Below are 288,358 nucleotides of genomic sequence, written 5' to 3' on the forward strand. Positions count from 1 at the left end.
ACACAATGGTGCCTAACGTGAGGCACGAACCCACGACCCTGACATTAAGAGTCTCATGTTCTACTGACTGGGCTCAACCCCTGGGCAACTGGTTGAGAGTTGTATAATAAACTGATTGAGCCATAAATCACAGTCACTAAGCAGCATTCTTCCATGGTCTCTGCTTCAGTTCTTGCCTCCAGGTTCCTGCCTAGAATTTCTGCCCTGACTTTGCTCAGTGATGAACGGTAAACTAAAAGTATAAGGTGAGACAATTTTGGTCATCGTGTTTTTAATTACATCAACAGAAGGCAAACTATAACACACTGTAACTCAGTCATCTTTCCCCAAATACATTCTGATCCCCATGACTTGGTAATAGGAGGATTTTTGCGGGGGAGGGGAGGGAAGAAATAAGTTTTGCAAATATAATCAAGCTATGATCTTAAGATGAGCTCATTCTGGATTATTCCGGTGAGTTCTAGATCCAGTGATAAGCATTCTTATAAGCGGCATGCAGAGAGAAGAGGCCAATGCCATGTGAAGACAGGAGGAGGAGTAGGGGGGTGAGGGGGAAAGAGAGTGGGGGGATGGGGGATGTGTCCACAAGCCAAGGAATGTCTGCAACCTCCAAAGCTGCAAGAAGCAGGAAGCCCTTTTCATTTTAGACTCTTAACCTCTGGAAATGAAAGAACTGTTGCTTTAGGCCACTAAATTTGTGACAGTTTGTTGCATTATCCATAGGAAGCTGGTGTAAGGCAGAAGTTAGTACTGTCTGGAAATTGATCACAGGAAGCTAGCAGGGCATAGGTATGGGAAGGTGTTTTCATCTTGGGGAGTCATTCACTCTCACAGTAAGCAAGCAGTTCAGGCCCCACGCTGTTCTTGGTATTGAGTGGACAAAAGAAGGACCAGCTCTGTTCCCTGGAGGGGGTGACCCATCAGAAAGAGAAGGTCACTGGGAGGCAGGTGCTGGGGAGTGCAGAAGCACATGTCCTAGCCTCTGGACAGGGACACAGTCATTTTCTAAAACAACCACATATCTCATAGCATGCGTATACCCAACCCAGGGTCGACCTTTGCGTCCATATCTCAAGAGCACTTGTGGGATGAGAAGATATCTCTATTCCAACCTCAGACTCAGAATGAGCTCATAATTTCTGGGATCCCCATGGCGAAGGAGACAAGAGTCCTTTTTGAGTAGGCTGGTGTGGTGTGGTGTGGTGTGGTGTGTGTGTGTGTGTGTGTGTGTATGCATGTATGTATGTGTTCGCGTGTGTGCGAGTGCGCAGGGTTCCTTAGTAAGTGGTCCTCATCTGGCATGGAACCCTTTGGCTGAGATGGGTAAAGTTGACATGGGTAGGTGGGATGGCAGAGAGGAGCTGAGAGAGGGGCTACTCCTTCAGAGCAAAGGCTCTTCCAGGGAGATCAGGGCAGAGCCAGACACAGAGACATCTCTTGGATGCTGCTTTGCCTCTGAGCTTGTCCAAATATTCATCAATCAATCCATTTATCTGTCCACCACCCATGCATCCATCCATTCGTTCGTGAAACACTAGTTTGTTGCATGTCATCACTGTGACGGCATGGGACTGGGGTCAAGTCGTCTGGGGAAGACAGAAACTCCATCAGGAGCTAATTGTCCCATGGGAGAGGTGGCACATACTGTGACTCTGTGGGACATTGTCAGGCCAGGTGTGCTTGGCACACCATGTGTATTATGCAGACAGACGTACTACTGCTTCAAATGGAGAGGGAGGAAGGCAAGTGGGGGCCAGCACAGTTTGTGGGTGACCAGAGGAGGGTGGGGAAAGATGGGCAGGATTGGGATGACAGAGGGAGGCTGGTCATCTTCCTTTTCTCGAACTTCTTTCATCATGAAGGAGGAGAGCATGCACAAATGTCTGCTGTCAAGTAAGATTGTCACTGAGGGAGGGTTGTAAGTCCTGGGTTCTCTGGGATATTGGATTCTCTTTAAAAACTTGAGAGTAAAGAAAAAGAAGATCAAGGCACTCAGTCAATAGAGTGCTTGCCACACAAATGCAAGGATCTGGGTTTGATCCTCAGCACCATATGAAGAAGCCAGTGCAGTGGCTGCTGGGACAGGAATGGACAGAGATGGTGATTCCTAAAGTTCACTGGCTGGACAGTCTAATGTGCAGGCAGCAGACTCAGTGAGAGAGCTTGTCTCAAAGATAGGGAGGGGAAGACGCAGATGTTAACCTCTGACCTCCACTGGAACACACCCATGTGCAAATGCACCTGCACACACATGTGCATGCATGCAGAAATGTGTACAGGCACACACACACACACACACACACACACACACGGAAAAAATTAAGTAGAAAATATGGGGCTAGATTGTGGAGGTCTTGAGTGCCTTCCTAGATGTCTGACTGTCCTAAAGGAAGCAAGCAAACTGTGCTGTTGCTGATGCATTATTTTTCTTTGAAAAGAGTAAAACACCATGGTTGACTAGACTCTTTACAGCCAGGTATGGTGGCACATGCCTTCAATCTTAGTACCAGGGAGCAGAAACAGGTGGATCCCTGTGAGTTCCAGGCCAGGCTGGTTTACAGGGCCAGTTCCAGGTCAGCCAGGGCTACACAGTCAGACTGTTCATTCTTTTGGGGGGGACCCCATATTTTCTGTCTTAAAAATAATAATGCTCAATCTAGGAAGTCAAAGGAAAATAAGGAAAATAAGTCACTTGCAATTTCTTTCTGAAAAATGATTATTGTGTTTCTCCTGCATGTCGTTTTTAAAAAATGGTTGCAGAAATCACATCTAGCCTGTTGTGTAGTTTCAGTCTTTAATCTTACCACAACAAGGCAAGCATTTCCTGGTGCTATTTCTGTCTCCAGGAACTGGGTTGTTAGTACCATGTCTTGGAGATGCATCCTAACTTATTTAATCTTGCCTGTATGGCTGGATATTGGATTTATTAGCTCTTTCTCATCCTTGTGGATCATGCTGGCATTCCTGTAATAAGGCTTCTTCCATATCTGTGATCAATACCTTGGGCTGGACCCCTCGATGGGAATTCACCAAATCAAAGGGCGCGGGCATCTTTAAGGTTCTTTGAACATTCTGCCAAATTGCTTCCTTGGGGTTTGTTGAGCTTTAGGAAGTACATGATGACAGGCGAGTCTCATCGCTGAGGACAGGCAGAGCCAGGCCAGAGAGAAAGAGCATTCCGGACATTCTACTGAGGAGAGACATTCCGGAGTCGTTGAAGCTGCGACCCTGGCGATGTGCTGTCCTGATAGGAAAGTCTAGCTGGCGTGCCTGCTGTTTATAGAAAGTGGCTCCAAAGTCTTCCCTACAGACAGCGGTGCTCTGGGCATGCTGACTTCTTTTTTCATCTCTTCCCAGAACCCACTAAACTCACTTCCACCATGGGGCACTTGCATTAACTCTGATTCTTTGTATTAGCTGTGGTCCTTTGCTGAGATTTCTCTTTCTTCAGAACTTGCCACCCTGGGTGCCATCTTATCATCCATCTCCAGGCTCTCCCACCACACTGGTTGGAATGACAGCACTTATGACTTCTGGTACATATCAACATTCAGACGGTATTTGTAGAATGACTGAACACAGTCACTCATCCTTTTAGTCTCCAAATATTTCCCAAGTATCACTTTCAAGTATTTCTATTAAGGTAAAAAAAATTTAAATAGCCAGTAGCACATTTTTCAGAACTGGTACCTACCCAGGCTCTCTTCCTTTACCTTAGTTTCTGTATATCTGAGATCTATGCTGCCTTTCTGTATTTGAATATACCACGTTTCTTGCTATTCCATAACCTTTCCACATGCATTGACCTCTGATCTCCACTTGTGCACACATATGCATGCATGCACAAACATGCATACAGGCACACACCACACACAGGAAAGTCTAGAATAGGCTTCTTTACCAACCCCTACTCCTCTCTCAGGCCTTAGACAATGATGTTTCCTTAGAAATCTTCCTCGGCCCCTCTTGGAAGAGAAGCTTCCTCTATTCCACTCCCTTTGAGATAGCTCAGTTCAAAAACTTAGCGAAGCAGTTTTGAATCTACTCTCCTGTGATGAAATCTTGACCCCCTGGAAGATGGCAGAGTGGCACTGAGAGGCTTCTGAGACAAGGTTAGATGTTTTCTCTTCCACCTGGGTCTTTTGAATATGTTTACTCTTGGGAACCAATCATCTCCATTTAATTGAGAAGCCTTCTCTAGCTGAGGAACCCCAGCTAGAGGCCTGGATGATAGTCAGCTGTGTGTGTGTATACATATATACATACATATCCTGATTTTTCTGAAAGTCACCCCTTGGCAGAGTCCCTGGACATTTCTTAATGTTCATGAAGTGACACTTTTCAATGTTGTAAAACAAATAGTAGAATAAATTAAAGAAAAAAAACCCTGATCAACATAAACTCTTTTCCCTCACAAAGCTACAGGCTAGGGAAAGGAGCATTGTTAACTGGATAACCATGGAAGAAACATCCATCACACAACTATAAGGGACACAATGAAGAAGATAGCATGTTGTTAGTACACTGAAACGGTGCTGCTGTTGGTCTCCAGAGCCATATAACAAACAGTCCCTGGTGGTTTTAACAGATAATTACCCATATCTCCTTTCAGCACTGTATCTAGAAAGTCAAACAATGCTGCTTGCTCCCTGATACTCAGGGCACTGAAGTCAGTTAGTGCAGGCCCCTGTTTGAGTCTCGGAACTTGGGCTGGTGCAGCAGGGAGGTCTGAGAACTGATCTGGCATTGGTCTCTGTCATGTACCTGCCTATTTTTTTCACCAGCTGCATCTCCAGTATTGCTGAGGGCCCTCTGGGTGCTTCCTTCTGGAAGTCTCATTTCTGCATCAGCCAGCCTGAGTTGTTTTCAGTTAGTAGAGCCAACGGTGCTGACAGGTACCCAGCATGGTAACAAGGGCATGGAAGACATTTCACAATGATGTGCATAATAGTAACTTTGTTGTTGTTGCTGTCTCCAAATACCTGACAGAAGTAACTTACAGAAGGAAGGGTTATTTTGGCTCACAGTCTGATGTTAGAATCCATCATGGTGGTGAAAGGGCGGTGCCAAGAGCAGATCTGGCTACTACACCAGGCATGCAAGGCAGCTGATCTTTCTGCTGTCAGGAAGAAGAGAGATGGATGCTCATACCCACCTCACTATCTCCTGTTTCTTCAGCCTGAAACCCCAGCCTACGGGATGACGCCACCCATATTCAAGGTGGGTCTTTTCTTAAATACCTCTGGAAACATCCTCATAGATATGCCCAAAAGTATTCCCCTAGGTAATTTTTAAATCCTTCCCAGTTCACGCTAAAGATTAATCATCATCATGTACATAGACATCTGGATTTGGGGATAAATGAATCTCTAATGCAGAGGCCCATGGTCTGCTATTATGTATAAGCAAATGCCATCATCACAGGCAAATACTACAAGACTATTAGAAATGGGATTATGGGAACTAAACTCAGAAAAGGGGCAGGAGGGGATGCCCTTGACTTATGTCCATGGCTGTGTCTAGATGAACAGCAAATGTGTATTTGTTGATTGAATGAATGAAATGTTGAAACAAATGTATGGAAGACTTTACCCATTGTGGAGTACCACCTAAATGGAAAGTATTACTCTTTCATGAACACTTAATTTCTGCGGTAAGACCATTTATGAAGCAAATAAGAAAAATCCAAGTCCAACTGGCTTATATAGAATGAGAAATGGTTAGTTCATAAGAGACAACTTCAGGGGTTTGAGTGTTGTTGTCAAGATCTCTTCAGCCTTGGTCTTATCTGTAGTGGTTCCATTCTTAGGTTCTTTCTAATTGCTGGTTCTCAAACACTCAAGACTTCCTTGTCTCAGGTGCAAGCTCAGAAGAGTCAGGCAAGAGGCTATTTCTGGCTATTCAGCACACATCCCTGGGTTTGTATTGCTTGTACACGCGTTTGTTCTAGCTTGGGTGGGATGTCAGTTGGAGGCAAGTGTGGATGCAGAACAGTGTCCATGATCTTAGCCTAGGCTGGACCTAGTTCATGGTTTATTCCTGAAGCTGGGGCTGAGGGCAGGGTAGCTGCAGTTGCTAGTGGTTAAAAATCATGGTTGCAGGCTGGAATCTTGGTTCTTCTAAGAGAACATATGTAGCCTAGCCAAGATATCTCTCAAAAGGGTATTTTGGTAGCACCCATGTCACAGAACCTCTGTAAGGATTGCATGAGTTCATGTGTGTGAAGTGCCTAGAGCAATGCCTGTCAAGGGTTCAGTACACATGAATTATCTTAGCTGTTGTTGCCTTACTACGAACAGGGAAGGGATGGTTCCAGAGAAGCTCAGGCAACCTGTTAACCAGAAAAGGGTACAAGTGAATGCTCAAAAGGCCAATATAAAGGTCTATAGTCTGCACTTTATCCCCAAATTCTTACCCACCAGTCTCTGGAGGGGAGCAGGTAGGCAGAAAGGTCTTGGAGGCAGCCACCTGGGGCTCAGTCTCGCTTCTTGGTGTCAAGCTCTGTCCTCCCAGGAGAAGTTCCAAAGTACAGTCATATGCTACTCATCAAGCCTCCTGCAGGGCTGAATGTCGCCTTGGAAATTGGTCCTCAATTTTCCAGCCTTCACCTGTGGGGTAGTCTTAGAAAACCCATGCTCTGGCCAGCATGTGCATATTAAACTATTTCAAAATGTTAGGAGAGGAAGTCTGCATGCTTAATGTGCAATTTAGCTGGAAGAACTACAACAACTTGCATTTTGGTATGTTCCTCATTTTGCAAATGAATGCGATTTTCATAATGGACCCTAATGGCTCCCTCAGAGTAATTCTGCACTGTCATATTAATATGGATTATGGTGCTTTAATAAGAGTTGACTTCAGGTTCCTTGGGCTGCTCATCAGGGTCTCTTGGCTGCTCACACACACAATCATCAGTCATTACTCTCCTTGTGAAGTGATATTTATTCCTCATTCATTATTTCCATAGGGTGAGTGAGGTCATGAATAACCAAGGAGCCCTAAGCTATATCATTGGCTTGACATAACAAAGGACTGGCTTAAATGTCCTCAGACAACCCCAATGCCAGAAGCATGGTACCCTCATCATTGGAGCAGGCCTGGAGTTTCCATGTCTCTGTCATTCTTCCATTCTCTCTAAAGAGAGACTCCAGGGTTGCCCCTGACTTCCTTGGGATGGGCATCATAAAGCAAGAAGGATATTCACAGACAAGCATCCATTTGGCAGAGAAATGGTTTTGTTCTAGGTGCCTGGAGAGAAGCATAATCTCTTTGAGATTTTTCTTAAAGGAGTGTTGAATATTGCCAGACTTTGTGTGCTGGAAGTTCAATGCTATTGCTCACGGCCATTGGCAGTGGCTATGATAGCTTGTGGCCCCAAGGCTCTGTTGCTTCTGTCCAGCATATAACAAGACTCAAGGCTTTCTTTGATCTTTTTGAATGGTGACCCAGAATCCCAGTCTCCTGGATGCAGGATCATCACCACCCTCATCTATCCTCTAGGACTCTAAAGTGACTCCTGCTTCCCAGGTCCATTCTGAATGACACAGCTACTCACTACCTGCCAGTCTGGTCTAGCTGTCCTTTGCCTTGGCCTTATTCTAAAGGGCAATTTCTTATTGTACCACCCAGTCAAGGCAGATGCAATATAAAATACTACCTGTTGAGCTCTTGGTTTGGAATGTATGATCACATAATGTGTATACTTCTTATACTTCTTATGTATAACATACATGATCTGTGACTGATCAGGATACCAGATAGAGCCTGCCATCAGAGACACTGGGTTCTCATCCAGCATCACAAACACACTAGCTGTGCCCTGTAGGGCGGACTGCTCCACTTGTCTGGTCCCCACTGTAAGATAGTATTGGTAATACAGCACACTGTTTGGTATGCAGCAGACTTTCTCCATGGTTATTTCTGTCACTCCCCAGGCAGATAGGACACACGTTTGGTTTGTCCGTGGAGAGCACACCTTTGCCTTTCTTCGTCCTCAAGTTCCAGTGTCTTACATCTTTCTCAGTCCCACACACAACTACTGGAAGACAGAAGAACACAGGGCTGTTTATTTTGAAAGTAATTTTCAACGTTGACGCTCTGAGCAAACACCCTCTGCAACACACTGTATTACCACATAGGCATCACATTAAAACAAAGCCTTTTGGCTTGAAGTGAAAATTACTGTCCCACTGGGAGACATAAACTGGGGGGGGGCTGGCTGTGTGAAAGAGGGGCACACAGCATCTGGCAGGCCATGTCCATTGAAGGAGTAGCTGGCCTCCTTACTGTCAGCATTCATCTTACTTGGACAACTGTGATCCCCTTTCCCCTCCACAGCAATATGTTCAAAGGTTGGGGGCAGGAAAGCAACAACCAGCACATACGGAAATCAGTGAGAGCTCTGTTTGTTGACAAGCTAGGTAGAATTCTGTTGACCGCTGTCAGGTGGTAATGACTCAAATTGGTATATGGCTATGTCTTCACACACACACACACACACACACACACACACACACACACACACACACACAACCTGGTTAGTGGAGCCAATGAACTTCCCTTTTTTCTGTTTAATAATGGTGTTACTACTGATAAAAGCTGACATTTATTGGGTACATTTTATATTCCAGACACTGAGCACGGGGGAGAATTTGATACGTAAGCTTAATTCTCAGAATCCCTTTAAGAGGAAGGGAAGGCATTACCTTTATTCTCAGTTCTACAAACAGTGAAACTGAAGCACAGAGTCCATTTACTTGCCCAAAGCCACACAGTTGGTGATTTGGGCCTGGGCATTCTGATCCCAGAACCCAAGTTCTCCAGCTCCTCCTTGTTTGGCCTCATTGTGTGAGCAGCAAAGGAGTTTGTGTACACTGTAGGTGTGCCCAGGACATGGAGACGACACAGACACAGCAGAACCTCACCTGTGGGCTGAGTACTCTGGGCCTTGTGTAACACTGAATTATCTATTGCCGGTCTTGTCACTTCCCAAGAGATTTGGGACCTTGGAGGATCATTCTACTTCAAATGCTCCTACTAGCCTGAACAATATATACAACAGCCACAGGGGTTTAGCAAGTGCTTGTTGAACAGGTGGATGCTAATTCAGGAGGTGCAGATAGTGGATGTGAACTCAATACTCCAGAGGGGTTGAAGATGGGCAAGGGACAGAGGCTGGAGAAAGGTGTGGGAAGAGATGAGTGGCGAAGGTCCCCTTGGGAATTGTGGTAGACTCAGGGTAGAAGAAAAGGGGCCAGGGTCAGGAGAGTACCCAGGAATAGGATGAAGTAGAAGAAAGATGTTACAGCAGGTGCTGGTAGGCCAACCACAGTGAGTGCTTGAACTAGGAGCAGCTGGTCACTGCTTAGTGTGGAAGGGCATGAAGAAAGCTGTTGTCAAGATGCGGGGGTAGTCCTTGTGTGATGCTGGGCTTAGCGCCTGCTGTCTTGGGGTCAAATCTCAACTCAGCCATTCTTCAAATGCAGACTCTTGAGCAATCACGCCTCTCACAGGACCAAGAGGATCAAAGGAGATAATATGTGGGTGGCTCCTAACACTGCCCCAATCTAATCAGGTTGATGGCCATTGGTTCATCTGCAGCTCTGGGGAGGAGAATGAGTGGGAGAGGAGAGAGCCTGAGCGGGAGGCAGATTTGGTGGCCATCACATGACAGTCCCAACCATAACTAAAGAAGACATGTACCTTAGGTTCCTGTTCCTTATCCCATTATGAGCCAGGACAGTGAGTGTCTCCCTGAAGATGCATAGGATGGAGAGACTGCTGTGGTTCATATGTAGCTGTTGGTTTCCAGGATGACAGGCTTTCTCTACCTCTCTCACTGCAGTGATTCAGCGTATGGCAGCTAATTCTAGGCTGCAAACTGGGGGGCATTAGGTTAGTACCCAAACCTCTTAGAAGCATCTTTCCATTCCTGTTCTTAGAAACACACCAGACCCACTCCTTCTATCCCCTGGAGATTCTGGACTCCTTCCCTTCTACAGGCTCTCCATGCCTTTCTGCAGTCTCTATGCCCTCCTTTGACTGAGCAACTCTGAGTCAACCTGTACATTCTTTAGCTTGTTTTATATTTTGCTGCCACTACAAGTTCACAGTGTTGAGTTTTTCAAGTTTCAGTTTTTTTCTCTCTTCTTTAAATTACAATCTTATTTTATATAACAATCTCAGTTGCCTCTCCCTTCTCCCATGTCTCCCACCAATTTCCCCATCACATCCCCCATCCTCTCTCCAGGGAGGGTGAGGCCTCCCATGGGGGGAATCATCAAAGTCTGTCACATCATTTGGGAGCCTCGGTGCTCCCCCATGTATCTAGACTGAGAGAGTATCCCTCCATAGGGAATGGGCTCCAAAGTCTGTGCTCTAGGGATAAATATTGGTTCCACTGCCAGAGGTCCCATAGACTGGTTCAGGGGGCCTGATTCTATCCTGTACTGGTTACCCAGCTGTCAGACTGGGGTCCATGAGCTCCCACTTGCTCAGGTCAGCTGATTCTGTGGGTTTCCCCAGGATGGTCTTGACTCCTTTGCTCATCACTCCTCCCTCTCTACAACTGGATTCCAGGAGTTCGGCTCAGTACTTAGCTGTGAATCTCTGCTTCTGCTTCCACCAGCTACTGGGTGAGGGCTCTAGGATGGCATTTAAGGTAGTCATCAATCTCATTATAGAGGAAGGACATTAAAGGTTTTTTCAAGTTTTAGAACTGCCGGTGGGTCAGCTACAGGAGGGCAAGGCACCCATCCATCTAGTTGGCTGTTTCAGTTCTTGTCCCTAGAACAGTGCCAGGCACATGGCAGGGCTTCCAGAAGCTTTTGTGGAATGAGTAATTGTGCTTCTTCCAAGTACACACACCTTCCTGGACATTCTGCTGCATTTCAGACACACATCTGGAAATTGGGAGTAACTCACTTTTCCAAACTTGCTTCTTGCAGCCTGGCCTCAACAGCTAGCTGATCTTTGAGATCTTTTATATTCTGTAGACATTAGATCTTTTATATTCTGCAGAATGTAATGTCGTATGCCTATAATCCAAGCACTCAGGAGGCAGAAGCAAGAGAATCTCTGTGAGTTTGAGGTCAGCCTGGTCTACATAGAAAGTTTCAAGTCAGCTAGGGTTACATAGTGAGATCCTGTCTCTAAACAAAAGATTTATAGCATCTTTCTGAGTTTCATAAGAAACATTGCATGGGGTGGGTGCTCTGTTGGTGTGGAGGAATGGGTTTTCTGGCATAGAGTGTGCACACACATCTAAGTGTGTATGCGTATGTCTGTGTGTGTATGTGTGAGTGTGTCTGTGTGTGTATGTATGTGTGAGTCTGTGTGTATGTGTGTGTATATGTATGTGTGTGTGCATATGTGTTTGTATGTATGTGTGTGTGCTTATATGTTTGTATGTATGTGTGTATGTGTATGTGTGTGTATTGTGTGTGAGTGTGTCTGTGTGTATGTATGTGTGAGTCTGTGTGTATGTGTGCATATGTGTTTGTATGTATGTGTATATATATGTATGTGTGTATACATATGTGTGTATATGTGTCTGTGTGTATGTGAATATGTGTATTTGTGTGTATGTGGGGGGTGTACACAGGTGTGTGTGTGTGTGTGTGTGTGTGTGTGGGCAGGTGGACTTGGTTATGGTTTCCATAGCTCATGGGGTTGAAGGACGTCTGCTGGTATTACTCAGAGTGGCTGCTTCTCAGGAGTCTTGGTCTCCTCCTCTGACTCATGGGCATTTTAGGGCCGACTGTGAAGCCCTTGAACGGCAGTGAGAGCTGGGGCTTTGAGGAGATGACTCTATTCCTCATTCCCTTCTGCACATTTTCCACTCACATACAGGCTCCTCCAGGAAATGTTGGATTTTTAATTATCTTTAGTACAAGTCATTTTGGAGCTAGTGTTTATTTTTCTATTGCGTTTCCTTTTTGATTTAACTTTCCCTTTTTTCACATGCTGTCTACTAGACAATTGCTTGCAAGGTTTTATTTATTGTTTTGACACTCGCCTTCTCTGTTTCTGGATGGCACGTTGAAGCAAGGCGTATCTTTGCCCTTGGGGAGCTTCTGAGCAGGGTTTGGGTGGTTGGGGTGTATGGGTGTTATGACAGGGTGAGGGGCAGGTGTCAAGGACAGCTTCCAGAGGTGGTGACCTCTGTCAGTGAGAGCTAAGGACACTGCAGACATTATCTCATCCCCTCCTCACTCTGAGGACAGTGCTTTTATCCCTGTGGTGTGACATCACCTCTCAATGTCTTGGTTTTCTCATCTGAGAAATGCACTTGGTGAGACCTCAGAGGAGCATGGTGAGGACACTTCGGTTAAAATACATACAGGGTGCTTTGTATTTGTGCCATGCTAGGCTGGGTGTTCTGGGTGGCTCTGGAATGCTGGCTTGGAGGAGATGAGACAGTGGAGGGTGGGTGCCTTGAGGAAGGAACTTAGAGTAGGATTCGGATCCTGAACTCTGTGACCTAGCTTATCTGCATGGAAGTACAGAAAGTCTGTGGGGCCAAGGTATACTACTGAAGGATTCTCAGCAGGGGTGGGTGGCCATCTCACATGACTCACCTTGGATAGGTCACAGCACCTACAGTGGACCACCTCCTTCCTGGGTTTCCTGGCTTAGACACGTGCCTTTTCACCCTCAACCTAGGCAAGCGCTGGCATTTTAAAAATGAGGACGCCTTGGTGCAAACAACCAGCTCTGGTTTCATGCTTCTTTGGATGGTCAGGGAGTTCTCTGCAGTGGAAAGGATGAAGCCAATTGAAGAACCAAGGGTTCTCACCATGGAGCCGTTGGGTGGCCCAAAACAAACATTCATTCTTATGGATGTCAGGGGGTGGTGAAGGGAAAGCAAGGGGTGGGGGGAGGGAGGAGGAAAATAAAAGCCATCCGTCCCAGTCTCTTGGTGCTGCCGAAATAGTTTTTAATCCTCTGCATGGAGTCACCACGGGCTCTTCTTGGAGTCACCTCCCAGGGCAGTTGTAAGGAACCCGGATAAAGATTTATGTGGTTTGTTTGCTTCCCCGGGGTCTTTGAAGGCCTACGGAGCCGGCGACATTTATGACTGGTTGGTTAACCCTACAGCTCTCTGGGGGCTCCTTCTGCGACCCCTGGGCAGAAGGCAGCAGGCCTTGGCTGCTCCATCTGGAGAGCTGGTTGTCTAGGGAGGAGAGCTGTTCAGGCCCACCAACTCTGCAGGCTTTGCTCGCCACAATGGCGTCATCCCAGCACAACGCCCCCACCATCTTCGAAATAAAACCAGTTCCTATTCCCCAGGGGACTGGACGCTTGAAATTCGCCTGAAAGGTTGGGGGTGACGCTTGTAGGGTTGAGTGAAGCAAGACCTCAAGTCTATTTGGCTTGGAAATGGCTAATCAGGGTCAGGCGAGAGAGGAACTGCCCAGTGTTCTTTGGTGTGAAAGATGTTCTAGAAAGATAGACACATATTTAAAAATAAACGAATCTCTGCTGTATTACTTTTTTTAAACGTTAATATTTTCCTGGCACTGCTGGTTAGAATTACTTGTCTGGGTGTCCTGAACTTGGATTTTGAGACCCAGCTGAGAAGCCCGCACAGCTGGAGGGATGGAGACACCTTGGGGAAGTGAAATATTTGGTGTGCCTTTCCGACCTTATTAAAAAAACGAATCTGTTTGTTTTGTTCACAAGCTCCTCCACATCCCAGGATAGCCACTGAAAGAACATTGGAAAAACATGTCTTTTGGGGGTTAGGTTGGCCCACTGGTTCAGAGAAGCAGGGGCTGTGCAGGATTTTTTTTTTTTAACCAGGATCTCTGAGAACTTAAAGCTCCCAGCTTGCATTTCTGTTCAGAAACCCTATCAGGGGTGGGGGCGGGGTGGGGGTGGGGTGGGAGTGGCAAGCAGTGGGACGTTTGGAGTTCTTCTTCTGAGAAATGGCAGACAGATGCAAACACTGGGAAAGACAGCTCAACCATGAATGGTGCTTCCTTCTAGTCAACACAGGAGCCACACAAACCTGACGGAAGTCTCAGGGGACCCACAGCAGTCCCGGTGGGCATCTGACCCCCTGATGCTATTTCCTCATCTCAGTGAGTCTTGTGGGGACCTCACATTCACCTTATAGTTGAGGGATAATTCCTGCCACCCTTCTGAAAGACAACCCTGGAATCTTCTGGATTATGAACCACAAGTCGGCTTCCTCGGGCTCTCCTCTTAGATAAGGTCTCTTGTTTCCAGGCAGGCCAGGAACTTGCTGTGTAGATGAAGATAGCCTTGGACTCCTAGTCCTCCTGCCGCCACATTTCAAGGGCTGGGATTATGGGTGCACACCACAATACCTGGTTTATGGAACTGGTGGAGATCAAATCCAGGTCTTTGTGTATGTTAGACAAGTACTCCACCAGCTGAGCTACGCACTTAGCCTCATCAGCCTTGTTTAATGTTGGGTAAACGGAGACACTGTTATGTGAGATCATAGACTGCACAGCATTCCTGAAGTTTTTTCATCCTCTCGGCTATTTTTTTTCTTCCAGAAGCCACAATTGAACCATCTAAAATTCTGGAACCAGGAAAACCCAGACTCAATTCAGCGCCTTCTATTTCCTTTGGTTTCTCTGAGCCTCAGTTTATTCATCTCTAGAATGGACAGCAAAGCAACGGCATGGCCAGGGCTGTGAGGAGAATGAAAGCAGACACAGTTTTCGGGGTCCTGCAGGGAAAAGCTGTCTAGAGAATGTGACTACTGGCGTTTGTAGACCAGGGGCTCTGAAGGAGTAAACCAGTTCATGGGGAGCCTAAGCAGCCTCTCAGAGGGGCAGCTGCGACCTTGGGGGCTGTGCTGTCTGTGCTGGGCAGTGGTGGTCTCCGGAGCTGACAGTTCTGGTTTCTCTTCCAGGAGGTAGAAATATTTAACATAACATAGTGACCTCACCGGGGCTGCAGCAGAGGCTATCATCCATAAACAGCCGTCTGTTCAAGCCAAGCAGGCCCCACATGCCACAGGTAGACCACGGAAAGAGAGATTGAATTGTTCAGTCCGGCAGGAGTGGAGGTCTGACAGAAAGGCAACACAACTTTTACTTATAACTTTAAAAAGCAGGTTAAACAGGTTTTACACGGGAAAGGCGTGGAACAGACCGAAAGCAGGACAATGAGGACATTTTCTATTGCACGGGGGATCATCCTCCTATTGCCCTCCCCCACCCCCAATTCTTTCTTGTCTCCAGCCACCCCTCCCCCACCCCCATTTCAACATCCATCCCTCCCGTTCCCCACCCCCCAAAGAAATGTGTCAGGCTCCAATTAGGCAGACCCAGCTCCACAAAGGCACACTCTCCCCAAATGAGCAGAAATATTCCAACTTAAAGATGTATATAAAATGTTTATGAAATAAGGGGGGGCAGAGACTCAAAAGTTATTGCAGGAGCTGGCAAAAGGTAGGTATGAGGACACACATCTGATGGTTTTCTTTGTGATTGCCATGTAAAACGTGTAGACATATTCCTGCCCCTTCCCTGGAAGGCCTTCCATTCCCTGCCCCTCTCCCCCCACACACAGAGGAAGCCACATATATATGCACACACACTGACTGAGGGATCCAGTGGAACACAGAGCTATTCTTTACAGGCTAGGGAGCTTGTTGTTTTAGTGTGTTGGTTTCATTTCTGGGCACCTGTACCTCTTGCCTGGGACCCCTACCACATCACCCACGTCTTAGCCCTCAACACGGAGATGCGTGTTTCTGGATAAATCACACATTATGCAATTTGCTTTCCTCAGGAATTTGAGAGGAAAAACTCTGGGTCTCTGAGAATTGGGCTTAATTACATCCTTTAGGTCCTGGACATCTTTCACCTGCCATGGATTTGTTCTATGGGACCCCAGAATCTCCATCCACTCCCTCCTCTCTTGACCTCAGAAGCTGCATGTCTGGTGAACTTTGAGGTCTTTACCCTTAGCAGAAACAAGGTAGTGAGGTGGGTATGTGGGTGGGAAGTTCAGCCTGGGCTACTGGACATTCTGGTGGCTAAAGGGTGGGTGGAGGGTGGGCTCAGACTCTTGGTGGATGACGAGCTATTTCATGTATTTGACGTTTAGCTGCTATGGAATTGTATTTGCAAATGTTAAGTAATCTAGTCAATGTGGTCCAAATTATTAATAGCAGCAGGGGGAGTTTTGACTGCCACAAGTTAGGCTTTGAAGAGATTTCTGGGTTCTTGGTGCAATGTCTTAAATCCAATTTCCATTTGCTGGCTTTCTAAATTATGGAAGGGACGGAGTTGCAAAAACAAAGTAGTGGCTTCTCTCTGGTGGGGGAAAGCCAAACTGGATCCAAAGAAGACCCACAGGAAAGTCATCCCAGCCTTTGCCTAAACATGAGAGTAACAATACTTAGCTAATCAGAGGAGAGAAGGCGCAGAAATCAGAGGTGGCTTCTTGGAACACAGAGAATGAGTTGACAACAAAGAATATGAGTTCTAAGTTCATTTAGGCCAATAGATGGTACTTATTAGGATCCCTGGAAGGCAGTGAACCTATTTTTGGTTGAACACAGGGAAGTCAGTGCTTAAACCTTGCAACTCTTCCATTTCACTATTACACATGTGCATTCCCCCATTTAATTGGCCATCTACCAGATCCATCTTATGGTTACTATTTGGCTTCTCCACTGTTGCATAAGGAATGACTTCAGACCTAGCAGTATGAAGAGAGTATGTGTTTATTAAGACCCCGGGCAGCTTATCTGGGTAGTTTTTGTCTATAATAGCTCATGGAAGTACCATTAATATGTTGCTAAGGGCTACAGGTAACTGAGACTTGAAAGAGCTTTGGGAGATCTGATTTTGGGATTGCTTTATTGCTGGCTCTTGACAGAGGCCTCAGTTTCTCACCAAATGATCTTCTCTATAGAACTGCTTGTGTTCCTCCGTGTGTGTGTGTGTGTGTGTGTGTGTGTGTGTGTGTGTGTGTGTGTATGAGTATGGAAGTCAGAGGATGACATCTTGCCTTATCACTTCCTACATCATCATCATAATCATCATCATTGTTATTAATATTTTGGAGACAGGGTCTCTCACTAAACTTGGGATCAACAATTGGCCAGACTAAGAGGCTAGCAAGCTTGGGAATCTGCTTGTTTCTGCCCCTCTATTCCCCAAGTCCTGGAGTTATAAATGCACTGGGCAGGGTTCAGCTACTATGTGAGTGCAGGGGATTTGAACCCAGGTCTTCATGCTTTACAGCAAGCACCCTCTCAGCCATCTTCATAGCTCCTTGAGTTTCTTGACATGACAACCATCATCCCCCTTACAGCAAGGGATTCAAGCAAGTGAACAATATGGAATCCATAATCTCTTTATGGCTGAGTCGTATTTGCCAAGTTGTAGTCAATGCTCAGTCAACTTTCAATGGGAGGAGAATTAGACTATCTTTATCTTGTTTTCTTTTCAGTGCTGACAACTAAACCCAGTACCTCACTCATCCAAGGCAAATGTTCTATGATAGAGTTATATCCTCAATCCCTCACTCCATCTTTTGAAGGGAAAAGTAGCAAAGAATTAATGGACTGACTTCTCAGTGACCACCACCATAGCCTAAATATAGAAATCCATTTAAACCATCAAAGGAGTCTCTGAAATTTTACCCCAGGTATCATAACACATCTGGGTAAATATTAATTCCCTGGATTATTCTGTGTAACACACAAATACACACACACACACACACACATCTTTGGTTTCTGTTTATAGTCTGACAACAAAGCTAAAACTTCTTGGCTGGAACAATGGAGAAGACAGAATTCGTATAATTGCTAGAGCTTATTAACGCATGCTCAGCACTGTGCCTGGTGTTTAGTAGGTGTTCTATTAGTCTTTATTGTTGAAATTGTGGACATACTAAAGGTCTTTTGAATGAACTTCCTTCTACATTGCGACTTTAAAAAGCAACTTTTTATATCACTGCTGAACCCAAAATGCCCCAAATTGATCCCGCACTCCCTCCAAATACTTCTCCCAGAGTGTCCATTCTGTTGGATTATTTAGTCCTTTTCTTTTTTTATTATGAGTCTGTTTACTCACTTCGTCTGGTTTAATTTTGATAGGTCATATGCATCTAGAAGTCATACATTTCTTTTAGATTTTTGAGTTTGATAGAATATAAATGCTTAGACTATGTCATTATGGATCTCTGAATTTCCTTGGTGTCTGTGGTACTGTCTCCCTTTTTGTCTCTAGTTTTATTAATTTTTTGATCTTCTCTCTCTTTTGACTAGTTTGGGTAAAGATTTGCCAATCTTGTTAATCTTTTCAAAGAATCAAATTTTTCTTTTTTGATTCTTTGTAGTGGTTTTTGTTTGCTTGTTTCTGTTTCATTTACTTCAGCCCTGATTTTGATTCTCTCTTCCTATCTACTCTATGTGGGTGCTGCTTGATCTTGTTTTTCCAAGGCATTCAGGTACATCATCAAGCTACTAATTTGACCCCCCTCATTCCCCTTCTTTTTGTTTCTCTCTCTCCTCTCTTTCCTTTGACTCCCCTCCCACTTTCTTCATATCCTCCCATCTCCCTTTCTATTAAGACCTTTAGAAACAGAGATTCCATTGCCTCCCACAGCCACCTGTTTCCAGAGCCCAGCATCTGGATGTTTGGGAGAGAAGAGTGGGGAAGATGATGGGCTGGCAGAACAGCTGGGTTGGAAAGAATTTATTCTTGGCCTTTTTTTTAGCAGGAACCAGATTCTTTGTGTGTGTGTGTGTGTGTGTGTGTGTGTGTGTGTGTGTGTATGTGTGTGTGTGTCAGGAAGACTGGGATTTGGGAAGGTGGGTCACAACCTCAGTCTTTGCATCCAGTAGAGGTAACCACTCTGAAAACCCACATAGACAGTGACAAGGGGACAAGCCTGCACAAATGTTGATGTCTGAGGCCAATGAAGAGGGGTCCTTTGGGATGGACCCCTTAAAGATATGAAGGGAAGGCTCTGAGATGTCCTTGCTCAAATCAGACATGGCCAAATTCTGGGCTTAGTTTATTTTTATTTGGAGTTACTTTATGGCTATTTTTAAATTACAGAAATATTATTTCCTTTAACTCAAAATAATTCAGCATTGTGTACAAAATGCTAATAATTCCAGCTGTTCCTCCTTAGTCTAAACTATGAAGGTATCAGCCCATATTTCTTTCTGAATTTACTTCTGGGTGTAGACATACAACACATATGTGCTGCAGTGGGATTTAAAACAACTGACCATAGTTGACTGGATCCATAAAATACATTTTATCTTCTCATCTTCCTTCTTCTGTCTTCCCAATACATCAAGGTATCATTCCAGGTCAAGAGAAACAGATGGCTTTTCAAAAAGATGTTATTTGTTATTGTTGTGAGTATGCATATGATATAGATGATCTCTCTATATATACATACATACATACATACATACATACATACATACATACCTGTTATGGCCAGAGGACACCTTTTGGTTCTTTCCAACTTCTGTGGGTTCTGGGGATCGAGTTCAGGGTGTCAGGCTTGTACAACAAGCACTTTCACCCTCTGAATCTATTGGTTGGCAAAAATAAAATGAAATGATGTTCATTCATCACTTATTATAGAACCACGGAAGAAACATGGTTGCCTGATCCTCAGGTGGTTTGCAGTTAGTTTTGTCACAACCAGCAATTGTAATGAATGCAGTGTGATCACTCCTATCTACTTGGGATGTTATCTTTATATAATAGGTTTCCCAAGGCAAGAATCTGGTGCACTTGGGTGCTTGTTTTTGTATTATTTTACACAAGTTTCTGCTGCAGTAAATAATGTCTTCTCTCCTTTATATCAACCCTCCAAGTCATTGTTTTGTTTTGTTCCTATCATGGCTACTTTCCCAAAGTGCTGATTTGGTTGAAGAAAAACCGAGGAAAATGTTGCTTTTTGGGCTGGCTTTGGAGTGGTCCAGTGTTGAGATTGGCTGTGTGTTTTGTTGAGTACATAAATGCATTTCTTATATTTTTTGTTTTTTAAAAGAAAAGATGTATTTATTTTGCTACTATGTATATGAGATTTTGCCTGCATTGTACAAGTGCATCATGTGAATACCTGGTGTCCAATGAGGCCAGAAGAAGGTGTGAGATCCCCTGGAACTAGAGTTATAGACGTTTATGAGCCAACACATTATAATCAAACCTGGGTCTTCTGGAAGAACATTTAGTGCCCTTAACCCTGAGCCATCTCCCCAGGGCCACCTCATGTCTATGCATTTTAGTACAATTGAAATAAATGTAAGGACTAACCATATTCAAATATCATTCTAAAACAAATAAATGGATTTTAGCAGGGGGTGTGTTATAATAGAGAATGCATAAGATTTAAAGTTTGAAGACCCATATATCATCATTTCTTCCCCTGTTGGTGATGATCTTATTAAGTTAATTACTTTGTAAGGGTACAAATGCAGTTGTGGTACTGACCTTATAGGTGATGAGGATTTTAAGAAAAGAGATCACATTTACTGTGCCTCACGAGTGGTCTAAATGTATTGAATAAAAGCAAAACACTTCAGACGAAGGTCATGTTCTTAAAACAAACAAAACAAAAACTAAGTCAGAAAGAGGTCACTAAGGTATTTACTGTGTTGGAAAGGTCTTCAAAACACCTAGGAAAGCAGACCCTAGTAGCACCTCAGAGGGGCAGACCAGGTCTAATGGAAGGAGGCAAATGTTCAAGACTACTGTCACAGACTTCAGCATTTTCCCCACTGGAGCATCCAGATGCCACCTTACCAGTTAGGAGCACCTTGCTTGGGGGCACTGTTCGGTTTGGTCATGGTTTTCTATGGTCTTTTTGATGGACTGTGGCTGTTTGTTGCAGCCCTGTGCTGAAGAGCTTTGGAATGACAATCCCCCACCTCCTTCTTTAGATTTATTTATTGTATGTGTATGAGTGTTTTGCCTACATGTATGCACATGTGTGCCTGGTGCCTATGGCAGTCAGAAGAGGGCATCAGATCCCCTGGAACAAGAATTATCATTGTGAACCACCACGTAAGCGCTGAGAACCAAAAGTGGATCAGCTACAAGAACAATAATTGCTCTTAATCACTGAGTCATCCCCACAGGCCACATATAATTCATTAGTTTGCTGCCTGGCCAATCAATGTCTTTAAGACTGAGCAGTGAGTGGTTTGGGTCATAGGTCCTGATCTTCATATCTGAGTAGTTAAAACTATCAAACTATGTTAAGTCATGAAAATTGCTTTCTATCTCTCAGCTCCTTGAAGTTATTCTCAATTCCTAACTTTCATTCTGTGGAAAATGAATGTTCTATGAGCTGGGAGAAAGGGTTTTACGTTAACATTAAATAACTACTTTCTCCAATGAACAGAAAGCAGGTGGGGGAAAGGATGGCATATAGAACTTTTATTACTTTCCACCCATCATACTATGCACTCATTTATAATCTTGCAATTTTAAAATATATATGTTCAGTAAAATGTTATAAGAAAGCAGGGTACGCCACTGAAAACTGTGGCTTCTAATGATCTTTATGCTTTGGGCTATACATACATGGGCACATACACTCACAGGCATGCATGTGCATGGCAAGCACACACACACACTATACAGGATCTAGTAGAGGGAATTTTGCTTGATTAGCTAAAATATGCTAGTTACATGGCAGACAGTGGTCTATCTCTTTTTGCATTTTCTCATCTGACCATAAAGACCATGAGTAGGTTCCTGTTTCAAACATAAGGGGCCCGGATTCCCTGAAAGTTAAAGTGACTTTATTAAAAGGCCATGCTAAGTGGCAGCCTTTTCAAGATTAGAACCTATGAAGGACCAATTCTAGAGGTTCTGCTCTTAGTTGGCATATTCTTGTCCTTCTGCCTTAGTAAGTGGTTTGAGTTGCAGGAGTCCAGCTCCAGCTGCCTGAAATCCTCAAGAATTCCAAGGAAGCAGCTATAACCTCAAGGGGCCAGTGGGGCTTCCTTCTGGGAGAAGTTGTGTGCCTTGGGTAGAGAAAATGAAGGTTTGTACTCCTTGGAGCTTTTCGATGCTCTTGGGGACACCCTGGAAGCCTTGTCTGTACTTCTTCACTAGGGCTGTCTGTTTAACAGCTGAACCCACCCCCTCCAATTAAAGTATAATGAATCTGCTAAGACCTGTGGTCCCGCACAGCCTTGCCAATTGGGCGTTTGGGGTGTGTGTGTGGATAAAATGAAGAAGTGTGAGCCCAGGAGTCTGCCCTGGGGTGAGGAGAGAAAAGAGCCGATCTGTATGCGCCCTCGCAGCCGGCAGCTCTCCCTGAGCTGCGGCCTGTACTGGGACTGTGGGCCAAAGGAATTGCTTAGTCCTGTCTCTGTGCCTTTAGCTGTCCAGGGTAAAAACATCACATCTCGAGAGGCCTGCGCTGCAGCACAAACCCATGTATTGTCTGGCCCCTGGCAGGCTGGTCTGTGGAGGGGACACTCTAAGAGCTCTATTTTAATCTTTTGGAGCTGGGCCAGGGTAGGAATTCAGCTGCCAGCAACAGGCTCCCCCACCCCCATACTCTTACCCTACCCCCAGCCCCTCTCCTGGTTTCATTCCTTCTGACCTCCCATCATGAGAGGTGCTGGTGTTCTTTCTTTCTCCCTTTCTCTTTTTAAAAACTAGCAGGGCTCTTTCATGGATTTGACCTCCCAAAGTGTTGCAGACCAGGGCTCCTCAGTGGGCTACTTGGGGCTCCAAGCTGGCAAGAGGCCAACCCTTGAATCCTGAGATTTACCTCCAGATGTGTGTGTGTGTGCATATGTGTATGTATGTGTGTGTGTGCATATGTGTATGTATGTGTGTTGTGTGTATAGTGTGTGTTGTGCGTTTGCGTGTTGTGTGTATAGTGTGTGTTGTGTGTGTAGTGTGTGTTGTGTGTATACTGTGTGTAGTGTGTGTTGTGTGTATGTGTGCTGTGTGTATAGTGTGTGTATGTGTGTATGTGTGTTGTGTGTGGGCATATGTGTGTTGTGTGTTGTGTGTATAGTGTGCGTAGTGTGTGTTGTGTGTATAGTGTGCGTAGTGTGTGTTGTGTGTATAGTGTGTGTTGTGTGTGTTGTGTGTGTATAGTGTGTGTAGTGTGTATGTGTGTTGTGTGTATACTGTGTGTAGTGTGTGTTGTATGTATGTGTGTTGTATGTATAGTGTGTGTTGTGTGTTGTGTGTTGTGTGTATAGTGTGTATGTGTGTTGTGTGCATAGTGTGTGTTGTGTGTGTATAGTGTGTGTAGTGTGTGTTGTGTGTGTAGTGTGTGTTGTGTGTATAGTGTGTGTTGTGTGTATAGTGTGTGTTGTGTGTGTATAGTGTGTGTAGTGTGTATGTGTGTTGTGTGTGTATAGTGTGTGTATAGTGTGTGTTGTGTGTGGATAGTGTGTGTAGTATGTGTTGTGTGTATAGTGTGTGTTGTGTGTAGTGTGTATAGTGTGTGTAGTGTGTGTTGTGTGTATGTGTGTTGTGTGTATGTGTGTTGTGTGTATACTGTGTGTAGTGTGTTGTATGTATGTGTTGTGTGTGTTGTGTGTGTATAGTGTGTGTAGTGTGTTGTGTATATAGTGTGTGTAGTGTGTATGTGTGTTGTGTGTATAGTGTGTGTTGTGTGTGTATAGTGTGTGTAGTGTGTGTTGTGTGTTGTGTATATAGTGTGTGTAGTGTGCGTTGTGTGTGTGTTGTGTATGTGTGTGTATAGTGTGTGTGTCGCATGTGTGAACAGGGATTCTCTGTGTCTGTATCTTTCTGGCATTTTTCCTCCTTGTGAAGAAGCGTGTGGATGGAGTGGTAAAATGCGAGAGCGTGAGAACAGAGGGAAGGAGTGTCTGAAGTCCATAAGGCTCTTTTCCAGTGCCAATGCCTCCCCTGCCCGTCCTCACATGGTTTCCCTTCTAGTAGCTCTTCGTGTCTTTCACAAGCCAAGCCTCCTGAGTCTGCTTCTCTGGGAAGGAATGAATCCTGTAGAGAGACCCCACAAAAGAGCAGGCGCTAGTCTTCTGCATTGAACTTTTTCTCTCTCACTTGTTGTGTGATGTCGGGTACGAGATTTCCCTGCTCAGGCCTCAGTTTATAAATCATGGGCAATGCTACCCACTGTCCCAGAAAGTGGAAAATGGAAGATTGAGTGGAACCCAGAAGATACCCCATATGTCATTGGCTCCTTTGCCACCTACCTATCCTATCCTTTTCCATGAACAAGCTCTTAGGAGGCAGCTAGGCTTGGCTCCTGGCCTGGGTGAAGAAGCCCTCAGCTGGTTTGAAAGGACTGTGTTCTTCCTGAAAGGGTGGAAGGGTGCAGAGGGTGCGGTCCTTTTTCTCCCACCCAGCATCTCCCATCTCCTCTCACCCCCATCCTTCTGGCCTCTGCCAGTGATGTGCATTTTCCCCTCTCTACTGACCTCCCATACTGACTCACTACCTCGACAGGGTAGCAACTTCCAAAACAAAACTTTTTCAACCAAGGAAAATATAACCATGGGGAAGGAAACATTTCAATATCAGGCCTCCCGGGAGCCGAGGAAATGGGCTAAATGTTTGTCAGAAAATGATGCCGTTCTGACTTCACACACTCAGTTGGGGTCAGAGAGAGAACAATGCCTGGCATTGGGCTTCAGCCAAGTTGGAAGAGGCCAAGCAAGATCTAAGCGGGTGCTCAAGTTGGTTCAAACTTGGGAGAGTCAGATGTATGTCCAACACTGCATCTCAAAGTGGTCCTACTGTGAGATGACAAATGCCCTACAGAGAGCATGTGCCGTGTCCCATGACTGCCTCTAGCCTTCCCTTCCACCTCAAAGGAGATGCCTACTCCAGCCTTGCTGTCTGGCAAAGGGGCCTGCTTGCTTCATGACTGGCTTCTGGGAAGTGGCTAATGGGAACACATTCCACACTTAATAATAGTGCCCCCTGGAGTTGGGCAATGCTTTGACCCTTGCTGGGACACTCCAGGGAAGGGATCTTATAGCAATGATCAGGCAAGATCTAAGAGAACAGCTGGCGGGGAGTACTGGTGCCAAGTTAGATGTCAGGGAAGGTCCAAGAGATATTCTAGACCACACCTACTATGACTGCACAGTGGCAGGGCCCGGGAAATTGAAACAGGTGGAATTGTCTTCTGAGAGAGCCCAGGGCCACAGGCAGAGCACTGACTTAAGTCCTTCCACAACAAAGAACACTTTATGGAAGTGGAGAAGGCTCTCAGGATGCCCAGCATGGGTTTCCCACGGCTTCTTTTTTTTTTTTCCTCTCTCTGTCTATGGTAGACTCAGTGCCACTCCCTCACCTTCTAAAACGTGCTTTCCTACCCAGAACAGTGGCCCGAAAAGTGTAATCAAAATAGAAAGAGTCTGAGAACCTTTGCTCAACCTTGATGGTTACTCAACGTGAACATTTTTAAGTCATGGACTTTCAGAGCTGAGAAAGAGCTCCCATATTTCCTAAGCATTTTCAGCTGTGAGTCCAGAGAGGAGGAGTGTGTCTCTTATGGCGGCGACAGAAAGCCTTGATTTGTGGTTCTCTGGGTGTTGTTGGAAAGAGGAAGTCTATGTGCTGTGTTGTCCAGCTCCTTTCATCTCTGATCATGGTGTGCATATGAGTGTGTGTGTGTGTATGTGTACTCATATGTGTGCTCGTGCACATGTGATGTATGTGTATGTGTGTATGCATGTTTGGTACACTGTAAAGCTAGAGGGTGTGGGTTTTACTCTCTGTGCCCTACTCTTTTTATTTATGAAATGAGGATAAAAATTCTTGTCATGGGGCTGATGAGGAGACTCAGTTAGTAAATAACTTGCCTTTCCAGTATGAGGACCTGAATGGGGACGCCAAGAAGCCACATAAAAAAGCCAGGCATGGTGGCAAGTACTTGCAATCCCAGTGATGGTGAGGTCAGAGGTAGAAACAGGGGCAGCTAGCCTAACTTACTTGGCAAAGTTCCAGGCTAATGGGAGACCTTGACTTAAAAAAAAAGACAGAAGAAGTGACACCTAAGGTTGTCTTCTGGTTTCTAGAAGTGTACAACACACACACACACACACACACACACACACACTTCATCTTGGTCATCTTCCAGAGCTGTATGACCAGCTCTAATGTGATGACATTTTGAAGGGTATTTTATGAATGTGTCAGAGATTGTAGTTCTCAAGACTTGAAAAAGGCTTTCAGGCCTTCTCCGACCTCAGAGAGTTAGTTGGTGTAGGCGATGTGCCATCTCAAACCATGGTGACACTTGAATAATTTCTGAGGAGCAAGAGCCTACACACTCCAATCACAGGGTCCTGTTCTACTTCCCAGGGGGCCTACACCAATCACAATGTTCTGGATATGTGTGGGATGCACTGTGGGACTTTTTAAAGCAATACTAAAGAAGTAATTTCAAGGCACCCTGAGGAGATGAACTGAACTTCATCAGAGCCATTTTTGTGAGCTCAAGCCTTTTTGCATTTGGAAAGGCCCTGAATTTATTCTCTGCAGATAAGTTAACTTGATTTTAAAGTGTTCTCTCTCTCTCTCTCTAACTTCTTGTGGTTGTCAGTGTCTAATACCATTTAGTAGGTATTAGTGGCAGGAGCTGTGATGTGTGATTGGGGAGGTAATGATGAGGCACTCACATTTGACTAAGAGTCTCTGACCTAACATGGTACCCACTTGGTACCTCCATCCCTCTAACACCAGTATCTTGTCTGGCAAAATGACTGAATGCATTGGGTAACAAGACAGGCCACTATAAGGTAAGGATGCCATATACTTCTTGAAGATGAATGCAGAATGCATTTTCTAAATAAAAAAAACAAAATTGTTGAAAAGTTCTAACTTCCTTGACATCATCATAATGTGGGAGTCTTAGTTAGGGTTTCTGTTGCTGTGAGGAGACAACATAATCATAGCAACTCTTATAAAGGAAAATATTTAATGGGGGGTGGCTTACATTTTCAGAGGTTTAGTCCATTATCATCATGGCATGTTGGCATGTAGATAGACATAGTGCTGGAGAGGTAGCTGAGGGTTCTACATCTTTCAGGCAGCAGGAAGTAAACTGAGACATTGGGTGGTGTCTTGAGCATATATGAGACCTCAAAGCCTGCCTCCATAGTGACACACTTACTCCAACAAAGTCATACTTACTCCAGCAAAGCCACACCTCCCAATAGTGTCACTCCCTTTGGAGGCCATTTTCTTTCAAATTACCACAATGGGCAAGATAACTTAGAATTTTTTCTCTTTGTCTTGATAGTCCCCGTAAATAGATAACTAGCATTCAGTTTTAACTTGCCTAATTCTTAAGAATTTTTTTTAATTATAGAGAAGAGTGAATTATTTCCTGTTGGCGGGTGCAAATGCTAACTACTAAATTAGCACAATATTATCAAAAGGGCTAAACATTTAATGGAAGCACGTTTCTTACTTAGCCAGTAAAATTTGGAAGGCATCCTCTTACCCTTTTTTCCTAGCCTATCCCTCCCCATAGTATCCCCTCAAGACTGGGTAGAATAGGAGGAAGAGGGAATCATAGGTTAGAAGACAGATCAGGCACCAGTGTGACCTCTAGTGATCTAAAGGGATGACACCAACTGACAAGCTAAACAATAGTGGAGAGACCACCTCGAATGCCCATTCCTGATAATGAACTTGATGTCCATAACCGTCCTGGAGCCTTCATCCAGTGACTGATGGAAGAAGAGGCAAACACCCACAGTTAAACACTGAACTGAACCCATGGAACCCAGTGACAGAGAGAGAGGAGCGATGAGCAAATTGGCAAAGAACGGGCTGGCAAAATCAGCAGAGACAGCTGATCTGAACAGGACAGAGCTCTTGGACCCCAGACCGACAGCTGGGATGCCAGCATGGGACTGATCCAGACCCCCTGAATGTGAGAGTCAGTGAAGAGGCCTGGGCAACCTATGGGGCCCTGGGCAGTGGATCAGTGTTTATCCCTGGCATACAAACAGACATCGTGTGTCCATAACACAAAGAGGGATGCTCTCTCAGCCTGGACTCTTAGGGAAGTGCCTGGACCCTACCCTGAGTGAAATGACAGACTCTAGATATCCCCTATGTGTAAGGAAATGGTGATAGGGTGGGAGGCTGGGGGGGAGATAGTGGGGAGAGTGCCAGAGGAGGGGAGGGAGAGGGAACTGGGATTGACATGTAAAACAAGCTATTTAAAATAAAAAAAAGATTGGGCACAGAAGAAAGGGTATATTAAAGAGCAGTGTCATCTATATGGTTTGAAAAAGAAGGCAAACTTTTATTTAAAGGCAGAATTAAGAAAACAAATTAGTGGTTTACTTAGATGACAATTTATACAGGGAAAACAGCACATTTAGCCAGAATAACAAAACCAGCCTTTTGAGGCTTTTAGGAAAGCTCCACCACAAACATGCCACTAAAAGGTAGGTGTGTGTGTGTGTGTGTGTGTGTGTGTATGTATGTGTGTGTGTGTGTGCATGTGCATATACACACATATACATATGTGTTGAAAAGATTTCAGTAAAGCAGCCTAAAACAAAATATGATTCAAAGCAGTAAGTTTCCATTTCTTGGAGATTCAGGAGAACTTTTGTGCAGGTTCTTAGGATTGAAATAATCGATATAGGCATTTAAATATGGCAGAAATGTCAAATCTCAGCCAGAAGGCATTGGGGGTGGGGAGGCTTGCAGGGATGGAGATAGAAGGGACAGATAGAGCATCAGAGATAGAGCAGTTATGCAGAATACCCTGGGGATGTTTAAACATGCATAGAGAAGAGGAAGCAAAGAGGTTCCCACAGCCAAGCTGCATCCTAATGGGAGTATTTACCATAGTAATTTGATGCTGTATTTTCAATACTTGGCAGTAATAAATTAGGTAATAGAAATGTCCCGATGCTATCAATTAATCTAGAGCCAGTTGGGTGCTGTTGCTGACATTTGGCAAAATAATATCCAAAATAATAGCTTCTAAATTTTTAGTGAGAAGATTTTAACACATCAGATTGAAGACTTTTTCTTTTTTTCTGGAGGGGAGGGGTCTTCAATGAAAGCCATGGCAAAGCATTAGGTAAGCCAACTACTGAGAATTCTATTAGTTTATTATTGATGGACATTTCTTCACACTAAAGACAAAGAGTTCACAAGCTGCCCTTAAAACATGAAAAAAAAAGATCATGTAAAGAATGGAAAATGCTTTTGAGTTCTTTATGCTTGACATAGATCTCAACAATATTGTGGTAAGACATCAAGTACATTTAACACATATGAAATAAATCCATTCCCTCAGACAGCTACGATTTCTTATGTTGACATTTTTCCTTGAAAATACAGTGAAGCAGGTAGGAATTTATCAAAAATACTTGCCATTAAAAATTATCTTAATTCTTGTTAATTGCTGACTTCTTCCTGAAGAGGCATGTGTTTCACCAGAGCTGTGTTTGACTGAGTGTGCTGGCCATTCACAATATCCATTTGAAAGATTCAAATGGTTTCCAAATGTACATACTACAAAATATTATTGTTTTGAGATTAGAGGTCACATTGAGCATGCCACACAGGATTCATTTGTATATTTACAGAAGTATAAAGCACACAAAGTTGTGCTGAGAATGTACTGAAGCCTAAATTTTAACATATACTCAGTTTTATACAGAGGAACAGGATACAATAAGTTTTGAACCAATAATCTGCTGATCAGTATGTATACATCAGGCAGGAAGCAATCAAACACTGCCTAATAGAATGTCAACTACTGTTTCTATGAAACACCACATACATTATAACACACAAACACACACACACAAACACACACACACAAACACACACACACAAACACACACACACACACACTTTAATCCTTACATCAGGCAGGAAGCAATCAAACACTGCCTAATAGAATGTCAATTACTGTTTCTATGAAACACCACATACATTATAACACACACACACACACACACACACACACACACACACACTTTAATCCTTTTTCCATTATAAACATCAAGAATACTTCTGGATGATGTGCATGAACTATCCCCACACATCTGATTTGTCACAAGGCAAGAAACAACACGGAAACTCAGATGACACTATGCTGCCAGACTTGGCTTTGTCAATTAGTTGTTCAGTAATGGTTACTATAGGGATCTAATCAGACTTTCATATGGATTGAAAGAAGAGGGGCAAAGAGCATTAACTGGCAGCTTCATAACTCTTGCCACTAAGTTAAACATTGGCTTTTGTTTACAATTAGGAAAAAAAGACCTCAGGGTGATATTTAAAACAACAACAACAGTAACAAAACTTCTACTTCCTTTATCAAGATAGAACTTTGTCTTTTTTTTTAATCTGCTTATTCATTTATTTGCGGGGTAAACCAATTATCCTGATGAATAACCATTGGACAAATTCATCCACCAATAAAAGCAGAAGATACAGCTGAAACACAAATGTAACTACTGTGTGCAGATTCTGTGGAAAAACCAGAGACCTGAAATATGGCAAAAATCAGTGCTTCATAAACAGTCAATGGATTTTTCTCTAAAAATACTTTTTGCTAATGGCAAAGTCCAACACCTCAGAAAAACTCTGAATGAAGATCTTAGAATAAGTTTCCAAGCTATACAACATCGTTTTATACACTACTCTTGTTGTTTGTAAGGCTGCATGGAAGTTTAGCTTAACAGTCATGAGCCATGTGTTTGGGCATCTTATAAGAAGTGATCAGCAAAGATATTTTTTTTCATATCTACCAAACTACTTATGAAGAGACACCATTGCTTTCCAACTAGTTTTTCTCCTTACATGGTTCTTAAAAGGTATACAAGGAAGCTTCAATGAATCATCTGGAAAACTAGACTTTATGAAATGATACATTTGCTAAGATGTTCTCATTAATCCACAACTACCCCCTGTAATTGGTATTTTATAGTTTAATAAGCAGATACATAAAGATGCACACTGCTAGGTGCAGCTCCTACTTAGTAAACTAAGAAATTATAGATTCTAGTGTCCTCTCACTCCTGTAGACATTTTCTGAAATTAGTGACTTCCCTGTGCTAGTGTCAGGATCACGGTTCTGAAATGCGCCAGACCCTTGACAGCCTGAAGTAACAGTTTTCTGGGACCACAAATACATCTTGGGTAGAGAGCAGAGCAGGAAGATGCCAAGGAGTTGGGTTTTCTGCTCCACTTTATGGTCCAAAAGTTGTCTTCTGGGAGAGGGGAGAGCTCACCTTCTTCAGGGTACACGTTTGTATGTCAGAATAACAATGAATGAGGTCAGTCTCTTTTCCCACTTGTCTGGCATGATCTCCTGGCAAGGATGGGGTAGGTGTTAGCCAGGTGGCTCCCAGACAAGGTCTCTTTAGGGGAATACAACAAGGCTTCAGTCATTGCTGTTCATAAAGTGCTTTGGGATCCTTCAGGAAAGGGGGGCTGGCAGGATATTATTTGTAACTGGCTTCAGGTTTTGAACCAAATGGAACGATTTTCTTCAGTATAATTATTGCTTTGAGCATTAGTGAATGTTCTTAGAACCCAACGGAGCTCATCTTTAAGTACCCACTTCTCAAAATACCCCTTCCCTGGAGTTAATGGTTTTAATTACTGTGCCCCGGGTACCCTCACCAGTTAGAGGATGTGACAGCCTTGCTTTGTAAGTGGTTGCATTTACATTTTCACAAAATGAGCTTCATTTTCTAAGATGTACTCTCTCATGAATAGACAGCGGGAGTGCAGCTAGAGATCTCTAGCCAGGCATGTGATGCCTGTCTATCTACAACAGGCTGCTGCCTCTTCAATATATTCATGAGATGATGTATGGTTAGTGTGTGGCTACATTATTAGATTGTGAGCTCTCTGTGGTCTAGGAATATGTTTTTGCTATTGATTTTTTGGTTCTCTCTGTCCTTCTTAGAACATAAAAATTCATGGGAGGGCCACATTTTTGACTTTTAGGAATCTTCACAAAGGATAGGAAAAACTGGGAAAGAGACTTGGGATAGGGAAGTTTCCTCAAAAGTCTCTTAGACTGTATTTGAAAAGAACAGAAGTACATTCATTATATACAAAATAAAAGAAAGGCAATAAAATAAAACAAGATATCATAGATAGTCTATGTTCCTGATGTGTATGTCATCAAATTTAATGGATATAAAACTGAATTAGAGAACAGTCATTTTTCCCACAACATATTAATTTCAACTGGGTCCATAAGTTTTTCAAAGTGGGGTAGGATGAACCTGATTATTTGAACAAGTAGGTGGTTATTGGGGCTATAGCATAAACGTTTTATGTGGGAATGTTGCTGGCGAAATACGTTTTCAGTTGAATTAAGCATGTCTATTGAGATCTATTGCACGTTATCCATCCTATGGACACGCCTCTCTTTCTCATGGAAAATAGAACCAAGTAATGTCAATATAAATGAGTAGGTCTTACTTTAATGCATTTGGGTTTAGTAAGCCAGAACTTGCTAAATGAAAGACTAGCAGAGCGGGTAAGTCTCTGTTCTTACTCCTAGTTGAAGATCCTCCCTCTATTTCAGACCCCGTATGCCAGGATCAGCATCGCTTGACTTCTCTGTCCTTGACACTTCTAACAGCTCATCTTACAAGTGCCTTCAGGCTGAACAATTTCTCTTCTGATGAGAAGTAAGTGAAAACCAAGTGCAGACAACTCTGTTATTCCTATTATTAACGAGGGGCTACAATTTGAATGGACATTTCCCCTAAACTTGCTTTTTAATTAGTTGACTTATCTTATATGTCTGTTGATAAGATTTGTGTTCCCTAGCAATAAAGAGCTTTGTGATGTTGGACACTTGTTAGGTAAGGGTTGAACACATATTCAAATCTGGAATAAGAAGTAGATGGATTTTATGGAATAAAGAAAGCATACTAGACAAGCACTAGTTGACAAAGTTTGCAGCAATTTGAAAAGGAGGCGTTTCTAAGTTTTAATTCTGACATGAAGTCAGTTCTTGCAACCTTCAGTAAATTATTTAACCTCTTGAGTCTTAGCTGGCCTACTTGTAAGGCCGAGGTCTTAAGATACAAAGCCTCATTCCATCCATATACATAAGTCACTGGGATATGGCAGAGAAACTCTAGACATTTTATTATGTATTTATCTATTTTATTTATTTTATTTTCTGAGACAGTTTCTCTGTGTAACAGCCCTGACTGTCCTGGAACTTGCTCTGTAGACCAGACTGGCCTCGAACTCACAGAGATCCACCTGCTTCTGCCTTCCAAGTGCTGGGTTTAAAGGTGGGTGTCACTATGCCCAGCAGACATTTTAATCAAGATTCTTTGTGGGTTCACTGAGCATAAAATCTATTTAAAAAAAAAAGACTGAGATCATGGTTATAGTTTTCTAATGACCACAGGTCACTGGCCCAAGCTATGCCTTTTGAATGGGGTAGTTATATTTAAATCTTTTTTTTTAAACAGAGAGAATCAGAACAACATGGTAAACATGTGGTTTGTATGAACTTTCTGGAGGAGTAAGGGCTGAGGACAGGAACAGGATAACAAAGAACACTAGTTAACTGAGAGGCCTGTTATGTAGAAAAAGGACCATTTAAAATACTGGTGAACTGAACGGGTCTTGGCCCTAGGAGAACTGCGCCTTTCTTGAATATGCAGTGTGGTTTCTTTTTGAGCTTCTCACCTATGAGAATTTCAGGTAGGAGACAGTGTGACTAAAGCAGCGTTTCCGGTGTTATTGTGCACATGCTTGGCATAAACTACCAGCAGAGGCTACTAAGGAAAGATTTCCCATGTAGCCTGGTGCCAGATGACCTTGGGAGAGGGGCGTGAGGGGAACCCATGTTGTAAAGAGCAGGGTGAAAGTGGAGGGTAGTCACCCTAGCCCTAAACAGTCTTGACCAGTTATGTGGTGGTGACGGATGAGCCTGTGGTACTTAGAGGAACCTACCACTACCTGACCATATTTGGGACACATTCTTCCTCAGAAAAATATGGGGCAGACCCACTGGCATTCTAAATGGTATATTCAGTCAGCATGGACCCATTTGATTTATTGTAAAGGAGAAGGATTTTAGTTCTTCTCTCTTTCCCCTTCCATTGCTATAATTCAGGCTTTCACTTAACTCAGTCATCTCTGGAATAATTTACTGTTCATTGTCACGACTGGATGGGATCTGAGCGTGCCAGAAGGGCTGCTCCCTGCCCTATTTTATCTTGCAAAACAGGGCTAGAAAAGAAGTGTCCTCTACTTTGGTTTCTGGTGTTCTCCACATAACACCAAGTGAAGAAAAGGTCTATCCAAGGCCCACTTAACCATGTGAATGTTGATGGATAAATGGGGCTTGGGGAGTCCTGAGAACCCTGTACTTTAGAAGTCCTGTTAGTTGAGAGAAAACCCAGCACAAGTCTACTTGACCCCTTGCTCTCTAGACATAACATGGGTTTCTTTACACCAAACTTTTTTGAAAGTTTGAATTTGCAGGAAAAGCTAAGCCATTCTTATTCTCACTGACTGTACTTCTTCCTTAACCACAAACACGCAAAAGAACTCCAAGCCCAGGGTTGAGATTAAGGAGACAGTTACAGAATTAAGTGTCCTCCCTGAGCTGGCCTATCGCAGCCACGGGTGCCACCAAAAGAGTTATATATTTGCATCCTGGCTCTCAGATACCATATGTTTTCTAGGGTGAGGAGGAAATGGTAGTGACAACTTTAGCCTCCCCCACTCCCCTATCCTGTGCCCCACTTGGGAATAAAAGAGAGCCTTGTACATGTAACCTTTGAATTTCTAGCTTTCAAGAATTTTGAATTAGATGGGGGACACAATGGGGCAGGATATGGTGATGGAAATGCAAGGAATATAACCGGGGATAAGGTGGGGGGGGATGGGGTGGAGGGTCGGGAGCACAATAGATAGACAACAAGAGCCAACCTAAAGCATACTACTCAGTATTTCTGAAACCGGGGATGTGGGGTCTGGACTCATCTCTGAACTAGTGGAGCTTGGCAGGCTGCTTCGGCCTGCTGGGGTAGGGCTCAAACCGGTCCACAGTTTTGTGTCCTGGCCCACCAGTGTGTTGGGGTAGGACTCCACATAGACTCTGTGCATAGAACGCCTTGGGTCCTGGAGGCAGCTCCTGCGTTCCTCTGGGAGGCTGGCCGCGTGGGCCAGAGGCATGCCCCGGGGCCCATCCACCACAGGTCCAGGCCCCTCTGCTTCCCCAGGATTTTGAGCCAGGCCACAGGCCCTAGACTGGTGCTGTGTATAAACGCCTTCCGAGAGCGACAGTGACTGAGTCTCGCTGTGCATGCGCAGCCAGCGGTGGTGGCGGCTAAAGCCACCATAGTGCTGATGCTTGCCTGGCTTCCGCTTTCCCAGGAAGCCTAGAGGTGGCCGCGTGCCTGGCACCATCTTGGAGTGGTTCTTGGCTGTCAAGCCTGTGAGGGTCAGGCTATGGAGAAACTCTGCACATGAGTGGTCGGTGTCTGGGCCCTGCACTGGGCCTTGAGGGTCCTGGCCAGGCCCCATGGAGGCCTTCATGTCATGCACCTGTAGGACATCTGGGGCACTGCCACTCAAGCCGCTGAGGGCCTGCTGGGCGATGTCATGTGATGACAGGTAAACCAGGTCCAGGTCTCGTGGGCTCAGGGCATCACTGGAGTCATAGTCACTGTCAGTGGGGAGGAAGACTTCTGAGCAGCCTTCTTCATCGGAGCAGGGCTGTGATTCTGCAAAGCCAGGGACAGATGTTAGAAAGAAGACAGACTCTTAGCAAGGGTCTGCAAAGCCAGGGACAGATGTTAGAAAGAAGACAGACTCTTAGCAAGGGTCTGATTTGTGGCCTGAAGAGGGTTCAACCCTTGCTTAGAAGGGCATCCAACTTTGTTCTTTTGTCATATTTTGAAATTCTAAAGACTTGGACCGAGAGCCATACATTTCCGCTGATCACAGGATCCTGTAGATTATATAGTAGGCTCTGGAATTAGTTTAAGGAAAGGTTCCCCACCCTTTCACAGGGGTCATCTAAGACCATCAGAAAGCACAAAGCATTTATGTTATAATTCATAACAGTATCAAAATTACAGTTATGAAGTAGCTACGAAAATAATTTTATGGTGGGGGGGTCACTACAAAGGAGGAACTGTATTAAAGGGTCACAGCATTAGGAAGGTTGAGAACCACTGAGGTAAAGGAAAGAGCTGGTAGGTTGAGTCTGGAGGGTGGGGGAGTGGTAGGGGGCATTCCCTCATTCAACACAGATGCATTTTATGATTTTTTTTTCTGGAATCTGCCTGTAGAGAGGAAGGACAATAAACAAAGCTGAATGCTATTTATTTTCTATTCTTATTTCAGAGAAAAATATTACATTTGACAAAATAGCAGAAATTTAAAGGGGGGAAGGGAAGAGATACTGGTGACAGGAGATGAGAAATCTGGTTTCAAATCCTAGCTGCCTGTACCTCTTTCTGTGATTTTGGAAAATTTACTTCCTTAAGTTTCAGTTTCCTTATCTATAAGCGATGATATTGGAATTAACTTGGGGAGACTAACACCCACTGATTATAAATACAACCATTCAGTTCATGGACATTTATTAAACGATGGTGATGATGATGATGATGATGATGATGATGATGATGACAGGCCAAAAGAAGAAACAAAAAAAAAAAAAGAGTGAGGCAGAAATCAGTCTCAAAGTAAATGTAATTGTCTTGAGTGAGCTAAAATTTGGTATTTGTCATTTCATGCAATGGGTGTCTATATCTTTTCCCTCAATGATGTCATACATTTTTGATGGATAGTACTGTCTAGAATCCTTTGGATTTCCCATTACCACTAAGCTCATCACAGCTACTTGGTGAATAATATACATGTTAATTTTGAAAACATTGTACAAAGCATGTATGTCAAATTTATCAACCATTTCTTTAGAGTTCTAGGCATATGCCTTGCTTAAAAAGGCTTTCCCACATGAAATTTCAAATACATTGTTTTCTAATATTCTGGGATTTGTTTATTATATCTATCCATATGGAATTTGTTTCTATATGTGGAATAAATAGGACTCCTATTTATTTTACTAAAAGGATATCCAATTGTTATAGAACTATATATTGGATAATCTATTTCTTAAAAACCACTGGAAATTTAAAGGAATTCTAATAAAAAGTTGTCATAGTATTTTAAAATAGAGTTCAATAAATTGTTTTGAAAATTTGTCTAGGAAGGATTTATGAGAATAATTAACTTCAGAAAAAAGATACAATAGGGTAGGATGGTTTACCAATAAAACTGACTAGAGAGCTTTGGTCATTTAAACTTTATAGTATCAGCATAGAAATGGATAAATCTGTAGAAAATAAAAAATGTCTGAAAGCAGCTATGATTTTATGATAACACGATAAAGATAACATTTCAAATTAGAGAGTGAAAGAGATCATTCTATATATAGTGCTGTAACAATTGACTGTTCCTTTAGTAGAGTCCTACCACATTCCATATATAGAAATAAATTCCATATGGTTAAATATATAATTATAAAATCTGAAAATATTAGAAAATGATGTATTTGTAATTTTGCATGGGGAGGTATTTTGAAATAAGACACACCCTAGAACTCTAAAGAGGTGGTTGATAAATTTGATATAAATTCTTTGTAAAACAAATGACACCATAAACAAAGTAACTAGTAGATTGTAAAAAAAGAGTAATAGCATTATAATAAAAGGTTAAAATCCAGTGTATATAAAGAACTGTAAACCAGAAGAGAATGAAAATGAGCAGAAGATAAGGACTAACACTTGAGAAGAATAACTGATACAAATGACCAATTAACACATTATTATGTTATTTTCAATTCAGATAGTAATTAGAAAAGTATAGTTGAACAAATACTTTTTTCCCTTAAGACTTACAAAACAGAGCAACAATATTGTGTGTTATTGATGTGTGGGAAATCAAGAATTCTCATGTTATTATGAGGAGTCTAAATTGGTTCAGCTCTTTGGGATTAAATTTGGCAGAGTATGTTAAAAATGTGTATATCATTTGTCCTCACAAGTCCTTTTTTGGATATCTGTTTGAGGAATTGTCACCAAATGCACATGAAGGCATTTTACAAGTTGTTTACTGCAGTGTGATTTATAGTAGTGAAAAATTAGACATCATTTTGTGGTTGAGGATGCTGTGAAAGGAAGACTTACAGTCACAGAATCTCTAAGAAAAGGAAAATAGTTAATAGAGTTCTGCAAGGCACTCCATATTCAGGAGTGGCTTACTGATTACAAAATACAACAGGTATCAACAAAATAAAGCTGCAAGGTTGCCATGTTATAGTTTGTCTTTTCATGGTGGAAAGTTAACATGGTTATTACAGGAATATTGTAAAGTACGAGGATAAAGTTAATTTTGTTAGGAAGTCAGTATCAGGGTTTTTTTTGTATTAGAGACTCTTCAGCTAGAATGTTTTCCCTCCCCCTTCCCCTTATTTGTTTATTTCATACCCATGGTATTGTGTGTGTGTGTGTGTGTGTGTGTGTGTGTGTGTGTGTGTGTATGTGTTGCCTTTGATTCCCACCATGACTATAGGTAATTTGTACATCTCCTAGTAAGCTAGGTGTATTAAAATAAATTATTTTATTGTCAGCATTATGATGGACCAATTGGAACATAACTCTACTGAAGGTTGTGGAACATTTGTATTTGGTACACAGTGGATCTCCAATTTCTAAGAAGTCAGAACATCTGCTTCCAGGGAGTTTACTATTTTAGTGGAAATATGAGGCAAGGATGCATTCTTAGGATTGTGGCAGAAACGGGTTTCGTTAGAGGAGTGTAGTAAATAAGATGTGAGTTTAAAGGAAAGAGAGATAACATCTTATTGCAACAAAGTTAACAGACCACATCTTTTATTTACTTTCCTCCTCTCATTGCCTATTCTTTTCTGTATTTATTTATTTCTTTATCCACTTTCTAAAAGTGACTCAAGGAAGGATTTTAAAATAAATTTACCATAATGACAACAGGATTATAAATGATAAAAGCAAAAATAGTATAAGTAAGTTCATTTGATTAGAGTATTGGGAGCAGGAATGGAATTTAGGAGGTTGGAGGCTACAATGGAGTGGTCAACAATTGTGTATTTTTAAGGTTTAAATTTTTTTAAATTAAGGCCTTTTTGATTACAAATATTCATGGTGGCTTTATTGGTAATAAAAACTGTAAACTGTCAGTATGTCCTTCAATGAATGAATGGCTAAATGATGGCACACCCATAGTATGGAATACTTTTCATCAATAAAGAATTCCATATACATAATAATTGTGCTAGAACAAAGAGATGAAGAACAGGCTGTGGTTTGCCAAAGGGAAGGATGGGAGGGGGTAGGGCTATATGAAAGGGCAACAGAGGGAATTTTGTGGTAAGGTTACAGTTGAGTGTCATGATCATGGTGGTAGTTACCCAGTGCCAAATATGTGACAAAACTGTGTCAAACTGCACATGTGACATGTGTGAGTAGACATCCATAGTGAGCATTTGCGTAATTGGTGAAATCTAGACTTGCTGTGTGGGTTATATCAGTTTTCTTCTTTTGATAATGCACAAGTGTTGTGTAAATTGTTATTATGGGGGGGGTTGAGGGAGGAGATATAAGGACTTTCTTTAGTCCCGTGTGTCTAATTATTCCATAACAACTTTGTAAGGGAATCTAATTTAAAAGGCAGGTGGCACGAGAGAAGATGGAATGCTTGGATATGACTCTTAGTCCAAGCTTTGCAGCCAATGGATAGTTACTGAAGCATTTTGAAGAATGGACAAGGCAGGAGTGTGATGTAGGATGGTTATGTATCAGGTAAAGCATGAAACAACAGTGAAGGCAAGGGAAGGGAGCACAGAGGATTGCTGGGAAGCTAGGTCGAGGCTGATGATCGTGCTGAATTTTTCTTGCTCAGGCTGTGCTGAGAAGCGGCGGTTGCATGGAGGAAGGAGAAGTGCAGGAAAGCCATTCATTCTAAGATGTTTGTTGAGCATGAATTTATGCCAGACAGTTAAGGACTGCTTTTAAGCATCTGATAGTGTGTGATTCATACAACAAATAAGTCAGAAAATATGAACTCCAGAGAATACGAAGAACAAAATGATGTTGGATTTGAGCTAGAGGGTGACTTGGAAGGGAGATTTTTTTTGATTAGATGGTCAGTGCCAGCATCTCTACATCTATTTGTGAATCTGCATGAGATCTTGGTGATCAAGTGACCAAGAGAGTTCCAGGGAAAAGAGGCTCAGACAATTAGGAGGAGAACATTCATGATGCCTCAAAGCTGACAGAAGAGCTTGAACCACAGTGTCTGGGAAAGCAGAAGTGGTAAACCAGAAGAGTTGTATTGCAGCCCTAGCTTAGGATGGGCAGCAGAGAGGATAGCAAATTTGATTTGGGACAAGTTGAGTTTGAAGAGATGGCCATAGTACCCAGGAGACTAAATGGGACCATGTTGAAGTAGGAAGGTTGAAGGATAGTACTTGTGGGTGTATGGAAGAAAGCACCATTGGAGAGGGGATTGTTGAAGATCTGATTGGATAGACTCATGACTGTAAAGAGAAGGATCAGGGTTGAGAGAATCACTGTTGGTGTTGGTGCTTTTAGGGATGGAAGAAAATGCTGCTTTCAGAGACAAATGATTAGGAAAAGAAATGGATAAATATGAAGAGATTGTGTGTGTGTGTGTGTGTGTGTGTGTGTGTGTGTGTGTGTGTGTGTGGTGTGTGCTTGTGTGCTGGGTATTGAATGCAGGGCCTTGCACATATTAGGTAAGTGCTCTACTGCTGAGTTGTGTCCCCAGTCATGTTGCTTTAAAAAATCAGTTTAGACAGTACTTTCTCTGATCTTTAATGGGGAAAAATCAGGTACCAGAAGTAACAGGAGCCCATAATTGTTGCTTCTTTCTGATGATGACTAGGATAGGTGCCTTAGGAATTAGGAAGAAAAGTTAACTGACGATCTGAAACTGGGTTTGAAATAAGATCCATGCTGAGAGTTAGTAATTGATGTTAGCTGAATTTCCCTCCCCTCCTCTATGGTTAGTGAAGCTGCCTTGATGTTTTTGTTTATATCCCAATAGTAATAACACTATCTGGTATTTACTTAGTACTTACTGTGAGTCGTCTATAATGCCAAGACATTTAAAAGCTTTATTTAATTCCTGTTTTTTTCCTCATTTTTGCCAACGAAAATATTGAAGCTTAAGCTTATTAAATTTTACAGCCTATATGGCTGATCACTGGCAGAAAAGGTACTCAAACACAGATTCATGCTTCCCTAGAGACTGCTATCCATTTAAGAATTTCCATGGGTTTTCTTTGAAGGCGTCTTGATATCAGGGATCATCTAAGTGACCGACCCAGAATTATATTAGTTAAGTTCCTGGCAAAGCGAATTTTGACATTGCTGCCATGCAGCCTTACATTGGTTTTCCTGTTGCTGCTATGGTAATTGCAGCACTGGATGACTTTAGAGAGTAAAGATGTGTCTCTCATAGTTCTGGAAGACCAAGTTCAAACTCAGGGTGGTAGCAGGAACACTTTCCCTCTGGTGAACCTTAAAGGGGAAAAGAATGGGTTCTTGTTGCTTCTGGCTTCTGGTAACATTCTTTATTCTTTTATTGTCTCAAAGCCTTTCTTCAGTGTTCATGTCTTCTGTTTCTTACGAGGACTCTTGTTATTGGGTTAAGGGACCAGATAATTCAGAATGATCTCATCTCAAGATTGCTAGTTATATCTGTAAGATCTTTTTCTTTTTTTTTTCTGAATATGGCCATACTACCAGTATGCGAAGGTTAACACATGGCTATATTTTTATGGTGTTGGTGTAATGATTTAATCCACCAGAAACAGTTAATATAAAATGACTGTAACAAGAGGTGATCCCCAAGAAACTTGACAATGTCTTTCTATTTCTAGGTAGTAAGTCAAGTACTTGGCAAAAGTAATTTGTACTTAAAAAGATTTGTTTCTGTTTGTATGTGTGTATGTATATGTGGGAGTGCATGTAGGTGCCGGATGAGGCATTGGATCTCTGGAGCTGGAGGTGTAGGTTGCTGTGAGCTAACTCATGTGGGCGCTGGGAACTGAACTCTAGTCCTCTGCCAGAGCACCAAGTGCTGCTGAGCCACCTCTCCAGCATCCGTGTTTGTATCTGATCTTTCGATATGCAAACAGAAGACTAAGGCGTAGAGAATACACTTCAGAGGCGCTTACATAATGGTCAGTGTGAGCCTAGTCTCCAGGGAGGGCCCATCCCAGCATCCTCAGGTGGCACCAATTGCTCAGTTCTCTTAGCTTTCGGGTTATTTTAGTTATATATGTGTTACTACCCTTACCAAGTTCGATTATAAACAATCCACTCATATTTCTCTCAATTCTTCGGAATCTAAACCATAAAGACAACATGCAGTCTGTCTTACTTACCTCTGTTTAGTAAAATGTTTATGTCAGTCAGTAAAGGAATGGCCTAAGGAACAAGGTACCAGAAGGATATATGGAGTCTTTTGTATTTCTCATGTCATTGAATGTGAACATGGGCATTGAGTGGAGCATGGGACCAGTGGTTCTCAACCTGTGGGTTGCGACCCCCCTGCCAGATGCCCTTCATATCAGATATTCACATCACAATTTATAACAGTAGCGAAATTACAGGTATGAAGTAGCAATGAAATAATTTTATGGCTGGGGGTCACCACAACATGAGGAACTGTATTAAAGGGTCACAGCATTAGGGAGGTTGAGAATCGCTGCAGTAGATTTTGTCTTAGCTACCCTTACATTAGCCTCTTGTGTGGGAAGTACATTGAGTTGGAGTGACACTAGGATGCATATTGAAATCTGGGGGACACAAAGAGTAGTGAGATTGAGTGAGATTGGTTGTCTCTGAAAAACAGTCTCTTCTAAAGCATCCTGGAAAGGCCAAATTTATCTGGTCTGTCGTAGGACTTCATGATGACAACCATTCATTCCATTTCTCTGTCTTAGGTGATATTTAAACCAAGAGTCCACCCACATGTGGCAGAAAGAACAACTGATAAAAATGAGACAAACTTTGGCTGAAAGCTTGCTTCGTTCCTTACTGTGTATACAATTTTGAGAAAATTGCTTGGCTGGTTTGAACCTTGTCTGTAGCATGGAGGTTGTTAAACTGCTTATCTTCTGCAGGTGTTACATAGATTAAAAAGATGTCTAACTATACTTAAAGTGCCATGTAGACAGAAAGTATTAGTATTATTGAGGTATGAAGATTACTAAATAAGACTATAAATGAGTATTCAAATATACTCCAAGACTTGGCTGTGAGAATTCTTTTGGTGAGTAGGAGAACAGTGCTTTCCTGCATGGTGTTCAGTACTGTATTTCCTAACTCTAGTAAATAGTGACTTAGTAAATGATATAACTTACTGTATGGCTCCTAGAGCACAAGAGAGGTAAATCAAGAGAAAGATGAGTTGTAACTGTAGTAACCTAGGAAGAAGGTATAAAAGAGCCAGAGAATAGAGTGTTAAGTATCCTGTTGGTCCATGAACCTGCCCTTGGGAAATGTTATTCTAGTAGAACTGGATCTTAATATTTGACTTGCATGACAGTCGGGTTATTTATTAGAAGACTTAGTGGAACTTCTTGCTTGGAGTGGTGTAGCCCTCCCAGAACAGGCTGGGAGAGTCTCCAGGATGCGTTCAGGGTACCCAGGAGAGTTTCCAAGGACTTAGACCATTGCTACTTCCTCCCTTCTTGGAAAAGAGTGCAGAGTGTGGCTTCCCTCCCTAGACCCAGGCCATATGCTCCATTAATCATGGTAGGCACTTTGTGCAGCTTATATTAGCAAAGCAGGTTGTGCTCCCCACTTTCCCTTGGAGGGCATTGGGCAGGTCAGCATTGGTAGAAGCTGAGCTTCCCCTCTGCTTGACGACCTGGGAGCTGCTGAATGAAAGTCTGCCCATATTACTAGTGCTGGCTTAGGAAGCTTGGTTTTCTTGTCATCGTGATGGGTTTAGCAACCCTGGTCTCTGGGGAAGGCCAACAACAGCACAGTAGAGTTGCTGTGGGTCTTGATAGTGTTATAGGGAGATGACATTTCTGGAAAAATAGATGAATAAAGTTACTGCTTTTTTTCTTAAAGGTGGGAGGTAGTGGTGTTAATGGCATGACAGAAATAAAGGAACATTAGATAGTATTTCCCTAAAATCAATATCTACTTGTAATATATCACTACCCATATATATGCATATACGCCTCATTGGATCTATTTCTATGTATTTAATAAGACTTAAATAATTTATAAATAAAAAATGCATTGACTCATCAAGCCCTAGGCAGTTCTGTTCATTTTTTTGATTTCCCAAGAGAAACAATACCTTAAGATTCCTGCTGACTTTCTGAACCATTTGGTTGATGCCGTATTGTTCCTGACCTCTTCTGGGTAAAAGCTATCAGGAAGTTTTACATTTGCAAGATTGATATGATCATCAAACACATCTGAAGTAAACAACACTCGATCTTCCCTCTGTTGTCTGACCCATGTGTCACCATGAGAAACATCAGTGCCATGTAGGGGGTGTTGCTTCCTGTGACACTGTGTCCACAGAAAAGGAGGGAGAAGAAAATACCCATTTGATGGACCAACTCTTCCTACCCCCTGCCTTGGGCTGCCTTTCCTTGGAGCCAGCTTGTCCCTTTGGGTCCTTGGGAGATGCTGACTTTTAATTGACTCAGATGAATTCTTTCTGTTTTGAAAACCACACAGAATTGAGCAATTAGAGTTATACTCTCTCTTCTCATGCTAAACAGATTTGCACAAACACACCCAACATACTCAACAACTCTAGGACAGAATCTTGGGCTGGCACCAGGGGTAAAATTTGTGATAGGCTTTATATTTCCAGCAGGCGCCTTAGAAGTTGAGTAAGCTCTACCCACATAGAAAGGAATTATGCTGCAAACTCAGCTCTGTGAGTAACCCAATGGAGGGGGGGGTGTTTGTCTAAATTGGATTTTTCCCCATTCACAAGTGGTTTCCAAACAATTCAAAGTGGTTACACTTATGGAGAGCACAGAGTATACAGGGACAGATTTCCTTGCACCGAAGTGCTTCTGCCTTTGTAAGGAGACAGGATGTCGTTTCTTCCTCATGCTCAACAGTGTGTTCCTGTCAATAGTTTCTATTTGTCATTTGCTGCCTTCCACATCTTTGTGTCTCAAAGCCTAAGGAATTTTGGCTTCAGAGAAATAAATGGACCCAAGAGAGGATTGTATTTTAAGAAACAGAATGATGATCACTCACATTTTAAGTTAATAATAAAATCTGAATGCAATTGGGCAGATCCTCCCAGCAGGGAGTACGTGTAATCCATCCTTACGCCAACGTGAGAGTCTGGCATTTCTAGGGCATAGAGGAGGCCACCCTCATACCATCTAGGAGGAGCCCACTTGGGACCCTGTGGCTTAAGAAAAGATTAAACACTGGGGAAACTTTGTGAACACAGAAAGGAGATGAGCTGTGGAGGTGGAAATAGAATGGAAAAGCTGTTTGTAGGATTATATAAACAGTGGAAGGTTGGAGAGCATGTCTTTCCTGCCTTAAAAATGGCTTTCAACCTTACACTTCTCTAGTTACTTGCTGCCTTTCTTTCGTCTTCTCTTTCACGGCCAAGACTTTAGAGAGTGTCCTACTGGTCCTCCTTCATCACCTCCAACTCATCCCTGATCTACTGACGTTCAGTTTCTCTCTCTTTTCCTTCACAAACTGCTCTCATCAAGGTTATTTATGACAGAAAATGCACAGCTGTTTTATTTAACCTTTCTCCATCATTTGATATGCTTTCATTTTTTGACATGGTTCTCTGCTCTTGTTCTGTTTCTGGTTGTTCCTTCTAAATCTAAGATGTCTTATTGATCTACATCATGGGGTACCTTCCACATTGTTTCTTTTCCTGCCTTACATGTACTCTCTAGGGGCTCAGGCATTTTTGTAGTTTCAGACATGATCTAAGCATCAACAGTATCTTTTTTTTTGTTGTTTTTTGTTTTACGAGACAGGGTTTCTCTGTATTGTTTTGGAGGCTCTCGGTCCAGCATCAACAGTATCTTAAATCTATGTTATTATTAGCTCAGTTTTTTTTCTGAGTGGCAGACACTGTACATCTTTACAGTATGTTTCTTCCTGGATGTTTATTTTTTGGAAATATTCAAAGCAATTCGTATTTAATATGTCTAAATATTCAACCTTCTTTTTCTTCCCCCTCTCTCTTTCTTTTGTAAATAGCATCATGAAGCCCTGAAACATTCAATCCAGAAAATTTAGTTTCTTCTCTTTATTAGCGTCCCAATCTTCCTGCTTCTCATATTTTCCCTGTACATTTTCTTCATACAATAGTGAGATATAATTTTAAGGCTAATTCAGATCCTATCAATCTGGTTTCTGGTGGCCTTCTGTCACAGTAGGAGAAAATCCAAACTTGATAGCAGGACCTCCAGAATCCTGCCTGATATGGCTCCGTCTCTTACTACTTCCCCGTTCACTCACCCTGGCCCAGGCTCTTGGCCTTCCTCCCAACCTACCCTCAGACCTTCTGCTATTTTGCTGTTTAGAAAAGTCTAACTCCAGATTTTTGTCTTGTCCTGTGGCGGGTTAGGTCGTCACCTTCTTGAGTGGGTCTCTTGCGTTCATCCTAGAAGCCAATACTTCCCTCTCTGCCCTCATCACAGTTGCTGTTTTGTGTTGAACACTGTAGTTTGATGGTCTGCTATTCATTTTTTTATTGCCATCCCTTCTAGACTGAGTTCCATAAGAGTAGATACATTGCCTTTTCATTATCTTCTGGCTACTCAAAACAGTGTCGGCCATACAGTAGGCAACCAGTGTGTATTTTTTTTTAAATGGGCAGAAAGAATGAGCAGTTGGAACCCTGACCATCACCCAGACTGGCTGCAACCTGATGTGCAACACAGAACAATCTGTTTCTTTTGCACACAAGCTCTTTCCCCTGCCACTCATCTTCTGCTTTCTCAGTATTTGCTTCTGTCACCTCCAACTTTGGTTTTGTGGGTTAATGCCACCGATCTCCCTTGTAACCCATAGGCAGTGATAGCGCTCTTTTTCATCAGTGTTTCTAAATCTTCCATTAGACCAGTTCCTTGCAGAAATGCTATTTGATTTGTACCCCCAAGGTCAGTGCAAATTAGTAAAAAACAAACAAGCAAGCAAGCAAACAAACACCAAAAAAACCAACCCTAGAGTCCATTGAAGCAATTGTTTTGTTGAATTAATTGGTAAATCATACACACCTTTGGTAATAAAAGTTAGCTGCTTTCCAAGTTCATCCACTTGCCAAGTTTTGACATCTAGAGACTGAGATTTTAAAAAAATACAGACTTGCTTATAGAAAAGGCCCATATTCCTATTAATGATTTTATGTTAAGATGATACATTAAATATATTTATATTTCCTGTTACATTTCATGTATGTTTGATAGTTTGTTTTACTCACCAATGATTCTGTAAGGTGTAGGCATTACTATCCTAATTTTACATATATGAAGACTAATACTGAGATGTAAGAATCTGTTCAAGGACATGCAGCTGGCAAAACAAAATTGGAATTTGAATACAGGGCTTCGATTTCTAAGTCCAGACTGTTTCTGCTACACCATGCTGCCCCCTATGGGACAAGCCTATAAATCAGAACTGTTCACTAAAAATATTATTATGGAGATCATAATATTGAAGTGGTTTTAAGATGTAGAATTAAGAAAGGCACTTTCTTAAGAAAGACCATTATTTTTATTGACTAGAAAAATGACACTAGACTTAACCTGCTCCAGGGGAGAGTATTATATAGTATTGCCTATATTTATAGCCATTTGCTGCCTGTAAGCACAAAGCTATTTTGTAGAAATTTGTGTTATTCCAATCTCGTTTATGCCACTAGTATTTGCCACATAATCTCATTCTTAATTCCCAAGGTGCATTGGGAGGCATTTCTTTCACCTTGTTTCCTAGGCCGTCATGCCCATGCCCATGCTGAGCCTATTTGGCTTCCTTCAGTTTCAGGAGTCTAGTTAGTTTGTCCACGGTTTCTCCCCTCCTCACTTTCCATCTGAAAATATGATGTGGGTGGGAAGTACACCCTCAATTCTTACCTCAGATGGACTAGAGGCGGGGCTGATGTACTTACCTGGCACTGCAGCAGTTCCCATTAGAAATTTCTGGACTGCTCTGTGTCCTTCCCTGTCTTGGGCATGCGGACTAGCACACTGGTCTGATCTTAGCTACCCCCAAGTAAGGCGATATCACGTTATTGCCCTTGTCTCCCATCCTCCCACGGTTCTGGTTTTGTTTCTTTTATGCTTTCTGATCCTCACCCCTGAACAGCGTTTCTACCACTTTCTATAACCAATGCATCCACACAGGGAACACCATCGGTGAAGACAGGACTGAGAGTCTGGTGGCCAACCCAAAAGAACTTTAGATCTTACCGCTCACTGCCTTTCTTCTGTGCATCTCTGGGGATGGGGATGTTGATGGAAGACAGTCAATATGTGATGATGTAGAACTGATCTTCTTTAGATTCTGCTCATGGGAGGGGTCTATCAGCTTAGTGATTGACAAGCCAGAGACAGGTTGCTTGTATCGTGCATACTGTAGAGCATCCATGATCCACCTCATTTCCCGCCAGACTTCATCTGTTTGCTATGGAATAAAATGGCGATAGGCATTAAAAGAAAAACATTTTCCTGAGAGTCCAAGATGGACCATTTTCCATGCTATGTGTTTCTATGACATTTGTTTGAGTCTTACTTGCTTTGTTTACAAACTACAGAGGAATATCCCATAAGTTGTTGTGATGATTGAGTAGGGTGATGAATTTGAAAATGTCTATGACCCTGTAGAGGCCATAGACACACAAGACGTCTTTTGCTCACACACATAAAGTACTGTTTTCTCTCACTATGTAATGAAACATAAAGTATCAGGGAGGTGATATGATGCAGATGATATATGAGTTTCAGAATGCTTGTATCTGTATTACAGGAAAGATTTAACTTTATATATTAAACCTACTACTTTTGTATTTATAAAGCAAATGCTTCCAAAGTCTAATGCAGTTTTTAAAAGTTCTCGTTAAAAATGTAAACACTCTTATGGTAGCACATTTTAGATCAGTATCACTTTGATTTCGGGGTTGCTATAGCGATTTCAGTGACATTTTCATTATAAAGTACAATAGTAGTTGCTAATGGTTTACAAGTTACTCATTTTGTCTGTCGCCATAGAGGACAGGTGTTCTTTAGGTCATGATGAGCACTGGGCCTTGAATTTTCTGGTTGTCCTGTCTCCCAAGAAGAGACACAGTTACACAGGTTCTTGGGAACTTGAACCTTGTGATCGGCTTTATATCTGATTTCACCGGGTGCCTTGGCAAAGTGTTAACTCTTTGTGTTCATTTCTCCATTGTAAATTGAGGACATTTAACCATATGATGGCTAAGGTAACATCCGGTTCTAATACTTTATGGCTCTTTTTGGAGAACACTTAGAAAGCTGGTATCACTCCCTTCAGATAGAAGGTGTTCAGTGTAAGAATAATGGCACATTAAGTGTCCCTTATTGGAGAGGTTTAAAGATTAGGTATACCCAGTTTTACTTTATTTTCAAAATTTCTTCTTAGGTCTTTATACTTAACCATTTACTTAAAAAAAAAACCAGTATCAACAAACCCTGTGCTCCTAACACAGACTAGAGTTTGAAGCTATGACGTTCATTGTCATGTTCAGTGAGATAGCAGGCTAGAAAGCGCTAGTGAGCAAAACTGTGTGGTTGGGGGCCATTTCTCCTTGCCTTCTAGTTCTGTGCTGCCTTGGGATTGGCCTTGGAAGAGTATGCAGGGCTGGTGTGTTGAGAGCATGAGACTGAAGCCTGGGGTTTGTCTGCTCCCTTACCTGGGCCGTCAGTTCCACTGAAGCCAGGCCCAGGAGGAGCACTAAGCCATGGGAAGGGGGAATGAGAAGGGGACAGGAAGTTCATGAGGTGAAGCTAGATTGGGATGCCCAGGTGACACTTGCATGGGTTTTCCCAATGAAACAGTTACTTTCTCAGCTGGCTTTTATTAGCCGTGTCATATTCAGGGTCCAGAAGTCTCAAAGTTATTTTAAAGGCACCACCTGATTGTGGATAACATTTTTAGGGTGGCTGTCAAGGACAGGAACAGTGCTTTTGTGTTCTTCTTCAAGTAGACGCTCAGGGAATGCTAGCAGAATGAATGAAGGGACAGAATGGCTCTACTGTTCTACTGTCTCTCAGGACTGTTAGAATGAAGCAAGTTTTACTCTCAGGGTTATTGGAAGGATTCAGGGAATATGGGCGAGTGGGCTCTGCAAATTGGGCAATATTATAACATTTTCAGTTGTATGATGCCCATCACGATTATTTCAGTGGTCTGACTGTAAATTCCTAAAAGATTTCCCAACTCCTAATCCTGGGACCTGTGACTATTACCTTATATGATGAAAAAGTGAGTATTGCCTTCTGTGGCCAAGCTGGGGTTGTAAGGATCCTAGAGGAAGTGTTCATCTTGGATTTTTTTTTGAGCTCCACATCCAGCGACAAATGTCCTCATAAGGATTTGCTTGCAAGAGTGAGGGAAAGGGAGACTTGGCAGAAGGGAAGAGGCAGTCAGAAAAGTAGAGATAGACATGAGTTAAGGAATGTGCAAATCCCCGGAAGCTGGGGGAGGCAGAGAATGGACTCTTCCTTGGAGCCTTCTGGTGAGGGCAACTCTACCAATGAAAATTTTGAACTTCTGCTTTCCAATTCCTGGAATAAAGTTCTGTTACCTTAAGCCAGCCAGTTTGTGGTAAATTGTAAATTTCTGTGAACTTTCATACCAATCTACCTGTTCTTTTTAGATAAAGGCATTTCAGCCTATTGCCAAGCATGGACAGAGCTGAACGAAGCCATGTCGACTTCTTAGTTTTTCTTGGTAGAGAGTTAGAGAGAGCCTAACTGAAGCAAACTAAACATGCCCTGGGTTCAGGGAGGCCTGTGGATTGATTTTAATGAAACCTCGCTAAGTAGCCCCCAAAGAAGTCCAATTTCCACTCATTTCACTTTCTACTGTTGATCTAAAGGCAACTGACAACATAATCCCCCTGATTTTAAAGGTCCAGCTTCAGCTTCTGAAGGCTTGCTGACATGCTTTTCAAAAGAGTGGCTGTGAACGGCCTGGGTCCGTTCATTAAAAGGTCTGCATCCATTTCTCACCCTGCTCTTTACAAACTTCGGTTTTCATCCTATAAATTATACCCTTTCTCTGGGCCCAGGCAAGATAATATTTTTATTAAAATGTAAAGGTGATTGGCTTTCTCACAGCGCAGCTACAAGGTGCTTGAGGGGATGATAGATTGGCTATATTTAATGAGCTGTGTTTCTATTACGGCTTAGGCACATTTGAAGCATTACAGTATATAAATTATGGCCTAATTGCCCTTTTGGCTTTAACAGCTCCAAGTACGCTAAGCCTCGAGTCTTCATGCTTTGACGTTTCTCTCTCTCTCTCTCTCTCTCTCTCTCTCTCCCTCTCTGTCTCTCCTTGTCTTCCTTCACTCACTTTGACATTTCCACTGCATGTGCTGTCTGTAAAGCCTGTGTACCTTATCTGTGATTTTCTTCTTTGCCTCCCCTAGTCTAGGCCTCCCCCCATTTTGGCTACACTTCTTGGCTTCTTTTCCTAGCTGTATTTACATAGACTCCCCTGCTCTTTACAATGTTTGGTTTGTGTAGTAACACGGTCTTAGATCTAGGTGGACCTGACAGTTGCCTCTGCAGGTTCTGGTTCTGGTGTGGGATGGGCTGAGCTGTGAACACCAATGTGTGAGTGGCTTCAGCTACTTGTCCAGTTTAGGGTGGGGTGGGTGGGTAAAGAAGCAGACACAAGTAAGGGGAGCTAGGACCCCGAGTTGTGTGTGAGGTTGCTCATATCAAGGGTAGCAGGGTGGCACACCCAAGGCTGTGGACCCAGGTAGATGATCTGGAATCACCCTACTCCAGAAGTTATCTTTTGAACACTTTGGCAACTGGCTTTTATTCAAGTCTATGTGTCTAAGGGAGTCCGGAGCAGGTGGGAACTTGGAAGCATTCTTGACCTGGCCTGTCATTCTCTGGCTCACTCAAAGGTGTGATCTGAGGGAGGAAGAGGCAGTGGGGCTCCAGGCTGAGTGAGAGACAGGAGCAAAGGTAGCAGCCAGGGAGTGAGGGCGGAGTCAGGACTTCTGGGAGGGGTCAAGACTGCCACAGACTAAAGAAAGGCAGGGTCTTCATTGGACAAATGAGATTCCCGGGAGCCCAAACAGATTAAGATTAAGGCAGAAATACAACCCAAGGCATCATTAGCAAAGTGTTTCTTTAAAATGTTTCTGATTGTAGGTCATGCAATTAACGTTAGAGGTGACCAGGACCTGACAATTTCTCTAGTCCAATTCTTCCATTACAGATGTGAGAAGCCAGCACTCCCATCAACCCTCAGATCAAACAAAAGGTTTTCTGCTCCAGAACTAAGAGCTGTGCCCCCTTGACATCTGGCTTGTTACTATTGAGACAGTGTCTCTCTGTGTGACCTAGGCTGGTCTCTCAGTCTTCCTGTCTCAGCCTCCCTAGTTCTAGATTACATGTGTGTGTCAACAAGCCTAGCTTCATTATGGCATTGGACTCAAAAGGTAAGAAGGGGACTGGAGTGGCTGCTTGGGACAAGAGCACTTGCTGTACAAACACAAAGACCTGAGTTTGTTCCCCAGTTCTCACACTAAACTTGGGTGTGGTCACATGCTGCACTCTCTGATAATTCAGTGCTGAGTGGGGTTGGGAGGGAGGGGTTTGCAGAAACAGGAAGGTTGCTGGGATTTACTGCCTGCTAGCCTTGCTGAAAAATGGAGAGCTCTATGTTTTGCTAGAGACCCTGTCTTAGAGAGACAGACAGAACACTGAACATCTCCCTAGCCCTCTGACTTCTGTGTATACACAGGTAGGCACACCTACATACTCATGTACACACATCACTGACAGAGTGGGGAGGGAGGGAGGGAAGTAGGGGGAGAGGGAGAGGGAGGGTGTCTTCCTTATTTTGTACCTTTTTTTTCCTATTCTGCTTCCATCATCAGCATCTGTTCTTTACTGATAATGCAATAAATGGAGTCAATGTTTTACTATTCTAAAATCTTAGGCTCTCGAGTGTGAGCAGCTTCCTGAAAAATTTCTTCTTTGGTCTGAGAGTGATCTTCATTTATCGATGAGGAAAATAGGGTAATTCTACTGCTTGGTAACATGTTTCTTTCTGAACACTACCAAATCTTCATTCCTGCCCTGAGTGCTGGCATTAAAGGTGTGCACTTCCATGCCCAGCTTATTGTGACTGTTTTTCATGAGTGTGTGTGTGTGTGTGTGTGTGTGTGTGTGTGTGTCTGCATGCAGGTGTGTGTGTGTGTGTGTGTGTGTGTGTGTGTGTGTGTGCGTACGCATGCATGTGTGTAGTGGCCAAGGGAAACCTTCAGTGTTGTCCCTCAGGAGCTCCATTCACTCTGTTTTCCAACACAGGGTCTCTCATTGCTCCAGAGCTCACCAGGAAGGCTAGGCTGGCCAGTGAGCACGAGGTCCTCCTGTCCAGGCATCCCCAGCACAGTTACAAGAGTCTGTCCCATGCACTCTCTTTTTGTATGGGTTCTCAAGGCCTCACTCTCCCAGGCAAGCACTTTACCCCAGCCTCAGGGACTTACTTATCAATTCTCAAGTTCACAATGTTTCCTTATATTGAGTTCTTTTTACTTCTTATTTGGCTAGTTGCTGGAGCTTCTGGTCTAGTCTGGCTCATTACCTTTAGTCCTCTCCTTAAATTCAGGAGAGGCAGGCTGATTATTTAGAAAGTAGGGCCAAGCAGAGTGCATTCTTTCAGTGAACAACCAGTGTGGCTATAGCAGTACCGGTGGGAGGCATGGTTTCCCTGCTCCAATATGTCCCAGTGGAGCTGTAAGAAACTCCTATGTTCTCCAAAGCTAAGGCTTAGGTACAGAATGAAGTGTGAGTTTCTTACCATGGCCTTTGGTATGGTTCTCTGACCTGTTCTTACTGGTGTCCTTCATTCCTGTCCAGTTTCTCAGTCTTGCCCAGTCACCCAACATTCAGTTTATGCACCAACTAACCTTTAAACACCTCTTTATTCTTTACAGTTTTTCTGCCCATCTGCCTTATCTGCTTATTTTCTCTCTGGGGGCTGGACATTCTGTTTCTACATTGTGTAGTCTATGCTGTCCTACAGGCCCAGCTCAGATATCACCAGGACCTTCCATGGCATCTTCCCTAGAATCCACAAGTGAAAGTCAAGGCTTATTTCTTCATGTTGACATAGAAATATCCTTTCTTTTATTTCTCTTTCAGTACTTAACATATTTTAACCACAATACTTATAGACATTTCCTGTCTACCTTAATAAATTTCAAATAGTTTAAGGTCATGGCTATTCCAACTTTGCATCTCTCATATAGTGCTTGACACCTGGACGTTTAATATTTCTAAAAACGGATGGAAGGCATATAATATTGATATTTGTCATGGAACCATTGCTATTGTACTTATTTTGTGAGTTGGGTAACTGATAGAAAGATAATTAGATTTGGATATGGTGTTTAGGGGCAGTTTCAGGCCAGATCCTAATTTTCTAGACTTCTGGTTGGTGCCCTCTTCATGAACCCTGAAGTATCATCAAAAAGGGTTCTAGGCAAGATCATGGACAAGGGACATAGTTTTCACATTTCCTTCTCTCTCTCTCCCTCCCTCTCTCCCTCCCTCTCTGTCTCCCTCTCTGTCTCTGTCTCTCTCCCTCCCTCTCTGTCTCTGTCTCTGTATCTGTCTCTGTCTCTCTCTCTCTCTCACACACACACACACACACACACACATACACACGGACACGGACACATGCAGATATATAAAATTTTAAGACACCAGCCTTTCACTCAAGCTGGTCTGGGACTCACTTTAACCTTACCCAATGCTGGCATCGCAGTTACATACCATCATGCCAGGCAAGGAGTAAATTTTCTCACCTCAGTAACCACATTAAAGAAAGAAGTCTAAATCATGAATGATCTAACTGAATCTGGGTTAACAGAAACTAATAGACCATTTTGTTTTCTTTTTCTCTGAGATGCTAAGGATATTCTACACCATTCCCCCCTCCTTACTGGACTAGTGGGTAAGCACAGCATTTGGACCATTCTCTGGTGCTGACCACAGTGGCTTATGCAGTTCTTAGGACTAGTGCGTTTTACCTGTAATTCACTGCTAAGCCTTTGTTTGAAAACTCAGCGGCCCGGAGCCCCACCGTTCTGCCACAGGCTGTTGGCACGGTGTACTCCCTCCATGGGATCTGGGAGCTGCCCTTGTCTTTGCTTGGTTCTCACCCCATTCTCCCTGCCTGTCCCTTCATTATCTAAGGAGCAGCAGCCTTACCTGAATGAAGTCTAACACTTGCTGGTGTCTTTGTTTGGCAGCTGCAACCTCGCTGTCTGAGATCGCTTCCCTCAGGGACTGTTGGGTATTCAGAGCGTCCAGCTCCACCACAGCAGAAAGGCGGCAATACAGACTAATAAATTTCTCTCTGTAGCTGCAAAAATGAACTGGAAAAAAGACAAGCAAAATAAAACATGTTAAGATCTCGTATCAAAATAGAGAAATCCATACAGCAGAGAAAACCAGTCAAATGGAAACATGATTTATTAACCCTATCAGTGGAAAATATTAAGCCATAAATAAATTATAAATGTGCTCTTAAGGGGCCAGTTGTCTGGCTTTAGTCAGACAGTGTTCCCTTTTAGGTTTACCAACTCCTTGTAATGTACGGGGAAGTGGGTTGGTTCAAGCTGCCGTTTAGATGGACTTTTCTCTAAATTTGGGACCTTTTTCATTTATAGTCATGTTCCACATGATGACGGATCAGTGATATCTGCATATGCAGTGGTGACTGAATAAGACTGCATCACTCAGTGATATCATAGCCATCTAAATTTGTGTAAATATATGTGATGTTTACATAATAACAAAATTGCCTAATGATGCAAGTTTCAGAAGTTCTCATATTGTTAAGTATACATTATTGTGTATATGGCTACACACACACACACACATGCACGCACCCACACACGTACGCACACACGCATGCATGCACGTGCGCATGCCCCAACTGGGAAAATCACTTTAAAGGGAAAACAAAAACTAACAAATAAACCAAGCTGAGTAGCAGCTTGAAACCTAGATTTGATTTTTAACTAAGCATCTTGCTTACTCCTAGAAGATACAAGACATGCTTTTTCTTCGGTTGTCTTTTGTCTGACTAGACATTTTCCCCAAGGTCCTTTGGGCTTTGAATCTTTTTCTGCCTGTTCCCTCTTTGCAACTCTGGGCTCAGATTCTGGATCAGACCCTTTTTGTCTGTGGATTTGGCCTTCTTGTCTCAAAACATAATGGAACAGAGGCCATAGGAAAGGGTTTGAACTGCAGGCTTGTGTTTGCTTCTTTTCAAGAGAGGCACATGGCAGGCTTCTCTACTCTCTGGCCAGCCCTGGTCACACACTATAATCACCCAGCATTCCAATGTGCAGCATCCAACGAGAAAGCTTCCCAGTGCAGGCCAGTGCTGTTTTACTATCTTCCTGGTCCAGTATCAGATTTGGAGACTTTATTTTTGCTGCATCTTCTTGGGTGAGAAATTTTAATAATACTGTCCAGTGTACTACCTCTGACCCCCACCATTGCTATAGATCCCAGTACCTGCACCCAGACATTCGGGGAAGCTAAACAATCACGCTTCACAATGGGGTGTCTGTTCATCTCCACCAATCAGTGAGGAAATCTTGCTCCTTTGCATGTGAGAGATTTCTGCGCTTCCTATATCTTAGGCTGCTTGATATCTTACTTGATGTTCTCTTATGAGACATTTTAGGCCGGTGGAAGAGTGATGTCCTGTCTTTGTTCACACGGAATAGGAAGAGATTAGAACGAGGGCTTCAGATCTTCAACTTTGCTCTAGCTGTGTCTAACCCTTCCTCCAGCTTTTAGGATTCAGTAGGCACTTCTCTATCCTCAGACCTGGACTTGATTTTTCTATTACTAGTGCCTTCCTTCCCGGCCTCCCCACACTCTTTAGAACATTGTTGCCTGGTTCAAAGAAGAGCTGATTTCATGTTCTATCAGTAAAAGACAAGCTCTTAGGCTTTCCCCACACAGTCGGATCCTCATATGATTCCCTCACTTAAAATTCTACAAAGATCTCTCCTTAGAATAAAAATCCAAACACCTCAGGAAACTCTTATGGTCTAGGGTTTGCATGTGGATCTTTAGTTTCAGCTTTCCTTTCAAACCAAACTTAATACACTCCCTTCTATATTTTCACACTTCTCCAATTGCCCTTCCTCATCCTCAGATACCTGTCTCCACCAGTCCTTTGCAGTCTCCTTTCGGTACTGAAAGATTCAGTAGAAACAGATTCTCAGTGAAATTTCCACTGGCGTCTCCTCCCTCCCAGACAGATCAATTCTCCCTCTTGGGCCCGCAGACGATATGATTCAGGGTGTGTGAGACCTTCCCCTGCTCCATTGCTGTTTGTGTATCTTTGGCTACTTGGGCATTAGGATTCTTTTTATTTCTTTAAAACCCCAAACACCATAGCTTCTTAACTAACAGAAATGTCAGAGCTGATGATGAAGGCGGCAGATCCCAGCCCTGAAGACACCCCGTTTTCCTCTTTAGGTGCACTTCTGAGGATAATTGCTGATTTTTCTATTTACGACTGTGATGATACTTTCTGGATGCTCCAAGGCAGGAGTCACCACTCCGTGGAGCTTACTTTTCACCCTTGTGGTTCCCTGCCTTTCTGCCCTTCAAGCAGGGACTATTTTCTGGTAGCACTTGACAGATCTTCCCTTAGGCTGGGGAGTAAAGAGTCCCACAGTCTCCTTTACAAACAATGACAAAAGTAGACTTTTTCCCCCCTCTCTAAAATGTGAAATAAAGTTGACTGTGTAAAGAAATTGAATGATCCCTTTGAAAGAAACAGTATAAGTCCCTCTGAATTCTTCCAGGCTGGTGTATTCACTTTTCTCACAAAGGCCAGGAATTCAGTTTTCTCTTGTTTTGTGGTAGGAGCTGTGGATCAGTGGGTGGTCTCCCATACCCACACCATCCAATACCATCCATGCCATGCACCACAAGTGAGTTATGAGTATGTTTCAGCTGTAGCACTTTCCCTGCTCTAGTGGTTTCTGTCCAGAGCCTTTAATGTCACTTTGACAAATGTTACTTTAACATAGTCTTTTGTGGTTTAGCAATGATACATTTGGTAGCCATCCCCAAGGAAGGGAGGACAGACTGGAAGCTTCTAATTTTTTTAAATGTGAATCACGTTCATTTTACAGACAAACTGGTATAAGGCAATGATAATGCCATTATTGGGACTACATGATTTGTGAGTAACATACAAACTGAAACTCATTCTCTGTGGTGGTGTTTCTCTTCCATTTCCCCCTATATTACATAGAGACAGACTACAGTACAGTTGGCTTGAACACTCACGGGACAGCAGAGTAGAAAGTGCATGGGTTAAATACCACGCAGGTCTGATTTTTTATTGCATCTGTGCCACTTACTATCAGTGTTATGGTAGGTATATGACCTCCATGGACCTCAGTAGTTTTCCTAAAACAGGGTGAATAAGAACTCCCATAGAGGGACCAATGCTGTATTTAAAGTACACAACATGCACATAAGACATACTAGAATCAGTCTGTTCCCACTCCCTTCTCCTATGCCTTCACTTCCCAGGTAGAATGAAACATTTAATAGTTCAAGTGTTAGCACATTGGGATTAGAATATCCTAAGAATCCCCAACTCTTCAGACTCTGAGACTGTCTGAGCATTGTGGCCTCCTTAGGGAGCCAAAGAATCAACAAGATAACCTCCTAGGATAAGTTTAGTGCCACGAGTCTCTGCCAGAAAGCACCTGGGCCCAAAGTGCTCCACAGAGTCCTGGTAGTGCATGAACTGACACTTGGAATACAGGACAGGGGTATCCTAAATCAGAAAAAAGATGGGAATTAGGAATAAAGGTTGGTGCTGGGCCGTTCCCCTCAAGCCCAGGGTCTGGATTCCATTAAGCTCATTGCCTGGATATCCCACAGGTATCTCAAAACTCATCATTTGTCAAACTGAACTCATCATCCTCCCCTGCCCCAAACTTTTTCCTCCCTTCATATTTCCTGACTTGGTAGATGGCAATGCTATCCATCTTAGACCCATTTCAGACTCTCTGGCTCCTCCATCTTGCCCCTCAGGTGCCTCAAATCAATCACAAAGTTTCATTGATTTTTAACTCCTGAATCCCCTTTGCCTTGCCTTCTGCCTCTGTACCACCCCCCCCTTGCCATCCCTGGTTCTGAGGTCTTATCATTGTCTACCTGGACCAGTGAAACAGTCTCTTAGTCGCTTTGTCCCTTGTAGCCTCAGCCCCAGTAGTACCTTGCTGTTTGTAATCTGTCCTCCCAGAACTGCTGAAACCTAATAAGCCCATGCCATTCCTTTCCTTAAGAACTTTTCTCCATTCCTCTTGCCCACCAGATGTAGTCTCACCTCCTCGGAGCGACTCCCATGGATCTGACCTTCTAGCTTCCCCAGAGGCACTGAGCATCCATCATACCTAATCGGCTTAGCCTTTGCTTGTGCTGTTCCCTTTGCTTAAAACGGTTTCCCTTTTCAGCTTTGCCTTTTACCTTCTGAATTTTGTTTTATTCTCCACGATCCATTTAAAATATTGCCTCTGAAGGAAGATTTGGATGTCTTTCTGAAATTCAGCGACTTGTGCTTACAGTAGGGCTTTCATTGCATTAGGACCACTGCCTCTATCCCTTCTAGATTTCTGAGATTCCAGAGTTTAAGCTGTGTGCTGTGAATGCCTGCAGGTCCGCCCAGCACAGTGTCTGGCGTCTAGTGGAAACTCAGCAAATGTGTGTTGAATGGAGAAGGGCTTGGCCATTTAAAAAAGAAATTCTCCAGGATCCTGTCCTTTTAGTCCAATTAGCACAAATTACAGAGCCAAGGAAACAAATAAAGATCAACTTTTCTCATTGTAGGCTTGCTGTTCATTGAGACTGCCCACAGTGTCAGGGCAAGGTGACCTCTTCCACGCAGGCAAGGCAGAGCCTCAACAGGCCATGTCATTGGATAGTGTGTTTAAGCTTGTGATGCTGCTTTTCCTTTTCCTCTGGGAACACATTTCTCAAGGGCTTCAACACATGGGCTTTATGGCCTTACTGGGGTCCTATTCTGCTTTTGCCTAAGGGATGATGGAGTTCCCCAAGGCTGTGGAAAGAGGAGTGTCTCTCTGGTGAAACTTTACAACCCTGCTTGTCTAAGAGCTAGACGACATCTTCTTTGGTCAGTCTCTTTTAGGGTCACAAACAGCCTTCTGAAAAGATGGTCTGTGGGTGTAGCCTAGTGGTCTTTCCTCCTGGAGACAGGAGGCCAATCTTCTTTATCATTTGCCCTTGCCACAGCTGTTTGGTGCTGCACTAGGAACAGATGCAGTTTTCCATTGCTGGTCAGCAAGTTATTTATGATTCACTTAAGGTCACTAGTGGGAACATGGCTGGGTTGCCAAATCCCAAATCCTTCCATGAGGTAGGGGATGATGACTTATACAAGTCAAATTAAATATAATGCACTTCTTTATTATAATTTACATATTCCCATAATTCACACCTTTTCAAGTTTCATTAGAATTCCCTTGTTGTTATTAAAGTTTTTCCTAGTTCTGACAGAATTTCCAAAAACATTCTTTTCTTTCTCAGAAATGCTTAGGATATCTCTACCATTTATTATGGAATGACCTAGAGTAGCAGGCCCTAGTTAAATTTTTTCTTAGATATTCTTCAGAGGGGCATTTGTCCAACATACCAAGGCTTAAGAGTTCCTATAGAAGTTGTCATTAATTTTTTTAGTGGGCTATGTCTAGTGGAGAAAAGGAGGTTTGTCTCTTGGGAAGCACTGACTATTTAAGGGTAAGGGGGAGTTTGCCATGATTCTTACTAAGAGTGTGTCACATTTTAAAACTTGTTTCTGGTACAACAAACATTGAACTAGAGAGTGTACCAGTTTCTACTTACTGGCAACACTTATCCATAGTCTTTTTTTAAAAAAAGTAAACACTAATAGAATTGGATGTATCAATGGAACCAAGCCCAAGCAAGTGGTCCTTTCTGGAAACTTACATGGCAGTCATTAATCAGTTAGATAGCTCATGATACAGCAATAAAGGAGGGCCAAAGGAGTACCAAAGTTTGTCTTACTCGAGTAAAAAACTCGAGTTAAAATCAGGATTGGTGAGACATAGGCTTTGATCTACGGCCTATTTTTCATAGATGAAGGCTAGTGTGTATGGTCCTACAGTTGCTTTTAGCAATAAGAGTAGGTAAGACAGATCAAAGAGGCAGACACAGTTGGGTTCTACTATATTACTCTGCTGACTACATTTCTAAGTCTGTACTTATGTATTTATCTCCGAGTCCTAGGCAGAACCACTTACACTATGGACATATGGCGTCACTATTACCTGAGAGCTTATTAGGAATGTCCGTTTTTCTTCAGCTCCTTCTCAGCCTACTGACTCAGCATCCCTGGGGCTGGGCTCCAGGAATCTATAGTTTAACAAGCTCTCCAGGTGATTCTTATGAACATTAAACTGAGGAACATTATTCTAGGGCATTGTATCCCTAAGTATGTGTTTTGTGGATTTTTTAAAATAGATGCCATGCCAAAAATGTTTCCAGTTCTGGTCAGATGAATTTGGAAAATTCTGGGTTAAACAAAGTTAAGCTTTCTTTCTTGGAGTGGGGGGAGCTTCTACTGCATGTTGCAGAGCTTTTAATGCTGTACTGCTTACAGTCATCCACTGAGATGATTTCCAGATACACAGAACAATACCTCAGTTCCCTGTCAAGAGTCTATACTTGGTGAAGCCCCCTCCCCCGCCCGCTTCTCCCACTGTGACCTCCTGCCCCACCTTGGCTGTCCTCGCCTATTTCACACTATGGACACTGCTCCCTTGTCCACACACACTGTCCCTTGAAGGCCTCTCCCCTTGCTCTTCCTATTGTCTGGAGATGTCAGGCCTCTGCTCAAATGCAACTTCTTCACAGAGCCTTCCCAGGTCACCCTACAGAGATTTGCAACCCTGTCACATCACTCTGGTCCCTTTCCAGGGCTTGTTTTTCTTCACAGCCCTTATATCTCTTATGTTTGTGTTCTCCGTCCATTGGTTTATTATTTGCCCCCCTCAGGCCCCCCACAGGGGTGTGCACTCCATGAAGAGTTGCATGTTTTTCAGGGCCTTTTAGTAATGCCTGGCCCATGGTGTTATTTGTTGGTGGGGGACCAAATGAATGAATGTATGCTAGTAGGCTTCAACAGTTGTAGTGTGGAGAGGGACAGAGAGCAAGTGTGGCAGGCAGTGGCTAGCCAAGAAGAGTGTGGGACATTCCCAGGATTGATAGGACTGTTGCAAATGCTTGTGACCCACCAGGTCCTAGGAAACATGTGCTATTATAATTGATCCCAAATCACTGATTATTCCACCAGTGTCACTGAGACATGGAGACACGAATTTCACACACACACACACACACACACACACACACACACACACGAGAGAGAGAGAGAGAGAGAGAGAGAGAGAAATTAAGGAAAAGGTGTGATTCATCTTATACAGAATGAAATGCTGGCTAGCTCCACAATAACGTATTTTCCTTCTATCTTTTCTCTTTATTTATCCTATGGGAAGCCTCTCTCTCTCTCTCTCTCTCTCTCTCTCTCTCTCTCTCTCTCTCTCTCTCTCTCTCTCTCTCTGTGTGTGTGTGTGTTCTGGCTTTAGCAGCTACTTGTAGACACTGCTTAAGTTTCCTTATTTAGTATCTGGTTTTCTCTCTTGCATTTCTACTGCCAATGTGATATGTTCACTTTGATGCTGGTTTAGCACCTTCAAATTCAATATTATTTAAAGCTAAAAGCACCCAAACCACGCTTTTGGTCCCTGGCAGTTCTGGCAGAGACAGCATTATCCTCATACCCTGTTGCTCACTCTTGATTCCACTCATTTCTCACCTAACTTCTTGTCTTTTTGCCACAAGCTGCCATCCTACCGCTGGTCTATTAAACCCAGCTCGGAAGGTTTTGGCCCTTGCTTTCCATCCACATGACACTTCTCTGCTCCCGACTCCGGCAAGTCAGCATGGCCGCTTCTTCCTGTTCGGCTGAAGGTCCCCTCCATGCCTCGCAGTTCTCTGATCTAACCAAACTGGGCTTCTGGCTCTTCCCTGACTCTTCCTACTACATTCTCATGTCTTCGCTAATTTTTCCACCTGTGACCAGAAAGCCTTTCTTTTTATCTGTGTTTATTAACCTGCTCATGCTTAAACAACTACATCAAATATGCCCTCCTTCATGAAGGCTTTCTGTTACTCTCTGGGAAAATTCACTTCTACAATCACACTGAGTCCCTCGAATGTAGTGTCTATGTTGTCCTTACCCCTCAGTCTCCACAGTGGCCCAAGAGCTATTTATTGACTAGAAATCTACATGGGCCCCAAACTGTATCTCATCACATCAGTGCTACTAGATGCCCACTGGAGATGTTTTCTGCTAGGGAATGAACCAAATGGTCACCCCAAGGGCTTTGGGGAGTGGTATGGTCACTGTTATTAATCATGTGACATAGCAAAGGTGTGGTAAGGTTAAATGACTGCCAGTGTCATACAGTAGGGGACCCAGGACTGTCTAATCTCTGTCTGCAAGTCTGCTTCTAACTTCCTTAGAAAGTTTCCCCCTCTGGGAAATAGCAATGACCATTCTTCAACCTCTGGATGTCTTAATTGCTTATAGCAAGAGCAACTAAGTGGATTAAACAATATATCCCAAACAGATAAATTCTGATTTAGATGCCCAGATTTCAAAATGAAGTTTCAGGCAATCACCTTGTGTGCGTCTGAATCTGGTGGCTTGGGAGCAGTCAAAAAACGGGCCACCTCCATTTTACCCGCCCACTCACTCGGCCTCCCCCAAATTGCACCATTTATTTGAATTGAGGGAGCCCTTGCTAATTGCCTCTTATTGGTCTGTTACAAGATGAAGCACCAGAAAGGAGACAAAGCCCCCCTGTTCACATTCTAAGTGGGCAGCAGGGGTCTCTGTAGAAACTGGATCCAGGCTATTCATTTTGAAAGGGAGGACAAGATCTTCCACCATCCAGATCCTTCACATTACAACCACAGTATTGCATCCTGGGAGATCCTGTCCATTTCTCACATTGTCTAGGTTATCAATCTGTTTATTTAATCAATCAAGATTGCTCATCGATCTCTTTATACTGCAAAGTGATATAAACTCTATGTGTTGGTTTCATTGTTACTCCTTCCCAGTTGGCTGTGAGAGGATGGGGCTGGGCACAGCACGAGCACATAGTCATGAACACATCATTCTTGTATTTATGCTCCTTAAGCGAGGAGCGAGGCGGTAAGCGAGCCTGCTAACTGAACTTTCAGTTTGGAATTCCTTCCTCGCCACTGGGCCTTCGCGCTCGGTTTCAGTAATACTGCTCAGGCTAGTCCCGGAGCCTAGCTTGTGCTCACACTTGTACACAGTTCTAGGAGGGGTTGTTGCCAAAGCCATCATGTGATTTACTGACCCTCCGCTGGGACAAGGGGGAACAGATACCACTTTGTGATTTTATTATAAGGAGGCTGGGTTAATATTTCTAGGTGAAACAAGCTACTATACCGAGTTCAAACATCTGAAGAGGGAGGTTAAGAAACCCTGAATGCGGGGTGTAAGGATTATTCTGTCCTGGGGCTGTACAGACGTCGTCTGAGGCAGGGAGCAGGAGAAGAAAGGACACATTGTGACCCATTTCCAACACCTCCTGTGTGTAGAGGCGGAAGTTCCTTGCCTGCAGAGGGACACGCGCGGAGGAAAAATAGGAGAGTTACAACATGGCACTTACATAAACAACACCAAACCGGCATAAAACATCTAACAAAATTACACAACTTCAAGCTTGGAATTTTTATACAACATAAATATTAGGGTTCAGCCCATTTAATAATGCTATATAAAATCAAGATTTAAGGCAGTAATGTTCCACATAAACTCTGAAAACAACATTTATGCTTCTTATAAAAGCAGAAAATGATTGCATTCTGTGGGCTTTTCAAAATGATGAATATAATTACATGAAGCAACAAAAATGGATTGAATTAAAAATCCACTAGTTTCAATTTAAGTTGGTTAAGGGGGAAAAATGTAGTTTCTGGCCAAGGACTGAGAAAAATTTACAAGTATAAAAAAATGTTGTATGCACTGTTATGCAGTTAAGCAGCCTTCTCCCAACATGTATGTATAGCCCGAGTCACCAATGAAATACGAGCTGCTTCAAACCTGCTAGGTCCAAGAAGCCCTTTAATAGTACCTACGGTCACAAGGAGAGCTGCTGTGTGCTTATTTTTTTCTCCTTGTGAGAGCACAGGGCCACCCCTTGAATAATCCAGTGGCTCCCCTAGCGTCTTTAGCGATTTAGTCTCCATCAATGTTGGCTGGTTTGGACTGGCTGTGAAGTATGGACTTAAAATCAACAGAACCCTAATAGAAGGACACTTCTGGAATTTCTGACTTATCCCCCTGCCTCCATGTGGCCAGTTTGTAGCTCTTTCTCTTATTAAAAGAGAACAGGCCCGTGCTGTAATGATCTTCCTAACTAACACTTGGTTCTCTTGGGATCCGTGTTCATGTTGTGGTGAGAGGGGCAGGACTGGTGAACAAAGGCAAAACCAACCAAACAACAGTCAGCCCCACCTCCGAATTCAGCATGGTACTAGCTTGTATTAAACGACTAGACAGAGCCTAACACAGTTCTACTCTTCATATGCCAACAGTTTCCCTTGAAGTCCTGCTTGTAGAGGACAGATGTACATATTTGGATTTAGATAATGATTTGTTAATAAAAGACAACATGAAATCAATTGGCCATTGCACTAAATCCCATGGTTATAATTAAATAATTTGTTTTATACTGTTGCTCATTTATGCATGCATGTCTATAATCTACATCTATCTATCCTTGTGTTTCATGCTGTCCTGAAGCTGAATCTTGGTGTCTTTCAGGGCAGGCTAGAGGGTGTTTCCTTGCTTGCTCAGAGTACACTGAAGTGGGATCTGGAAACTTTGGGAGAGGTTGATATGAAGGAGCAAGAGAAAAGGAGCCGGAGCACAGCCGGGGTCTAGTTGTAGGCATTAAATTCAAAACATGCGTGTACAGGCAGAGTGGTATTTAAATAAACGACAATAAACATATGTACATATATAAGCCTCTTGAGTAAGTTTTATGGTACGACTCAGGTTCCATGAACCATAAAAAGTAGATAAAAATGGTAAAGCCTTGTACCTGGTGGAGAGGTACACTGATCTGCTTCAGGAGAGCCTTCACTGCCATCTGGAGCTCGTAGAAGAACAATTGCACGGGGCAGTCAGCATTATGATCCACACTTTCCATAGATTCAGAGCCAGAGAGCTTCTGGATCCACTCCCACTCCTCTCTGTATGTTGAGTCAAGTTAAAATTAGAAATATAAGGGAAGTTCAGAGGACAGCTCAGAACTGTCTTGGTGTCCAGAGCCTGAACAATCAGTTCTTGGTGGTTAAAACACAATGTTATTTGTGGAACTTGAACCTTTTGCTACCTAAGTGGAGTTCAAATGGGCTATTTCTGATTTCAGCTTAGTTCCCCCATCACAGCACCTGTACCTCGGACAGTAGGTCTGGCGTGGACAAACCAGCCTTTGCACCTGAAGCTTTCAGATGTTTGGAGTCACTTCCTGACTGTCCTTGTTTTCCTGCCTCTCAACTCTGAAGGCCTACATTTTTACCACAGGGGCATCTACTGGTTAATTCCACAGTTGGCTAACCACAGGACTGATCCAACCCAGGCAACAAACCGCATGGCACATTTCAGCCCTGGCCTGTTGTAATCCTGGGGACTATTTTGGTTTCCTTCCCTTTCCAAAAGCTTGAGGAGAATCACAAACAGGAACACCAGACAATTCCAATAAGAGGAAGCAGGGGACACACATCACTGCTTCCTTCCTCCTCCTCCTGAACCAGTCTTCTGTGTCTTCATTCTGCATGCTCTATAGTTCTTCCTAATGAACTTGTTCAGCTGTCAAGCAGAAGGGAAGGGGAAAGAATGGCTGTGGGAGGGAAGAACATCTGGCTGGTCCCCCAAAGGGAACTCTTCAAAAAGGGCTTGAAAAGATCAAGGTAAATGCATCTCCGGCAACATTGTTTCCACAGGTATTTTGCACAAATCTCCAAAAACGTTTCTGTTGGCCCAGTTTCCCCTTCTAGCTCCGCAGGGAGCAGAAACAGACTCTCAGGAGCAGGCGAGGCAGTAAAAGAAAGCCCTCCTCTTCATGGTGGAAGGCTCTCACCAAAGGAGCATCACAGCCAGGGCTCGTCTCTGGGTCAGAAAACCAAGCTGACTGTGTTGGAGGAGGTTCATTATTTTTTTTTAAAGTAGCAAAGCAAGAGAAACAAACAAGTCAATCACCAACCCCACACTCTCTCTTTAACCACCCTCTTAGAAGAGTTTCTGTTTTTAAGAGATCTGTTTCATTTCAAGCCTCGGACTGGACAAGACTATGGAAAAATCTATCATTTGTTCCAATAAAAGAGAGAAAAAAGTCAAACTTCAGCCCTATTGCAATTTGGGCATACTTTGAGCTTCACTGCTAATGGAACTCCTTGAGAGCCTATATGGGAATGATTTCCCTTTTCCCATTGTTGACACATAACTAGATGAGAGGTTTATGATTAGCACAGTATACACAGACCCCAAAGGACAACATTGGTAAGACAGGTTCTGGAACCAAATTAGACAGTCACCAGTAAGAACCACACTGCCACTAACTAGTCAGTGTGGGCTCTGAAGATGGGGAGGTAGATAGAACTTGCATGATGAAGGCTGGTGCAGTCTTCTGTACAAGTGAATCTGGATCCTTGGAAAGGGAAAATCTGTTGATGTAATTACTAAAAGATGGCGACTAAGACTTTAGGACACAAATCCAGAAACAGACGAACATGACTGTTTCCCAGTCAGCTCACAAATGAACGATGCTGTCTCCTGGAAAGACTCTGAAGATACCAGATGTTGATTGTTGAAACGACCACCAGAGGGCAGACTTAAAGTCCAGGTGCAATTGATAAGTGACAGAGGGGATGCAATGGTCAGAGCTCTCAAAGAGACCACCACATTTCTTGCACCTTAGTCACCTTCTCCATGGCCATCAGGGGAGCTTAGGCAAGCCTGTGGACAGCATATTTACTTAAGTCTTGCCATTGTAGAGACCAAATTCAAAGGGCCATATTTGTTTTTGGTTAAGTAAATCTGTACTTGTAAAGAACTTGAGAACCTAGTTTGCATTCTTCAAAGCCTAAACAAGTCTGGAGACTTTCCCCTTTATTATGTATTCCTTCTTTTCATTCATTTTTGTTGAACACTATTCAGTTCAACAAATTACAGTAGATGAACAAGAGGCCTGCCATTAGGGTTAGGGATAAAGTTGAGCCAGATTACCAAGACTAGGCAACTTTCCCAAAGCTAAGAGAGTCAGTCACAAAATGCCAAACCATAGAAGAGATTTTTGGATGTTTGGGATTTGCTTCTTTTTTCCCTACCCAGCAAGTTGTCAGACATGTAGAACACATATAAAGTCCGAAAGCCAGAGATTTAGGAGAGGGCAGAGTGGGAGTGGGTGGGACCCCTTTAGATCAGGGAGAAGCAGTAGCTCCAGAAGATGTCATTCTCATTGGTGATATCAAAAACAAAGAGCACAGAGATCATAACTATTTCCAGTGTGAAAAAGGAGGATGGGAACAGTGTGTGAAGACAAGCCTGTGTTCATAAGAGAGTGGGGTATCATTGGTTGCACCCTGAGTGAAGCAGAAGGGTCAGTGAAGGTGCAGGGTCCCCCTTTAATGGCTTTACTCCTCCCAGTGGACCTTATCCTAGATGCTAGGATTCCATCAGGCTGCAGAACATCCCATCAGAGAAACTACACTGGTAGATAGCACTTGACTTTCCTCTGGGCAGATCAGACCAAGTGAAATCCCAACTTTGGACCACTTACTTGGAGATGTTGTTGTTTTCACGGATCTTCACATGGCAGAGAATGTTGGGCAACTTTTGGGTTACGAGCACTTTGATCTGATCCACAGAGCTACATAGCTTTAGGTAACCTAGATACAGTCCAGGAGAGAGGCGCTGATGACTCCTTTTGTGATAGGAGAGAATATCCTGTAGGACAAAGATAGACAAAATGAAAGCAAACCATCCCAAGGCTCTGTCCAAACCTGTTCTTCAAGGTGGTCCTGCTATGAGTAAAAGGAGTCGTGTGTGTGTGTGTGTGTGTGTGTGTGTGTGTGTGTGTGTGTGTGTGTGAGAGAGAGAGATGAGGTAAGAAACCTTGGGTACCACCATGAGTAGTGCAGAGGTATTAAGGTTACAGCTTGTCTTATCTGCAGGAAAATTCCATCTCCAAGTCAGGCAACCAGTCTTTAATATATGTTTTGAATGTTTCTTTTTCTCAGATTTCTGTGCCAAAGGTAAGTTTGTGGCTTATTATGGGGACTAGGCTGCTGCTGGGGGAGGTATAAAATGTAGAAAGAGAATTCGCAATGTCTGTCCTTGGAGGGTTTATAGTTCAACTGTGGGGAAATGAACATTTGTCTGTGTAAATGCTGACAGAACACATTATTCTTACTTTCAAGATAACTAAGATAGAAAAGTCTACTTTAAAGAAAGCCATTTAAAATAGAATCTAAGTAGTAAGTAGTAAAATAAAAGTCTGATTATTTTTCTCAAAAATTAAAAAGAAAAGGAATAGCACCAAGTGGTTCATTTATTTTTTTTCAACCGTTGATAGTTAGGTTGCATTTGTAGTTACACACTAATTCCAAGACTGAAAAAAGGATGCGTGAGGCATCGGTTCCTTTGGATTAATATTTTTGACCCCCATTGGATGGTAGCTGGTGACACTTTTTATATCATTAGGAAGAAAACACATTTGACAAAGTACTCAAAGTTTTTGTATTCTTTTCCTGAGACCTTTAAAATGGTTTCTGTTGTTGTTTTGTTTTGTTTTGGTTTTGGTTTTTTGAGACAGGGTTTCTTTGTATTGTTTTGGAAGCTGTCCTGGAACTCGCTCTGTAGACCAGGCTGGCCTCGAACTCACAGAGATCCGCCTGCCTCTGCCTCCCGAGTGCTGGGATTAAAGGCGTGCGCTACCAATGCCCGGCTTAAAATGTTTATATGTAAGTATGTCCTTATGGAGATCTTGTTCATTCTATGCCCTTCAGTTATCCCCTGCCCTACCATGTCTGGATTCTCAATGATCAATGATTTTGCAAAGAAGTTGAGTGAATCTAAAAAAGTTATTTTATTTTGTTTTTTACAAGATTAAAACATTGTCTGAATGATTTTGTAACAAATTTGCATTATGTTGTCATATCTATGGTCCTACAGACTTCGAAGGCTGAAGTTGTTGGTATGGTAGGGTGTGCCAAGTTAAGCACAATTATATGGTTGAATGGGATTTTGTTTACTGTAATCAGTTCTCAGTGAATTTTGTGGGTTCTGACTTTCCCCTCTCTGTGTATCTGCAGAAACTCAGATAACTGACAGCTGATATGCTCCCCTCCTCCAGGTTCCTGTGTTAGTAGACTTCTATACTAACTATTTAAGCCTTTGAACAGTTAGGATTTGAGAAAAAAAAAAAAGAGAAAGTCATGTCAGGTAACTGATTATAGAGGGAGGTTTCTGTAGGCTGCATTTAACCTAGCTTTCAGAAAGGCTGGAATAATCAAGAGTAAATTTAAAACATATCACCATGATACATGAGAGGACAAATATATTAATTAGCCTGATTCAATTAGTTTACATTGTATACACATATAAAAACACCACCTTGTACTCTATTAATGGTTATAATTATAAACTTTCAATTAAAACAATGTTAAGAAAGATGAGCCGGGCGGTGGTGGCGCATGCCTTTGATCCCAGCACTCGGGAGGCAGAGGCAGGCGGATCTCTGTGAGTTCGAGGCCAGGCTGGACCGATAACCTCCAAAACAATACAGAGAAACCCTGTCTCGTAAAAAAAAAAAAAAGATGAATTAAATTTTTAGAAGATCAAAATAAAGGGAACCAACTTTTACCATTACATGAGGGAAGACACGAATTCAAACCAAAACACACACCTGAACGTGTGCAGAAATCTTGATGGAAGAGGGAGGAATGAGGCTCCCTGGACAGATACTCTCTGGAGGAATGAGTCCTCCTCTCTGGAATCCACTGTCTGCAGTGGACTGGGCATTAAATCCCCTCTCTTCTCCATCACACACGTGCTGAGTACCTTGGAGGTTCTCAGCACCAAAGAGAACTCTCAGGCCTCAGGTAAACATGCTGTGTGTGATGCTTCCTCCGTGAAGGCCAAGGAAGACAGGTGAGTGATCAGACCATCACATTGGGCCGACTTCAGTTTTGTAGTAGGGCAGTGGAGGCACCAGATGAACTCGGCTTAGGCATTTTTCCTTTCCTGCTTTTCTTTTTGCAGCACCAGGAGTTAAATCCATATCCTTGTATATACTTAGGGTGCTCTGCCACTGAACTATACCCAGCCCCTTTGTTTTCTTCTTGAACTAAACAATGAAGTTAATGATAAGGCTGGTTTTTTTTTAGTTGCTTTGTGTGAGGAATGTTTGTGTGTAAATTAGTATATAATGTGGAGGTTAAATCTCTAAGACAGAATAGCAGAAGAAGGACAAGCTAAGACGGGAGAGGCAAACACATCAGGATGTTCAGAAAAACAAAGTCCAAAATAACTTTCAAAAAGCGTTGTTTCTTCCAGGTCTCTGCCAAGCAGATCATAGGTAAATGGTTGACTAGAAGTCGTCCTGGTCAAGGTTATCAGAGGGTGATAAAATGGTTAATGTGAGAAGGAAAAATAGAAGTATTCAGACCAGCAGAGTATGGTGATATAGCTCTAGGGGTACAAGCAGATATGGCTGTAGTCCCTAGGTCATTATCTTTGGCCTTACAGAGAACTGCAAAAGTCCCTAAAGACTAGGAAAGGACAAATACGTCTATCTTTGCAACAGAAGCAGGGAGAGCACTAGATGTCTCTGGTAATTAAAGACCTTCAAATCATTGATCTTTGCAGCAGGGTGGGGGTGGGGGGTGGGGATGAGAAAGTACCATCACACAATCAATTTGCAGCTAGCTAGGTACCCTGAGGCACTAGAGAGGAATCAGTGTGGTTTTGTGAAGAGAAAGTCCGATAGACAGTGTTTACTTCTAATAGCAACAAAATAGGGATCCACAGAGCAGGGCGAAATCCCCATTGTAATTCATTTCACCAGATAATGAGGGGGGGGAGGAGAAGCAGAGTCTTGACCACACTGCTTTAACAAGCCCAATAACTGGGTTGAATATTTGTGGGTAATGTAGATTGTATGGGAATAGTAAATTGAGTGATAGCCCAGCAGGAACTGGTCCTGAGGGCCAGCGTTTTCAGCTCCCATTTATTGACATCCTGGAGAAAGCAAATCAAGAATGTGTGTATCAGATTTGTGGATCCAAAGTTGGGTGTAGTTTAGCTTTTCTGGAAAATAGCAATAAAGCTATGAATGACCCAGTACGTTGGGAAAAGTAAGTCTATCATAATTACGGTTGAAACGTAGTAAGAAAATATGCTTATAAAGTCTCAAACCCAAGGGTACAAATATAGGATGGGTTAGGGTGTTAGAGAAAAACATGTGGGGGTCAGAGCTGACCACAAGGAGAATGTGAGTTAGGAACATACTGTGGTTACATAAACACCAATGCCACTTTGGGATAGAGTAATTCACTCTTTCATTCAATTTTTTAAAAGAATGTTACTAAGCACTTACTATGTATTTTTGTGTCTTTACATAGTCATTTATCCTTTATTAGTCAGACTGTTTTTGGAGCCTGAAAAATGAATGGGAAGAGAAAGCTGTCTCATTCACATAATCTAAAGTACTAGAAAGACCTCTAAGACCAAACTGAATGCCTATCACCTGATTTAACCTCTAACCTGCATTTTAAGGCTCTACTTTCCATAATAACTGTCCTTTTGTACTCCCTGTCTCTAGACATGCTGAATTGCTTTTCCCTCTCCAGAGCCATCCTTATTGCTGTCTCCTGGTGCTTGTTCATATGGTGCTGAGGAAAGCACCTCAGGCTGGGGCATGCCAAGGAAGCCCCCAACCACTAACCATATCTGCAGCCTTCTCTTTTGTTTCCAGATAGGGTCTCAGTAATTTGCCTAGGTTGGCTTTGAACGCACTGTAACCTAGATATGTCTTGAACTTGGGATCCTCCTGCCTCAGCCACAGCAGCCTTGCACCAGTAGGTCTTTTTACATGACACCCGTTGCCATGTCAGGAATCATGCTAGGTTGCTGATGTCATTGAGATGAGTGAGTCTTAGCTTGTCCTTTGTAGAACTTACATTCCAGGGTGAGGGAGAAAGCTGTGAGCCAGTCATTCTAATCAGCCTACTGAAGTCCACATGAAGACTGCGTCCTGGCTGTGTGCACTCAAGGGAGGCTGAAGCTGCCCTTCCAGCCACTGCCTCATTTCTTTGCCTTGTAGTCTCTCATTTAACCCCCGACTCCCTCCCTCCTCTGGTTCTTTCTTCTCCATCTGATAAGCTTAGCTTCCCCCACGGCTCAGCCCAATGGCCCCTCTTCTGCAGGGCCTTCCCTGATGTTGCTGGGCAGAATTAATAGCTGCTTTGTGTGTGTTCCCATACTGCACCGTTTGTGCGGCTATCGGGCTCTGGTTTAGTTCTGCCTTGTCGTACCTTGATTTGTTTACAATTCTGTCTCCCTCCCTTGACTGAACTCCTTGAGAGCAAGGGCCTTGACTTACTCATTTCATTTTCCTATAGCACCGAAATGAGAACCCGGCACCTAGTTGATGTTGCAAAAACATGTCAGTGAAGGACAGATGTGGGTGAGGTCTGGGCCCGGGTCCTGCTGGTGTGGAGTCTGAGAATCCTCGACCCAGCCTGTCCTCACTGGTCACTTCTCTTAAGGGCCTGCTAAAGGGCCAGTAGACAGCTGCTTTTTCCAGTAAGTACAGGGCTTTCCTTTTGCTGGGTAAGGAATGGAAGCCAATTGTGCAGGAGGGTAGGGGTCACAAAGGAATGGGTGGTAGTTGCTGTGGGTCCAGGACTCATTAGACCAGAAAGTATTTAAATTTTCTGAATTGTTTTATGGCTTTTTAAAAATAGAAAAATGTGACTCTAATCGGCATTTCCAAATTCTTTTTTAAAAGTGGAAAATGTTTTGATAATGGTACCATGCTCATGCACCACGGTGGGCTGGGGCTGGGTGGGGGCTGCCCCCTTTCTATGGAAGGATGACCACCGATTAGTGTAGTCTCCAGTATTTCCACCATTTCTTCTTTTAAACTGAGGTGTGGCTCATAAATTTCATCTTCACAAAGCAACTGACTCAGTGGTGTTCAGCATATTGATGAGGTTAGTAACTGTGTGTACTAACACCCAAACCTTTTAAACTACTGTAAAAAAAAAACCCTCCCATTCATCACCCACCCTCCTCCAGTCTTTCTGTCCCTCGTCCCCAAGCATTCTGTCTCATTGATCTTGGTTATTATAGCTAGAGCATATGAATGGAGTCACACAATCTGTTATGTTTACTTATGACTTCTTTTGCTTAGTGTGATGTTCTCAAGGCTCATATAGGCTGTAACATGGATCACACTTCATTCGTTTATATGGCTGAATAAGTTTCCAGCACGTGGCTACATTTTGTTTCGCTCACCCATTTAGTAGCTATTAGAGATTGGAGGTTGTTTGTACCCTTTGGTGTTTTTGGACAGTGCTTATATCTCCATGGGTGAATTTAGTCATTTCTTACTTCTATCCCAGTTAGTTCATTTCCATTGGTAGTTGTGATTCCTTTTTGATAACTGTGTTAGATGCTATGGGGAGGGTAGTAGGAATGTACAGGTAAGACAACAGAAAAGACAGAAGAGGTGTACGCATGCATGCACTGGGCATCCAATGGTGACAAGCAATGCCCAAAGAAAGGAAGCAGAAAGCAAATCTCTCTCTCTCCTCTCTCTCTCTCTCTCTCTCTCCCTCCCTCTCCCTCCCTCATTTTTCAGGTAATGTGACATTGGCAGGTTATCTCCTTGAAATGTGTATCTTCATATATGTCCTGGACACAGAATTATGTAGCCTCACTGGCTTTTCATGAGAACCCAATAAAAACCTGGATGTGGTATCGTTGAATATATAGTAAGTACTTATGTGTGAGATTAATGTTCTTAGACAACTTCACACTCAAGGTGTCCAGTCCCTGGAGTGACTCCTGAAGGTCAAGGTTAGAACAAGCATTATCCAGGGACAGCCTTCCTCTCGGAAATACCCTCACTGCTAATCAATTTGCTCAGTGGGACTCCAACTGGTCCATAGCACTTCTTTTACTTCCCAAGCAAACAGGAGGATTTTTCTCTCCCAGATACACGAGAGAGGCCAGTTTGGAAGGCCTGGGCCTTGAGAAGGTCAGGAATTTGAGGAATTGGATGTTAGAGTTATCTTGGGGTCCCAGGGATTAGTAAATCAGTTATGGGCAAAGATTTTGTTGAGGCCTTTACCTGTTTTGAATATCCAGTTGTGAACTATACAGTTTTTTTGTTGTTGTTGTTTTTTTTTTTTTTTTTTTTGGTTTTACAAGACAGGGTTTCTCTGTATTGTTTTGGAGACTGTCGGTCCAGCCAGGCCTCGAACTCACAGAGATCCGCCTGCCTCTGCCTCCCGAGTGCTGTGATTAAAGGCGTGCACCACCACCGCCCGGCCCAACTGTACAGTTTTTGTACAGCATTTCTTAATTGTTATGAAAGGGTAAATGAAGTGATGGAACGCCTCAATGGATGATGAGCCAGAATCAGAAGTCTCCCCAGGAGGGTGGAGGAGCTGGATTGGAAGTGATCGAGAGGTGCCTAGTACTGCTTGGGTTTTCTTAAGTAGAGAAATAATAAGAATCATGAATACTACTGATATGTTATTTTGCCTCATCTTCCTCAGAACCCTGTGAGGTAGGGTTTTCTGCAGACGAGTAGACAAAGGGTTGAAGACTAATTCCCTCTGGCTGCAAAGCTGAAGGCTTGGAATAGGAATTATACCCAGTCACCCTGTTTTCAAAGGGCTACCCTAGCCACACTAGCTAATTGTTTTACCTTAAATAGCTAACTTACTTACACTCCCAAGGGGTGTCTAATATAGGAATGAGTCTAGTCACCACTTGCCCTCACCCAAACCAGGACAAAGTCCGACATGGCGACATGGCAAAGGTAATCGTAATAGTCAAGGCCAATAGCTCTGGATTTGATTTTGTGGAATTTGGGTTCATAGGTAATTGACAGAATGCATGTGCATGTGTGAAGAGCGTGGGGGCAGGGAGCACAGACACACTCATGGCTCCCCTCTTCACCTTTTATAAGCAAGTGCTAAAAGAAACATTTAAGAAATTTAGTTTTTACAGGGTGACTAATACACTAATCCCCTATAGGGATAAACTGGGGTCTGGGCTACTTTTGCTCCTAGAAACACAGGCCCCAGCATGATATAATACCTGGTTTCTCCTAGACTTATTACATTAAAAATGTGTTACAGGTGCAGAAAAATTCCAATCTGGTGAAAGGTTGTTAGAGAAGGAGACCAAAAATAGAGGCAGGATCAGGTTTCCACACAGATCCAAGTGGAAAATCCACCCCCGCTGACTGGCGCATTCCTGCTTGATGTCGTTCCCACCCAACCCCTCTCCCTTCTCCTCCCCCACTCTTTCTCTCCCACCTCCCTTGCAGGGCTTGTGCCGGACAGGAAATGGAGAACAAGACTCTTAGGGTTGGTAGCCAAACACTGACGACCAGAGACGTAATTCCATCTGGAGCTGGCTTCACCAACTCAATACGGAGGTTGAACTAGACTTTGGTGGCCCAAAGATGCCTAGATATGTCCCAGTAATGAACTGCACCCTCTCCTGTCAAAGACTTGGGGGACATAAGGCATCCATCCCAGTGGGGATCTGTTAGAACTGGGCTCTTCCTCTCTCGTACTCAGAACGGACAGATTTGTAGTTATCCTCCCATGGTTGCTTAGTTACGGATGCTTTCCTCCAGTTTTTCTACCTAATTCTACATGGTGAGTTCTATACAAACAGTGGATTTTTAAAAAACAAAAGAATGAAAAGGAATCTGTGTGAGCCACTGGGTAGCCGGGCCTGTGGCTAGTGCCTCCATCTAGTCCAGGTCTGCATGTGAGCTGCTCCAGTTTGAATTTTGGTGGTACTGGGAGCTCTTATCTTCCACCCTTCACTAGAATCCTAAGTTAGTATTTCCTAAGTCTCCCATTTGTACTGCAGAATGTGATGGGCAGCTGAAAGAACCCCTTCCATCAGATGGTACGGGTTAAACTCTCAGTTTTGGCACTTTGTTGCTATATGTCTAGGGCCACGTTCTGTGACTTGCACCAATCACCTGAGGCTAATGCAGTTTCTGGTCCCTTCTTTCAAAAACATATAGGGCTGGTGAGGTGGCTGAGTGGGTAAAGGTGCTTGCCTCCGAGCCCGAGTAGAAGGAGAGAGTTGATCCTTGCAAGTTGTCCTTTGGCCTCCACATGTGCACTGTGGCGTGTTCTCTCTCCCTAATAAAGGATGCTACAGAGAAAGAACTTAAACTTTCAAATGTTAATTACTGGATACTGGGTGCCTTGAAAGGGCTTGCCCAAGTGAGGGACTAAATAGGACCAAAGGTTCATTAACCTCACCCAGTCAACCTCTGTGTGCCACCCTGTGTCCCTTAACCTCTTTGAGCCCCAATTACCCCATTCCTAAAATGGATTTAGCTGTGCTTTGCTGTCCTGTGAGTATTATGAAGAACAAGCAAGAATAAATATGTATGTGTGTTCTCCCCCCTACCCGGTACTGTACTTCATTCTGGTATTGAGATAATGTCAATCTCTGCAGAGTCCCTGCTTAATCGTCTCAGTTCTTCTCACTGGTTCATCGATGTTAGCGTTTGAATTGGAATTGTACACCGTAAGTGTTGGGGAAGTCTTATGCTAATAAAGTACTGTTGAGCCTATAGGAAACCTAGATAGGAGGGACTAGGAGTCCAGGAGAACTCTGGGAAGGAGAAAGACAAGAGAGTCGACATGTGACGCCATAGGGGTAAGAAGCCGGGAACTATTCTCCGGTAAGAAACATACTTAGATTAACAATTATGGGGTAATTACTTAAGGCAGAGCTAGCCAGTAAGAGAAAAGCAAGGCCAACAGCTTCATAATTAATACAGCGTCCTGTGTGTTTATTTGGGGACTGCAATGAGGCAGAGCCCAGGCGGCTGGCGGGGAATAAACCAAAGCGGCTAGCAAAGGAAAAAGCTTCTCTTAACATAATGGTGTCAGAAGTGGGATTGTAAGGTATACCAGTTACATGTTTTATATTATAATATTTGAAGAATTGTTCCAATTTACTGGAGACATATGCTGGACCATTGTCAGTTTTTATTGTTTTAGGTATACCCATAACAGCCATTACCTCTGCAAAAGCCGGCTGTGGTGGCGCACGACGGTAGGAATTGCCCCAGAGGCAGAGGCAGGCAGGTTTCCGAAGAGAAACCCTGTCTCAGAGAAAAATAAACAAAAGTGAAAGAAATAGAATAATAATAATAATAGATAAATAAATAAGCCACACAAAGATGGAAAATACACAGAGAGTCTGGATACTGTACACTATTGTGTTTTTCAGTTTTATAATTGCTCAGGAAGGAACAGCTGCTAAAGTACACTTGATTATAAATGCTGCTAAATTAATTCAACTTATATCTTTTGAAAATGCCTTGACTTCAAAATTTAAGTATAAGGATATGTTACTCGGAAAAGGAGATTTTATTTAGGTTTCTACAGAAAATGAAAAGCTGAGAATTCCTTCCAGGCTTCTGTGGTTTCACCAACCAAGACCCCCGGAAGCAGTGGACCAGGGGTTCCAACAATTGAGCCAGCTAAGATGATACAGCCTTACAGACCCCGAAAATACGGACTTATACAGGTTTCTGAGTTTTGTCATGATCCCCATGGTGTGAACAGCGCCCCCTTCCAGCAGGAAGCAGTTTGGAATGAGCGACGTCCCAATTCCCATCTTGTTTATAAATCTTTGTTTTCATTTAAATGGGATTGTTTATAATTGGCTAGTGATCACAGCCAATCTTTTTTAATGGTAAAAAGGGGAATTATGGTATGGGTATTGTTTTTCATTTATTGAGACAAAATCAAGGTCAATTTTGTGATGCTTATATTTCTCCTCTTGATTAAGTATTGTGCTTATACTGATCTTTTAAAATGTAATGCATAATTGAATACAGATTATAGATAGTTGCTTATAATAGTCAGAACTTATAGTTAGGTAAGTTAGGTTTTCTAGATATACAGAAATATATTTGAGATAGATAGATAGTCTTCAAACCTTTCAAAGACCTTCAGAATATGGCATTTAAAATGGTTTAGGGTTTTTCTTGACAATGTCTGCTCCTGGCAGCACCAATTACGTCTGAGAGGAAGATGGGCATCGAAGAAACTCGTTATAAAGTTTGCTTTCAAACATGGCAGGATTAGCCATTTGGGCAAGAAACTGCTCTTGCCTAGACTGTTTGACTGTTGCTGTACAAACTGAACATGCAGGTCCCACAGGAAAGTGACTGCTGAACTCAGTCTTACAGGGTTCCTGCTTCATGAAGAGTCTACCAGACTTTCTGCAGGACACAGAAAAATGACTGACAGACTGCCAATGCAGATGGACAGTTTGAAATTTCCTGCTTTGCTGAGAAGTCTTCCAGACACAGTGTGGCCTATGGGCTGAAGATGGATGCCCCAACGTTACAGAGGAACTTTGGGTGACTGTCCAGATAGCAAGATGTCTCTGTCAATCCTAGTGTTTATATATTATCCTTCTGTGGTCTTTGATGGAGTTGAAGACAGATAGTTATAATTACAGTTTTCCTTAGTTATGATAAAAGATAAGCTACATAGAACTTGGGACTCACAAGGATGGGATGGATGATATTTTCTTTAAATCTTGGTAAAATATTGTAACTATGTTCTTACTTGATAACTGTTCTGTCATATACAATTTGACTATGTTAAAGTTAAGACCTTTCTTTTTGTTTAAACAGAAAAGAGGAGATGTTGGGGAAGTCTTATGCTAATAAAGTACTGTTGAGCCTATAGGAAACCTAGATAGGAGGGACTAGGAGTCCAGGAGAACTCTGGGAAGGAGAAAGACAAGAGAGTCGACATGTGACGCCATAGGGGTAAGAAGCCGGGAACTATTCTCCGGTAAGAAACATACTTAGATTAACAATTATGGGGTAATTACTTAAGGCAGAGCTAGCCAGTAAGGGACAAGCAAGGCCAAAAGCTTCATAATTAATACAGCGTCTTGTGTGTTTATTTGGGGACTGCAATGAGGCAGAGCCTAGGCGGCTGGCGGGGAATAAACCAAAGCGGCTAGCAAAGGAAAAAGCTTCTCTTAACACGTAAGTTTTGTGTTTTCATTGCTTGTTCTTCTGACTGGTAGAGTCTTGGAGAACTCTGGGACCTTCAGGAGGCAGGACCTGGCTGGTGGAAGTAGCCTACTATGGGGAGGGGCTTTGTAGGTTAGTAGCCTCAAGGAGCCCCTAGTTCTGGCCCCTCACTGTTTCCTGGTTTGTGACAATGTGAACAGCATTTGCATCAGGCTCCTCCCACCATGGCTGAGGCACTGTGCCATGCATTTCCTGTTGTGAGGGACTGTAGCACTCTGAAACTGTGAACCAAGACAAATGTTTTCCCCTTATGTTGTTTCTCTGGGTGATACTTTGATTATACTTGTGTGAAAGTGACTAATACAATTGTCAGGGCATTTTCAGAGTGTCCACTCTTAGGATTGCTTGATCAGTTTCATATGTAGGTAGAAATCAATGAAAGTAACCCACAGCATCGTTCTTACCTGTGGAATCCGAACAGCAAATCATCTCAGGACTCTACTGCATTGCCATTGATGTGAACAACTTTTGGTATATTGTATTAGAGCTGCCATAAATGTATCAGAATCACAAATATCTGAAAATTGAAAAAAATCCTACATACCTGAATGGTTATTAGTAAAATATCTAAGGCTGTTGGCTCCTCGGGAGTTGACAGGGACTTCCTCTGGCTTTGCAGTTTTGAGATCTGCATCCATTTGCCATTAAAAAAGGAATAAAGCATCTCCACTTCTCTGATGGTGACTATGAGGATGTTGCCATGGCGATCTTTAATAGGCTCATAGTAAAGTCTTCCCAAGTTGTGTGTTCCAAGTAAATTCTAGAAACCAACAGATTACTGGTAGCTTAGTTGGTATTGTAAAACAGAACAACAATACCGCAACAAAAGACACTGAAAACTGCTGAATTTCTGAGGAGCTGTGTGTGTTTTCTTTTTTTAGAATGAAACCTATCGTAGGTGGCATCGCAGAAATGTGCTTAACAAAAAGCTCAAAGAAAAGTCTTCACTGTGAGCCTGCAAAGATTACAGCAAGAGGCACAGACGTTATATTTTCTTAAGCAAATCCAATATCTGTAAACATCTCTTGCCCACATAGACACACCAGCACGTAAACCTCAGTGACCAGCACTTGAGAATCCCAGATGTTTTAAAGAAAAATGTCTGATATTTCAGGTATGCTGCTTGTGGAGTTTTCAAGAGATCTTCAGTAAGCTAGTATGAGGTGGGGTTGTTTAAAATGAAGAAGTGAATTGACAATGTCGCACATTGTACAGAGGTCCCTTGATGACTGTGCATTCCCTACAAGGTTCTTTAATCAGGAGGTTGGCCTGGTTTGACTTATCTGCATCTTTGGCAGTTCTGCTTACTGAAAGGCTTGTTGAAATTGCTTATACACTCTGTCCACAGAGGCGGACAATACTTTTAGAAAAGTGAGGAGGACGCTGCATTAAATATGATGGACGGAGCTGAGGCACAGCTCATTAAAATAAAGGGGGAACTGTATAAATACGAGGGGGGCGAAGATCTCTAGCCAAGAATGATAGATGATTGGAATCAAATCCCACACAAACCACTGCAGAGTTCCTAGCTGGTGTGTGAGTATGAGTGTGTTTGTGAGTGTGTTTGTGTGTGTGTGAACTCACATAAATGATGATGTGATAATGTGCTAGTGTGAGAGCTGATGTAGAGCTGGAGTTTGTAAAACTGACAAATTGACCTAAAAATAAACAAGATAGCTGCTTAGTATTCAAATCTCAAACCCTGGAGTGCTCCCTTGTAGATAGGGACTGTGTCTTCAGATTCCCCCCCCCCCTTACAAAGACCAGACACAGAATGAGTAAGGAGCTTTATAAATAATCACTGACAAAAATTCATTTGGTAAGATTAATTATTAAGTGGCATAATCATTCAGATTTTCCTTTCTAACAAATTACTTATTAATCATAGAAAACCCTACTTTGGTAAGATTGTTAGTCTACATCTATGTAGCACTCCAGTTTTATATAGACACTTTACTATATGAGCAGTGTTGTGCCAGTGAACTGACAAACCAAAACAAACAAGAGGACAAGGAGTGGCATGGCTGGTTTGTAGTGAGTGACAGTCTCTATAGTGTAGTCCATTCCAAGCAACCTTGGATATGACAATAACCGTCCAAAGTTTCTGAATATTTAATAGTTGGTTTTCCAAGCCATTAATGAGCTGGTTTTAGCACACCACAACTATTAAGACTTTTCTCATACAGGTGCTGAGTTTCAGGGCTGGCTACAATTCATTAACAGACTGTTTACTTTCTCTGGTCCTGAGCTTCACCATCTTAAATTAAAGGTCCTTGCAGTTAAGGCGTCACTTTGGCTAATCCTTCCTTCATAGAGTGACCAGGGGATTAAATCAAGCAACACATGAAAATGTATTTCACAAACCCTCGAGCCTGCTACCCTGTTGAATATAGGATTTTACAAATCTGCCATAATTAGAATCTCCTCTTGGTCTCCAACTATATTTTCTGGATCCAGCCCAGTTGCAGATTCTCTGGGAAGACATTTCTCATTCTGTTATGGTTTGAATATTGACTATCCTCCAACAGGTTCACCAAGAGGGAGGCTTGGATCTAATCAGTGAATTCGTCCATTGATAGATTCATAAATGTGATGGCATTATTGAAGGTAATGAAAACTAGGAAATGAGGCCTGGTGGGGGAAGTGGGCCACTGAAAGTATGCCTTTGAGAGGTACAGTGCATCCCTGACTCTCATGGTTTTGTGCCTTTTGGTAATTATGAGGTAGGCAAACTCTGTCATTGTACTCTTTCATGCCAAGCAGCAAGGCTAGCCAAACTGGGCAGAGATCTCTGAAATGGTGAGTGATCGTTCCCTCTTTGGATTGTTACGTTCTGGTATGTCAGAGCAGTGAATAAGTCAACTAGCAGGATCTCAGGGAGAATTCACCATCCTCTCTTTTCTTTCCTTCTGTTTTGTGTACAAAGTTCTTAGTATGTGTCTGACTGTACTGCATGTAACTGAAGTGCCTGTTGCAAGACACGGTGCTTTCCTTTCTATGTCTCTAGGTCCTTGTCACAGGAGGAACTCAGTAATAGATAAACGACCACACATATTTCTTAATGCATAGCACATAATTCACAAAAGAATAATACTAAAGTGGCCATTTTAATACAGTTATAAATAAAGCGAACTTATAATGGCATACTGCCAGGTTTGGAGACCTTTTCCTTCCTCCTTTCTTTTCCTTTCTGTGTTTCTCTCTCTGTCTCTCTGTTTCTGTCTGTCTCTCTTTTGAAAGAAGTCACATACCCTTGCTGGCCTAAAACTTGCTATGTAGACCAGGCTACTAGGCTGCCTTGGAACTCACAGGCCTACCTCTGCCTCCTGAGTGCTGGGATTAAAGGCGTGTGCTACCATACCCAGCTGGATAGGTTTTCTAATTGGTCGAATAAGAAAGCACTAAAAAAATCCTCCTGGTATTCTTCCTTGATAATGATTTGGATAGCCAGCTTTGGGGGAGGGGGCTCCTTTGAACCTAAAGGAGAAATAGATCACGATGATACCTGTCATGTTATATTATGCGACCTGGGCCCCTGATGATCCTATGTGGTAAAGTGGAAGGAGACCCATGTGATGCTTGGGGTACATCCAGGTGATAGCCAGAAGACCTCTAGGCTAGCAGTCAGCTGGAGCCTGGGGGCACCATTCTGAGTAACCTTATTTAGTTTCAGAATGTCACAAAAAGTTAAGGAAGTGCAGAAGGGACTGGAAAAAGTGAAAATTTGGGAATTTTAGTTTTGTTTTCTGCTTTAAAAAGTAAGAAAGAACAGCATCACCCATTGTTAACTGGCTCTTGCTCATTTCTAAGAAGTGTGGAGGAGGAACATCTAAAGGAAAACAGTCTGCACTGTCTTTCTAGGATAAGTATTTTCGATTCCTCTCAGTGTGGAGGAGGAGGCTGTCTAAGAAGGAATATTCCTAAGAGGCCTCATCGTTCTCCCAAAAGAATGAACAGTACAGGGGCTTGCTCACTTACAGGCCTTCTAATCTTGAAGCTTTTTTCATACAAATGCTGATTTTTTTTGCTTAGATAATTTTAATTAACCAATGAATTAATTTTTGTACATTTCACTTTATTTTCAAATAAAATATTAAGCTACTTGTTACTTTCTTTCTCTTCCTTTCCTCCTCCTCCTCTTCCTCCTCCTCTTCTTTTTTGACAGTGTTTCCCTGTCTAACAGCACTAGCTGTCCAGGAACTGTCTTTGTAGACCAGGCTGGCATTGAACTCAGAGATCTTCCTGTCTCTGCCTTCCGAGTGCTGGGTGCCACTCTTTCTTTTTTTTTAAATTACAACATGGATAACTTCTTCAATTTGTAAATTAACACATAATAATGTATTAAGGTATTAGGAGAATTCAGTCTTTAAAGCTTCACATATACAGATTTGAATCCATAGTCTGCTACTTCCTATCGTGTGACCTTGGGCATAAATTGACATTCCTAAACCTCAGGTTTAACTTCAGTTAAATAAGTATCAATAATAGTAAAATGTCACTAGGTCACAGTGCAGACTGAATGAGATAAATTTTGGGAAGCACATGATATAGTCTGTTAGATCAATGAGAGCAGCTGGTGCCACAGTATTGTTATATACTCGAAGAGGACCTTACTCAAAGAGGACAAAGGGTAAATTGCCTAGTAGTTGGTATTTTTATGACAGAAGGTAAGTCAATAGACTGTGTGTTATGGATATAGATGATGGAGGGTAAGATTGTGATTAAGGCCCTACGTGCTATGGCAAAATAGCCACCACTAAAGGAGTCTAAGTGGGGCTGGAGAGATGGCTCAGTGGTTACGAGCAATGATTGCTCATCCAGAGGACCTGGCTTCAATTCCCAGCACCCACATGGAAGCTTACAACTATCTGTACCTCCAGTACCTGACACACTCACACATACATGCAGGCAAAACCACCAATGCACGCATAGTAAGTAAATTTAAAAAAGAAAGAGTCTAAGTGAATGCCATGGCCTACATCTTTTCGAGTGAGCACTCTGGCAGAAGCATGGAGGATGGATTGGAAAATGTTCAGAGCAGAAGAGAAGCAAAGGTTGAGGAAACTTGTGACGTAAGTGGAGAGTAATCAGGCTATGGTAGAGAGGCTGGAAAGATGGGGAGGCGGCACACCATATGCCCAAGGCAAGTCCATGGGAGTTAAGTATGCTTGACGCCAGTCATTTATAATTTCCTCAGAACACTGTCAAATAAATTTAGACTAGTAAAGTAACTAAAAATGGTGTTTGCCATCTCTTCTCTTGAAAAGCTTTTCTTCACCTCACCTCCCTCTTTAAAAGGGTGTTTTCAGTATTTTCAGACATTTTCATTGTGTAGCACATTATGTAAAGAGCAATGGGTCCTCAGGCAGACAGGTGAACACACGCCGTGTGGTTAAAGAATGATGGTGATTAAACAGCAGCATGGTGGAGGGGAGCTCACAGAACAGGGCTCAAGGTTCTGCTGCGCACACTGGAGCGCATGCATTCATTGAGAATTATGAGGCTCTGATTCGGTGAAGACTGCGGGAGATATCTATGTAGTGGCTGAGAGATGCTTCTGCGATTCCTGGTCTCTTTGATTAGATAGATTTTTCCTAAGTAGCCAGGACAGACAACAGTCTTTGAACTTAGGCTCTTAGAGGCTAAGCAGGCTACCAGGGCCACCTCTCCTGTCTGAGTTGACTGTTTTAAAGTCAACTTTAAGAGTTGCAAAGATGACATATAAACAGTGATAGGCTAAGCAGATTGCTGAATCACCTCTCCAGTCTGAGATGAGTGCTTTAAAATAAAGACAGGAGAAAAGATACAACATTCAAAGGGGGAGCAAACCTTTGATTAGAAGGATGAGACTGTATAAGGTGTTGAAAGTGGGGAGAAGAAAGACAATGAGGTAATGGTGTGGCGATCATTGTTCTGAATGAAGACTAAAGATACTGATGGAGAGATTGACCTAACTATGAGTACAGAGAAAGGTTCTTTGAGGAAGTTTAAACATTAAGCTGAGACGTAACAGGTATGTAAGGATAAGCAAGGCAAGGAGGTGAATCAAGAGAGGATCCTAAGCAGAAAATGGCTATGAGTTAGCATAAGAGACTGAGAAAGACAGCCCAGAAAGTGTGAGAAAATCAGGAGAGGATGGCTTTATGGAAGCCAAAGAATGTGCAGCTTTCAAGAGGCAGAGCAGGACTGGGTGTGTTGAGCACTGCTGCTAGGTGTCACTCGAGATGACTCACAAGTGTCCATTGGGTTTAGTGACGCTGAAGACAGTGGCAGGGACGCAGAGAAGTTTCATAAGGCCTGCTACACAGTTTGGGGGATTCTCTTAAAGAATACATATGTAGGTGTAAAAGTAGATGTTTATTTAGAAAGAAAAAAAATTCTCACTTTTCCTTCCATTCTCCGCCAATACAGGAATTTTGAGTCCCCTTTTCTTCCTGAAAATTCTTTAGGCAGTTTCTCAGAAATGCCTTTTGACTATAGTTCCACCTTCTCCTTCTCTCCTCCCCTAAAACACCCCGGGACTCCCAAACTTGCAGTCCCATGCAGGTGAGGAGCCCTACACCCCAGCTTTGTCTGCTCTGATGACTGGTGGCGGAATGAGGAAGGTGGTGGATAAGGAGGATGTGAGGGATTCTTTCAAGAAGGCTAGTATAAGGAATGAAAAATGATTATTTTGTAGCTGAGAGGGTATGTGAGGGCACTGTAGACATGGGTTGATGTGAGGGTTTGTACACATGAATGCAAATGAATGCAATGCCCATGGAAACCAGAGGATCCACCCACAGCTGGAGTTACAGGTAGTTGGGGAGCAAACTCAGGTCCTCTGCAAAAGCAGTAAGTATTCTTAATTGCTGTGGCACCTCTCCAGACTGAGATGAGCATTTTAAATGAAGAGAGAAGGGATGAGATTCAGGTCATGCCATCTGTGGAGGAGCAAGCCTTTAGTTGGGAGGGTGAGGCTGTATAAACTGTTGGAACAGGGGAGAAAAAAAGAAGGTGAATGTCTGGGCAGGTTTTGGAAATTGGGTAGTGGAAAGCTTGTCCCATCTCTTAGAGAGTTGGTGATATCATCACTGTAGTCAGGATGGAGAGTCTGGGGAATGGGAAGACTGTGGGAGAATGCAGAAGGATTTTAAAGAGTGGTTTTATAGCGTGAGAAGGCAGTTACTACAGAAATGTAGCAGGGTCACTAAACAGAATCCTAATTGAGGATTGCGGCTATGCGTGGAGTAGGAAAACTGTCAGTTCCTTTCATGCATATGGTTTGTTTCCTTTCATAAATCATGGTGAAACAACTTTAGTGTAGACATATTGAATTGATCTAGGCTTATTTTTTTTCAAGAGAAAAATCTAGAATATTTTCAGGGACTGATTGTGATGTATCATGGAATCTCAGCTTGATAAAGGGGGAAATAGTCTCAAAAAATGGCGGGATCAGAAAGTTTGGCCTGGAAAGTGAGGAAATCCAAGAGTGTGGTGGTGAGGGCTAGGCAGGGTCACACTGGCCATCGAGGTATCCCTCAGTGTCTGCCTGTATGGCTAGCAACAGCCTGTCCTCGGGTTGCTGATAGATAACACACAGAGGTGTCAAGGGAGACTCCAGTAAACACACAACCAAGAGTTTTGCTTGAATTTCTAAGGGGGTGTCAGTCTGTGGCCAGGCATATCCCAACTAGTGGTGGGCTAGTGGAGGGGTGGAACCTTTTGGGACTTCTTTCTCTTAAAGAAAAAACAGCATGGAAGATGGTGCCATAGTCCAGCCAAGCGTGTGGGTTAGTGATGGAAGGATGTGCTCTGGATTTAGCTCAGACATCATGACCCAGCTCCAAACACTTCTCTTTGGGGTGTAGGAGGTGAATCTCAATGAAGAATGAATTGTCATGGACACTACTAAAACATGGACACTACTAAAATCTGAAGCCACTGAGGACACAAGACACTTAACGGTCTATGCAGTGTACCCTAACACAGAGGGGCAAATGTAACCTTCCCTAGCAACATGGCAACTGTTATGCGGTTACAGGATTGAGTTGTTACTGGATGGGTTCAAAAAGAGAAATTCTTGTAATTGTAGGTAGGGGTGGAGCTAGAGTATTTTTATGAACTTTTAAAGACAATGTTTGCTGTGGGCCTGCTGGCCAAATACAGCTTACTCTCCCACTATGCAAATTTCTAGAGATTGTAAGAGACAGCTTTGTAAGTAGACACAGGTCTCCAGCAGAGGCTCCAGGTTCTTCTTGGGACCCCAGCTTCATATACATGCATAGGCTTTTTAGAAGCCACCAGAAAACTGCTCTAACCCCCTGCTGCTCTTTGCTCCCTTCATCCAGTCAAGCTCCCACAGGCGATGACCATGAGCCCTTGAGCCGAGCCAACTGGTTAGTATCAGATGGAGAACTCCAATCTCCTCACTCTTTGTTCAGGATTCCATACCAAAGGCAGAATTGAGTAGGCACGTAGTCAAATTGTCCAAGAAGCCTTCCCGTGGCCAGAGATCAGAAAGGGGAGGGAGCCTTCTCCTCCCACCCTTCTCCTTTGCAGGTAGGATTGGTGACTGAGCTCTTCAAGTTTGAAGACACTTTCCTTGCGGGGCTGAGCTCAAGCCTGGTCCCTCACCTGTAGCTGGGCGGTTGCAGCAAGCATCTTCTGCCGAGTCTGCAGCACTGTGGATGAGGACATGGAGATGGGCACACTTTGCCTTAGCCACCTTATGTCTTCCCACATACAGGACAGCTGCAAGAGAAGTCATGAGGTCACATCATCGTCCAAGCCAGTGAATGATTTAGGTTGTGGCATCAAAGCAAGGCAGGAGAAGGAAACCTGACCCCCCTGATATTTGTTCTCCAGTCCATTTTCAGATATACACGAAACCACTTTTTGATCTCTGTCCAATTGGAAAAAGATCTGAATGCTAATGAAACAGTCAGATCTACATTTTAGTCTTTGCCAAATGATCCCATAACTCTGAAGAGTGGAGACACAATCTGACAGGATGCACACTTCTTTGCTTTGAAAATGTAGTGGAGACACTACTTCAGCCTTTTAAAAAATGGCAGAGGGCATACTGGGGCCATAAGGGATCTTTGAGATAATTTACTTCCACCCCAAAACTTTGATCCTGAGAGACCCCTCAACTAAAGTTTCAGAGATTTATGTGCGGCAGCCCTGGTGCAAAATAGGGAAAAATGAAATGAGAACTCAGTGTACCTTCATGAACCACAGAAAATCTTGTGTAATAGAACTGGTGTGAGAGTCATCTATTTCAACAATGGGTATTTGATCTTCATTGGTGACTAACATATTGTCTTTATAATAAAATATAACAGCTATGTAGAGTCCTCTACAAAGAAAAAGAGAAAGAAAAAAGCAAGTCTTCAACTCTTTGTTTTACCAAACAAGTCATAAAATTATATATATACATATATAATTGCATATACATATATGTGTGCATAATTAACATATGTGTATGTATAATTAGTTTTAGACATTTTGCAAGCTGAATTGAAAATATACGTAGGAACATATTTTTGCTATGTATCATAAATTTACTTGCTAAAACTCAGAAATCGGTATCTTGCCCAAATTCTCAGGAGAATTCATTCTTTTAATAAAAATACATAATTCTGCTTGGTTTCCACTTAGAACCCTAGTTAGTTCACTGCTGAGACGTAAGACTTCCTAGAAGAAGTGCTAACATCCTAGAAGGACCCACCGTTTTAAGGTTTTCACAAACTTGTTTGAGGAATGGAATAGGTGTCTCAGGCTCCTTGAAACTGACTGCTTGCGGCCCGTGGTTTGCAATTTTGAACTTTCTGGAATGTAGAAAGAAGATTCAGTGCAAATTCCATCTGACACATCAACATTTCTGCTTTCCCTTCCTCCCTCCCGGCCTTCCTGTCACTTACCAGTTTCATACAGGGGCCCAGGTTATTGTTTCTTTGATAAACTTGTATTTATTTAAGATATCAGTTGATATGGCCAGAATTGGAAATGGCCCCAATAGGCTCGTGTTTTGAATGGTCTCCGGTTAGTGGAGTTGTTTGTAGGTATTGGTGGTTTGGAGGCTTTGGAAGGTGTGGGTAGGTTGTAATTGGGGCCAGGCCCTTGGGAGTGTGTTGTTCATCTTGTTATCTCACCTTTCCGTGCCCCAAAGGGTGCATGACAATTGCTGTTATGCACTCCTACCTCCATGATATATGAGCACTTCATCATGCCTTCCCCATCAATGGTGTGAAGCTGTAAGATAAGACAAAGCCTTCCTCCTTTAAGTAGTTTCTGCCCGGTGTTTTATCAAAGCTGTGTAAGAGTAACTAATACCCTAGCAGTTGACTCAGTCATTGAGGAGCTCTTCACAAATGTTGGAGGTGAGCAGTATTTATAACCGAGGGAAACCACTTCAGGTCTTTTGTTTATTCTCTCAGAATAAGTACTTTCTTATCAAGTAAGATGCAAAGAAAGTGAACCAAGTCCTTTTCCTCTTCCCCCTTTACCACCTGGCTTTTTAATATTTCAAAGTTCCCCTTGTTAGTCCATACATCCAATTAAATCCTTTCCTTTTAGGGTTAATATGAGCATGTTACAGAAGATCTTGAGACTAGAAAACAAGGAACAAATTTACCCAGCTCATCCCACCACTTCATATAACTACAATTAACATCCCAGGGCAGTTGTTTCAAGTATGTATATTTACTTAAAAGAGTATCTGTAGGCAGTAGAGAGCCCAGCCTCAGCAGATATGTCTACATCACAGTTGGTGCTCAGGGAACATGACAGAAGATGGGGAAGAAAGATTGTAAGAGCCATAATACCAGAAGTCTGCTGTCCTAGAAATGACCACATAAACAAAACAGGAACAATGACAACATCAATGAACATGTTCACATGGAAAGGGGGAGGTCCCACCCCTAGAGAAAGACCTACAGGAAACTACTGACTGCTGGGAGAAGTATAGTTAGTCTCTTCCAGGAATGAGTTCCCTTATTGATTGTCCAATGCAGAGTGGTCAGTCTTAAAATTATGTATACACTGAAACCAAAGCAGATTCAGCAGGTTGTATTCATATGTATTTTTGTGCATACACATGCATATGTACACACATGCATGTATGTACGTAACTAATAATCAAAGACATTATCAATTTCAGGAGGGGGGCAGAGAGGAGCTAGAGGGAGTAAAGGGACAGGAAAAGTGCTGTGATTCTATTTCATGTAAAAACATTAAAATTAAAATCAGGAAAAAACAAAACCAAAAACATATATGTAGGGACGGGTCTCCTATGACCTTTATTGTTAATAAATGATGAAGGGACTTAGAAACAGATTGATTGAACAAAATAGCAAGGTCAGTGCCCAAAGAGACTGAAAAAAATCATTTTGGGAAAGCGGCTGTGTATGAGTCTCTGTAGGTATGGATGTGAGCATATCGTCCATGTTCCCTCACCCATTTATAACCTGGAGCTTTCCCTGATGGCTATAGTAGAATCCCCAGATGTCTGCAAACAGTCTTTGCAAGCAATGTTTCAGGGAGCTCGGCAAGATGGTCACTGCCATCTCTTACTCTGTTGTATGTAGTGAAGGGAAGCTGAGGTTATTGGTGTCATCATTGAACTTTGACAGACCTGTTCCCAGGGATGGGAACAGAAGCCCCAGCAGTGCTTTTAGACAGAGAAGCCTGTAGGGCGGTCCATGGTTGAGGCTCACCCAGTTTGACTCTGCCTGTGATACTACAGGAGTCATTGGCCGACCTACGCACTTCTATCAGCCTTAGACTTGGTGCTAGCAATAGTTGCTCCTGGAAGAAAAAAGCAAAATAACTTCTGTTTCTGATTTGAACATGAGTTTGGCTGTTGGAGAATGGGGCTGCTGTTCAAGGCTAGGAGTCAGCGTAGACATTGCTTGCCACTCTGTGTAAACCTTATTTAAAATAGAACAGGCAGTGAAAGAAACGGTTTTACAAGGGCAAGTCAATGGGCCAGAAGACATCAGTGAGTGAGGTTTGGTAGCAGAAAGCAGACAGGCAGTCTTAACAGACTTGAGAAAGATGAGGCTAAACGCCCCAGTGGACCCCTGAGAAGTAACTTGGTTCACCGGCAGGCTCCATGGCTGCTAGTGGGGGGAGGGGACGCATGCACAGCCAAAACTGGGAGTTTCTGAAATCTGTTTAAAAGTCAGACTTCTCCTCCTCTCCCACATAGCTAGACAGAGACCCCTTTCCCACCCTGGAGGAAAGTTAGCAGCTTATTCTCTAAAAAGTAAAGCAAACAGACAAAAAAGAAAAAAAGAAACCAACCACAAAACCAAAGCCCTTGGAGTAGGAGACAGGGAGACCTCAGCGACAATAGGAAATAGTGGTGATGGGACTAGATATTAAAACTGGTAGACTGCATGAACGTTTCACATCTGGTATTTCTCTGTTACGTTCTCAGAACACACATACTGAAAGTTCACTTTCGAGACAGGAGCTTGGAAGAAATTTCTCTGGAGAATTTCACCAGAGACTACAGCCATGGGATTTAAGGAACAAACTCTTTTGACATGGATGGTTCCCGCTCACCTGATGGTGAAACCTGTGAGGAAAGTTCCTTGCTCATGTGCTCAGAACTTCCCAGGGGCTACTGATCTCTCTTCTTTTAAATCTGAGCAAACACCGAAGGCTCTTCAGGCAGTTAAAGGACGTCCCACCATGAAGCACAAAGGCCAACACCAGGTAAAAGAGCCGCCCTTCTGGGGTGGATGGGTGGGGGACTGTGTTGAGCAAAATGGAACAAAACAGAGCTTGTCCTTAACATTCTGAGGGACAAGATGCTGAATCAGTATAAGGAAAGGGATTACTTATTTCTCAAAAGAGAATTGGGAATTAAGACTGTTATCAGAAACTTCAAAATCCAATAGAAGTCTTAAGAAATGAGAATAATATTTTTTTTGAGAAACTGGAGCAAAAGGATGTCAGGATGGAAACTAGAGGGGTTGGTAACGCACACCTTTAATCCCAGCACTCGGATCTTTGTGAGTTTGAGGCCAGCCTGGTCTACATGAGCTAGTTCCAGGACAGCCTCCAAAGCCACAAAGAAACCCTGTCTCCAAAAAACAAAACAAAACAAAACAAAAACCCAAAACCAAACAAACAAATGAAAGGAATTTGGTTCGGCCTGGTGGCACACAGCTGATATCCCGGCACTAAAGGTAGAGGCAGAAGAATGGCTGTGAGTTTAAGGCCAGCCTGATCTGCATAGTGAGTTCCAAGTCAACCAGGCTTTTATGCTGAGACCTTACTTAAAAAAAAAAACAAACAAAAACAAGGGTGGAGAAAGAAATCACAAAAGCTAGTTGAGGAGATTTTAACCACTAACCAGCAAGACTTGTAGTAGGAGAGAAGAGAGGCAAAGCGGGTGTGGTGGAAGAAAGAAATAATGAGAGAAAAATAAAGTCTGGCCATTAAGGACATACACTTCATGTGGAAAGGACTCGGAAGGCTCTGGTACTGGTTGAATAGGGTTTGGGGAGGAGTAGAGATGATTGCTTCTGTACCAGAGATTGCTGTGCATTGGTGAGGATCCCAGTTCAGCACAGTGGAGTCACCACGTTAGGATGTGCCAGTCAGTCACTGTGGACAGAGAGCGACACCATTCTCCAGACACAAGAACATCGAAGGAAAAGAAGCTAGAGTGTGTGAGGGACTTCCAATGCGCTGGGTGAATTGAGTCTATTGCCTTGTTTCCTCCTTGTAACAACACTGCGAGTTAGACAGTCTGATTTTCTGACGAAGAAGCAGTGATCCGGGCTAGGTTAAATGCTGACCCCAAATCTCAAAGTGGTAGAACTAGGCCTTGGGGCAATTATGGTTTTTTTTCAAATTTCAAAGTTTATAAAGGTTTATGTCCCCCAATAAACCACAGTATCTCAATGTAGTAGATATTCCAAACAACAGCTTCATAGTTCTCTGTAAGCAATCTTTACACAGCCTTGATATCCTTTGAAACTTAAGAGTTACATTGAAGTGTCTTAGAAATGTTGCTGGTTTTCTGTGAGCTAATTTATTTAATCTTGATGGGTCATAGGTCAGCCTTTCCCAAATTTATGCCCCAGAATCCCAAGTCTATGGCAAATGTTTCAAAAGGCTGAAGAGTCTGGAAAATGCTTGTTTGACCATGTTTGCTAGGTCCTTCTCTACAGTCTTTGATATTCTGGTGTCTATTTTACATTTCCACCAGAGGGATGAAGAATTCGGTGTCTCCTAACCTTACATGACCTGAGCCTCTCACGGGACTGCTACATCTCTCACACTGCATTCTTTGAGTACCCAGGATACACTTTAACAAATTTGAAAGTGTCCCTTTTGGGGGAAGATGTACTTTATTCCTGAGTTGCGTTCATTCCTAATATGGTTTGGGAAGGTGAACGTGCATGCATGTCAAGAGTCGAGCAGAAGCTGTAGAAATAATTGAGCTATCCAGGAAATCATTTCTTGGTTACTGGATAGTAATCACATAGTAATAAGGGGTGAATCTGAATCCTCAGTTATATACAAATAATAACTCCGGCTTCTGTCCTCAGAATACCAAACAGAAAAGTGCAAGGAACACCTGTCTAATCGCTAGATCGCCTTGACTTTCATACAGGAGCTGGTGGGCAGGGGGCAATGGAAAGGCAGAAAAGAGAGGAACCCAGGAAACACCGCCCTTCATGAGATGAGCCCCAGGAACCCAGAACTGAGTGGACTTTGGTCAGTATAGAGTGATGCAGGCCTCTTTTGGGGGGGGCAGGGTTGTCGTCTTCCTAAAGATCCAGGAATGAAAACTCCACTTAGGTTTCCTTCTCCAGCTGCTCTTGTACATATTTACATCTCCTAATGAGCCACTCATTAGAAAAACACCATTTTCTTGCAAACACTTGTCCTCATCTCCAGCTAGAGCCAACGTTTCTGAAGGACCCTGTTGTCAGAGCTATACAGTAATTGGGAAACTTTTTGCTAATGCTAAGTATGATTTATGCCTCGTCTAAACAGCAAGAACAGCATCTTAGTTTGAGCCATGGATTTTTTACCCAGCTGGCTCAGCAGTGCCCCGAATCTAGCAAGCACAGAGTAGTTGGAGATCTGATGGGAGCATGGAAAATGAAAACTTTATGGAGGCTTTAATTCTCCAAATAAAACTAAGTGCCTCTTCCACGAATCATTACACAGATCAGAAACCTGACCCTGGCCCATCTGAGCAGCCCAAGCAACAGAGAGGCTTTTAAAGCATCTCAGAGTCTCTGGGTGAAGTGGGGCTAAAATTGTGAGGAGGTGAGCTCTACTCCTGCCCAAACAGTGGGATGGATGAAGACTAAAGTTCAAGGTGGGATTAAAGTTCAGGGAGACAAAAAAGCAAGGCACAGCAGGCAGACTGGAGACATGGCACCACAAATCACAGGCCATGGTTTGGTGTGATGATCTTGGGCAAATCAACTTAGCTTCCCTTGCAATGTGGGCAGAGTGAGGATGAAGTTGGCATGGTGGGCGTGAAAATGCATTGTAAGTTATTTTATCAACAGAAGTGAAGGCTTGTTATGGTTGTCATTGTTGGAGCTCCCTCCGTGATGCTCGGGGTGGGGGTGTGTGAAATATTGAGGAAGAGTGTTTCAGAGGGCCACAGATGAGGCTTGTTAAGGGCCAATTCAGAGAACAGTAGCTGAGGGCGTTTTTTCTTGTGCTGATTTTCAGACTTTTTGTGTGGAGAGAAGGAGAAAGGAAGGGGAGGAAAGAGAGGGAAGGCTCCGTGGAAGGGTTAAAGCAAGATAGTGCTGTAAAGTGATTCCAGATGTACAAATATTAATATCTCTTTTTCCCTGATGAATGAGAAGGTATGACCCAGCTAGGAAACTGCTAAAATTACCGGCGCCACCGAGACCTCAGTCGATGGCCCAGCACAGATTTTATCCTTACCCCGGCAGCTGTAGTGCTGATGAAGGGCTCGGACCTGCTGCAGCAGGCTCTCCAGAACTTCACTCTGTCCCTTGTGTCTGGGCTCTCTGTCGTCATAGTCTTTCCAGTCTATTGAACAAAAGAAACAAACAGGGGGAACTTTGAAGGCAGAGGCAGCCGCTGCCCAGCCTTGCCTGAGGGGCAGGGGTTTTGTGTTCACTGCCCACAGGCTCCATGGATGAGCACCCAACACACGCAGAACTGGCAGGCGATGCCGACGGTTTGGGAGCTGCCATTGTTCAGAGCCCTATGCAAAAACAGTAATTGTGGTTGGCTCCTTGTGTTGGGCAGTTTTGGGGCAAGAGAAAAATGGCACTTGGGAGCCAAAAGAAATAGGCAATTTGGAAGTCCACTATCTCCTCCCCTGTGTGTCCTGATCAGTGCCCCTGTTACTTCTTCACTCAGCACCCCAAGTTTCAACTGGATTTTCACAGTAGGAAAGCCGAGGGGAATGTGCAGACTAGATGAAACCCACAGTCCCAATGCTTTTATTGTAGGTTTCACACTTTTGGCCAAATTGACATTTCTTTCCAAGGAAAGAGCCCATGACAGATGCCAAGAAATGGAAATCTACATTTTGCTCTAATGAATGTCTGCTTTGGTTAGCTGGCACAGCAGCCCCTGCACATACTCTGAGCCACCAACCACCCTGTCTGCTCAGTCTCTAAATATACAGTATTAGCTTACATGGCACATTTCAATTGCAGTCCCCACTGAGATTTCCCCCCTTCTATTTTCATTCCATTTGGCTATAATGATATCAAGAGTAATAACTCATATGGGACTAATGTCAAGATTGCAATCCTGCTGTCTCCAGCTCGAGATTTTTCCCCCAGCAGGTCAGTCTTTTCGTTGTCCATCCCCGCTTCTAGTCTCCCTGCTCTGGTTTTTCTTTGTGAGCGTTTCAAAAACAACATCTTCAAGTACATCTCTGTGAATGCTGGTCACTCCACCTCAGAGAAGCCTGTCAGTCTCAGATCCCCTTCCTGACAGAGCTGCTTTAAAGTACAGGGTCTTATTCATCCAGATACACACGTACTTTCAGGTGGAGCCCCAAGCATCTCCCAGTGGTCCACCCAAACTCCAGGGCTGTATACATTCAGGAGGAACATTCCTGGAAGTCAGCTAAGCCCAGAGAGGGGACAAGTTAGATCAGGTGGGGTAAATGTAAAGTATAGGTCATGGGGTCCAGTAAACTCCAGGGTGAGCACTGGCTCCTCCTATTCCCAGTTCGCAGCAGGAAAGCCCTTTGTATCAACAGGCCCTTCACTCCCTCATTTGAAAAATGAGGATGGTGTCTGTCTTGTGAGAGGTTTATGGGGATGAAATGAGAAGTATATTAGGGATCTGGCCCAATGCCTGTCCCATGACAGGCATTCTGTAAATAAGACTCGAAGGCCACTCAGTGTGGAAACACTATTTTTTTTATCCCATCTGATGATTATCTAGGAAGAAGGGGCCTCATAGATTTTTCAAGCCTCTCTTCCTTCCCATTCTCTTCTACGTGAAGTTCATTTTATGGAGACATCCCTTCCCCATTCCAAATCTGCCTCACTCAGCTCAAAGGCCCAGCCAACACTGTGACATGGCATCCTAGTGACCTTTTATGGAGTGTTCATGCTCATTTCATTATATTGCATATATTTATTTTTTCTTTTGGGCAAGAGAGTTAGATCTGACTTAGAGTTTGTCTGTTGGGGCTTAGTTGTGGTCAACTCTGGAGACAGAAGATTGGCACAGGTGCCTTCTGTTCCTTGTGGGCAAGAGCTACGACTGAACTTCTCTTAGCCTCATTTGTCTCCTCTGCAACGTCAGCTTTGAATCTCTTTGGGAGGATGAGGTTGAAAATAAAGAGTATGAGCGAACTAGCAGTCTGGGCACACAGGAAATGCTCAGCATGTCATTGGTGAGCCATTGGGAATACAAATCGGATGGTGTTCAGGAAGGCTGGGACATTTGAAGTTTAGGGAAATTACTGCCCGTGGCCTTTAGGCTATTTATAGCACTGCTCACATCTCGACACGGAATACATATCACACGGGTCATTGTTCCTTTAGTTGGAGGGAACCCTCTCAAGTGCCTGTGGTGCAAGGAGGATGAGCAGGCATCCATGCTTCAGTAATACTCCTGGGTGGCTGAGTTAGTACATGGACCTGAACATGCTAATGCGTTCTAATGAGTCCTAATGCTGTCATCAGTACGGGCAGGGGGTGGAATGGGTCTCAGCTTTTCAGCTTAGCCCTATTACACTGGAGTTGAGCTGGATCTGATGACTTTACGATACATACAAAAGTTGCTAATGCTCAGTTGCAGCCCAAGTGAGCGCTGAACAATGCCAACATTTTGGAAAGAATGAGTGTTTCTCATAGATGTTTGGAAAGTTCTGATGACTACATAAAATAGGAGACTGCAGGGATGAGGGAGAAAATTGAAAATATATTAAGAAATCAGGAACCTGACAGGAGTAAACTTCTTATGGTAGGAAAAGAGCGGATTGTGCCACATAATACAGCTCACTGTTCTGGTAACGAGACACTTCAATTGCAACACAATGCAGGGCTTACATTCACTGGCCATATCAGGGCTTTCCTGATCGTAACTCAGACAAGCCTGTCTGGGTGCTTTTCTCTTATTATGTACTATACCATATAACATAAGTCTATAAAAACACATTAAGGCCTTTTGTAAAAATATAAAAAAAAGTTTTATAGCTCACTGGAACATATTACCAAATTTCCAATTACTCTGTCATGTTAGAGTACATTGTCCTCTAGTAAACATCTGAATACTGATACATGTTACATCACAATGTCATACTCTGTTTATAAATAGAATGAGAGTGTTTTTATATTGTTCCTTCCAAGTGATATGGCATGTCTGCAGCAACTCTAACCATATGCTAGGCTCTAGACTCCTTGCCAGCTACACTTGCTAATCAAACACACTGTTTTAGAAAAGTATTGCTGTTCACTGTGCTAATTACAAATAAATAAAAGACTCCTCTAAGCCCTGAACAACCATACTTGCCATTCTGGAGAAAGGTCTATGCGTGAGCTTATTAGAGAGGAGCATGGGATAGAATGTGCAGCTCTATAGTGCCCAAACATCTGGGCTTTAGAGGTTCATGCATCATATGCAGATCAGAATTTTGTGGGGTATGCCTTTGGCATCAGTTTCCCTCCTGTGCTTCTAGGTTAACCTAGACTAATCTTTTTTTTTTGTGCTTCCTAATGCTCTATCTCTAAAAATACACATCTCCCTACTTTGGCAATAGGGTTGATCTCTTAGTGTTTTAATCTTGCAATTCCCAGTGTTAGTTTCTGACAAATCTTCAGCAATGGAAATACTCAAAGAAAACTGATGATGAAATCATCAAATGCAGAGGGAGTCAGGGGCTATGGAGAGCACTGGCACTGGTGGTTGGAGACTGTGTTAGATCCCGCATAACCACCTGATTCTACTGGAGGTGGTAGGCATGGCTGACTGGCCTTCAGCCTACTTCTCTACCTGATAATAGGGCTCTAGTTACTACAGGAGACACGAAAGGGTCTTGAGTAATTCAGGTTTGAATCATGGTTCAGCTGTGTTCCCGTGATGCTACCTCCAAAAAGCTTCCTCCTGAATTCTAGTTCAGAGGTTGGATTCTCAACGTGCCTCTGTGTAAATAGCTCCCCCATCAGTCAAAGAGACCAAGCGTACTGTGTTCTTAGGTTGATGCCCCGAATGGAATGAGTCTTATAAAGGTTCTCTGATTGTCATAATGCCACAGATGATAATGACAGTGATGCTCATCACAAGGAGGTAGGAAGATGAAAGGCTACTGTGAGGGTAAGGAGAGATACTGTATATAAATCCCCAATTTGTCACCTGATTCACAGTTGGTTTGGGGTAAGAGGTTGTTATAACATTTGAAAAATACAAACACATAAATCAGAAAGCACATAAACTCACAACCTAGGTATCCAGGTTAAATGTGTGTGTACCTCTGTGTGTGTGCGCGCTTGCGCATGCATGCATGCGTGCATGTATGTATGTGTGTATGTGGAGACCAGAGATAAAACTTGGTTGTCTTCCTTAGTTGCTACCCATATTGGTTTTAGAGATAGAGTCTCTCACTGAGCCTGGAGTTTGCTAGACAGCCCGAGGCTCCTTCCGTTTCTGCCTCAACCCCAGCACTGGGAATAAAAGTGTGTGCTAACGCACCTGGCTTTTTAATGTGGGTTTTGGGGATCAGAATCTGGTCCTCTTTCTTGTGTGGTAAGCACTTTACCAAGTCAAACACCTCTCCAGCCCATTGTTAAATTTTGAGAGTGATCTAGGCACATCCTAGTTAATTATAGGTAAATTAATGGTTAAATGAATGGAGTCCTTATATTTATTATTATTATCATTATTATTACTATTATTATTATTTCACAAAAATCTATACAGTAAGATTTTTTTGTATATTCCTACACAATGCTTATTTTTGTTTGTTTTTGTTTTTCGAGACAGGGTTTCTTTGTATTGTTTTGAAGGCTGTCCTGGAACTCGCTCTGTAGACCAGGCTGGCTTCGAACTCACAGAGATCCGCCTGCCTCTGCCTCCCAAGTGCTGGGATTAAAGGCGTGCTCCACCAAATGCCCAGCTCCACAATTGTTTTTTTTTTTTTTTTTTTTTTTTTTTGGTTTTTACGAGACAGGGTTTCTCTGTATTGTTTTGGAGGCTATCGGTCCAGCCCAGCCTCGAACTCACAGAGATCCGCCTGCCTCTGCCTCCCGAGTGCTGGGATTAAAGGCGTGCGCCACCACCGCCCGGCCACAATTGGTTTTTAAGCACACATTTTTAGCAATTTAGTGTTTGGTTCTTTAATATGGATGATAGATATAACATCACCATTACACAAATATTGGGTATTTGTTTTCCTTGCTACACATAATATTTAGGTATTAATATACTGCTGTAGTGCAGATTTTGTGCATACTTGTTTATCTGCATCTCTGTGTCCTTAAACTAGCTCCCAAGATGCAGATTGAGGCAAAGGAAAAGGCTGTTCTTAAGGTGTTTGAATAAGATACAAGTTGTGTTCCGTAAATGATTAGGCATCTCTCACTCTCACAAGGAGCACAAGTACTCTTAACTATAACATTAATGACTTTTTAAAAAGATGAAAATAGAATTCAGAGCACTGGGCTCATTGTAAAGAACAGCTCACTCTCTCCTATGTCTGGAGTTGTTTGTTCTGGTTAATTAAATTTTCTGGTTAACTGGAAGTTGTGCCAAACATACCAGGCATACATTATTAATCTTCATATGATTGGAAGAAGTCTTGTTAGGTTTCTCGGCCACCAATACAAAGTTAGGTATTGCATTTGTTGGGTGGTGACTGTCAATAAAAATGTTTTTCTCTTGGCAGAATGTCAGATAAGTCAAGGTGTTTGATTTCATTCTCATAGGAGATCAGTGTGATGTGTCCACATAGGCAAGGAAGGGAAGACAAGGACTAGATAGACTGTACACTCTGGGCTAGCCACTCTCATGGTGTCCTCTCCGTCCCCGAAAAGCCCTATGACATGTTGTGATTTAGACCCATTCTATAGATGTTGAATTGAGGCTGAGAGTTTCAGTAACCTTTGAAGGCTACAACTAATGAAAGACACCAATGTCAGGAAACTTGTGGTTTCAAATGCCTTTTCCTCTCCCCTGAGCTGCCTTCCTGTGAGCATTTCTTGAGAGGGATCATTCCTCTATGGCCAGCTGCTTCGGTGAGAAGCTGGTGTAGGAGAGGCAAGCTGGCAGGGACACCTTAGGGATGGAGTAGGTGAGCATGTTGCCATCCTGGAAGTAGCTACCACCTACTAGAGGGAGAGGCACACGCCGGCGTTGTGGTCTGAGCTGGTCCCCATCCTTTCATGTTGTAAGCTGAGACTTGAACAAAATACTGTTGACCCTGCAAAGAATTGAAATAGGAAACTGCATCAGGCATTATAATTCATCATGTTCACACTTTGAAGGATTCTCTTCCTTTCTTGATTTCAGAATTGGAACATCATAGTTTTTTTCCTTATTCCCCGTGCCCCTAATCATATGCCACATCTATCTATCTATCTATCTATCTATCTATCTATCTATCTATCTATCTATCTATCTATCTCTTATATACCATATACATTCAAAATTGATTTTATACATATAAATATACATGCATATATGCATATGTATTTTATATGTGTATGTATAAATCAATTTTGTAATACATATATATGTATATTTGTATGTATGAAATCAATTTTTCTCATGTAATTTATTCTGATCACAGTTTCCCCTCCTGTACTTCCTCCCAGATCACCCCTACTTTGCCACTTACCCAACTTACTCCTTCTTTTTCTCCCTTTAGAAAATCATTAGGCAAACAAGCCAAAATAAAAAATAGAATAAGTAAAAATAGAAAACAAAACAAAAACAGAAGCCCAAGCAATACATATACATATACACACCACAAAAGCACACAGTCTTGCAACCCACAAGGTTCTACAAGGTTTACCAACAACAGCAACCTTCCACTCTCACCATTTTCTACTTATTTTCCCCTCCTCAGAGGCAACAGCCGCCGATCTCCTTAGCTGGTCAGTTACTTTAGAAAACTAGCAGGCTACAATGAATATCCGTGCAGACTAGCACATGAAGCAGGCCTCATTCTTTTCGTGCCTACATAGTACTTCACTATGATCAGATGCATGCGTTTATTCAGCCAGTCCCTTGCTGGTGGATTCCGGGAGCCTTTCCATTTAAATAATGCTTCTATGAATATCGTTTACTCAACGGTTCAAGCATTAAAAACAAATCAACTTTTTGATGTGACTCGATTTTAAAGCCACTATTGAAAGAATGGCCTATATTCTTAACATCTTTTTATGGCAATAAGAATTAAGGAGTTGAGTTTTGCTTACTGATAACCCTTTAAAATGTTTTATATGGTCTTAATGTTTGCTTTGAGGTTTCTTTTCTTTCTTTTTTTCCAGTGAAACCAAAGGGGTGTTAGAAAAGCCAATATTGGGTGAATGATTGCTTGCTATAAATGGAAAATGGCATTTGCATTAAAAAATCTTTGTGGAGATTTTGCAAGGATTTCAATGATATTGCCTTACCATATGATGAGGTTAACACCTTTTTCTCTAACATTGAAAATTGGGTTTTATGCACCTCCGGGTTATATAGATGGCCTCGTTCTATAAATTCACTTCCAGGCGTTTATATGCTCAGGGTAATGTCTGCATCACTCTTATTGGATGGTGAAGTGGAAAAAACCTCATCCCAGAGAAGCTAGTTTAGATGTCAGAGGGCCTCTCTGTGGAGACTTTTCCATTTTTATCACGGTATCACTCTTTCTTTTAAGCAATGGAAATTCCCTGGGGTTCCTCCTGGCCCCCTTCCACCATGCGAGCCAGGGTGTTGGAGCCAGCCTTCTGTTGATAGCATCTCCGGGCCCACCCACTCAGGGGCTTTGTTTGCTCTGGTAATCCACAGTTCTGCTCTCTGGTGTAGACATGCGATTAGGACTAAAAGTCAGGATTCTTGGTGGTGACCAAACCACCAAGAATTCTCTTAGAATAAACTGGATGTCGTCGGTTGATGGCAGCTTTTTAATCCTGGGTTTCAGGATTATATGCTACAGATAACTGTTTTAATTGGCTAACCCCTAAGAAAACAACAGAAATACTCTCTGCTCCTCCCATTTGAAACTCTTAAGGTGCTAATTATTTGAATTGTACTTCAAACGTTTAAGGTTCCTCTTAAAAGATCTTGATTTAAAATGATATTTTTTATCTTCTGAATTTTTATTGTCTGAGGAAATTCAGTTTCCTCAGACTGAGCAGATTTGCTAGGTGTTCTTATTTTTGGCATCTTGGATAATCATTTGTGGTTCAACAAAAACAATTAATATTTGAGTTTAGATTGGCTAAACAAATAAACATGGCTAGTTTCAGATTTTCATTCACAGTTAAAGTTAGTTTACATTACATAGAGATTGTACCTTTGCCATATATAGTTTCTTTCCTGTAGTAGCAGATTTAGGCAGGTTTTTTTCCCTTTTTAATCAGGGGGAAAGGATTTCTCTCAGGAAATTGTGTGACTCCAATTGATGACTGATCTCAATGATGCGGTGGGGGTGAGGGCTAGATGAGGCTGTTATTTTTACCATCAGACAGGGAGTCAAAATTGGATCCCTCAGAGCCTTTGATCCCCTGCAGATTAGACTGTGGTCCAGAAGGCAGCGGCTTTCAAGGCTCACATGAGGCCAGTCTCTTTCTGATCTCTTAGAACATGGCAGCTTACAAAGTGGTTCATGCTGTCTGCTTAGCCCTCTGTGAGCCTCAGATTATGGATACCAGACACATCACACTTAACGAATGGCAGTTGTTGCCAGAGGACTGGGTGTTGGCTGTCGCTTCCAGAGTTGGCCTCTGCTATCAGCATCCCTGTGCAAAAGGCAGGGGATGGCAAATCTATCTGGAGGACGCTTACCGTGGTGAGGCCTGTGATTGTGCACCGCAGGGTCTGTAGGTTGTCCATGATGATCTCCCCAGCCAAAGGGGAAAAGTCTTTAGACATGCTCCATTCCACTGCAGGGTGTGGGAGTGGGGAGAATAAGACTCAGTTACATGACAAGCAGTGCTGCAAGAAATGCCTGGGACAGCAGCTCTCACGCCCACCCCTGGCCCTGCAACCTCAGGTGCTCACAATCCTCCTTGGACTGTCAAAGTCACTTCCCAAATAATTTTCTTTATTAAAGATAAGCTCTCCACTGAGAGAAAAGTAAATCAAACCTCATTTATTTATCTTACAAGTTTTAAAATATTGATAGATACAATTTATATGGTAGTATGCATGCATTTTGTGATGTTCCTAATGTGGCATAAAATACATATTAAATAAACATGCATTGGTTAATGGCAGAATGTGTTCTGAGAAATTCATTATTAGGTAATTATCTTATAATAACACTGTAGACTGTATTTACATAAACCTAAGTCAACATGATGCAATAGACCACAGGCATTTAGCTTATCTTTTATTGAAATGTCTGTGGGGTGAATGACCCTAATTTTTGTCCATGAGACCATTGCCATATAAAGACACCATGCGTCGGTGTACACATAAACACGCACTCAGGAAATCATAAATAATAGATCGTTGATTATGCCCGTCCGATATATGCTGAATATGAAGAGCAAAGGGCCCATTAGGATGCTTACCTCCTAAGCCTGACTTGGCCTCATTTTAATTAAAATGACTTTTTGAAGTCCTGGTTACAGTCTCGTCTCAAATGAAGACACTTAAGCTCATTTCCTATGTATCATCCAATGCCCTCTCCTGAAAAAGTCCTTTTCCTCCAGTGTCCTCTACACTAACCTCTTCTGCTTTCCTCCCTGAGCCTTCTCCCAGACTTTCACAGGAGTGTCTGCTGGATGTGGGGTCTGTGACTGACCTGTTCAGTGTTTTCTTCTGACAGTCCCAAAGTAGGTGTTCATCCACACTCAAATCACCCAAATCCCAACCTCCCATTGTACTATGTGACTGCATCCGTTCACAGCATCTTCCACTGGTCCCAGCCTCCCATTGTACTATGTCACTGTATCCTTTCATCGCGTCTTCCACTGGTTCCATAGGCCATGGTCATAAAAGGAATTGGGTATCAGGTGGGAGCATCTTACGTAACTGTTTACATACAGAAGGGTCTAAAAGCAAGCTGTACCACAGCAGGAGCCTTAGGAGCTGAAGTCACATGGAAAACCTCTTGATAACAAGCCAGAGACATGGAGATTTATGACATATCCTTTATGATACCTAAATCTTTGGCAGTTAAGTTAAAGTGGCTCTCAGTTTGCTTCCCTGTGGGTTATCCATCTCTAGATTTGGAGCTGCTGTCTCTATGCTCCACCTTTTTGTCTCCTGCAAGCCCAGCTTGTTTTCTTTACTCTCTAGTCACCACTGTCTTAAATTCCCTAGAGCTCCCTTAACTGGCAGCAGCCCTGATGTGGGACGAGCAGCCACCTCTGGCTTCCCCTAGTTTTTTGTAGCTTCCGCTTTTTTGGGCTACACCTCTCCTAGGTTTCTCCCATCCTTTGACTGCCTCTGTCTAGATTCTTCCTAGTTCCTCCTTTCTCTTTTCCAGTTGATGCTGTGTTCCTGGGGTGGAGGGATCACCGTCATCTTATCTTTCACTCTGTGTGCTTGCGCCTGGTGCTGGCCTCATCTTTTATGGCTCTGTGGGTCTTAAAAGTGTGACTCTAGGTCGGGCCTCTTTCTTGCTCTTTAATTTCCTCCTGTAAGTCTCTCCATGAGTACCTCTGCTTTGTCTGAATTCTCCCTAAGAATGTCTCTTTGCTAAGAGTGTTTGCTCAGTGTTAACGAATGGCATTTTTATCTATCCAACTACCAAACCAAAGTCTCAGAGCATCCTTGCCTCATCTTTCTCCTACTTCCTTACAACAGATTGATCAGTAAAACACGGAATTTCCACTTCCTCAATGTCTCTGGCCAGCTCCCTATTTCCCCTTCCATTATAATAATCCTGGAACCAACCTTGCTAACCACAAGCATCAACACCCAGGGGCTTCTAAATTGGGTTTTCCACTTGACTCTCCCTGCTTACAATTTGAATTACAGATTAAAGCCATTTTTCATTCTTCATCCTAAACCCTCTTCATCATGTACAGTTGCTTTGGGAATAATATGAAATCTTAAAAAGGCATTCAAGGACCCTCATGTCTGGTCACAGCCAGGAATACTATTCCTGTCCCGTGCAGGAAGAAGGGCTTTCTGCTGTAAGCCTCTGTTTAACTGATCACTGTGTACTTTACTCTTGGTGACCTTTTGTCTTCCAGCTTTGCTTGGTGAAATGCTGATGAGCTTATGAGAGTCAGAAAAGTCAGCTCTAGAGCCCTCAGACATAGTTAACTAAATATCCTTCAATTTGTGTTCCCAGCATACTTTGTTAACATTAACACTGTATTATGTTTTATGGTGTATGTCCTTTCTGTTGTTGACTGTGAGAAATCTGAGAAGTATCCCTTATTATTTCCCTCCCTGGTACTCACTATAGATTTTGCTGTTTGTGTATGTATGCCGCCTCCCCATAGTACTTTAGACAAAATAGTGGTATTTTTCTTTTATGTAAATCTTTTCCCATCTCCTGTCTTTGATGCTCTCAGACATATTATAAAATGTATTTAGAATCAAATGATTAAAATTATATATCAACTCCCAAGTCATGCCTTTATTGCCTTATCTTACATACCCTGAAACCCATACATATATATTTTATTTGTTTGAGGTAGAGTCTCAGTTTGTTGCCCCAGCTGACCTGGAACTTCCTATGTAGTCTAGACAGGTCTTGAACTCATGATGTTGTAAGTGTGAGCCGCCATGTCTGACGGCTTTAAAGAAATCTATAGATTCCTTTTTTTACAAATTGTTTTAATTCTTCTTGTGAGCTACTAGCTCTTAAAGAGGCAGAGTCTCTCTCTCTCTCTCTCTCTCTCTCTCTCTCTCTCTCTCTCTCTCTCTCTGTCTCTCTCTGTCTCTCTCTGTCTCTCTCTTTCTGTTTTTTTTTAAGCCGGGTTTCTCTGTATTGTTTTGGAGGCTGTCCTGGAACTCGCTCTGTAGACCAGGCTGGCCTTGAACTCACAGAGATCCGCCTGCCTCTGCCTCCCAAGTGCTGGGATGCCCGGCAAGGCAGAGTCTCTTAAAGTGAAATTGAGGGAACTTTGTTATCAGAGTGGAATAGCACACCAAACTGAAGGTAAACAGCAGCAGGAACAGTAAAACTTGGGGCAATTAGCATTCAAAGCAAATATCGGTAGCAGAGGCTGAAGAGACAGTTCAGTTGAGAGCACTGGCTACCTTTACAGAGGTCCTGGGTTTGGTTCTCAGCACCCACATGGCAGCTAATAACTGCCCATAACTCCAGTTCCAAGAGGTCTGATGTCTACCAGATACATACATACATACATACATACATACATACATACATACAGACACTCACACATACACATGAAATAAAAATAAATCTTTAAAAGGCAGCAAATATAAAAACACATCTAGAATAACATGTAGGGGAGTACTCTAGAAACAAAAATATCCTTGCTATAATAATATAATGCTACAACCCATTAATACAGTTCCTCATACTGTGGTCACCCCCAACTGTTACAGGATGTTTGATCACACTGTGTGAAGATGTCTCTGTTTTGCCTCACCTCCCTAGGGCACCTTCTGACTGGTTCAATAAAGAGATGAATGACCAATAGCTGGGCAAGAGATGATAGGCGGGACTTCCAGGGAGAGAGAGAGAGAGAGAGAGAGAGAGAGAGAGAGAGAGAGAGAGAGAGAGAGAGAGAGAGAGAGAGAGAGAGAGAGAGAGAAAATCAAGGGAAGAATTTGAGAGGTAGCAAGTTTTCCAGTTAGACATGGAGGCCAAGCTTTCATAATTAAAAAAAAAAACATTCTGTGTCATTATTTGGGAGCTGGTGGTCCAAAGAATGTCTGAGTATACCCAACCATAAAATTATTTTCATTGCTACTTCATAATTATAACTTTGCTACTGTTATAAATTGAATGTAAATATCTGTGCTTTCCAGCGGTCTTAATTGGCCCCTGTGAAAGGGTCACTTGATGCCCAAGAGTCATAACCCACAGGTTGGGAACCTCTGCTCTAATTCCTGCTGCAGTGATGAGACGTCTCCACCTGCCCCTTTGTTCTCTGTTTCTTGGGATTCAGAGCCTCTGGGAGTCAAGCTCTAAGCATCACAATCATGCAGCCCACAGAAGCTGTTCAGGGAGGACCCAGCCCAGTGACCTGTATGAGTCACTGGTCAGAACAGCCAATTCCAGGACAGGCTCTCTCCTTTCTCTTCTTGGATGTACAACCCGAGAAGCAACAGTCTGAGGGCCCAGATCACAATGGGCATATATTATGCAATGGTGGGACAAGGGTCTCCTGAATCTGCTTACAAAATGGGACCCCTCAAAGGAGCCTTCACTGAGCTGGACCTGTGCCAACAGCTGGCAGAGTCAGCTGGAGAACCATCTTATCTGCTCAGTCAACAGCACCAGCAGCCTGTAGAACCTTCAGGATCAACTCTGTCACCCAAGATTCTGAGTAATAGGGAACCCCTTACCTAAATCCTGATCCACAGGAAGAAAACCCCAGCACAGAGACCCAAGTTTTCCAGGGAAGGGCTGGGACTCTGGTCTAACAATTCAGGTGAGAGCCTCAAATCAGAGGAAGGGTTTGGAATTATAACAGAGTTTTTGGCAGGCGATTAGTGAGGCTTTGCTCAAAGATACAATGCTCAACGTTTCTGAAGAAACCACTGTTTTTGTCTGAATAAAAAGTATACTCTATTGAAATGTGCTTTATGAAAACATGTTTCAGTAGAGCACAAGGCCTGGCTCCTTGACAGACAAAACAAAACTAGAGGCAGGTTTGTGGGGAGGCAGAATCTGCTCTGGTAGTCACCACCAGGTCCTACCCTGTGTCTGATTAGACCCCTTGCCTCATCAGAGTCTCATAGGTGAAGGAGTTTGAGGAAAATAATTCATGTCAGAGGGAACACATTCTCCCTTTTGGGATATCCAGTTGGTTCCAGGTTACCAACAGTGTTTCTCCTCCATGTACTTCTTTGGGTGGGAGTGGAGTTAGGTGGGTGATGTGTGTGTGTGTGTGTGTGTGTGTGTGTGTGTGTATGTGTGTGTGTGTGTGTGTGTGTGTGTGGTGGGGGGAGACTGCTCTTTTTGGCCTGAATTTACATGAAAATGATGTTAAAGAAGCTAAAGAAGAAGGAGAGAATAGAGAGACCGAGTCTCCTTGAGAGCAAAGGGGATTTTAGGAAGGCAGTTGAATATGTCCCCTCTGAAAAGGTCCCTGCAGGTAGTTTGAAGGCTTTTATAAAACATCCAGGTAAGATATATAATTTGAAGATAAAGATCCTAAAGACTGTCTCTGTTGAGTATAGGAAATAGATGCATGGCTCATAACAACTAGGAAGAGCATAGAAAGATATCAATGGTCCTGGAGGTCAGGTTGTGGCATAGATCTGTGATATACCACATTTATATTAGATAAGTGTGGCCATTTCAAATGGTGAGCTTTGTGACTTAAACAAATACTTAATTTTGTACCTAGGATTCAAAAGCGTTGACTCATTTGGGACAGTGCTATGGTTTGAGTACAACTTGTCCCAGCCATGCTGAACTTGGTCTCCAGGGTACCAGCTGGGAAGCAGTAGTGCCCTTGGGAGATGCTTAGTTAAGAGGAATTAATGTCACTCTCAAAGGAGTGGTTATTTCTTATGGGACCTGATTAGTTGCCATAGAGTGGGTTGTCTCAAAACAAGGCAGTTCCCTGTTTTGCTTCTGCTTTACGTTCCTGTTCTCAGGCTTGAAGAAGGGTGATGTTCTTATTGGTATCTTGTGCCTGAACTTCCCAGTGCATGGGGACCATGACCCCAAATACAAACCTCTTTCTGTTCTAAACTACCCAGTCTCTGATATTTTCTTCTAGCGTCAGAAAATGAACTTAAGGACTGGAAAGTTGCAGCTTCACACTACAGGGAGTTGTTGGCAGCCATATAAAATACAGTTCAGAAGTTTAGGAAGAAAAGGGCTCCCGACTGTCTGGCCCTGTCACATGAAATCTTCAATGTGGTAGAAAGTGTCACAGGCTCCATGTCAGAAGGTTTGTGACTCTGAAGAACTTGGGTGCACAAGCAGAGAATACCATCACAAGCCGCAGAGTGCTGTGGTTTGCACACTTCCCTAAGCCTCAGGCTGCTTTGTCTCAAAGGGTAAAGATGCTGCAGAAGTAAAAACATCCACAAATAACACTTTGTCAATGTTGAATTGATTTCTCTTTTGTGGATAAAACAAACAAACAAACAACAAATCTAAAGCAGAACAACACTGCCAACACACATATAAAACCTGCTATCCTGTGGGTCCTCAAGTCACAGGCGGCCCCAGCCCATCTGTATAGAGTATACTCAGGAAGAGTGCTGTGGAAGTTGTATTTTCACCCTCTCATCTCCTCTCCAGCCCTCTCCCCCACCCATCATTGCTTACACTGTTTTGTCTCTTAGTATGTTCTCTTCCCCAAAGCTTCCCTTACTTCAAAGTGTCCCTTACCCAAAGTGTCCCTTACTTCAAAGGATATGGTACTGTAGTGTCCTCTAGCTTCCCAGGGGGGAAGCATCCCTGCCAATTCTCCCTCCCCCAGCAACTCTCAGACTCTCTCCAAGAAGCTCTTGTTTCTTTGTTTTGCTGTTTGCATTTAAGAGGTCAGAGCAGTTTACATTTTAGAACTGTGATTCCCGTGGTGGTCTTAGAGCCTCCTCTGTAGATTTAATGCTCATGTGTGGCAGGAGACATGTGTAATAGTGTTGCCCTCCGAAGCCCCCAGCTTAGTCCCCGTTGCTGTGTCAGCAGCTTTGGAAATGTCAACTGGATTGGATATTTGGTTTCTGATTTGAGTATTCTTTAAGTCCAACATAGGCATAAATCTGATGCCAATACATAGATAATCCCCCACTCACCCATCAAGACAGGGTTTCTCTGTATAGCCCTGTCTGTCCTAGAACTCACTTTGCAGACCAGGCTGGCCTTGAACTCAGAGATCCACCTGCTTTTGCCTCCTGAGTGCTGGGACTCAAGATGTGCACCACCACCACCTGACTAAAAATATTATGGATCACTTCACGAAGTTGCACATCATTGCACAGGGGCCATGCTAGTCTTCTCGGTATCATTCCAATTTTAGTATATGAAGTAGTATCAGAATATATTAAAACAGTCAAAAAGAGAATGGAGGTTGGTTAAGCTTCTTCATTAGGGGTTGAGTTGACAACTAACTCCTTTCTTCCATAGTCTAGAATCCTACACTCTCCATTTGTCCATATATTGCCTCTTAGGAACCGAAACAGAAGGAGACAGACGGGAAAATGAAAAGGCATTTCCGATTTCCTATCAGCTCTTCTATGGAACCAAAACGGCATTCTTGCTGGTCACACTCGGGCTGGCGCCTGAGTTAATGGATGGAATTTGGCTAGACTGCCCTGCCCAGCACCAGTGTTATGAACTCTTCCTCTGAGCCATCAGTATGTGCAGTTTCTAACCTTGCAGGCCAAACCCAGCACAAGAAGAACAAAAAGGGATAGAAGGACGCACCCACTGAGAAACCCAGATTGCAATCATTCTCAGCCATTTTCAGCGATGAGAAAAAGGTGTCTCCGTGTAGTGTGGACCCGTTCAGCACTTATGGCTTTTCAATTGGGAACTGACATGAAAGCCAGGGAGCCAGGGAGTCTTTTTAGCTCTGATAAAACATGAGGTTAGAGCTGCTTACATTTTTTTTTCATTTTAAATTCCCTGGGCAGTCCTAGGAGCAGGGGCATGCGTTACTTTCAAACAATAATCTTTATTGTTTGCACAGCACACGATCATCCAGTTAATTAGAAAAACATTTTTCCCCAAATTAAATTTCCCTAGAAAAACAATGATTTCAATTAAGGGCAAAAGTCTCCCCCCACACCCCAATATCAGGGACGCTTTCTTGCACCTACTCCTTCTAGAAGATTAGAAGCAAAGTTGGAATCCGGAGGCTGTATTTATCTGTTTATTGTTAGAGTCTGCCATCCACAAAAGTAGCCTGAACTAATTTACCTGCATGAATTCTCTGTGCTCTTAGGTTTTGCTTATCCAATGCCAGTGCTACACTGAGATGCAGCCAGGACCAAAACGTGTAAAATCCACATTTTTTAAAAGTAAGCACTACAAGGCACCCCAAAAAGTCTGCTACATTCTCTTTGTCTTTGGCTTCTGAATTCCCTAACAGTTATACCGCTGTGGTTTCCTGTGAATTTATTCTTTCCCTTGATCCTTTTGGATGTCTGTACAGGCGCTATTACTTTTTATTGTTCTTACTACCTTCAGAAGTTTGCTCTATCTTGCTACACGCAGCACAAAATGCATTTTGAATATCCCGGTCCTTCAGAAGCCCAGCAGCCGCCAGCCACATGTCTCCAGTAAGATTCATGGGACCTTTTCCTCTAAGATGCTGTCCTGACCCTTAGTCAGGGGAGAGGCGCCTTTCAATGAATTTTACTTTGGTGGGTTCTGCAGTCTGGGATGGCAAAGTCCAAGAGATATTCCCCGCCAAGGAAATGGGCACCCAGTAATCCTCAAGCTCCCAAGCATCTCCCGAGTTGATTTATCTACTGGCTTTTTTAGGCTATTAGACTGGGAAGGTCTCAGACAAATGACAAAGCACAGAGTTCAAAATCTACTTATCATGCCACATTTGGGACCATGCAGTGTAACAGCGTGGCTTTTTCAGTGGCATAGATAGGGAGCTGCAGGAAGGCGGAGCTGATTCCCGGAGCCCCATAAGACCTGTAATGTCCCAGGCTGCAGTTAATTCATAGAAATCATTAAAATGATAGAAATTTGATCAACAACTATCACTAAAAATTAAATTATATCAGTGAAAAGGTGAATACATAACACCAAGAAACAGCAAATGCTCAGACTCTGTACTCCACGCTGTATTGATACACTCTTGAAGTTACACAGTCCTGTGTCTATGTCTGAATGCTGGATAATGATGCCCTGCCGCATCTTCTCAGCACCTGTCCAGTGAAGTCATGTGATCTTGGAACTGTCCACAGACAGGATATTTACAACATAGAATCACAGATGATATAAATCACAGCTTGTTTTATTGTTTCATGAGCTGTCTAGACCAAGTATCAGCAAACTGCCATTCCAGATCTGACCCAAGGCTGGTTTTGTGTGGCTTGCAAGCAAAGGATAGCTTTAGGTTTTTTTTTTCATTTTTAAAGGATTGTAAAAACAAAACATACAATAAAGATATGTGACAGAGACCACATGTGGTTCACAAAACCCAATTTATTTATTCTTTGGTCTTTTGGAGAGGCCGTTTATGATTCATGGTCTAGATTTAAGAAAGTAATAGAGAAGATATTCATAATGCAGATTAAAGTGATACTTTTCAGGACCAGTAAGATGGCTCAGCAGGTAAAGGCACTTGCTGCCAACCTTGATGACCTGAGTTTGACTCCCATAACCTACTTGATGGAAGGAGAGTGCTAACTCCTGCAGGTAGTTCTCAGACACCCCTCCACACCCAAGTCATGACATGTTTGTGCATGCACGTGTGCACACGCATAAATAAGTAAATATACAACTGTAAGGAAAAATTTCTGTGGCAGTTACATAGTAATCACCCAAAGAATTGAGAAAATATTCTTCTAATATTTTAAAACCATGACTTGGTTTAACAAGACTGTTGCTTATATCATTGGCAAGCAAGTCAGTTCCTAAGAGGACTTGATTGCTTCATTTTTGTCTTGCTATAGTTAAGTGAATGAAAATAGTCAATATTAAGATCAAAATTGTACATACATATTAATTATGACTGTTGGCTATAGATTCAGGGGTTCAAATAAATAAGCAAATGCATCTGTGGAGAGTTATTGCATTTTAAGGGCTTTGCAATAAAGAATATTGTATATTTTATTGGTATTTATAAATCACATGCCGTACTTTCTAGCAGTAAAATTCATACTAGATTCATTTGTATTTATGTATGCATGTGTACACTGACACACATTCCCCCATCCCACCAAGGAGCAAGGTAAGCATTTACTGTTGTGTCAGTGGATATAGTAACTGATACAGTAACTGATGCCTGTAGAGTTTTCTGGCATAAACTAGATAACATTCTGATGATAGTGGTCAAAAGCAAAATACTCCCCTCCACACCAAGTAGGTATGAGTAGCACAGTGAGTCAGATGGTCACTTACTAAGTACTTACTGCCTAAAAGGCCTGAGCAGGGGCCAGGAGAGTGTCCATCTTTGCTATGGCAATTCTGTCTGCTTTATTCAGGACTGGACCAGAAACTGGCATAGGACATAGCGTCAAGGTAAACAGCTTTGAACTTGACTGAGCAACTGTGTGACAGAGTCAGGGCTGATGAACAAACATGAAGGTTGACCATTTGCAGGGCGAGAAATACCAGTCCAGTCCTTCCAAAGGCATAAGAGTGTCTCATGCCTAAATGTTTTATCTGGGCTTCATCATTAGAATTATGTCTTGCTATTATTTATAAGAATATTTTATTATCATACATTGCTATTATATTTTACTCCATGGTTATCTGGGCTTCGTGAATAGGCAGTTTTAGGACACTATGAACTGAAAATAGATTCATAGTTCACTCGTCCAGATAAACCCCACTGTTTCTTTTTCTTTGGAACACTGCCATCGTGTAGAGTTGAAAGATGTCCAGCTAGATTGTCACTTGCTTAGACTTTTTTTTTCTGAGGAGAAACTGTTGGGATAATTTTGTTCATTAAAGAAGCATTTGCTTTTTTAATGACTGGAATGAGTAATAGCAGGGACTCAGAACTGAGTGACAGTTAGAGATCCCCAGGCAAGGGTTATGGGTAGGAATCACCAAACAGAACAGGGACCATGAGTCTTGTGAATGTATATCCTGTATTCCCATGACAGCTACATGTGGGAATGGGAGCCATGATACTTGTTGATTGGGGAGGAGGGAGAGAGGGAAAGAAGGAAAGAAGGGATGAAGAAAGGAAGAAAGGGAAGAGACGAGGAAGGGAAGGAGGGAGAAGGCAGGGAGGAAAGAAGAGAGGGAGGAAGGGTGGGAGGAAGGAAGGAAGGAAGGAAGGAAGGAAGAAAGGAAGAGTCACTGAAGACTTGGAGAAACTGCTGGCCGGTAGGTTGAGTCTGCTTCAGACTATGCAGCCATCCGCCCTCCTTCCTCTCTACCGCCCTGCCTTCTAGTAGCTTTCAAGAGCAGCTCATTTCCCAAGGAAGCTTCTCTTTTGTTCCACCTGTTTCTCTCTTCCCTGGCTGGAGACATTCATACTGAAGTATGCAATAGGAGGACAGACATGGGAACAAATGAATTCCCAAGTGGTGACTCAGGGTCTAAAGGAATTTGAGAGAGAACAAAAATTAGTCAGTAAATAAGAAGGAGAAGGGACCACCTCAGGAGTAGCCAGGGGAGGTCTCCTCTCTGTCTCAGGATGGGGAATGTGCTGTTTGGGGCTTTTCTTTCCGTGTTTGTTTTCACATTCTACTGTAAATTACTCCTCAAGGTACCTTATTGATCCTGAAAAAAATCCAATCTTCAGATTTTCCCATCAAGGCAAGAAAATGTGTTTTGTGGCTTCCTAGGGAGATGAAGAACCTTATTTCCTATTCCCAGGCTCAGCCTGAGCTTCTGTGGGGAGGTTCAGCCTGGGTGATGTTGAGGCACACAACAACTTGTCTACATAGGAGCTCTTTTCTTAGGGAGTCTCACATAGGCTTTAGGGCTTCAAAGAAAACTTCATGTTGAAAGCAATATGGCTGTGTGTTCTTCAAATCCCCCGAAGGGTGAAGCATCAAGAGGTACACTGTATCCCCTAGCTGGGGCATTGGAAAGGGACAGGTTACTTTCCTGGCATTATCTCTCATATTTGTTGCCTTTGCTTTCTGCATTTCTGCTTATATGTAGTGCCTTTAAAATTTCATCATTCACCAGGTTTATTGAAACCAGTGGCTTAGACCTAAACCATATAATGTTGAACATTTTCAAGCATATCAGATTTATATGTAGATTGGTCCATACATGCCCTTTTTCTTGGACCATGACTCCAATGTAGCAGGTGCCCAAGAAAGATATGAAAGGAGTGAATGCATTTAATAAAGTAGTCTGTCAGATTCACAGTTGAAAAGGAAGAACAAAAGCACTATTTTGTAAATATTTCAAAGAGGTCACCATTGTTAAAGTGGTAGAGAAAAGCCCTCTTAGATTCTTAGAATGTCTTTCATCTCTTATTGTTCTAAGATAGCCAAGACAGGACAGGAAAGTCATTGGCAATAACTACATCTTGGGAGGGAGGTGCTTGATCCATGGATGGTGGAGAGAGAATCCTGTAGACTTCCTGGAAGGAGTGCCCATAATAGGTGTACATAAATAAAGATAACTGAATTTATTGAATTCTGTATAGAACACCAAGTCACTAGTTGGCACATCTGAGAAAAAAATCAAGTTCAACTTTAAATCATTTATAGGTCTCTAACTGAGACTCCACTAGGGACCAGATACTGGAAAATATTGGAATGAAAATATGAATAAATCCTGATTTTTCACTCAAGACTATGATTCATTGGGGGAGGCTTTGGAAGAGGTGGGCTCACAGTGGGACCAATTTTAAAAGTTTGGGACAAGGTTGGGTAGAGATCCAGGAGGGTGGGCGGGGCTGGCTCCTGGCAGAACCCTGGAGGCTCTGTGGGTCTGTTGAGGGAGGAGAGTGGAGCAGGGTGCTCAGGCAGAGAATGCAGTGTGTTCAAAGGCACAGAATCATGGTGTGGCCTTTGCAGGAAACAGAAGTGAGATGAAAAAGGAGAGTAGCTTCCATCAGGGGTGTGATGGGGCTGGGAGCAGGGTCTACGCCACGCTAAGACAGGTCAGTGTTATTTAAAGACATCAGCCAGTGATTGAAAAACTGGGCCACTGTGTCCAGTTTGCTTTTTAGGAAGCCCACGGTTGTAGTCTGTGGAGGCAAACTGAAGAGAGCTCAGTCTGTACAGACTAGGAGGCATGGCACAGCTCTCTTGCTCTGACACAGAGGGTATGAGAGTTCCACCTTGGTGGGCAGGGGGAGGAGCAAGCGGCCCCACTTCTTACCTCAGCTGTTGCTCTCCACCTGTGAGTGGAATTTTTATGTCAACCCAAATGTTTGGCATCACTGTCTCTCATAGGCATGGCGAATGCGGAAGTTCAGCACCCCGACTCCCTAAAACCAAGAACGACTAGCAACACTGTGTACTCAAAACTTTCCAAATCAAATATGGTCATATCAAAAACTACGAGCTCTCTCCAGGTGTATGTAACTGGTCTCCATCCTGCCCAGAGTCCAGGGGCAAACAGAAATAAAAACATCGGCTTCTCATCGCCCATTTAATATTTATGTAGCTGTCGCCATCTCAGTTTTACACATTCAAAACCTCAGAGTTGCTTGGATATGAGGTGAGCTGCAATCCCTTGTGACAGGAGGTCTTTTTGGGGATGCTTTCATCCATAAATAACTTTCAAAACAACACTCAGACAGTGGCGGGAGATCAAAGAAACACTCTGTCACCACGGGGGCTGCTCTAGCTGTCCATCCACAGCCTTTCTCTTTGCAGGGAAGAGACTGGGTCGCCCTTACTAGGCTTCAGAGCAAACTTGCCTGAGGACAAAGCACCCACATCCAGGCAGATGGACGGGTGGACCACAGCTCCCCTGTAGGGGAAGGTGGGCCTGGGGCTGGTAACTGCCTACCTACCTCTCCTAACAACAGGAACTTCCTGCAGGGTTATGACACATTCGCTTTACAGTGCCTTCTTCCATCTTTTTCTCTTCAAACTTCACAACAATCCCTTATATATTATTTCTTCTTTTAGAGGTGAAGCTCTTGACTTCATTAGCCCGAGAACACTGTCCATGCCCACCGTGGGAAGAAATGGGAGGGCCTGGGTTTGAAAAGCAGTGACTCTTTTTGCTCAGGGAATAATGAAACTTCACTCCATACTCAAATTGAGAGGAAAACAATTGCCTAGAGGTTTGAAGGTTTTGATTTTGAGAAGATCTGAAGGGGCGGTTCTATGGAACTCTCTCACAATGAAGGAGCTGGGCATATGACTGGTTTGTTTTCCTAGGGGCACAGACCTTTGTATACTTCTTTGCTGGAACCTGGAAAAACCTGCATCATGCAGATTTAGTAGGGGTGATACTGGTTCTGTCAAGTGAAAATCTCTGGCAGTCTCACCATTCAGGTATTCCACTGTATTCCTGTGTGTGTGGGCGTGCATGCTTGTGTGCATTCTTTCATGCATGTGTTTAGGTGTGCGTGTGTGGAGGCCAAAGGGCAACCCTGGACATCATCAATCAGAAGCCATCAAGCTTATTTTTTGCCACAGGTTCTTCCCTTGCCAAGTAGGCTAGGGTGGCTAGCCAGAGAAGCCCAGGCACCTTCCCGTCTCAGCTTCCTCCACCGCTATGATTATAAATGTACCCCACAGCAGTTGGCTTTTCTCGTGGGGTCTGGGGATAAAACTCAGGTCCTGTAAGACAGACGGAGATATCTTCTTAGCCCAGGCTTCCCACTTTTAATAATGGCAGTTACAACTAACTATCTGTATCCATGAGTTCCACACCAGTAGATTCTACTAGAAATAAAAATTATGAATTAAAGGGGGGGGGTGGGAGGGATGGAGAGATGACTTAGTGGCCTCTTGCAGAGGATGAGTTTGGTTTCCAACACTGTACTGGGGAGTTCACAAATCTAGCTCCAGATCACCCCCCTTGGCCTCTGTGGGCATCTGCATTCATCAACACATGTGTACAAATACATACACACATGCTTAAAAACAGTAAAAATAAATGCTAAAAACAAATGAATTGACTGAATATGCGCAAACTTCTTTGTCATTATTTTCTAGACAATGCAGCAAAACAACGATATATTTAGAAGTTTTTGTTTTATTGGTTGTTTGTGGTGGTTTGAATAGAAATGGCCCCCATAGGCTCATATATTTGAATGTTTAGTCCCTAGGGAGTAGCACTAGGAGGTGCCACCTTGTTGGAGAAAATGTTGCCTTGTTGGAAGAAGTGTGTCTTTGGGAGTGGGTTTTGGAGTTTCAAGTTCTTAAGTTAGGCATAATGTCTCTCTCTTCCTGCTGCCTGCTGATCCAGATGTAGAACTCTTGGCTACTTTTCCAGTATCATGTCTGCCTGCATGCTGCCATGCTTCCTGCCACGATGATAATAGACCAAACCTCTGAACCTGTAAGCCAGCCCCAATTAAGTGTTTTCCTTTATAAGATTTGGCACGGTCATGGTGTCTCTTTGCAGTAATAGGAACCATAACTAAGAGAGTGTTGTAAGTAATCTAGAGATGATTTAAAGTTTACCAAAGGGTGGGCTTAGGTTACATGCAAGTACTGGGCTATTTTATGGAATGGAATTTGAGGGAAAACCAAATCCCTATGGGCCCTGAGAGGGTGTACCACATTTCAATGATATTTTCCAGTCTGAAAACATTCAGGTCTCTCTAAGTGAAGCTATACCCTCCTAAATATCTGAAGATTGAAGGCACCTTGCCAAGTGATGTGAACACAAAAGAGGCGTGGTTATCTTTGCTCTTGAAGAATTCATATCTCCTGCTAGCAGATAGAGACACAACTCAAGATAATGAGACTCAGCCTATGTTATTCATGTGAGTAAAGTGTTGTTGAAGTTCAAAGATGAACAAAGCCGGGAGTGGGTGGGATCAGGGCAGGGAAAAACGGAAATTTTAGTTCACAGAAGGGCATCCTAGGCAGGGTCACTTACAGTGGACCATGGTCAGCTACCAGAGGGATGCTGTGCAGTGGAGAGAAGCAAGATGTGGGGGATGGCTGGATGGATGGACTGCCAGGCAAACTGAGGACTGGTGTTCATTTTTATGGGGAGCCCTAGAAAATTTGTGAACAAAGAAATGGCATGGCCGGTTCATGTTTTAATTTGATGGCTGGTATGATACCTTAAATGTGAACTTAGCACAGGCTGGAGAGTCATTTGGGAAGAGGGATTCTCAGTTGAGAAAATGCCTCCATAAGCCTGGCCTGTCGTTAAGTCTGCAGTACATTCTCTCAATTAGTGATTGATGTGGGAGGACCCAGCCCATTGTGGGTGGTGATCTGGTTGTCCTGGGTGCTGTAAAAAAACCAGCTGAGTAAGTGATGGGTGAGCAAGCAGCACTCTGTGGCCTCTGCATAAGCTCCTGCCTCCAGGTTCCTGCCCGATTTGGGTTCCTGCCTTGATTGCCTTTGATGATAAACTGTGATGTGGAAGTGTAAGCCGAGTAAACCCTTTCCTCTGCAAGTTGCTTTTGGTCATGGTGGCTCATCAGAGCAATAGAAACCCTAACTCGACAACTGGTGTGAGTATAGGGAGGACAGATGGATACATTTAACACTCATAAAACTTTGTTTTTCTTACTCCTATAGATCAGGAAACAAATATGTTCATAGACTTCCCAGAGAATTATTAGAGATGTGTCTCTGACCTCACTTGAAGTATATGTGACAATGGCTTCTGTCTTCTGTAGAACCTGTGATGTAGGATCACTGGGTGGTCTGCCAATTCATTCCCTATCAGTGCTGTGCCCAGCTAGTGCAGAAATCCTATGCAGACCTGGTGGTACTTCCCACACATATTTTTACTCTTGTTTCCTCACCAAGATAAGTCTACTGGGTACCTTAAGAACTGAGCACCTCATCAGCCTGTGGCTGAGAAGATGGTTTCCCCTAGATGTCTTCTGTATGGACCAACTATAGTTCCGGAATAACACGTGGCCGCCTCCATTTTGAAAACTGGTAGAAGACACCATGTGAAGTTAAGTCTTTGAACACCTGCCATTGATCTCCAGTAGGAATGAGGTGAGAGCCAGAGTTCAGATAGAGACTTCAGGGGGACTGTGTTGCTCTGGCCATTCAGTTTAAGAGACAGAATATCCCCATTTTAAGCAGAATTCTAAAAGTCTAGTGACGTGCAGGGGCAAAAGATGAGATTTCAGGTATCCACATGGCTACCTTTCAATAGATTATTTCAAGGAATTTTGAATGGTAAGTTTTCATATCAAGATGGTCATTATTCTTAGCACACACTCACTCATAAGTCCCCAGAGTTTCTGAAGCAGAGACAGGAAGAGTGTGACTTCCAGGCCACCCATGACTCCATGAGACCATCCATGAAACAAAGCAAAAAGACATTCATCATCCTTGTCTGTTTATAAATGTTCTTGCCATTTTTTAAATTTCTTTAAGCTTTGAAATAATATAAGCTGACTGCTGGTCTTGCTTTTCCAAAAGCATTTCAGACACTGGATACCAGCTACTTAGTTCTCTAAAAATTGTAGTGGCATACACAAAGAAGACACGCACAATTCAACGTGCAAGGTGGAGGTGTGTGGCTGAGTGCTGCCCAGAACTGTTCAATGAGGAGGATAAAGTTTATTTTAGTATGTACTGTATCAAAAAGTATGAGATAAAACTTCATGGCCTAGGAAACCCATCGAAGAGAAATCTGCAATAAGTGACCACATAGAGCATTCCAAACACAAGTACCATGCATTAGTGAGGTTTACTGTATCATTGGTGCAAAAAATTACTCCTAAAGTTAATGATCTGTCCATTAATTATCTAATATTAGAAAAGAAGTGTTTTTAGAATTCTATATGGGTTTGTGTTTTAAAAGGCTTTATTGTTGGAAGACATTGGGGAGAGTTTATTTCCTCATTTCACCAACTGAGGGGAACACAAATTCAGGTAGGAAACTAGCAAATCAGAAGCCTTTCCTTAAAGAAGACATGACATCATGCATGGAGCAATTGGTGCCACTGGAAAAGGTTATCCCCCCACTTTGCTGGTTTCCAGAGACATCATGTCAGTTCTTGACTTTCCTTAGATTCCCTTCCTATGCACAAAAGAACAGAGAATATTTTCCAATAAATCTAGGTGATGATATGTTGTTTCTGTAGTAAAGCAAAAAGGTACCCAGCTGAATATTAGACAGAATGATAAAAAGAGTCCTTCACACCCATGGGAAGTGTCTACCTGTGATAACCACACAGTCTTTAATTGAGGGCATATATGTCTAAAATCTAGACTCTAAAGCTAATATTATTGTTATTGTTTTGTTGTATTTACTAAAGACTTAAGATTTTAGATCCAATAGACAGGGTCTATGTACCAGTACTGTTTGTTATTGTTTTGTATTTTTCCTTGGCAAGCAGAGCCATTGCAACCACGGCCATCTCAAAGGGCAACTGGTATCAAAGTGGTTTCAAATTAGGTAAGAAAGCTGAGTGCTGTTTTCTTGGGGCAGTGACCTACCTGTACATTGAATGAGTGTCAAGTGAATGAGGGGAAGAATGCTGTGAAGCAGTTATCAGCTCTCTCCCCATCTTCTTTCCCTTCTCCCCCTTCCTCTCTCATTCAAACTGGATTCACCCTGAACCTACAGACACTGCATACAGTCCATACATATTCCTTACCAAGGCATCTCATTCCTCTGATCCTAGAATCCTCCCACATTATCTTCTGCTTCCCCAATCATATCTGAATTCCCCCTTTATCAAAACTTTGAGCCTAGCTATGGTAAGGATAGTGAAACTTCTAATTAAAGGTTACAGAATTCATTGATGATTATATAAAAGTATGAGTGATGATGATAGCAGAAATATGTGCCCTGACAAGTTGTACTTTAATTAGTTTCATTATAAAGGTGTCAGATCCAGCAACATGATACTGTTAACATTCCCCAAACGAAACCCATTTTCTTGGCTGCTTATTCGGTGAACCACTGGTTCTTATATATACTGAACTCCATCGGTGTATTCAGAGTTAGGCACAATCGCCTGCGCCCCAGGTATAACGTCACTTCTTTTGCACTCAAAAAAGGCAAACGAATGAGAGTGATTGTTGTATGAGTAACATTAAATTTCCCATAATATTAAACACAAAGGAAATATTTGGCTTCATTTCTCTAGTGTCAGAACCATAATGATCATTTAAACTCTTTGCTATGCATCTCATAGCCGATAATCACAAGACTTATGGGGATCTCAAGGATGCTAAAACTAAACAGCTGTGTTTTAATTTTACTTTCTGAGTGGGACCTGATGCTACTTTAAGATAGCCATTTTTCCTAGTGCTTCTCAAATTATATTTATTCATTGCCTCATTCATTTTTCATCCATCCATCCACCCATGCAGCCATTTATTTATTCAATCTGAATGTCAGGGAGTTGGAGGGGAAGAGGTGAAAAGACTTGCCGTGCAGAGAAAATAGCATACAGAGGCATGAGATTATGCAGTGATGTCACTGAGGCTAGGTAAAGGGCTCTGGGGTTTGGGGGCACAAAGTATAGGATGATTAGTGGTAGCAGATGAAACTGGAAGGTTGTGCTACAAGCTGTTTATTAAAGGGTTGTGAATGTATTGAGGAGTATAGACCAACTAGGGATTGACACACTGAGTTACGGCCTCTCCAAAGAATAAAGTATGGTTCTTAATTAACTTTGTTACTTAGCATTCTGACCAGGGCTGTGACTGTAACCGAGGGCCGGTAGGGTGGGTGACTCTCATGCCCTGATTGGGGGCTGACCAGCAGCTTGGAGAGTTTAATCTGGTGGGTTTGTTCCCAGGGTCTACCCAGTTAAAAATTCAGAGAATTGGGGGCTGAGCTGTGAACCTCTGAACCCAGTGGAAGTAGCAAGGGTTTAAGATACCCTTCACATGGGCTTGCTACTCTCATCCCATGGAGATCAGAGGAGAGCCAAGCTTCTCTTGTTGAAAATTCTCAACATCTGCAAACTCAAGAAATCTCACCTTAGTCTGCAAATTTCTCATATTTGGGCAAGGTGCATTAACCCCATGAATTCCTAGTTTCGACACCTGACCCCATTATGGTTTCTGTTGAGTTTCATTTGGAAAATAACAGTGAATTAGGAGTCAGAACTCTCAAGATTTTGTCTCAGCTCTGTCAAATAATGTGACTTTGACCTTAGTTTCTAAGAAATAGATAGGACTGGATGATAATAGTTGAGTTTCTTTTGTTTCAGGATTGTAGGCTGGCTCTCTCTCTCTCTCTCTCTCTCTCTCTCTCTCTCTCTCTCTCTCTCTCTCTCTCTCTCTCTCTCTCTCCTCTAAGCATTTGTGAATTTCATGTATGTTCTTCCAGGTTTCATCACATTTTAAATCAAAAACTTTCTAAGAACTGATTTATACTTTAGGATTTACTCCTTTTGTCACTCTCATAGCTCTTACTGCTGAAACATAAGGGTCATCTCTTAAGATCGCCTTAAATATTCGGATTCTTTTGTTAAGTTTTACTGGGCTTGGACTTTTCCAGAATTAGACCAGACAAACTGAGCAGAGGCTTGCTAGGCTGAACCCTTGTCTTCTGATCTGAGGAGGAACACTGAACCAACACAAGCACATTCCTTCTCTGTGCTAATTCCTCAGCAAACAGCAAAGAATTCGCCACCACACTGTCAAGTATGCTGGGCTGTTAAATGTGAAGGAAGCACACTGGTGGAAAACAGAGGGACAAACTATCACTTAAAAGGGAATCTCTAGAAAACATTGAATAATTGAGAACAAACAAGTACACTGGCAATGGCAGGAAAAAAATTGGCAATTTCTATTGAGTGATTAGAATCTGCCAATTGAAAACCACTCACACAGAAGTCTCAAGAAATCAGAGTCCTTGCCTAACAAAGCAGGATCGATTCCTAGGAAGGGAACCAGTGATGTGGGAAAGATGAAACCTCCGGGAAGTGCTCCGCCTCCCACGTGCACAAACACTATCTTAAGACCTAATTCTTTGAAGACTAAAAAGAGCACAGACTTTGAAGAAATCCAGCAAACTCAGTTTGAGACAGCAAAGACAAGGAAAATTTGTGGTCGCAATTTCAGCTCACCCTGCCTTTTATCCTTCCTAGTGACTATTTTACTTCCGTCTGTTTCTTAAAAGTCCTATATTAGTTAATTTAACACGAACCCAATGTTAAGAATTTGAAGACAGAAAACACCACTGTCTTTTTATTTTTAGAAAGAACCTGAGGCCGCATGGGATAAGCGGGCCGCTTGGAGTCTTTCTGCTTCTGGGTAGAGAAGTTGGGAAGTGAATCACATAAAAGAGGAAAAGAATTGTGATTGCCTGCATTAAAAAAAAGACAACCTCTATTCTCCCTTCGCCTCATAGTTTAGAAACAAAATTAGGCACAATGAGAGATCATTTTGATCGTGATCTAGCTGTCTGAGAAAAATTTAGCTTACTGAGGAGCAAGGGTCACTGAAATATCACCGCAAACCATGCTGCTTGATGTCTGGTTAAGACCACTCTCCCATCGGCCTGTACACAGCTTTTAAACCACAACAGGTTTTTCAGCAAATAACAGTCCTAAAAGCGGTTCTACTTCCAGGATGGGAAGCCTCATCTCTGTTGATCTCAGGTCCTGTGGTCCCTTGCTGCTCAGTTGCTGCCTTTGACCCTCGAGAATCTTTTAATGTTTTTATTTTTTCATAAACATAAAATGTGTTCTCATTTGTATTGAGCACGAAGAATAGGGAAAAGTACGCCTACCTCATCTTCCTGTAAGAGCACACTGTCCTTGGATGAGATCTTAAGATTATCACAGTCCAGCTGCTTCCTTGGAATCTCACGAGATGGAGAAATAAATTCTAAGATTTAGGCCTTAAAAAAATCTTAAAAGCATTTTGTGTTTCTAAGTAACGTGATCTCATGACTTCTGCCTAACTCCCAGCAATTAGTCATTTTTAAGTCCTTAGACAAACCTCCTCTAACTGGCAAGGAGAACCTTGTGTTTTTGTATTGATTTCCCCATATGCATGGAATTGGCTACTTGGCTCTTTCAGGAGCTGGTTACTTTTTAACCAGGAAGGATGCCAGCTTCCCAGAGCACTTCCCAGCTCTCTGCTTTGTATTTTCCGTGACAGTTCTGAAGTAGGTAACTGAGCAAGAGCTTTGGGTTGGATGACCTAGCTGTAGGCACTCTGATCTTCTCTGTCTCCCTCCTTCTTTTGAATTGTCTGTCAGTTGCATATAGTTTATGAAAAATAAAAACTCTGACTGCCTTCTTTCTCCTTTATAAGGCCATGAAGGCAACACCTTTGTTGGTCCCACATAAAAGATGCACCTTGTTTCACAGGTGTTATTATTCTGATCCACCAGGAGTGATTTAGAGCTAATAATTTATAGCTGAAGCCTGGTTTTAATAAATGAAGGTGTCTAAAAGAAAAAATGATGACAGGCTTAAACAGACGGGAGACCTTCAACACCTTCTTGAACGATGTGAGAGCTTGCTCAGGAAATGATGGGCCAGCTGACTGGTGGACCAGTGAAATACTTACTTGTTTGTATGCCATAAAATGCTCTTCTAGAAAGTTTATACTGAGAAAAGTTGCAGTGATTTTAATCTATGAAGCAAACTTCTAGATAGCTAGTAGAAACCTGGTTCTAAGATCAGTCCAGCTTAGTGTATCTGATGTAGACGTGCCCAGTTGGATTGGTCTAGAGTTAATATAGCTGGGAATTCGTTGTGCTAAGAAAATAAAAACTGTTCTATTTTATTTGTGGTATTCTGATACTCTGGCATTCTGAGCTCTGGGGATGTTTGGATGTTCCAGAACTCCTTAAGTCACAGTTTTTCTTTTGTTTTCCTTTTCCTTCTTTTCATGTGAATGAGTGTGTAGTGTCTATATGTGTCTGTGTGGGTATGTGTGCATATGTGGGGGGGGGGCGATGTTAAATGGTGGGACTCTTTTTCCGGAATGAGTGTGTAGTATGTGTACGTGCATGTTTTCATGCACACGTGTCTGTGTGGGTATTGTGTATATATTTGTGTGTGCATGTGTGTGTGTGGCAAGAATGCATATATGTGCGTGAGTGTGTGTGTGTGTGTGTGTGTGTGTGTGCAATGTTAATGGTGGGAATCTTTCCCGTTGCTCTTTTGTCGTATTCTTTGAAGAAGTGTCTCTCGACCAAACCTGGAGCTAGTCTCTCTAGCCAGCTTGCTTTTTTTTGCGGGGGGGGGGCAATCCCTTGTCTCAGCCCTCTGAGATTGGAATTATAAGAGTGCTGCCAGGCCCACTGAATATTTATGTAGGCTCTGGGGATCCAAACCCCAGTTCTCCTAAGGGTTTGGGCAGCAAGTGCTTTAAGAATTGAGCGCTGTCTCTAGCCTCAAGCCTAGGCTTAAGCCCTCATAACCAAACACAAAAAGGTTTATTCTCATGGACGAGCTCTATTCAGTACAGAAGAGCCCAAAGCATCGTCTCACTGATGGCTGTTTAGCACAACACCACAAGCTTGCTCTCTGGAACTTATATTTATCACATACCAGCTGTTAGACTTGGGAAACTTCTTAATTTCACCAAGCTTCAGTCTCCTCACCTGAAAGAATGAAGCCGCATAAGTCACACAAGCTTGTCGAGAGGGCCACCTGAGTTAAACCATCTAAAACGTTTTTCTTGGTGTGTAGCAGGGGCTCAGCAAATAATTCCTGTGATCATTCCTATTGCGTCTTCATTTCTGTCATAAACCAATCTAAGAAACAGCACTTTGTTCAAAATACCCTGTTTGCAGGCTGCTTTTTACCAGACACATTGATTTTGTTTATTTTGTTAGAAAAGCCAAACCTTTCCTGGGTTTCATGTTTATGTTCAGGGTTGAAGACAGATTCTCTAAGACACCTTGGCCCAGGAAATATTTATTTTGGGGACCCCCAAGCTAGAGAATCACCCACATTTTTCTCCTTGCTTTCGTTTGCCATATTAATCTGTTTCCATGCCAGTAACTTCTTTGGGGCAAATTCAAATTAGTATCCATTCCAGATCAATGCAGAAAAGCTTCATTACGTATTTTCAGGTGGCTGCGGGAAGCTTGGCAGTTTTAGAGACCAGAGCTAAAGTGATCTTATAAAGCTCCCGTTAGATCAACACCACGTTGTGCCGGTCTCATGACGACTTTCACAAAATTACCTCTGAAATGCTAAGCATTTTCCCACTCAGAACCTCACACTAACTCTAACTTACAGCAAAGATCACACTGTACCTGCTCTTAGCCTTGTAAGTCTTACAAAAACCCTTGGCCAAAAGCAATAAAATCTGACCTGACCTAATCCCAGAGTCGCAATGGGTAATGTGTGTATTTTTCATTCAATAATTTAATGTGGAAATTAACTGCATGTGTCATATATTCCCCCATCTTAAAGGGAGAGGCTTTACGGTTCTAATGTTTCACAAAAATTAAATGCGTAAACACTGTTGTCATTTAAGACTCTCCACTTCGCTGATAGCTTAAAAAAGCACTACAAAAGCCTCTTTTGGAGAAATTTATTATTTCATTTAGGATGGGAGCCTGCCCCGTGAAATTTGCCCCCTATTCTCAAAGAAACGATAGAAAAACATCTCTTTTTTTCCCCTTTTCCCCAAAGATGTGATCTAACTTGCCCATACTGGTCTTCAGTATTGTTCTCTCCTGTTTGTCAAAACAGAGGAGACATTGCAAAACTGCAGAGATCTCTTTCTCTTTCCTTCCTGGCACAAGCGGAGGCGTCTGGTCTCCTGGGCTGCTCTATGGCATACCTATCGACTGCTCCTTTACCACTGACTTCTTTCTGCCATGGCTTTCCCCGTTGCCTCTTCCTTTCTAACCTCACTATGTTTCTCCTGGCCCCAATGGACTTTATTTTTATTTAGATTAAAAAAATTAAGTGGAGTGCTTTGAATGTGCTTTAACAGCCAATAGTGAACATGAGACAGTCTTCCTCAATTTGCTGTCTATCGCTGTCCCTGTTCTCACTTGTCCAAGTACCATGAGCGCTCACTGTAGTCACCATTTGATGCGCTTCTTCAGAGTAAGAATTAAACAGGAATATAGAGTCCTCCCTCCCCAGTTTCATACGCATTTAGAAACCTAAAGTTTTTTTTTTGAGATACAGTGCCACACAGCTTTTTTAGATTCAATACCTATCCAAAGATAAACTCGAACTCTTGGTCTTCTTGCCTTCACTTCCCAAGTTCTGAGACTATAGGCACAGCTACCCTGTCCGGCCCCCCAAAACTTTTCTGTTTCATTTTAAACAGTGTTTCTTGGAGGTCTGTTAGTCAGCTTGGCATTATAGGGACAGAATACCTGAGCTAAATAACTTACAAAAAGAAAGAACTGGTTTAGACTCATGATTCCAGAATTTGACACAAAAGAGTCAAACAAACACCAAATGACCCTTTCAAAATATAGGCTCTGGATCTGTACAGAAAGTGCTCAAAAGAAGAAATAAAAGGGCCTAAGACATATCTAAAAATAAATTCTGCTCATCCTTGGTAATTAAGGAAAGGAAAATCAAAACGCCTTTAAGATTTTATCTTACCCCAGTCAGAATAGTCAAAATCAACAAGCCAACTGACTACAAATTCTCAAGAAGTTGTGGGGAAAAGAGAACCCTCTTTCACTGCCGGTCAGATTTCAAACTGATGCAGACACTTCGGGAATCAGTGTGGAGAACTCTCAAAAAGCTAAAAATAGATGCAGCCTATGAGCCAGCTATACTGCTGCTTGGCATCTGCCCACAGGACTTGACATCCTTCTCCACAGATGCTTGCTCTGTCGTGTTCATCACTGCTCTATTCACCATAGTGCCTCAGAAACGGAAACTGCCTACTCTAGCTATAAAGGATTCTCTAACATTTTCTTGTAGAGCTTGTATTTTTTAATATTTAAATATTTGGTCCTATTTTAATTTACCATGCAACAAGCTTGAAGGCATGGATCTAATTTCATTTTGCTTTTTGATGGCGCTCCACTTTCTTACTGAGCTGCACATTTTCTCAAGTCATAACTGATACTACTTTTATCTTATTCTAACATCCTGTGTCTGGAACTACTCAGTGATTTTTTCCCCCCTTGTAATGCATTAGTCTGTTATAAAGTAGTATTGCATTGCTTAATTGTTTTGGCTTTATAATGTGTCAGTTTATGTTAGATTGACAGCAATGATGGCATCATTTTGAACTTACATGATACACTGTACTGTCTAAAGCATTTTGCATGCATTATCTCATGCGTTTTGAACTTTATAATACAGGGCAGCTGAAACAGGCACTATTGTCCTTATGTTACAGATTAAGAAACTGAGGCTCAGACAAGGAAAGGCGCTAAACAAGTCTGCAAGGTCAGAAGATGGCAGAGTGATGGCTTGACTGTGTTCTGGTCTTTGACTGTTTGTGGTTGTGTTTATCAGACTATCTTGTTTTCTCTGGATGTCTCTCTCTATCAGGGAGCTCATTGCTGTAGCAGAGAGATAAACTGAATGCCAGAGTTCTAAGTTCTTGCAAGATAATTGGCTTTAGTTTGAGAAAGGCTTGAGAAAGGCATTGAACCATGAAATCATAGAATGATTGGACAGGAAGCCTAAGAGATCCCAGACTGATCTTTTTGTCTTCCAGAGAAGGGAACCAAAATTAAGAGAACTTGGGTCTGTGTCATCAAGATCATATAGATACTAAGATGTCAGGGCTGAGTCCAAACTCAGACACAGGTCTTACCATTTGATTTGGTAAAGAAGAGAGAGAAAATGTTGGATTTATTTTATGGAACTGAATCATTTGTATGTTAATAAATACCTCCAGAGACATAAAAAATGTTTAATCATTCATTAATTCATTCATTCAACAAATAATAATCACACAGTAGGCACTATGCTACATATTGGGTGTGTTGTTTTTCAAAGATTTATTTTATTTTAAATTAAGTGTATATGTGTGGATATATCCACATGAGTGTGGTGTCATCAAGAGACCTAAGGCGGCATTGGATGCCCTGGAATTGGAGTTACAGGTGGTTGAACTGCTTCACATGGATGCTGGGAACCAAACTGCAGTCCCCTGCAAGAGCAGCAAGTGCTCTTAACTGCTGAGCCGTGTCTCCAGTCCTCACTCACTAAGTTTGTAACAGTGAACTACATAGGCAAAGTCCTGGTCCTTACTGAGACTAGATTTAGAGAGAAAAACTGTGTGAGCAATCAAAGCATGGATAAAGGTGAAATTCCAGTGTGAAAGGGACAGTGAGAGAAACTTGCAGGCACCTGAAAGAATCCAACGGGAAGAACTAATTTCGACTGTGGAGACTGAAGAACTGTCACATCCCCCAGCTCTGGGTAACTGCATCCCATAGCCATCCTGAACATCCAGTTGGCTCAGCCAGGACCCCTTGTTACTCCACAGTTCCTATTTTTCCCTCTTTCCTCTTCAATTAACTGCTGCTGAGGGTAGCCTGTTCAGAGTGTCTTTTGTCCACTCACAAACCCTGCTCAACTCCCTGTGAAGTTTTTTCTTAAAATTTATTCAGAATTCAATCTGCGTGTGGTTTCTGTTTTCTCCCTGGACTCTGGCTGATCTAAGGAGCCTACGTTATTTTTATAATTGGAAAATTTTCATTAAAATAATACAAAGGACCACCCCTGCCTCCCACCTCCCAAGAGGAAGCACCCTTTAGGGTTGGAGAGGCCCTTCGGCTCCCAGACTTGAGGGCGATTATTTTTGTTTCAATTTTGAGCCCTCATATGAAATTAGGCTTCAGGCTAGAACACCTATTTCTTAGAAAAACACACTTTCTCCTGGAGAGAAATTCTAGAAAGCAGTCGCGGGCTATTGACAAACTATAATGCTGCAAAGGGATCTGGCCAAAAAAGGACTCAAGAGAAAAGTGTCTGTTGGGAGAAGGAGGCCTAGACAGTGGCTCTGGGCCTATTACCAGCTGAGTGTCCAGGTGGGCAGTCATGGACAGAGCCAGGCTTCAGTCAGTGTCTGCCTGGAGTGGAGACCTGTGGTGTTGGTCACTGGAAATTCATCAGTGTCTGGACTCAGCAACTGCCAGGCTCCCGGGGGTAAGGACTGGAGTCTGCTCAGTCTAGGGATAAGGATGCCATAGGAGGGGGTGATGGACTGGTTGGGGGTAGGGAGGCTTGGCACATCACCATGCCCAGTTAAGTCCCCATTGGTAGGAGGACTTTGCCCCGCAAGGAAGTGTGGGGAGAACTCTCACAGTTACCTGGCAGTGAAGAGCTGCCTGGCAGACCTCCCTCTGTGCCAAGAAGCTTCCTGGCTCTGCATTTGCAAAGTGGTGTGGAAGGAGAGAAGGGAGGGAGTCTAAACTGCCTTGCCTATTGGTGGAGTGGTGGCAACTTTTGCAGAGACTGCATTGAAAGCAGAGGTCTTGGGGGAGCTGGAAATACATAGGATGAAATGGAGATGAGGGATGAGTGTCTGAGAAGAGTTTTGGGGACATAAGGAAGGAAGGGGACAGAAGGCTCACTCACAAGCATTTTTGACAAAGCCAGTTTGAAATTGCAGTTCAACACTGGACCAGTCATAAACATCATTTTCTTTATATTGCAGAAATGAATTCTTCTATTGGCAAGCTGTTTCTCCATAAACTGAAAGTTCCGTAAACAATAGAATGTGTTCCTCACTGTTGCATACCCAACACCCTGAGCACCTGAAAGAACAAGTGCTTTTTATTGCCTGGTGAAGGAAGGGATGGTAAATGTTGTGTATGTTGTAAGCCTCCTAGGGCAAGAATTACATTGGTCTTGTTCATTGCTGTGTCCATGGTGACCAGAAAAGTGCTTGGCATGTCATGGGTGACTGATACATGAATGACTGAATAGCCCTAGACGTCTTATGGAGAAAAACCAGTGAGAAGGGTTTCCATATTACTCACAGTGCCTACTGAAGGCCGTCTAATAAATAACAACAGATAATGGTCATTGTATATTTTCCTCTTGCCTTACAGAGCTTCTGCTTTCCCAGTTCCTTCTCATCTAGAGCTTAGAGCAGTTCAGTAGCCAGGCTGTAGTCAACAGAGCAGTTAAATAGCCAGGCTGTAGGCAATGAAGATGGAAAGGTTTGTAAGATACCATTTCTGTGTGAGTGTGTGTGTGAATGAGAATGTGTGTGTGAATGTGTATTCATGCGTGAGCACAAGTGCTACTGTGTCATATGGAGAGCAGAGGAAAACCTCAGATGTTGGTTCTTACCTTCTACCTTATTTGAAACAGAGTCTCATGTTCACTGCTGTGTACTCCAGGCTGGCTGGTTATAGACTTCCAAGGATTTTTCTGTCTGTCTCCCATCTTGCTGTAGGAGTGTTGGGATTATAAATTAACGCTGTTTTGCCTGCCTCTCTGTGGGTTCTGGAGCTTCGAACTCAAGTCCTCATACTTGCTTGCCAAGTTCTTTACCCACTGAGATATCTCCTCAGCCCAAGACACCAGGGTCTCCCACATAGTCAGGTATGCAAATGGAGGCAGTGCTGCCTAGTGGAACCCATGAAAACAGACAGAGAGTGAATGCTCTCTGAAGAGGTGGCTCCTAGTAACAAGTTTTGAAGGGTGTCTATGGGTCTGCTGGGCAGTGAAGGAGGTTTGGTCTCCGTGAGAACCAGTCTGGGTTAAAACTGAGCTTTACTGGGACGCATTCCTCAGAGGGTTATGTGAGAAAGCATGAGTGACCCTGTCCTGTTGGTTCCCTCAACCCTGAGGGTCCCACACCTAGGAGACAGACACGACAGTAAGGGTCCATGATGAAGGCTGATCCCAGACACATGAAAGGTACAGGCGGATGTGCAACCTCAAACAGCGTGATCAAAGGGAAGGGGAGGGAGGGCAGGGATAGCAATCTTCAGACAGTTGGGGAACTGCTGTCTAGGAGCTTGGAAGGAAAAAAGTTATAAGGAAATTTGTACATAGAAAAGGACCTGATACATTTCTGGGCATACACCAGACAATCAGAAAACATGAAACACGCTTCCTTTGACGTCTGACACGAGACCTGGATCCACACCCTGCCCCAGTAGAATTGAGAGAGTGTCTTAAGATGGAGAAAGAGAGACAGACCCCTGAGTCAACCTCATGGTCAGACCATAAATCATCTTAACAGTTATTTATTTACTTTGCTTGGTTATTAAGTTTTTCCACCCTGTAGTGAATGCTTGGGGGTGACTAGGAATCTTATCATGTGTTCTCTGTGTCCGTAATGAGTTTATTTTATCCATGACTCTGCATGCCTGATTTTAAAATGAATCACATAAACTGGAAGGGTAAGAAGTCCTTCCTCCCCACCTTCCACAAGGAGGAAGGCTGTCCACCCTCCAGAGAAAGATGTCCCTGTATGCAGAACAGCCCCAGATCTGGTGGGCAGATCCTCTAAAGACTATGAAGTAGAGTAGAAGACAAAGTCCTGCCCTGGGTGGTGTCTGATTTTTAGGAATTAGATGCTTCCCAAGGTTCTGGGGGGTATCTTAGGGACTGGCTTGTCCCTTCAACCCAGTATCATTTTCTAACCCAGGATTTCACAGTGGTGAGAGCTTGGACCTGTGAACAGTATTGCCCTAGGGCCAGACCTGTTCTTGTCTATCACTGTATTAGTCACCTTTCTGCTGACTGTGACAAGGTTCCTGAAAAAAAAAGCCACCCAAGGAAGGAAGAGTTTATTCTGGCTGGTGGGAAGGCATGGCGACACAGGAGGCAGATGGTCACATTGCATCCACAGTCAGGAAGCAGAGGAAGACAAATGTGGGTGGTTGGTCCATTTACTTCTTTGTATCCGGCCCAGGACCCCTGCCCATAAGATAATGCCACTCACTCATGTAGAGTGGGTCTTCCCACCTCGGTAAACCTCTCTGGAAGCTCCCTCACAGACATCCCAGAAGTTAGTTTCCTAGGTGAGTCTAAGTGAAGCTGACAGTTGAGACCATCCCAGTCACCTCTGTATCGTGTGACCACGAACACATTTCTTAACCTCCCTGCACTTCAGTTTCCTCAACCATAATTGAGAGATAATGTCACCTGTGGGTTTGTTGTGAGAGTAAGAGGGTCAATGCATAGACCATCCTCTCCAGGACCTTGGTCTGTGTTACTATTTCTTCATGAAATGAAAGCTTTTTCCATAGAGAACATTTTGAAATTTTATTTATGGCTATGTGTACTGTACTCTATTTGCACTAGAGTTCAGCTTGTCTCATAATACGTAGCACTACATTTTTTTTGTGAAACAAATTTATTAAGGGTGACTGTGTATATTTTGGGCCCTGCGACAAATGTAGTGAGCACAAAGTCTGCTCACATGAAGCTTGCAGTCAGGTGGGAGGGGCGATAGTGAATACATGCCACATGTTCTCACCCTCTTTGCCTAGCAGAATCTTAACTACCCTTCCCCCCGCCCGAATCACCCTGTAAAGAATCTGACTTGGTGTGTTTGGAAGACATTCTGGTGTAGATGGATCTCACAGGGGGGCGGGGTTTCTAATTCACCCCTTAGTTTGGGAATTCCTATCCTAAATAGTCTCTGGGTTTCATGAAACATTTTCCCCATGAAATGTTCAGCAATACCAAAATTATCTTTGTGAAAGCTTTTATTAGATACATTAGATATGAAAGACTTTAAGAATGTCTATAATAATGGAATATGTTTAATATAAAAATATTGAGCAAAAGTAAATAGATGTTTACAAGCTGTAAATATTACTATGAAGAAGAGGTGAAGGGTGTGAATGATAGAATCATTTGTAAATCTGTGAATCTGTCATGATCTATAAATTATGTTTATAATTGGAGCATTATAAGCTATAGCGTCTGACTTAAAGTGGTTATGTAGGAAATGGGTCTCTGATAAAATGCATTTTGGTAGAAACCTGAAAAATGAGGTGGCAGGTGAGTGGATGGGGTGGGATGGTGCTTCAGGTACAGGGAGAATCGCGTGCAAAGGTCCTGTGGAAGGAGGAGCCAACTAAAGGACAGGAAGAGTTGCTTGAATTCAGCAAGTAAGGATTAAAAAAAAAACAAACCAAATAACCCACTCAGCACAAAATGGAAAAGACAAGATTTCTGCCTTCCAGGAACTCATACCTTAAGGACAAGCTCATATATTCCAGAATTTTCCTATTACATTGTAAGTCGATGATTTTCCAAATATACCAGGAAGAAGAAGAAATTAGTGTCAGGAATAATCCTTCACAAGCCGAAACAAAAACCCAATGTCATGTATGTTTCTAGGTGACTGAGTTTTTAAGTAGCAGATGGGCTTTGTACAGCATTGGCTGGGCCTGGGTTAGCATTAGGTCATGATTACTGAGCATTTAGACTGGGTTACGTACAAGCAACTGGGAGATTGGATCAAGATGCCACACGCACATCCATGTCTTACCACCCCTTCTCTCTCCAGATCCATTAGGAGGCAAGCAAGGTATCTTAAGACAACTTTGTTGGCTAGAAGACAGGCATCAGAGCCACATACTCCCTCTGTCTCACTACCTCCTGGCAACTACATTGTATTTTCTATCTCAATAGTTGTGTCATCTCAAGTGTTACATAGATGGAATTGTGACATATACAGGTCTTTTAGGATCACCTTCTCTACTTAGCATGACACTCTGAAGGTTCATCCAGTTTGTTGCTTGTATGAATACCTTGATTTCTATTCCTGAGGTCATGTTCATGGCAAGATTGGGCCATAGTTTGTTAAACTATCATGGTTGAAGAACAACTGGTTTATTTCCAGGTCTTGGCTATCATTTATAAAACTGCTATAAACATTTTATAAACATTATAAAAAGGTTGGAAACTCTTGTTTTACTGCAATAAGTGTTCAATAGTACAAGCATCAGGCTATATGGGAGCTACATGTTTAGCTTTCAAAGAAATGATCTCATTGCTTTCCAAAGGGGCATTATCATTTTGCATCCCCACTAGAAGTGTTTGAAAAGGTGTCATTTTCTCCAAATGCAGTTCTTCCTCATAAGCATTTGGCATCATGACTGTAGAAGTTTTTAACACTGTGGCAGGTGTGTGGTGAAATTCTACTGTGGTTTTGATTTACTACATACTACACCAGAAGTGTAGAGTATGCTTGGGGAGAAGTAAGTACTGCTCTTGGGAAAGTTGGGAACTGAGAATATAATGGGGAAGACTGCAAGAGATGCAACAGAAAGGCCAGGGATTGGAGGGAATTTGTAGGAAGAGTAAAGAGTTCTACTTGACTCTGTAATGTCAATAATTTCTGTGTTCAGAGTGGTGTGAACACTTGATGTCATTAAAAATAGAAATGTAACTGTGTTGGGAGAATAGGAGCGTTCAGGTGAGTGTGGTTCTTATGAGAGATTTCAATTCTTTTGTCCCAGTTATAAGTGAGGAGGGCAGATGATGAGTCCAACAACAGCTACAGAAGCACGTGACCAGAGAGGTAACTACCACAGCTGTGCAGCTTAAAGAGTAGCTGGAGCTGGGGAAATGACAGGGAGGAAAAAGAAAACAACTTCTAAAATGATTATAACATTTGATAAATAATTAAAATTTCATTGTCATATTGTCTTGAATAAGGGACATTAAAAGTATATATAAGAAGAGATATAGGGGCTGGTGGGATGGCTTTGTAGACAGTTTGCCAAGTCTGATGAGCGTTGTTTGATTCCCAGTACCAACATGGAAATTGCAAATTGTGCTCTGGCCTCCACACAAGCAGCAAGCACTCTTACACACACCCACAAGCACACACCCACTCACCACGCACACACACACACCTGCACATCTATAAACACACACACACACACCCCATACACAAACCAACAAACACTTACAGACATCCCACACACACAAACACCCACCACACAGAGTAAGAGACTCTCAAACTTAATAATTAATGTTTTACAAGAGATTAGTGTATTTCAGATGTAGGTGAGAGAATGCGATGGGTGGTGGAGAAGAGACACAGGCAAACGGAAACACACAGAAAGCACTGTTTACTATCAAGTGGAAACTGAGGCAGTGGCAGGAAGTCAAACAGAGTAGCTTCACTCCAAGGTCAGAGGTGAGAAAGGTCTTCCCTCATCCTCAGTGGAGTTTGTACACTGTTTTCAGACATCACTTATGGCACACATATAACTTGTCAGTCACTGGTGGGTATTTTAAGATCCTAAAAGTTATAGCAGTCTATGATTTAACTTTTTTATTATTTTAAAATTCATATATTTTGGTCATATTCTTCCTCCTACCTCAACTCCTTGATCCTTCCCCACTCCCTACCCACAAATTTTATGTTTTTCCTCTTTAAAAGAACTCATACACATACAAAACAAAACAAAAAACCCAAAACCAAAACCAAAAACACCACAGAAACACGTAGACCGTTTTGCATTGACCACCTACTTCTGAGCACGAGGCTTGCGCTGGAGTATACCCAGTGTCTCTACATCGGAGAAAACTGACAGTACCTCTCCTAGCAGCTGCCTGTTTCAAATAGCTTCTTGGTTAGTGGCGGGACTTATTCCTCTTCTCTGTGCTGGAGTTTTGTCCGGCTTGAACATGTATAGCTCTTATGCATACAACTACAGCCTTTGTATGTACATCTGCCCTGTTGTGTCTGAAGACAGCTGTTTTCTTGGAGTTGTCTATCATTTATAGCTCTTTAAAGTCTTTCTGCCTCCTTTCTGCATGGATCTCTGAGCTTTAAGGGGAGGGGAGCGATGAAGACATCCATTTAATGCTGAGTGCTCCAGAGTCTCTCACTCTCTGCACAATGTCCTGTTGTAGATTTCTATGCTGATTACCATCTACTGTAAGAAGTTTTTCTAATGAGGTTTAAGTGATGCATTAATCTATGTGTATAGTACTATGTCTTATTGCTATGTTCAGTTATCAAAATAACAACAGTACTTTTTTGCTGTGGAATAATCCTTCAGTACACTATGTGAATATATGTTGCTATGATTGGGTTAATAAACAAGCTGACTGGCCAATAGCTGAACAGCATAAACTTAGGTGGGAGAGCCAAACTGAGAATGATGGGATGAGGAAGGGCGGAGTCAGAGAAGTCACCAACCAGATGGAGAATAAGTCAGACACACAAAATGGGATAGAGGTGAAAGCCATGAGCCTCGGGGCAGCACATGGATTAATAGAAATGGATTAAGTTGTAAGAGCTACTTAGTAACAAGCCTGAGTCATTGGCTAAGCACTTATAATTAATGTAAACCTCCATGTGTTTATTTGAGAGCAGCAGCTGCAGAACAGGAAAACATGGCCCACACTTTCCCCCACCCCCACCCGAGGCCTATGACCTGCTTAGTGTCAACCTCATGAACAGTATCAAATATGGATTCTATCTCATGAAGCAAGGCTTAATTCCAGTCAAAAAGTAGTTGTTGCTCCCATAACTTTTGTGCCATGATTGCACCAATGAGTGGACAGCTTGAGAGCAGGTTGTTATTGTAGCTCACAAGATTAATGTTTACATTTCTTTTCTAGTTGTATGTATAATACCTCCCAGCACTGTGAATGCTAGTCAGTAGGAGGGAAAGGTTTAATTGAGTACCAGTTCAATTTTTCCATGTTTTTATAACATAATTATGTGATGTCTTCAACAACAGGGACTTATCATCAGGTTATGGAGGGTAATATCAGCATTGGCAGTAGCCTATATAATGTTTGGGGAGTGGTCTGTGGGATCTCTTTTGCCAGTGACTCAGCCAGGTATAACCCATTCCTGGTACTGGAAGTTTTGCTTGATAGTAAAATAAGATGTCTAGTTGGGGTATTGTCTCCACCATTATATGATAATGCCATTCAATTGCCATAGATATATGTAAGTAGTAGGTTTCATATGGCTTTTCAAAGACTCTTTAGTGTTAGTTGTCCCTCCCTATATTCTCTTCTCTACCTGTCCCCCTCCACTTCTCCATTCAAACATCCTATTCTAAGTTCCATTTTATCTCTTTATAACACTCTATTTTATTTTTCCGTCCTTAGAAGATCCCTTCCTCCATCATCCCCATCCCGATCCTGTACTAGCTATCTGACCTCTGTGGGTATTCTAAATGAAATTCACTTATTAAAGCTTAAAAGCTAACAGCCACATGTAAAAGCTAATGCAATGTTTGTTTTTCTAGTTTGGGTTATCTCACTTAGGATAATTGTTTCTAGATCCATCCATTTACCTGCAGATTTCATAATTCAATTTTTATTAATAGACGGATAATAGCCCATCATGCAAATATAGTAGGGTTTCATTGTCTGTTTCTTGGTCCATGGATATCCAGATGGTTTCCAGTTCCTGATTACTATGAACAGAGCAGCAGTGAACATGGATGAGGATGTAGTAGCATGGAGAGTTCTTTGGGTGTATGCCCAAGAGTGGTAGAGATGGATCTTAGGGTAAATCTATTTTCAGCTTTTTTAATGTACCTTCACACTGATTTCCACAGTGGCTGTACTAGTTTGCAAATCCCCCAGCACTGAGTGAATGTTCCCTTTCCCCCTCACGTTTGCGAGCATCTGCTGTCATTTGTTTTATTAATCTTGGCTGTTCTTGCTGGGGTAAAGTGAAATCTCAAAGTAGTTTTAATTTTCATATTCCTGATGGCTAAGGATGTTGAACATTTTAAAGTGTTTGTATTAAAGTCACTTGTATTTCATCCTTTGAGATTCCGTTTAGCTCTATACTCCATTTAAAAAATTGGGTTATTTGTTTTCTTTGTGTTCAGTTTTTTGAGTTCTAGATGCTAATTCTTTGTCCTATGTATAATTGGTAGGAACCTTTCCCATTCTGTAGGCTGTCTCTCTGCTCAGATGATGGTGTCTTTTGCTGTACAGAAGCTTTTCAACTTTATGAGGACCTTTGTTTGTAGGTGACAGAACTTTATATATAAAAGATTCTATCAGGAAATTCCACAGTTGATAGAGACTTTCAAGAAGTCTCAGGCTAAAATTAACACACAAAATCAGTACCCTTCCTATATATAAATGGCAAACATTCTAAGAAAGAAATCAGGGAAACAACACCTGTGAAAATAGCCTTAAGAATAATCTAGCCAAGCAAGTGAAAATTTTGTATAATAAAATCTTTAAGAGACTGAAGAAAGAAAGGTTGAAGGGTCTCTTATGCTCGTGAATCAGTAGGATTTATATTCTGAAAATGGCCCGTTTTATGAAAAGCAATCTACAGATTCAGTGCAAACCTCACTAGAATTCCAATGCAGTTCTTCACATAAATTACAAAAAAGTCTTAAGGTTCATATGGAAACACAAAAGCTCACAATAATTAAAACAATATAGAATAAAAAAAGAACTCAGGGAGTTATCACAGTCCTAGATTTTATGTTGTATTATAGAGCAACAGTAATAAGATCAACATAGCATTGGAGTAAAAATATACATTGATCAATGGAATATAATTGAAGATACAGACAAAATTCTGTATATAGACACAACAACAGACACCTGTGTTGTGATAAAGAAGCCAAAAGTACACACTGGAGAAAAAACAGCTTTTTTAACAACTGGTGCTGATCAAATTGGATAGCTGAATTGCAGAAGAATGAAAATAGAGCCACATTAATACCCTGCACAAAACTCAACTCCAAATGGATCAAGGACCTCAATGTAAGACCAGATACCCTGAATCTGATAGAAGAGAAAGTGGGGAATAGGCTTGAACTCATTGGCACAGGAAAGGACTTTCTGAACAAGACCCCAATATTGCAGGGTATTAGAAATCTTAATAAAATAAAAGCAAGTTAATTAAGTTTCCAAATTAAGAAAAAATCTAATCTAATAATAAAACTAAAAACAGAACAATAGGGCTTCAGAGATGGCTCAGTGGATAACATGCTTGCTAAACAACCATGAGGACCAGACTTGAGATCCCTAGAGTCCACATGAAAGCCAGGTGGATGTGGTGCTCCATCTGTAATCCCAGCCCTTAGGAGGATGAGATAGGGGACTCCAAGGGCAAGCTGACTAGCTGGCTAGACTAGCTGATTAGAGAGCTCCAGGCTAAGCAAGAGACTCTGAAGCAGTAAAATAAAATGGAGTGCAATCAAGGAAGACATTAGCCTCTGGCCTCCCTACACAACATGTTCCCACATCCACGTGAACACACACAGACACACAGACACACAGACACACACACACACACACACAGAAAGAGAGAGAGTCGTTAAATTTTCTTATCTATAAAATAAGAAAATGGGCTGAGAGATGGCTCAGCAGTGAAGAGTACATGCTACTCTTGCCAAGGACCCAGATTCAATTCCCAGCACCTGTAGGCATTTAGGGAGGATCGGGATGGGACAGTTATTCTGGCACTCGGGAGTCACAGAATTCTGAGTGTTACACAGCTCAGATGGAAAGGTATCCTGGAACTCGGGAGCCAAGGACTATCACAGGGTGGTAAGCTTAGCTGCTTATAGGCTTGCCTCAGGGAAAGGCTTCCCCAATGTATAGGCTCTGCTCTGGCAAGAGTGGGTCTTCCAGCCAGGGATGTTTGCCCAGTGTAGCAGTTTTGCTCGGCCAGGAGGTTTCCCGGGCAAAGTTGCTACAGTTCAGTTCTGCTCCCGGAAGAGTGCAGACTGGAGAGTTTAACAACTCTGCTCTGCCAGGGGAAGGTTTCCTGGCAAAAGTGTTACAGCCCTGCTTGCTCTGCTCTGCCCAGGGTTGGCCCGGGGCGGGGGGGGGGGTGGAGAAGAAGAAGAAGAAGAAGAAGAAGAAGAAGAAGAAGAAGAAGAAGAAGAAGAAGAAGAAGAAGAAGAAGAAGAAGAAGAAGAAGAAGAAGAAGAAGAAGAAGAAGAAGAAGAAGAAGAAGAAGAAGAAGAATTATTTTGTCTCTGCTCCGCCGCAAAAGAAGGTCTTCACCAGAAACTCATCAAAAGCTCATCAAGCTCATCGAAGGGGTTTATTGGGGGGGAAGAATCCAGGAGAGTGGCTGCCCTCTGCCAGAGTGGCAGAGGACAGCCAGGTAGCAAGAACAGCCACAAGCTAAACAGACACATGGGGATTGGTCAGATTTTAATGCTGAGCTCAGATTGGCTAGAGCTCCTGCTCGAGGATTGGTTGGTTTTCTGCAAAGGGTTAGGGTCAGATTTGGCTCTGGTTTCAGAGCCAAAGTGTGTTTCTTTCTCTGGTCCTTTTTAGCCTTTTGGCTCCAATTTTAGGGTCAGGGTGCATTTCTTTCACTGATTCTGGTTTCAGGGACAAAGTGTGTTTCTTTGGCACTGGTTTCAGGGTCAGGCTACATTTTTTTGGTTCTGGTTGCAGGGCCAAAGTGTGTTTCTTTGGCTCTGCTCAGGGTGTGTTTCTTTGACTGGTCCCTTTTCCCTACAGCACCCACATCCAATAGCTCACAAATGAATGGGGTAACTCTAGTTCTTGGGGATTCAATACACTCTTCTATCTTCTGAGGAAACCCAACATGTTATGTGCACACATGGATGAACAACCACACATACATATAATAATAATAATAATAAATGCAGTTTTAAAAATGAGAAACAGGTTTTAAGTAATGTGTCAAAGGTTAGTCTTGACCAGTAATTAGTGCTTGGATTTCAAAGTCAAGTGCATCTGACCCTGGAGTGTGGCCCTTGTCCTTTGCATCCCTCCTTCCTGAGAAAGCATACAAAACTCAATGATACGGAAACTTGTGGGCCATGATTTATTATGAAGAGACATACTACAAACTTTCAATAAACAGGAATGACTATTGTCTCTCAATTGTGCAAGCATCAGAAAATTAGCATGATTATGTTTTAGCCCAGGGCAAGCATCGCTAAGTTTTCAGAGTCAAAATGGTATAATCCCCAATCTTTTTAATAAAAGTTATAATCTAAAATACACTAATGAAATAGAATATAAAACATCGATGTTATGATTTAAGAAACCAACCAACCAACAACAATATATTTTAAAAATAATTTATTTTATGTGTATGGGTGTTTAGCCTGCATGTTTATCTAAGCACCACAGGAGTGCAGTACCCCAGAGACCAGAAGAGAGTGTCAGATGCCCTGTGGCTGAAGTTACAGATGGCTGTGAGCTATCATGTGATACTGGGAATTAACCTGGGACCTCTTGAAGAGCAGCCAATACTCTAAACCACTGAGCCATCTCTCTGGCACTAGAAGCACACACTTTTTGAAAAGTAAAGGCTCTAAAGCTACAGAAGCTTAAAAATGTCATGATTGTAGGACTCTGTGCCACTGGTTCTTCCTCCAGATGAAGCCAATGATTTAGGAAACAAATAGGAAAAACTGAGGCATAACTAACACTTCTTTCTTATGCAAATCAAAATAAAATAGTAAAGCTAGAAATTATCTGAAACTTCATTAATTTGATTAAAAGAACCTACCAGAAACCTTCCCCAGTTGACATCATACTGAATAGTAAACTATTAGATACAATTTGTATTTAGTACAACGCAGAGACAAGAGATAAATAATTAGTGCTTCCTATGTAATGTTCCCGGTCCAGTACTCCCTGTTGAGTGCTCCCTATCCAGTGATCCCTGCCCAGTGCTCCCTACCTAGTAGGGAACTAGAATTGATGATCCTCAATGATGGGAAATTTTTAAAAGGAAAATACTAGGAAGGAAGAGACAAAAACTATAATTTTTGAAGATTTGATAAGTAAAAATCTTACGAGATGTCAGACAATGTACTGAAAAAGGTAAGCTAATAGAGATTTTAGTGAAGTTGCCAATTAAAAATTTAAACGTTAGTATTGCTTTACTGATAACCACTTAGAGAAAATCTTGACAACAAAGTTAACTCATAATAGTCACAAATATTGTGAAATATACTAGGCATGAATTCCAATAGGGTATATTGAAGACCAACAGAAAGAAAGTGGTTATATTGTCCTGAACACATACAGTCGTCACCTGATTAGAAGGACATGATCATATATAAGAAGTCTCTTCATTTTAGTATTACAATGTAGGACCAGAAAGATAAAAATAAACTGAATTTGACAAGCTAATTCTAAAATTGATTTGGAAGAGAAAATGTGTGTAACAACAAAGACATTTTAAAATATATTAGGGGGATTTCCCCCATATATTAAAATATGCTATAAAGTTACTTGATGGTATTAGAGAAAGACAAGTAAAATGGTAGAGTATATAAATTTATAGAGCCTCCCTTTAGTTAGTCATTCTAGGAAAAAAACTGAAATATGTAAGATACAGGCATATATGAATATTAAGATTGTAACTTACTAGAAAAAATGCTTACAAAAATGTCCTACAGGACTGGATCAGCAGTAAAGACTTTTGCCACTAAGCCTCATGACCTGAGTTTGAGCCCTGGGACTACATGGTGTAAAGAGAGAACTGACTCCTAAAAGCTATTTCCTATCCTCTACATACATACTTGTTGTGGCATGTGCATGTGTATGAGTATGTGTGCACACAAAGGAATAAACAGATGTTTACAAAAAACACCAACAACCTATGTCCATCAGTAAGAGCAAAGCTACCCTCCCGTCTATGGCCTAAAAATACTATCCAAGGTTCATGCTCCAATTGACTGCTCACCAGTCTGTGGTACTAGTGGACAGTGGTGGAGCCTTTAGGAGATGAAAGTAGCATTGGGAGGTGAGGGGAATTATGAGCTGATGGACCCTTTAGAAGGTGAGAGAATCTTTAGGGGGCAGGACCAGTGAGAAACACTACTGGGATGGGCCTGACCTGGAAAGGAACGTTGGTAATCCAGACTTTTCCCCTTTGTTTTCTTCTGCTTCCTGATCTCCATTGGGTGAGCTGATAACAGAGCTGAGTGACCATGGGCTGAAATCTCTGGAACTGTAAACCCTATAAACCTTTCCTCCTTTGAAGTTGATTCTTCAGGTATTTTGTCACAGTGACGGGAAATTGACTGCCATAGTGTGACAATATTTATATTAGATCACAGGAAGCTATATGCCTTAGGATATATAGTCATTTGTCACTTAGCCATGGGAATACATTCTGAGAAGGTATTGTTGAAGAGATTCATCTTTGTGTGAACTTCTACCTCTATGGATGATAGAGTCATCTAGGACCTCTGTGGTCCAGGCAGTCTGCCATCGACAGAAACATCATCCATTGTGTGGCTCATGACTGCATGCTTATGAGGATCAAAAGAGAATCGGCAGGGATCGCATCAAAGTCCTAGAGTTGAATTTTGTGGCAGGGATGTGGGATTCCTGGAAAGGCGAGGGACTCTTTCTTTTGTATAGTCTTGCACTGTATTGTTTGATGTCTTAGTTTTTAAAACTGATCAAAATACCGAAATAAAAATAAAGACAGACAGACAGAAAGAGAGAAAGGAAGGAAGGAAGGAAGAAAGAAAGAAAGAAAGAAAGAAAGAAAGAAAGAAAGGAAAGAAGGAAGGAACTAGGCAACTCTTTACAATAAAGATTATTTGGGGAAAGACTTCAAGGCGTTTATAAGATGTTGAAGGGTAAGTTGGCTGGATACTGACACCTCCTCGATGTGAAAGAAAACAGGACAACTAAGGGCCCAGAGGCCCCTATAGCTCAGACACAAGGCTCTTTCACAGAGCGGTTTCCAGTCTACCCACTCTCTCACTCGCTGGATTTCAATATGCTCCCCTCTTACGTTTAGTCACATAACTCACTTTTTACCCAATGCACCTAAATAAAGGGGAACGAAGCAAGCAAGCAGATTCCTTGAGCTGTGGATCTTTCCTGCCCTCCTTTATTGCTTTCATCTGTAAACCTTTTATACCTTCTTCCCATCCCTCAATCCAAATGGTCCACACTGAGTTAGGAATCTTTTCCACATTCTAGGAGCACTTTGCTCTAGTAACCAAGATAGTAATTTCATGCTTGTGCTCAGATTAGTTATTCAATTAGACATGGAAAATAATTATGTTTTTAATGTAATGTTCTTATTTCTTGTTACATAAATTCCCTTGAAACTACAAGATACAAGAAGAAAAATAACAGAAGCAAAAGGAATGGAAATACCAGTCATTGGGTACTTGTGGCCATGAAGTTAGATGCTTCCGTCTGGTGGAAAGATGACCCACTCACAAGGGTCTCATCATGTTGACACTATCAGCTGAGGGTTTTTGTGAGCATAGAGTAGACTACTCCCTCTCAGAAGCTGAACTGCCCCCCAGACATTCTTTGACTTCTTCTTTTTCTCCTGAGAAAGAACCCAGAGGTGGTGGTTGGTAGAGACATCAGCAGATAAGATATAAGTTCCTTGAAGGTGCTGGCAAATTCTTTAAGAGGAAATGCTTGCTTCATCAAAGCAATGTGACTAAATGAAGAGCGGCCAAGCAATTCAATGATAAGAGACAGACGTTAGGATTTTTTTCAGAGTCTTATTGATCCTAGGTAAGCACCCTCACATTGAGCTGTATCCACAAACTTGTTTTTTTTTTTTTTTTTAGACAAATTCTCACTGTATATCGAAGGCTGGCCTTGAACTCACTCTATATCGAAGGCTGGTATTGAAACCTGGATGCTCCTGCCATTATCCTTTATCTCCTGAGTGCTGGGATTACTGGACTATACCAGCCTAAGGCTGTGGTTTCTAATTTGTCAAGAAACAAGGTGAGGAGAAAGCCAGGGAAGAGCATGGTTAGACATATGGTAGTGCTCACACATTGGAGTGCCTATTGTAATGCAGCATTTTGTAATTAGCAAGCCACAAGGTGTCACTACTTAAAGCCCAGAGAGAAAAGGGGGGACGGAGAGGGAGAAGGAGAGAGGAAGAGTGGAAGGGTGGGGGAAAAAGAGATGGAGAGGGAGAGAAGGGGAGGGGGAGAAAGATTGAGAGAGGGAGAGATTGAGAGGTTGTACTGCACCTGTTACAAGATATAGTCTCTCATCTACACAGGCTTCAATTCCCTCATCTCAGCCTTGCAAGGAGCAGCAAAACCATTTTGAAAATGCATTCTGTTTTGGCTTGCAAAAAAAAAAATAACATGTAATCTCCAGACAAGGAGTTCAGGCAAATTACCCAAGGATATGAGGAAGAAAAAGTGGAACAGTGTTCTGGCAATGGTCCAAAGCTCCAGGGCACCTGTGATAACTCTAGCCACTCTTTGTAAACCACAGAGAGCCATTAAGACAGAAAGATGCAACGACTCTGCATCGGAGGAGGAAACACCTAGAATCAGCCCCAGTTGCGGCAGCTGGTGGGAGCACAGACAGGAGAATCCAGAGGCTTTGGCTGAGGACCATTCTCCTGCCTTCTAGACTGTAATAGACACCTTTAATCCCCCATGCTGAGATGGCAACTGGCCTGGTGCATGACTCTGGGGTCTTAAAAAGGCCCCCAAAGATATGCTCTACAAAGGACTTCTGTATATCCAGATTCCTCAAAACCATGCTGATGAATGTAAACAGATGCTCAACAGAAAGAGCCAGACATGCCCCCCATATACATTGGCTTAAGTATGAAGGGGAGAAAATATTTAGTTGTCAAGATATTCCTGGGGTTTTGCTGCTCCCAGAAATTCTGGAGTGTAGGGCGAGTGAGGCCTTTTTGCCAAACCCCAAACACTGCAGGGGTAAGCTTTTCCCTATAAGCAATTAGATAATTGCCATTTCATCCTGTGGATTTCTCAGTTGCTTCACTGCCTCCTTTTATTTTTTTAAGCAAACAAAATAATTATCTTTGTCTCAGGGTAATTTTCCTAATATTTCCACAATTAAATAATTACTTCAACCCCTGAATTAAAAGCTGCCCATCTGTCTCTGTGGACACAGTAGCCTGCCAGCTGCTTTAAATAACCCTTCAGAGCGGTTGGTCGGGTTAAGGGCTCCATTTGTGTCCTTAGAAATGAATGCAAGGGAGCCAGTTTCACAATACAGCAGACAATTCTATTTATAATGCCTAATTAACCCCCTCCCGTTAGTCAGAGTGCTTCCCACCTCACCCAAGCGCTTCCCAAGGGAAGAGTTGAAACATGAACGCTGATAGAATTGGCTGGGGTTTGGGCCAAGTATGAAAGAGCTGGGTAAATTAGCTTCTGATAGCTCCCTAATCATACCCAACAAGGACATGTCAAGTTGGGCAGCACTGGTGAAACCTTTCTTTAAAACCCTGAGCTGGAGAGAGGTAGAGATAAGAAGTGGGCATCGTCCATGTTTGACACTGTCTGCCAACCCCGGCTCTGAATGTCAGTCTGGGCAGGTGAGACAATGAAAAGGAAAGAGGGACCATTTCAAAGAATTGGCATCAAGAAGCCATTCCGAGGGGCTGTGTCCATGCACAGCTTTCGGTAGTTTAAGGTCACCTTCTCTTTGACACAGAAAATCCAGTGGTTGGCAAGTCAAATCCATTTGTAATCTCTGACCTCAGATATTGCAAACAGAGTGAACTTAGCCTGGACAGTTCCAAGCACCCAGAAAGCTGTCATGTCTACAGAGATGTACTGAATGCCCTTGAGAAGAAGAAGGGAAGACATGGACCCTTGGTGGGCAGTTTTGCAGGTAGAGGGAGTGGTAGAGACTTGAACACAGTTTCCTGTGGATCAGCACCATGGAGCAGGTGTAGAGAGCTCTATCACGGCCTCTCCACAAGCCCACGTGAATCAGAAAATCCATTGACTTCCTTCCCTTTGCCACACTCAGGAGTAGGCAGAATGCAATGACTCAGGCTCTTTTCTGAGCCCCTAAGAAAACTCGATTATCTATCATCCCTGGCGTGGGTAAAGTGGGGATAAACATGCTTCATGGCATAGCTGTGAGGACGAAGCGGTGATCCAGAGGCTCAGCAGTGCCTAGAACAACGCGGGTGCTGTGTACGGGGCTGGCTGGCTTCATTCCACCCTGCCGTGTCTACCTCGCTGGGCCTTTCCTGTCCTCCAGGGCTGCTGAGCTGCTGCAGGCTGTCACACCCTCACTGTTGAATGGTTCTCTCATTTTTTTTAATTCAAAATTCATGTCTGTCTCCCCCATACACATTATCAACACTTCAGGCATCTACTTGTGGCCTTGTCCCTTTCTTATCCAATAGCTCTCCACAGTTTATCACATGAAGTCTTAATTCCTTGGCTTCTGTGTCAATCCCTCTCCACTCTCTCCTGCTCCAGAGGAGCCAAGATATCACTCCCTACTTCCACTGTGTTTTTCCTCCTCTAATTGTTCCAGTACTCTTTTGCATTGACAGTTGTATTCATTGTTCTCTCCATGTAGAATTTACATTGCCCCCAATATCTCCCTCTAGCTCTCATCTGTCCTTCAAAGCCAGGTCTGAAGGCCATCTCCATCTTGGGGACTTTACCGACGATGCCATCATCTTCTTTTTTGGCCCCAGTGAATGTCACTGGGGACATAGAGGTCAGTGTCCATGCTTTCTGCCCCCCATTGATACCCAACATTTCAACTGTTTTGCTTCTCAGATCAGTTATTTTTCTTAAGCTAGTTATCACTGCCGTATGCTCTGTAGAACAGCTGTGCTGCAGACACACACAAGACATTCAATGAGGGAATGACCACCGGGTCCTGTTCAATATACCTGTGACTTAGTCACCTTCCTGAATCTTCACATTGATGTGCATGGCTATATTTTGACTTTAAAAGTAAAGGGGATTAAAACAACCCCACTAGCATGAAACCAAACCCACAAAGCATACAATCCATCCCCACACCCCAGATACCTTTCCAGGAAAGAGCAGGGAGGAAAGATGGGGGAGTGCAGTACCTTTGTACCTGGTCACTACAGCCGCATTGACACTGAGGGGCTCCTGGAAGCTGACAGTGAGGGATGTGCTGCTGGTTACCATGAGACAGGCACTGGCTGGCACCTCTGGGGCTCCTAGCACAGAAGGGAAATCATCAGTCTCTTAGCTTCTCAAATCCCTTTCAAAAATATTCCTGCCTCTTCATAGGACAGTGGCAGCACACACTTTGGAGACTGTGGTTTGCAGAGCCAGCTACCTATCCCTTGGGGACATTTTCCTTAAAAGGTTCAGTGTGTGTGTGTGTGTGTGTGTGTGTGTGTGTGTGTATGCGCATATGCGTACCCACGCATGCGTGTGCACATGTGTGTGCCCCAGAGGTGTGCCTGAGGGGAGCATGTAGTATGTCTTGTTCTATCACTCTCCACTTTATTCCCATGCAACAGGATCTCTCATTGAGCCAGGATCTAGGCTGGCCATCTGAAAGCCCAGCCCTCCTGCCTGCCCTCCACTCTGACACAGTGCTGGAGTTGTGGTGTGGCCATGACTGGATTTTTACATGAGTGCCAGGGATTCAAACTCCTATCCTTACACAACACATGTTCTTACCTGCAGAGACATCTCCACAGCGCCTGCATTTGGGACTTAACTCCCTCTCAGAGTCAGCTCGTGTGCTTGGACATTCTCTGAGGCAGAGAGAGGCTTTCAAAGGATGGAACTAACTTTTCTCTTCACATTTGGAACTTCAGCTCCGATTCTCTTAGTTGTTTAAATAAAATCTTTTAGAATGAGAGTCTGGTGCTTTGCAAACGTTTGAGTTGCACACTTTAGTTTTAAGGAAATTATCTAGGATAAAATAAAATCTTATAGGCTGAGAGTTTAATGTGTCACAAACATCTAAGCTGAGTCTGTGCTTACATCAGGGGTTTCACTCAGCAGCATCTGCATTGCCCGTAAGTATTAACCTGGACTGTCTTAACCAAGCCAAAACAACTGGTAGAGAGAATGGAAATGTGGACAAAAGCATAATTCATGGGCCAGTTGACTATCTTTCTCTGTTGTATTAAGTTCAGTTTATAGCTCTCTATAAAAAAATACAGTCGAGAGTAGAAAACACTTTAAACTTGAACTTGAAGCAGAAGCTGGACAAATAGGCAAATAAATATTTTTCCAGCTCCACGTCTCAAAATATAGCCACTTAGGCCATCAGACGGTCGGGCCATCAGACGTTAGGGCGTAGCCGGTGGGAAGTGCTAGATGAGTAGGGGACATGGCTGAGGGAGGCCAGAAGCACCCAGGGCTCAAGGCTGTGGCCGGAGAACCACTCGGGAGGCGGAAAATCAAGCAAGACAAAAGACCCTTTTACAGCCTCCCAGAGCTTTTGCCCCAAACAGGCTGACAACAGCCATCTACAACTGGAGAGTTGAAAAGAGAAATCAGTTAAAAACACAAAACAAACAAACAAACAAACAAAAAACCCTGGCTTGTCTCGTCACATGTCTCCACCCCCTGCACATACTCACTGGCATGCTCGAAGCCGGTTTTCATGCGTCTGTAGAGCCGGTACCTCCACGCCCACGCTTTCAGCTGCTTCTCCTTCTCGGTGTTGTCCAGAGTGAAGCCTTCGTCCTCCACCTGGGCAGACAGCTCGCTCACCCTGTCCTGGGCCTCCTGGACTAGTGTGTTGAGGTGCATGGCTCGGCTTTCCCGGCTGACAACTGGGAGGAAAGGAACACGATGAGAGCTCTCCTTAGGAAGTGTGCTGGCTTTAGGCTGCCTGTGTGTCTCCGGCTTTGAGAAACTGAGAATGTGGGGTCTGTGTTTCTTACCAACTATCTTACTATGATAAGGCCCAACACCAACATTTGCTATGTAGTGATAAATTCAACACATTAAGACATTTCCATCGCTCTTTGGCCATCTTGTCACATGCTTCCCAGGAAGTTTCTTCGGCATAGTTAGTCATGATTGTGCTGATGATGTTTGGAGGGACAAACACATGGGAACATACTTCCCAGTGTGTTCCTTTGGCATAGTGAGTAATGACTGTGTTGGTGACATTTGGAGGGACAAACACATGGGAGCATAGGCTCCATCAGGCCAAGAAAGCTGTGGAACAAATGACATTCTACCAAAGCTGATTTTTTTAAAAGATATTTTTGGTGGAATCTAGTTTAAATTTTCTGCCCTTATCATATTATTCTCAGCGTAGAGAAAACTTTGCATGTGTGCCTTAGGTTTCTATTTGTATTAACCAATTTGTGCAATGCTGATAGAGTGTCTCAAACTGGTGCCACAGTTGACCTGGTGAGTTCTGATGGCTGGACCCTACACTGATCTTTGATTGTGGCCTGGTTACAGGAATGCATCTTTTCCAGAAATATCCATGCCCCGGAGGGCAAGACTTACTAGAGGTTTGCCTTTGGATCTTACTGATGCATCCCAAGCCTCGCTAGGCTTACATCATACTGTTTACTCACTATGCCCTGTGTGGTCAGATGTATACTAGGGGTAGAAGCTGCCCGTTCTTGTGCTCGACTGTGAGGCTGCTTCCTGTGGTCTGCCTGGCGGGAGGGTCTGCTTAGGTGGTCACCTGTCACTTCTGAGGAGCCCCTCCCAACTGGTGGCAAGACAGGAGACAGCCTCATTCTGGAAAGGTGTCAGAAGACCACAGTAACAGGGGCATGAGCCAGAGGCAAGGTCTGCAGATGTGTTACTGGAATGTGTTTGACGACACTCCCTGCGAGAATGTGTTTGACACTCCCTGTGGCCAAAACAATATTTCTTTCTGATGAGTGGGAAGCAGAACCCATCCACTTCATTCTTTATAATTAATGGGAAATATGATGAAGATAACTCAAGTGAAAATGTGTTAGGCGTATTTTGAAATGGAAATTAGGTGGTTATATATTCAGATACTCTGTGTTCATAAGCGTGTCTGCGTTAATTACAGGAAATGAATACTAATTTATTATTGCCCCCGAGCACCATCAGTCTAAATTTATTTACAGATGAGGTCAACGAAAAATTAGTTGAGTCTTTTTTTTTTCTTTTTCTTTTCTTCTTTCTTCTTAGGGCTGCTGTTAAGAACACCCAGGACTGTGTTCTGCTGCAGGTTTGGCATGGTTAATGAATGTTGTCGTAGCAGTCAATCATGTACTCGAAATACTGTCACACTTCTTTTTTTAAAGCCTCAGTCATGAGCCATGACAGAAAAATAAACAAATAAATATAAGGCTAAAAAACTCTTTGACTGAGCAGCTACGCTGTGCAGAATCCCCTGGGGAGGCTAAAGGAGGCCAGAGTAAATGATAATATAAGTGCTGGGGGATGTAGTGAGGCCATGACGGTGTATGAATAGGGACGTACTGGAGGACACACACACACACACACACACACACACACACACACACACAGACGAGCACACACTCCAGTGGAAAAATTGGCAATATTAGTAGCCTCAAGGTGCAATTTCCTGGAGCAGTTAAGACTGACAAGGCAGTACTAAATGCTGTTAATTTAACTAACTTCAGATTAATGGTAGAGTCTGCTATGACTGAAGCCCTCAAACACAGTCTCATTATAGGCTTGCTGGGAAGGCCCTAAATATAGGCATTGACAGTTTAAAACAAATTCGTATACATTTGTGTATTTTTAGACATAGCTTAGGCGTCAGAGTTTGTGTCACAGTTTTCAGGTTGATTAATTGACCCAGTAACTGCACCCTCTCCCCACTGCCCCCTCCTTCTTCCACTCTAAATTATAGAGAAAATGGAGGAATTGTCCTCGTTACGTTATTCAGTGGGCCTTTTATTGTAAGCCTGGTGTTTGAATTGCATGCATGCGTCAACACTTGGGTGATAGACACATGGTTTATAAAAATAAATTTTTCTAATACTATGAAATCCCCCTATTAATTTTTATATCCACAACCGTTATTATGGGTGGGAATTCCAGGTGGCATTTCAGATGGACAGCTTCTCTTAAGGTCTGTGAGTGGCTCCCCTTTCCCCGCTGGCATTTTCCGTGCTTTCCCTGGCAGAAGACATTTTACCTCTGTACCCTCTACTCCTCCTAGGCTTCAGTCTTCTTTCTCACCACAGAGCAGGCTTGCCCTCTCGGGAGGCTACCAGGAGCACACCTTCAGCTTTCCCAGCCAGGTGCATGCCCCAGAGGGGCTACAGCCCAGTGCTCCGCTGCCGCAGGGCGTAGTGGTGACAGTGGTTAGGGCAGGGATTGGAGGGCGTCCCGTCCCTCGAGCCACAACACTCCAGTGTAGGTGTTTTTCTAGAACCCTGGACTCTACGCGCAGAACTGAATGAGAACATACTGTTTAGAAGCTAGAGATGTGTTTCTTAAGGAGGGGGATGGGGGCGGGAATCCCAAAACTGAAGATTTGTGTTTTTGAAAAAGAAAAAGTATTTTGAAATCTCCTCCCCCCCACCCAGATTCAGCCCCAGGTGTCCGTCCCTAAGACTGCTCACTGGCCTCTGTTGTCACAGGTAATCGCATGGACAAGTCTCAAAGGCAGCTCAGCCTGTGTTCTCCCGCCCTCTCACCAGGCAAATCTTTATATTTTTTTCCTATGGATTTTTTTAATAGCTTAGTAAAACACTCCTTTGAAAGATTTTTTTCGTGCTACCAAACCAGCTGACTTATAAAACAGTCGTGTTTCTGCCTATTATTAATGACCCATTTAACTGCCAATAGCAGCGCCTGTTCAGATGAGATAATCGACCTAACTGGGTTAATTTACTGTAGGCAAAAGCAAGTGAATATGATAATTATATTGGGTTGGGTAATTTGATCATGAGCGGAAGTGTGATAGGGTAGGTTTTGACACCTTGGAAATAGCTCTGGGGACTGTTTTGTTTGTTTGTTTGTTCGACTTGAGAATGGGAACCTTATTTTAAAGACGAAGAAGCTGAAAACCAGGGAAGCAGGATGGCTTAGTCGCGGTCTTCTTAAATACCTCCTAGAACTCAGAGCAATCTTCTCTAAACCAAATGGAATATGAATCAACTTATTATTTATACATTGCTGTTTATATTCAGCTTGTAATTGGCACAGTCGTTTTGGCTGGTTGGTTGGAGATGGGGAGGAGGCGGGTTGTGCCTGTTTTCTGACTGATTTTCTCTGCCCATCCTGGGTCTCCCTGTTCTGCTTTCACTTCTAATCACCGGCTCTTTTCTTCCTGAGTTCGGCACTGCTGACCTCTGCAAGCATTAGCTTTTTCTTTCTCCTAGCAGCCGGTTCCTTCTGCAGCCCAGCGACTGTCCCTGGGAGCAGCCATAGCCAGCACAATAGAGGGTCTGTGGGTGTGTGGCAAGCCGTCCGGCTGGGGCAAGACCACTTCACGGCCCTGAAACAGGCTCCCTGCTATTGTGGTGTTTAATTATCAACAGTATTTCTACCACCCAGTGCTTCAGAGTGGGAATTTGTTATAAGACCTGCCCAGCTAATTAACTATGGGATGGGGGTGGGAGGTGGGGCAGGAACTTTGTGTCCCAAGAATACAATTAGGGTTACTGTTTAAATCCTGAGATAAATAGTGATGGGACTGAATGGACTTTGTCTAGTGCTGGAATCTAGCTTAGAGACTGCAGATCTTTAACTATTTCATCATTTTGCTCCCACCCCCCCCCCAACAGCTGTTGAACAGGGCCTGGCTGGCAGTTACATAAAGTTTGAAAATATGAATGAGGGCGATGTGCAGGTTAATTTGAACATTTTAAAGTCTTGTTTTTAATTATGTTGTCTCTGTGTCAGTATGTAGCTGTAGGCACAGGATGCCTCGGGACTGGAGATAAAGGCAGTTGTGAGCCACCCCGATGTTGGCACTGGCAACTCGACTCCTGTCCTCTGCAGGACCAGCAATCACTCTTAACCACTGAACCGTCTCTCCAGCTCCTAATTTTAATTTTAATTAAGGTTTTGATCTTCTTGTAAAATTGAGTACATTTCCTTTAAATGGTGACTGACCCTTTTGCAATTTAACAACATCTTTTTTATTGTTGTCATTTTCCTCTTCCTTATTGATGAGATAAACAATTATCTAAGGCAATCGCTTCATCTCAGTGATAGAAGGATCTTTATCCCAGGTTGGAAGCATCCCCAGCCTTGTGCCATCTTTGCTACACAAGGTCACTGCTTGCAAAGGCAGCTTCATTCATCCCAAGCATCTCTGAATCTGAAGGAGTGTCCTTGTCCTCAGCAGAAACATACTTTATAAATGGTTGTTTGCAAGAATGGAGCTAATGCCCGAAGGTAACTTGGGATCCTAGAGATCATGTGGCATCCTTAAAAGATGTGTGGTCCTAGAGAAATCCATGTGTCCTCCTTGATGCTTAGCCTTTGTGGGTCTGTGGGTTATAGCATGATTATCTTTGACTTTACAGCAAATATCCACTTATAAGTGAATACATACCATGTCTGTCTTTCTGGGTCTGGGTTACCTCACTCAGGATGAATATTTTTTCTAGTTTTATGCATTTTCCTGCAAATATCATGATGTCATTCTTTTTGTAACAGCTGAGTAATACTCCATTCTTTAAATGTACATTTTCTTTATCCAGTCTTAGGTTTAGGGACATTTAGACAGGCTGCACATTTTAAAATAAAACACATGAACACTGGTCCTAGCATCACTATTGCTCCTCGTTCTACATTAAACTGCCATTTTTGTTTTTTTGTTTTGTTTTGTTTTTTTCAGCTGACATGGTCCTACATCTTCTAATTGCATTCCCAGATCTCAGTCACCACAAATATCCACAGGCCACCTCCTTTGCCTACATGATGGCCTTAGTGTGAGTAAGTTTGGTCCCTCTTGCCTTAGCTCTGGCTGTTTGCTTACTGCTGTGGGTGATGATCAGTGACTAGATGTTGGGCAGCCGCACTGTCAGTTGAAGAAAAGGTTAACACAGGTCTTGGCTTCTGAATTCTTTGATTTGTTTGTTAATGTACTGGATGCAAGCACATAAAACAAATTGCCTTTCTGAAATAGTTTTGTATTTTTTGAACTGTATATGTGCCTGGAACTGTTTATCAAGTCAAACTTGCTTTTAGCCTAAACAAACAAACAAAGTCCAACAGTGTATGGTCTTAGCCAGTCACTCTGCCATGTTGAGCCCAAGGCTCTTACCTGAAAACTGGCGTAACAATGGTGTCCACCTCACAAACCATGCTGAATCAATGATAATCTCTACACAGGTTTTTATTAATATTACTCCTATTGATTTTTAGAGGCACACAAAAATAAGCTCAAATTTGTTCTTATGAAATCACTTGGTATTTTCCACCAAAAAATAATCTCTTGTTCCAGATATTTTTTTAAAAAGGCTGTTCCAGCCACTTTTTAGAAACATAGCACACTCATAAATGATGTCAAAGTAAATGCTATCTGTTATTTCAAAGGAGAAACGAGGTCACTTTAGTATAAACCTTGCACTGAGAGCCAATATCCTTTGGGCAACCAAGAAGGGCAGTTCAAAAGATCATAAAATCTTTGCTGATCATAAGCCCACAACCTTCTAATAATTCTGCAGCTAACTTGTCTAAGGTAGTAATGCCAAGAGAAGTAAGGTACTGGCGTTTTAGTGATTCAATGTATGAAATTAAAGAAACCCTTACAACAGAGAGATTTCAGTATTCGGGTCCAGTCTGCTTGTATTGTTGAGAGCCAGGACTCAAAGTCCGTTTTGACTTCTCTTGGGTTTCCAGCTGTGAAGTCTATAAGAGTCCAGTTGCAAAGATTGCAGAGACCTAGAAACTGTTTCGTATTAACTGCTACTGGACTTTCTTAGAACCTGTTACACCTGGGCAAGGGCTTGGGAGTGTCCCTTTCTGTTGCTTCCTAGTATGTGGTTCTGCAGAACCTCCAAGTAGCTAGTGAAGCCTTAAGGGGGCAGTTTTAATGAGGCAGAGGGCACCCTCACACCCAGGAATAGCTCAGTTCAAGGGGAAGAAGCAAACACTCCACATTTTTGCCAGGTTACTTAGGGAGTCCAGATGAGGTTTGAGTACGATGACCATGTCTTCTGAGGATGCTCTTCACGCTTGCCACAACCATAGAGTCTAAGCTGCGAAGGAAAATTTTCTCTCATTGACATTAAAAATAGGGATATTAATTTAAAAAATGTATGTAGCTAACTCAACATGTCCGACATGTTATCATTTCCACATGTAACCAGTGCAACACTAGGCATTTTATAGCCCTTTGTTTTTGTACTAAGCCTCTGAAAGCCAGTATGAACTTCACATTTCTAATGCTTTTTGATTTGGGCTATATACGTTTTTAAAAATAAAGCTTGTTTTATTGAGAATTGGCAATTTACAAGTGTACACATTAATAGGGAATGAGGTGATTCTGTGATTTATTAGTACAATGTGAAAATAATCTAATTAAAGCATATTCATCACTTGAGAGCTTTACTTTTGGTGATGATGATGTCTAAAATGTATCGTCTTAGAAAAATGTAAGTGTACAATGTAATTAAGTATACAATGGGAGACAGGTTGAAAACACTGTCCTCTGTTAAACTGAGATTTTCTGTTGTTTGGCTATTACCTCTCCATCCCCCTCCCTCCAGCCTCTGTAACTCCCACTTTCTTCTCTGTTGCTGTGAGTCTGGTTGCTTCAGGTCCTCTGAGCAAGTCAGATCATATGGTATTTGTGTTTCCGTGCCTGACTACTTCACTCCGTCTAAGGCTCTCCAATTGCATCCATGTGGTCACAAATGGCAGAATTTCCTTTCTCATCAAGGCAAAATGGTATTTCACTGTGTGTCCATACCACATTTCCCTCACCAGCTGCTGATGGACAGCCAGGTTCCTTCCATAGCTTGGCTTCTGTGGACAGCGTGGCAGTGGATCTGGGAGTGTGGATGTCTGTTTGACAATCATTCCAAATCTTTGGAGTAAATACCCAGAAGTGGGATTGTTGGATCATGTGATAATACTATTTTTAGTGCTTTTTTAAAAAAAAAAACAAAAGCCAAATAACAAACCCAGGCCATCACATATGCTAAGCATGTGCTCTGCCAGTGGGCCACATCCTTAGAGCTATTTTTAGTTGTTAGAGGAAATGCCATATAGTTTCCAAATTGTTTATACCAACTTCCATCCCCACCAAACAGCATAAAAGGTTCCCTTCCCACATCTTCACCAGCACTTACTCTTTTGTCTTTTTAGAAAAGTCAATGTGACAAGTGTAAAATTATATCTTGCTGTGGGCTTTTACTCACATTCTCTAAGGTTAACGTTGAGTACTTCTCCACATTGCTGCTGGTTGTTGTACCTCTTCTTTTGAGTCTGTTTGCTCAGGAGTCTTGCCCAGTTCTTAACTGAGTTTTTTATTTGAATTCCTTCCATATTTTGGGTATTGACCCCCCCCCATTACATGTCTGCTTGTTGATATCTCCTATCCCTGCTTGTTTCTTCTCCAAGATGTTGTTATTATCTAATGGGTTTTAGTTTGATGTTGTCCCCTTAACTATTTTTGTTATTTGTTACTTGTACTTTTGGAGCCAAATCAAATAAGTCATTGTCAAGTCATTGTCCGGACCAACATTGTGGAGTTTTCTCCCTTTGCCGTTATTTTTAAGTTCATATAGTCTCATATTTAGGACTTTAATACATTTTGTGCTGATCTGTATATGGTGTGGGGTAGGGGTCTGATTTCATTTTAGTGCTTGGGTGTATCCAACAGCACCAGCTAGAGAGGTCATTCTTTCCTCCTTATTGATATATCCTTGGCAACCTTGTTAACAATATGTGGGCTATAGAGTGTGGGCTCATCCTGGAGCTCTCCATTCTGTTCCATAGTTTAAGAGATTGTGAGTTACACATGGCTAATGATTTCTATGTTGCACAGTGTTCTACAAACTCTGTAAAGTATAGTATTGGGGGTATCAGTACATGCAATCCATGTGCTGGTACTGTTTATTTTGCTGCAGAAACTGTGTATCAGATGGTAAATTCTGGTTTTTTGTTTTACCTGAGAATTATATTGAGTGACAGCTGGGGGGCGGGGATCGAGGGATCGACGATGTAGCAACCAGCCTTCCAGTAACATGCATTTACCTCTGCCTTCTCTAGGCATTCTTACACACACACACTGTGCCGAATTGGTCACAATAGCATGTCACATCTGAGATTAGGTGGCAAAGGCCACTTCTTGCTGCCTTGATTGATCTTTCTCACCTTCTCAGAACCTTATCATGTAGGAAAGCCAATTGCCATGATATCAATATGCCACACAGAGAGGCCCATGTAGCCAGGGATGCAGAGCTCTTGCCAGCTACGGCTCTGGGTGAGCAATGGAGCAGATCCTATAACTCAATGCAACTGCAAGGTGATAGTCATTGTGTGGATGCCCTCAACATCCATTTAGCTAAACCAGTTTCACATGTCTAATTCATAGAAACTGAGATAAATGTCATCATTTGCAACAAAGTTTGGGGGTGATTTAATACTTAGTGATATAGATAATAACTAACATAAGATTACATCCATGCCTACAGAGGCATGAAGAGGCTAAAGATTTTTTCTTACTAAATGTCAGATGTGGAATTTGAAACCAGAACTCCTTCAGTCCAGATATTTGATTTTTGGCTTGTGCTAAGTATTTGGTTTAAATGTGCCATCTCTGTAGCTATCTTTCATTGGGTGATGGTGAATGTGTTTTGAATGGGGAGAAGTATGGATAATTTTTGAATTGATAGCAATGGGAATGTTGGGAATTTGGGATAGGAACCTATGCACACACAGGCATTGTTAAAGGCAGTCATAGGCATTGTTAAACAATATCTGTAATGTTTTAGGTTTTGACAAAGAACCTACATGGGGTATACTTAAAAATTTAAAGCAAAAGGTGACTCTCAAGGGAAGGAAATCCTGCTATTTGCAAGAATATGGATGAGCCCAGAGAAGCCAGAACACAAAAAGACGAACCTGATGATTATGTATGTATATGAGTCTTAAAATGTTCAGTTCACAGACTTAGAGAGCAGAAGGTGGGTTGCCAGGCACTGGAGGCTGGGAGAGGTATATTAGATGGTATAAACTTCCAGTTAGAAGCTTAACACAGTCTGGGGGTCTCATGTACAACATGAATGATGTTGAGTGCACTAATTAATTTGATTATAGTAATTACTTTGCAGTGTATACAAATATCAAATTCTTATGCTTTGATGATAAGCACATTATAGCTGTCAATCAAATATTTTGAAATTAAGAGAAAGTGGCTATCACTGTTAAAGAATGAACGGGTGGTTGGAACTGAGACCAAAGCCACCTGTTTAGAAACATAAAATAGGGTCAAGGCACTCCATATTTGGCAAAGTCCTTGCCTTCGTATGGAAATATGGATAATAAGATGTTGAACAAGTGATTGAGATTCAAAGCCTTCAAGCTTCTCGAGTGGAATGGACATTTGGCACAAAGTCCCTGTGGCAAGGCAGTGTTGCGTGCACAAGGGACAGAAGTGACACACTGTGGGAGACAAGCTTTGAGGAACGTCATTGTAAGTCAGGGTGAGGATTTACACCCCTTTTAATGAGGCAGATAAAAATATGTGTCTCACTCAAGAGAGATCCACTTCTGGCTCAGTTTCCCGTATTCTTAATGGCAGCGAGTCTGTGCCCTTTGAGAATTGCCCAGTCCGTGGAACATGGAAAGCGATGACGCTGGGCAATGCTGTTTTGGAACAAAAATCAGGTGTGACTAATCAACAAGTCTGGTTTTCTCATGCCCAAACTCTGAGGACAATCCCAAAAGTGTTTTGAGCAGTGGCAGTGCTGTTGGAGTGAGCGTGGGGCCTCCCAGGGGGGCCCGGGAAAGACTAACATTGGCTTGGGTTGCAGACTTTCTGCTGCGGCTGTTTACACAAAGCCAACCTCATTAGTTTATAGTCACACCTCTCAGACACAGCCTGCACCATTCTCAGCAGAAGCACAGACTCCTGACTACAGCAGCGGAGACGAGAGGTACATCCTGTGTGCTGGGATTACAGCACAGGGGTCTGTACTGTCTGCAGGTGACTGTAGCTCTGTGATGCTGGGATTGCACAAAGTCTCCAAATAGAAAGATCCTGGCTGGCACGAGCAGTTTCTGAGAGGAGGTGTGGGAGGGGTTCACTGTGCAGTAACCTGGAGGGTTCTGGAAAGACCAGAAGATGCAAGTCAAGGGAAGGGGAAGAAAAATTCACTGTGAGGAGCATCTCCCAATTTTGCTGGTCCACATCTTTAGGCAGTAAACAATGGATGCTAGCCAGGCACACTGAAGATCAAACTGTAACTGTGCCTAGAAAATCACAGGAGAAAAAGCAACCCAAAGTATAGGTTCCTGAGAAATTTCCATCCTTTCCTCCTATAGATGGAGGTGTCAGAAAATTAAAGTTTCTATCAAAGTTTTCTTTTATGTCTGTGGTGCTGGGACTAAAGGATGAGGCAAATATTCATGAGTGTGACCAGATCTGCACATAGCAGGAATCCAAAGGAGCTGGTGTTTTTAGGACTGGTGTTGGCCGGCTTTCCCGGTACCACCTTAATGGCAGCCTCGGATTGGGAAGCCTGTCACTGATGACTCAGTAACCCTGCCTCCGTGACTGCTGGGCTGTGATTAGTGGGTGGAGCAGGGTATGGTAAGGGTAGGTAGAGAAAGGAGCTTGGTTGGGGCTTTTATATACAAGGATAGCAAGGCTTTCTCTGATAACAGCCGCTCCATGGAGTGTGAGTCTTAGCTACTGGAAAGCTATTGATGCCCAGAGTAAAAGTTCTGTGGTTCCTGTGCTTAGGGTGGTCCCCAGCAGCAGTTCTTCCAGGTTCTGGCCTGTATCCTAGGCTCTTCCAAGCTGCAGGGGAACATGTGGGATGCCCTTTTAGTAACAGCCAATGTTTTCCTCAACAGGAGTGAGTGTTACAGTAGCTCCCCTGAGAATAACTGAGTTTCACTTTCCACAGTTTCAATTACTCACAGCCAACTGTGGGCCAAACATATTCAATGAAAATTCCCCCAAATAAACAATTCATAAGGCTTTAATTGCACTCGGTTCTGGGTAGCATGATCCAGTCTAGTGCTGTCCTCCTTCATACCACCTGGGGTGTGAATCACCTCTTTGTCCATGATATACATACTGTGTCCACACTGTATATGTTATCCACCCGTTAGTCATTAAAGTAGCCATCGCCAAGAATCAGGTTGACCTCTGAGACATTGCAGTCCTTGGGTTCAAAAATAGTATTTATTTTACTTAATAGTGTTCCCAAAGTGAGAGAGTAGTAATATTAAATTGTTATATTTTATTACTAGTGATGAGTAACCTCTTACCATGTGTGTATAGGGGAAATATTATGTGTAGTTATGTATAGAGCTAAATATAATGATGGACACACATACATATGTGATGCTATCCCTAGTTTTAAGTATGCACTAGGGTCTTAATTATATGATATATGATATATGAACTACCCTATTTTGTGCCACTGCTTAAAGGTGGGAGGAACAGGAACAGAGAATAATTGCTGAATAGATAGATTCATTTCCTGATTAGGCTAGTGAATGCAGTTTTGACTGACAGCCTCTGGAACTTGCCCTATTCATGGGGAGAAGTATATGGTTGCCTGTCAATCCATGCTTTGTAATTCAGGGTCCATGACTTTAGAAATAAATACTGAATGCAACCATGTTGTGATTCATGTTAACAAATGGGGCAAATCATACAAGGCTTTCTTCTGAATCATGTTAGGCTTCCTGGTTGACAAAGCTAAAAGAGTATAGGGCTAGTTTTGAGAAGAAAGCTACTCAGAGGAACAGTAGGAAGGAAATGAATTCTATTGGGTACCTCACACTCTGCTGTGAAATAGTGGGGAGTCACTAGAAATGCCGATTGAGAGCAAGTGGGGGAAAGAGTTGAGCATCTACTGTGTAGCAGTGAGAAATTGTGAAAGTTAGGTCTGGGTTCAGATTCTGGCTCTACCACATTAGCTTGGTAATGCTAGGTGAATGGTTTGGCTTTTCTTCTTCCTAGTTTCTTCATAGATAATGAGAAAACTACCTCCTACCTTATAAGTCAGTTGTGAGAGTCAAGTGAGGTGATGTCAAGAAAAGCATTATTTTAGTATATGTGAGTGCATGAGTATGAATAAGGTGCCTGTTTGTGTATGTGAATGTGTATGGTATGTGGAAGTGTGTTGTTGTGTGCATGTCTGGGGGGGGCACAGAGGTCAACTTTGGGCTTCATTCTTTGGGGGATTTCCAACTTTTTTTTTTTGAGAAACTGTGTCTCATTGGCCTGGAGCTCATCAAATAGTCTAGGCTGGTTTCCAGACTATGCCTTTCCTTGTGCTGAGGCTACAAGGTAACAGTATTGTTCCTGGTCTCATTTTAGGGGTTCTTGGAATCAAATTTAGGTCTCCATACATTTTACTGAATGAGCCATCTCTTCAGCAAGCAATAGCATTTTTGTATATGCAGAACATTCTAAGAATTTAAGACTTTGTTGTGATTTTTTTCTTCTCTTTGCAGCTTGGGAGTAGTTTGTAGCAGGTGTTTACCTCTGGTTATAGACAGCAGGCTGCAGGTTTTCTCCCAGGAAACCTCACACTCCTGGACAGAAACAATCCTATTTTTTTTTGTACTTCATCTAGAAAGTGAATTTAAAATTCCTGCAAACATCGTGTTCTTCTATCCTGCCTGTATCCAACACAAATGGCTCCCTAGTGCTCCAAAGAGAACAAATAAATGCACCGCAGGATTTCATCAAATAGCTCGAAAGGAAAGATACAAGAGCCCACGGGCCGCCACCCTCCATGGTGGTTATTCAGAAAGACAATACGTATGTGTAGAAGGATCCCAGGACTAGCAGCATCCAATAGACTTGGGCTTGTGTCGCTGACATCTGTTTGCTTACTGCGTAACCTTAGACCACTAGTGAGTTATTTGGGAAGAGAGAGCCTCAACTGAGAAATGCTCCCATCAGATTGACCCATGGGTAAGCCTGTGAAGCATTTTCTTGATTGATGATTGGTTTAGGAGGACCCAGCTCACTGTGGGTGGTGTCATGTCTGGGCTGGTGGTCCTGGCTGCCATAAGAAAGCAGGCTGAGTAAACCACAAGGAGCAAGCCAATAAGAGGCACTCCTGCATGACTTCTGCGTCAGTTCCTGTCTCCAGGTCCCTGCCTTGAGTTTCTGCCCCAATAACAGACTATGAAGTGGAACTGCAAATTAAAATAAGCTTTCTTCCTCAAGTTGCTTTTGGTCATGGATTATTATCACAGCAGTAGAAAATCTAAATAACACAATCACTTACCTTTTCATAATCACAAGTAAGTCATCTTGAAAACTCATTTAACAATATGCAGAAATACTAGTGTTAAAACTCAGAAGTAATGTGTGCAGGGACATCAAGGACACCCAGTCAATATTTCTTTGTCATTTTGCATATGTTTGAGTCTGTAGATATCATTTTGATTTTTTGGGTGGCCAAGCTAACTTAGGTGTCCGTATTCCCATAGCCTAACCATTTTAACTTACTGTTCCTCTTTTTGCAACTTTGTGATAACAATATGGTCATCATCCCAGTGAGAGCAAGGGAAATCCAGAATTTTTAGCATATTTGGTTTTGGTTTACCAGATAGTTAGTACTTGAGTACTGACTCTTATGACTCAGATTACCCTGAACTTGCTTTCTTGCCAAGGATGACCTTGAACTTCAGATCCCTGTGCCCACACTTCCCAGGTGCTAGAATTACAGACATACACCACCATGCTCAGTTTCTGTGGTGGGTGTTAAAGACTGAGGTCAGGGCTTTGTGCATGCTACATAGGTATTCTGCTAACAACCATATCCCCAGCCCAGCAAGCACATGAGCACTTCTATGGAAGCTGAATTATAAATGGAAGGGCTTGGGCACATTGGGAGTCTTAGAGTTCACAGAGAAAATGCACACTTCTGTAGAGTCTCAGGTGAGGAGGACTAATGTTTCATCCAGCTCAGGGTACAAGGAGTGGTAACGGCTACATGAATAGTCTCCTTGTTCTTATAGAATGGGGGCTTAGTCTGTACACTGTGTCCAAACCCTTTAATTCTCTCTCCACCTCTGTCTTGCTGAATCTTGAGGATAGACATTATTGCAAATGAATCAGAAGGTAGCAGAGATTCCTCCCAACTTAATCTTCCTTTATGTTTTTAAATGATCCTTCTGAATATTCAAATTTTGCTAAGAAGGAGCAGCTCTCTGGCCAGGCTACTCTTCTGAAGAGGTCCTCATCTCCCACTACTCCTCATGCTCTTTGATATTGGCTTGGTAAGCTTAGTTTTTTTTTTTTTTTTTGAAAGTGTTCTGATATGAGCGTCTGTCTCTGTACTTAGTCTCTGGGTGGTGATAGTTTATGAGATCTGGCACTGAGATGTGACCTCTAATCATGTATGAACTTCCTCTAACCTGGGGCTCACCGCTTGGAAATAAGTGAATCAGTGTGAGAAACAACAGTTTGGTGAGTTGTTTGGAGAACATAAAAACTGTGGCATTGAACCACTGTGGTTATTGGATCAGAGAGTTTGCATCAAGGAGAATATGAGCTCTGTCATCATGATGCTGTGAGGACTGAAGCTGTCAATATGTTTAAAGTACTCAGAGTAGAACCTAGTTAATCACATTGCATATGATTCCATTGTATGAAAAGTCCAGAAGAGGCAAATTGGTGAAAACAGCAACAACACAAAATAACTATTGATTTCTCCTAGGGTAAGGATGGTGAGGAGGTCAAAGAGTAAGAAGCAAAGGGAGTGGGATTTGTCTAGCGGGATAAACAAGTTCTTAAATGATTATGGTGATGGTTCCCTGGTTCTGCCTTACTAAAGAACAATACATTTTTTAATGAGTGAATTTTGAGGTGTACAAATTCTGTCTCTGTGTCTCTATTATCTTTCAACCTACCAATAACTTATCATCTCTATCACATATCTCTATGTTAGTCATCAATAATCTACCATGCCTATCATCTGCCAATTGTCTATCTTGTCTATCATTATCTATCTACTATCTTCTACCATCCATCCATCTGTCTATCTTCTGTCTGACATCTGTCTCTGGTCAACCTTACTGTCATGTTAGTCCCATCAGCTGACTCCTGTTCCATTGACCATTCATTAAAGTAGTCCCTTGACTGATTGTCCCAACTCTACAACTGCCTCTCCCCTGATTGTCTTTTACAGAGCATCATAGCGACCCTCCAAAGTAAAACAGACCACGGCATTCACAGACCATGGCACTGCCTCTCCATTACATTCAGTCTTTAGAGTAGAACATTTTAGCATTGCTACCAGGCCCTGAAATATCTGGTCCTGGTGACTTCATCCAGTCAGCCCCTTTATTTGCTCTATTCCAATGCTTCAGCTTTCTTTCTGACTATCTCAAGACTTCTACTTACCATTGAATCTTCCCAGAATGGACCTCACCTCTGATGGCTAATTACTTTATATCATCTTGGACTCAGTCATGCTGTTCCACATCAGCTAAGGTTCTCTTGCCTAATCCTGTTTAAAATTGACCCTTCCTTTATCAACTTCTTGCTACTCATTTCTTTTTTTTTCATAGCATTTACCACAATTTGAATTCATGTTGTAGTTATTAATCCATTTGCTTATTGGAAGTCTCTTCCACTAAGCTACAAGTGCTCTATGAGATCAAGGAGTTTATCTAGTTTGTGACTGCATCCCTAGACTTGGGACAGTCTTCACTCAGTGTTTGTGAGTGTCTGAGTAAAGGCCCTGCACGCAAACAATTGCTCACCCATTTCCTACAAATGCTTCCCAATTCTGTATCATCATTTGAAGATCACATATACCTGGAAGCTTGGATTAAATTTTTAAGAAAGTCATTTGGAGAGGTTTCCTTTCAATAACATGGATTGTATTTTCATTAGTGAACAATGAAGTGCTTAGACTGATAAACACTAATTGATCTTTGCATTACAGCATTTGGAAACACATAAAGGGTTTCATGGTCTGTGTTTACCAACCTTTCCTGTATAGTCATTTTGGTGGCATAGAGAAAAGATCTGATGGATGACATGGGCCTTTATGTTTAGATTTACTTACAGTGTGGACTTTCTCGGGCTCCTGTCCGCAGAAGAATCCTAGCAATGGGCACATTATTGGTCATGATGGCAATGTCCAGGGGTGTCAGTCCCTCGCTGTTTGGTGTGTTCAGATCTAGTTCTTCTGGTGTATACTGGTAGAGTAGGAGTTGCACGGCATCTAGGTCCTGCTGCTCAACTGCCTCAAACATGGCTTCATTGCCCTGGAAATTCTGGAGACAAAGAAAAACAGGTTGGTACATTGTCACAGGCAATATCTCAGGACTTCAGAGATTGTTTTAGGGCTCACTGGAATACATACAAGTGGGTGACTATAGTACTATCATTTATCATGTGATTCTCAAATTCAGCACTCTGTTGGCCCTTCCATGTTTCCTAGTAGGCCCTGACCACACACATTTAGATGTGATGGGTTGGTGTGGTACTGTGCTGTGTGGCCCACTGTATAAGGCAGTGAGGAAATCAACTCCCTGCAGCCAGTCTGCTGCTGGAGGGATTTTGTTTGTTAGGCTATTAAAAGATGTTCTTAAATCCTGGATTAAGTCGTTACTCCTTTGTTTTCTGTAGCATCCCTCAAGGCTTTTAGTCATGTTAATATGTCTTTGTTATATTTCACTTTACCTTTGGGATAATGTTCTGCAGAACACAGCTGGGTGAATGCTGGCATAGATAATGTGGGAACAAGTGGTTTTAATAGTGTCTACTTTGTATCGATAGTTCACGATCTATGTTTCAACTCTTTCCCTCCTTCTCCACCCTCAGGTGTTATTATCCCTGGTCTTGATTGTTAGTCTTGATCTCATCAGCCCAGACGCTATACCACCGTTACAAGAGTAATCTTCCTAAACTTCAAATGCTGCTTGTCATTTCCCTCTACCACCTGCAGGCTGCTGATGCCTATATTCTTAGGTCTACTTTATTTAAGGTTAATTATTATTATTAGTTTCACTGGGTTCAGAAGCACTCAGATGATGTCTGGACAAAACTTCTGAGTGTACTGTTGAGGGTGCTTCTACAGACACTAGAGTTAAAGAGGTCTGATCCAGCCAATGGATGAAATCTTTGATGCATTCACACTGTGGTAGCATAATTGGGAGGCAGTGAAAGGAAGAAGGTGAGGACAAGGTGGAGGAAGTCAGTCACTGGGGGCATGTCATTGGACATTTGTCTTGCCTAGGTCTTTTCCTGTATACTCCTTTCTGTTCTCATTCACCAAGAACTGAAGAACAGCTTCTGCCATACATTCCTGTCCTGAAGATCTGCCAAGGGCATGAAGCCAAGCGGCCATGAACTTTAAGCCATAATCCTGAATAAACCCTTACTCCCTTAGGCTGTCAGGAGTTTTTGTTTTTGCCATAGCTACAATAGAACTTACTATTATATACCCTGGCCATTATAATCCCACAATCTCTTAGCTCGGGCCCCCAATCATTACACATGTAGCATTTTTGAGCTGAGGGGAGAGGTTGAAGTGGCTTTCCAAGGAGGGCTACAATGCTGAGTGGATAATTGTTTAAGAGGGACACAAGTTGAATATTTATGAACTACAAATCATCTATAGAAAAAAATAACATGGACAATATGGCTCTTTGGGAAAAGTTTTGTAAAAGATTAACAATAAACAAAAAAGATCTCACAAAAACTATTTTTTGGTAGCTCGCCAGGGAGGATGGAGGCATATCCGACCTCTGCATGTGTATGTTGTTTCTGTAAGAATTGACTGGCTCTTAGAGATGCTGGGTTGCCATTGGCCTCGACTTAGTGCTAGGATCTGATTAATACATGGAAGAGCCTCAGTGACCCAATGTTTGGGTGGGAAGACTTTATTTTTAGTCTCATCAAAAATTGATTTTCCCTATCCAAGACTTGCCAGTCAGTTTCGGCTGAGCACATACCATAGCATAGGAACCTTGGGAAAATATGAAATGAGTATGCAAATGCTTGTTTTGACAATAGGGACCCAGAGGAGAAGGCTATTTTGGTATGCTATTCTCTTGCTGCAAGACACCGTACTGAGTAGAAAAGTGGCTTTTCTACAGTCTGCCTTCTGATGCTTAGGTCACTAACTAACCCCAACTAAGCCCTCCCAGAAGATGGGTGTGAAATGGGAAACCATATTAGAAAACAAATTAATTCAAAATCAAAACATTTGTCCTGTCTCCAGTGTACATTTGCTTATGATTATTAGTGTCTCTAGTTTCTTGCCTGCCATATTTTACTATCCCTTTTAAGTTATTTCCTCCTCCAAACTCTAACTTTGCTTCTATCTTGGAAGGCCAGGACTTACTTCTGCTTTAATCTCAAATGGAGCCCTTACCTCCCTGCAAAAATACTCTCGTCGATCATGTGAATATGTGCCAGATGCTTTGACCCATAGCCAGTGCCGAAAACTACTGAGAACATCTGTAATATACTCAGCATGCTGCTGGCTATGGTCTAATTGCCATGACAGTTATACAGGCAACCCAATTTAGCAACAGGAAGATACTCATTTTTCCTGATGGACTGATACACTTTTAGTTATCAGCTAATGGGAGGTCATACATGATTGTCTTTCCTGCTTTGACTGCCTGGGGACTCAAAGGAGAATGTAGTGCTATGTTTCAGGGAGTATGCTTGCCTAAAGTTGTGGTGTAATTGTTTGAATTGCCATCCATTTTCTTTTGCTGGCCTTTTTTGTCCTTTTCCTATTATATAATAAATAGAACTCTATTACTGGATTCTATTTTGAATATTTCTGAAACATATATGAAATGCATATCTATATATACTTGTATGTTTACATATATATATGCATGTCAGAAACCTATAATTTTTTAATACTATTAGTCAAATGAGCACTGATAATCCCAGGCAGTCCATTTTATCTGAAACATCCAATATTTGCCAAACTGTGTGTGTGTGTGTGTGTGTGTGTGTGTGTGTGTGTGTGTGTGTGTGTGTGTGTTGCTGAGGGTCTGGGGACTGAACCCAGAACCTTGTGCATCCTAGACAAGCAATCTACCCCCAAGTCCACACTTCTATCCCCTCAAGCTGCTTATTTGGAGACTTGCTTATTTGGTCTGGTAGTGAAAAATAATTAAGCAAGAAATTAAGAAACAGAGGAGGAGAAAGTCTTCTATTCATCCAAACTTAATGTAATATGCATATGGATAGTTCCTGTCTTGATGGACTTTATGTGTAAAAATGAAACTCATCAAACTGTTGAACAATGAACTGCCATGGGAGTAGAAAAAGTTCTGTTACCACGGATGTCTTTCTGAGACTCAGCCGATCCGTTCTGGTTTTAAAATAGGTCTCGTCAAAGGACGAGTGGCTGCCCTTCAGCTTCTCCGAGAGGTTCCTGTACAGGCGCTTGGCAGCATTGGGAGACGATGGCACGCTGTGTTTTTTTGACTGAGAAAGATGTAAATTCTGCATTTGTTGGGTCATTTTCGAGCGGCAGTTCCTAAGAAGAGAGAAACAGCATGCATGATGATTTCACACAATGCAATTACACACAACAAAGAACTCCATCACCTCCAGGAACCATCTGGAAATCTCAGATCCAAATGTGATATTCCAGCTGGGAAGGCCCACAGAGATCACCAAACCCAGCTTCTGCCTGCTTCAGAGGAAAAAATGGAAACTCAGGGGGAAGGAAGCAACTTCTCTATGGCCCCAGAGCTGACGGGTGGCAGGAATGAAATGACAACTCCATTTCCTATATGAAGTTTCCATTTGCACAAGAACACTTAAAACCCTTGGAATCTCACTCAGTTAGGAAAGTATCTCAGTGCTGTATCTAGGGGGTGAGTATAATCTTGGGTATATGTAACTGAGGCTATTTAACTCCCCCCACCTTCTAGATGCTGACCTCTATTGAATGGATACGAAAGTGTGGGTCAGCCAGGCAGTGGTGGTGCATGTCTTTAATCCTGGCATTTAATAGACAGAGGCAGGTAGATCTTTGTGAGTTTGAGGCCAGCCTGGTCTACAGAGTGAGTTCCAGGACACCGGGGCTACTAGAGAAACCCTGTCTTGAGCCCCCAACCCCCCAAAAAAAGAAAAAGAAAGAAAGTAAGTGTGATTCTTCTCTGCATAACTCCCTTTTTCTGAGAATAGCAATCAAATTGTGTAGTTAACTGTGCCCACTTGGTTAACTATGCCAGTGTGCTCAGGAACTTTGTGTCTATAGGACTGATCCTGCTTACCTTGGACATCCTGACAGGAGCCCTCTATTCCTGCCTAGCAGTCTTCAAGTAGTACTTGACTATTGCTCCTAAAATCTGTAGTAGGTCCCCTCATACCAGATCTGAAGTCAGTTTCTGGGAGGTTATGTTTGTCACTTCAAAAAATCCATCCAACATTAATTTGGGTATTGCTATAGAAATATGGAGGCTAGAAAGTCTGTTCTTGCCTAGTATATGATGCCTATTGGACAGGTAAATGCAAAAATAGAATTGCTAGTCTATACATTATGGTACAAAGTGTGTTCCCCTCCCTGTAACCTCTGAGGCACTCGGCCCTGACCTCTCTGAAAAAGCACTGCTGCTTCCCTAACCTCTTTCTGTCACATTTTGAATGACATCTTCTACTTGTAAAGCTAGTACCAACTACCCTTGATTTATGTTCTCTCCAACAAATGAATTATCACTATCATGACATTTAAATGTTCTCAGGCACCTTTTCAAACTAACTTGCAACTTCTTCCAGTACAGAAAGATGACTGAACACAATTTAGTCTTAGTTATGCCCATCAGTTGCTACCCAGTCTTAGCTAGGCAAAAACACTTATATTGGACTAAGGATACTTGGCATTGCTTGTGTGAGTGCATTTTAATATATCTTTAATATCATTTTAATTGTCTTCAAAGCAGAAGTAGAAAGGTTTGGTGATTTATCCTCTTTCCCCTCCAATCTATAAATACTTTATCTTGGACTCAATAGCAACCACAGGGTTTTCCTTACTATTTCTTTCCACAAAGTTCCAGGCTATCACGTGGGGATTGCTCTAACCTCTTTATTTCTGCCTTCTGTCTCTAGACTTTTCCTTCAGCATTGACACCCTAGTTCAAGCCATCTGTCTTGCCTACATCATTATCCTTCCCAAAATAACTCTACATTCTTTGTATCTCCCACAACGCCCAGGAGTCCTGTAAATAAATTCCTGTTGTTTGATCAAATTCCATCTACTTGCCCTCTAACTCATGACACCTACCCACATGGCCCCCTTTGTCCTTGTGCATCTCCCATCTGTCCCCTTCTGTCAATGTAGGTTGACTTTCTCTGCCTCTCTGACTTCCTCCTCACACTCCCCAGCTGTCCCTTTCTTCCAGGCTACTCATCAGCATGTTTCCACCCCTCTAGCTTCCAGCTATCTTTATGTTCTCTTTTTTCCCTCTATAGTTTAAATTTTCTCAGGTGAGAGAGAACAAGAAAGATAATTTTCTGTTGTCTATCCTTATAACTGTGAATGTCTCCACCAACTAAGTATGCTCTTAGCTTTTTCACTCTTATGGAAAGGGGCAAGCTTTGGCATTTGATAGACTCATGCTTGACTCCTAATTTTGTTATCTACAGCATATGTGGCTTTGGGTGCCTTATTTAAACCCTCTGATATTATTTATCATATGTAAATAGACAATATAATATTGGGTAAAGAGTTATGAAGATTACATTGATGAAGGAATTGACACCATAGCCTCGCAATAAATCACAGCATCATCATTCATCTTTCTTACAAATTTATGTACATTCCAAATTTACGTATGTATTTATTTTGATAGAAAAATGTAAATATAGCTATTTCATTCTTGATTTTTATAGTAACTTATGCTAAGATAGACATAGAAGGTAGAACTTTCAACTCTTAGAAGGGAAGGTGGAATAAAGATAAATCTAAAAAGGTTTTAAAATGAGAGGAAAATGATTGCTTATTTAAGGTAGAGAGATGAATTAAGTATAAGTATCAAGCTTTGTTCTAATTTATTTTGTCCTATTCTCATCTTTCCCAGTTTCTGGTAGCCTTGAAGATCAGCATTCATTAAAACAAAAACCCATGTAGACTGCCAGCCACTGGAGAGGGACCATAAGGTTGGTGGTCCTTCACCATTTCATTTCCATCTCCTTAGAAGTATCATTATTTGATCTTTCTGGTTGTTCCCTAGGAGATCCTCTTGGAATGCTTGTCATTTTTGTTTGACTTGCAGCCCCCCAAGAGCAATTAGCCTCTTCCTCTAGAGTATTTTTTTTTTTGTGGTGGTTGTTTAGCAGACATCAGCATTTTTAAACAAGTCTTTTAAATTACTCTGAACTTTGGGAATGAGATGGTTTGGAAACAAAGGGCTTTGAAAAGTTCTGACATATTACTGAATCTAGCAGATCATGTTCATGACTAGGAATGGGAGCAAGGCGGGAAAAATACGAGAGGCTCTGTGCAAGAAGGAAATGAAGACTAAGCTAGAGTTGCCACGACCTGGCAGAATGTTGGTACTGTCCCCTTCACAGGATGGAGTCTCAGTAATTCTAGGTATTTAAAAACATCTCTGTTCAATCATTGTCACTTGATGAACCAAGCAGGAATGTCAGTGGCTATAGAGTCCAAAAATATAGCGACCACAGATTTAAGTTCTGAAGTGTCACCGAACAATGACAAATGCTGGGGAGAAGGGATAATCTGGCTTTCATAGTTGCTATATTATTATTAAAACACCTGCCTTTCAACAGAATATCATGAGAAACAAAAAAAACCCAAGTCACATCCAAGAAAATAAACAGGTCAATCAAAATTGCTTCTAAGGAAGCCAAATGTTGCAGTCATTGCCTAACACCTTCAAGACCATTTTAAGTGTGTTTATAGAGCTAAAGGAAATCAGGTCTAAAAAGTAGACTGAACTTGAGACCTCACTAGGTAAGAATATTATAAAGAAATAGAATATGAAACAGAATAAGAGTAGAAGTTCTGGAATTGAAAAGTATAACGACTGAAATGAAAAGTTCACTGGAACCCAACAGCATGTTTGTTTGTTTTTTTTAAATTTTATTTACCAGTTTAAATTTAGATAAGAAACAAGGTTGCTTCACAAGTCAGTTCCAGGTCCCTCTCCCATTCCCTCCCTTCCTCCCGTGCCCTCCCCCCCAACCCCCCCCCCGTTATCCCCTCATTTCCCCAGGGAGGGTGAGGCCCTCCATGGGGGTGTGCATAGTCTGTCATTTCATATAGGGCAGGGCCTAGACCCTTCCCCAAGAGTTCAGGGTGAGAGTGCACCTCACATTGTTCTATGGGAGTCCAAAGTCCGTGCATGTTTGTTTTTACAGGAAGAAAAAAATATCAGCAAGTTTCAAGATAAATCAATGCTGACAAAGGAGAAGAGACTCTCTACCATCACCTTGATAGATGTAAGAAAATGACCAGATCTATTAATACACTGAATCAAACTGGGGTTGAAAAGAACTTGCAATAATATAAGGGAATTTCTTCAGCCTGAGAGAATGAATGAAAACAATAAACACTTGGTTACATTTTGGTTCTGAAATGTCCCCACAGGATCATGCTTTGAACGTGCTTTCCCTAGTTAGTGGCACTATTTTGAAAGGCTGTGGGATCTTAGTCTGAAGGTTATACCAAACCTGCCTTTCTCTCAATTCCTGTCTTTCTTCCTGCTGTGAGGTCTGCTATGAGGAAGGAACTTCTGCCACACATTCCTACTGCCATCAACTTTCCCATGTAACAGACTGAAGCCCTTAGGAGCTATGAGTCTACCTAAAACTTTGACCTCTCATTTCCACCAGGTTCTGTGGTCAGAGTAATAAATACAGAACTATGACCAACAATGTACTTCACGACTAGATGCAACCCTGATCAAAATACCAGCTGAAGGGCAAATTCGTAGTGACACTTTCAGAAAAAGCAAGGGATCTAACAAGCCAAAACAATCCTGAAGAAGGAAAATTGGAAGATTTCTATTTCCTGGTTTTAAGACTCATTAGAAAGTCATTGAAATCAGCTTTAGAATCACCATGTAGATAAAGACAATGGAGTACAGAGAGCAGCTAAATTAGAATTAAGGCCCCACAAACAATCTGAACACATAGGGTCAATTGCTTTTGGAAAATGCATTGAAGTAATTAGCAGGGAAAACAGTCTCTTGTCAGTGCTGTAACACTGGGAAAACTATCAGTAAGAACCTAAAGGCCTAACCCTTACTTCCCATCGTGTACAAAAGCCATCTTGAAGTAAATAAAAAATCTTTTTATTGTAGGTGTGTGTCTCTCTGTGTGGTGTTTTGTGTGGGCTCACGTGTGTATGTGGGGGCCTGAGGCCAATGATGGGAGTCTTTCTCTGTCACTATTGGATAGAGCAGGAATTCCTACTCAAACCCAGAACTTGATGTTCTGGCTAGCCAAGTTAACCAGTTGGCCCCATGGATTTCCTCATTACCATATTCCCTGTGCTGGAAGTATCGGTGGGCCACCATGCCCACCTGGGATTTACATGGATTCTGGGGATCTGAATTTTGTTTCTCATGCTTATGTAGCAAGGGCTGTACTAGCTGATCCATCTCCCCAACCCCTGATAAGCCATAGATTTATTCTAGATGAAAACAGGCAGTTTTGTGAATTTTGACAGAATAATATTTCTTAAAGGAGGGTGGCCCCCATAGGCATGTGTTTGAGTATGGGTGTTTTGATTGCATGTATGCATCATGTACATGCCTTACTACCACAGAGGCCACAAGAGGGCATCAGAAACCCTGGACCTGAAATTACAACCAGTATGAACTTCCATGTGGGTACTGGGAATTGAACCCCAGTCCTAGAAGAGCAAGCCTGTGCTCTTAACCTCTGAGAAATCTTCCCAAGCCTCCAAATGAGTTGTTGTTGTTTTATCATGAGGCTCTGGGTATATTAAGCACAATCCCAACTCTATTTGTTTTTCTTCACTTCTGATATGTTTTCCTTTTGCCTTTGATGACATGAACTTTTATCTCCTAATATACAATGGAGCAATTGCAATCAAGCTGTGATTTCAAAGATCACCACAAAATGCATCAACAACCCTGTACAGATATAGGTACCATCATTTTGTCTTCATTTCACTCTCGAGCTTAGTCAAAAGACTGAGAAACAGTTATTTGTCTTCACTTTATAAACAAGGAAGCTGAGTCCCAGAGAGTTCAGGTAATGTATCCAGGACCTGAGGACCAGAAAATAGAACAGTAACTTGTGAACTCTGACTCCAAACCTGTGCTTCTAACAGTTCTGCTATTATTATTGCTAAGGTGACTTAGTCTGGCTGCCTGGCAGCTTCTCCATGCTCGACCTTGATTTCAAAGTCAAAATTCTTGTCCTAGTTATGAGTCCGTGTTTCACTGGAGCTTGGTTGTGGAAAGTTTTCAGTGTCATTGTACTTTGGAAATGGTCTGAGCCAGTTTGGATGAGAGGTAGTTTCAAGACACAGCACATTAGAAATTGGAGCTCTCATCATTCCTGACAGCTGGGTGGACAGACAGGCTTGGTGAAGGGAACATATTTGACTCAGGAAATATTGTTCTTTAGGCTGTGATGTGAACTGGGGACCTTCTACTTCAACCTGCCTGTCACCAGACTGCAGAGAAAGTTTGACCCCATCCATTCTCCACCTGCTGTTAACATGACAGGTGTGTCTCTGATTGCTAAGGGGTGGCTCATTCCATTACGGTGTTGACGTATAACAGTGGAAGCTGCCTTTCTAGTTCTATGCCCTTTGAAAGGAAATATATATATATATTTGAAATGTCAGTTGTGACTCAGGAGGAACACTGATTTTTAAAGTTTTTACAAACATTTTAAAAATTGCACCTCTCTGTGTGTGTGTGTGTGTGTGTGTGTGTGTGTGTGCGCGCGCGCATATGTACATGTAGTAGACATATGCACATACCACAGTATACATACAAACTTTGGGAGTTTGTTCTCTCCTTCCACTATGTGGGTCCTGAGGGCATAATTCAGATTGTCATGATTGATGGCAGGTACCCTCAATGACCCATCTTGTTGGCCCTGATTTTTAGTTTTAAAGCACATTTTTTGTTATTTATTTATTTTTCAGTTTAAATTTAGATAAGAAACAAGGTTGCTTCACAAGTCAGTTCCAGGTCCCTCTCCCTTTCCCTCCCGTCCTCCCGTGCCCTCCCCCCAACACCCCCATTATCTCCTCATTTCCCCTTCTTAAAGCACATTTTTTAATGGGGAAGAAGATCAAAAAATAACTAACAGTGACTCTGTGGTTCAAAATATTTGTACAGATAATCTAGTTTGTAACCTAGGTATCCTGTGTATGATCCTGGGTGCTCACAAAGACAGTAGATATGATCTTCCACCGTTTTCCACAGTCAGCCTTCCTGGAATTGCAGAAGCCCAGTTTCTAAGACTTTCAATGAAAAAAAAAAAAAAAGGAAAATCCTATACAAGTTAAAATAGTTACTGTAGCTGTTCCCAGGATGCTCATAGGCTAGAAGGAAAGACAGTAAGATAAACACACAGCTATGAAGTATCAATATCATGGTGTGTAAATGGCAGCATATACTATACAGAAGTTTCAAAGAGTTGAACAGTATTTAGAATCAAGCTTGTCTCTGTCCATCCATGCTGCTATAACAAATGAACCAACTAAGTAACTTATAAACAACAGGAACTTATTTCCCACAGTTCATATGCTGGGGAAGCCAAGATTAATAAGATGCCTGTAGATTCATTGCCCCTGTTCCCTGATTCATAGACACAACCTTCTTTCTGTGTCCTTGTAGTGTCAGGGTCTAGCTATCTCTCTTGGTCTCTTAGGGTAACACTAATCTCAGCTAGGAGAGTTCTGCCTTCGGTCTTAGTGCCTTGGTAGTTTAAAAGAAAACGCCCCCCCCCTCCGCATAGGGAGTGGCACTATTAGGAATGTGGCTTTGTTTGAGTAGGTATAGCCTTGTTGGAGGAAGTGTGTCACTGTGAGGGTGGGCTTCGAGGTCACCTACGCTCAAGCTACACCCAGTGTGGAACACAAACTCCTGTTGCCTGTGGATGTGGAACTCCCAGCTCCTTTTCCAGCACCACATCTGCCTGTACACCACCATGTACCGCCATGATAATGGACTCAACCTCTGAAACTATAAGCTAGCCCCAGTTAAATGTTTCCCTTTTTTAAGAGTTGCCATGGTCGGTTCCTCCAGCAGCATCAGGTAAACAGGCCGGCTTCCCGGCCTGTGTTCCAGTGCCTGCAGATCGCCTGGGAACTGCACAGAGCTCCCAATCCCGATGGGAGCCAAGCACCCCAGACTCCAGATCTTCTCTCCCACCAACGAGACCAGGAAACCAGAGGAGGCAGGGAGACCAGGGGAGTAGCTGTTCCGGATCAGGTATAACAGGACCCAGCATAGGGTCCAGGGGACCAGGTAGGAGGCTAAGCGCCCCAGATTCCTGTTTTTCTTTTCCACCCACGGGACCAGCATTTGGACAAGGAATAGAAGAACCACCAGATTATTGGACTTGCTAGCACCCACCAAAAGGGAACTCTGGTCCCCAGACCAGTAAGGGGCTCTTTCTGCACCCACTAGAAGAAGAGATGGGAAAGAGACAATACAAAAACACAGTCAGCAACAGAAAAACAAATATGACACCGCCAGATTCTAGAGACTCCACACCAGCAAGACCCCAACATTCCAATGCGAACGAAGCAGAAGAGAACGACCTTAAAAGCACTTTCATGAAAATGATAGAGGCCCTAAAAGAGGATATAGGAAAATCCCTCAAAGAAATGGAAGAAAAAACAAACCAAAAAATGCAAGAAATGGAAGAAAAACAAAGCAAAAAATGCAAGAATTGGAAGAAGAAACATACCAAAAAAGGCAGGAAATGGAAGAAGAAACAAAGCAAAAAATGCAAGAAATGGTAGAAAAAACAAAGCAAAAAATGAAAAAAAAATGGAAGAAGAAACAAACCAAAAAAGGCAGGAAATGGAAGAAGAAACAAAGCACAAAATGCGAGAAATGGAACAAAAAGCAAACCAAAAAATGCAAGAAATGGAAGAAAGAACAAACCAAAAAATTCATAAAAGGCAACAAACAGACGAAAAGATAAACAGAAAATTGCAAGAAGCAATGCAAACACTGCAAGGGTTGAAAACATTAATAGAGACATTAAAAAAAACACAATCTGAAGAAAGGCAGAAAATAGAAAAGCTGGACAGTCAGGCACTACCAATACAAGCATTACCAACAGAATAGAAGATATGGAAGAGAGAATCTCAAGTGTTGAAGATACACCAGGAGAAATGGATTTATCAACCAAAGAAAACCTTAAATCCAACAAATCCTTAACACAAAACATCCAGGAAATATGGGACACCATGAAAAGACCAAACCTAAGAATAATAGGTATAGAAGAAGGAGAAGAAATCCACCTCAAAGGGGCAGAAGGCATATTCAACAAAATCATAGAAGAAAACTTTCCCAACCTTAAGAAAGACATGCCAATGAAGGTACAAGAAGCCTACAGAACACCAAATAGAGTGGACCACAAAAAAATCCCTCGCCACATAATAATCAAGACCCCAAACATACAGAATAAAGAAAGAATATTAAGAGCAGCTAAGGAAAAAGGTCAAGTAACATATAAAGGCAGACCTATCAGAATTACACCTGATTTCTCCATGGAAACTCTGAAAGCCAGAAGGTCCTGGATAGATATTCTACCTACACTAAGAGACCATGGATGCCAGCCCAGACTACTATACCCGGCAAAGCTCTCAATCAATATAGACGGAGAAAACAAGATATTCCATGACAAAACTAGATTCAAGCAATATGTGTCTACTAACCCAGCCCTACAGAAAATTTTGGAAGGAAAACTCCAACCCAAGGAAGCTAACTACAACCAGAAAAACATAAGCATTAGAGAATCCCTCTCTACCAACAGCCAAAAGAACAAAGGGGTGAAATTCCACACATAATTCCACCAACAACAACCATCGCAAATCGAAGAAGGATGAGCAATCAATGGTCATTAATATCCCTCAATATTAATGGCCTTAACTCACCCATAAAAAGACACAGACTAGCAGAATGGATTCGAAGACAGAACCCTTCCTTCTGCTGCATACAAGAAACACACCTCACCCTCAAAGACAGACATTACCTGAGAGTTAAAGGTTGGGAAAAAAATTTTCAATCAAATGGACCCAAAAAACAAGCAGGGGTAGCAATCCTAATATCTAACAAACTAGACTTTAAAATAAAATCAATCAAAAGAGATGAAGGAGGTCATTACATACTCATCACAGGTGAAACCCACCAAGATGAAGTGTCTATCCTGAACATCTATGCCCCAAATACAAAGGCATCCACATTCGTTAAAGAAACATTATTGGAACTTAAATCTCATCTAAAGCCCCACACAGTTATAGTGGGAGATTTCAACACACCACTCTCACCCCTAGACAGGAATACCAGACAGAAACTCAACAAAGAAGCAAAGGGTCTAATAGAAGTAATGACCCAACTGGGATTAACAGATATCTATAGAACATTTCATCCACATAAAAAAGAATATACCTTCTTCTCACCACCACATGGAACCTTCTCAAAAATCAACCACATACTTGGCAACATATCAAACCTCAGCAGCTACAAAAAGATTGGAATAACTCCATGCATCTTATCAGACCACCATGCTTTAAAATTAGAATTCAACAACAACACAAATTGCAGAAAACCTACAAACTCATAGAAATTGAATAATGCTCAACTGCACCATCCCTGGGTCAAAGAGGAAATAAAAAAAGAAATTAAAGACTTCCTCGAATTCAATGAGAATGAAGACACAACATACCCAAATCTATGGGATACTTTGAAAGTAGTGCTACGGGGGAAGTTCATAGCACTAAGTGCTCACATGAAGAAACAGGAGAACAGTTATACCAGAGAATTAACACCACAGCTGAAAGCTCTAGAACACAAAGAAGCAAACTCTCCCAGGAGGAGTAGACGCCAGGAAATAATCAAATTGAGGGCTGAAATCAATAAAGTAGAAACCAGGAAAACAATACAAAGAATCAATGCAACGAAGAGTTGGTTCTTTGAGAAAATCAACAAGATAGACAAACCTTTGTCCAAACTTACCAGACAGCAGAGAGTGAACACACAAATTAACAAAATCAGAAATGAAAAGGGGGACATAACAACAGACTCTGAGGAAATCCAGAGAATCATTAGGTCATACTTTGAAAACCTGTACTCCACAAAATTCGAAAATTTAAAGGAAATGGATGACTTCCTGGACAGCTATCATTTGCCAAAACTAAATCAAGAACAGATAAGCAACTTAAATAGACCTATAACCCCTATGGAAATAGAAGCTGTCATCAAAAGTCTCCCAACCTCAGTGCAGAATTCTACTAGAAATTCAAAGAACAGCTTATACCAATTCTTCTCAAAGTGTTCCACACAATAGAAGCAGAAAGGTCTTTGCCAAACTCATTCTATGAGGCTTCAATAACCTTGATCCCCAAGCCACACAAAGATACAACTAAGAAAGAGAACTTCAGACCAATATCCCTCATGAACATTGATGCAAAAATACTCAATAAAATACTGGCAAATTGGATCCAAGAACACATCAAAACAATCATTCACCACGATCAAGTAGGTTTCATCCCAGGGATGCAGGGTGGTTCAACATACGAAAATCCATCAATGTAATCCACCATATAAACAAGCTGAAAAACAAAAATCACATGATCATCTCACTAGATGCTGAAAAAGCCTTTGACAAAATACAACACCCCTTCATGATAAAGGTCTTGGAGAGATCTGGGATAACAGGGACATACTTAAACATAATAAAAGCTATATACAGTAAACTAACAGCCAACATCAAACTAAATGGACAGAAACTCAACGCAATTCCTCTAAAATCAGGAACAAAACAAGGCTGTCCACTCTCTCCATACCTTTTCAACATGGTACTTGAAGTTCTAGCTATTGCCATACGAAAACAAGGGGGGATCAAGGGGATACAAATTGGGAAGGAAGAGGTCAAACTTTCACTGTTTGCAGACGATATGATAGTTTACATCAATGACCCAAAGAACTCTACCAGGGAACTCTTACAGCTGATTAACACCTTCAGCAAAGTGGCAGGCTACAAGATCAACTCAAGAAAATCAGTAGCCCTACTATATACAGATGATAAAAGGGCTGAAAGAGAAATCAGGGAAACATCACCCTTTACAATTGCCACAAACAACATAAAATACCTTGGGGTTATGCTAACCAAACAAGTGAAAGACCTGTATCGTAAGAACTTTGAATCTTTAAAGAAAGAAATTAAAGAAGCCCCCAGAAAATGGAAAGATCTCCCATGCTCTTGGATAGGTAGGATCAATGTAGTAAAAATGGCAATCCTGCCAAAAGCAATCTACAGATTCAATGCAATCCCCATTAAAATCCCAGCACAATTCTTCACAGACCTTGAAAGAACAATAATCAATTTTGTATGGAAAAACAAAAGACCCAGGATAGCCAAAACAACCCTGTTCAACAAGGCAACGTCCGGAGGCATCACCATCCCTGACCTCAAGTTCTATTACAGAGCTATAGTCCTGAAAACAGCTTGGTATTGGCACAAAAATAGACAGGTAGACCAATGGAATCGAATTGAAAACCCGGGTCTTAACCCACACACGTACGAACATCTGATCTTTGACAAAGAAGCTAAAAATATACAATGGAATAAAGAAAGCATCTTCAACAAATGGTGCTGGCATAATTGGAGACTGGCATGTAGAAGAATGCGGATCGATCCATGTTTATCGCCATGCACAAAACTTAAGTCCAAATGGATCAAAGACCTCAATATAAATCCAGCCACACTGAACCTCTTAGAAGAGAAAGTGGGTGGTACCCTTGAACGAATTGGTACAGGAGACAGTTTCCTGAACATAACGCCAGTAGCACAGACAGTGAGATCAACAATTAATAAATGGGACCTAATGAAACTGAGAAGCTTCTGTAAGGCAAAAGACACAGTCAGCAAGACAAAAAGGCAGCCCACAGAATGGGAAAAAATATTCACTAATCCCACATCTGACAGAGGGTTGATCTCCAAAATTTACAAAGAACTCAAGAAGCAAGTCTCCAAAACACCAAAGGACCCTATTAAAAAGTGGGCTGCAGAACTAAATAGAGAGTTTTCAATAGAGGAGTTTAAAATGGCTGAGAGGCACTTGAGAAAGTGCTCAACATCCTTAGCCATCCGGGAAATGCAAATCAAAACAACTCTGAGATACCATCTCACTCCTGTCAGAATGGCTGAAATCAAAAACACCAATGACAATTTATGCTGGAGAGGATGTGGTAAAAGGGGGACACTCCTCCATTGCTGGTAGGAGTGCCAACTGGTTCAGCCACTTTGGAAATCAGTATGGAGATTCCTCAGAAAAATGGGAATAAACCTACCACAAGACCCAGCAACTCCACTCTTAGGCATATATCCAAAAGATGCCCATTCATACAACAAAGATATCTGCTCCACTATGTTCATAGCAGCTTTATTTGTAATAGCCAGAACTTGGAAGCAACCTAGATGTCCCTCACCCGAAGAGTGGATAGAGAAAATGTGGTACATCTACACAATGGAGTACTATTCAGCAGAAAAAAATAATGGAATCATGAGATTCGCAGGCAAATGGATGACACTAGAAGAAACCATCCTGAGTGAGGTAACCCAGTCACAAAAAGAGAAACATGGCATGTACTCTCTCATATATGGATTTTAGACATAGATCTGGGGAGTGCCAGCCTACAATCCTATGGCCAGAGAGTCTGGGAAACAGAAACTTCATTTAGTCGCTGATCGAAGAAGAGGCAGACTCCCTTGGTTAAGTACTGAGCTGAACTCAAGAAAGCCAGTAACAGAGAGGGAGGACTGATGATCAAAGGGATTAAGACTGGGCTGGTTTAACCCCCAGAAACAGCTGACCAGACAAAGATTAACTCTTGAATCCCAGGCATCAGCCTGGGAATCCAGCATGGGACTGATCAAGACCCCCTGAATCTGGGTGTCAGTGAGGAGGCCTAGGGAATCTATTGAGCCTTGGGCAGCAGATCAGTACCCATCCCAAGTATACACACGGACTTTGGACTCCCATAGAACAATGTGAGGTGCACTCTCACCGTGAACTCTTGGGGAAGGGTCTAGGCCCTGCCCTGTATGAAATGACGGACTATGGACACCCCCATGGAGGGCCTCACCCCCCCGGGGGGAATGAGGGGATAACGGAGGGGGGATTGGGGGGAGGGCATGGGAGGAGGGGAGGGAATGGGAGAGGGACCTGGAACTGACTTGTGAAGCAACCTCGTTTCTTATCTAAATTTAAACTGGAAAATAAAATATAAAAAAAATTTAAAAAAAGAGTTGCCATGGTCATGGTGTCTCTTTACAGCAATAGAAACCCCAACTAAGATGACTGCTAACTGAATAATTAGAATCTCACTGTCTGAATTTTGAAGGAACATAAGTATTTAGCCCACTGCAGTACTTTCCCATACACAAACTTCCTGAGTCTCTTAAAAGCCATTTGAAGGCAGGATTATTATCCTCATTTTAGTTGCAATAAATTGAGGCTCTGTTAAAGGGCAGATCTAGGATACAAGTGCAAGCAATGTGGATCTATGTCTGAGCTCTTAACCACTAAACATTTCCCTTAAAAAGGTCAGGGACAGAGAGGTGAATGTCTGAAGTGAGTGACAGGAAGCGACTGTGGGAAAAGCGAGGGTCAGAGAAAAAATGGGCCAGAAAGGTGAATCATGGCAATAATTTTGTATGATGAGTGAGAAATAATTAGCAAGAAGAGAAATGACACTCCAGGTGTATGAGCCCAGGCTAGGATATAGAGACTGGAAATTGTGCAGAAATGGGCTGGTAGAACATGCTGGAAAGTGGGGAATGGGAAGCCTCTGGGCTCTGACATGCGCAGTGGCACATTTCATCAGCTATTCTGTACATGAATCTTAGGAAAGAGGCCTGGAGAGGTAACCGGGTCAAAACATGCAGGGCCTTACACACATGATAAAGAACCAATACATTAAACTATGTGCAGCAGGGAACATCAGACACTCTTAAGTGGTGGATTCATCAATTATCCCAGTCCTCTGATCATTCATACCATATACGCACACAGGGATTTCACACTATCTCAATACACATGTGCAATTTCTACAGGCTAATTAAAAGGAAAAACACATTCTTCAAAAGTTGAGATTTGCATTTTTAGAGAATTTGGTAGTGTCCAGAGGGTTATTTGAGAAGGAAGGAGTGTGGGAATGCTAGGAAGGGACAACCAAATATGAATCTCTTGTAAAAAGCCCAGAGCTGGGGACTGTAGGGGTTACCAACTGCTTTCTGGTTGGAATTTTAAAGCCACTACACAGGAAGAATGCATGCCTGGTGCTATAAATCAGTGTGTTTATTTGGGACTAAAGGGACTTGGGGACCAGCAGGCCAGAAACTTCCCTCTACATGCAAAATATACTTAGCACAAAATTGATTTAAATCATTTCTGCAACATGAAGTGCATTTGCGGTATTGCACAGCCTTCTCCACCATCTGTCTTTAAAATGTTCTGATAAACACAAAGTGTATCCCCATCACACATTAGTTCCCCACCTATGCCATAATGTGAGTTTCACAGAGGGGATGGTAACCTGTTCTTCCCCGTGTGTCTCAATGCTCTATAAAGAATCTACATCAGCAGTTCTCAACCTGTGGGTCATGACCCTTTTGGGGGTCACAAATCAGTTATCCTGCATATCAGATATTTACATTATGATTCATAACTAGCAAAATTAAAGTTAGGAAGTAGCAACCTAATAATTTTATGGTTGGGGATCATTACGACATGAGGAACTGTATAAAAGGGCCACAGCATTAGGAAGGTTGAGAACCACTGATCTAGAGGGTATTGTCAAGCATCCCATAGAAAGAAGGGAAGAGCATGATTGAAAGATCACCCGCTTTTCTGATCAAGAGTGGGGTAACTATAAAGGCAGTTTATGGAGGCTGGAGTGAGGCAAATAGAAAGCTGAATAAGCAACAGCACGGTCATCCATCTTTTGTGTGCCCTTGAGGTTAGAACAATACGTGGGAAGGGGTCAATGGCTAGTGAGTTGCTCCATCTGAGAATGTATTTTCTGAAAGACAGAAATGCCTAGAGATACCAAATATCCAAGGAAATAACTTCACATATCTTAATGCTAGAGTTGAGACTCTAGAACTCCTCACATTATGGTATATTGATAACTGCTAGTGCCGGCTAACCAAACAAGTTCTATACATGGCTTTATCCATACCTACCTTCCCCCCATACAACGCCTGCATATTTCTTTAAAAACACTTAAGACGTCAGATTTTGGAATCATGCACAGAAAATCAGTTACTACTATTTGAAAAAAATTTGAAGATAAACTATTTATTTGAATTTGAGTTTCTTCAAATGTAACTTTTTAGCTCTGTTCTCTCTTAGATCAAATGCAGCCATGCTGCTCATCAGGCTCTCTGTGTCCCTCAGAGGAAGGAAGGGACACAGAGCCCTTAGTCTTCCCATGCATGCACTATGAGTCTCTGACAGTTGGAGTGTATGGACAAGGGTACTGTGGACAGAGCTGAAAGCAGTGTCTCATGGCTATGTTAACCAAGGTTAGCATCCCTACTTTGAAACAGCCAGGAATGGGGGAGATAGATGGATATCCAGGGATCCCAAGGGAATTGTCCAAACACTCCACTCTCCTGCCATCTTACCAGCTGTCTGACCAATAGGCTATTCTGCCTTCTTCTGATATCATTGTGAAACAGGGACAGTCCCATGGGAGAATGACTTTTCTTGGTGATGGAGTAGCTTGGGGGTGCTTTCGACCAGGAGGAACCTCCCCCATCTCTCAGATTTCCAGACTCTGGTTTGTATTTGAAGGATCCTGCTGCTCGCTGTTCTAACATCATCCATCTTTGTCAGCACCCGAGGCCACAGCTTCAGCTGAGTGGCCAATGATCTACAGCAGCGGGAGTACCCCAAGGACATTACACTCTATGGCATTTATATGGACTCCAAACTCACCAGAGATGGATTGAGGCTGCCATAAAGGAGACCATCTAAGGGACAGTAGGAAAAACAATAGCGTTCTCCATTCACTTTCCCTTTCTGCAGAAGTCAGCTTATATCTTACTTAGGAAATGGAGAAGGCAAGTGAATATCAGGATTTTCAGAAGCCAGCAGAGTAATAGACTCATCTTTGAATATCAGTGGCACTATACTTGTGGCCCAGATATACCAACATCCCACATAGGCAATAAGGTGCTCACAACGCCACACTTCAAATTCTCCCTACCAACCAGACATGCGTGAAAATGAGAAGACGGGATCAAGCAAGACCTCGAATGAATGTCTACTCTGTTACTCTGGCAGGGATCTTCACTGTCACAGTCTTCATGTGATTGATGGGCAGGCTGGCCCTCGATGGACAGAGCTCTGATCTCACAGGCTGCATGCCTAGTCTGCAAACTAGATCAAAGGCAGCAGCATGTCTGAGTTTGGACCATCAGCATGATGGGGCCCACCTTTACCTGATCCGACAGGTACTTCCTAAGGTATTCAGGAACCCAAGTGAAAATTGAGCTGTCTCTACCACAAAACAGTCATTTATTTTTTTAATAGCTAATGGTAATCAGTTATGCAAGCACTAAGCTTGCTGCAAAGAAAATGCCCAGTTGTCAGAAATGTTCCACATGGCTGTGTATGCACTACAGCAGACCACTGTGTGCATGCTTAGTCGTATTCCTCATGGACCGCCTGCAGCTAACTTTAAAAGATACAGATATTGTAATGTATATTATAATTTAAACCACACTAACACAAACACATTTTAAAAAATCATCCATGCCTGATAAAGCCCCACATTTATACACGGAGAAAGACAACAATAAATTTGGCTTACCAGCTTAAGCTGTTTGAGGCAGCAGAGGAACAAGTTGCTGGGAAGTGTCCAGTGCTTTCATTCAATAAATCACATTGGCTCTGCTTTCTCCTGTAGCTCAGCTTCTGCGCAAAGCGAGCAAACCTCCTTCCTATTCTGTGCAAAGAATAAAATGTGAACAGGATCACTGCAGGCAAGAGCCGAAGTCCATGATCACTAAGCTTCTCCTAAGGCAAAATAAAAGCGTGAATGATGCATGGGGAGAGGAGGGTAGAGGGAAACAGCTTGGCTTAGAATCTAGGTATGTTCTCGGGACTGCAGCGGGGGAAGGCTGGATTTCTCAAGCGTGTGTGTGTGTGTGTGTGTGTGTGTGTGTGTGTGTGTGTGTAGTAAAAGGGTGCCATGACTTCAGTGTGTGTTTATCCTATTGTATCTGCGAGGACCATTCAGAATGACACACAAAACTGAATCGGAACCAACTGTCACTCAAGGGTCCACAAAGGGGCTGTGAAGCAGTTAGTTCTGCACCACATTAGTAGAGCGGGAGAATTATCACCTGTAACTCTAGAGCCCCCTCAGTGACATGTTCCCACAGCTGCTGGAATCCAGAAACACACAGGTGGCAGCCACAACCCCTCCCTCCCCTAAGCTTCTAGGAGGAGTGATGGGGGCCCTTTCCAGTACTGGGGCTGTCAGCCTAGGCATGGGTTTTAAGTAGGAGTGAAAAAGTAGTCAACAAGCACTGGGCTAAGGACCCCATGAGGCTTTGCCTTGTGAAGAAGACTCCAACGCTGTTTCAGTGCCAGCCACATATGGGTGTACCTGGCTCCCTCCCAGAGCTGTGCTTCACATGACTAATGCAACACATGAAATGGATTTCCTCGAAAGCCATACGAGAAGGCTTCTCTTATGTCTCCCTCTGAAATGAAAAACCCAATGAGCTTTGTACATGTTGGCTATGTTAGGGAGGATTTGTCACTGAAGAGCACATATAACACATACAAACACACACACACACACACACACACACACACACACAGAGAGAGAGACCTAACCTAGCAACAGCATTAAGGATCTTTGTAATGCTCTATTCAGATACTTTGTCTGCCAAATGAATGTTTAGCTGCTATAATGACTTCAGATATAATTCTGTTCTCTTTGATTAGACACTGTGTTGTCAGCTTTGTCCTTTATGCCTGGAGACAAACCGACCTCTAAATTTTGAAGGTGAGTCTGTACTGACTCAGATCATGTCTTGCTCGTAAGCAGGGAGGTAAAGTGTTAATTTGGGGCTGGTCATGTCCTAAGAAAATGGGCAAAGCATTTTGTGTTCATGAAAATTCTCCCTCTTTCTGGAGACATCCTGGCGCCTGCCAGCTCACTCTGACAAGTGGCAGGTAGTTGCTCTGGAGCTTGCAGGTGAGGTAAGACAGTGACTCAGAAGGGGCTGCGGATGTATCTCAGCTGGTGGAAGGCTTGTCTGACATACTGTTACCTCCCCAGTACCCCATCAGCTGGGCATGGTAGTACATGCCTGTAATCCCAGCACTTGGGAGGTAAAGACAAGAGGATCAGAAGTTCAAGTTTATGTTTGGAATTAGAAGTCATCCTGGGACACACAAGATGCTGTCTGGAAGAGAAAAAGTGAGACAGCAAACCAGACAATCTGGTTCTCCAAAGGAAGAGCTCAGCTTGCTTTTCCACAGTTCTCTTACTTTTCTATTCTAAAAAATTTTTAATGGCTTATTTATTCTTATTTCATGTGTATTGGTGTTTTCCAGCATGTGTATCTGTGTGAAGGTGTCAGATCCCCTGGAACTGGAGTTACAGACAGCTGTGAGCTGCCATGTGGGTGCTGGGAATTGAAACCAGTCCTCTGGAAGAACAGCCAATGCTCTTGACCTCTGAGCCAGGTGGTACATTCTTTTAATCCTTGCACGCCATTGGCAGAGGCAGGTGGGTCTCTGACACTGGTCTACAGAATGAGTTCCCTGGCTAGGAAACCATGAGAACCATGCCTCAACCCCCACTCCCAAACTGAATTTAGTTTTTTATTATTAGAGAATTCAGAGTTTTAGAGCTCACTCTCTCTAGAACACTTATTTTTAAAAAGCTTAGTTGATAAGATGGGGTGGAGGTGGAGAGGTGTGTGTGTGTGTGTGTGTGTGTGTGTGTGTGTGTGTGTGTGTACTACAATGCATGCAGAGGTCAGCAGAGGTCAGAGGACAACTTTCAGGAGCTGATTCTCTTGTTCCAGCACATGAGTCCTGAGTATTGAACTCAGATCTTCAGAAAGACACCTCAGCTGGGAGGCTGAACCATCTTGCAGGTCTTATCCTCCCTTTCTTTCCTAGGCTGTATCTACGCATGGATCATCATTATAAATAACTTAAACTGGGAATATCCCTGTCATTTATGGATCAGGCGGCTGTTTGTTTTCTATCTGGGATTAAAAGATATCCAAGCTGTTCTTTCAGTTAAAGACCAGTAACTCTCAGGTAAAAATTTTTACCATAACACCTAGAGAAAAATTGACCCTGACTTTAATGTAGATTTACTTTCAATACATCTGTTAAAGTAAGTCATGTGACTCTGAGTAAGTCTATCAAGATCTGAGGCTTTTGGGGTGGGGGTTACAAGTTCCATCTTGGTACAAACCTGAGGGGCTAGTGCCTCTTGTCATAGCAGCACAACATCTGGGAGCAAAAGCATGTCGAACATCTCTAATCTAAAAACCCGAAGTCCAAAATGCTGCATCAGCAATGTTAGTATTCAGGCATTTGCTCTGATCTGCTCTTGGAGACCTGGCAGGACATGTCATCAACTATAGCCTCTTCCTGTGGGCAGGCACTAAATCCCCTTATAAAAGGCAAGTCCCTCCCACCTCCCAGCTCCCTCCCTCTCTCTGTGTCTCTGTCTCTGTCTCTGTGTCTCTGTCTCTTTGTCTCTCTGTCTCTGTCTCTGTCTCTGTGTCTCTGTCTCTTTGTCTCTCTGTCTCTGTCTCTGTATCTGTCTCTGTCTCTGTCTCTGTCTCTCTCTCTCTCTCTCTCTCTCTCTCTCCTTCCCTCTTGCTCCCAGAGGCTGGTCTCCCTGCCGTCTCCCCTCCCCTCAATAACTCTCCCATGTGAGTTCTGTTGTATGGTGTTACTTTCCTTCCCACCACCACTAAACAATAACCAACAACTTTTTTGCACATAGATACAACACCAACAAGTGGAGAAGTCCACACTGTGATCCATACTTCGTGAACAAAATTATTAAAAATATTGTATAAAAACACTTTTAGGTTACACGGGCAAGGTATCCAAGAAACAAATAATTTTGTGTTTAGACTTGGCTCGAAGTTCTAAAATGCCTTATTCTATGTATAGGACTGGCTTAAAAGCTAAACTCTACAACACATTTAGTCCCAAGCATTTGGGGTAAAGGATTCTTAATCTACATTCAATGTGGGATCAAAAGGTCCAAGTCCTTGGGAAAGGAGCTTCAGGACTCCTTTGGTAACTCAGTGATCTATTTATTCTTCAACAGCTGTATTTATCATGTCCTTAGTAAGTTAGACACACTGTATCACATGCTTCCATGTTACCTACAGGTGTAAGATCTCTGGTACACCTTGGGAAAATGATCCCTTTCCTGGGCTTGCTTAGCTCCTTAGCCTAGTTTCTCCCTCTCTCCCTACTTGCACTCAGTGTCACAGTCGTTTTGAATATGTCTTGGTTCCTTGGATATGCGGGATGTTCTCTTAACACCAGGTCTTTGCACATGGTGTTCTAGATGGCAGGACAGCCCTCTTTTATTGGCTAACTCCTCTATAGCCTTGCAGTTTCAGCTTAGACTTCACCTCTTGGTGATGTTTTCCTGGACTTTGGGCTCCTAAGTCCTTGCTCTGAGGTCTGGGATGTAGTACCCAATCCTCTCCCATCATCCTTTGTTGTAGTTGCTCATTTTCACTCATCTCCATTGCATTGTAGAGCTTGGGTGGCTTTAAGGTCTCTTGTTCAATGCTGTATTCCAGTTTCTAAACGAGTTCCTGACACATGGAAGACATTCGGTAAATACACAGCATCTTGTCAAAGTGCTTAGTATGTACTTGCCCTGTAAATGAAAGGAAAACTAAAAAACTTGGAAGGATAATGGGAAGAGGCCTCAGGATTTGAAGATCCTGAAGCTCTCTTGGTATGTCCCATCTAAGCTGTTTGACTGAGCGCATGCACTGAAGACTAGCCTCCTCTGACTAATTCTTTTTGATTCGTCTCAGCCCATACTGATCACACCCTCATCTGTCTCCCGATCCCAGGCACTTTCACAGCGTGTTCTCTCTGTTTTGTTCTCCAGATGTTTCCTGGGGGTTTGTGTCATGTCTACAAACTGGTATTCTCCATAACTCCTAGCATAAGCCTGCAATTAGCGGATGCTTGATTCATTGAACAGCAGGCCTTTGCTCAAATAGGGAGTTTCACGATCAGTTTTGCAGGAAGCTGACTCTGGTTTGTGGGGGATGGACTGCTTAGATGGTCCAGACTGCTGGGGGAGTTTACTAATCAGCACAGACTTGGGATTTCAAAGCAGATTTCTTCTTTTTTCCATCTCCCTCCCTCCATGTCCTAACACCAGTGCCCTCTTTGGGAACACTAAGAATGTTCCTTCCACTCTCAGAACGTCCCTCCACCCAGTTCCACCCCCACAGCCGTCTTTCCTTGCTTAGGTTGTCATCATGCCTCACTGATTCTATTAAAAAGTCCTTTGAAGAAAAGGATTGCATTTTATTTTTTCTCTCCTCCAGCCCTTGCAGTTCTTGGCCCAATGCCTTGTAGATAATAACTGCTCAGTGAACTCTAAGAAAGAGAAACATTTGTGAAGCTGTATTGTTGGAAGGGCATGAAGGAGAAAGTGGGGTCTTTTCAGAGACCAAAAGAGAGCAGTTTAGTGATAGAGATGCCACTGACAATAGTACAGGTGGGGACGAAGAAGTACAGGTTCAAAGGACCTGAGTGAGGTCACTTCTTTCTGGAATGTGTATGGAGGACCTAGAGAAGGCTGTGCTATAATTGGATGCTGAGGAATGAAGACTCCTGCAGTTTGGCAAGAAGCAAGGGGAGAGGGCCACGGCACAGAGTCAAGGCATGGAGCCCTTGGATTGTGGGACGGATGAGTAGTCCCTGGGACTGGACTCAGATGAGCTCATTAGGACTTGTCCCACAAAGCAGGCCTAAGTAGCCCTAGGAAGGCTTGATGCTGCGTTGAGTCTGGACTTCCTACTGGTGGTGATGAGAGGAAACCTGCAGGATGCTCCTGTAGCTGAGCAAGATCTCTCTGGTGCAGATGTGGAAGATAATCAAGAAGAGTAGTGAGAACCAAGAACTAGGGAGATACTGGTACCCAGAACCCACGACTAGTAAATTTAGAGAAGGTAGTGGGGTTGCACTGTGGAAGTGGAAATGGATTTGTTGACAGGAAGAAGCTAAAGGTGGTGTTCAAAGTTTTAATCTATGTGGGCTCATTTCTGGGAAATGCATTCAATTCAGTTGGTTTATGTGTCTGCTCTCAAGCTACTGCCATACTCTTTTGGTTACTATGGCTCTGTAGTATGTTTTTCTCCAGCTTTTCTCCCCCTCTCTTTGGGCTTTCTTGTGCTTCTGTGTACATTTTGGGATTTTTTTCCTTCTAGTTCTGTAAGAATGTCATTGGGATTTGATGTGATTTGTCTTGAAAATGTGGATCAGTGCTTGGTATATGTATGCATGGAAACACCACACCGAACCCCATTCATATGTACTTGTGATCTGCCATCATGAAAAGAGAACAACATATAAAGTTCACCCTATGTGTTGGCAGATGATGGTGATGTTGATTATTGCAGGACACACACATAGCATTCATGATTCAGTCTGTGAGCATGTTTTACGAGAGAGAAAGAACAGGGGTAAGGAGCAAACATTTAGGCCACTTTGCAAAGCAGTTAGTGTCTGATAAAGAACTCAGGCCTGATAAAGATGGTGAGCTACCTGCAGCAGCACACTGGGCCCTTTGCTGATGTTTTTCCTCCTCTGTGTGGATGATGGTTGTCCTGGAAACAGAACTTCCTCATCCAATGCCACAGCTTGCCACTCCCCACCCCATACAACTATTTAGCCCCAGGGAAAGAACTGGGGTTTGGGAATGGGTGTCTGTGCTTTGTCCCCAGACCTGTTCCTCCTGGATTGGGTGACCCTGACAAACGAATAATTTTTTTCTTTTCTTTTCTTTCTTTCTTTTTTTTTTTTTTTTTGAGACAGGGTTTTTCTGTGTAGCCTTGGCTGTCCTGGAACTCACTCTGTAGACCAGGCTGGCCTGGAACTCACAGAGGTTTGCCTGCCTCTGCCTCCTGAGTGCTGGGACTAAAGGTGTGCGCCACCACAATGGAATTCTTATCACTGGGCTTCAGTTTTCCCTCTCACCTTAATAAAATGAGTGAGTTGGACCTGGTCAACTTAAAGACTCTTCTCATCCCCTGTCATCTGCTTGGCAACACAACATCTAGTAATCTGGAATGCTTGAGAAGTGAGGCCCAAGTCCACCCTTACTGCAAACCAGTAATGGATATATCAGGTCTGTCTGCCTGGGGTTAGTAACATGTGGTTTGTTTGTAAGACATAAATTTAAATTGATCACTCTTTGATGACCATTTGAATAATTTTTCACCCTTTTTCCTTGTTCACCTTTTTCAATTTAGGGAGTGACTTTTCATCAGGATCTCAAAATTAAATTATGAGAAGAAAGTGGCAGGTCCTTTCCTGTGGTCAGCAGAGAGGCTGCCCAGCCCACTTCCGTTCTTTAATCTCTTGACTTTCCTTAGGGCCCTAGGGTGTGGCTGTTTAGTAATGGGCTTTGTTTTCCCCCCAAAACGAAATGTGCCATTTATCAAAAACACCTAAAAAGGGGACATAAGAAAATAAAAGAAAAATGAATACCCCAGGGTGGATTGGAGCATACTTATTATGTGCAAAGTTGTCAGTAATGAATGCTACGCCCCCCCACACACACATGCATGCTCAAATACTCTTACTGCCCAGCCCCAAAGGAGGAAGGGTTTGAGAAGGGTGCTAGCTATTCAGTCCCAGACAGAGCCTCTCAAAACGTGCATACTGTTCATAGGCATGCTAATTTCCTGATCGTTTTTGTTTTAAGGCCCAGATAACCTTTCAGAATAAAAGTCACAGCTTCCTAATAGGCTGGGGGAACCCACTTGTGGAATTTGTCCCTGGGTCTTAGGAGCCTAGACACACGACATTCGGAAAGATTCTTCAGGCAGAGGTGGTCCACGTACTTTTCCGTGCAGCCACTGCACAGTGTTGATCTGAACTGGTCGTGGGAGGTTTTCCAGACTGGGGATTTTGAGAAGCGCGATTCTCTTTGGGAGGTTACAAACCCTTCACTGACAGCTTTCCAAGAACGGCTCTGTGCGCCTCTCCAGCAGCCTCCCGGCTCGCTGCAGCTCCACGACGTGATAATCAGAGTCCCTGAACTCCTGAAAAGTCTTCTTGTTCTGCCTGCCACCCTCTCAGTCGTCGTTAGAATTCTCCAGCTATGAATCCCCTATTGTCTGCAGGAGCCCAGGATCCCCACACCATGCCTGGGCAGGAATGCGAGCCTCCTAGGTCTGGCTCTCAGTACAACCTTATCCAGCAGGTCACAAAGCCCCATTTATACACAGCTCCTAAGTTTTTATCATAACTCTTTATCGACTCAACCCCATATATCCTCCAGGGTAGTCGAGAGACGTTTGGTAATGAAGCCCATTTATCCTCATTTTCTCAATTGGCACACTTAAAATTCCAATATTTATGTTCACACTGTCTTAATTTTGGATGTCAAAGATAGTCTAGCAGACAAGGAGCATTGCCCAAGGAGACCTGACCCCCACGGAGGGGTTCACCGGAGGAGAACTGACTCCCACGGAGGGGTTCACCAGAGCCCCAATAAGCGATGAGGCTTGTCATAGTACCAATCACTGTGTTGCAAATAGTTGCCATTTACAGCTTGTCACAAAAGTAAAAAGCCAGTGTTGTTGTCATTCTAATGCATTCTGTATGCCACCCAGAAACAGTGCAAAATAGGACTAGCCACTCCTTGATGGGGAAACCAAGGTTCTGAGAGATTAACTAGCTTGTGTATGTGCACCAAGGGCTGAGCTCAGACTCAAACCCAGGTCTCCCACTGCAAAGCTCCTGCCAATTCTACCTCACTCCTTTGCCTCCAAAAACAGATGTGTTCTGTGGGTAAGAGTTGTGAACCCAGGGCTGTTACTATCCCTTGGCCAACTGAGTAATGAGATTAGCTCTGATGAGCTTTAGCACAGGGTAAGGGCAGATTCGGAACCAGAAGCATATATTTCACCTGTCGATAGGTGGCAGTATTCACCTAAATCTCTCCAAGAGGAGTCTGCCCAGGTTGCTTGGCCTAACACCATCCCCAAGGCCATCTATGTTCTGTGATATAGCAGATTTGGTCATAATGAATAGGGTGTGCAACAAATTTGGCACTGACTGGGTCTCTAGAAGGCCACTGCATTGTGACATTGGGACGTTAGTGGGGTTATGGTAGGGGACTGTGGTTCCTATAGAGCTGTGGGAATCCCTCTCCCTTTGGGCTACTCACTTTGACTGGCAATTCAAAGCCAGAAATGACTTCTGGTCTTTGCCTATTTTAAACGTGTTGTACAGGATTCTCAAACAAACTAAGAATAAAATGGCGAATGCCCTAGGATCAGATCATTCCTAAGCAGGGGTGGGGGTGAGTGGGTGGGGCGGTGGTTGCTCGGATGAAGATGAGAGAGCAATGAGCAGGTTGTCTGGCTCTAACTTCTCCAAATCCATGTGTATACATACGCATGCCCATTGAATCCCAGGGGTGTGAGCAGGTGTGAAAAGCAGCCTCATCCACAGTCATGGTGATAACCCTGATGTGGGCGGGCCTCCGGGACAACGACTATAACAAGAGCATCCTCTAACTCCTGCTGGAGTCTCTCCCCTTCTGATACTCCAATCTGTCATATTAAAAAGAAAAGTGGCCATGACAAGGAATGGTAGTTTAGGCTCGAGTCCTCCATATAAGCACTTCTGAATAGGCTTCCCAGCCTTTCCTAACCTCAAAACAACCAAGCAATTGGAACATGAAATGAGTCACGCCTCCCAAGATCAAAGGAGAAGACAGCAGAGCAGTTCTGCAGAAAAATCAAGCAGGTTGACTTGTAGCATCTCTTGACAGAGACCCAAGTCTTCTGAAAGATCTTCTTGTTTTTTTCACATGGTCAGCTTTCTTCCCTACTGAGAGAGGGATCAAGCAATGCTCTCTGGAGGTCCATTTGCAGTGCGCACACAGTTGTGAAACCCAGGGGATGATGGAGCACCGACAAGAGAAGGGTATCTGTCAAGATGCTGTATTTCTCTCTAATTCTCCTGGTTGAGACTGATGTGCTCTGGTGCTTCAGGGTCAATCTATGTGACCTCTTTAGCCCCTGGAGGGCACTTAAATGTGCTTCCAATAATTCCTCATCAGCATCATTAATGTTTGCTTAAAAAACAAATAAACCAAGGACTGTAGACATGTTATTAAAGACGCCATCTCTATCCATGTTTTCTTTGATAAGCTCACAAGATGTTTCTGTTGATGGTACTGGGACCCAGCAGCTCTGGAGCATCCCAGTCTCTCGTGATGGTAGGTGAGCCCCTTGCGATGGGTGTAATTTCACCGGGAATCTGGGTAGTTTTGAGGGTCAGTCAGTTTACAGAGATAACTCTTCCTCCTTTGATGGTTTATTTCAACACCCCACCCTCATAGTGCCAATCAAAATAAGTTTTACAGTCTCCCAGGAAGAGTTCTGTTTGGTGTTTTAGTCCAGGGATCACAAGATGGAATCTGAGAAAAGCTCCGTCAGCTCTCAGTGAACTGAGAAGTAAATACATATTTTCAAAAGAGCCTCCTCGCCCTTTCCCAGGCTCTCTTCCTCATTCGCTGCAAAGCCTGCCTGGTCCCTAGCTAATATTTGAGTGGCTGGTCTATGACCCACCTTCTGCCAAATTGCTCACCTTTTAATCCTTACAAGGAATGTTTCATTTGTTTGACAAATGGGAATGCCACCTAGGCTGATTCTTACAGACACTGTAGAATCTCACAAAGATCAGGAACCAGTAAAACCCATCTCCAGAGACAGAAACTGAACATTGGCTGCCTAATGGCTGGAAGACTGCCATACTTGATTGGACAGTAGCAGAAGAGAACTTTCATAGATGCTATAAATGTTCTACACATTTGTTCATGTATCTGTATGTGTGTCTTGGCTATGACTTACGGGACTAGTTACCCACACACTTTTTAGGGCTCAGTGTTACAGAAAAATGTGGAGCTTTCTCGAAAAGTAGAGAGCATTGCTAAACTATCAACTCTTTAAAAATATGGCATCACTTCAATAGTGAGATAGGGTGTTGCTGGCACAGAAGTAACAATGGGAAATTATGGAAGACTATACTATTTTAGTGTTAATTTATTTACACTTGAATCACAGGCTGGCTTGAAGCTCACTATGTGGCCCAGAACTAACACATTCCTACCTCAGCCTCTTGAGTGCAGGAGTGTCAAGTCTTGCATCACAAACATTAAGATTTTACTAACGTGATCCTTACTGATCATAACATTTTTTTCTGACTTGATTTTGTAGAAAATTCTTCTTTTATGTTCTCAAAAATGTATAATTTTAGCAAATTGATATTTAATTTATAAAATTAAAAGCAACATAAGTTATTCAGTTGATCTTGACGAATGAAATGTTGTGATTAATTCATGGTAATTTTTAATTGCCAGAGTTTTCTACTGACACAATACAACTGGAGCTGTTGAGACAATTTCATAAGCCATAATAATATTTGGATAAATAACTTGGCAATACAAATTGTAGTATAACTACACTGATAATTTTCACAGAGCAACTTTCCCAAAACAATTCATTGTATATGAATCAATCTTGTGGAATCTGAATTCAGTCTTCCATACATACGTGCACAGTGCCCTTCCTATGTTTCCTCTGATATTCTTTACAACCTGGAGAGGTTTAAGAGACTGAACATGGCTACATAAGCTTATCCCTAAATATTCCTGCTGTAGGCTACAGAAATGGTTCAGTGGGTGAAGCCTGTGCACACGAGTATGAGGTTCTGAATGCAGATCCTCAGGACCCTGCCTGTAAAGCCAGTCACAGTAGCACATCTACAATGCTAGCCTTCCTACACTGATGGGAGGTAGAGATGGGAGACTTCCTAGTGCCTTCAAGTCTAGCTAGCCTGGTGTACACAACAGCAAAAAGAGACCCTGTTTCAAAGAAGGTAAGAGGTGAGGGCCAACATTCAAAGTTATTCTCTGACTTCTGCATGTATACCATGGCACTCAATGCACCTGCACTCACACACATGAACATATACACACATCACATACACACACACACAAACACATATCAGTCACACAAATAAACATGTATAAACATCTGAACATGTACACACTTGACCATGCACTGGCATCACACACACATATGAACACACACACACATCACACATTACACAGGGAGACAGGCACACACAAGGACACATAGATATATGCACACACTCACGCGCGCACGTGCACACACACACACACACAGACGCACGCACACAATGATTTTCAAGAAAGAATGTTTCCATAGTCTATCATTGTATCTTTAACTATGAAGAGAAATAATTTTAAAATGATTTTATTAGTAACTGATTAATTTTAAAGTTCATATAAAAATAATGTCTCTACCTTTTGAATACAATTATCTTTAAATAATAATACTTACAAAATAAATACTTACAGTCAGAAAAAAAGCAAGTAGGTGAAAAGATGTTACCCTTTTAAATATTTTTTAAAAATTAATTTTGTGTGACTTTCATACACACTTAGTTTTGTCTGGTTCTCACACCCTGCTTTTCCTCCCAATCTTCCAGCTTCTCCACTGTCCCCTTCCACTCCAATAACCCCTTCCACTTCATATCGGGTGTGTCCTATTGCTCCACTACTCCCTCTCTTAAAACTCCCTTTGTCCTGTTTCATGGGCCCCTGTTAGGTTCCTTGCCTCCACCCACACTTACTAACAACATCAAAAGTTAAAACTCTAAGGAGCAAATTTAACCAAAAAGGAACAACACATGGAAATGATGTCCCATACTCATGAATTTGAGGAACTAATATTATTTTGTGTATGTGTGGGTATTCATGTAGATACACATGTGTGGAGTGTGTACACATAGGTGTGGCTGTACATATGGAGCCAGCCAACAGCCCTAGGTGTCACTCCTCAATATATCCACAATTTGAGACAGGGTCTTTCATTGGCCATGGACTAGCCAAGTGGATTAGGCCAAGTGTCCAGCAAGCAGCAAGGGTTTTCCTTCTGTGGTTCTGGGACAACAAGCCACACACCACCACCCTTTATATTTTTATATGGGCTCTGGGAATTTTACTCAGGTCCTCAGGCTTTCAAAGCATCTACCAACAGAGTCATCCTTTCAGACAAACTTAACATTGTTGAAATATGTGTACTAGCCATAGGAGTCTATAGTTTCAGTGCAATATCTGTCAAAATAACAATGGCATTTTTTGTAGATAGGTTAGACAACTCTAAAATTTATATGGAGTCACATAAAACCACAATAGTCATGGCAATCTTGTGAGGGGAGATCAAAGCTGGTGATACCATACCATCTGATTTCAAAACATACTTCAAAGCTATCATAATCAAAACAATATGATACTGACATAAAAAAAGATATATAGGTTAATGGAACTGAATACAGAGCCCAGAAATAAATCCACATATCCACAGCCAATTTATCTTTAGCAACGGGACCAAAAACACAAGATGGTGGTGTCTCTTCAATCACTCTTGTTGGGAAATCCACACAACCACATGCAGGAGAGCGAAAATGGACTTGCAACCTATGTACAAGCATCATCTTAAAACAGGTGTTCTAAATGCAAGACTGCACATTGTAAAGTCACTACCATAACACTTAAAGAGTACCTTCTGAAAAATGATTTAACTATGAGCTTTAAAACCTGATCCCCAAAGCAAGGCAACAGCAATGACAACATGGTTTACAGTAAACTAAAAACATCTTTTGCACAGTGGAAGAAGCAACCAAAAGTGTGAGGAGACACACTTGTTCCTAACCCTACTCAAGATAATGGGTCAGTATCCAAATCAGGAACTCCAGCCACACAAGAGCAAGAAAACTAGTTTTAAAATTGGCCAAGGGCCCGGAAAAGCATTTATTATAAGAATTGCCAACAGGTTTATGAAAGCAATGCTCAATATTACCAGTTGTTGGGAAATGCTACCTGAAGCTGCTGCGATGAACTGGAGTTCAGTCTCTGAGACCACAGAAGAAGGAGGGAATTGCCTCCTGCAAATTGTCCTCTAACCACCACGTGTGAGCCATGTACAGCCACACTCACAACATCAATGGAATATCTTGGAAGCCACTATTGGGGGTTGGAGAGATGGCTCAGCAGTTGAGAGCACTGGCTGCTCTTCCAGAGGACCTGGGTTTGGTTCCCAGCACCTACATGGCACCTCACAGCTGTCTGTAAATTCAGTTCCAGGGAATCCAAAACTCCCCTTCTGGCCTATGAAGGCATTAGAAATGTAAGAGGTATACAGAGATATATACAGGCAAAGTACCCACACACATAAAATAAAATTTAAAAATTGCATTATATAGGTTGGAGAGTATATGCAGCAAGGGAACCCTTTACAGTATTAGTGGGAATATAAGTTATTGAAAACAGTATTTAAGCTCCTTGAAAAAATTTTTTTTGGTTTTACGAGACAGGGTTTCTCTGTATTGTTTTGGAGGCTATTGGTCCAGCCTGGCCTCGAACTCACAGAGATCCGCCTGCCTCTGCCTCCCGAGTGCTGGGATTAAAGGCGTGTGCCACCACCGCTCAGCAGCTCCTTGAAAAATTAAAATTAGAACCATCATATAATACTTTCTGTATATCCAAAGATGATGAAACTGGTATGCTAAAGAGATGTCTACATTCTCATGTTTGCTGCAGTATTTTTCACAACAGGGAAGATATTTCTGTTGACAGATGAATGGATAATACAGTGTCCACAGCTGAATATTATTTAGCCTTAAAGAGGAAGAAACCCTATATTTCTATTGTATTTAGAGTCTAGTCACTAGGTAAGCTTCTGTTTCAGTGAGAGATCCTTGCTTGAAATATAAGGTGAAGCCAAGCTTGATAGTGCCTGTCTTTAATTCCAGCACTCCAGATGTAGAGGTAGGCGGAGTTCTGAGAGTTCAAGACCAGCATGGCATATGTAGCAGGCTAGCTAGAGCTGCACAGTGCTACATAATGAGACCTTGTTTCAAAAGTAAATAACGAAAAAGGAAAGAAAGGCAGAGAGCAATAGAGAAAGAGGCTCAGTGTTGACCTCCAGCTTCTACATAGGCTCACAGAAACATGGGCATCTGTGTGTACACATGCACACACATACAGTACTGCACACCCACAAATCATATTAAACATACAGGTTTTATTTCTCAACAGTATCTCAATCAAGCTAAAAAGTTTAAACTCCTCCCAATATATGAACAGCCAAAGTAAAAGGGAAAGAAATAGAGATAACAGCAGAAATCAAGGAAATTGAAAATAGAAAAACAATAAACACTGAAATAATGATTCCTCAAAAATCTAAATAGAGTTGTTACATATATTTAGATTACTGAAGAACAAAAACAATTTCCCAGTATGAGGAGTTGAGTGAAATGGGGGGGAGGAGAAGGAGCAGGAGGAGGAAGAGGACACCACTGCCTGCCCCACAGACACTACAGAAGGACCAGAAGGGAAGGGAACCGTTTCACAAGCATGAGTATGAACCTTCAATGACAAGTGCAGACAAGGCCAGCTTCCTGTGTGAAGCCGGTCATATAACTTGTCTTTTAACTATCAAGGAAATTGAACCCATGATTTTGAAATACACACCTCTTCAGGCCCCTATCAAATCATTAAGAGAAGTCCACCAAACATTTAACGAATTAGTCCCAATCTTACTCAAGCTCTGCGAGCACAGAAGAGGATACAGCATGTCTCTATTTATTTTTAGAGCAAAACCAGTCCAAATACTTAGAGAGAGAGAGAGAGAGAGAGAGAGAGAGAGAGAGAGAGAGCAAGTGAGCAAGAGAGCAAGAGTGAGAGAGAGAGAGAGAGATCGAGTACTGCACAATAATATCCTTCATATGTGTAGATGCAAAACTCATCTGACTAAACAGTAGCAAAGCTGAGGCTGCTTGCACAAGACTGCACAAGGTCAAGCCAGCCCAAATCCCAGCATGTGTGTGGGAGGAGCTACTGGCAGTTAATAGCAACTGGGAGAAGGAGAGCTTTTCATCAGGGATTCTGACCATGAGAGACTACCCATGCTCCAATAGATGGTCTCATAGCCATGCACGTAAGGCAGCCCTAAATGGGCTCAGTAGGTATTGAACTGAGACAGAGAGAGAGAGAGAGAGACAGAGAGAGAGAGAGACAGAGACAGAGAGAGGGAGAGAGAGAGACAGAGACAGAGAGAGGGAGGGAGAGAGACAGAGACAGAGAGAGACAGAGATACAGAGAGACAGAGAGAGAAAGAGAGAGAGAGGGAGAGAGAGAGAGAGAGAAAGTGAACATGACATTGACATTGAGAGGGAACTGTGGTAGGAGGATGTGGAAGAACTAGAAGGGAGAATGAGAGTTGTTCGAATCCAAACACATGATATGCACTATGAATATTAAATAAAGTATTTAACAAAAATATTAGCAAAGGGAGTTCACTAACATATAGAAAGAATTACATACCAGGTAAATAGTGGGTATTTAAGTGATGCAAGCTGGATTGTTACTGAAACCAATATTATTTGTATGAACAGATGGGAGAAGAAAATTCACATGATCATGCCAGTTGATACCTAGAAATGGTTAGATGAATTTAGCATTTACTAGGTCATTCATAAAAATGGGTTCTCAGAAAATGAGCATAGGAGAGGTCTTCAGACTGATACAGCATCTGAACCCAGCTAACTGACTAGCAAGTATTGGAAGACTGAAGACATTCTCCTATTATCAAGACTGTCACAGGAGCTGCTTCTCCCCACTGTACTCATCAGAGTGCTAGAGGTGCTAAGCCAGGGAATCCAAGCAAGGAAACAATCAAATTCTATTCTGCCCAAGCTGCATACAGGTTTACTGTAACTCCTATCAAAATACTAGTAGGTTTTGATGTTGTATGTAGAAAAGAGTTTTCTAAAATGCAAAAGGGCAAACAAAATAGGTAACTCTGAAAGAAGAGAAACAAAGTGGTAGGGATCAGTGTATTCAAAATTTTTAGTATATGTTTTAGTCTTGTTTCTAAGACTTTGATAAAATACTTCAGCAAAAGCAATCTTCAAGGAAAAAAATATTACTAAGCTTGCAATTCCAAGTTACAGTTCATCATTTTGGGGAAGCCAAGGCAGGATCTTGAAACAGGAAGTCATATTCACAGTCAGGAGCAAAGAGAAAATCAATGCACCCATGTTTAACATCCTGTTTTATTTTTCTATGCATACATGTCCAGGACCCACACCCAGGAAATGGTGCTGTCCATCTAACTGATTAACACCGGGGATAGACAGAGATAGATATAGAGATAGTGGAGTAGAACAGAGAGTCCTGGAATTAATCCACACAAATGGGCTCGAGTCGTGTCACAGATGGAAAAGTTATGCACTGGAGGAAAGAAAGCGTTTCAAGTGGCGTGGCAGTGGGTAGACATCCAGGAACAAAAAATAGGAGTGGGCAGAGAGCTCAGGTAGGTAAAGTGCCTGCCTCACAAGCATGAAAACCAGGGAGTGGGCAGAGAGCTCAGGTTAGAGCTCAGGTAAGTAAAGTGCCTGCCTCATGAGCAGGAAAACCAGAATTCAACCCCAACTACCCACAGAAAAACCTGGGTATGGCCAGGCTTGGTGGTGCATGACTTTAAGCCCAGCACCTGGAAGGCAGCAGCAGGTGGATCTCTGTGAGTCGAAGGCCAGCCTGTTCAACATAGTGAGTTCCAGGACAGCCTGGAGAACATATAGAGAATCTATCTCAAAAACCAAGAAAACAAAAGCTGGGTATGACGGTGTTTGCTTATAATCCCATTATAGTGGGATTATTACAGCACTGGGGAGGCAGAGACAGATGGATTACTAGGAACCAAATCTATGAGCTCGAAGTTCAATGAAGAGACCCTGCCTCAGAAAATAAGGTGGAGAGCAGTAGAAGAAGGTATCTAACATTGACCTTTGACCTCACACACCACACCACACAAAATAGAAGCAAACAAATCTCCAGGATGTACAAGTTGACAGAGCGCAGGGACTTAGTGTCACATCACATCTCGAAAGGAGAATGCTGATGAACTTCTTTGGAAAGACAGCCTTCTGCTTTGTCAACAGGCTCCTTAAAGAAGGGGGGTGGGAAGCCAAGATGCAACAGCATAGGGAGAGATTTTCAAACTGCATTTCTCAGTGAAAACAAGTGGGTAGAATGTTTAAAGAATTCTTAAAACCCAGTAAAAAAAAAACCAAACATTCCATGAGGTTGTATATCACAGAGTACTCTGGGGACACCAGGACTGTGGCAACTCAGATAGTCACCATCATGCTGAGTGGCATGATTCTGTGTAATGCATTTATGCCATTGGCTGGTAGGAAAGCTACCTGGGTTCACTGCTTTCTAACTAGGACTTAGCACAGTATTTTACACACACACACACACACACACACACACACACACACACTCAGAGAGAGAGAGAGAGAGAGAGAGAGAGAGAGAGAGCAAACGAGCGATGAGCAAGTGAGAGTTTGTTGGATGCAATATTGATCACTTTTAAAACTTGGCCAACAAAACTGCTTCTGAGTTGGACCATGATGATTGTACCTCAAGACTAATGGAATCATTGGCTCCCAGAGGTTCTCGAGTGATAAAGCCCAAGTGGGAAGATAACATTACTTGCTGAAAATTTGGCCTGCTATTTACTCTAAAATCAACAACACTCCTTGGAAGATGCCAAGGAAGGGGTCCTTGCGGGAGTGTCACAGCTTGGATTACACGTGACGATTAGTAAAAACTAATAAATCTATTGCTAGGAAACTATAGTTGCTTATTAATAAGAGTGCAGTAACTTATGGATAAGCAAGACAACCTTTATTGTAATTGGGTCCCCAGTTATCAGAAGTTGGAATCAATTGAGTCACTCAATAAACTTAAGTAAACAACAACCTTTATTATAGAATAGTAGGCAGCGATTTAAAGGGGCTGGAGACCATTGTGTGGTGAAATAAGCCAGACTCAGACAGACAAATGCAACATATTTTCTCTCATGTTTGGACTCTGTCAACCTATCTACCTATGTAAGCTATAGATATATGACATGAAAATATGGGGAGGGGACTGAGAAGAGCAATGAATCATCAGGAGGGAAGAGATATGATCAAATTATGTTATGTACATGCATGAAATTGTCATAAGGAGACACATTATTTTGTACAGTTAACGTATGTCAATATGTTTTTTAAGGAGACAACAAGAGGGGCCTGTCTGTGCCGGGTTTGATAGCATGCACCAGGAATCCCAGCACTCAGGAGTCTGTGGCAGCACTTGGGAGAATGGGGCCAGAGTGGGCTACATGGAGAATCCCTGCCTCAGGGTAAACAAAGGAGGAGGGGTTGGTGGCTATGCATGACTGACACAGAGGGACACTCTAGGCAAGTAAAAATAAGCCAGGTCCAAAAACAGTTCTCACGCTTGTGCCAGAAAACCCTAGATGTTTCTAGATTTGATAGGACAGCCATAAACCATAGAAATACAGTCTCTATACCAACAGCATGGCTGCCTTGGAAGAGGGTGGGTTTGTGGGGACTGTATTTCTGTCTGTTTGAATGGGTTCTTCTCAGTCTTTGTAATTATTGCAATGGACACAGATGTTCTTCTAAAGGAAGAGACTGACTTTAGAGTTTGACCATATTTGAATTCTAGAACTTCTACTAACTGGGCAAATGGATCAGTTTAGTAAACAGCTTTAGGAGCCTCAGTTTCCAGATGTGTGGTGCAGGGATATTACTTGGTACATAGTAAAGCTCTGGGAATTAGTTTAGATAATATATGATCCAGGGCCTGACCCCACATAGTGAATCTCCACATGGCACCCATTCTGGAGGGTAGTAGATATTAAACTACTCTACTTGTCTGTCTTGAGGACTGTTTTGGTAGTACTGGGCCCCACACAAGCTAAGCAAGTGCTACAACACCAAACCATGCCACCAGCCCACCTGTGACTTATCAGTGTGTGAAGTCTGATATCCTTGTGGACTCACTGAATTTTCCAGATAGGCTCCTTTCTGACAGTCATCCAAGATCTTTTCAGCCCAGGACCCTGGTTTGGTGTCCATGTTTAGTAGACAGGCTCACCTCTTAGTCTACATTCAGTTTTAAAGGGCTGACTTTTGCTGTTTCATTTCTGCCATGAGCTGCCCTCAGTGATGGAGAGAAGCCCTGCAGAGGTCTGCATCCTCATCATCCAAGGACCCAGCTTGAAAAAAATTATAGCAGTGGCACTAGGGTGTCCTTTGATTAGGTCTATGATTTGCAGCCCTCTTTGAGAGATGAATATCCAAATGGATTTTTTCAGCCAGAGCACAGGCCATTCTGTTACCGTTTGCTGATGGCATCTCGTTTAAAATAGGATGGGATGAGCCAGTCAAATGGTTTTAGAGCAGTTCAGATTAAATTTAGTCATCGTGAAAGATTGGTACTACGCTATTATATGTCATCCCTGTGAGAGTTGATACCTTCAATGCCCAGCCTGTTAGTGAGCAAGCTTCCAGAAAGGAATGAACCAGAGTGGAACCCCAGAGGATATAGGCAAGGTGACAAGGCTAACACTATGGATCTGATACTAACCAAACAACTCCAGACATCCTCTTGGGTATCTGAGAGGTAGCACCATCTCTGGGGCCAGTTCTCCCTGCACTGTGGATACACAGGGTGTTATGGAAACCTGCCCAGAATCTAAACTCCCTTTGGAAGAACAGTATCTTTACAGAGCTCCATGAGAGCATTGCCTATGGCTTTTAAGATAGGTGTGCCAGCTGTTGTGCTCACTCTCCAGGGAGGATACAGAAAACCCGATTTAAAAAACAAAAGCAAAAACAAAAAACCAGCTACTCTGGGGCTAGGTAGCTCACCAGGTAAGGGGCTTGCTGCCGAACCCTGAGAACTCGAGTTTGATCCCGGGAACCCAAACTACAACACCTAGGTGTGATGGCACATGCATCTAACCACTGGGCATTTGGAAACAGGAGGCTTGCTGGCTAGCCAGCCTAGCCTAACTGAAGAGTGCCAAGCTCAAGAAAGACCATCTCTCAAAAGGCAAAACAGTGACTATGTTTTGAAATTGATAGTCACAACTGTAGATGCAAATTTCTGTTCTGCCTGGTTCCACCGCCTTTCAGGTCCAAATAAACACACAGAGACTTACATTAATTAGAAACCGTGTAGAAATACATAGATTAGTAGTTATGGGTTAGTAATTAAGAGAGAGTTAGCCAGTAAGAAATCTGAGCCATTGGCCAAACAGTTTATAATTAATGAGTGTCAGTGTGTTTATTTGGGGCTCAACGACAGTGGAACCAGGCGGGAAACTCCATCTACACACAATCATGTCACAGCACCTGTGTGCATGAATTCCCGAAGCTGGGATAGGGGTGCTAAATTCTAAGGCACATGGAGCCAGCTTCTCGACATGGAAGTACAGAGAGGAGAGGAACTGGTCTGAGAGGCTGTTACCATCTGAGTGGTCTATTTCAGAACAGTGCTGGTGCTGGTGTTTGGAGGACTCTGTCTTCTCTGTTGCAGAGGGACGTGCCATTCTCTCAAATGCTTTGCTCCTTGAACTTGTGTGCCTGCCCCATCCACACTGACCTTGAGACTTTCAGTTTGATTCATTTTCTTTTTTAAAAAATGCAATTTCCTGTGTCTCGGGGAAGGGAGAAAGGTTAAAAATATCATTATAAAAGCTCCAAAGATTTGGGGGACATCAAATTGCTCTGAGAAACCATTTTTATGAGTTAAGTGTAAAGGAAACAGAAACATACGGGTTAAATTTCCTTAAAATACACATGGGCTTAAACATTAAGGGGGAAAGAAGGACTTGGCAACGTGGGTTTTGGGCTTTGCCAAACCCCAGCTCCTGAGGACTAGCTTGAGATGCTTGACAAACCCAAAAAGCAGCTGGGCTTGCCCTGCGCCCTCCTCAGGTGACATCTAGAGCCCTGAGTGATTAGAACCCAAGTGACTGAAATATGCTAATTTATAAACTCCTGCTCTGAATTTTCAAATTACCTTAAACATCCCCTATTTATAAAATTTCTCCCTAAAGGCCTCCAACCACCTCAGGTTTTCTTGTGGTGAGGCAAAAAAAGAAAAAAAGAAAAATCACAGATCAGCGTCATAATTCAAATTTTACGGGTGAAAATGCAGTGCTGTTTGATGATATCTAACCTGGTGGGTTTGTGGAAGTTTTCTCAAGACAGAAAACATTTATGATAAGCATCCCATACCTGCCACAGGAATGACTGAACTTGGTTTATGTTTTGTAATGAATTTGTAGGGGGTTGGTGCAAACTCTTCGGTGTTCATTGAGTGCCCAGAAGGACCTCTGCAAGTTTTACATTTATCGATTCATTCATTCAATAAGAAAATGCTTATGGAGATGTACTGTTCATTCACAAAAAGATCAGTGAGTGCATTTATGTACATGTGTGTGTGAGCGAGCGCTCTCCAGTTTGTGTGTGTACATGCTTGTATGTGTGAGCACATTGCCACCCTGTGTCAGATATGGTGCCAGCTTCTTGGTGCACTATCTCCCAAGTGTTCACTTCAGCTCTAAGAAGTCATCAGTACCACACTATCTCAGTGTGTGTGTGTGTGTGTGTGTGTGTGTGTGTGTTGGGGAGGTGAATTAATAAATAATTGAATGTTGGCTAGCAAAGCAGACTAGGATTCAAGGTCAACTTCAATGTTAAGGTATCTGGATGTTGCCTTAGCTGAAGATGTGGCTGGGTTGGTAGAATGCCTCCTGAGCATCTACAAAGAAGTCCTGGGTCCTCTCTCAGAACAGCATAAACTTTTGTGTGGTAATACAAGTCTGTAAGTCTGTGGGAAGAGCCAGGATAATCAAGAGTTCACAGTCAGCAATATATATACATACAACTGTGTGTATGAGTATGTATGCATATATGTATGCATACACATATATATGTATATATGTATATGTGCACACACATATAGTGGATTCATGACAAGCCTGGAATACATAAGACCCTGTTATTTTTAAACAACAATAAACATCCTCTTTAAATTTGAACAAATAAAAATGCATTCAAATGTAAATGTATAAACAGAGAAACACATTCCTAAAAACTCACAACCAGGACCCATCTGCTGAGGTCAGGACATGGATTAGGAGTTGAGGATGAGTCAAACCTGAGTGTCAGGGAGAGGCCAGCATCTTTCTCGAGGGGAGGACGCCTGACAGGATGGTGGGGTGCTGCAGTGGGATGGATAAAAGACAGAAGTTCCCAGAAAGACAGACGGCACAGCTGGGATATAGGGAGGTTCTACCAAAAGCACAGTTGACCCACGCAAATGCAGAGATGTATCTCAGTCACAACAAAAAGAAAAGGAGCCATCTAAAATTCCTATGAGACAGGAGGAGTGGGCCTGGGGAAGATGACTCAGTCAGTTAAATGTCTGCTGTGCAAGCATGAAGACCTGCCTGAGTGCAGGTGTGCAGGAAATAGTGCCCTAGCTGGTTTTCTGTTATCTTGACACAGGGGAGAGTTATCAGAGAGGAAGGAGCCTCAATTGAGGAAATGTCTTCATGAAATCCAGCTGTAAGGCATTATATCAATTAGGGGTCAATTAAAGAGGGCTGGGCCCTTCCACTGTGGGTGGTTCTATAAGAAAGCAGACTAAGCAAGCCAGTAAGCAGCACTCCTCCATGGCCTCTGCATCAGCTCCTACCTCCATGTTCCTGCCCTGCTTGAGTTCCTGTCCTGACTCCCTTAAATGATGAACAGTTCTGTGGACGTGTAAACTGAATAAACCCTTTCCTCCCCAACTTGCTTTCTGGTCATGGTGTTTCATCACAGCAATAGAAACCTTAAATAAGGCACACAGTCTAACCCGACCCTTGGAGAAGTTGGAGAAGGACAGATGCTTCAAACTTGCCAGTCAGCCAGTCATCCCTGGGCTTAGTGAGAGACCCTGTCTAAAAAGATAAGGTGGAATGTGACAGGGGAAGACACCTGAAGTTGGCCTCTGCTTCCACTGCCAACCACACACGCTTCCCTCACTTGTACTCTGAGTGAGAGCCTCCTGCACCGTGAACATCTTGGAGTGGCAAGAGATTCCGGGGTTGAGGAGTGTAACTTTTTGACCAATGTGTCCTCTGCCTTCACCAGCTATCCCTTTGGTAATGCCCATCCCAGGGCTGGAGAACCCACAGTCTATTCTGTTGTTACAGAGATAAAGTAAGTTGGACTCCATGTTCTAGTTGCCTGATTTGCTGCTTTTAGAACCTAACTTCTTGTCTGAAGGCAAAGCCACTCCATCTGCTTGCTTTGTAAATGAACCTGGAAAAAGGAGAAGGGTCAGCTCCACTCAAGTGGATATGGTAATGAAAAGAAAAATCTACCCAAACAAAATATATATTGTTCATGAAAATATACGCAGATGCTAAAACTGTTCCTAATGTGTGTGAACATGCACTGACCTCCAACTGTATACACAAAGAAATACTGTGCTTTACAAAGAACCAGCTACAGGCTTGCTACAGTTTTTAAGTACCATATGAATGAAGCAGGGTCCTGAAGACATGAGAGCCACAGAGTCAGTAACAAAGTGGCGGTGCTAAGACCATTCATCAAAGGTCTTCTATTGGAGTAGGAATAGGAGAGTGAAGACCTTCGAAGGTGAACAAATAGTTGAGAGACATAACAGTGGGTGACAGAAACAGAACTGTGCTTCAACTTGTTTCAGTGTGAAAACAAAATATGCCCACCTTAGAAGAATTAGACTAAGCCCCAGAAGCAGAGGAATTCCCTCATGATCCGGCCACAGACAGATCTACTTCTCTCTGCATGTTTCACACCCTTTCAAGGCTCCATTATCAATCAGGCTTCAGTAGATAGGTTTGAAAGCTCAGGCTGGGAAGCTGGTGCAGTAGGAAAAGTGCTCTTTACCACCACCCCCAGGATCTAAGTTTGGAAACCCAGACATATATAAAGTTGAACATGAAAGTACCTGTGTGTAATTCTAGCCATCCTATGGTGAGATGGGTGGCGGAGACAGGAAGAAGAGAGAGCTTGTGAATCAGCTAGCCTGGTATATGCAGTGACAAAAAGCAAAAGGATCTGTTTCTTGCTAAAAGGACTGGCATCTGAGGTTTTCTGATCCTCGTGTGTGTGTGTGTGTGTGTGTGTGTGTGTGTGTGTGTGTGTGTGTGTGTGTGTGTGTGCACAAGTCTCTACTCATATACAGGAATGTCCACACAGAGGTTAGGAGAGAAAAGATTCCGGAAGCTGTGTCTGGCTCATGGACATAACCTTTTCATATGACTGTATAATGTCTTCTTCTATGATACTGACTGGACACAGGTTTATTCATATTGCTGTGGACTCACCCTCAGACCTTGTGACTTGGAAGGATTCAGGTTTGACCTGAGAAGTGGCATTTCTAGAAAGTACTGAACTGCTGCCACCACCGCTGCCGCTGATGGTGGTGATGGCTTAGAGGTCATGCTCTGGAAAGTTTAGGGCTTTGTTCTTTTGTTTATATCATAGTAGGAGTATTTCTAAGTACAACTGTATTAGTACACATTAATTGTATTAGTGGAGGTCGGTGTGTATTTCTGTACTCGAGATGGTGGGTATATATCAAATACATCACCCCAACACACTGCACCACACTCTTCCTTATTCTGTATTTTACTTTTAGATGAACTTTTGTGGACTTCATGTCTGAGAGAGAACATACAATCCTCATATCTTTTCAAATGGATGCAATATGTTTTATGCCAGCCATTTCCTTATTGCTGAGTGGCCTTCTCTATACTGATTAATAGAAGGGTGCTGTATTTCTTTACAGAACAATCCTGAGAGCAGCGAGTTGGCCTCCAGCCTTGAGATAGAAGCACAGTGGATATGTGAAATGAACCAGGCACAGACCACAATTGCCCTCACCTGACTAGGAGGGTTCTGAGCATCCCTGTAGGTATGCAGCAGGACACTCAGGAGCCTGGGGAGGTAGAATCTCTCTTGATGACAGTGACTCCTCCAAGAGACTAGGGGACGATTTTGAAACCCACAGGGGAAAACTAGAGTCCTGGAGATTGCTGTTTTAACATTTTGCCAGTTTGTACCACTGTGCTCATGGTTACGGAGACCTTAAAGCTCCCGGGGAGCAGTGTGATGCTGTAGGATTCTCTAGGCACCTCTTTTGGTCAAGTTCAGAAGTGAGCAACAGAAACAGTTAACTGCCAAGGGTTCCCAAACAGTAGTTTCCTCCCTCGATGACTGTCCATCTTATAGACCACATACAGCTGAGGTCTGTCTGGAAGCCCCCCTCTGCCTGATACCACTGTAAGAATGAGGAATTAGGAAGACCAAAGCATTACAGAGCTTCAAAGACCAGTGATGATAAACACCCTCCACCTTCGCCTTAGCGATCCGTTTCTCAGTCACTGTCTTACACTGAATTCGAAGAACAATTCTGAAGAGACTCAAGGAGGCTGAAGTTCAAGTGAAGAGTGTCTTGATGGGGATACTGTTCAGCAGTGGCAAAAAAACCAGCCCAAGTGCTACCTGGACCTTGGCATTTGCAAGCCCGCTCTGTGTGCATTGCCCTCTTTCATCCCTACCTCAGCCCACAGAGTTCAGCACTGTTATTCTAATTTACCAAGGAATAAACAGGGGTGAGGGGGGGAGGCAGAGAAGCTAACCACTTGCCCAGGCACTTGGTTAACACATGATAGAAATGGACAAGACTTCAACGATCTAACTTCAAAGTGCACACTTGTCACCACTGCTCTAAATCAGCTTCTTTAAAAGGAACATCTAGTTGTAAACTGGGACTATGCTCAGTTGGTAGGATGCTTGCCCAGCACGCACACAGCCCTGGATTTGATCACTGTGCTGAGTACATAAACTATGTGCTCTGGCCAATGACTGTGATTCTGCCACTGGGGAGGTGCCAGTGGTAGGATCCTAAGTTCAAGGTCATCCTTGGCTATATAGAGAGCTTGAGGGAAGCTTGAGCTACATGAGATGCTAGCTGAAAGGGGGAAGAAACGGTTATCGATTTTCATAGGGTTATCTGGCTCCCTTTAATGTCAAAAAAAGGGCAAAATATTGTGCTTTCTCTTCTTTTGTTAAATGTTAAATGAGAGGCAGTTCTGCATGCTTGATTTTAAACCCTGATTTCCTGACTACCATTTCACTCCCAAGGCATTCATGCCACAGGGAACAGGTTTATCACAAACTTTCATACCCACACACATATCCCCACACCTCTATGATTTGGATAAACACCCCCCGACATACACACACACACACACACACACACACACACACACACACCATGGTCAACACACTAGCAATGTAACACTCAGTGCAAGAGTAAGAGGGGGGCCTTCAAAAGGTGACTGGGCAGTGAAGACTACATCTTCATGAATGGAGCAATGTCATTTACTTGGGATTTGGTTCCCATGACTTCCAGTTCCCCCATTCCATCTTTCATTCCCAGCCTCTCTCCCTCTCCTTTCCTCCTTTTTTCCTCTTCTCCGTGTGATGCCACAGAACGATTAAACAATAGGGCCAGAGGTCAGCAGCCTCTGGGACTGTGGAAACACACACAGGTGTCTCTGTGTTCTTTTATTATAGGACGGTGGGACCCAGGTTTCTTGTTATTGAAAAGTAGAGTCATGGCCCGTGGTGGAATGATCTGGAAGACGGAATGCAAACACAAACCATTAGGCCCGCCTCTGAGTGTCTGCTTCTAGAGGTCTAGCTAGGACCCATGGACCTGCTTTCCTAGTATTTGGTGATGTCCATGATGACGGTCTGGGAAATAAGTTTGAGAAGAGGCAGCATAGAGGATGGACAGACCACAGTAGACCCTTGGAGAAAGCAGGCTTGGCCACCGTGGTTCATAGAAAACTGCCTTTCTTCCATGTCACGCTGCCTTCACTTAGTGATGTGAACAGAGAAAAGTGTCAGCTGCAGAATCAAGTTCACTTCCAACTGTGTCTTCTCCATCATAGCACAGACTCTCACAGCTGTGGCCCTGGGGCTTCTGGTGACATTCATTAACAAATCAAAGTTAGAGGACACCAGTGTTTTTCCACGGGCTTGCTTGACATTGTCCCCTCTTCATCAATATTGGCACTAGATACTGGCTTCTTTAGTGTAATGTTGGACATAGTCACAGACAAAAAGTCCATCTATTTTCTGTAGCTGTATCAAGAGCTAGGTTTCTCTTCCCACCTCCAGAATGTCATGCTGCCCTATATCAGTGACACTATTTTCTCATTGAAGTATTCCTGAAGATGTCTCTCAGGCTAGACAGCTCTAGCCTTGCTCTGTATACAGTTTCTTAAAGTTTCTTAGACCATCAGAGTCATGGGAGTGAGGAATCAGGAATATTTCTATCTGATTTAATGGGCTGAGTTCTGTGGCAGACAGATTGTGGTGTTTCTGCCAGACATGGGCTGTCCCTGAATGACACAGTCATAAATAAGTAGATCAGACCCCTACTTCAACTCAACTTCTTCTTGTCTTGAGCGATTTTGTTAATGTGAAACAACATATAAAATTCTGTGTTTGGACCATGCAGTCTCTACCACCAAACCATCACATTCCCAAACTTCTACCATTTCTGCCCAGGACAACAGAAGCCAACCAAACTCCCAACACTAACATTCCAAGAGAGAACCAGACTCAGAAAATGTCTGTTCCCTGCTTTGATAAACTTCCTTGGCAGAGTACAATGACCTGAATTCCGGTGTGGCCCATGGCCCAGGAATCTGGGCTGGCTTCTGTTTGTCCTGTTTCTATCTTACTCAGGCTACGGTGTCTGGCACACAGTACTGGAGGCCTGGTATTTGGTTTCCTGTGGCCATGATGAATTTTCTTCTTGATTATCTGCTTCTAGAGAAGTATAGAGCCAAACAGAGCTGACCCAGAAGCCATGTCAGTAGTTTGGTAAAGGCATTATTTATTTTCTTATTTTGTCTCTGTAGTTTATAGCAAAACTAATTTTTGTTCCTTGAGTATATAAGACTTGAGGTAGGGAGGGTGTCTGACAAATGGTTAATCAGGGCAGAAAATAAAGCCTAAAACTGAATAAAGAGATAACTAAAATGCTCATAAAGGGCGGAGAGAAACTGCCACATGGCTAAACTACACGGAGAAGTGTTTCGTAGTAAGAAGAAAGTGAGGGGACTCTTCAGACTGGCCCTAGAGGAGGGACAGAGGCTGTGAGACTATGTGAGATGGGCTAAGACCCAGATTTTGTATCCTAGAGGAGCTCACAGGCCAAAAAAATTAATTGATGTTTCTTTAAATTTCACCAGTAACTATTTATTGAACTCCTTATGTGTGCCAGGGAGCTTGTTTTAATCATCACTCCCAGAGCAGAAGAAAACAATAGGTCACAAGTCTCCTACAGAGAGCTAGCTGTCCTTGGTGACTTCTGATTCCCCTCTGAACCCTGAGACACTCATCCAGTTACTCTAAACCCTGAGACAGTCAACCAGTTGCTCCAAAGTGAGCCCTGCTCAGAGCATCTTTCTGTATTGTCTTGAACCAACAGTTTGACTTCTCATATTATCTGCTGAACTACTCCAGTGTCTATGGAAGAACACTATAAGAATAACTCTGAAGGTCTATCTAACACTGAGAGCTGTCTTCTAAAACAAGCTTGTGTACATCCACACTCAGGGAGCCAAACATCTGGAAAGCTGTTGGGGGACCTACCTCAACAAGGAAAGCACTTGTTGTGCACCCAGGAGGATTGAGTTTGATCCCCAGAACCCATGTTTTAATGGGTGCTTGTAATTCTAGTGTTGGCAAAAGAGTCTCAGGTGGATGCTTAGGGCTCACTGACAGCCAGTGTCAGCTATCTGGTGATTTCTAGGCCAAAAGGAGACTCTAGCTCAAAACACACACACAAACATACACACAACCCCCCCACACACACACAGAGACAGAGACAGAGACAGAGACAGAGACAGAGAGATTGGTTTTGTTCCTTGCTTAGTAGTGCTGATTATATATGTGGGGTGTGTGTATGTGGGGGAGGGGTGAACAATGAATTGAAAAGAGAATGGGAGAGAAGATTGGGATGAAAATGTTTGTCCTCTGCCTGACAAGATGCCTACCATATAAAAGGTCCTTCAGACTCAAACAGAAGAAAGAATGACTCAGTGAATGAATTGCTAAGAATGACTAGGTTTAAAGTTTCAGTGAGCTTTGTCTTACATGCTTTTGTGTATCATGCATCTAAGATAGCTTGTGACCCATATGCAGGACCTGTGGAATATCTGATTTCTAAGCGGATGGATGGACAGACAGAAACCATTTTTATGTAAATGGGTGTTAAATAAGTGTTTGCCATCTTAACAAGTGAATGAGTGAGTGAGTGAATGAATGGACAGGTCAATGAATGGCTATGCAAGTTGAGGAGAGAAGCCTCTCTGAATTCCATTATTTTCCTTCATCTAGTGAGGCATCGTGATTATATGGGGGATGAGGAAATGTGGTTGCTTTCTGTCCGTGAGTAGTAGCTCTTGCCTACTGTTGACTCAGCAGCTAGGCAGGGTGCCTCCAGCCTGTGGTCTCTTCTAACACTCTCGGGTTAGCTAGGTGAGACAGCAGAGTCGTCTCCTTCATAAACCAGACTCCGCTTTGCTTTGTTTAGTTTGCTTTCCAGTTGCTTAAGGGAACATGGATGTTAACCAGAAATGATTGCAGATGCTAACAGGAAAGCTGGTTTGGTAACAGAGAGAATATTCTGGAACTAATCAACAACACATACTGATGCTGGTAGGCTGACCCTTGTAAGACCACCTGTGGAGGCCCATCACACCCAGAGGTAGAGTGGACATTCATTTCTCCTGAGCAGTTTCTTCTTGGTTCTGGCACATGCTTAGAACAAGTTTGTTTGCTTCAGGCATGGCTTGGAGCATCTCAGAGCAGCATTCTGAAGATGAAACCATATTTCTCATCTGATTGTGTCACTCTTGGCCCTGGGAGGCAGCCTTAAGATGGTACAACATCAAGAGAGCTGAAGTCTGGTTTGTTTTTTCTCCTGCTATTGTTAAATCTTCAACCTCTGAGTCAGCTTGGCTGCATTCCCTACGAAACCAAATGTGACTTTGTCCTAGCAGAAATCTGACTCAGCCTGGGTCTCTTTGGAAGGCACTGAGAACCCCATGCCAGCAATAAGAAGGAACACCAGGAGGTATAAACCACGCCCACTACTTAAGGTTTTTCACTAGCATACCCCTTCTGAGATGCCACCTGATTGGCTCCCGTACTCCACTGAAATGAGAACCAAAGACTGGCAGCAACTCTGAAGGCTGCAAGGAATTTTTACAAAGGTAAGGAGACTTGCATGGAGGCTAATGAATCAAATGCCCTTCTCTTAAGTCAATTAGCTCTTGGTTCTCGGTTACACTGGGGTCTTTGGCCAATTAATTTCCAAAGCAAGTATTTGGCCATGAAAAGACACTTTAGAGAAATGGATGAGTGAGTTAAGAAAGTTCAAGATGTGCCTCTAGACAGAGTATTAACAGCCATCTTCCTTCCTTGCTTCAGAAGGACCCCTGAAGAGTTTTGCATAGCCTTTTGGGAAGAGTCAGTAGCATGCTGGGTGGCCAAGGCATCTGCTGGCTCTGCTACTTAGTTCCAAGCCCTGTAGTAAAGAATATTAGGTCAAGCTGAGTAAGAAGCAAAGGCTACCCAAGGCCACTGGTACAGGCACCAATCAAGGTTCAGGGTCAATAAAGCTAGATGAATCAGGAGTTGGTTTGCTTTAGATCCTAAAGATGTGATGACTACACACCTGGAGACCAGAATGTGAGTTCTGTGATGGGGATAAGAACACATATTTTCATGCATTTCCTAGACATCTATTGATCTCCCCTACTTGGATAGTACTGGTCACTCTGGGCAACCATTTCCCAATCACATAAGTTTCTTCTGACAGTAGGAGAATGTATATAATCAAAATAGAACATTCCCCGTGTTCAATCAATTATTGAGTCTTACCACCACCCAAGAACTTTTCTTTAAGAGAGTCTAGAGAAGTTTCTAAGAAAACATGAATACAAACCAAGACACTTAGATGCTTGAAATAATTCAGTGGTGTTCTCCTATGGAGATGCAAAGATCCAGGTTCCTACTGCACCCCAGAAATAATGCCTAAGAGCAATAGGTCAGGGTAGAGTTGTAGTCTGTCAATAAAGATCTGGAGATATTTGATTCCACATATATTAAACTAATATTTCCAAGTCTGAGAGTCACCCCACCCAGCCTGATCCTGGAGACAGGCACTTGTGAAAACTCGCCATCCTATCATTAATTTTCACAGGAGGGGAGGAAATGAGACCAGACACCATTCAGAGAGTAATTTTGATATCAGTTATTTTCCTACACATCTGAAAATCAATAAAAATTGAGGTGAGAAGGGTCATTAGGAAGCATTGTTAAGGACTAATGAGGCTTGTCGCCATCTTCCCAAGCTGCACTGTGAATACAAATGTCATAGCACTGCTTTGAATCATTGAGGCATCCATATTTACAGTGCCAGGCACAGTAAATGCTTGCTGTGTCTTTCTGGATCTTTGGAGTGTTTAGTTTAGAGAGGAGGGAATGTGAGGAGAAAGCTGTGGGTTTGGCTGCAACTCCAGTATGCCAGTTTAGTATTTTCAAAGTTTAGAAAGTGAAAGTAAAACTTGCTCCACATATGTGCTCCAAAGAGCTAGGCTATGTAGTTGGTTTCGATGGCTGAATCTATATGTTCCTGGGCTTTACAGAATTCTTTCAACGGCACCCATTTTTTTTAATAGTCAGAGATAGTGGATGGCCGAATGGCAAAGGGATTTTCTCTGAGAATAGTTTAAGCTCCTGTTTACATTGCTGGATGAATGTGAAGTTGGTGCTAATTCTAGAAGGTTCACTATGACCTTGCCTGGTATTTTTTGTTGGAAGACAAAAAATGAGAGGAAGGGCATGAGAAGGGAAGAAAGGAGGGGTGGGGGAGGGGCAAGCAAGAGGGATAGAGGAAGAGGCAGACAGTAGATGGAAAGGAAGGCGGAAATAGAAATGAAGGGCAGAAAGAAAAGCCAATGAAGAAGGTATGGGGACAAGGAGACGGGGTACCACCCTGTAGCTAATTGGCTGTGTAACCAAGCTGTCCCTGCCTTCTCATCTGCAGAGTGAGGCCAGCCACACCCACCCTACACTCTTCACAGGGGTTGTCAGACCACAGGAGACAGAGGCGATTGGCTGAAGGATGCAGAAGGGTGTTGTCCAACTCAGTAGCAGCGCTACTGTAGGATCGACTGCTTCATCCTAGGGATATAGGCTTTGGGTACCTCAGAGGGTCATGTTCTCTGTTGCTCCGTTCCTGCCGAGTTAAGAGTGCCACACATCACAACAGGCCAAGCTGGGCTTTATGCGCCAACACTCAGGATCTTAAAGCTATCCAAAAGGAAAAAGAGAAGGCAGGGCCAGCTGCCCTGAAACTGGGCTTCAGGCATCAGCAGAGATGGACTTGCCTCACTACCTCTGGCTGCCAAGCTATCAACACACTGAGTGACCACAGATCAAGTTGGATTTGCTACCAGCCAAGCAAAGGAAGAATTTATTTGGGATGCCTAAACTTTTTAGTCTTTCTTGATTTTCTTACGATTGGAGCTGCTGTCCTTTTGGCCCCAGAAGTAGAAGCCATTAGCTTAGAGCCTGGACCTAAATGACGTGACAGAAAAAATAGGATAACTGTTTATGAACTCTTCGAAATGGCTTTTCCTCAGGATCCATAAGCTTCTAGGACTCTTAACTTAAGACTCTCTTTTGTATTCCCAGGATAAATACTGATCTACTACCCAAGGCTCATACAAATGGACTTTGGACTCCCATCCAACAATGAGAGATGCACTCTCACCCTGAACTCTTGGGGGAGGGTCTAGGCCCTGCCCTGGATGAAATGACAGACTATGGACACCCCCAAGGAGGGCCTCATCCTCCCTGGGGAAATGAGAGGATATTGGGGGAGTTGGTGGGAGGGCATGGGAGGAGGGGAGGGAAACAGAGAGGGACCTGTAACTGACATGTGAAGCAACCTTGTTTCTAATTTAAGTTTAAATTAAAAAATAATATATATATATATGACTCTCTTTTGGCCCAGTGGCTTCGTTCTCAACAATGACCAGCACCAGTGATTATAGACATTTTACTTGCTTTTCACTAAGAACAAATACACAGCAGTCATGATCAATGGAACACCATTTCCTTAAAAACAATGAGAGCAAATCATGGGGCTTCCAGGTCACTCCTCACAGAAATGGAGATAATACGGGTACCTTTAAGTGACATTCAAGGATAGCTGGGTGAAAGCCTGACAATCAGGTTAACCTTGGCTGTTCCTAGCCATCTGAAAGATGGCTGTCCTTGATATTGTGACACACATGTCATGATCTTCCCTAATACTAACAGCTTATATAACCTGTCATTATTACTACAAAGCGTGCTACAGTGCCATGGAATTTTGTCCTTGATTTTCAAGACTCTGTGATCCCGTGACCCATTCAACAGTGTTTGCTTAGAGGAATTTTAGAATTCATCATCCAAGTCTCAACAGAATGAAGCAGTACTTTGCTGTGCGAAAAGACTCGAGATGACAGCTTGCATGTAATTTGAGGACTGCTCTTCATCCCGAGACAGGTGAAAAGACCTTCTGTTTGGTACAGCCAGATCAGCTTCCACTTCCTGAGTGTGTGTGTGTGTGTGTGTGTGTGTGTGTGTGTGTGTGTATGTGTGTGTGTGTATGTGTGTGTATGTATGTATGTGTGCGTATTTATGCATATGTGTGTGCACATGTGGAAGCCAGGAGTTGGTGTTATATGTCTTCCTCAATGGCTCTCTACCTAATTTTTAAGAGCAGGTCTCTTACTAAATCTGGAGATTACCAATTGGGCTAGGTTGCCTGCCTAGTGAGCTTCAGATATCCTCTAGTATCTCCCTACTTGCTATAGGGATGATAGGTGGACACTGCCTTGCCCAGACTTTTCATGTATGTTTTGGAGATCCAAACTCAAGTCCTTAATACTTGTGCAGTAAGTGCTTCATGACTGAATCATCTTCTCGGTCTCCTACAGGGCTTCTTAAAGAAATCTATTCAATATGTCGTATGAGTTAGTAACTCACACATTTTAAAAAACAATTTCCTATTAATTGTTTGGTGCCAAAGCTGCACTAGGAAATTTACTTGGCACAAATATCATTTAATCCCATGGCAAAACTCTACCCAAGAGGTGGGATGTATTGCCTTCACTCTGAGGATAAGAAAACTAAAACCCAGGAAGTTAAGTCCTTTATCCAAAGCTACTGAGCTATCAAAGCAGGACTCTAGGCTAGACTGATCTTGCCCTCAGTCTGTTCAGTGCCTGCTCTCCTCCCCCATGCTGCCTTTTTGTTAGCCAAGGGAGCTGGTAGTTGAAAGCAGTCTGGCTCTGCTGGTACTGGCTATTCTGGCTCTTTATAAGTTAATTCTCTGCCTCTGCTTCCCCTCTCCTGGGTAAAATGAGGAGGCCTACTGTGTGTGCCTCACAGAGTCTTGAAGATCAAGAAAAAAATTCCATGCTTTGTGATGATGACAAATTATAAAATCGGTCCTCATTAGAGAAGATCATGGCGTGTGTGCCACAATATCAAGGGATATATCCTAGGAGAAGTTGGGCAGAAGGAGTTAAGAAAGATAGTGATACTTGCCAATGGTAAGAGGTGGTCAACTGTATCTCATATATCACATGAATGTCCATGCAATAGAGAGGTTCTAATAGGTGAATTCATGGCAGGGGTGGTCGATTACGTCTCATATATCATGTGTATGTCCATGTGATAGAGGAGGTCGAATGGGTGAATTCTTGGAAGGGGTGGTCAAATATATCTCATATATCATATGTATGTCCATACAATAGAGAAGGTCTAATATACTTTGCACTTGAATCTTGTCTGTGGCTTGCAGTTTCCTCAGTCTGATATACAGTAGAAATGAAGCTGTGTAACTTGACCACTATGTAAGCCTTGGCCATGGAAAGGATACAGAACCAATCTGACTCAGAGTATTTGCCCTGGGAACCCTGCTGCAATGTTATTAAGTCCCAGTGTTATGAAGTCCCAGTGATGTGTCAAGGCCATAAATTAATCCAGGCAACTGGTATAACAAAGCCTCAGACATTGAGGAGTAGAGACAAGTTGTCCCCAGGGTATCTGATACAAGTTATGGAGAACAGAGACTGTGGAGGTTAATTCCTGATTATCATTGTTTTAGGTCACTAAGTTTGGGTGCTTCCTTGTGCCATAGTAGATACTGACTGTGGAGAGACATTAAACTAGGTCTACTGACTCCAAAATAGCATGATGTTCTGTCCAAAAGTTACCCTGCTGCAAAAGATTTCCATTTTGGATTTTTAAGATAATGGTAAGAGTAGCAGAGGATATAGCTCTGGGTGTAGTACTTGCTGAGGGCTGCATAAGGCCCTGATTCCATCTCAGTGTTACAAAGTAAATATAGTAATGTGGATGTTGATGATGATGCTGACATATGGGTAGCATGTCTCTCTCTGCTGAGGTGCTTTCTGCTCCTCTTAAAGGTGAATGGGCTACTGCTAAAACAGTTACTGTGAAACCACAGCGGCATTTGGGATATCCTGGGAAAAATAGCATTGACTGGCACAGAGGTAGGTTAATACCAGTGATGAGGGTCAGGCAGGCTACTGGATCACAGCAATAGGACAGAGAGGAGCAGTACTACTTAAGGACCTGGGGTCTATTCCCAGCACCTACATCAGATGGCTAACAACTGCCAGGATCTCCAGATCCAAGAGATTTAGTGCCCTCTCTGGCTTCTACCAGCATCCACACACATGGTATATACTCACACAAATATGCACACATATACACATAAATAAAAATATACTTTTTAAAATAAGAAAAAGGGTTATGGACACTCTGGAAGAAGGGAAGATTCTGTTTTGGGGTACCTCTGGGTTGGGGTGTTAGAGGTTCAATAAGAATAAGTTTCCACCTCCAGCCTACTAGGTCCAGGAAAGAATGCCTTCCTAGCCTCCCCAGGCCCTTCTGTGTACTCTATACAGAATGGAAATCTGTCAGAAAGGGAAAGACCACACACAGTCTCCAACCACACCCCTTCTGTCTCCCTAAATGACATCGGTGTGGTCCAGCTAAAATTTTGTAAGGGAGAACAGATTCAATGCTATCAAAGCTGTAGGAACTCAAAGATTCCTATAAAAAAATAGTGCAGAGTTTATATAGTCACAAAAATAATCTCATATTTCATTTTCTGCATTGTTCCATCCAGGAAATTTGGATTCTTGCTGTCCAGTGTGGTAATTGTTCCTTCTCGGGGCATTTGAGGAAGCTTCCTTGTCCATACTAGTCAGCCTATATTCAGTGATCTGACTGCAGATGCCTCTCTAGGACAGGAAAATAATTTTCTACTTGTTTTTGAAATTCCTTCTGATGTACATCAACTTTCCCAAACCCCTGTTTTTCTACCAGATTGGGATTTTTCTCTTCTCTATTAGTGAGCAGACATTTTGTGTTACCATGTAGGTGGGACATTCAGGATTAATTGACCAACTCTGACTTATACTAACAGGGTGATTTAGTAAATAGATACACGTCCTATGTAAGACCAAAACAAAAATGTCACAAAAACCCTACTCTCTCCAAGGTCCCCTGCTTTGAATTGCAGTGGCTTTTATCACATTTTATTGTGAGTGGGACTTTCTCATGCTGGGGTATTCTGTTAGATCAGGAGTCAGTCAATCAGTGTGAATTAGAAATCATTAGGCTTGGTTTGCTACTGTCTAGACTAAGAAGGTTGACCGTGTTATGAAAAGAGAAGGCAATGGAACAATCTTGTGGGTTTTTTTAACTCATATTTTTAAAGACAACTTAAAAAGGGTGAGTTATGATTGGAAATTTTATGATATGTTTTAGTATTCTAGGAATGGAATTGAGAACACTTAAGCCCACTGCTGGAATTTCCTAATTGCCCTATAGGTTTACATGTGTTGTATATATCAAAGTATAAGTCTCTCTCTCTCTCTCTCTCTCTCTCTCTCTCTCTCTCTCTCTCTCTCTCTCTCTCTCTCACACACACACACACACCACACACCATGAAAGATAGGAATTTGTCATTCTAATGCAGTTAGAGACTATAGTCATGGATTTAGAGGTATTCCTGAGACCTGGGGAAAGGATGGGGAGGAAAACTTACTGTTCTAATTCCTCAAAATGAAAGGAATAGAAATCAGAAATTTGGAACCAGGGACAGATCAGTCGTGAAAGTGCTTTCCTTGCAAGCATAAGGGCCTATTTCCTATCTATGGTGGGATACCTTGCTCAACCTTGGTATGTGGGGGGGGCTTGATCTTGCCTTCAGACTTTGTTGATTCCCCAAGGAAGGCATGAGGAGTGGATGAGGAATGGGAAGTTGGGGGCAGGGAAGGGGAGAGAGGGGGAACTAGGGTTGGTATGCAAAATGAAAAACATTCTTTAAATAAAAAACATAAATAAATACCCTCCTGGTGACTCTAACATGCAATGAATCCTGGGAAACAGAGGTTTTGTGTTTAAACTTCTAGTTACAGCAACCGAGGCCCTGAAAATATAGGTGAGTAGCCTAAATTTACAAGTTGGTTTACTCTAAATATGTTGTTTTCCACAGTGTCATATGTTTGAAAATGTTATGTCAACTCTAAAGAATGGTCATAGTTGTTTCAAAACAAAGCAGAATTCCTGCCCCTTTCTTGCCAGTGCAATGATATCTAGTCCTCCAGGTTGATGCATCAAAGGTCTCCATATCATATTCTCTGGGCACAAAGGGGAAGAACACACACACTGAGGCAGGAGATTGGAGGGAGTAACACAGGCATCGGTACCAGGTATGTTGTTCTGCTCCTGGCTGCCAAGTCAAGAGCTGCCTATGTGTTGTCAATTTTCAAACTATACAAATAAATGACCATTTGAAGAAATACTGTGAAGCCTGAGCCCCTGGTGGAAAACACAGAACATCTGATAATACAAATTTTAATCTTACCAGTTCCTACTTAAATTTCATTTAAAGAATATAGCTTTAAAGAAAAGAGAAGGAAGTAAAAAGAAAATGGACCAGTGCTCAGGATGCACATTTATTCTTTTCCATCCTTACTCTTTTTCTCACTCTCTGTGGGATTCAACTGTCTCTTGCTTGGCAAGTGGAAATGACAGGATAATAGTTAGAAAAATGGATACTACATAATTTTTTAAAAATGAATGTAGCGTGTTAGAATTTATCATTTTTCCCCACATAAGGCTTTTTTCAGCTGCTTGAGGTCCCAGGTCAGTCTTTCCTTGCTTTGCCCGTCCTCATTAGCATAGCACTAAGGATGTGGAGGGATGTCAACACGAGTTTGACTGAAGCAGCTCAGTAAAGGAGCAAAGTGTGGGCATCTATTAAAAACGTTCTTAGTCAAGGTCCTCTGCTTTAGCTCTAAGGAATGGAGCCCGGTTTCTTCCAAAGCTCTAAGGACAAAATCACACTCCATAGATCCTTCTCCTTCAAGATTCATATCAGACTACTTTCAGGAGCACTATGGAAACTGCGTATTTTTCTTGTGGTAAGACAGCTCAAGAGAAAAGATGACTGTGCCCATGAACCCACTGGGTTCTGACTACGAGTTTCTAGGGTTTGTGTGCGGTTATTCCCATCCAGACATTCGCCATCTTTTAAGTTGTCTCTCAGAAAAACTGTCAGTCATTAACTGTCCTATTCAACTCTACTGTTAATAAAAGATCCATTCTCTTGTTTTAGAGATAAAACTGGTTTCCATATATAAATATATATGTGTGTTTACATATGTGTGTATATATACATATGTATGTGCTTACATACATATTTATATATGTGTGTGTTTACATATGTGGGTGTATATATATGTATGTGTTTACATACATATTTATATATGTGTGTTTATATATGTGTGTGTACTGGCAATATCCCAGGAGGATATCCAAAATCTGTCTCCATATCTTTAAAGCCATAGTAGTTTTTATGAGCTGAGGCTGTATGTGGGGCCCTCCTCAAAGTTATCATGTCTGGACTGGGCCAAGTGAAGAAAGAGGAGGCAGGAGATCACCAACATTCTGAAGTTTACTTTGGAGAAGAGAGAGGATAAAATGAGACTGCAGATATCTTTCTGTTATTTTTATCTCCCAGATTAGAGGAGAAAATGATGATGGAATGAACATGTATTTAATACCTAATTTGGGGATTTCAGAAAACTCGCACTAAGGGGACGACTGAGGGAGGGCATGGGGCTATGGAGGAAGTCCTTGTCCTTGGGGACCATCTTGCTGGGTCTCTGTGCTGCTTTCCCTGTGTTTATCTTTTGAGGGTGCTGGAGGGGCTGGGAGAGGAGCATTTAGATGACACAAGGCTTCGGCGGGAGGCACATGTTGCTTTGATCATTCTGATATTGTTCTAAATAGGCCGTTCCGATGGGCTTTTGCTGAGGATTCTTTTTTAAGTTCTGGATTGATGAGAAAAGGCTGTGCTCTCCTGATGGTTGCTTGACCAGTGTTTGCTTTCTCAAGGGACCAAGGGTCCTTCAAATCACTCTTATCAGATGTGTTGACAAGCAGAGTGGCGGCATAGCTTGAGCTTGCTTGTAGAGTCATGTAGCAAGAAGGTCACCGGTGACACCACCACAGAAGGTGAGACTCCGGTCTCGATTTGAAGTGGCAGAACACCTGACAGTATTCTCTTACATTAAAAAAAGAAAAAAGTGTCTCCACTGACTGTTTGGGGGCTTTTATTAGCTCCTCCTGTCATTTCTTTAGACATACCATCTGCATTCAAAATAAGATTAAATATGACTCTACTTCAGTGAGCTACAAACCGCTGAAGGACTCACTTGGAGTCCTAAAGCAACTCTTAAATGGAAGAATGGGAGCAGAGGGGAACAATCACACTGCAGCAAAACCAAAACCAGCAGGACAAACCCCAAACCTGAAGCACCATGCCCAGCATTCGGAGCTTGTCATATAATCAGCTGGGCTCTAGCAGGCTTGGGTCGTCCTACCCACGAGCTCTGCCACCTGTAACGCACTACCCCTGCTACACAGTACTGGGCTTCGATTGCTTTCCACAAAGTCTTCAGTATTGCCGCCTTTACTGTCCTTCCCCTGTGGATGGCACCAGTTGTGTTACTAAGTTCTGTTGTCAACTGGAGATGGAACCTGGCTGCCTTGAGCCGCAGCTGTATTGGCTTCTGTGTGTTGACCTTGGGGAAACACTTTTTTATCATCTCAGTGCCACACAAATGACTTCTCTGCCATGTTTTTTTTTTAATTTAAATTAGAAACAATCTTGTTTTACGTGTCAATCCCAGTTCCCTCTCCCTCCCATTCTCCCCTGCCCCCCACCAGACCCCTATCCCATCCCCTTTTTGCTCCCCAGGGAGAGTGAGGCCTTACATTGGGGATCTTCAAACTCTTGTCACATCATTTGGAGCAGGGCCTAGGCCCTTCCCCATGTGTCTAGGCTAAAAGAGTATCTCTCTATATGGAATGTGCTCTCCAAGTCCTTTCATACACTAGGGATAAATACTGATCCACTACCAGAGGCCCCATAGATTGTCCAGGCCTCCTAACTGACACCCACATTCGGGGGTCTGGGTGGGTCGTATGCTGGCTTCCTAGCTATCAGTTTGGGGTCCATGAGCTCCTCCTTGTTCAGATCAGCTGTCTGTCATGGTTCTTATCTTTCAGTTATGGCTTCTTCTTCAACACCAACTTAATACTGCCAGGTCTTGAAATTTCTTTCACAAACAAATCAGTCCATTGTCTTCAGACTTAGCTTCAGTTTAGTTCTTAGAATAAGGATAGAATATATTCAGATGCTTTGCCAAAATATCACACAGAACAGCATCCTGTTCCAATTCCTGATGGCGTGCTTGTTCCCCTCTGAAACCTCACGAGCCAGCCTTACACTGTCCATGTTGCTCTTGGCATTCTTATCTTCCAAGCTCTCAAAGGAATGGCCCGTTAGTCTTGGCTCAAAGCACTCAATGGCTTTTTCAGCCCAAAGTCCCAAAGTCTTCCACACCCCTCCCACTAAGCAACTTCCAAAGACCTGATAGTCACACGTTAAAGTTTATCATAGCAATGACTCTGTCGGTACCAGTTTTGGTTTTTTTATTGTTGTTGTTGTTGTTGTTTTCGTGTGTGTGTGTGTGTGTGTGTGTGTGTGTGTGTGTGTTTTGTATTAGTTTCTTTTCCTGTTGATATGATAAAACACCTGGCAAAAGTAAGATAGTGGAGGAAGGTTTATTTGAGTTCACTGTTCCAAGTTACAAATCCATTGTTGTGGGGCTGTGATAGTGGTGGCATCTTGGGACAGCTGGTCACGCCGCATCCATAGTCAAGAACACAGAAGAATGAAATCATATACACACGCTTCCTAGTGCTCAACTGGGTCTCTCCTCTGCACTCAGCCTAGGGCCTGGCCCTAGAAAATGGTGCTTCCCACAATCAGGATGGGTCTTCGTGCCTCCGATTAACCCAAGTAAGAAGATCTGCCATAGATAGGCCGGCAAGGAAACCCAATCTAGACAGCTCCTCATTAACTTTCCCTTCCCAGGTGATTCTAGACTGAGTCAAGCTCACAGTTAAAACCAACCATACAAATTTACCATTACAGAATGATTCTATAGGGCAATAAATGACTTTGGATAAACACAGAGAGCTCATAAGCCTGATGCCTTGTAAGTCAAACTTGCAGAAGTTGGAATTGAGAGGTCCAGTGCTTCTCATTATTAAAATTTGCAAGGGCATGCTGAGTCATCCACCCAGAGTGATGAAAAGTTACATGCTTCAATTTTATTATAAGTTTATCATCAAGTCCTACTGACTGCTAAATAAATAATTAGAATTAAATATAAAAAAATATTTGGCCCTTTTGATGCTTCAGAGTAACAGAACCCCAGACATTATAGGATAAGCGGTATTAATAAGTTCCATCTCACAGCATCCATCTTCTTGGTGATCACCAGAAACTCCAGTTTGAAGTTGGAGTTCTATCTTATGCTGTGGGAAGGTGATCCTCCTTAGTTTAGCTTTCTTGTGGTCACACATTATACTCAACGTTGGAAATCTGAAGTAACTGTTTCCTGCAGAAGGTCACTGCAGTGGTCATTGCACCTAAGGAGGAGGTGACAATGCTTTTTTCCTCGATGCCTAAGGTGACCTGACATTACTGGGTACCAACAAGGAGATGGATATAGACCCAAGTCACATCCATGCTTCAGCATGCTTAGTTCTCACAGCAGTCTTAAAAAGACAAGGGTATGGATTACTCCACTTTACTCGTGAGAAAATGGCCTAGCAAGACAGAGTAGAGATGGGTATAATGCCTCTCAATTCCTGCTCAATGCAAGTAGCTTGCTAATATATGTGTCTGTGAACAGCTTCTGGATCTGCCAATTCATCCCCCAACCTTCCTCAAAACCCCTGCATGCATGGGGCCTGAATCTACCCAACAGGTGACCTTCCAAAGGCAAACTATAGTAGCAGTAGTGTGTCTATCATTGTGTGTGTGTGTGTGTGTGTGTGTGTGTGTGTGTGTGTGTGTGAACTAGTGCAGATTGTCTTAGTGCTAAGAGCAAAGAATTGAGAAGAACTGTGCAGGAATCCCTAGACCTTATTCAGCAGCTGGTGGTGCTCTGTGTGATCCCATTCTATTATCTTATAAGCTTCAATCTTCATAAGACATAAAGGATCGTTCTGGGGACAGGCCTGCGAACTGTCCCACAGGCTCAAACAAAAGCACTGAATAAAGCCAGTTTGGAGGGTACTGCTTGCTTTTGTACAATTTCTACCTGGAGTTGAACAAAGGAAGGTGAGACTGAGATAGTGATATTAGGAGTCAGCATGATTGGAAACTTTCTCAAAGGCACATTTTTAGAGAGTTGAACCTAAGCTACCAGCTCTCCTAACCTGTTGCTAAGAATGAGTGGAAATGTCATCCTCTGGTCAATTAGTGCAGCTGTGAGAAAACCCCGAGCCAAAAAAGAAACCTAGCCAACCAGGGACTACAGGGAGATTTCTTTAGGACCAGAGGCTTGAGGACTTGGTCAAAGAGCTTAGTACTTCTGCTACAGACAGACAGATAGGAACTTGCATTTGGATTGCTGTTTTCTACTTACAAGTTGTGTGACCTTGCAGATGTCTAAAAAGTCTTTTGCAGGTGGTTTATAAACATAAACATTTCAACTTTCTAATACACATTAAATTCATAGTACTTAATCTATATTAATACTATATATTTCATTTTTATTTTAATCTTTCTCAAAATCTAGTTTCTCACAACTTAATCACATTTTACTTTTAGGGTTTTCTCCCTTTATATCTCCTTAAAGTTCCTTTCAGGTTCCTATGACAATATTTCTTCAGCAATTGGCATTACTGTTCACGAGCATGAAAATATTCCGACTGACCATCCCTAATACATGCATGTGAAAGTAAGATTAACTATCTGGCCAGAGTCTATGGTTACATGGAGTTTCTGAAATCAACTTGATATTATCTAGATCCTTCAAGCTTTCTGTTGTTTTCAGCACAAGAATCCATGTAAAAAACAAATATAACTTTCAGATAAAGACTTCTGTGTCATGGCAGTACTTACAACAGTGAAAACACTGGAAGGAAATAAAAGTATCAGTGATGTTTCAGGGTACAAACTAAGAAAATGAAGTCAATTACAGAAGTGAATATCATATGCTCCTTAAATAAAGACATTTATAAAGCTCTGCTTATAACACTGGGTGGTGGTGGTGCATGCCTTTAATCCCAGCACTTGGGAAGCAGAGACAGGTGGATATCTGTGAGTCTGAGGCCAGCCTGGTCTATAAAGAGACACAGAGAAACCCTGACTGGAAAAATTAAAAAAAAAGATTTGCTTATAACAAGCAAACACACTGTTCTTCCAAGTGGAAAAAGGAGATGGACACACATTACAGTTTGGTCATGTAAGGTGTTTTTGCATATGCATGCATAGAAATAGTGAGATGTGGACATAGATGAAAAGAAACAACACAATGCAGTGTTTGTCCCAGAGAAAACCAGCATGTGCATGCTGGGCAGGAAGTTAGAATTTACTGTCTCCCATCATAGAGGGATGGCTCAGGCTATTGAGATGTATTGATACTATATTTAGAAAAAATATGTGGCTTCTTGGCTAAGAACACAAGACAGACACTATCACTCTTTATAGGCTGGCATTTTAAGAAACAAGCTGAAGGTCATTTTTCTGGACAGAGTAAGTGTAGAATTAGGGTCCCTCCTATACAGTATTCCACTTACGTGTTGAATTTTTTTCTCCTTCTGCCTCGACTTAATATAAACGTTCATGGAAAAATAGAATGGAATAGTAACTACATAGTAGAAAATGGCCTGGCATTTCTGGTCTGATGAGGTAGCTCAGTTGATAGGGTGTCTGCCTAGCATGAAGGACGTTCTGGCTTCAATGCCCAGTAATGCATGGTGGCACACACCTGTGATCCCAGCATGCTAAAGGAGGAGGCAGGAGGATTAGTTCAAGATCATCCTCTGTGCTATAACAAGTTTGAAACCAGTCTGGCCTATAGGAGCTTCTGTATCAAAACAGGGGAGAAAAGGAAAAGAAAAAAAAAACATCAAAACACCAGGGCTTATCCTTAAAAACTTAAAAGCACACGGTGGACAAACAGATGAACAAAATGAGGTGTGTACTCTGGAAGCTGCAGAGGAAGATTATGATAGGAGCCAAAGCACAGATGAACCTTGAGAGCATGTTAAGTGAAATAAGCCAGATGGAGAAAGCCAGAGGTTTTATTCTTCCACTTGGATGAGATTCCCAGTCACACTCATAAAGGCAGAAAACAGATGAGATGATTGGTTGTAGTCAGGGAGGTATGACCACAGGCGAGATGGAAGAAAGCAGAGTGGCCACCGAGACCTGGAAGAGACGGGATGGATGGAAGGTGCTTAATGGTGTAGGGTGGCAGTTTCATGAACCAAATATGTGGTGGCGAGGGTCGTGCAATGATGTGAATATACTTGGTATCCCTGAATTGAACACTTAAAAGTAGATCATGCAATTTATATAGTTTGCCATAATTTGAACAATAGAAGCATAAATGTGTCTGTTTGACTGGTGGATCAAGCAATTTCTCAAGTCCTTAATAATTTGTAACAAAACCATTCTTTTTTTTTCAGTTCATCATCATCATAATTTATGTAACTTTACTCTTCTTGTTAACACTAACCAACATTTACATGGTGGTCTTTATAGTATTTCTGTGTTTGGTATTTTATGCAGGCTATGTAATCTAATGTGCTGAGACATAAATAATATCATCCCTATTTGGCAAAAGAAAAAGGCACTGGCTCAGGGAGGTGTTTGCATGGCTAGTGAATGTCAGAAGAGCTGGGCCCCTTCACATACCTCACAATGTGGCTGTTGCTTTGTGAGTAATTCTGGGGACCAGGTCCCAACTTGCCCCATAGCACCAAGCACCTCAAAACTACTGTCATTTGTTTGCTAATTCCCTGCTGTCCATGGCCATTGTCACACCGATGTCACCCAACCACAAATAGGCATGACTCCCTTAACTGTGCTGCTTCTCAGCTCAGGCAGTGTGAGCTTTTTGCTGGCTTCTTGTGGTTCTATGTAATAAAAACTAATTGAGGACCAGCAAGGTGGCCGAGGGATAAAGGAGCTGCCATGTAAGCCTGAAGAAGAACTGAGGGCAATCTTTCGAATCTGTATAAAATTAGAAAGAGAGAAGTAATTCAGCGAAGTTGTCCTTTGATTTGTACACGTGCACCAGAACGAGCATGTTTACACACATACCACACACACACACACACAGACACACACTAATAATAATAATAGTAAATGTAAAAGAATAAACATATGCTCCCTAGATCAGCTGCTACTCTAGATCCTGGGGCTTCAGAGAGTTAAGGAAAAAAGAGTCTCCTGCTTTCTGGACCTTACACTCAAATGAGGGTAAACAGAAATAATCATGTAAACAACTGTGATTAAAATAATCTCAGGTGACTAAGAATCACTAAGGAGAAACTCACACATGAAAACACAGGTTGTGGTGGCTGGGCTACTGTGAGTGGCTGGGTGATGAAGGAAGATGAATTAAAAGGAATGGATAAGGAGATGGAGACATTCCAGGTAGAGACTTGAAGCTAGAGTGAACTTGACAAGATTAACCCTAAGAATCTGGCGGGAATGCAGTTCATGAGGACAACTATAGGGGTTGAGGTTGAAGGGGCAGGAGGCTTCACTGTGGCCAATATTGTAACCATAACAAGGAATGTGGGTTTTATCAAGATTCTCTAAGCCATTGGAAGTGCATTGGTGATTAGAGTAAGGGTTAGGGTGTGCTTTTTCTGACTGGTGTCTTGAGTTGGAGGTATATCAAGATTAGGAACAGAACTACTATTCCATTGTGGTGGATCTGAAAGCTGATTGAACCTGTAAGGCACAGAGCCCAATGGGAAATGGCTAGGTCCTTAGATGCTGACTCCAAAATGACTAATGTAACCATTGTGGGACATTGGTTAATTTCTTTTTTTTTTATATATTTTATTTTCCAGTTTAAATTTAGATAAGAAACAAGGTTGCTTCACAAGTCAGTTCCAAGTCCCTCTCCCTTTCCCTCCCCTCCTCCCGTGCCATCCCCCCAACCCCCCCCCGTTATCCCCTCATTCCCCCAGGGAGGGTGAGGCCCTCCATGGGGGTGTCCATAGTCCGTCATTTCATATAGGGCAGGGCCTAGACCCTTCCCCAAGAGTTCGGGGTGAGAGTGCACCTCACATTGTTCTATGGGAGTCCAAAGTCCGTGTGTATACTCAGGATGGGTACTGATCTGCTGCCCAAGGCTCAATAGATTCCCTAGGCCTCCTCAGTGACACCCAGATTCAGGGGGTCTTGATCAGTCCCATGCTGGATTCCCAGGCTGATGCCTGGGATTCAAGAGTTAACCTTTGTCTGGTCAGCTGTTTCTGGGGGGTTAAACCAGCCCAGTCTTAATCCCTTTGATCATCAGTCCTCCCTCTCTGTTACTGGCTTTCTTGAGTTCAGCTCAGTACTTAACCAAGGGAGTCTGCCTCTTCTTCGATCAGCCACTAAATAAAGTTTCTGTTTCCCAGACTCTCTGGCCATAGGATTGTAGGCTGGCACTCCCCAGATCTATGTCTAAAATCCATATGTGAGAGAGTACATGCCGTGTTTCTCTTTTTGTGACTGGGTTACCTCACTCAGGATGGTTTCTTCTAGTGTCATCCATTTGCCTGCGAATCTCATGATTCCATTATTTTTTTCTGCTGAATAGTACTCCATTGTGTAGATGTACCACATTTTCTCTATCCACTCTTCGGTTGAGGGACATCTAGGTTGCTTCCAAGTTCTGGCTATTACAAATAAAGCTGCAAATGTGGGTTTTATGAAAAGATAAAGCCTGCCTTCTGAATCTCTCTCCCTCCTTATTTCATGACATGATCTCTTCTGCAGTGCACTGTCAGTGTGATATGGTCCACTACATGGCCCTCATCAGAGGCCAAACCAGTGGGACTGACTCACTTCAACCTTTGACCTTTAACTTTTAAAGAACTGTGATCTGAATAAATATCTTTTCTTTGTAAAGTATGCAGCTGCTGGCATTTTGTTATAGTAAATGTGATGGTTAGTTTTAAGTGTCAAGTTGTCACAACTTAGAATGTGCAGGAAGAAAGTCTCAAATGAGTAGGTGTCTTTATCAGGTTAGTCTGTGGACATGCTTTTCTGGGGGGAACTGTCTTGATTGTTAATTGATATAGGAAGATGCAGCTCATTGTGGGTGGCACCATTTCTTAGGCTGGGCCCTAAATTACATAGGACAGGAGAAAGCTAGATAAAGTAGAAGCAGAACAATGGGGTTGGCTCTGGTGGAACTACCCATCTCAAGGTTCCTCATGTTCAGTGTCTGAGGCTACCAGTACCGTGGCTTCCAGGAGACTGCTAACACAGGAGACACACCACACAGTCCCTCTGCTGTTCCATGCACTCAACTCTAGCTTGAATATGCTGGGTTTAGGGGATTTCTTTTAAACTTTCAAAATGACTTGGGGAAAAAAAAGAACTGAAAGGCTGTTGGACACCAGATAGCAGTTCTTAAGCCAGGCTTGATGAGTTACGTGTAAATGAATCAGAACCATGTGCCGTAGACCTCTCTTCCCAGGCACTCGGTTATAAAAATGAAAGGGATTGGGGGACTAGGGAAAACACTGCTGGCTTTTGCAAGGACCTGAATGAGAACTTCACAGAAGGAAGGGCCCCAAACATGGTGTGTTTTTTTCTCTCCATCTCTAATTTCTTTCATCTCCAGCTTTGTGAGAGCTGCTTGATGTATGTGACATTCCAAGGCACTTTCCCCGCAGACACTGTGTCCTGGTATTCCCTGTGTCCTTGCCAAAGGACTTGTTATGCTGTGGTTAAAACTATGCCTCACCAGAGCCATTCTGACTTATAAAGAGTTCACAGGCTTTATTCTCATGACACTCAGGCTGCTGATAGCAGGAATGGAGATTTTAGATCACACCACTGCCTTGGGTAACTGGGAGAGGGTGTTAGTTTGGTAGCGTGTGGAACTCACACAGACTCTGAGATCTTGGCCAGGTCAGTGTTGCAGATTACAATGTCTGCTTTGCTTTCTCATCTTCTGAATGAGAGCTAGTCTCTCCCCCAAGGTCATGAGTGGTTCTGGAGCACTGTATACGTTGAAGAGCCCTTACAATTAAGATGGATGATTCCAGAGAATGTTCCAGAAAGGTTAACAAGGGCTTCACACAGGTTCTTCCAACTAGTTTGAGAGTGAAATACATTTGTATCCTCTTCTGTTTTTGCTGTGAGAGGATCTGAGTAGCATCTAGGTTAGACTGATATTAGAAAAGAATTCATAAACAGAATCTACCTGCCTGCCATGCCTCAGAACCCTAGGAACTTAGAAGTTGGAGAGTTTTCTGAGAATCTCTTTATTTAACACTTAATAAATTCTAAAATAAAGATAAACTAAGTCTGTGTTTATGGTGGTGCACACCTTTAATCTCAGCACTTAGGAGCAGAAGTAGGAAGATCTCCATGTGTTTGAGGACAGTATGGTCTACATATCAGCCAGGCCTATGTAGTGAGAGCCTATCTAATAGAAAGATGAAATAAATAAGTAAGCAAATAAATTATGCCAGTCACACAAGCTAATGACTAGACTAAGTCATCCAACAATCACACTAAAGGAGTCATGGTGCCTAAGCTGAGAGAAAAAAAGACACATTCTTAGCGGAGTGTTATTACAAAGAACAGGCCAATTATTCTAGAGTATTTTATTGTGTCTATTTATTAATATATGTCATTGTTTATATACCAACACCTGTGTGTGTGTGTGTGTTAAGTTTTTAGCCCTTCCTTGAGAACCTGAGCCCACGATTCTAGCTGAGTCAGGCACTCCAAGGCTCTGATTTGAGCTCCTGGAACAAGGATTCATGTGTCACCTTATAAACAGAGCCAGCCACAGAACTTCTATAATGTTTAGTACATGAACAATGGGTAAGAAGGCAGGGTCACAAACCAGGGAGAGTGTTGGCCTTCAGCATGGAGACTTGAGATAATTGATATCCCTTTCCTACATGAAGAGCGGTGCTAAATATTATGTCAGTAGACTGGAGAAAATAGAGTCGGAGAGAAGAATAGAGCAGAGAGAGTCATATGATGGTTAACTCACCTTTGGATATCCAGATAACATGAAACAAGAGAATTCTTTCTCCCAAAGGGATTTCTGTCACTTTCACATACAAACGTTGACTACAATGGGCAAGGAGCTTGGCAGAGTTGTTAGTGTTCAGTGATGGAGTTGTATAGGTGGATGCAGATGAATGAGTCATTTGTGGAAGCCATTAGGGTCTTGGAAATGTTGTTTGCTGGGCCTCTACATGGGATGGGGTGAGGTCCATGTGCTGAGTAAAGTAGCAGAATAGGCAGTCACCATTGGTCTTGTCTGAAAAGAAAGAAGGCCAGCATCCATCTCCCCATTGTACAACCTCACTCCTATTTACTGTCCCCAGTACCTAAAAGATGCACCTCAGAAGACCATTATTTAGATGATGTCTATAGTTCTCCAGGCCTGCTCAGTGGGATTCTGGCTGCTCTGGGTCCCATGGTGTCCCAGTGAACACAAACATGCTTTATTTTTTTCTTTAAGCTTTAACATGTTCTCAGACTCTCATACAGGCAGTTGGAACACAGCTAACTTGCTTAGAGACCTCTGTTTAGTTTTCCTTTGCTTGGAAAAGACTTTCCTAAGAACATCTTTGAGAGACAGAAGGCTAAGACATTGTCCCCCCCCAAAAAAACCCTGCAAAGTCATTTTTCTTCATTCCACAAAACACTGGAGAAACTTTGGATAAAATAATGCATGGGCTTTAAAAACAAATTGATGAGTGACATGGAAACACTGTTCGAACAGCTGTTCCTATTGACATCAGCAGAAACTGAAGGCCCAGCATGGAATCACAGCACTTGACGGGGATGACTGGCCACACCAGACTAAGGCCATGCAGCTGAGATTATAGATTCTCTGGAGGGATGGCTGACAAATCAAGACCACCAGTGTTCACAGGAAGGGCTGTCACTTGAGATGAATCCTATAAGCTGAGGTGGGGTCTTGAGTGGCAAAGAGGAAGGGTACAGTGACTTTGTGGTCAGGGGGTGAGATGGGGAAGTGAGATAAATGGCTCAGGTGGATGCACTATGAGTAATATCCAACCAGGATGTGTCTTGAATGTCCAAGAATTAGATTTAGATGTCAGAATTTTGAAAAGGTAGAGGTCCTAACAGTGCTATTCCAGGAAGACTCAACTCCGAAGACTATGGGTCATAAATGAAAGGAACAATATACAGTTGAGGGTTCAGCATGATTGTATTTCTAACCCCAACATTCAGACCAAACTCAGCACAAGTAAAAAAAATATTAAGGCAACCACATCTCATCATTTATTGAGTGCAAAAATCCTCTACTCTTGTTTCACAGAAAATCCTGGAGCAACATCTCTGAGACTTTTTTGACTACCGCTACTCAATCAAATACTATTTCTTTGAGTGATTGGTTGTTCTGTGTAGGCAATCTGCCACTTGGCCTCCAGGTTGTGTGGAGTCCTTTTTGGGTTCCACAATCTTATGTCATAGCTAAAAACCCAACCTTTTAAAACATACTATTTAAATCTTGGGTGCATTCTCAGTCTATAACCTGTAACTTCCATAAGATACATGAACTTCTTACAATACTTATCATGATTTTTAAATAATGTTAAATGAGCCTAGAAAGAGAGTAGTGAAATAGAGAACAAAATGGTAGAAACTATTCAGGCAGGCTTTGATAGTGACATCACACATACACAACACAACACACACACACACACACACACACACACACACACACACACGCACACACACACACACTAACAAGTAAGGCATGATAAGACTCAAGCCAGAGGGCCAGAGGCAGAACGTGGGATAGGATTATGCTGCTTATGCAAGTCTTTGTATCTGAGTGAGGAGAATACCAGTAGGTTGTGTGTATCTCCAATGAGAGGAACCATGGGAGATACACGAGCCATAAGGGAGGGTTTTGAGGCCATCTTGCTAATGACCAATGTAGTAACTTAAAAATGAGAAAATGGAATCCCAATAAAGTTCATTTCTCCGAGGTCAGAGAGGATGAGAGCGGAGGTTAGAATAACTAAATCTCCAAGTGACGTCAAGCTCCACTGCTACACGTGCCATGGACTTCAGTGGCAATTGCCATCAGGTCCTTCTATAACCTTGATTACTGCTGTGTATCAAACGATGCAACCGCTCCAGTATTACTGTTTGTGTCTTGTAAATTTGCTGAGGGCTGCAAGTGTGGGGTGAGTTGTCTAGTTATCCCAGGAACTTTTGACTTCACAGAACTCAGGAGAGCGCAGATTTTCCTGGGTAATCTCCCACACCAGTGGTGAAGCAGCAAAAGAACCAGTGGGCCAACTGCAAACTCTCTGGATCTTTTTTCTCCTATCACAGTGAGCTGAAAACACCAAGGCTGCTGGAGAGTCCTTAGACTCCTCTCTACATTTGGGAGACCTGAGACACAAGCTTGATCCATGATGCATGAAAAATGCCTGTGCCAGGCCAGGCCGGCATGCAGCCAGAGGGCCAGGGTGTTCATGTTTCAGAAACAAGGGCAATGATATCCATGGAATCCCACAGCAGAGGAAGTGCGGCTCCAGCCTACTGCGTAAGTTACACTCTACAGCTTCTTCAGAGACAACACAAACCCACTGTGGTCACTCGACCTCGATCTGTGGCTTTCCCACCAGGGGTTTGGCCCACATTTATCAACCATTTTCCCATTTGTGAGCAGCATCCTATGAGAAATCTGAATCTCCACCGCCATCTTCCCTAGTGTGGCTGTGTAAACTGGCTGGAAGACTGTCCCGAATGGGACGCTTTTCTTTGCACCCTTTGAACTTTACAAAATTCAAACACAACCCAGTCATGTTCTCAGCGCTTGATGGCATCAGCCTTATTGTTGTTCCTTGGCCCCTGCAATGAGGTCTTTCCATGCAGCCTCTCGGGATGGAGGACGCAGTATGGCAGCAGGTATCACAGAGACAATGACAAACGAGGAAGGTGTCAAGAGAGACTATACAAATAAACAGCTGTGTGCTTACGAGTACAGCTTGAAGACCTCAGATCTTTCTCTCTTCCTCTGTTTTTATTCCCTCCCTCCACAACAGAAGATTAAGTTTGCTGTGAATATGAGCTGATGAAAAGAATTCAAATGGTACTTTGAATAGGACCCCAGTCAGACCCACAGGAGGGCTACAAATTGTGTTTGGAGACACCAGTCTCCTTTGCAGAAAGCGAGCATTAAACCCACATATCTTCTTTCTATAAGGTACTAACTTGTAAATTAACCTTTAATGGTGTATAAATGATGTTCTGAAAGAACTGCTTATGCAGCTATATTTATGATCTAGAAAATTGCAAATATTTACAAGATTACAGGTGTTAATGGTCTGTCAAAAATGTTTGTATATTGTACATACATTAAACCCTGGGTTCAGACCACCCTGGTATAAAAGACCACCACTCTCTAGGCCCATATAGTGTTTCACTTTGATTCCATATATGCCAATCCCTATAATTAGCCTGCTCCCTAATATAGATCAAGTCTACTTTATAGGGAATTCTCCCGATCGTTTTCATTTCATTTAAATCCAGCACCCAGGCAGCCTATGTAAACTGTTTACTAAATGGTCCAGGATGGCCAATCGATCTTAGGTCAGCAGGAACCTGTGAACTTGTCCATCTTGTTTCAGAACGGGCACGGAAATAAAATTAAGCAGATCTGTAAGCTTCCAGGTCCTGCCTCTATGCTGAGTTTGGCCATTTTGGAACCCTAAAAGTACACAAGCCAGGGGTGTATATATCTCTTTTCAAAAGCTGTGTACTCATTACAGCAGCATTTAGCCAAGGCGGTGACAATGGCGAGGGACCAGAAACAAAGGCAAAGAAATCCCTTTCCCTCTCACAATTGTGACCTACAATGGTGGCCCTTGTGACTAGTGTGTCTCTGAAGGATCTTGCATCTTGCCCTCTTCCCAGGCGTGTGAGGGCGTGGCAGGAAGCAAAACAAGAAAAGGTCACAGGCTCTTTTGAAATGGCTCCCCTCCATCTCGGTTTCTTATCTCATTTGCACTTTTTCATTAATGTCAGAGTGTCTCCAGGGATGTCTGGAGATGACTGCTCCCCTAAGCATTTGCTAAGGCTGTCTGCTTTGAAGAAATTCACACAGCAAGCTTATTGGGAAAATGCTAAGCGAGCTGCCTTCCCACACAGCACTATGGTTGCTGGAAGTCCTGGAGTGAAAAACAAAAAAAGGATAACACTAGAATCTTTATATAGATCTTCAAATAATAGCTGCTTCCCACACACCACGCCCACACCCGACCCTCACAAACATAGCAGGAACAACATCCAATCAGTTTTGCTTTGAGCCCTTTCACTAGCCTTGACCAAGCGTGCTTATTTTCTTGAAAACAAACTAGGTGCTTGGAAGGTTGCAGTGGATTTAAAACCTTTGAGGTCTTGGACTGAATAGGTCCCAAATGAGTTGACAGCCCTAGATAAAGGAGAGGGACTGATGAACAATCTGACTAGTCAAGTAGTAATCAGAGAGAAAGTGGCTTCCACAAGGATCTTTAGTCCCCTGGGGTGATTCTCAAAGGGCCTACTTCTTTTGACTTGCCTAGCATTTGTGATAGATTTGTCAAAACAATGCTAGGATTTTTGGCGGACTCTGAGGCAGAGCATTCCATGCTGCTATCCTGCACATCTGTCCACCTTAAGGTATGTCTGAGACCCTAACTGCTCTAGGATCATGAGTAAAGAGAAATGGGTTTCCCTGGGGGTGTACCTACCAGGCTAGCAACGCACATGGGGTCCCAGAGACAACTTGGTCCTGGAGATCTCAGAGACACTTAATTCATCCTCAAGTGCTGTTGACAGAATGTGTTCAAGGTGGATTTTTTTTGACAGTTTTTGATTATTCTCAAGATGAGGTAATTGCCTCTTAGAACTGCTTGTGATGATATACAGACAAGATAGTTCAAAATCTGGTATCTGCATGGACAAGAAGGGACAAAGGGAAGTCTGCTTTCAAGGTGTCTTGTGCAAGCGTCACCTTGCTCGACTCCAGTGCCAAGAAAGAAATTGAAAAAGGGAGATGTGGTGAGGGACAGAGTCTGATCTCTGTACACTGACCTCATCTGTTGATCCAGGAAAAAAATCAGTAGCCAAATGGCCAAATGTAGTTGTTCATTCAGGAGGGTTCCTCTTTTGTGAATAAAATTAGAGAAACGGGTGAGGTGATCTGGAGCCTGGGTGTTCCCTGGAGAGGTTGAAGAGGAGATGGCTGTCGCTGTCCCATTCAGTCCCTCTTCTCTGCATGGTGAGGTTGGTAGGCTCTGTGAGGGATTTGTCAATTGTTTCAAACTATTTCTTTTAACATTATGGGTTTGGCAAAAATCCCAGATATCCTTTACCAAGTACTTTCCACCGCCCCTCCCTCATTTTTAACTCCCATGTGTATGTCAAATGCAATCCGCATGTCACTGACTCATTTACACTCAAATCATCAAAAACCTTGCTTGGGATGGATTAGTTGATGCCCAAGGAGAAGGATTGTACCCCTTTAAAAGAGATGTTAGGAACCTTTTCCCCATCCCACTTCTATTTGCCAAGTGCAGTTCAAAGTAAATTCATCCCCTCTGCTCCCAGGCTCCCCCCATCACCAATTTTTTAATCATATTAGAAAAGGAAATTCCAAGGAACACTAAATTTGGGGAAATTCTTCATTCCATTCTCCCGCCTTTAAAAATCATGAGTATTTTAAGGAAATCTAATCCATATGCTTCTGATTCATTTACACTTAAATCATTAAAATGTTGTTTTGAACAAGCTGCTTGGTGTGCAAAATGACTCTGAACCTCTTTTTATCATTATTCCTTCAAGCTCTTTTCTCCAAAACAGGAAGCCACATTGAGAAAATCAAATATCTAAGAGTTTAAATTTGGCATGATCTTTCTGAGGCTGCTGTGGTTTAGATAAACCTAGTTCTGCCTGTTTTCCCATAGGACCCAGTGCAACACTCTGCATGTACAGTGAATGAATGCTCATAATTGCATGTAATCAGCTAAATTGCATCTTCAAGTAAGTTACTTCCTTTGAGTAATTTGAATGGTATGCCCCTCCCCCCTATGTATTCAGAAAGATAGTTCTACTAAATCTTCTGACCCTCAATATACCTGGTGGTAAGGTGGGATTTTAAAAGAAACCATATGCTGAGACACATGAAAGAAATGACCCGAGACTGTTATATTTGCCATAGCATGGACGAAAACCACATGGGATGTGTGTTAACTAGTCCTAGCTATCAACTGGCTAAAATCACTGAATTCTTGTCATTGGGCTTTCTGGTGTACTGGTTGGATAGATGCTGCTTTTTCTCCCTAGCCTGTGTGATGATGGAAATTCATCATCCATCTTTTGCTCTCTCTCTCTCTCTCTCTCTCTCTCTCTCTCTCTCTCTTTCCCTCTCTCTCCCCATCTTTTCTGTCTCTTTCCTGAGTCTAATGGTATAAATTCGACTATGATCACCCTCTACCCTCATTTTCTAGAAGAAGCAAGGCAACACTGGGTTTTGGATATTGACAGCCTGACCCCAAAGCCAGGCTCCTTTGTCACATTGATCAAAACTCAGATACTTTTATGCAGAGATCTGGCATGTCATGTACACTGGTCTCTCCCTTGAAACAGTTTGCATGTTAAGGCCATGCTGCTCTTAATTCTCAAGTGCAGACATGATGACTTTGATTGAAGCCATAGAGAGCTAAGATGAACTTGCAGGTGGCTCTTTTGCTAAAGGACAGTGGGTTACATGAGCACTGTGTAACAGAGTCTATTTGGAAGTCACCTTCACCATTCAGTAGTTGATGCTTAGAGAACTGCTACTTAATCTATGTCCATTACCTCAAAAGTGGAGATAATAATAGTATCCCCATTGATAAAACTGTTCTGAAATGTCCTAAGGCACTCTGTGTAATAGTGTCTATATATAATAGATACTCAGCAGATCACAGCTAATCATTTTCTGCTCTCTAAGTAGACACTCTTTGTCTCAAACACTTGAGAGATTTCATCAGGACAAAAGAACATACCTACCATGTTATGGACAAAGAGGCTGGCAGTAGCTCTGTTGGCAGATAGTTTGTAAGTGCCCATTCAAGGGCACACAGGTTCCATGTGCACCTGGTTTGTCTGTACAAAGCACAGGGATGCCTGCACAGGGTCCCCAGGAACACTCTCACACCCTGTGGAGGTGTGAATGCAAAGCAGAGACACTGACACGGACACCAGACACCATCACCAACACTGACAGCAACACCAACAGAGGAGCACAGCGTTGCAGCCACTACTCCATCCTGCATTTCACACCCCTCACTCCTGCTGTCTCTGAAATACAATTGTCATGCCATTAAGGGACATTAACATTTCTAATCTAGACCATGAGCTGTGAAAGTTTCTGAAAGTTCACCTACAAGGTGAGGCCATCTGAAGCCTATTAGAATTGTAGAATGGAGATTTCATGGAGAATCAAAGTGCCCCTATCATTTTAATAAAAGCATCATGTGCGCCCAAATGCAGAGGTAAGAAAGAACAACTCTGCATGCCCTTTCTTCCTTGGCTCTTCTTACTCTGAAACCTTAAACCTCTGAGAGCAGGGCCTCTCTCAGCTCTGTCACCAACTGCTGTGTCACAGAAGCCACTATCATTGTCTACATGTTCTTAGGGTTGCCAACTAGGTGGGGGTGGGGTGGGGATACTGAGGTCTAGTGCAGTATCTGAAATGGACCAGGGCAAGCATCTGGCAGCGTGCTCTTGGGAAAGGGTCAGAGGTTGATGGGAGGCAAGGACTTCTGAGGTGACCTAACAAGGCATGCTTCCACTCTGATGCTAGAGTCCTCTCCCCACGCTTCAAATATTGCTTGGCAAAATTCTGTGGCAACCTGTTTTCTACATGCAGGGTGACACATCCTTTAAAATTAATTTCTTGACTTGTCCAAAGGAAACTACGGCTCTGCTTGTTCCCCTGGTGCCAAACATCTGGATGAAGGCTGGGGGAGCAAGTCCCCCGAAGAGGCCCCATGTCCTCTTTTTCTTGTGGCCTGGAGGGTCAGTGACTGAGAAAACAGGCAAGAGTTCTATGAGGGCATCATCCAGGAGAGCAGCTGAGGGTAGGCTGTGGGGTTTTCTACACCATTGGGAAAAGCTTCCGCCACGTCATCTAGGTGTCTGCATGCTCTGTGGGTATGGGATCTTGCCTTGTTTCCCAGATTGTTGAAAATGGCAAAGACTATTAGTGTTTAAGGGCCAGCAAATACCTAGCACATGACACTGATGTGGTCTTAAAGTTTTATCTACAGCCAGAGCCGTAAGGATAGCGATTCCTGTAGGCTCTCCTTCTTGATGACTGGTTATCTCTACCCCAGTTCCACTACCATCACCACCACCATCACCACCACCACCACCACCACCACCACCACCACCACCACCACCACCACCACCACCATATTCATTATTATCATCAGCAAAAGCAATTGAATGCTTACTGTAATTCAGGCACCATACAAAGAAATGTGTATGACCTTTTCATTTATTTATAATGACCCTTTCAAGTTGGTCCCACTACAGTATTCTATTTGTCAATAACGAACCCAAAGTAGTTGAATTGATCAAGGTTGCCAAGATAGCAAGGGGGCAGACCTAGTACTTGACTCACAGCCTACAGTGGCTAGCATGCAGTTAGGCAGTCCTTGTCTACTCTGAATGAATGGACGAATGAATATATGCACATATAGCAAAAGCCTAACTCGTTTCACTTTAGGGACTCTTTGATCATCTTGGGAGAAAGTAACATTGACAAAAGAGCTAGAATTGGACTTGAATTACAAATAAGGCACATTCTTGGTATATGGCCTTAGGCTGGTAGTGTTATCAGACTTAAGGTCTCATCCTGGAGCCCTAACAAACCAAATTTGGCATTGCCATATGAAAGTTAAAACAGCCAAATTAATAGTTAAAAGCAGAAAGAGAGAATTTATTCACTGTGGCATGTTGGGGAGAGGTACAAAGAAATCCAGCAACACCCCCACAAGCAGTCGCTTGTGGCTCATTAGGAGTATGTGGTCAAACCTAAATAAGCTGAGACCCTAATTCCATAACTAATTAACTATGAATGTAATTATCTACCTATAAAATGGGAACATGAACTATTCTCTAGATTTATTATAAGAATTCTTTGCTGTTTTATTTTTTTTGAGACATGGGGTTTTGACCTTTGTGTCTGAGGCTGGTCTTGAACTCCTGATCCTTTTGCCACCACTACCCAAATGTTGAAATTGAAATGTACACAACAGGCGTAAAATTTTTACAAATAATCTGTAAAGTGCTTTTTGTATAGATGGTCTTGACTACTTGTTATATATTATCTATTACTATCTGAAATGTTGGGTTGCTAGTTGGATATGGCCTTAGGCTGTCATTCAAAACTATGAACAGGCAGTCTCCCCTCCTGTTCCTACCTTCTGTCATTTCAAACCTACAGAATGTAAGATGCCCCCTCTTTTATGCTTCCCTCCACATTTGAAGCTTCCCATAATAGGCCCACAGCCTTCCTTTCATGAAGACAAGGAACTGGAAGACAGTGGACTTGTGTCTGCCAAAGGGAAAATGCCCAGGTCATAAGAGACTAAAAAAGAAAAAAAAAGATTATTTTACAATTCACATAGATAAGAGATTAAACCCAATGCCACTTTCCTTCTCAATACTATGGTTTGACTTGAGTCCCTAGACATGCTTCTATTAATATCCACTGGGACTGTCCTCAGACTCACTCTAGCACTGGCTGTCTGCCATACTGTTTCCTGAAGGGACTCAAAATGTGTACACCACCCTTTGGGCTGGCTGCATTTTGCTCATGGTACATTCTTTCTTCTAGAAAATGTTTCTCCATAGAAATATGGATTCTATGAGTTCCTCATATTAGATCATGGAGGCTTAAATAGTAACATGAGGTGATTAAGCTACCTGAGTATGGTGATTAATTGTTCATGATTTATTAAAGCCACTGGAGATCAAGATAGCAGAGCAGCCATACTAGTTAGCCATAAAAGCCAGGCAGTGATGGCACACACCTTTAATCCCAGGACTCAGGAGACAAAGGCAGATGGATCTCTCTGAGTTCAAGGCCACCTAGGGCTACATGAGATTGAATCAGTCTAAGAGAGTAACAGAGATCGTGCTTTTAATTTTAGGACTCATGAGAGGTGTTTAAAACAGGAACAGGGTCTCAGTATCAGGCATTGGTTCTTCAACTATGGTGAGGACAGGAACTCCATTTCAGTCTGAGGTAGAAGTAATAGCTAGTAGCTTGGTTGCTTTGCTTTTCTGATCTTCAGCTTGAAGCTTGAACCACAACATCTGTCTTTGAGTCTTTTATTATTCATGCTACACCTGAGTATTTAGATCTGATTGTCTCAGATGGCCTAAAGCTTGACAAGTACATGCAAGAACTTTGTAACATATACCACCCTAGTGAGAAGTTGACCCTGCCTGTGGGTCACCCTGTCATAATGACCTTGCTTTGTTAATAGGTTTTCTTTCCACTGGGGGAAACAGATTCAATCTCCATGAAAAACTAACTGGTTCTAAATTTGTGTGATTAGTTCTGGTCACTCTGAGAACCAAAGATGAGGTGTGTATTTGTGTGTGTGTGTGTGTGTGTGTGTGTGTGTGTGTGTGTGTATTCAGAAACCTGTTTATCACAAAGACTATTGCTTCCTCTTTACAGAAGTCTAAAGGGAGCAATGGCAGACTGGGAAGATGGCTCAGTCTCACTGGTAATGTGTTGCTTTGCAAGCACAAGGACCTGAGTTCCATCCTCAGTCAGGAGCAGTGGCAAATGAGTACAACCTGTACCATGGGGAGATGGAGACAGGTGGATCCTCAGGGTTCACTGACTAGCTAGGCTAGCCCATATGATGAGTTCCTGTGAGAAAGCGTGTCTCAAAAACAGTACCTAAGGAGCAACATCGAGGTTGTCCTCTGATACACTTGTTCACACGTATGTATCTGCATCCATGTGTGCATGTACACACAAGTAGAGCATCTGCATACATGTGTCCTTCTTTGGGCTGAGTTTCCAGGCTTTATGCTTTATCTTGGGAGAGACCTGCCTCCAGGCCTTAAGTCCAACTAAGCTTAGTTATTACTTCCATTCCCCTCCCTTTCTCTTCTGCACCAATGTTCTTACAAGTGTGTTCTGAAGTTGCCAGGATTGTGGAGACACAGTCATCAGGGTGTCTACACCAAGCGCCATCAACATAGGCTGGCATAAAAATATCATCCCTGGCTTCCTTGGCAGTGATCAAGAGAAGAGTGAGAGGAGAGGCTACTGTCTCTGCTGTCTCCTCCAGCCTTAGGTCTTTCTGCACAGGTTGGACTTCTTTCATCCTTCACTCTTCCCTCCTAATCCTCCTTAACAGCAGCCCCTTAAGCCCTGGGATAGACTTCAGATGCCAATAGGTCTGGTGACAAGAGGCCAGACACTCATTGAGGAGTGAAGAGTCTGAGGGCTGCCACGTTCTTGCAGGCCCAGCCATGGCCGGATGCCTTCCTGCCAGAGCACAAGTCCTTTACCAGTCCCCTTTCCTACCATCTCCTCCTCGCATCCCAGGTTCAGGTACCAATGATTCAGGATCTTGTACAGTCCTTTCTTGATCTATTGGGTCTCTGTCTTAAAGAGCTGTGAAGCCCTGATGGGGGCTTTTCCTGAGCCTCTCTGGTGAGTCTGCTTTGCAGGAAGGGTTGAGAAGTACTGCTGCAACAATCCAAACCAGGGCCCACGTCTCCTGAGGGTCTTGTGGATGACAGGGGATACAACAGCACACAGTGCTAGAGAAACAAAGGGACTGAGACAGCCAGGGGCAGGGCACCCAGGGACATCCTATGGGAGAGGAGTGTGGCCATTCATGCCAGCTGTTGGACAATGGACACATAGCCTTGGAGAGTGGGCAACCATCCTTGGTACACTTGAATATGTCATCAGAGCAGCTCCATGACTTTCCATGGATAAAATCACTGGCCTTGGTTAACCTGCATATAGACTCATATTATTAGCCATGTAACACCATCTCAAGGTCATAATTTTAAAACCAGTGAGAACAGTTATACTCTGTACTTGATTAGGTACTGGAATGCTTCAAGATATTATATGAAACCAATCACCTGTGTTAATGGTGGGGCCAGGTAGAAGTTAGTAGAAGAATTGGTTTGTTTGCCTTTGATCTTCTGAACCATTCAGAGTACACATTCTCCTGAAATACTTTAATTTTTTTATAGAAAACTGCCAAATTGGCATTAGAAGAAGGTTTTTCCTCATATTTACCATCCGTGTCCATGACAGAATTCATGATCTTCACAGCACAAATGTTCCATTGCTCAATTGGCACTGAACACTTAGGCTTTAGGAGTACAGTTCTATAGGGTTTGGTCAGAAATGTAAAGATACTTATGGAGATGCCCAGTTACTTTAGTTAACTTTCATTGCTGTGACCAGATACCTGATGAGAGGACAGATTTACATGTGTTTATGGCTCCGAGGTTACAAGTGTCATGACAGAGAAGATGACCACATCTTGAGTGGCAGGAACTTTGTGGGAGGCTTGCTCACATCTCAGCAGAATCGGAGGCAGAGAACTCTAGACAGAACCAGGAACAAATATCCCCTTCCAGATATAGCCACCCTCCCCTCCACATCCAGTGTCCAACCTCTGCTCCCTACATCATTCCCGAAGGTCCCACAACCAACCAAAACAGCGCCACCAACTGGAGAGCAAGGTTCAAACATAGAAGGCTTTGGGAGGTATTTTACACACAAATCACAACACAGATGGGGGCAGAACTTGGCCTTTTGGTACCATACACATGGTCCCCAGACAAGACCATATAGTCAGTGAGCTATGCACTTGGACCACAGAACTTCAGCTTCCTGTTCTGGGGCTGTCATTGGCCCTGGCATCACATTCTCACTGGCATGCAGAACAGCTCAAGAGTAACTGGTCAAGATTTGCCATGGCTTTTCTAAGGACTCTCAGAAGAAGTGCCTCTGGAGCCCAGGAACACAGCACCCCCGTTTTCTGACTCACTCCCTTCCAAGAGCTGGATTTCCTTCTGTATCTTGTCACTAGAAGATACACTGATTGGTGGCCCAATTTTAGCGTCTGTATAAAGTCTAATGGATACGTTTGAGTTACCAAATCCATCTCACCTAATTTTTCTCGCTTCTGTTTCTCGCCCTAAATTCCCTCAATTACTTTCTGTAACTGTATATTTTTAAATTTCTTTGTGCATCTCAATTAAAAAAATGTTCTTAAGAAGCTAGAGGAAGGAAAACAAGTACAGATGGCCTAGCAATGCATTTAGATAACTCACTTGCAGATTTAACGTCTTTGTCATTCCTTTAAGGAGAAGAAGATACTGCCAAGGGTCTGATTCCTGTTTTTACCATTGGATAGGTGTGTGACTTTACACAGGGCACTTGATCCTCTCCAGGGATCAGTGATGAATCTGTGGGGTGGTTTACAGATTGAAGAAGTAGAGATACCTGGTTTCTGAGATCCTTTTCAGTAGCAAAGGCCTTAGATGGTCAATGAAGTTGGCTTTCCCTGTGTTCCTGTCATCACCCATGGAGAGTCTTAAAGGTAGGTAGGAGCAGCTTGTGGGTCTGAGTCCTGGGGATAAGTCGGAGTCTCATAGCAGCACAAGGAAACACCGGGTAGCAAACTGCGGGAGCCAATTTGATACCAACTTTAAAGGGTTTAAAATCTAAGGGACACCCCCAAAATTCATTCTCCTCCATAGCTAAGAGAGGGCATGGAGAGAGTGAGAGTGAGTGAGATATAGAGAGATAGGGAGAGGGAGAAGAGGAGGGAGCCAGAAGAGGGGAGAAGAGGGTGGTGGTGGTGGGAGCCCACACAGTAAATGTTGCTAAATACCCTCTAAGCACATCAATGGAGGAAAGAACGAATGTAGGAACATATTCTTGCATAGATTCCGCAGTTTAGGATTATTCTGTATGTACATGTAGATTTATTCTATTGAAGCTAAACATAGAGGGGGCTGCCGATTATTCCTGACCCCCCCACCCCCAGATTCTTCCGCATCTTCCTTCCCTTTCCTTCTTCCCTGTCTTTATCTGATCCTCCCCTCCCCTCTTCCCACTCAACTGCATAGTTTGGGGGATAAAAACATGATCTAGAAATTTGAAAAATGGGACAAAATCCCTTTGGGCAGAGAGTTGTCAATGCTCCTTGATAACTTCCCTTTATAACACATTTATTGATTCATTTAGAGTGGTGTATGTGTACACGTGTGTGTGCGTGTGTGTGTGTGTGTGAGAGAGAGAGAGAGAGAGAGTGAGAGAGAGAGAAAGAGAGTGAGAGAGAGAGAGAGTGAGAGAGAGTGAGAGAGAGACTGTGCATGTGTGAGATGTGTGAGTGTGTGCGATGTGTGAATGTGTGTGTGTGTGTGTGTGTGTGCGCGCGTGTGTGTACATGTGTGGAGGTCAGAGAGCAATTTGCAGGAGTTGATTCTCTCTCCTTCTACCACATGGGTTCTGGGCCCCCAGCTCGGGTCGTCAGGTTTGGTTGGTTGCAGCACCTTTACTCACCGAATACCTGCTGTACCCTTTGCTAACATCTTCATACAAGTCACTGCTGATCTAAATGCAACTAAGTCAGCATTTGACTTTCAATGGGATAGAACCTGCTCCCAAAGAGATTTCATTTAAAATGCTAAATGCTGAAATCAGATCCATTTGCTACTCACTCACTGAGTTGTAGATTGTGTTTTCAGCAGCCCCTCTGAGGAGCTACAGTGAACACCATTGCAAAGCTATGCAAAGTTCCCATGGTAAAGGGCACCAGTGAAAGATTGGAAGAAAGTTGAACACACTTTTTAAACATAATTAATAGCAAGGCTGTCTTCTGTTACTAGCAAGATCGTTTGTGGCTGTTGCAACCAACTTCAGCTCCTTTTTAGAAAGAGGTGAAATGGAATCATTTTTAAGAAATTAAGTGATATGACAGTTTTACTTGCCCTCCTGCTTTCCTGCATGGAAACAATCATTCAAATTGCTTACCCATAATAAAACCTCAGGTGTTACTCGATGGTAGCCATGCTATTCTAAGTATCTGTGCATCTGACCATCTATTGTACTGAGTAGGGAAAGCTTAGATTGCTCATATGTCCTCATCAGTGGTTAGTTTGATGGAGAGAAGTCACTTAACCCTTCAGCTGAGCTTTCTCTCAGTGGAAAAAAAGCTGTCGCTTAATGCATATACCTACTTAAAAATTTTGTGGGAAAAATTCATGTTGATTTGCTATTTTGAATACAATGCCACACCTCCTAGATTAATGAGATGCTGATTATGTTTGTATTTCTGGAGGAGAACATGTCCATTAAAGAAAAATAAATTTTTGACCTGTGTGCTATCATCACCTTCTCTTACTATGCCTCCACAGACATTACTAATCAATCCTTCTTTCATATGAGCTGGGACTTGGTTTCAGGGTTTATGAATAATTCAGTGGCTCATATACCACATGAAAGTTATTTGTCATGCATTTTGTGTGTATGCTTATGCGTGAGCTCATATGTCTCTAAGTGTGTGTGTGTGTGTGTGTGTGTGTGTGTGCGTGAGAGAGAGAGAGAGAGAGAGCGTGCATGTATGTGCATATGTGCATATATGAAGAGGCCAGAGGACAATTTTAGAAGTTGTTCCTCAAGTGCCGTCTACCTTTTTGTTTTGAGATGGTCTCTCATTGGCCAGGAGCTTGCCAGTAAGCTATGCTGACTAGCCAACTCACCAGAGATCTTCCAGGCTCTGCCTCCCCGCGCTGGGGCTGTAAGCACCTGTGCTCCCACCCCGGCTTTCCTACATGAGTTCTAGCGACCAAGCTCAGGTCCTTGTGCTTGTGTGGCAAACACTGTCAACTGAGCCATCCCTGAGCCCTCACCATGCACTTTGAGGTAGGGAAAAACACAACGGGGACACGGAATGTTTAACATCATTGTATCCTAACACTTCCCGGGAAGCAGGCAATGATGGATGATGCCTGGCTTCTACTATGTTTTCTGTCCTACCTTTTATGCAAACGGTGTGCTCCTGTTCCTACAAGGAGGCGGGTGACAGTACAATACAATTGGGGCAAACTATAAACTAATCTGCCAAACCCCTCCCCACCTTGGTAAAAGTGCTAACTGTAGGGTAGCCTATGATCCAGAAGCCTTGGAAACATCTTCAGTGATTAACTTTCAGTAAATGTTCTAGGACTCCTGGATTTTCTTAGAGAGGAAGAAAGCAAAATCTACCTGCTGGGTTTTCTTCCTGAAAAGCCACAGAGACAAATTTCTGCCCTGAGTTCTAGTGACCTCTGCCTTTATCCACCACAAATATCTATGCTTCATTCTGAAAACTCTTAGTGTACTACCCCTATGGAAACACATACTGCTTGGTAACAGGGCCTTTGGAAGCCTAGCCATCTATTCATGGCAAATGTGTCCAACCTTTATCCCTGTTTGGTTTGTCTTGCCTAATCTGGGCATTTTGTTTTTCCATTTAAAGTTTAGAATCAGATAGTCAAGTTCTAAGAATCATCCTACTGAGATGTGGCATAGGTTTTCTTTGAATTTTCAGCTGAGAGCATTGCAATTTTTGTCATTTTGAGATTTCCTGCACACAAATAGGACACATCTGCCCTCTATTCGGATCCAGTGTCACGATCTTGAACAATCGCTTCTTCCAGAATCCCAATGGTTAGAATGAACTTAGCTGTGGGTCAGTTACTTGCTATTTGGTACTCTGAGTTCTTCTAGGCAGCCTTTGGGGGTGACTTGGAGGTTTCCAGCTCCATTCCAGTTCACACATGGGGGTGTTCTCTCCACCATCACCCCATCCTCCCTTGGTCCTTGTCTTTTCTGTGGCGTTCAGGTCAGTTGCTGCAGTGTTCACTTGACAGTGGACAGCTTTCCCTCAGGGCCTCCTTTCCCCACCCTCTTACTCATTCTTCCTGGGATGGCCTTCTAAGAAAACCACATGGCTTTGTCTCGGGGGCCACTTCTGAGGCAACTGTGACAAGCATTAAATTGATTTCCAAGTCAAATACAATAAAATGAGTTCTCAGAACCTAACTGCAGAGTCTTCCACTTGGGGTCATCTCTGGGGAGGGATCTTCAGGAGAAGGGCCTGGCTTTGGGCTTCGACTGTTGAATTTTAACTCCTTTTGGTACATCGTCTGCTCCCTATCAACTTCTGCCTTCCACCTACATCAAAATAACCTTTATGCCTTATAAAGCTGCTCTGGTTATTAAACGATGTGTTAAATCTTATATTCATTTGGCAAATATTTATTTCTTCAGGCATAACATATGCAAGGAGCATGGTTAAGTGGCTGGCTCAGACTGCTGTGCAACACATAGAACTCTGTGTGTGTGTGTGTGTGTGTGTGTGTGTGGTATACTGATGAACAGAAGGAGAGGAAGTTCTGGAAAGCTAGCGACAAACAAATTAGTAGCACTGAGACAAGCATTTGTCTGGGATGAGTCTATCCCTCTCTTCTACCTACAGGTGTTGTGTACTAGTTAGGCTAAGCTTATTAATTGCGCAGCCTTGTCAATGTCCCTGGGTTAGTCTGCAGCTGGAAATCAGGACTTCTATGAAAAGACTGTGCTAACAGTCAGTGAAGGTATGGGTAGAAAGGCGAGGGGCTCAGCAAAGGATTCTTCCTTCAATTCCCCTTCCTGTCCATCCCAAGTACGTCACACTGCCGTCACATCAACGCCACACAAATCCAGCTGGACTCTAACTGTTGGAGGACACCGCTATCTAGTTCAGCTTCACTACCGCACTCCGCACTGGCCACAAACAGAACCTTCCAGATCCATCATCTAAAGCACTTCAAAACGCAGCACGAAAGAAAACATTCTAAGGCCGACCTGTGAAGCAAAGAGAATGGTTTGGTTTTATTCAGTCTTCACGACCAGGCCTTAGAAGAGACTAAAAGTCTCTTCTAGAGCAAGCGTGGAATAGACATAGATGGGTGAGACTTGAAGAGGTGCTGGTGCGGTCACTTGTATCTGACTGTCACTCCCTCCTCCCTTTTAGCTTGGCTTTTCATTTTTGAGACAGGGCCTCATTCTGAAGCCCAGTCTGGCCCAGAACTTACTATATAGCCCAGACTGGCCTCAAGCTCATGGCCATCCTCCTGCCTTAGCCTCTCAATCCTGGAATTATAGGCATGGACCACCAAGCCTGGCTCATAACAGTCAATGTCTTCTCTAGAATACAATCCCTATTTTGTAAGATTAAACCAGGCAACTGGGGGGAAAAACGTACAAAATCTGGTTTAGTGCCTGACACAAAATAAATACTTGATAATAATAAATGATAGTGATTGCTGTTGTAAAACTGTTTCACTCTCTCATATGTGTATCCTAGAGATACTGGGTCTTAGTGGCACCAAGCATAGGTTTCTAGCTTCTTGGGTCCTGGGACAAGACAGAGAAAAGCATAGAGTAGCAGAAACAGGAACAGTTTAATAGAGAAATACATTGCCAAGGGAATAGAGAGAAAACTTAGCAGCATCTGGGGCTCAGCTCCGGAGTGGCAGGGCAGGAGGGGAGAAGGCTTGATGTCTGTCACATTGCTGGAGCCTTTGAGCTCATTTGCATGGTGTATGCAAGCTGTGTCCTCTGTAGTTCAACCAACAGCCTCATGCATCTTAAATCTCTACCCAGGGATGTGAAGTTAAGTATTGGAATGGGTCCTGGTCACCTTCAGACACTCTGGAGTTCCTCTGCAACTGCACTGATGGCCAGATTTAATTGGAGAACTTCCAGCCTTCTGTGCCAACTGCTGTCTTTCATATGCTAATTTTATAGCTTTTGCTCCAGGCCTTCTGGACCTCACTTTCTGCCCTGTTCCCCTGCCTCTTAAATGCTGTTTCTTTTCTTTTCTAAAAAACACAGGTTGGAATATTTATGAAAAAAATCTGTGTCTTACTTCCACTGTACATGGTGCTCACATTTGTATGTCTAATGTATTATAATGCCCTAACTTTCTCTCTTGTAATCTAATTAAGACTTGTGCCTCACTTTGCCAAATTACTAGTTCAAGTATCTTTGTAAATACTCAGTCACATAGTAGCCATGCCACTGCCATCTGCAAAGCAGCCTTACCCATCAACTGCTGCAGTAGCTTATCATAATGTTGCTTGCTGTCATAGTTAGCTTGAGCTGCCAACTTAACAGTGCCTGGTAAAAGAGAACCTCGACTAAAAAATTGCCTACGTCAGATTGACTTAGGGCCATGTCTCTGATACACTTTCTTAATCGTTAATTGATGTAGGAGGGCCCAGCCCACTGTGGGGGGGGGCATCATCCCTAGGCAGGTGGGCCTGGACTACATAAGAAAGGTATAAACCACAGGGAACAGGCCAGTAAGCACTGCTCCTCTGTGGTTTCTACTTCATGCTGCTGCTCCAGTTCCTGCCTTTGCCTCTTTCAATGAAAGACAGAATTTCTGTAAGCAGAATAAACCCTTTCCTCCCCAAGCCTGGTTTTGGTCATGGTATTTATCACAGCAACAAAAGGCAAACTAGGATACTTGCTGTTCCACACAAATGAAAAAAAAATGCAAAGAGGGCAGCTATGGTTGTAACAACAAGCAGAGCTTTGAGAAGGACTGCACATGCTGAACTCTGCACATCCCTAACCTTGCTTTGGTGTTCCTTTGACATAGGCTGGCTAACTGTGTGGTACAAAGCTATGGACAAATTAAAAAGAACTTTGGAAAGAGTAATTGGTCTTGAAATGCCTAAAATATAAGAATCAATGAACGCATGAAAATTGAGACCTAAGTAGAGATTTTATAATATTCTCCGTTTCCCCTGAGGTAGGACCATCTTTTGACATCCACGGATTTGATTTTTGCATAAGCATTAGTGATGTATCACATTCATCAAAAGAAGTGGCTTATGTTTCTCAAAAGTTTACCTGATATCTGTATCTAAGAAACCAGGCCATGCCCCTCTACAGTTCTCTTTCTGGGACAGAGTTGATAAGCAAACACATGTTGTGTTGCCAGGAGGTGGTGGTGGTTTGTGCCTTTAATCCCAGCACTCAAGGCAGGCAGATCTCTGAGTTTGAAGCAAGACTGGTCTACAGAGCAAGTTCCAGCAAAGCCAGGGCTACACAGAGAAACCCTGTCCTGAAACACCAGAGAGAGAGAGAGAGAGAGAGAGAGAGAGAGAGAGAGAGAGAGAGAGAGAGAGAGAGAGAGAGAGAGATGCTGTGCTCTGAGCCCCACAGACCCTCCCCATCAAAGCTACAAAATAAGTTTACAGTCCAACCTAGTGCCCTTCTCCATGCCCCTTTTAATGTTGATCATGCCAGGCTAGGTTAGCTGCATGAAGCATGCCACTCCTCTGAAAATCTATGCATCTGGAAGGGTTTGTCTCTCCCTTCTTACTTTACTGTGACTACCTCTCCCCAATGCAGCTCTTCTCCAGATTTAAAGGGAGTCTTTCCCTTCAACGTCCCATCATGTCATCATGTTCAGATGCCCTGTCTCTTTTAACGCCCTCCCACATCAAGGCTGGGTCATGGTTGGCTGCTCTTATGGGGCCCTTTCTCCTAATGAAGCTCATTCTGGGGGCTGATTTAATGTCTGCCTCTTCCTGCACACCCACCCATCTCTCTCATTTTTTTTCCTAACAGAAAGCTTCTTCATTTCCCAAAGGAGTAACAGTTCATATGACAACACTAACTACATAACCTAAATCAAAGCTCTGATTGGGAAATGCCCACTTTGACTTAAAAAACCATAACATTATCATTGAAGCTATTTGGGATTTTGTATTGTTTTTATTTTTTGAGATATGGTTGCATGTAGCCTGGGCTGGCCTCAAACTTTGAAACTATTTGGGATTTTGCTGTTGTTGTTGGTTGTTTCTTGCTGTTCTGGTTTTTTTTTTTTTTTCAGATGCAGTCCCATGTAGCCTCGACTGACCCCAAACTCGCTATATGGCTGAGGTTGGTCTTGAATACCTGATTCTCCTGCCTCGGCTTCCCAAGTGCTGAGATTACACACACAAGTCATTACACTTGACTCTAGTCGTTTAATAGACTAAGTCCTGAAACATGTGCATAATGTGGGGGTGGGATCAAAGGAGATTTGTCAAGAAAACGATAAGAAAAAGAAAGCAAGAAAACTCCATGAGCAAGTCTGGCAACCCTGTTATATGAACAGCACTCATTAACTTAAGTTCAGTCAGTGGCTGCCTCTGCTCTCTAGATTAGGGCTTGATCACCAAGAAGAGAGTAGTTTCTTGGGTAAAGGTGATATAGAAAGGGGAGGGGTAGATGTGATAGACTTGGTGGAGAAAGGTTTTTCCCAGCAGGTGGTGCAGAGTCACCTTGCAACTATGACTTGGCTTGGCCTTTATCTTCTCAGAGCACTTGAGGGTGTGAAACAGTGAAAAGCTACACTGATTGTCACAAGCCTCTGTTTACACAAGTACCTCATTTGTCAGTAAGGAGACAAGGGCAGGAAGGGCCCTTTTCAGGTAGCAGCCCTACCTGCTTCTTCTCCGACCTCTCACTGGGTTGATCCTGCTACCCACTCTGCTACTAAACCACAGCAGAGTTCTCCTACTGAAAGAATCCAGAACCATGACTCAGTGCTGTAGCAGAACGACCAGAGCCTGTTGTCAGCACAGCTGCGGCTCCATGTGCAAGTTTCAGAATATAATTCACATTCTCATTTCCTCAGAGAAGCTGTCTCTCTTGATCTCCTTTCCTAGCTCCCACTTCTATTTAGTCTTCAATTTAATGACACAATTAAAACAGCCTCCAATGTTTTTTTCCTTCCAAGCATTATAAAAACAAATGGGGGGATGGTTCTTCTCTCTCTCTCTCTCTCTCTCTCTCTCTCTCTCTCTCTCTCTCTCTCTCTCTCTCACACACACACACACACACACACACATACAGATAAAAATAGGATCGCTTTATGGAGTAGATTTGAAATATAACTGACAATTTCAGAGTTTACTGTAAGAGTTGGGATCTAAAGTTAAACGTGTAAAATAAAGATGGTCCAAAATTAAGAGTGGATATGAATTACCCTCCACCCATAGAGTGTACCGTATCACCTTTTCCCCAAAAGGACCAGAGCAACCAGTGTGGCAGGATGTGTACTGCTGAGTGAGTGTACTATAGCGATAGGATGCTTCCTATGGCGTGCTCACTCCTGTCTCCAAGGCATCTATACTACATGAGACAGCTACTTCATTCAACACTCAGAAGAGTGTGAGCAGCCATAGAGCACATGAGCCCGTTCCCTGCTGCCTGGAGGAGGAGAGCATAATCACTACTGCGGTTGGGCGAGAAAGCATGCATCACTGGTGTATGCTATAAAATGCTAGGAAAGAAGTGACAATTCTCAATGAAGACCCCTCAACCTCCTTCCAGTTCTGCCATAAAGTCTAGAAAAGACAACTGGGCGGGAAAGCATGGTAGGGTCCCTCATGGAATCCCTCTCTTGTCTAGGGATTTTTCTCACTTTTCCTTGATAAATCTGCTTCTTTTACTTCTTTTACTTTACTGGATATGCTACTTGTCGCTATTTCTTGTTCTTGAGTGTGTGGGACAGTGAATCCAGAAGCCACTGGCTGGGGCAGCTTTGGTTACTGTGATCATCTGGCACCCTAGTTATTGGAGTTAGGCTCACCAAAGGTTAAGGAAACTATTACACACACACACACACACACACACACACACACACGTGCACATACGCATGCACACACACACACCACAAGCACGCAGACATGCACACATATAAAAGCATGCACACGTGTGCACAATATCAGAATTGCTTCACAGTTGGTGAACCCTTCACTTGGTGATGGTTGTCAAAGGCAAGGAATGGATTGCTTCCCACTGACTCTCATATTCTGCAAAGGCTCATTTAACAGGACCCTAGGAAACATTTCTTTTACAATGTAACTGTTATTCTTCTTTTGTTGCTACACAGCTAAATGTGCATATTGTCTACATGAGCCACCTGATTAGGATTAAAAGTGATTTTTTTGGGGGCGGGGAGTTCTACCCAGCCAGTTTTAAGGGGCTACAGACAAGTAAAGCAATCAAAGTGTTGAGTAATCCATACACATACCTAGGATTACCAAAAGCCCTGCATTGGGAAACACAACACTGAGATTGAAAAGCCATTAATTTCCAAGACTACAAAACACATTAAAATTTGAATGGAAGAAAATTTGGCCTTCTGAGGAGTCCCTTTAAGGTAAGAACTTTCACATTCAAAACCAGCAGCTTAAGCAGCTGCTCTGAGAAATGAGTTTGGTAGGTAATAGGTATTTACAGTCTTGAATGTTATCAAGGGTGGACCTTTCCCTTCCTGTCCCAGGAAAGGAAAAGTATCAAAAATGTTTCTCCTTAGAATGAAAGGGTAACTATGAATCCAACAACCAGGTGGAGGGTGGAGTTACCAAGGATCTTGTTGGGGGCCCTTGAAGAGAAAGTTCTTTCCATCTGGTAAAGGGTGTTCTTTTTTTTTTTTTCTTTCCTTCATTCTTTTTAATCTGCTGTTATGTCATGTCCTGTTTAAAACATTAGAACCTGAGTTGTATCTCCAATTCCTGAGGTGGGGTGGGGGGTTGGGGGTAGGGGTGGGGGGGGGAGATGGTGCCAGATAGGAAGCCATGGAAAATGGTAGGGGGTGGGGGAGGGGAGATAGGAGTGGGGGGTGGGGTGAGAGCAGAGAAGGAGCACCTCACTGGAGTCTGCCTGAAGCCTCTCCTCAGCTGAGAACCAGCAGTTCAAGAATAATTAGCTACATTTGTTATGAAGGTTGCTGATGTACAGACAATATTCCTGTTAGGGCCAGAGTAGACTACCCCAAGTGGCAGTGCTTTGATAATGCCCTAGACAGAAGGACCCTGACTGGTATCCAGGAATTCTGTACTCAGAATTCCTCAGGGATCTTGTGACACTACCTCCCTTTGTCTGCCCCCCCCCCCAGTCAATTAGCTCAGGCAAGCTCCTCCAGCTCCCAAATAGTCCAGACAGCTTGCATCAGCTCAATGACCCCCTACCCTGCAGACTGTCTTATAAAACCTGCTGCCTTTCCCACCAAATTGCTGTCTTCTGTTCTTAGAGGCAGACAGGTAGTTTGTTCCCCCCAATAAACTCTTCTTTCTACTCACAAAGTGGTCCAGTTCAGTGGTTTTAATGTTCAGTCACTTACAATTCCTTTCATGCAGACATATTTTCAAATAAAAATGTTGAGTGATGAACTACGCTTAAGGACTGGATATGTGTGACCCAAGTGTGGATTTACCTCTTTCCCAGATAATTTCTAAGAATTTCATGAGTCTTTTAAGCTTTTTTACAGTAAACTTACTGAAGAATCGTGGGACCTAGGGTGTTGCCCTATCTGCTTTAACTCTGATGACTGAAACTCAGGAACCACCCTGCAATCTCACTTAATTTCCTTAGCAACCCTTTAAGGTAACTTCAAATCCCACCAGAATTGGATACACTATTATTATATAGATAACTATGACTCTCCTTTGAGAAGCCCACAACTGTGTCCTTGTGTATGTCTGTTCTTCTCTTCTTGGGTTTGTCTTTTTTCTATTAAGCCTTACATTTATATTGAAGGTAAAACTCCTTTTAATAAACTCCAACTCCCTTTCATGCTGGGTCGTCTTGAAATCCTTTTCTTTGGCTTAACTCAAGAAACCAGGTTTGTGTGAGTGGCTAGCCCTATAGAAAAGACAGCTCTTTCAGCTGCTATGGACCACAGTGTGAGCTATGTCTCCAGATTGTACCCCATTGCCACTGACAGAGCCATAATATTCTAACCTGCCCTCCAACCATCTGGTAAAGAACAAAAATGTATCAATGTCTGTAAAGGGAAGACTTCCAGCCAGCCTGTTCCAGAGCTGCATCAGTCCCAAATGAACACACAGGAGGCTATATTAATTATGAAGCTGTTGGCCTTGCTTGTTTCTTACTGGCTAGCTCTGACTTAAGTATTTATCCCATAATTGTTAATCTAAGTATTTCTCTTACCAGAGAAGTTTCTAGGCTTCTTATCCCTATGGCGGTTACATCTTGACTCCCTGTGTTTCTCCTACCCAGAGTCCTCCTGGACTCCTAGTTCCACCTATCTTGCTTCCCTATTGGCCAACAGTGCTTTATTGATATATACACAGGACTTCCCCCATCAAATGTCCTTAAAGAGTTGATCTAAATGAACCTTTCAGTCTCCTGGTCAGGAACCCATTATCTGTTTCAGAGACTTTAGAAAGCAGTATGTGATCTACTGCAGGACCAGGACTGAGACAGAGTCCCTGGTAGGCAGATAGATAGGCAGAAGGACCCTGACTAGCTAAAAAAGATGGTGGACTTCCAAGATGGCTGACTTCTTCCTCTCTAAGATGGCTAGCTTCTTCTTCACCTAACAACCTAAGAGAAAATTCTGGCAGGATTTCTTGCCTCCTGATAGGGTTGTCCTGATGCTGGACCAGCTCAACAAGTTCTGGATCAGGTGTATTTACACCAAAGTGTGGGCCTCTCAACCTCCTTGTTTTTTGGTTCAATGTGGCCAAAAGTAAATTAAGGGAGGAAGACCCCTCACAGACCCCTGAAGACCGCAGCCCACAGGAGAGTCGGTTTTCTGACTTCGAATCTTCCATTCTTTGTAGAAGAGCCTTCCTTTGGTGTGCCTGCTGTATTATGTGTTTCTTTACCTCCAATAAAAGCCTCTCCTTAACTGGTGACTCCGTTTGTTGTGTTTGAGATTCTTCCTGCTGCAAACTGTTGTGCTTCATGTTTTTCCTGTTTTTTAGTGCTTTAACTGGCAGAGAAAATTAACAACCCGATCCAGATCTGTAGATGGCAACAAAGCCTAACTCTGTCAACCGATTGTGCTCCCCCCTTGAGAGTGCTTCATTTATTATACATCACATAAATATATATGCTAATATAGCACATTTTGTCTGTTGCCCATGTTTTACTCTGTGTCTTGTCTGTATTAATTTTTGGGGAAGGGTAACGTTCCTCCTTTTAGCTTTCTTATTTTCTCATTTTTTGGTATTAACACATTTTCTCTGAAATGGTCAATTTCTCTCCCCCCCTCTTTCTGTAGTTTTCCAGCATCCAGCTGAAAAAAAAATGACATAAACACTGCAAGTGTTGTTAACACATGAGAGAGAAGATTGCCTCACAAGGTAAGAGCGCAGAAACAAAGGTTGCCATCAATCACTGGTAGAAACAACCCAAAGGCTTCCTGGGAGGCTGCAGGCAATGAGATCCGGGCACAGTAGCATCTGCTGAATACTGGAGAGGTGCAACTAAAATGTGATCTCATAAGGGATGTGAAATCCAATAAATTACATTGAAATGCATTTGAAGGCCTTCTGCACAGAACAGCATGTAACTCAAGTAAACAGTCAACAAGCAAGGATTTCTCAGTTCTTTCTCATCATTGCCTAGTGTATCCCAGTAGACAAATGTAGTACGGAACAAGATGCCACCATATGTGAACATGCTAATCTTGGGAGAATACCATATACCTACTGAGGATAAATGCCTTCTGAGCCATCTAACGTCAAACTTCTCACTGATTAGTATCTTACGTATTTTTCCTTCAAAGAAAACCCACTAATTGAGTCCACTATACACATTTATTTAGCCACTGAGACTTCACATTTGGTTTACAGTTCATCACTTGGGAGTTTTTTTAGCAGGAGTCTATGTCTATTTCCCTTTCAGAATGCACCAGCAATGAATTTTTCTAAGCTTGTAAAGACACCAGATTTAAGTTCCTAGGGGTTGCCCTCTTGTGAGTTGACGCTGAAGATGATCATAGCACATTATTTTGAGTCAATGAGACAGTTTCGTCTGGGCATGTAGTGTGACTCAACCACCTTATGACAGACATCCTAGTGACTGGGCACAGGTCGGGAAGATAATGGCACTTCTATATTCTATATGATAGGGACACATTTGTCCTTCATATTGCAGAAAGGAATATGCAAGTACAGGTTGTAAATACACTGCTAATGGTGTGCTTGCTCTGAGTTAATCCTATCCAAAGTGATACCTTGGGGTGAAGTCAAGGCTCAGTGGCCTTGGGAGTATGCAGAATAAGCTGTCCGAAGAGATGATAATGAGGGGAAAGTTCAGGAGCTATAAAAGCATCAGCATCATGAATCTGGGAGACGAAGCAGAATACTTGACTGGGGAGATAAGGCTGAACTTCCGAATGATTGACTGCTTTTGTTTCCACTTTCTCTGAAGCTTACTATCTGGAGCCGGGAAAAGGTAGACCTCTGAGACAGTCATCCTTTTCAGATCACCGGCTTTCTGATGACTTCTGAATAAAGCATGTACTGAAATTCTGAATAAAGCAAACCCTGAAAATGCAGTTACTGCTTCTGTGGGTTTTGGTGACAAGCAGAATGGATTCCAGTGTTCTGGATATGCCATGAAATATATTCCTGCAGGGTTACTTTCTGTGTGTTTACCTTGCCTCCACTGGATCCAATGGACATAGTCATCATCTATTCATAATCCTAGCCCTTGAAAGGCAGGAAGACCATAAATTTGTGGCGAAATCAAAACAAGGTAAGAAACAAAAGAACTTCTAAAACAAGGTACTGAGAAAACGCCATCCTATGTAACATCAAAGTGGAGAAACAAACACAACAAAAGAACTCCAAACCACCAACAAATAAATCCAAACAAAAAGCTCAAATATTTGAATGACAGCCAACTATAAATGTCAAGATTTTTTGTAATGTTTACTATCCACTCATTTATGGTTTGTATATGCGTGCATGTGTGAAGGTGTGTATGTGTGGACGTCAGAGGACCTTCTACCTTGTTTGAGACGGTCTTTGTTTAACACCGCTGTGTACACCAGGCTAGCTCACCTGTGAGCTTCCAGTCTGCCTCCTTCCTCAATACATGAGTGCAGGTCTTACAGATGTTAGCTACTATGTCTGCCTCTATGTGGGTTCTGGGGATTTGAACTCAAGTCCTCATGTTTGAGCAGTAAGTGCCTCACTCGCTTGCTCTTTCCAGCTTTTTAATTGTAAAACTTGTCAATAATCTAACTGCTCACAAGTAGAATGGGTAATAAAATGAGTAGCATCATACTGCAATGTAATCTGTTCTAAAGTTAAGACAGCAAATTGAATTGCAGCCACATGCCCATTTGGGCTAACCTCAGAAACATAGACTGGACTGACAGGAAATTTATGGCACCTGCAATTTGATAGCATCTGTGAAGTCCTAAAAACTATGACGAGATGGTGGCTGCTGCCCATGACTAAGTTTGGATGAACACATAGGGTTGTGTGTTCATTTGCTTCTTAAGAATGACAGAGCAGAATAGGATGTGAATAGGAGCATAGGAAGCTCAGTTATAACAACTTACCTCTTTTAAAGACCACTTAAAATGGAATTATGTTTGAGGAGATGGTACAGTTCATTAGAATGCTTACTACATAAGCATGAGGAACCAAGTTCAAATCCCCAGACCCCATGTAAAAAGTCATACATGGCTGTGTTGTGCTTGTAACCCCAGCATAATTGGGGGTGAGGGGTGAAGAAAGGAGGATTGTTGGGGTTTTCTGGCTGCCAGCCTAGTTCCAGGTTCAGGGAGAGAGCCTGTTTCAAAGCAAAAATGCAGACAGACATAGAGCAGAACACCAGATGTCCTCCTCTGGCCTCTGCATGTGTACGCACCTGACCACATATGTGTGCACCCCCCAACACACAATGAAGCCAAATCCTGAGGTTGGTTAAATGTATGATGAATATTCAATATTCATATTATTTTCCTCTGACTACCAACCCACTGTCATCACTAAGATAAAGTTCACTATGTTGAAAAGGCTGGGTTCTAACTCTAAATCCTCCTGCCTCTAATTCCTGCTTTGAACTTACAAAGTATATGCTACCATCCGAGTCAGAATGTTTTCTCTTTTTATTTCGTTCTGTTGTGGTGCTGGGATGGAACCCAGGACCTTGGACATGATAGGCAATTTCTCTTACTACTGACCTTACGTTCTCAGCCAGCACTGTCTGTTTCTGATGAACGAGTTCACACACACTACTAAAAGGTTAATACCGGGTCTGTTTTCTTAATGCTCCACAGAGGGTACACCGACTTGGTGGATAGTTCTTGTTGTCTGAACATTATCCTGCCCCTTCCAGTCATCCTGATGAAGCCACAGTTAAGGCAGTCAGAGGTGTTTCCTTCTGAAGGCAAGCTAGTCTGGGAAAAGACCTGAGCCACATAGATTTCATTCTTTTGGGTTTGTAAGTTGTGGGGATTTCCCAAGGGGGAAGTGGAACTCAAATGCCCACAAGCTTATATTCCATGTGGGCTTTTATGCGGTCACCTGCGGAGCTCTCCTAAGGATGCAGGGAGAAGACTGAAGCTCTCCTGCTAGGCAGTTCTCCATCTCTCATGGATCATCACCAACCAGGTATGCACCGTCCCGGTATGCTGTTCAGCATTTGTGGAAACACCGAATGCCTTGTGGTGATTCTTTTTCCATTCTCCATTAACCGGCGCTTATGGCCCTTGCACTCTAAAACACTAGAAGAGATAGTGATACATCTTTGAGTCACTAATCGGCAGTGATGAGGAAACCATTTTCATGGTGAGAAAGAATGAGACATAGTACATTTGGTCTCTGACTGAACTCTAAGCCAGGTTTAAAGAAAAATGCTTAGTAAGCCAGAGACACAAACAATAGCAACAACTTGTCAGTAGCCACAGTCTTCAGCCTGTTCTTCCCACTGCTATCAAAAGTGGAAAGACCAGTGTTGTGCTAGGGAGGGTTTGTACAAGGAGTGATTGTTTGGGTTTTTAGGAATGTGTAAGTTATTTGCTAGACACAGACATTCTGAGAGGTTAAGCTATATAGGACAGTTACATAACTTGTATTAAGAACAAAGGAAGAAAATACTCAAAACTCATTACTTTCTAATGGTTTGGCTCCATTTTGTCGTTTTCCAGGTGTCTTATCTGTATGCTATAATGCACCAAGGTGCGTTACTGCATCTCTCCCTAACCCTGCATTTAGTAACATGTTGTTATTTCAGTTGTCTGGAAAGGAGTGCTCATTTGTTAATTAATCATTCAATTTTCTGGTGCTTGGGGTCTAAACTAAGGGTCTGGTGATTGCTAGACAAGAGTGTTACTACTGAGCTAAGCCCCCAGCTCCTTGAAACAGGATTTAGTCCACAGAGATGGGCAAATACTACAGATGAGGCTTTGATTTACTGTCTGGTTAAGTGTCTAGATTAAGTTATAGGTACAGTTCTAACAATGTAGATTAACCAAAAGGAAGGCTCTGCCTACGGCTGTCATGTGATGAATAGCACAGAATTTGAAGAAATATTCAGTTGCAGTTAAAAAAAAACCTTAGTGTCCTATTGAACACAGAATGTGCTGGAAACACTGGTGATGAGTTTGTCCTTGACAAGCACTCTTGTTTCCCTTCAGCCTTAGTCATGAACAAGAGCAGGAATATTAATTCTATTTACATGGAAACTATTATCCATCAATTTCAGCCTTAAGGGTGGTCACAGATAGTAGAGCTCAACCCAAAGCAGTAGCAGAGTCATGTGAGAACCCGTTAGCTATAGGAAGCTATAATACTGTATTGCATATTTTATTTATTATTTTTAAATTGTGTGTTATATGCCAATCATATCAGTAAGTCTTACAGTGACTATACACACATATGGGTACACACACACACACACACACACACCACACACACGTGCAAGTTTTGCTGACAAGCCACTGCACAGCCCTGTATCACTTTCAGAAGCGGTGTGGGAAGGTCATATTGAAATTGCACAGGAAGTGGGGCTGCTGTGGAGAGAATATGATAAGCCAGTAGTAACCTGGTGATTCTGGAGAACTGGGCATGCTTAGGGGAAGAGGTAAACGAAAATGAAAGTAGAATGAAGGGGGATTGTGGTGCATACAGCAATAGGGAGGAAGAGAAGTGTGTTGGCTTGAATGGGATTTGTCCCTAGTAGGCTCACGTATTTAAACACTTGGTCCTCTGTTAATGGCACTATTTGGAGAAGTTATGCAAACTTTGGGGGGAAAGCCTTGCTGGAAGAAGTACATCACCAGGGCAGGTTTTGTGAGTTTATAGCCTTGCCCATTTCCAGTTTACTGTCTTGGTCTCCTGCATGTGGCTGATCCTGTGATCTCTCAGTTTCCTGCTTGGGTAGCCTGCCACCCTGCCTCTCCTGCCATTGTAGACTCTCCCTCTGGAACTGTAAGACAAAATAAAGCCTTTTTTTCTTAAGTTGCCTTGGTCATGATGTTTTATCACAGCAACAAAAAGGAAACAATATATGAGGATTGAGCAGTTGCCACAAGGGATGTGGGGAGCCATCTTGAGATACTGCACTGAAGAACAAAATATAGTTCTTTCTCAAGTGCTTTTGTAAATGTCGAGCACGTTTTTCACCTCTTTAGATGTCTGTTTCTATTGTACTGTCATTTCAATTATGAAATGACTATTTGGGATTATTATGGGGTGCTGTGAACATGTTATACCCAGTTGTCTTTGCTGATGTTTAAATAGGGGGGGATGAATCATGAGAAAAACAAAAGCAAAAACAGTGACACTTTTAACTATTGATTATTGGTTTCCTGTTACCTATGGTTTTCCTATATTCTGTGGGGACACCAGACCTTGAGCAGAAACCCACTTCCCCTTCGGCCTGGGAGCAGGCATCTATGTAATGTTTACTGAAAACAATTCAGTGCTTTAGGGCTCAGATAGGGCTTGCTCACTGAAATACCATGCCTTTCACACCCCCTATGGCTAGATGCCTCTTCCTGTTTCCCTGTGGTGTCTCCCCGATTCTGGGGCCGGAGATTAGACCACCAGCCAGGAGGAAAGAATGGTATGTAGATGAATGGCAGAAGTCCTTAAAAAAGGGAAGCTCCTTTTTCTTAGAGAGACTTCTCCTGAGAGCTCTCCTAAGCGGACTGGGGGCTCCTCCTAAGCTGACTTGGGAAGCATAAAGTTTTCTTAAAGCAACCGACTGGTCTCTGTGTCATCTATCCCGACCACCTCGCTACATTCTCGGATGCAGGCCGCACAGCAGGTGCGACAATATCCTATACACAGATCCATCATTATAATAACCTATGAGGCAGTCTTAAAAGTCATGTCCTCACATCAGCAACAAGGTCAGAGACAAAGCACACGGCTGGCAAAGTCTAGTGTGGTTATAACCAAATGACTTAGACCTGAGGTCCCACTGGAGTCAGCTTTAGTGGAGAAGATTGCCATGTTCTAGCAGACAAGCATAAAAATAGCTGTTTAGTTTCTACGGGACACGCACATCAGGATACCAATCTATAGATTGGTACCTGTTGGGTTTGGGGAGCTTCCTGTGTTAGAATTTGCTGATGGGTTTCAGCAAAGCATTCAATCAACATCAGGTTGTTCAGGAGAATGCCACAGGCATTTTCAGGGGAGACAAAGATGAATAAAATCTGGGTCTACCTTGGAGGAGCTGAAAATCCAGAAGTCCTGCCTCTATCAGTCTCGAGTGAAGTCAAGAGGCAAATCAAACTGGTACACAGATTTAAAGAAGTCAAAAATCAAAGCCTCTATCGGTTCTTAGGAATAGTCTGACACTGACATGTATCCCAGGGCTCCAGGTAAAGGTCTCATATTGCATAACACCATGTGTGGAAGTGGGGCAGTTTAGATATGGCCTTCTAAGGCCTCTGGGTTAACCTCGGGGCCCAGAATGCTGTTAAATGTTTGGATGTACTCCATGCTAGATAAATAGAAATCCTGCACCTGGGATGAAAGCGTCCTTTCCGTTCGTTTTCTTGGAACTCTGTAAAGCCAGGCTTCTCAACAGTATCTTTTTATTTCAGGCTGTAACATTTAAAGACAGACATTGAAAAGAGAGCCTGAATGAACTGAGAAGGCTAGCTCACCCAGTCCTTTGAGGACGGCTAAAGGAATTGGGGAGGTTCAAGCCTAGACAAGGCAGACTCTGAGAGTATGGGAGATTCCAAAATATTTGCAGGGTTATCGTGTGGGAAGCATTGATTCTTCTAAGCTGATCCCCAAAGGCAAAGGCAACACAAATGACATGGAGTCATATGGAAGCTACCTCAGGTTAGAAAAGACAGGTGGGTAAGCTGTTTCAAAGGAGGACCAGGATACCATGTGAGAGGAAAGGGAGGTGGTTCCTATGGGGTGTTTTGACCTCTTATATTGGGCTATTGTACCTTTTGGCAAGGAATGTGTCTTCTCAAATTAAAACCCTGCAATCTTGCAATTAGTCCATAACAAGAATGATTTGCTAACCCTTGGGAATACACATGCAGTTAGGTCAATTTTTTTCTCCAAGGCAGAACTCAGGGACAGTAATTAACATAAAAACAGCAATTACCTTTAAATGCCTTAGAAACACAAGAAACAATGGCATTTAGGTCCCAACCAGGCTACAAATAGATGCCTTTAGTGTTAGATTCCTGCTGAGCAACGAGAGACCATGAGCGATGGTAGTCTACTATGTGGAGACCTGGGGACTGATGGGAGATAAAGAAACGAACAGAAGGCCTACAAGGTGACCGCAGATGCAGCTTCTGGTTCTTCAGGCTTGTGCCTAGCAGCTCTGAGGAAGCTGGGGGAGACAGCCAAGCCTTTGCAGAAGCAGTGAATAGAGACAGAACAAGCCACTAGGCCTAGATGGATGCCTCATTGCTGCTGCTTGACACTACAGACCTGCAAAGGCCACTGCAGTCACTAGAAGGTCCCTGCAAAGGCCATCAGAACACAGGCGAGAAAGCAGATTCTGCAACCTGTCAGCGGATGCACAGGAAACAAGTGGAAAGCAGGCAGATATGCACAGAATTATCCGAAGAAGAGGCCACCAGGAGCCTGTGGGGGTGGGGCAAAACTTCTCTAGGTCTGGTGAATACGAAGAGGGGGCAGGGGAGGAGGAGGAAGAGGAAGAGGGAGAAGAAGGAGGAGAAGGAAGAGGAAGAAAGGGGTGGAGGGGGAGGAGGAGGAAGAGGAAGGGGAAGAGGAAAGAGGAGGAAGAGGGGTTGGGTGAAAGACTGACTCTATAGCTCAGACAAACTTCAAGGGGATTTAAGGGGGAAAACAAAACAAAACAAAACAAAACAAAACAAAGCCCGACTTTTCCCAACCGATGAAAACCCCCAGATAAAACCCTAGGCCCGCAATTTACTAAAAGTTGCTTCTTCCCCCTGAACCACTGACTTCCACCATTCTAGAACATTCTTTCTGACTTCTTTCATTAGCATTTCCTTCATTTCACTGGAGCAGACAGAGCTCTGGGGAATCTCTCCCCTCCCCCATCACCTCAGTCCCACCAATGGGGCATTGAATGAGAGCCAGGGTGTTGTCTGCAAAGAGAAATTGCAAAACCACAAATAGCAGAAAATCCAGACTGCCAAAAAATCGAAAGGAACACACAATATGGCCATGCCTCTTAAAAAGCAATTGCGCATTTTACAGGCCTCTGGGTAGTTCAGGTTTGCTTGGCAACTTTCTTACCCATACCACCCAGACAGAAGACAGTGCTCTGTCAGAGGCAGTGGTCCTGGAGACTGGGGGTAGTTGATTCCAACAGCATGGGGACAAGACTGAAGGAGACGGCTTGGGCTCTGCAGGATTCTTTTTTCTCTGATTGTATAGGGTTGACTTTAAGGTCCAAAGTTTGTCACCAGAATGTCAGGGACCCGGAAAAAAAACAGACTCCAGAAACCAAACCAAACCGAACCAAACAAAGAAACAAGCAAGCAAAAACCTCATACAAATTGTTTGCTCATCCAATGTACTTCTAGGTGCCCCCACCCACGTAATCTTATGTGATTAGAGCAACAACCTTTGAAACAGTCAGCAAATGCCATCCTTCTCTTTCGTCTTTGATATCCCATAATAAAAGAACTTAGAAAGTAAGGGTGGTAAGAGTTTCTGAATCATGTCACCTCAGAGAAAGTGAAATAGACTTAGCTGTGAGAACTCTGATTTTTAGCTTCCTTGCCCCCCAGGTTCCTTCCATGGCCCCACCCTGTTTTCTCATGGGACATTTCTTCCTGATTTGGTTAAACTGTCCTCTTCTAGTGAAGTTGATATTCCATGTTCTGTACACATTTTCACTGATTGTGTGTGAGTATGTGTGTGGGGGGGTGGGATGGGGGGAGGAGTGTTGGTTGTATATCAGTTGGTTATATACCTGGTCCTTGTGCTCAAGAGATGCTGATGACTGTGGCAACCCAAAGGAAACTGAGTAGTCACTGACTGGTGGTGTATGTGTGTGTGTGTGTGTGTGTACATATATAAGTATATATATACATACTTAAATATTTCTTTATTTCATTTTATGTGTATGAGTATTTTGTCTGTGTGTATATGTCTGTATATAATGCATGTACCCAGTTCCCACTGGATCCCGTAGAACTGGAGTTACAGATAACTGTGAGCTGCCACATGAGTTCTGAGAACCAAACTCGGGTCCTCTGCAAGAGCAGCCAGTGCTCTGAACTGCTGACAATCTCTCCAGCCCAAGCCTAATGGTTTTAATGCATTTCTGCAACTCCCTAGATAAGACCAGCCTTCTTCCAGTCACTCAGAGAAGACATGGGCATCTGAGAAGACCCCATTTGTATGGATAGTATGAAAGTCCAATGCTGTTTTACACACTGGAATTCTTACTAGCAGACTAGGTCACTGTGAATTGTGCATGATCACTATTTACAACTTCTGTGGTGAATCAGCCAATTTCTTGCCCTCCTTCTGAATGGTGGTCTACAAGGAAGGGGTACCTGAACTGAAATCTTGATAAGGAGATCTGGGGGTAATGGTCATCATTGATATGTTTATGTTTACACATAATGGTTTAATATGCTGCTTTAAGGTGTCTTTCATTGGAGCTGGAGAGGTAACTCAGTGGTTAGAAGACATGTTTCTCTTCTGGAAGACCAGAGTTTGGGTCCCAGAACCCAACCACCTGTAACTCTAGCTCAGGGGACAAGTGGCCTCCTACCCTGTCCTCCATGAGCACTTGCTGACATGCTCCCATGCACTCTCTCCTAACTCACTCATAATTAATAAATACAAATAAACCTGAGAGAATATTTAATCAGTGGTTGGGGAGATGGCTCAGCAATTACAAGCAGGTAATGCCTTTGCAGAGGATCCAAGTGGGCTCTCAGCACCCACATCCGGTGGCTAGCAAGCACCTCTTGTAACTCCAGTTTCAGAGGATTTGAACCCCTCTTCTGATCTCCATGCGTACCTGTGTGCATGTACACACAGCTCCCTCCCCCATATATATACAAAAGCAATTAAAAATAGAAAGAAATCTTTAAAAAATTAAATTTCCTTTGACCTAATATTCGCCATGAACACATGAGAACTACATTTTAGGATTTAACATTAAATGACTTAAAAGACTGGCAGAACTAAGCTGGCAGTGACATATGTTATCGAGCTATTAAATATGAATAAACAGAAGAATAACCACAAGGTGATTTCCTCTGAAATGAGCTCCATGTTCTAATGAGAGAAAACTGACAAAAGCGAACATCTGTACATGTAATAACATGATAACATATGAAAAGGAGGCCTTGTCATGAAATCTAATGTGACTTTATTGGCAAAAGCCACTTAAAATATTCCTGAAACATAGTTATCTTGATAATGCGTTTCAGACCAAAACAATAGAACATGGAGCCTGGCATTTAGAGAATCTGGTGAATGCATAATACTTGGACATGAAGTTTGAATGATTCTAAGAGTGAAAGTCTCTTGTTGCTGATGTTTGAATATCTAGTGGTGTGCAGTGGGATCAATTTGTTAGAGAGGGCAAACAGAAAGGCATCACCTGGGAAGTCAGGCTAAACTCAAGTTCAGCTGAATGCATTGTGTCAGGGACTGAATGATCTAAGGGGATTTTATTGGAAAGTATCTGGCATACAGAATCCCAGTGAGACCATGGGATTCTGACAGGTCTAAGAATGTCTAGTGAAATGCATCAATGGCTGCTGAGATGCACTCCTTATTGGAAATTCTATATAAATCAGGAACTGCAAATGACTGGGTCACCATTATACCCTGAGGTTGTCTCATGACCACTTATCTTCACTGACAAGGAGCTCATTACTTTGTGAATACTTTGCAGTCTTCATCTTGAACCTAAATCAATTCTCGGTCTTTTGAACGTACATCTAATCATATTATTTCAGAGATAGACTGACTTTTCATAAATACATACTGAGATATGTATTCACTTACTAATGTTAAAGACAAAACTGTGAAAATACCTCTCCTCCAAATACAGACCCACAGCAATTCTATCTGGTCTTCCAGAAGAGAAGAGATTTGGACTTTGGAATACACACTATACCAAAGAGAAAGAATGTAATACACAGGAGATTCGCTCTAGAGACCACAAGGCTTTACAGAGTGGCCACAATGTATCAGACACAGGAAGGGCGTTACCGGGGCAACTACCATGCAGTTAAACAGGGAGGGACCTGTGAACCCATGGTGAGGACTCGCTGGGAAAAGACAAATTAGCCACTTGAGGGGTGATGAGTATTTGGATGTTTGACGCCATTTAGCCTTAATATCATGATGAATATGCATAATGTCCCCCCTTCGTTTTTATTCAGATTTTTTTAGATGAAATATTCTCATAGCCACAATCGGCTTCAATCTGCTTCCCAAACCATTTCTAAAATGCTTCCATGGTGTTACATAAATCAGTTGTGTGAAATGTTTACTTCAAACTCTGACCAAATCTGGTTGTACCGGGCGTTAATAATGCAGTGGTAGGAGATGGGGGCCTTAAAGCTGAGGATGTTTTAGGAATGACAGCTGAGAAGTTGATATTATTTCAAAGAGGAAATGTACTTACATTTTGCTGCAAGTGAAATGTCTGTCTTTGAAGGGTAGCCTCTGTAATAAAGAGAGAAGAAATATGTTTAAGAAATTGTACAGTAACTAATTCAAATGGGGGGGACTACATTGAATTGCTTTGAAGGTGTAACTACTGACTTGAGGGAAAAATAATGAGGACTCCAAAGATGAAAACTTATTTATCAGGAGACACGTCTCAGGGAACAAGAAGCAGGAACCCACGGAGGAGGAAGTGTCTCCTTGCATACTCAGTTTGCAGCTCCTGAGCATCCCTGAGTGCTGGTGCCCACTTTGCTTCACAGGACCGATCCTGCAGGAGGGGCTGGGAGGCATCTGGTTGAGTTGGTGACCAGCTGAGACTCAGTGGTCTCTTGCTTCTGGTTCATATTGACATTCTACCTTGCTTTTTGAAGACCCAGTTCTGAAACATTGTTCCATTAAGAGAAAGGCCTCCAACAAAAAATCATAATTTTCTCAATTTATGCTTATTGGGATAAGTGGACAGTTTTCTCTTCCAAGAAATGAAAAGTATTTGTGGGGGCCGCCGAAGGGGGACTGCGGTGGATGCCAGGTTTCCCTAAGATGGCAATGAAAAGGGAAAACAATTAAGTTACACGTCTGCTTAGAAGAGATCTGCCAAGTGTGCAGGCAATTTGTTCAGTTAGGCAGCCCCTCAGACACTTCAGGTTGGTTCCAAGTCTATTTTAAAAAAAAGCAGCTTGGCTTTATCCAAGAGGAGTACTTTTCAGGATAGCAGGTTTTAATGGGTAATGCCAGCCATGATCCCCACCGGCCTCTCCCAACAGCCTCTCTACATTCCGAGACTTGAGTGTATCCAGGAAATATCTTAAACTGAGCATTCATGTCATTCAACAGTCCTCAGACCCTCACAAAGATCCCACCATAGACACTGATCTGGATATGTCTGGTTAGCCACTATGTGAACAATGCATTTCCATTCTCTGTCATCTGCACATTCTCTCTCTCTCTCTCTCTCTCTCTCTCTCTCTCTCTCTCTCTCTCTCTCTCCCTCTGTGTGTGTGTAGGTGCATACGTGTAGTGGTAAGTACTGAAGTACCTGCTGCCCATGTAAACACATGTGGAGGCCAGAGGAAGACATCTAAGATTTCTATTATCTTGTACTTACTTTTCCTGGTTTATTTCCTGGGCACAGGGTCTCTCACTGATCTAGAAGCTTCTATTTTACCTAGTCTGGCAGGTCAGTGAACTCCTGAGATCTGCCGGGCACACAAGACCATGGCCTGGCTTTTAGATGAATATTGGAGAAGAGGATGGATATCCTCATGCTTGTTGCTACCAGCTGAGCCATCCCCTTAGCCCTTACCTTTGTCATTTTTCTAAATAGTAGTGTAACTTTAAGAAGCTAATTCAATGCTCAGTGATTGACCAAAAATAACAGTACTATTTCAAAGAACTATTGTAACAGTTAAAATAGATAATAAATGTAAAATAGCTATACACAATAATGGACACTGTAGTTTGGATCTGGAATGTCTAAGACCGAAAACTCAGATTTTTAATGATTGGCCCCTAGTTTGGTATTATTGCCAAATGACGGAAGTGGAATTTAGGAGGTCTTAGGTGCCCTAAAAGGAGACAGGAGAGCTCCGATCTTTTCCTTGATCTCTCCTTTGCTTCCTGGTCATGAGAGGAATGGTTTTCCTCTCCCAAGGCTTTTACCACGCATGTTGTCAGGAGCCCAAAGAAATGAGACAACCAATCATGAACTAAGGATTATTGTGGCTAAAACTCTGAGCCACAATAACATTTGTTTTCCTTTGTAAGCTGATTAGATCAGATGTTTGTTACAGTTTCACAAAGCTTACTACTGCACTAAAGATTTGCTAAATATTAATTGGTGTTGTTACTGTTATTATTGTTATTAGAAGGCCATGCTGGGAAACCAAATTAAGAAACATGGCCCAGGAAGGTAGCAATTTAGTTATTCTTACTCAGGCAAGACATTTCCACTATAGGACTTCAGAACCATCCCAAGTTTCTTTTCCAGGCTAGTTTATCAGAGCTTTATTCCTGTCAGCTGATTATAATGCAACCAAGATCTACATTAGAGAAAGCTTTAGTATTTTAGCAAGCCACTTAATTCCTTATTACTTTCCGTGGCGAGGGAGTTCAAAACTGTCAAATTATTAAGCTGCTGACCGCAGGAAGAATGGGGATAATTGCTGTCTATTCAGGCAAGTGTTCTATTTTCGTTGGCTGGAGTTTGTAGATGGGCCCTGTAGTGTAATGTGTGTACCACTAAGTGGAAGAAGTTACAGATGCCTCTCTGTTCCCAGGCTGGCACACACGCCCTACCTCTTGTCCTTCTAAATACAAGTGTGTATTGAAAATTCAGAAAATGTGTCCGCGTGAGTTCCTTTGAAAAACTGGTTGCGAAGAAACAAATTTAGAATCCTCTTACCTACTAAGAAAAGTTTTTACTATGTCCTTAGATAATGGTTTCTTTAGCCATGAAAGTATGAACAGGGAAAGTTGCTCATTATTTCCAAGATTCAGTGGACTTTTGTATGATATCTCTGATTACTTTAAACACTATTCAAAACTGTCCTCAAGAGAGCATTGTGTAGCTTCCCGATGCTATGGTACCAGTCATCTCCCTTGAGGTACAAAATAAGTGAACCAAGACTATACAGCTACGCAAACCTCATCTCTGTTTTTCGAAGGCTTATTTCCAACACAGACAGAGGGGAAAGAGTGCTCTTAAGATGGTGAACTAACTCATTCACTGCTCTGTTGAGGACCACTGTGTGCAGAACACATTGCCAGCTGCTAATCATGTATCTCATCACTCCTAAAAAAAATCTGTCTTGTTCTAGAGAGTACCAGACAGTTTGGAGAGACCTCCATGGAAGCATGATTCAGAATCACAGTGCTGGCTGGTGACAGGGAAGATGGAAATCTGGTTTTAAAAGATAAATTCATACTTAATGTGATAGCTAGCAAGAGTCCTGAGTGATTATTGCACCATGAACTGTCTACATGATTTCACATGATAAATTTGCTCCCGAGAACACAAGGAGGTTTGGTTCCTACTACTGAGCAGGAGGAAGAAGGCAGGTATAGAGGTGTGTGAGTGTGTGTGTGAGTGAGTGAGTGTGTGTGTGTGTGTGTGTGTGGTTGGGAGGGGTGTCATATCCTAGAAAAATCTATCACCAAGGCAAAGGGGTCTGGGCAGGAGGAATTGGCTCCTTTGAGGGACTAAGTCAAAGGGCCACCATTTGCAATATTTGTCACATACTTCAGAGATTCCAAACCATGAATTTTGAGATGAAGTAGCTCTTACGCCCTATGATGAATACTCAACTATTTTTGTCTCTGTTTTATATTAGTTTTACTTCTTTGCTCAATGCTGTGGTAGGAGTAGTTATTTTAAATTCCATTTATTTCAAGGAGTTCAGGGAACCAATGTTTTTAAATGATTTTGCAACTCAAAATGAATAGATGAAGGTTTTATTCAAGGGAAATCATTGCTAATTATCAGATAAGGCTTTATGAATGGTGGGTGCCCTTTGCATTCTGATAAAGTACTCTTTAAATAGAACCTGACATTTATTTCAGTGCTGAGCTGTAGCTCAGTGGTAGACCATTGGCCTAGCATGCATTAAGCCCTACGTTCTTACCTAATACTTCCAGAAAAACAAAAATAACTTGACCTTTTTTGGCCTTGAAGGCATTGGGATCTGATGTTGGAGTTCAAGAGCCTTAGTCTACAGCTCCCTCTGAGAATATTCCAGTTTCTGTGATTCTACCAAACAACATGGCGACCCTGTAACCAGTTAGTTGACCTAAGTTTGGATGGCTTTATTCTTAAAATGGGAATAAGAGTAGCCCTTGACCTCTCTTAGCTGCTGTGTTTATTGGAAGACTTAATGCAGATAAGGAATAGGGCAAACACCTGGATCATCTTAAGTGCTTAATACGCCAATAGTTGCAACTGACATTAATAAGCCCCAACCAAGAAGGTGCCGTCCAAAGAATTGCACCTTCTGTGTGGGTGAAGAGCTTCTGCTCCTGTTTTTTAAATGGCCACAGACAGACATCTACCTTCCCAGCCGTTTGTCTCAGACTTTGGGTCCAGTATTGACATGCCACAGGCTCAACCTGAAAAAGTTCTGTCAGATAGTTTCTGAGATTCTTCACAAACAGTAGCCTCAATCCCTGTTGGTGTTTGATTTTCTAAGCATTTCCAATGGCCTCTCTTATGGCATTGGAATTTGGATATTTTTTCTCACAGTCTCGGCACTGTATTTCTGCCCAGACCTGGGTGGGCGTTCCACTGCCTTACGGTGTTTACTTAGAAATGGTTTCTTGTGTTTTGATTTCTTTCTGGCTTTTTAACAGTTAAAGTGTTTTTAATTTAAATAAACAATTTTCATTTCAGAAAGCTTGGAAACTACAGAAGGCACTAAAGTGAGACAAAAGAGTTCAGAGCAGCACAGGTTTATTCATTTTGATGTACGTAAAGAAGCAAGCACTTTACTTCATGACCAGGTATCATGTCTAAGAGACAGTCATGACTCACAGAGCATCTGGCCATCATTCTTAATGGTATACGCTTATGGGAACAAGAATGTGCATGTGTGTGCACACACTCCCCCATACCCCTTTCCATGTGCAAATCTCTATTATTCACAGTTTTTTCAATGAAAGTAAGACAATGCTATATTGTTTTGTATAATGTGCTTTTATGCTTTTAAAAAGATGTATTTTATTTTCAATTATGTACACATGTGGATGACTATGTGTGAGGATGTACAAATGTGTCCAGTTAGCTGCAGAGGCCATGAGAGGGTATTGGATCCCTGGAGCTCGTGTTACATGTGGATGTGTGCCATCCAGTGTGGGTGCTGGGAATCTAATCCTGGCGCTCTATAAGTGTTCTTAACTGCTAAGTCTTTCTCCAATCCCATTATTTATTCTTTAATTATATTTTTTAGACTAGTCTCATTTCTGTCCTTTAATTATATTTTTGTGGTTATAAGTCACTACGTAGATATTTAAAATGTGTTCTAGGTCTATAATTCTTATACATTCACAGCTGTTGTATATCACCAAGGCACTTGCAGTCAACTGATTACACAGGGGACCTATTAGAAAATGGACCACATTTATACTGATGTGAGGTAGCTGGTGTGACAGAGCCATGCTGTAGCAAGCGTTTTTTTTCTACATAGATCAAGACAGACTTTTTCCAAAGGCGGGTCATACAGATTTGTGGGAAATGGTGAGTACAGATCAAAGATCGCTAAGGTGGCGCTTGTATTTTAATTTATTTTTAGAACTTTTAGTATTTATTATAAACTCCAGAGAGGGGACATAGTCCATATTTATGTATCAGAAGAACCTTCATGTCAAGCATTTTGGAGGACACATATGGATTACAATGGCCTTGTTGGCCAGGGACACATCACTCAGGTCACTGAGATTTCAAAGTGAATTGATGTAGACTAGAAGGGAAACTCCCTATTGAGAGCAACATGCACAAAGGCCCCAGTAGGACACCTGCCATGGCTACACTACATAGCAGGCAACAGATGGACCAGAGAATTCCATGCAGGAGAACAAGCAGAGTGGGGATAAAAGCAAACAAGTGAGATCTTCCCACCCACATGGTCTATTAGGCTCAAAGCTTCAGAAGGCATCCAAAGGTCGTTAACATAGATGGCTTTGTGAGTCCATGGTGGTGGGAATGAGAGGCCGTGGATGCTCACACTGTACAGACCAGAAGCAGACCAGAAAAAGCACCTGAGGGATGGATGCCATTTTCAAAGGCCTGCCCTTCGTGAACTAAATGCTAGACAGTCTTCAAAATGGCCCCACAAGCTGGGTACCTAGTGTTCACACACAGCCCTACCAAAGACACTTCAAATTCAATTGATAATGGGACTTGTGGATTATACGACAATTCCGTTTTCAGTTCTTGAGCCTCTGTCCTGTACTAATGAGCATTTGAAAAGGTAGAGTTGACCTAGACCTTGAAGAGGTGCTATAAGAGCTACTTTCTGCTAGAGAAGACAGGGAAAGGGGGGGGGGATCCTCAAATTAGCTTGTGGCTGGCTGTCCAGGAGGAGAGCAGGGTCTCATGTCTGGGAGGATGGAGGTCTTTCATTGGTTGGGATGTTGAATATTCAAACCTAAAATCAAACCCAAGTTATTTACTACCCTGCAGCATAGAAGTCCTCCATTGTTCAAGTACTTAAGTGGGGACTCAGAACAATCACCCAGCTATGGCATGGGAAAATTATCTCCAGAATTAACATCTATTGAGCCTAGACTTTTAAGTGTTTCTCCAGTCCTCTTCTCCATATCTTTTCTTTTTAATAAAATTTGTCCTTGAGAATAGGTTTCTTTGCTTAGAACCGCCAGAGTGTTCAATGCCAAGTTTCTATTACAGGAGACCAGGGAAGCTGCTTTAAACCAGACATACACAGAGCTGCACCCAGAGAGTGAGCACATTAACAACATGAGTTCTTCTCACCTGATACCCCCTTCAGAGATGGGTAAGCTGAGGCATAGGTGCTGAAAGGGCTAGGCTTTAGGGACCAGCACAACATGCTGTGTGTGTAAATCTCATCTCTCAAGTGAGATAACATTAATCCTCAAAAGGTCCTTAATACATGCACCAGGAGCTTCAGGTAATAACCCAGCCAGAAGGAAAAAGGCAAATACAAAGGTGGTCTGCTCTAAGAATGTCTGGAAGTTCCACTTACCCAATCTCTCCTCCATGACATTAAAATAGGATCTGGTTTGGAGTATTTTCAGTTTTCAGACATTTGTTCTATTTCCCTGTCTGTCAGCTGGTGATACAGACTCCTAGAAACCTTTCATGTCTCCTTAGCACTGTTTAAACCGTATAATTAAATGATGGATTGCTTAGGATTAATTATTCAAATATCAAAGTGATGGGTAGGCAACAGGCTATCTTTCTAATCTGTGCTAAATAACATAATCTGGACTGTGTGTTGTACACACCAAGCTATCAATTTTAATGAAGCATTGCCTTTGAAGTCACAAGATATTATGAAGACCACATACAAAAAAATCTGAAAGAGGAGAAAAAAAAAAGAAATGGCACTAAAATTCTTTTTCACAAAAGCTGACCTTGATCTGCACTATTCTAAACCTCCTCCACCTGGGGGAAAAAAAGGCTTGAATTCACAGCAGGTGAAGTCTTTAATTTCACTTACTTTCTGCAGTGTTTAGAGGAATGTTCTGCACCTTGTGGCGACACAACAGAGTGTGAGCCTCTGGGCATCTTGGGCAGCAAGATTCTGCCTCCCTGCGGCTTCCCCACCCACACTGCATCTGTCACCAATACCTCTGCTCAGGACCAGCCACAGAATTTAGGCATCTTGGTGTTAAAATGAAAAGTGGGGTCCCTTGTTCTACAATGACTCAGATTTTCAAGATATTGATAGCAAAGCATTTAATGAGACCAAAGAGATCGTGACATTTTAATTGATGATCTCTATGCCAGTGCTTAGATAGCAAGCTCTGTGTTAGGACAGTGTCACTTCAGAGCAGAGCAACCTGGTTTCCCAACTTCCATGAAGCTTAGTTTAAATTGTTACTTCCAAGCCCACACAATGAAGAAAGGGCAAAAGCTTAGTTAAGCGTCCCAACCCCCAGCAAATCATAGCACTGTTTGGAAAGCTCTGAGATGTTAAGAATAAGCACAAGAACTCAGGGGTGAAACATTGACTGTTGGAATATCTCTCATGATCAGAGTTAGCAGGGTCTTGCACTGACCAATACATATCCAACTCTTTGTATCACTATGTAGCTCAGGCTACCCTTGAACTCCTGTTTCCTTGCCTCCTTGGAACTGGGGTTCTCGGTGTGGGTCATTATGTCTGGCTAAACTTAATCTTTGACTTGCTTTTGGAGTTGACAACTTGCAATAAATGTGCTTTCAAGGCCAACAGTGCATTATTCAGACTTCCAGTTTGACAAAACTCTGAATTCCTCCCAGAGGAGAGACCTAGAGTCTCAACTTTGGGCTTCAGCTTAGTGCTGGGGTATGGAGACACCAGCTCTAGTGACTAAACCTGGGTTCTCTTTTTGTCTCATTTGGAATTGCACAGGCTGCACAGAGGGTAGGGTGGGGTGGGTGTGGTAAACCTCTTCATATGGGTTGCTCAAACGGTCTCATGGGGGCTTTTCTTCATAACTCTTGCATCTTAAGCACACTACAATTTCTTAAATCTCTATCTGATTCCAACATAGATTTTAGATCTCCCAACCCAGGTAAGGGTTAGAGAGGATTAGGCCTCCCAACTTAGACATTTTGTTAAGGTGTGTGTTTAAAGAATTGTTTGAAGCACCTGTTACTAGGATAGATTTTTCTCTAGGTTTAGGACATTGACTTTGGCTTGCATTTAAACATGACTTGTTGGACAAAGAGACACGAAGGGAGATGCTTATGTGATGGAATCACATCTCTCCTTGGGGGAAATGTTGATCTTCTGAAGATCCAGGAAGGACATGAACCTGGAAAGTGTTACATGCTGTGAAAATGAAAGCTAGAAAACCAGCTTGATTGGGGTCTAAAAATTTCCACCAGAAACCCAGAGAAGAAAATGGAAATGAACAGCTTCAGGGTGTGACACATGTGGAGAACTGTTGGAAGACAGTCCCTTGAAGCTGCTAAGTTGAGGGACCTGGGATGGCTACATGGTTCTTCACACAGATATAACAGGCAGGTGAGGAAGGCTAAAATGGAATGCTTTGGAGGGAGTCATCCATTTGGCCAATGAGACACAGGTTTTGTTGTTTTTGTTGTTGTTTTCTATAGTGTCAAGGCAGGGTTGATGGGTGTTATAGGAATTGAATGCAGCCAGACTTCTCTGGATTATTCAAGAAAATGGAATAGCCAGCTGTGTAGTTATAGCTCTCTACTGGAGGGTTTTGCCCTTATTTGTTATCATGAGACATTTGGCGATGTCTGAAGTGTTTTTAGACTATCATGATTTGGGGTCTGCAGGACCTACTGAATTCCTGTGCTGTACCAAAAAAG

General features: G+C 42.7%; 1 protein-coding gene, 1 long non-coding RNA gene and 1 pseudogene across 2 annotated transcripts; 1 reads left to right on the forward strand and 2 right to left on the reverse strand.

Moving 5' to 3' along the window:
* Positions 1-28,239: 28,239 nt before the first annotated feature.
* On the reverse strand, positions 28,240-191,277 carry Ankfn1 (ankyrin repeat and fibronectin type III domain containing 1). Its single transcript, XM_013117616.3, has 18 exons — positions 191,050-191,277; positions 173,306-173,507; positions 170,061-170,271; positions 153,483-153,677; positions 151,983-152,096; positions 105,312-105,409; positions 102,645-102,735; positions 96,768-96,875; positions 90,559-90,658; positions 90,054-90,186; positions 89,463-89,579; positions 81,391-81,606; positions 69,285-69,451; positions 66,546-66,696; positions 64,886-65,054; positions 55,519-55,685; positions 48,502-48,715; positions 28,240-35,710 (listed from the first exon to the last, which is right to left on the reverse strand). Exons 2-18 carry the CDS (start codon positions 173,489-173,491, stop codon positions 34,914-34,916), a joined length of 3,234 nt encoding a protein of 1,077 aa, XP_012973070.3. The 5' UTR covers positions 173,492-173,507; positions 191,050-191,277; the 3' UTR covers positions 28,240-34,913.
* On the forward strand, positions 83,607-113,509 carry LOC121141463. Its single transcript, XR_005878388.1, has 3 exons — positions 83,607-83,645; positions 93,271-93,551; positions 112,758-113,509. It is a non-coding gene; the product is annotated as an uncharacterized LOC121141463 (long non-coding RNA).
* LOC121141619 lies at positions 112,524-112,622 on the reverse strand (annotated as a pseudogene).
* Positions 191,278-288,358: the final 97,081 nt, after the last annotated feature.

The sequence above is a fragment of the Mesocricetus auratus genome, unplaced genomic scaffold (assembly GCF_017639785.1).
Source record: "Mesocricetus auratus isolate SY011 unplaced genomic scaffold, BCM_Maur_2.0 Super-Scaffold_100007, whole genome shotgun sequence".
Lineage (NCBI taxonomy): Eukaryota > Metazoa > Chordata > Mammalia > Rodentia > Cricetidae > Mesocricetus > Mesocricetus auratus.

Excerpts from the sequence above, each read along its gene's own strand:
- Ankfn1 (XM_013117616.3), bottom strand. The coding sequence starts at position 173,491 with ATGACCCAACAAATGCAGAATTTACATCTTTCTCAGTCAAAAAAACAC. Across the intron at positions 69,452-81,390 it reads TTTTACTAATAACCATTCAG|GATATTCTCTCCTATCACAA; the intron begins GTATGTAGGATT and ends TTTGTCCTACAG. Across the intron at positions 35,711-48,501 it reads CAGAAGAAAGGCAGTGAGCG|AATCACAGCCCTGCTCCGAT; the intron begins GTAAGATCTAAA and ends CTGGCTTTGCAG.